This window comes from Larus michahellis, chromosome 4 (assembly GCF_964199755.1).
Source record: "Larus michahellis chromosome 4, bLarMic1.1, whole genome shotgun sequence".
NCBI classification, from domain to species: domain Eukaryota; kingdom Metazoa; phylum Chordata; class Aves; order Charadriiformes; family Laridae; genus Larus; species Larus michahellis.
Genome location: NC_133899.1, coordinates 58,593,166 through 58,881,523, shown reverse-complemented (window position 1 = coordinate 58,881,523; position 288,358 = coordinate 58,593,166). Strand labels below are relative to the sequence as shown.

The following is a 288,358-nucleotide window of genomic DNA, read 5'->3' as shown; positions in this document are numbered from 1 at the left end:
TGATGCAGCCACATTCTTCTCAGTGGTACACAGTGAAAGGACATGTGCTTTGGGCACAAACTGAAACACAAGAAATTCCATTTAAGCACAGGGAAATACACTGTAAGAGTGGTCAAACACTGGAATGGGTTGCCCAGAGAGGTTGTGGAGTCTCCATCTTTGGAGATGTTCAAAACTGAGCTGGATACAGTCCTGGGCAACCTAACGTAGCTGACACTGGTTGAACCAATTGGGTTGGACTACAGGATCTCCAGGTGTCCCTTCCAACTTCAACTGTTTTGTGATTATGTGAGAAAACTATTGAGAATAAATGACTATCAAGTTTTAGTTTGGTGAGAAGTTATTTCTGCTGTCCAAACTTAAAGATTGAAGAAATGTCGTCATATCTGTCCTGTAGAAATCAATGAAACCTGCCAGAAACTTCTTTGTATCATTCGCTTGAAGGGGGCTTCTGAGCCTTGGCAAAGGTTATGCACATGGACTGCTGCAGCTGAGAGAAATAAAATGTGCTTACATGTAATTGATGCTTATACCATCTGGACAGAAAAAAATGGTCTAGTAAACAAGATATCAAGTGCCCGATTGAGATAAATGAGGCAGTTCACATTTCTAAAGTCAACTTTAAGTTTCTTCAGAGAGTGTCAGTTAATATTCATAATTTCAAGTCTAATTTCACAATATAAGTTGTGAAATCAAGAAAGTAGTGCCCAGGAGTCAAGCACGTAGCTGGACGTTAAGTTTTACATTGGTGTTATGGTCGGTTTCACCGCTGAGCTGACCACAGCAGCAATCACTTGAGCGGCCTGGCACTTTTTTCTGATTGGCACCAGTCAATCATGCTGTCTGCGGTGCTGTCAAAACATTTGGTATTCCCCCCACTAGAGTGCACAAGAGTTTCAAAAGTGGAAATTAAGAGTCTAAGTGCTATAAGCGTGTTGAAAATTTACTTCATTACCTCTAGGAGGAAATGCAGTTTTATTTGAAGTCACCAAGTAATGAAGATGACTGTGCCAGTGATTAATTACCCTTGCTGTTTTACAGATACTACCCATTCTCAAAAGAAATTGTACCAAATTTTAAATTATTTAATACAATGGTAACTGCAGTGCAGAAATCCATCATAGCAGCTAGGGAAAAAAAATCTATTGGACAACTCAGTGGTTATTATTAAGACAACAGGAATGGCTGAGGACAAATTACGGCAATGTCACTTCTTTTGTCCTGGACAGAAAAATTAAGCACTGCAAAATGTATTTACACAGTATTTGATTGGCAGAAAGAACAAGTTATATGTAGAATGTATTTCGAAACCCAGCTACTTGCTGACTTTTAGAGTATTATCACTGCTTTTTCAGAGATCTCAGAGCCATGCCCCACGATGATAGAGAAGCGCACTTAAGGCTCTTAAGTAGCCATATATTACTCGGTTTCACCCTATCATGTGACTTCTAATCAAGCTATAGCTGTTGTCGCACTCTTCTGCTGAATGCACCTTCACAAGGAAGAATAAAAATCTGGCTGGTTCCCATTCTTACAGGGCAAGTTTTGGTTCTCAACAGACAGATGCTCAAAGACAGATTTCCAGCAAGAACTTCTTTCTTTTCTGCTAGTGCTTTATGACTGTTTTTTTGTTCCTCACCAGGATCTATTACAACCACCGCCTCATTTACGGATTCTTCTGATGGTAACTGAAATTAGGGTAAACACTCTGGCAAATGCTGGCATACTTTGAATCAAGTCCATAATAAACAAGAAGATAAAGTGATAATAGTTGATCCTGCAGTATTCAGAGGAGATTTGGGATCATTTATGCCATTTGATGCAACTCATTTGGCTTCTGAGTGTTCACCCTATGCCAGTTACCTGCTGGCTTTAGTGAATACACTTTGCATTTGTTCTGTGCCTGAACACAACAATCACATTGATATGTTATGAAGCATGTAGTCCTTTTTGCAGGTCGTATTTGGTCTGCATGTTCTTATGCACAGCTAAACAATGAAATATTGCCCCTTAGGATGGTTTTTGGCTGAAATACCATTAGTAATGATATTTTTCTACTTTCAGCATATTATTGGAATAATATTACTTCTCCCTTCTCATGTCATGATTATCCTCTTTAGAATGCCATTATTTACTGGTGTCTTTTTAATTTATACAGTTTATCTCCTCTTCTGAAAAACTCTGCTCAGTCACTCTTTTCATTCTATGTGCTAATTATTATAGTTCCAATAATCAGAAGCTGAAAAGCGTATATAACAATGGAATTTTTAAAGCTTTTACATCAAAAGACAGATTTATCCAATCTGCTGTAAGATCTTTGATGAAGTAAGCCAATATATTTTTTGCATTCAATTAATTTATTTCTTTCTAAGCAAACTTGTACCGCCAAACTAATAGGCTTTTTTAAACCACAGAAAGCAAAGAAGCTCAGTTAAGGTTTTTTTCCTCCATCAGTGAAATTATGTAATAGCCTCCAAAGGTATCATTGATACAATGTTAACTTCAATATTGTTTTGAAAACATGTAGAAATACAATGATCTGGTTGAAGCACTTGACTGAGATCCACATGATCATTGGTTCCACTCCTAGCTTTGGGCATTGGACACATCATTTAAATCATCTGGCTTACTTATATTACTTATCTGCTGGTTATAATAGAATTGGTCTTAGGTATAGGAAAAGTGGGCAGTTGAGTAGAGTAGCTAATAGAAAGTAAAATCAAAAACTCCAGCAAACAAAAGTAGGACAGAAATACTCTGGTACACCTGATCAGGAGCACAGGCGCAGAGTAGGACTTGTATGCTGGCAGCAGAACCGTATCAGCCTCATACTAAGGTCAAAGAGCTCTTTGGGCCTTGTGTCTTAGTCTCCTAAAATGCTTGTTGAGGATGGGTTCTGCTTTTCACATTGCAAAACTGATTTTTTCACGTTACTGAGAACATTTGATCTAAGTCTGGGGTTTAATAGTATGGCTTCTGTAATGTTAAACTGTGTTATGGATACATTCCCTAATGTATGAAAGTGCCCTGAGGTCCAATACAAATGTGCTCCTCTGGACTTGTGGAGGTGGGCCTTGAATGGCTGGTGGCTCCTATGGTTGGCCTGGAAGGAGCCAGGGCAAAGTATTACTTGAGCTCTCCCAACTGTCATTGTCTCTCTGGGCTCCTTTGTGGGAGTGCAAATAGCTTTTATTACTTAACCTAGCAGAAAGAAAGCAAGTTTGCAGATAGGAGAGGTGATGTTGAAAATACTCTAGAGAACAATATTTCTCCATATTTTCCAATGTACCTGTACAGATTTCCATGATCACAAACTCTAAATCCTTTAAGCGTCATTGTCTTATTCTTCTTCTATAAAAATAGAAAAAAATCTATTTAATAAAAATAGAAGTGAGAGAGGATAATCAAAAGTGTAACATTTTACAACACATATCAGTCCAGGTTGAAGTCTTATGAGCAAGTGTCAACCTCCAAATCTTAGAGTATAGTAGAAACATAGATCAGCTTGTCATTCTTTGTTAGTGACTAATACATCATCATGTTGCAGAGGTGTTCTGCTTAGTAAAAGATTAGTAAAATCTTTCCCAATATGGTGTGTTATAATTGCAGAGTCATTATCAGTAGATTTCCTGAAACACTAAAGGCAAATATCTCTAACAAGTGTCTGTCATGTCTAATAAATGCTGACTTAAAAAGCCCTGTCTCCAGAGATCTCTGAACTGAAACACACAGCAATTAATAACAGCTAATATATAATGAGTGCCATTTATATATGGTAACGCAAACTGAAAAAAAATCCCTGGTGTTCCTTGAAAGACAGTTAAGATTTCAGCCCAGGCTATCAATTGCAATTTGAAATTGAATATCAGGTATATGCTTTTAGAGATCACCTCATCATCCAATTATGTTTTCAGACCCTTGTTTTAAAATATGTGTGCTGGTTTTGGCTGGGGTAGAGTTAGTTTTCTTTATAGTAGCTAGTACAGGGCTATGTTTTGGATTTGTGCTGGAAACAGTGTTGATAATTCAGGGATGTTTTAGTTATTTATGAGCAGTGCTTACAGGGAGTCAAGGCCTTTTCAGCTCCTCATAGCGCTCCACCAACGAGTAGGCTGGGGGTGCACAAAAGCTGGGAGGAGACACAGGTGGGACAAGTGACCCCAAGGATATTCCATACCATATGATGTCATGCTCAGCACATAAACTAGAAGGAAAGTTGGACAAGAGGCCACTGCTTGGGAACTGGCTGGGCATTGGTGAGTTGGTGGTGAGCAATTGTTTTTCATTTGCATCACTTGTCTTTCATGGATTTTATTTCTCTCTCTTTTTGATATTTTCCTTTTCATTATGATTTTTTTATTGTTGCTGTTGTTATTATTATTGTTGTTATTATTATTATTATACTTGATTTCAATTATTAAACTATTCTTTCCCAAACCACAAGTTTTCTCACCTTTACCCTTCCAGTTCTTTTACCTCCATCCTGCTGGTGGTGGAGTGAGTGAGTGGCTGTGTGGTGTTTAGTTGCCACCTGGGGTTAAACTATGGCAATATCTTATATTGGTACACCTGATAAGTATACAGAAAAATTGTGCCGATAACAAATAAATGCATTCAAAATTCAGAATATATTTTATATACAAGTGCATAGACTATGAACAGACAGAGTAAAAGTTAGGGGGGATGTTATATTGAAGAGGACTACTTTCAACCTGGAGAAGGCTCTGGTGAGACGTTATAGCAGCCTTCCAGTATCTGACGGGAGCCTACAAGAAAGCTGGGGAGGGGCTGTTTGCAAGGGCATGCAGCAATAGGACGAGGGGCAATGGGTTTAAACTAGAGCAGGATAGGTTTAGATTAGACATTGGGATGAAGTTCTTTACAATGAAGGTGGTGAGACACTGGAACTGATTGCCCAGAGAGGTGGTGGAGGCCCCATCCCTGGAGACATTCAAGGCCAGCCTTGATGAGGCTCTGAGCAACCTGATCTAGTTAAAGGTGTCCCTGCTTACTGCAGGGGGGTTGGACTAGATGACCTTTAAAGGTCCTTTCCAACCCAACACATTCTATGATTCTATACTTAAATCATCAGTGAGATAGTTAAGGCTCTCTGGTCCATGGAAGGAACACAGATGATTTGCTCAGAACCTTTCTGGAGCTTGTACAGATTTTTTCCTATTTACCAATGTGCACAGCTCTGTCAATTCATTCCTACTTCCATCTCATTAGCACTATTTAACAAACTACTTAATTAAAGATTTAAGTTCAGATAGGACTTATTTCTTCACTCAAAGATAAATGTATTCTTTGATGCTTTGTTCATCTAGATTTTTAAAATTATTTTACTTTCATCACAAGTTCCCTATAGTAAACCTTTTTCTTCTTTACCACTAATGTCTGCTATCAGTGCTGGCACATTTAGGATAATTAGATTATCTGTCATTTCTACCTGATAAGATCCCAGGTTTTCTGCCAATGTGATTAGTGAAAGTTGTATAATGGTTCCCAGAAGTAACCTTATTCAGCTCCCTTTTCAGTACAACCTGATTTATTCTACAGTCTTCTGTGCCTTACATTGTTTCGTGGATTTCTGCTTTAATATACCCAGACTTCAGTTTAGTCCATTCTCCGTCTCCCTCTGTGGAATTTCTTATTATTTCCTCTAAAAGTTTTTCTGATGTTTCCTATTATAAGATTGAGGTTTAGTCTTAGATACTTATCCTGTCCTTGTCCTTTTTAGATTTTTCTTAAGACTAACAGAGCTTGTGCTATTCTTTTTAAAAGAAAATAAATTGAAAAGTATAATTCAGCAAGATATCTTGCATTCATGGTTTATTCTTATCCTTCCAAATTTTAAAGCATTAGTTCCATTGCTGAAGGTCCCTCTTTTCCCTTTCCATTCTTTTTCCGTTGACTCTCTCCCAAAATTTTGTCTGGTGTTTAAAAAAAAAAAAAAAAAAGAAGAAACACATACTTTTCATATCCTCCCATTTTCCTGTATATGTGTTCTTGTATTTCTAAATTCTTTCCGCCATCTCTAAAGAAATCTATCAGCCTGCCAGTCTGGCTCATTTAAATTGAATACACAACTCCTGCACTTAAAAACTAATTAAGTAGCCCAGAATACATAATTCCATTGAGGTTTCCTGCTTTCCTTAGGTGTATGTGAGCATACAACTTCCTTAAAGCAATTTCTCGAAGGAAGAAAGGAAGTTAATGAGCTCTTCTCCCAAAGGATTTTCTCCTGTTTTCTCTCTTAATACTGCTTGAACCATTAAAATTCATAGAAACATGTACAAATCTAATGTACTGCTTCACTTATTTATTCCAGTGTACTAAACACTTATTCATACCACTAAGATAACAGTGAAATGAAAAAGTCAAAGTGAATATAGCTAAAGTTATCTCAACAGAATTTTTTAATAGAAGCAAGCATATATATTGTCCTATGCCTTTAATAGTTTTATACAATGCTAGCTTGACTAATTGTCTGGATACTGAAAAAAAGGTCCATTGAATACCTATTGCTACAGTGTTGAATTTGCACAAAATGACTGAGTTCCATTTTGGTACCACCATAGAAAAAAAAAAAAAGGAAAGACAAAAAGAAGTGGCCTATGAAATCAAAATTTCGTAATTAGAGCCTTGTGGAATATATTGTATTCAAGTAGTTAGTGATCTTGAGCAAACCATGCCTGCTCTATTGGATCTTGTACTTACGGCTTGAGAAGCCCCTTGGCATGAGCAGCCTCTGTAAAGGAGCCTGCTGGAACATCCCATGCCGGCCTGTGCTGCACGCTGGTGGCTGTTACAGCAGAGACGACATTCCAGCCTGTCAGGAGAAGATATATGATTTTGTTTGTTACACAAAATAAAAGGCACCACAGTATAGGAGGGAGGCGAAATCTCTCCACAGATGGGATCTACACAGTGTGCTGTGGAAAATCCATCTCGGTCTGTCAGATGCTGCATGAATGCAGGATTCCCAGCATCTGAAAGGACATAAGATTTAATTTCTAACTATAGTCCTCTTTTTATTTTTTCTTATTAAAACAGGGATTTTATTATGCTGTTTGTTGTAAGCTTTTCCTACTGAGATCCAGTAAGAGCCCCTCACTGTCTGTCTCTCATTCACCCCCAGTGCAGAGCAATGAGGCAGTTGAGATGCTGAGCTACGGTCTTCTGCACTACTCTGATGAGTTTTATATGGATCCTGTCACTCCTTTGGTTTTTTGCTACTGCGTTTAAACATTTCAATAACTACACAGGCACTGTTATTGTTGTCATGAGGAAAAACAAAGGACAAAATAATTAGAGATCTCAAAGTATGAGAGTGGGCACTTAATAAAAGTTATTTACATTTGAAACTCATGAAAGGGAGTATGTGGTAGATGACCACTGGAACAGTTGCAGATATAGCCATGAGTCTCTTAAAAATCATGCTGGGACCTGGAAAAATATCTATTGATTTTCCCTTACCTTTGTGCAAAACGCTACCGGACTAGGTGAAGGACGACTAGGTCAAGGTGGATGAAATGTTCGGTGGACAAGAATGATTTTCATTTGATGCCATATTTCCCTAAAGAAAATAAAATGAAAAAAAACACTGCAGGGACATGAAGATTAGCATGAAGAGTAAAATCAAAGGTTGATTCTCTGAGAAACCTTTAAGGAGTTATTTGGGAAATGAGCAGAAAAAAAGGATCTCATCTTTATGTATATTGCCACCAGGATTAACTGGAAATTTATCACCTGAGTTCATACTTTGAGTAGAGGTTGACACAACTGGTAGTAAGAAATCTGGAAGAGGGGAGGAGTAGATATTTCTATAATTTCCATCCTGGTTTTAAGAAAATTAAAACAGGTGGATCTAGTAAGGAAAAATAATAGGTATATGAGCAACAGAAGTAAGGCTGTTGAGAGAAGTAATAAGGTAGAAAACACGTTGAGTGAATTGGTACTCCACCAGGTTTGATTTTAAACTTCCTTGATATCCGAGGTCTCATTGTGTTGTCATTTCAGGTGAAATTCAATGAGTGAAAGATTTGGGCTGTATCATGGTGTAACAGTTTTCAACATATTAGGAAATGGATGAAGTAGATTATGTATTTTTTAATAGACAAATTTCTAAGTCAAAACATTTGCAGTGCATTTCCAAACACCAGTAACTTTGCAAAGTGTCTTTCTTCACACACAAGATTTAGAGCACTCGTATGTTATATGAAAGAAGCTTATTGCATACCTTCATAACTGAAGAGAGCTTATTACCCAATATGTGGCTAGTATATATTGAAATAAGTCTACTAAGTCAAGTGTCTAATACCTAATAAGCAATTCTGCTGAATTCAGAACAAGCCTAAGAACAGTCAGACAAAAGGAAGTGACTTGATTGATTGTGTTTCTGTCTTCTTTTTGTTGTGGAAGAAGATACTCATGTAACCATTGAGCATTCGGATGAGCTTTCAGATTCACAGCTTTTTCCCTGTGTCAAAGAATAACTTCACAGACAGGTCAAAACCTGTTTCCTGAAAATCTGTGTTCAAATTCTGACACTTAATTAGAGATTAAAAGCCTTTAATTTTGAGAGAAATTATTAAGTTTACAGTCATTTACGTAGTTTACAGTTTATTCACGAAGACAAATTTCCATGATTTTAAAATACCTCATTTTCTCTCCTTGATGTTGCTCACCCTGATTTCATTTATTCAAAAAGATTGTGTGAATTCCCTAGTCATTTTAACTAAAATCCCAGCTTAAATATTTAGAAATTGTATTAATTAATAAAAGAAAAATTTCTCTTTTATAAAAAGGTGACATGACTGGATCAGAAAAGCTTTAGCAAGAAGAAGCCAAATGCATTTTATAGTTCCTGTTAAGGGCTTTATGCATACACAGCTAAAAAAAAATATGCTCTGCATTTTTGTTTCAAAAGTTCTTCAGTCTTTCTTTCCTTTGTCACCAATAATGATGTAGGTTGAAAGGAGCTATGCAGAGCTGGTTTGGGCGATTCATTCCAGCTACTACAGCAAGCCACCTAGTCTAGACACCTCTAGACACTAAAAAAGTAGCTGGAAAATAATAAAACCAACCTTTGACAGTTATTAAGGTAGTCTTTGAGAGCCTATATTTAACACCACACTCAAGAACCCGTTTATGTGTTACTCTTCTACTTAGTGATTTTAGTGAAAATTACTTTTGCAACTTAGTGAAAATTACTTTTCTCCTTAGTGATTATTCAACTAATGGCATCAGAAAAAAAAAAAAAATATCAAAACTAAAACTAAACCAACAAAAACCCCAAACAGAAAAACAACAAAAACCAAGAAAGCCAAACACAGAAGAGCAAAATTCAGTATAAGGTCCAAACTATTCCTAGTATTAACCTCCCGTGATATAAAATTTTAATAATAAAAGTTATTACAACATAAATTAATCACGAGAGCAGTGCTTCTTCATTGAAACGAGTTATTGCCAATATGCCAGATCCTCTGTAAAATTAGTCTGCCAGTTTAATCAGCTGCATTAAAAGCAGCAAGAGGGAATTATGGGTATAGTGGGTATAGTGCAAATCTGAGGCTTCCTGGAACTCTTCCTTCATCCAGCATCGGTCAAGTCAGTCTGGGTATGCCTATGCACAACAGTATGCAATGCAGAGTTCGTGCTGTCGAGTAAGGAGCACCGCAAGACACAGCACCATAAAGAGTCCAGAAAGCATAGCTTTATTTAAGTGCCATTGCTAAGGTTAACTCTAGTTAATATCTCATTATGTATAGATGCTGGAAACCAGATGCAGGGAGAGGGCAGATGGGACATTTGATTTTTAATTGTAAATCAGTGCAGCAGAATATAATGGTACCAAAACCAATTGTTTGATACATAATGTTCTCTGCAAGAATAACTCATGGTTTATTAATATTAATTCAACAAATACAAACCCCTAAAATTATCATCAATGGAAATCTACATCATAGAGTAACCATAATTAGAGGGTCTCAATTTGCATTTCTAACTACAGTAATGAGAACTATATTCAAACATATTTACTTTTAGTTTACAGCAGAAGCTTATTTAACCATTTTTTTCCAGCTGCAAGCAAAAGGAGCATAGCCAGGGGGTGTCCAAGCCTTTTTGAGACTTAAAACAAGCAGAAGCCTGATGTATATTCTAAACTAATTCCTTGTAATACTTCTACATTGTAGATTTAAAAGTTGCTCCAAACAAAATGTTCAAAACATGTCTACGTCTCTCAGCATGAGAAGGTTCAAATGTACACTAACTTAGCAGAGTGTAATGTTGTCTAAAGATACTGAAAATACTACTGAATGAGCCACTTTGTGTAACGTATCTGGAATTCTTAGTACATAATTAGTCAATATCCGTGGCTTTTAATATTTGTAAAACCTTCTACTTTCATAGTTATAAATTCTTTATAATCTGCTACAATTTTCTATAATGTGCTTAATATATCTCAGTCATTCAGTACTCTTTTATTCATAAACCTTTAATAAGAAAGATGACACATATCTTGTCAGATATTTTCCGATCACTTGAACAGCAAAACAGCATCTATAAACGCTAAATCTTTCTCGTGGAGTCAAGGGTGACAAATAATACATTAACCAGCAATGCTACCAGGCAAAATCATTTATGGAGCAGCATGCCGCAAGCATAAAATAGATTTCATCTGTATAAAAGCAGCGCATCCTCCAGCACTGTATTTAGAAATGTGCATACATCATCTGGGTAGGTGTCTTTAGCATAACTCAATACCTCCTGAAAGCATCCATTTGAGACATGTCAGAGAATCCGTTCCTGCAGCTTCATTTTGCCGTTCCTTTTGCAATGAGTCTCTCCTTTCAACTGCCTATGAAAGAAAGTCTTCCAAAGATCCAGAAGGTCATGAAGCGTGAACAGAATGAATCCTTTATATAGCAACTTGGATGAATAAGGCATTTTTTCTTCTGTAAACATGAATTTGACATAAAATATTATTTTCAAACTGCCAAATGTTTTTCCTTTGGCAGAGGAGAATATTATAGCCTATAGCTGTAGGGAAATAGCATTCCACTTTCAGAAATCATTGAAAATGCCTACTACATTAGCATACAACAATTTCATAAACATTTTTTTTTATATTCCGGAACATGTTTTTCATTAGAAGTCAAAACACATGCAAACTTGCTTTTGGTTTTTACAGAACAGTGTGGGGTTTTCCATGCAAACAATTTTTAGTCTATACTTCCAGAATCTTACAAAAGAAGACAAAATGTTAGATTTACTAAGCATAAAAAAAATCACTCCTTTAAGAAAGATAAAATGACAGGGATCAAAATAAACTATTCAGTGAAAAATTGACTGCAAATTTGTCAAAGCCCTGGCCAAAGACTCATTTTTAGGTAGTCAATCATCTGCAGCATTTGAGTTTCATCCAATGGACTCCATCTGCTTTCAGCTTTCCTGTCTTTCATGAAGCCCTGGGTCTGCTGTGCCCTGAGTTTCTTGGCACAGGATGTCAGAATTTCCTTTCTAACATTGTTAGCTGTGAGATATCCATGTTAAGTGGGTACGAGGCCTTCAGTTTGCAGATCAGACTCATTCAGCCAACTTCAAGTCTGTACGTAAGACTATGAAAAAAATATATGTGGATTTGCTTAGTTGTATGCTAGTCGAGGTATTGGGCATTTTAAAGTCCTATGTGTGGAGGTCAAAATCATAATATGACAGCATGGCTGGAGTGTTCTTTCTTACAAATACGATATACAGATGTATAAAAAATCAATAGTATATGCAATTTCTTCACGGTTCTCAAGCGTTTTCTAAGTAACTGTCAGTCTTCTAGAGAACATCTGACCATCAAATCAACATAAGACCATGTAGTATGAGGTATAGAGAGGGTCTCTTCTACAGCTTTTGATCCTCAGTTTCATCTAAGATATTGAAACATTTTTCTTTTCCTTCCTCAAAACCATTTCCTTTTTCATTCTGTCCTATGTCAAGGTTCATTTGTCTGCCCTACCAGCCTTATTTTTTCAAAAAGGTTGTGATATCACTTCATCTTCAATGGCTTCAGGAAAGATTCTTCTAAGATGGTGCTCTGCTTCTTGTCTGTTAGAGCACCACATACACAGGGTCTGAAAACCTTATTGACTCACCTTTAAAACAGGTGTCATCATTTTCAGTTTAAAAGAATGATCTAGGACTAAATTGAAAGATGAAACACAAGGATAAAGACTGATAACACATTATGCTATGAAATTGCAACCAAAATCTTCAAAATACTGTTGTGTATACATGGTCAGTAATACGATTAAACAGCAAGAATTGTCACAAGTTTCACTTCGGTTAAATTCATTAATAACATTCATGAAGTCTTTACACCTGGTCACTGGAATTACCATAAGTGTAGTTATTCCTTCTTTAGAGTTCACAGAAGACTCAAGTTCCAAAATAACTGGGTTACTTATTGCTTTCTTCAAGCAACATAAAGACAAGAAAAGCTCAGTAGATTGCAAATGTCATTGTATTTCATTAGCATTCTACTTTTTTAAAAAAATAAAATAATATCTTTTTCCATTCAACGAAGATGTTGTGGCAGTTTTTTAGTTAAATAGGCTGAAATGAGAAATGAGAGTCTAGTCCTTGGTTCCTGTCAAGTTGGGCTGTCAACGAGCAGTTGGCAGAAAGAAACTCTCCAGGTGGTATAAAGCTGTCATAGTAGCCGGTCCGTAAAATAGCTCTGACCTAACTGTTCACCCACATATGAGCATCAGCAGTATTGCCAGCTCTAAAAGTCCAGAAATACCAAGTCAGTTTTCAAGGAGTTTTTGAATAGACTTTTATTTTTCAGTGTTGCTTTAAGGATTCAATATTGTTCAATTAAGCTTAATTTTTCTAAAGGCATGAGGACTGAGAAAATCTCTTTTTAATAAAGGAAAGTTGAGAATCTGTTAAATGAATCCAAGGGGTGCTTTAAGACTCACAAGACGGGTGACAAGAATGTGAGAGTTAACAATGCAAGGTCAGAAGTGACGAAGAGTTGTGTTGCAGTGAAATCCTATGACAGAATATTTCTGCTCTAAGGTTGCAGGTATGGGGGGAGGGAGGGGGAGCAGAAAAGCAGGCTTGCCCAAACCTGATTCCTTCTGTTTTTCTGGAACCACCTGTAAGAACTCATGGTAAACAAAACGAGGAAAATGATCAGGTCTTTTTTTTTTTTTTACATAAGGTTTTTTTTCAGCAGAAAAGTTCCCTGACTTTTCACCACACAGATGTAAAAACTGACGTGTTAGCACAATGAAATGGATGATGCAAGTAAGGCCTGGCAGGGCCTTAATCAGTTCTGCTGGTGAATCTGTAGCTAGTCTAAATTATTACAGGCCAGTTTAAATTTTTATGGGCCTATTACATTTGTGACATATTAATGCTGTAATCTGATGAACAGTTAGTGACGAACTTTGGTCTCATTACTTATACCTCCTTTTATTAAGTAACTGTACGCTTAAACTCACTGAAGAACTCTATGGAACTGTCATTTGTTCAACTGTATAGCAGCTTTACATGGCATACATTAAATGAAGCCGAATAACACGCTTCAGTCTTCTCATCTTCTTTCTGCATCACCTTTTCTCCTTTCTCTACAATATTCTTACAACAATATTCTCTACAACTTCTTATCATCTTTACTGTCTGTTTTATCTGTCAACAGCAAACTTTGTTAAAAATAAGAGAGGACAAACACTGCATTCTGGCTGCGCAGAGAATGTTCAATGGTGACAAATTTTTTGGCTCAAGAACATTACCATTCTTGTTTGTATCTCTAAAACTTAGCATCAGAAGCCAGAGTGGAAGATAATTTTCAGTCAAAAAATTCTTGACCATCAAATTTCAAGATGACAAAGTCATTCTAAAGATCAAAACGTGTAAAAAAATTATCTCTACTGAAAAACAGAGATTTTTCACAGTTTTGCTATTGTGAGATCACAGATCTGTTTAATGGAGACCAATACAGCTGAGGTAGTATTAAGAAAAAAATATTCCTTTCAACGGGAAATAAATTAAAAAAAAATTGGTAGGACACTTCTGGAACAAGAAGTGGAAAGCTGGAAATCCTCTATGAACTGCTTCACTACCCACATTTAGTATATGCTATCTGATGTTAATAAAAGCCACCTGCAATAATAAAACAAGCTCAGTTAGACCACTATAAAAATAAAGTAATGCACAATTTAAGAAAGCCAGGATGTTATTGACATTAGAACTAATCATGAATCAAAATGTGTTTCCAACAGACAATCAGCTTAATTTACTTCTCACATTATCTGAATTGACATGTTCCCTTGGAATGTTTTTGTTTAATAAATCAGCAATTTCTAACGGAAACATTTCCAATGTAATGTTTTCAACGAGCTCTAGCCAGTATTGTGGGGGTTTTGTTTATTTTCTTGTCATCATAATTCTTTATTCTTTTCCTTAGATTATAAATAATGTTAATGAATAAAAAATTTTATAAAAAAGGAAAGGTAAGAAAGGTCTAGATCACGATATGCCAGCTTTCTACCATAGAACAGAAACTGCAGCACAGTACTTCCATCTGGATCAGGCAGACATCTAGATAGGTATGTACAAAAATTTTGTAATTATTATTGTAAGCTAATTTTGCGGTGATTAAACTGAAGCTAGAAGCAATGCAGTGGCTTAGAGTTTCACCTTGCCGAAGCCTGGTCCAGTGTCTGTTCTGTGGGTGCTGGGAGTAGTTCCCCGGGAAGTGTGCTCACTGCCACACGCTTGGCAGGGTTCCCTTGCAGTCTTAGCTGCCAACTCAAGCAAGGATGTAAGTCAAACAGTGACTTTACGTTTTGACCCATTTAACTGCTAAGTTCTTTAAATAGTTTGCCTGTAAGCATGGGGACCTGAACATGCATAGTCTTGATTTTATTTAAAAACAGCATTGTTTTTATGTAAAAGTGCAGTAAGAGGTTCTCATGCAAACATCCTTTATCAAGAGAGTCGTTTTCTCGGCTGAAAATTATATAATAGTTTGAATGACCAAAAAGGAGGGGCTTCTTTTCCATGGAGAGGATCTGTGCAGCATTCCATGGGAAAGCTATCCTGTGTCCATCTGATACTATTTGAGCATTGGGTTCCCAGCATTTGAGGCGTGGTAAGATCTACTCACTATATTTGTATTCTATCCTATTAAAACAGCTGTTTTATTACACCGGTTGGTGTTGGGCCTTTCTTCTCGAGATAAAAACAGAACCCTGCACCATCTCTTTCTCCTTGTTTCGTCTACCAGTCCGGTACGGAACACGTGGACCAACTCCCTGTCTTCCAAACTTTTAAATCTATTTCTGTGCTTTGAATGTTGCTGTAATGCACAATATGAGAAAGGACATATTTTCTTCATCTTTCAAGTGGCCATAATTTGCAAGTGGGAGTAGCTATCAATTAATTTTTTTCTTATTCCTGATACAGGCAGCCTTGTGTACTGATCAGCCCAAGATTTTTCTCAGCTTGGCGTGCTAACAGAGTTGTGGAGGAATTTGTTATAATGGGGAAAATTCTGCAATGTAAATCACTCTAGAAAACTGAAAGAGATATGATTCACCATAATTAGGGAGAAATTACATGTATTCTCTTTGGTACCAGTCCAGTTTCTTCAACCAAAGGCAGTTGAAGCACACAAAAAAATATTTACTGTAGACTTATTTAAAATATTTGAAACGATTTGCATTAATTCCTACATAAACAGCACCCCTGGAGTTAGACAGCAAACGATGTCTCTGGCAATAGATAACCAGTAATTACTTTTTTCCTGAAACCACATTAATGTTCTAAATAATGCAGCCACTTCTGTGTTAAAATTTCATGAGCTTGATTGTAATTATTCTTCAGTTTGTGGCAGTCTCGACTCTACAGTACATTCTACAAGGCTTGCTCCAGATCTAAAAATAACATCAGCTGTGCCTGCTTTGTCCTTTTTTGACGCTAGAAGAGTGTAAATATGGATGGAAAATCCACTTTGCATGTTATTAAAAGGTTGCCAGCTATGCACAATTACCCCATTTGATTTAAAGATGTTCTCTACTCATTTTTTCCATCAAAGTCACTAAGCGAACAAGCAAACAAAAACCCCTAGACAGCCTGTTAATAAGAAAAGGCAACTTTTGAGAATTACTCAGGGGCAGGGGAGGACAAGTTGTGGCCTCAGCACAGAATTACAAGTTCACAGCACAATCCCGTGGGGAACAGGCATGTAATGGACTTTACTGCTGACCTGAGAAGGAAATGATTTCTAGTCCTTCACGTAATTGGTACAGGTGTGGAAGCCCAGGCTTCCTCTTCCTGGGACACTTGACACAGTTTCCTCAACTAGAAAAGTTAAAGTAGGCCGTAACAATCCCTGCTGGCTGAGTTAACTTCTCACAAGAGCAGCCCAAATCCTGGAAATTCCTCGAAATTTCGCAGGAAGACATGAAATATAACCAGGTCTTATCATACAGCTTTCTCCTTGTATGTGTGGAAATACATGTTACATATTTGAGTGACTTACGCATCTTGAGGCTTGAATCAATTCTAATTTCAAAAGGAGTGGTATGGGATCTCCTTCCTTATGGTCTTACTACATTTTAGAAGTAAACACTTTTTTCTAAGATTTTTAATCTCTCTCCTAACTTTCCCCTTAAGTGCTTTCTTGAAAGTTGACACACTCCAACTATGTTTATCTTTAAAATAATTTTTTATAGTTTAATTTTTTGCAGTAATCTGGGGGAAAAGAGCAAATAGAATTACTGTCTTAGAGGGTACTCTGCAATGGGAGGAATCCATTATGGTGCCTGTAAGAAAGGCGCTCAGACTCTGTAAGGTATCATTTTAAATGCCATTTTTCAGAGGTAAATCTATAAGGAGAGAATAGTATAGATAATCTTACATCCCCTTAGTTGCTGCAGCATGCAATGCAGACCCTGTCCATAGAAGACATTCTCCTATTTTGGTCCTTTGAGCTATTATTGGATTTTCTCACAAGGAACGACTTGGTCTACCATTTCTACAGTCAAACAGAAGTGATGTTCACATGAGAACTTCTTGCTGCACTTCTAGATAAAGGCAAGGCCATGCAGGTGTAACCACCAGCACCAAGTGGGAGTTGGCTGAGGCCATCCTGTGGCCAAGGAATTTGTGCCACACCACACAGTCCTGAAGGTCATACTGGACGCGCAGCACAGCACAGCACAGGCCTGGTCATACTCAGGCTAACTTTTATGTGGATCACTGAATTCTCAATATGCAATGGTCTTCCAGTCAGCATCAATACAGGGGGAAGGTAGAGCATCTGCTGAAAAGCCAAAGCCAGGGATAGAAATAGGAATACAGAAGAAAATATCTTAAAGGGAAAAAAAAAGTTATCTGAGTCTACCCAGGATGAACAATGGATACTTAATTTTCAAAATACCACTTTTACAGATACTCTTGCAAAATAGGAACAATATCAAACTTCTTTTAACTTGCACAGCTTTTTTGAATTGCGGTCTTTTCATTTTATTCCCAGACTATAGAATTGAAACTGCTTACTACAGAAAATCAAGCTACTTCACATGGAACAATCTGCCTTTAATTTTCCTTAAGGGTGATATAATCATCAAGTTCAATTCAACAAAAGTGTAAGCATGTGTCTACCTTTAAATACAGGTCAAATAATCTATTAAACATTTCCATTGCTAGCTTTCTCCATTTATTTCACCTGATGCTTATACAGCTAAGTCCAATTGACATTTCATTCCAATCACTGAAACTTCAAATGCATTTTGCTAGTCATACATTTAAAAACTTTGTTGACTGGAAGATCAGGTGTGGGAGATACTATAGAGGAACAAGTGAAGGTAATGACTTCAAATCCCAGAAGGCCAATTTTAAAAGACAGAAGAGTGGTCCCAGCTAAGTAACTTTGGTCCGCAGTGCGTTTAACTTTCTGCAAATCCATTCTAAGCATGCATAGCTTCTCTACATATGCTAAACATAAGTTTATGTGTATTATTACCTCGTCGTGCAATTCACCCATTAGAGCTTATCCTCTGTGCTATTAGCACTGTACCAGTACTGGTTTAAATGATCTGATATTACCATTGTTTTTGAAGATTTTGACAAAATATTACACCTTATTTTGCTGTATGTATAGAATAAGGATAAAAAACCAGTTCAGACCAAAAGGAGTTTGGCAGGACAAAGAACAAAGCAATAAAAGCTTTCAAAATCTCAGTAATTCAAAAGTCAGAATATTTCTCCAGCTATTGAAGGACACCATAGGAACCTGCTAAACTGCAACAGCTGCAGTCTTTTACAGATTATTAAAGTTACAGGATTTAGGGGTACATAGTATTGATTCTTTTGCCCTTGTGAGTAGAACACCAGAGAGGAAATTACTCTATTTGTCTGAAGAATTGATCAATGACATCAAAATTTCATTCAAAAATAAATTACATGAATATTCTATTACGATATTCTAGTATGTGTCCAAAGTATGTGGATGTACTGTAGATTACTTTAAAAAAGTCAGGTTACCTGTTAAAATGTTATACAACTGGAAAAGCAAAAATGCTAATACAATCTTTTCAAACTAGGAAAAGGCTGATTCAACTTTTGTTATTGTTCTACCGTGAGCACTTCACCAGAAAAAAACAGTACTTTTTAGTACCTTGTCTTACAGAAACTGTTGAGTTTATAGTACCATTTAATGCAGAAAGGTTGTTTCTTCAGGGTGGCACAACACATTCTCTTTGGTCAGAGCTAAAAATAGTGCCACTCTGCAGAAAACAGACTGTATTATCTATATTTTTAATTTCTTGTCTATAGCATATGGTAGTAAACAAAAATCAAAATCCATACGCCATATATAGTAGAAGAAACTGTACAAGCAGAACACTCAGGAGTTCATTGTGATTGCCTTCCTGATACTGAATATTTTTCATTTTGAGTCCTATTGAAGGCAATTCATGAAGTCAGGTGTATTGGGTTTGCATAGGACGGTTTTGGTAGTGGGCGGGCTACAGGGGTGGCTTCTGTGAGAAGCTGCTAGAAGCTTCCCCTATATCTGACAGAGCCAATGCCAGACAGCTCCAAGACGGACCCGCTGCTGGCCAAGGCCGAGCCCATCAGCAACGGTGGTAGCACACCTGGGATAACATATTTAAGAAGGGGGAAAAAACCCTACACATCAGCAGCCAGAAGAGAGGAGGGAGAATATGTGAGAGCAACAACTCTGCAGACACCAAGGTCAGTGAAGAAGGAGGGGAGGAGGTCCTCCAGGCCCTGGGAGCAGAGATTCCCCTGCAGCCTGTGGTGAAGACTATGGTGAAGCAGGCTGTTCCCCTGCAGCCAATGGAGGTTAATGGTGGAGCAGATATCCACCTGCAGCTCGCGGAGGACCCCACGCCTGAGCAGGCTATGCCCGAAGGAGGCTGTGACCCCATGGGAAGCCTGTGCTGGAGCAGGCTCCTGGCAGGACCTGTGGCCCCATGGACAGAGGAGCCCACACTGGAGCAGGTTTGCTGGCAAAATTTGTGACCCCGTGGGGGACCCACGCTGGAGCAGTCTGATCCTGAAGGACTGCACCCCACAGAAGGGACCCACTCTGGGGCAGTTCATGAAGAACTGCAAGCCCATGGGAAGGACTCACGTTGGAGAAGTTTGTGGAGGACTGTCTCACACAGGAGGGATCCCACACTGGAATAAAATGTATCAAATAATATCCCACACTCAAATAAAACATACTACCAATTACAGGAAAAAGGACAATCTCTCAAGGTTCTTAGTAGTATTCTGAGGTTTCATGAAAATGAAATAGAAAAGGTGGACATAATAGTGTCATAACAACTGTTTTCTATGTATATTTTCTCAAATTTCAACTCAAAAGATAATTTAGCAACAATTGTTAGCTACACAATAATAATCCCAGTGATTTATGAAATCACTTTAAAAAATTGTGCATTCTAGAGACAAATAATGCTGCTGTCCCCTCAGTGTCATTGTATTTTGTGTTTTATAACACTTTCCTTTGTAAGTGCTCCAAAATGACTTGAAACATTCATCTGTTTTATAAAGCAAGCTCTGTTTTGAATAAATTTCGTAGCACAAGTACCAGTTGGACCTTTCTCCTGTTACCTGAGAGATGCATTCATTGCATTTTTTAGCCTTCATTAAAATTTAATATCTAGAATGAACTGGAATACAAAGAGTGTACATATTTAAATTGAGCATTTTTGATCCAAACTGAAATCAGCCAGGACATGTGATGAAGTTACCTGTGTAACTATGGAATAAACGAACATTAACAAAGAAGGAATGTGCTGTTAATGAGAGAAAAAAGGAACAGAGTGAAGCTACTAAAGTCAATTACATCCACTATTTTCCCAGTCAAAAACCAGATATGATTGTGATCTGCAGGACACATTGAGTTATAAGAAGACATATATCTTTATTTACATGAATAAGTTTATTATCATGCAAAAAAAAAAAAATTTGCGTGTGCTTGGATGCAGAGATGAGATTCTCCTGCACTCCTCATGAAGGTCCATGGAAGCCATTATGGGAAGAGTATAGGGCAGTGCCCAGAGCCAGGTCCATGAGGGTGTTGAAGCACTTTCTGTATGTAACTACAACAGCTCTGGAAGCAAGCTCTAGCAGCACTCCCAGGGGAGACAAGTGAACAATCTTTATCAGGGACTGCAATGATAGGACAAGGGGTAATGGTTTTAAACTGAAAGAGGGTAGATTTAGATTAGATATTAGGAAGAAATTCTTTCCTGTGAGGGTGGTGAGGCACTGGAACAGGTTGCCCAGAGAAGCTGTGGATGCCCCATCCCTGGAGGTGTTCAAGACCAGGCTGGATGGGGCTTTGAGCAGCCTGGTCTAGTGGGAGGTGCCCCTGCCCACGGCAGGGAGTTTGGAACTAAACAATCCTTAAGGTCCCTTTCAGCCTGAACCATTCTATGATTCCTTGGCTTGCACACTTTCCCTGTGCATATGCAATGATTTGTCCCACTCTTACCAGACCCGTTTTGACCTAGTGAGAAGAACTGGGTTTGAAGCCTGGTTAGTGCAAGTTTAAGAGGACAGTCTCAATTTCTGCATTCCTGGGGGTCATACCAAGGAAAGAGTCAGCATGGGACATCAAGTTCTTCCTTTCCGTGTCATGTCTCACTTGGAAGACAGGTGTTTTAAGTAGCTGTTGCAAGTAACTGTGGACATTCATTCACTGTTTGTGACCTGACCTGAAAGGCCAGACCAGATCAGTTCACAGCTTTCTCCTCTGTAACTCCCTTTTACACAAACTAGATGTATATCTGCAGTTCTAGAATAATATAACAGCTTGAAGGGAATATTTCTGACTAGTAGTACCTTCATATTTTACGGGTTAAGCAGAGTTGTTTTTACCAAGTCTGCCAAGTTCTTATGACATTGTTAAAGATCGAGCCCTTTTTAAAGTTGTCTAGCAGAATGTATAAATGATGTCACACTGAAACTTAAGGAAGATGAATAAGTACAACAACATTTCTATAGATAATTGAAGATAAATAAAAAGATACTGCTAGAGTGGGCATTTTTCAAACGGAGAAAAAATCTGGAAGGTATTTGTTAAATATCTGTTGCACATTTATCTGTCTCTTTCATAAAAATCCATGAGTAGATTTGAAGTATGTATCCTAACCTGTACCACAGGTTTTAATGAAAAAAGAAAATTGAAAATTATGCTTTCATATATGTTTAACAGATTATTATATAAACATTCTTCCTCATCTAAATCAAAACACAAAGGAGCTCAGGAAAGCAAAAAAGGTTTTCATAGTATTCTGTCATGGTAGATATAAGATTTTAAAAAATATTCATTAGAATGTTCTTATATTTGTAGGGTATAAAGAAAAAACGACCTATAGCTGGAGATAAGATTTATGTTAATATCTAAACAATCTTATAGTGCTGACTATTTTTTAAGTTGATAAGTTGATTTGAAGTGCGACATACATTCATTACCTGCAAATGGTACCATGTCAGAAGAGAATTCAAACTTGTTTCTTTTGACTCCATCTCTTGAAAAACAGATTGTGTGAGACTGAAATATCCTTTGCTGCCCTTTGGCACTTTTTTGGTTTAAACTAGGAGTACTAGGAAAAACTCCATCTTGCTATACCATTCTATGTGCTGCCACTTTGTGAGAACAAAATCCACAGTTGCAAGCTACCTGTCAATTAAAAGACATGATTTTAAATTTACCTGTTTCTACATGTTTTACAAAAACTAATTAGGCCCCAGGATGGGTCTCTGACATAAGTACTATTACTAAGACAGTCTTTTAGAGCTCTGCTACAACTGTAGCCAGGAAAACCTTTTCATTTCTTAGAAGGTCAGAGTTGATAAGCTTCACAAGACAAAATTATCCTGCTGTTAAATCACTAGAGCAAGACAAGCTGTTGGAAGCATAGATGTCAGTGATTAAGCGAGGTCAGCAACAGAATTCCTGCTTGCAGTTGACCTTGCCTGTATTCTTATGAACATAGCCATATGTCTTACATTATGTAGCCATTGACTGGTCAGTTAATACAAGCCCCAACTGCACCACCCTTTCTAAGATGTGGCTTTCTACAGATCATCCTGTTACTGCCCTAATAGTTCATTCCAAATCTAAGCTCCTCATTTCTGCCAGACATAGCCAAATATCTTCCTACCTAGGGTCCTATGTTTCCTTCCGCTTTCTTCTTGTCCTTGAGACAAATAAACGGATTTTTTTGCTTTGTAATTAAAAATTGAAAGCCAGGCCACAGATAAAGCCTCTGGTCCTGTAATGTAAAAAGTCTCTTACTGTATATAAGTAACGTAAAACTATTTTTTTCTAACATAGCAGTTGAATACAGAGTCCTTTGTGTTGCTCAAGACTGTGCATCGGGTAACTGAAACTGAATCCTGATTGCAAACCAAAAATCAAACTGATCCTTAAGAAATAATTATTTGCAACACACTTAAGAGACTGAACAAAATGCCAATAATATGTATTAACGTTGAATGTCTTCTCATTCTTCTAATTTCTCAGACATAAAATCCAATGCATATGGACTTGATAAACAATTGAAATCATCACCTTTGTATGCTTATTATCTGATCTTTCTGCCAATTACTAGCACTGCTACCAGGTTCTTAAAAACTCTGTGTGAGCATGCTTCTACTCTCACAATCTTGACTTAAGAAATGCAAATTTAAAAAGCAGGAACTGAATGCTGAGACTATCTCGATGTTCATTTCAAGCATGTTAACTACAATGCATTTTACAAAATCTATATTCATAAAAGTAACTATAGGAATATTTCTTTTCCCAGGTGATGAACTTTCTATGAGTTAAGTAGATATTTTCTGCAGAAACACAATATCCAGCACCATGGCTTGCTTCCTTGGAAACAAGATGCTTTAAGTGATCTCTGTAGATCCAATTCTGGGAAAATCTGTGGGATCCACTTCCTTAGCACCTGGCCTAGGGTCTCTGTAGACAATCTCAGAGTTGCATTGAGACATTTTAAAGACGTTGGAAGTCAAGGGTAGGGGCAGGATGTGTTTGTTTTGTCCAAGATCTTAATTTTCTCTTCTTTCGTTCAACAGTACAGTAAATGCAAACATAATGTTGATTATATTATAAAGCAAAATTTATTGCACAGTAATGTTTTTAAACTAAACATTACGTATCCCAAAGGCAGGAAGCAATACTGACATGAGGCACTGCATAAAAGTTAAGCTTCAGGTTTTTGTATCAGTATTGCTCTTCTAAGTTGCTACACAAAATTCAAATGTGGTGATTTTTTTCAGTGACTATTTGAAAATGGAAAACATCGGCTTGAGAAAGAAACACCTACTAGCTGAAAATGTAAACAACAGTGTGTATGTGTGAACATATATGGGGGGTTTGTGTGTATATACATCTTGAATCTGATCAGCAAGTCAAATGGTAGTTAATAAATTAGTTACCTTACTTCTGTACTTGTTTATGAAAAGTCAAGCTACCAGAAAAACAATATTGCAGTGACAAAATTTTCTATGATGTCAACAGTTGATTTGTCTATGCTATTGTTCCTCGAGTCATTAAAAACATATTTAAGCAATATAGATTTTTCAGGGCTGTTGCAGTTATGAGAGACAGCATAATTTTTCACAAAGCTGGACTTTAAGGTGGACTTCAAATGCTGGAATAATATTTGGAAAAATATTGGGTTTGCTCAGTCCAAACCATTTATAGGATCACTAATTCACCTTCTCTGACCTTACTGCTCCCTGAGAAAAGGCTTAGTAATTGCTAATGACTCTCTGGGAACTATGGATTTTCACTTGGAATTGCTTCATACGTTTCTATAAAGTGAGACAACAGTCTGAAAGGCATTACTTAATGCATTAACCTTTGAAAGTTGAAAACAGCAGAAAACACTGAGAAGTAAGAGAAATCAATGACTAGACAAGTAAAGCATAACAAAAGAAGATAAAGGCACACCTCTGAGGAGGGGAAAGACTGAACCCTGCATGTGAAACTGGTTGTGTAAGAGATATACACACAGCGGGTCATCCAATAGGTGTTTCCAGTCACCTGATTTTGGAGGTGCCATGTCGTAGAAAGAACATGCTTCCCAGCAGGATGCCTTGGAGCTGAACCCTGGTCTGCCTCCTACTCAGTGACCCCAGCTGCTGGGCTCAGTTGTATGAGAGAGCCTGCATCAGTTTCCTACCTGTGCATGGATCAGAAATCTTGTAGAGCAGGAGAATCACTGGGGGCGCCTTTTGCATAGCATATGTAACTGCAGATGTGTCACCTGCATTTCTTGTCAGTGCTCATTCCACTGGGCACTCTCGGACAGAATCTTGCTAATGACAGCAGTGTCTTGGGTGAAGTTTTTAGTCATCCTAATGCAATTGCCCATGTTTATTTTTAAGACATCCTCTTCTCATTAATGCAGTTGCGTGGTCCCTGAATCCTAGCTGCAACTACCTTTACTATGATTGCTAATTTGTTCTTTACAGACTTTCTGATTTTTTCTGGCTTATCTGAATTTGTGAAGAGTCTAAAGCTCTCCATTTAGGAACAGAAATTATTCAGAATAAGTTGGTCTGTGTAGCCTGAGAAACAGTCTCTGAGGCATTAGAAGGTAGCCTTTTTAATCTTTTGAATCTCTTTGCAAGTAATTTAACAATTACAACTAAGTGCATTTTTTTTTTTTGAGAAGTTAAGATCTCAAAAGTGCCAACCTATATGAACAGCTATAGTTGTAATGCTTTCAGTTAGCAGCAACTGCATAGTGGTTGGATCCAACCCTCCTCTTCTCTTCTCATCCAACTGATCTGCAGCTAACCCATCAGAACAGTGATAACTCTGAAAGGAGACAGAAAGCTTCCTGCCAACTCCCCAGGGCCTCACACTCCCAAGCCTCTGTCAGTCTGGAGTCCAAACGGGCTAAAAATTACCACTGGTCCTGCCTGATTGATGCTTCAAGGTCTTCCCTTCTCTCCTTCCCCTTCAGCACTACCTCGACTCTCAGATGATGCAGCATAACCTCCAAGAGAGTCTCGTGCAGCTTGCACTGCCTCCTGCCTCCCACTTTCAGCAACATGAGAACAAGGAGCCAACAGAGTGGCAACTATTCTTCTTTTAACATAGCAATCAGTAGAGGAGAGAGAAGCATGCCCTTCAGACCCCGGATGTTAGTCATTAACCTTTGTCAATTCTCCAAGACAAAACTGAAGACTTCGCCTCGGTGCATAGATACGAGAATCTAACATGAAAATTAAGTGACAGCCTATATACAAGTATTTCTCAGGAAAATAAATATTAATAAAATCTAGCATTTCTGCTAGTTATACCAACTCACAGGTATACAAATGCAAAAGCATTCCTAACATTGGCACTGGCTGGGGAAAGAAGGCACCTTATATTAGAAGGCTGTTGAAATCCAAAATATTTGCAGATTTTTGAAGCGCTCACTCTGTCCTTGAAAAATTCTTCCCTTCTTCACTGAAGGAGGAAAAAAAATCTTGGGAAGCCAGTCTTCACATCTTGTTTCCCACTCAGTGACCAACAATATTTTTTTTATAGTGGCTGTCTAGTAGAGTGTTCTTTCTGACAATCACAACAGATTTTTATATCCGACTAGCTTCTTTCCACGTAAAAACTTAGTGGAAAAAAGCCTAGAGACAATTTTCCTTCATGTAAATAGTTAAAAACATAATCTGTTCTGAGTTATCTACCTTCACCATGGAGAAAAATCTCCGTATTGGATTTCTAATGCAATTTCACTGTGTTACAAAACCATCCTTTTTTGCCTGTGAAGTCATAACGCTGAATAAAATTTTTAAATGTATTCACAGTCTCATTAAAAAATGTATTTTATACCACGTACAGCCAGGAGAGTGGAAAGTAAGGAGCAAATGCATAGAGCATTCCCAGGTAGATTGCAAGCCCTTGGAGCTCGGAGCTCAGAGCTCAAAAAACAGAGACAACTTTGCATCAGCTTTCCACCAAAGCTGTAGAACACATCTGTCTTCATAACCCGCTGCCTCCACTTTCATACATGGTAAAAAGTCACGTCAAAATTACAAAGAACTCCTTCCCATATAAACTATTCTCAACATGAACAAAAAAAGGTAAAATTTTGCCCTGAGAAAACCCGGGTGAGCAGCAGGGGGGGAGTGGGGGGAGATTTGCCTACTGCACGTTCCCAGTAAATACCCCAGTAAATAAAGATCACTCTTGTGTGATGGCTCAGCAGTTTTCTGCCACTTATCACTGTATTTTGAAACAGATATTTGCCTGGAATAGGCTAAGATACATAGACATATAGTCTGGAATTTACTTTTGTTCATAGTATTAATAGTAGTATAAAATAACTTTTTTATGACTTAAATAGTGCTTTGAGCTTTTCAGTGGCTAAGATGTACTAAGGATTTTATGCTTCAAGCCGCACAGAATATAGAAAAATATTTATAAAAAACTGCTTACCTGTCAAAGCCATTTAATATAGAAAACATGGAGTGTTTGTACATAACGTGGTTCATTTAAGAAACATTTCTAGAAAAAATATTGATACTTTATTGTCATCAATAGCGTATAAAAACAAGAAGACACATAAGTTCATGTGGTAACTTGATCATTAAATAAGTTTTTTGTAAGTTTTTGTACTTTGGTCTTGTAGTGTCAGCCTTTCTGACCTACAAGCAAAGAAACCATGACGTTAAGAGATAACAGAATTGTTTCTTTAAGTTTCCATTACTGTCACTGTCTGACCACATAAATAGTGTTTGGAAGCATAGTGGATAGCAGTGATTATATTTCAAAATACAGGTGGCTCCTCTGGAGTGCTGAAACCATAATTTTCCCAAAATTATTCTTTATTTCTTTTCCAAGCACATACTTTCTCTATTGAAATTATATTATATTTATTATATTTATAGCTGTTAGAAAATACACTTCATTGTTTAAAAAATGAGAAAAAAAATAGCTTTCTGAAGTGTAACAATTGTCTAGCAACACTGATAGACACAAATGAAAGAAAAAACACCCAATATGAACAAGCAGTGTCTATGACTGCATCTCCAACCATTGCCTTAGAAAGAAATGCCAGTGAGAATTCGAGGTTAATATTTTCTCAAAGGGATTTTCAGCATTTTAAGTAATGGGCGATACAAAAAAAAATAATAGTATTTGTTACTCTTTGCTAGCAGCAGGCAACTGTCCATTTTCACACATAGCTTGTAATCTTTGATTTTTTTTTTATTTTTTTTTTTATTTTAAGGTAGAACTTCCTGTGTTAGAGTGCTTTAAACCGTATTTTTTCTGTTCCTTTAAGGCTGACCATTTTAATAGCACCTGCACCTTTGGTGTCCAAGTTCCAGTTTCAAATATATACTATTTTTCCATAGTTTTGGTCTTCTGTATGCAACAAACGCATTAGTCTTTTTTTAATCCAAGGGGTACTGTCATTTGGGCAGGAGGTTTACGGTTAATATATAAGTCGCAAGGAGCGATGAAAAGCATAGACTTCATTGGTAGATATGGTAGAGAGACATTATCTGACTGTAATGGGGCATATAAAACTGAGCAGAGAATTTCTGGGAGAATAATAGAAAAAGAGAACAAAACTGTGGTTAAAATGGTTTTCTAGATTGTATGTAATATGGCACATATCACTTTCTTTAGATTCTGAGTGTCAACTTTGAGATAGTATATCTGAGATAATCTTCTGCCTGAAGGATTCCCCTGCTCAAATACCCCACCTTACCGGGGTACGTTTATTGCAATAATAGTGCATATTGCAAACCCAGTCGTCGTGGTTTAGCCCCAGCTGGCAACTAAGCACCACACAGCTGTTCACTCACTCTCCCCCCAGGTAGGATGGGGGAGGGAATCGGAAGGGTTAAAGTGAGAAAACTCTTGGGTTGACATAAAGACAGCTTCATAGGTAAAGCAAAATCTGCACACACAAGCAAAGCCAAGCAAGGAATTCATTCATGGCTTCCCATCAGCAGGCAAGCGTTCAGCCATCTCCAGGAAAGCAGGGCTCCACATGTAATGGTTACTTGGGAAGACAAATGCCATGACTCTGAACCTCCCTCCCTTCCTTCTTCTGCCCCAGCTTCATATGCTGAGCATGACATCACAGGGGATGGAATATCCCTTCGGTCAGCTGGGGTCAGCCGTCCCGGCTGTGTCTCCCCCCAGCTTCTTGTGTACCCCCAGTCTGCTCGCTGATGGGGTGGTGTGAGAAGCAGAAAAGGCCTTGACTCTGTGTGAGCACTGCTCAGAAATAATAAAAATATCCCTGCGTTATCAATCAACACTGTTTTCAGCACAAATACAAAACATAGCCCCATACTAGCTACTGTGAAGAAAATTAACTCTACTACATTCAAAACCACCACACAAGTGAAACAAATGGAGCTGATACTGATGGAAATACCCACCAATAATTTATTGCTTCGATAGCTAAGTTATATTACCAAGGAAGACATTGTTCTCAGACTTGCTGGGAAGTGTAAAACATCTCATTTTTCACACCAGTGTTGGGATTTTGAGTTATTCCATTCTGGTTTAATTATCTTGCCAACACCTGTATCAGCCAAAGCTAGTTCTCATTAGCTTTTAGGTATTGTAGGAAAACTTAAAATAGCTCTTAGCCACTGTTTCACAAGTTGAAAAGTATATCCCCTCATGGCATTTATCTTGAGGCAGAAAATAGTCATGAAGCCACTGAGTGGGAGTGATTACAGCATGCTACATCTGCAGTATATTTCTTGTCTGTGTCCAATGATCTCACCTCATTTTTTCCTCCCTAGCCACCTCCTTCCACAAGCACTCCTCACTCCCCCATCTGCCTCCACAGCCTGCACTCCACATCCTTTTAACTGATGCTTAATCAGAGAGGCTTAATTTATTTTTTTTCACTCATCTAAACTGACTTTTTTACAAGAAAAGCAAGAAGAACAAGATGACAAGCTACCCAAATTTTCAAAACAGGAAAAAGAAGAGCTAAAGAAAGCTAGAAAGTTTGCTTTTAGTTATGTTCATCTAATAAATCACTTGCAAATAGGTTTATTTGAGACTAAATGGGTATAGCAATTATTATAGGGTTCTTTGAACACCATGGTAGAGAAATTAATTCAAACAAAGTAAGAAACAACTTTTTGAGCAAGCTCAAATCATGCAATTTTTTGATAGCACTGATAATACTAGACAACTTGGAATGCAAGACTGTAAGAAAACATTTACTCCAGAAATTGGCAAAGAATAATCATCCTTTGCAAAAAAAAAAATGATAAAAACTCAGATTTCCTGTCACTATATGAGCATATAATTAATTTCTTATTTAAAATTTTAATAACAGAACAATCAGCAGTCTTCTTAATATTAGGGTACAAAGTAGACACCTGCATAGACTGACCAGTTATTATCACTGAATTGCTTTTAATTTGGGCTGATATTAATATATTATCACCTTTAAGAATTTATTTCTGATCTGCTTACTCTAGTAATGGTGATAAATTCCAGAAAGTAAATGAAAGGACTGCAGTTTTAGAAGTAATTTAATTAAAAAAAAAAGAAAAAAAAGAAGAAAAGAAAATTTAAAACAACGGTTTGAAATAAAACTTCTAATTCACTATGGCACTTAGAATATATGGTATTTTTAACCATGCAAGTAATTCCAACACTAATTGCCAAAACATAAGAGTGTGTAGCAACCTTAGTTGCTTTAGTGTATGCTTGAACTATTTGCGGCATTTGAACCTAAGAGCCTTTGAAGATTTTCATTGCTTTTTAATAACTCAGATTTTTGGTAGCCTGCATCAATATAGAAAAGGTAAAAGTGTCTTACATAATGATAATTTGGAGTACTATCGGTACTACAGGGAATGACAGCTATACTCTGATATCTCTGTGTTAGAATTGAATATATATGAAGTCATCAAAGTTTTTTACAATTCGTTTGTCTAGTTTTTGTATTGTGTCCACAGCAACGAGGAAAAAATGACTCGATGTGTGATATAGCATACCTCTACGAATAGCTTTTCATGATACTAATTTGATGGACTCCGTAATATATTACAGGCCTTGTTTTAACCACATGATCGTGTTAGCCTATTCATTCCTTGAGAGCTTAGACTTGATGTGTTCTTGTATGAATTAAATCCAGGATTTCTGTAGGCAGGAGCAGAATAGTAGGCTCATTTCTAAATCTACAATGGAGTCCAAGACTTCCTGCCATTTTTGTAGCCTCTTGAAGTACATACAAAAGAACAATAATTAGAATCATAGAATCATAGAATCAGAATTGCTGAGGTTGGAAGGGACCTTTAAGATCATCGAGTCCAACCTTTAGCCTACCCTGAAAAGAGCCACTTCTAAACCATGTCCCTAAGTGCCCCATCTACCCTTTTTTTAAACACCTCCAGGGATGGTGAATCCACCACCTCCCTGGGCACCCTATTCCAATGTTTAATAACCCTTTCAGTGAAGAAATGTTTCCTAATATCCAATCTAAACCTCCCCTGATGTAACTTGAACCCGTTTCCCCTCGTCCTATCACTTGTCACCAGGGAGAAGAGGTCAGCCCTCATCTCTCTACAACCTCCTTTCAGGTAGTTGTAGAGGGTGATAAGGTCTCCCCTCAGCCTCCTCTTCTCCAGGCTAAACAACCCCAGCTCCCTCAGTCGTTCTTCATAAGGTTTGTCCTCCAGACCCCTCACCAGCTTTGTAGCCCTTCTCTGGACACGCTCCAACACTTCAATGTCCCTCTTGTAGCGAGGGGCCCAAAACTGAACGCAGTACTCGAGGTGGGGCCTCACCAGTGCCGAGTACAGGGGGATGATCACTTCCCTAGTCCGGCTCACCACACTATTCCTGATACAGGCTAGGATGCTGTTGGCCCTCTTGGCCACCTGGGCACACTGCTGGCTCATATTCAGCCGTCTGTCAACCAACACCCCCAGGTCCTTTTCTGTCGGGCTGCTTTCGAGCCACTCTGCCCCAATCCTGTAGTGCTGCATGGGGTTGTTGTGACCCAAGTGCAGGACCCGGCACTTGGCCTTGTTGAACCTCATACCATTGGTCTCAGCCCATCGGTCCAGCCTGTCCAGATCCCTCTGCAGAGCCAACCTACCCTCAAGCAGATCAACACGCCCGCCCAGCTTAGTGTCATCTGCGAACTTACTGAGGGTGCATTCGATCCCTTCATCCAGATCATTGATAAAGATATTAAAGAGAACCGGCCCCAGCACCGAGCCCTGGGGGACACCACTTGTGACCGGACACCAACTGGATTTAACTCCATTTACCACCACTCTCTGGGCACGGCCACTCTCTGGGCACGCTGTTTTACCCAGCGAAGAGTACACCTGTCCAGGCCATGAGCAGCCAGTTTCTCCAGGAGAATGCTGTGGGAAACAGTGTCAAAAGCTTTGCAAAAATCCAAGTAGATAACATCCGCAGCTTTTCCCTCATCCACTAAGTGGGTCACCTTATCATAGAAGGATATTAGGTTTGATAGGCATGACCTGCCCTTCACAAACCCATGCTGACTGGGCCTGATCACCTTGTTCTCCTGCATGTGCCGTGTAATGGCACTGAGGAGGATCTGTTCCATGACCTTCCCAGGCACCGAGGTCAGACTGACTGGCCTGTAGTTCCCCGGATCCTCCTTCCGGCCCTTCTTGTGGATGGGTGTCACATTTGCTAACCTCCAGTCAGCTGGGACCTCCCCGGTTGTCCAGGACTGCTCATAAATGATGCAAAGTGGCCTGGCGAGCACTTCCGCCAGCTCTTTCAATACCCTTGGGTGGATCCCATCTGGCCCCATAGATTTGTGCACCTCCAGGTGCTGAAGCAGGTCTCTCACCATTTCCCTTTGGATTACGGGGGCTTCATTCTGCTCCCCATCCCTGTCTTCTAGCTCAGGGGTCTGGGTACTCAGGGAACAACTGGTCCTACTGCTGAAGACTGAGGCAAAGACTTCATTAAGTACCTCAGCCTTTTCCTCATCCTTGGTCACTATGTTGCCGGCCCCATCTACTAGAGGACAGAGATAATACTTAGTCCTCTTCTTATTGCTAATATATTTATAGAAACTTTTTTTGTTGTCCTTGACAACAGAAGCCAGGTTAGTTCTAGCTGGGCTTTGGCCCTCCTGATTTTTTCCCTACATAGCTTCACTACCTCTTCGTAGTCCTCTTGAGTGGCCTGCCCTTCCTTCCAGAGGCCATAGATCCTCTTTTTTTCCCTAAGTTGCAACACTAGCTCCCTGTTTAGCCAGGCCGGTCTTTTTCCCCAACGGCTTGTCTTCTGGCACATTAATTATACTGTTTCATATACCTTGAATGCAAACTTGAATAACCCTGAGAATCCCGACAATGCTAACATGAAAATCTTGAAAATGTAGAATATGTAGATGTAAAAATGTAAATAATGGGTTACAGTTCTGCACTGTAACTGTAAAAAAATATGCAGTTTATATTTCAAAAACAGTCTTTAAAGACCTCCAACTATAATGTATGTAGCTTCTCTTCTTCACTAACAGTGAAATTCGCTGTAGTAGAGAACACTAACATCATTGTGCTTAACTAACTCCCACCTAAACTCTTATTTGCAGCTAAGATTTAGGCAGAATAAACTGTGATAACAATGTTCCCTATAGTCATACAGCAGAAATACCATGAAGGGGACATGTTTGTCTTACCCTGGTGATGGTACTAAAGGGACCTGCTCTATGAACCACAAAGAAAAACCATACCTTTGTTTAGTTTATGTGGGCTGGCTGCAGAATTTTGGAGAACACAGTATTCTCAACGATTATGTTTCTCATAACATTGTGGTATAGCACACCAAGGTGTTTCTTCATTTGATCACTGTTATTTAAGTGTCTGATCTGTGCTTGAATCTGTTATGTACAAGGAACCTGTATGTATTGGATAGAATTGGCAGAAACTAGATTAGATAGAGTAGGGCTGGGACAGACAGCTTTGTGACACTCACTTGTGATACAGCCCTATTTTCACTTTTTGCTTCTTTTGTAACATCCTCATGAGATGGGAACACCACTTCAGCCACATAAGGCCCAAGTATGTAGTCTTCATGTGGAACCATGAAGGGATACATGAAAGTCCTGAATTTTATACAGCAATGTAGAATGAGATAATGTGCTGCAGTGTAGGTAGCATTTTCCTGGAAGCCACAGCTGCAGTTCCTTCGTCTTTAACTCTTCTTACTAACACCCAATCCACCGAAAGGCAAATTCAGGGCCAGCTTATCCCACTGTAATTCTACAGCATATGCTTATGTTGAGGCCACACACATGGTTCATAAGGTGTTACAGAATTCCTATATGTTTTGGGTTTGGGCATTGTGTGTTGTGGAGCACATAAAGACAGTTTTTCTGTTTCAGTATTAGATTCAGACATTAGTCCAAATGTAGATAGGCCATCTTTATTTCCTCATGCTTACATCCCTGGGTGAATCAGAACTGACAGGATATGATGAATTGTCTGGTATCCTGTTCACTAATACTTTAATCACCATTTCTAACTATAGCCATTTTTGTTGAAATTTAAAAGTTAGTTGATCTGACCTAAATTAAAAAGGAAACATTCTATATGAGCTCCCGAGTGAAAGCAAATGATTTATTACTATCCTTTACAATTGCAAGATAGTCTAAAAGCTGTAATGCCATTTATGAAGCGTTGAATAATACACAGCAGCATGTGCATTATTAATAGCTACCTATGTATGAATAGAAACTCAGCTAGACTTCCCTGAAGGTATACTTCAAGGACTGTTTCTTAATGTTACATCTGAGGAACTAGTTTGTGAAGATGAACATGACATTTATTATTCATTTAAGCATTAACTGTAGGGAAAGACTTATTCTTTTTAAATATAATTACCCTTGTGTAATGGGTAGTATAGATCCTTCAAAATCTGAAAGACTGTCTTTGTGACCAAAGACAGCAAGCTGCCCTAACAGTTTCAGTTATGTCAGCTGTGGAAGTTATGTTTAAGTTCTTGTACCCTGAGGAATTGCCTTAGGAGCCCAAAGGAACAAGGTCTTCTTCATAGTTCACAAAATATTTGGGAATAGCAAAATGATAATTTTTGCTGCTGGTATGAAATTATTCAGGCTAATCAATGTTGACAGTGAAGTGTTGCACTGATAACACTTAATGACTGACAATAAAATGACAGATAAGATGATATGATGACAAATACAAAGGAAGGACCAGCACTTCACAGTGTGCAGGCATCTTCTGTGAGACTCATTCCTCTGGAAGGAAGGGCAGGCCACTCAAGACGACTACAAAGAGGTAGTGAAGCTATGTAGGGAAAAAATCAGGAGGGCCAAAGCCCAGCTAGAGCTAAACCTGGCTTCTGTTGTCAAGGACAACAAAAAAAAATTTCTATAAATATATTAGCAATAAGAAGAGGACTAAGGATAATCTCTGTCCTCTAGTAGATGGGGCCGGCAACATAGTGACCAAGGATGAGGAAAAGGCTGAGGTACTTAATGAAGTCTTTGCCTCAGTCTTCAGCAGTAGGACCAGTTGTTCCCTGAGCTAGAAGACAGGGATGGGGAGCAGAATGAAGCCCCCGTAATCCAAAGGGAAATGGTGAGAGACCTGCTTCAGCACCTGGAGGTGCACAAATCTATGGGGCCGGATGGGATCCACCCAAGGGTATTGAAAGAGCTGGCGGAAGTGCTCGCCAGGCCACTTTGCATCATTTATGAGCAGTCCTGGACAACCGGGGAGGTCCCAGCTGACTGGAGGTTAGCAAATGTGACACCCATCCACAAGAAGGGCCGGAAGGAGGATCCGGGGAACTACAGGCCAGTCAGTCTGACCTCGGTGCCTGGGAAGGTCATGGAACAGATCCTCCTCAGTGCCATTACACGGCACATGCAGGAGAACAGGGTGATCAGGCCCAGTCAGCATGGGTTTGTGAAGGGCAGGTCATGCCTATCAAACCTAATATCCTTCTATGATAAGGTGACCCACTTAGTGGATGAGGGAAAAGCTGCGGATGTTATCTACTTGGATTTTTGCAAAGCTTTTGACACTGTTTCCCACAGCATTCTCCTGGAGAAACTGGCTGCTCATGGCCTGGACAGGTGTACTCTTCGCTGGGTAAAAAAATGGCTGGATGGCCGTGCCCAGAGAGTGGTGGTAAATGGAGTTAAATCCAGTTGGTGTCCGGTCACAAGTGGTGTCCCCCAGGGCTCGGTGCTGGGGCCGGTTCTCTTTAATATCTTTATCAATGATCTGGATGAAGGGATCGAATGCACCCTCAGTAAGTTCGCAGATGACACTAAGCTGGGCGGGCGTGTTGATCTGCTTGAGGGTAGGTTGGCTCTGCAGAGGGATCTGGACAGGCTGGACCGATGGGCTGAGACCAATGGTATGAGGTTCAACAAGGCCAAGTGCCGGGTCCTGCACTTGGGTCACAACAACCCCATGCAGCACTACAGGATTGGGGCAGAGTGGCTCGAAAGCAGCCCGACAGAAAAGGACCTGGGGGTGTTGGTTGACAGACGGCTGAATATGAGCCAGCAGTGTGCCCAGGTGGCCAAGAGGGCCAACAGCATCCTAGCCTGTATCAGGAATAGTGTGGTGAGCCGGACTAGGGAAGTGATCATCCCCCTGTACTCGGCACTGGTGAGGCCCCACCTCGAGTACTGCGTTCAGTTTTGGGCCCCTCGCTACAAGAGGGACATTGAAGTGTTGGAGCGTGTCCAGAGAAGGGCTACAAAGCTGGTGAGGGGTCTGGAGGACAAACCTTATGAAGAACGACTGAGGGAGCTGGGGTTGTTTAGCCTGGAGAAGAGGAGGCTGAGGGGAGACCTTATCACCCTCTACAACTACCTGAAAGGAGGTTGTAGAGAGATGAGGGCTGACCTCTTCTCCCTGGTGACAAGTGATAGGACGAGGGGAAACGGGTTCAAGTTACATCAGGGGAGGTTTAGATTAGATATTAGGAAATATTTCTTCACTGAAAGGGTTATTAAACATTGGAATAGGGTGCCCAGGGAGGTGGTGGATTCACCATCCCTGGAGGTGTTTAAAAAAAGGGTAGATGGGGCACTTAGGGACATTGTTTAGAAGTGGCTCTTTTCAGGGTAGGCTAAAGGTTGGACTCGATGATCTTAAAGGTCCCTTCCAACCTCAGCAATTCTATGATTCTATGATTCTATGAAATGTAGGTACTTACAGTCTAAACTTTCACCTCTAATTTAGTTTCCTCTTCCCCATCAAAGGCATTACTCATGTTATCCTAAAGCAGCTCCTGAAAACTCACAATTTTCTCTATTGAATACAAAGAGACATTAGGATAAAAGTCTGAACCCCAAGACTTCTTCAGAAAACACCGAACTGCATTAACAAAATTTTCTAGCATCCCTCTGGGCCGTAGACACTGGAGGTTACTGATGTACGTAGCTACACTGCAGTACAAACAAGTTACACATTAAACACTTTAAACTCATACTGCCTAAAACATGCCTTTTACTGAATATTTCCATCTTTAATTTTATTAAAATGGATTGTATGTGCCTGAATACTTTCCACACTGCAGTACTAATTACTGTTAAGGAAAGTGCCAAACCCCTTTCACCGGCTATTAAAGCATTAAAGAAGTTTACTTGGATTCAGGAATTGCTATAGATCAGTAAATCGTTTCTTTGGTAAGCAGAGGACCGCAGATTTTCAACACCATTTTCTTTTCTTCTTTATAAGTGCCCAATGAGTGTTCTTTACCTATGCAATGCCTTTGTTAATGAAAACTGACTGTAGGTATAAGAGACCAATCACCATGAAACTTTTTACAAATTCAGAGACTTTCAGGTCTTGAATTTCTGTAGTCACGCATATCAGGTTGCTGTGTGGCTGGTTTCTCAAAAATATGAGGAATATCTAGGACAATGAATTGCACTGGGTGACTCAGTTGCCATTGACAGGACTCGGGACAAGCCTCCTCTCAGCTGTTAGACAGCTGTCTGCATATCAGCCAACTCCTGTTCTCAAAAGCTGGTAATATCTCTGGCTACAAAGCAGGACATCTCTGCAGACATGGGAAAAAAAATCAGCAATGACTGGATTGGCAGCACGAATCTCCAGTGCTTGCAGTTCTGACCCCTGTTATTTCTGTGGATTGATTGAATTTTTCCACTCTTCCAGGCAAGAAGATGGATATTTTCACTATTATAAAGCACTATCTATATGTTAATTATTAGAGAGAGAGATGGAACAGATAACAGCAACTAGCTGGGGAAAAAAGGAGGTTAGGAGAACAAAAAGTACTGAAAAAATTTAAGTATGAGTCAAAGATGAATGTTGAAAAGGACAAGGGAAAAATACATCTTTCTAAGTACAAAGAAGGGAAAATGAAAAGGAAAGAAAGAAAAAAATTGTAATGAACCATATATAGCACAGGAACAATGGGAAGGGAAAGAAATGTGCAAGAGTGTAAAACACGGTAAGAGATTAAAAAGATGAAATTTATAAATTTGTGAAGTTTTTGCATTTACTTATCAGGCATGACTGATATTAGAAGTTTAGAAAATATATTGTCTTGGCCCCTTAATAGCTGCCCCTTGGCACCTAATACTGCTGCTGGCTTCTAGGCTATCTATATATTATAGACAAAAATGGCCAAAATGGTTTGTGAGGAATTTTTTGTCTTCTATTGTTTTCTCACAGCTCATTCTTTGTTCCTCTGAAGAAATGGGTTCCTTGATCTTTTCTCTGCTCCATAAATTCCTGGTGCTCCGTATGAATTTTTCATTTCCATTAAGTTTTCTGAAGCAGGAAGAGGTTTTCACACTTGTTGAGCAGGGACAAGCACATTCTGCTAGTGCTGGTCTGCAACATCAAAAGCTGTTAACACCATGGTCTTGTTTGGACCCTTCTTGTTAGTGTCTCTGCCTATTTAGCCTCTGTCTTCACTGGTAAGATTTTTCAAAGGTATCACTTCATTGATTATCAAAGTGAATTTCAAGTCCGTTTAAGTAGGTCTGAAGCAGAACTTTTTGTTTGAGCCATAAGGACTAATTTCGTTTTACAGATCCCAACTAATAGCCTGGGATTCACTCACTTTGACTATCTGGGTTAGTTTTGGTTTCATATGTAATCAGGGAAAATTCCTAATTCCCCTTACCTTATCAGTGTATTCCTCACTGCCAACTTAATAAGGTATATGACATTTACAAAAAGGGTGCATGCGCTAGGGGGCTCTGAGGGAAACTACAGGGTGACACTCCAAAAAATTAAGGGAAATGATTCTTCATAGAAGATGGAATTAAGTTGTCACAAGCAAGTGTAGATGCTAAAAATTTACAAGAGTCAAAAAAGCCATAATTTGCATCCATGGAACTAAAAAAAATTTTAAGGACTACTATATATAAAGGATCCGCTTCTGGCTTCGGAGTGCCTGAGCTGTAAAATGCTGGAGAAATGGGGGAGAATTTTCTGGGGAGCTACTACTTGCAGTTGCTATATTCTTACCCTTTCTCCATGCTCTCCAGGCTATGCGCTAAGCAAGTAAGCAATGAAACCACTGTCATCATTCCTGACAACTAATTAATCACAAAGATGACAGAAGTAGCCAAACACTCTTAATAGTGCTGGAGTTCAGCTGGTAATCAGCAGCAAAACTGGAAGACAATTATAACATGTTTTGATCACTAAGAAGATGTACCAAATTTTACAGGGAATCAGTTCATAGGCTTTGGCACAAGGTCTGTAATACAGCTGATTAAAATACTTCATATAAAGATTTTTCAGGTTTTCCATTGAAAACTTAATTTAACAATATCTAAATCTTTCAAGTAGAAATAACAGATTTTGTGAACATTTCTAGTACATTTATCAAAATTATTCAGTTTGAAATCTATTTCAACTTTATCGTTCAACTTTTATTATTTAATTTTTACAACAGTAAATAAAAATGTTTGGACTTCGTTGTAAGAAGTACAATTAATGTGAAGCAAAGAAGCTATGATATAAACAATATTAATGACTCATCACCTTTACTCTGTGGCATTATATCATCATCTGACCTGACATTATATTCCCTATTAGTCATCCCATATATGAAACTACCAGTTGTCTCACAATATCAAGTTATAAACTCACTCTGGTCACATCTTTGGATTTTATTTTACTATGTGTTTGGGTTTTTTTTCCATAGGAGGCTTTTGCTTCTTTTTTGGCAGGACAGGGGGGAAAAATGATCTGCACAGCTGTTCAGTCTACAATGCGGCTATGTGGAGAGGAACAATTCTAGGAGAAAAAAGCAGAAAAAGACAGAGGGCTCAGAGGTTGCATTGATTTCCTAAATCAGGGAACCAGCTACAGCTCTGAAAACCCTAGGAGCCAGCTGGCTTATTCTGGAGTGAAGCCCAAGTGTCTATCCTTCTGTAATTACCGTGGACATAAGATAGAAGCTTCAATTCAAAATGCAAGCCTATGTTAGTATAGCATGGAACTAAGGAGAACCTTTTGTAGTATTCGAATATCAAAGACAGAAATTTGAGCCCACAGTTTTTATGCTTACTTTTCAGCAGTGCAGAGCAGAGCAAAACCATAGCTTCATAAGTTATCTGCTTAGAGGAATACTTCCTCTTAGCTCGTATTTAATTGTCTCATCTTGAAATTCTTCTCCCATTGAAAAGTAACACTGTAATGCAACACATCTGCCTAAAACATGTTACAGAGCATGTTTTATTCCATGTCACCTCTGAGGGCAAATACGACATTTACACAGCATTCTGCAAACGCCTTGTTCGTTGAAAGACTAAACTCATTGGAAAAATGGAAAAACAAATCCAGATGAAACTCAACAAACTGAGATTCCCATATTTAAACAGAAGAGGGAAGTAGAGGGCCAAGGCCAGCACAGCTTCAACCATTGGGCTTCATCAGGGTTATTTTCAGATTACACAAATGATTCAAAATATCCAGAAATTAATGTTAGTTTCTGCGCAGCAAAGATTTTCCAAGCAAGACTGAAGTGAATTGGAATTAATAAGGTGGCAGTAGAAAATAGAACAAATGCTTTAAAAGACCATAGTGGTATCCCCTGCTTGTCCATCAGGTATCTGAGAGAATAGTCAAGTAAGAATGAGCGCTTGTTTAAAGAAATATTGTGGTTGCCATCAAGCAGCTGTAAGGCATTCAGTAAGTGTTAATGTAGCACTTAGGATACATACTATGTAGGATATGATGGAGGTCCTAAGGTGCTCTCTAAGGGTTTTATGAAAAACCAACATTTGAGAATTCATCACCTCATAACCAACATGGAGGAGAAATCACTTGATGTCATCATCTGTCACAATCATCCAATGCAGAGTGTGCCAGACACTGCATAACTACATGATCAACGCTGGTTCCTTCCCGATCATGTTTTCAATCTTGAGTATAAGATAAGAGGCAAATGGAAACCGCAAGGGTGAGAATGACAATGACCGTGTCAGCACAACGGGCATTATATTAAGCTGCCTAATAGTTGTCAAGTTTTGAAAAGTGTCCATGAGCTATTTACAGACTACCGGTTTATGTGGTACTCTGAGTACTGTACACCTACTATGTAAATATCAATGAAAGAGAGTCTCTCTTTGAAAATGAGAATGGTAGATCAAGCCTGATGGCAACACAGTTCTTGGCTTGATTCTTTCAGACATTGGATAGTAGAAATTGCACAGAATAATGTACCTTTCCCTTCTGTTAAGGAACAAGCCACAGAGCAGGGTTTCAAAGGGGAAAGAGGAGAACAGTTTGTTAAAGTGCTTTAAGGTTTTTTTTTTTATTCCTGCCAGAAGCTTGCTTCGTTATTAAAGCCCATTACATTGCAAGAAGTATTTTTTGCAGATCTTTTTAGACTGTTCTGGCATTGTCTTTCTGCTTACTTGTCTTCAGTGACTTTTCTGGGGTGTGGAAATACAGTTGACATTCCATTTTGTTCATGTTTTTAAGATCAAATACTTACAGATATCTTTTTACCCATTGCATGGGCAGTACAATTTTGGACCATTTTACTGAGCTTCTCAGCATGAAAAGATGTAGACTGTGGAAACTGAGCTGTCAGCTTAATTTGAGAAACAGCAGCAGCAGCAGAAAAATAACAAGAGCCAGCTAACCCTTTAGTCAAAGGAGCTAAAGTACAGCAGCAGCAAAGGCAGTCCCTGCTGTGAGGGAGGCTTTCTTCTGCATTGTTTTCTTGACTCTCTTTTCTGGAACTGATTTGTTATACAGTAGTGTTATTCCCTATTTGATTTACAAAGAAAATAAAGTCAATAGAACTGAACCAGCAGTCTAAAAATATACCCCTAGTTTTCCTTTTTTTTTAAAAAAAATCTTATTTAATCATTTCTCCATACCCACACTGACTTTGTATTTTAACATGCAGATTTTGGTATTTCAGCCTTGAGTTTCTTCCTGCTTCTCTTGAAATTTTTCTTCTGATTTTTGGACCACAACCACTCCTAATGAAGTGGCACTGCCAGTACTAACGTGAAGGAGGGGATATTAAATTTCAAATTTAATTGATATTGCAAAAACCAATCAATCTCCCATTCCTGAATATGGAAGCGCAGAAGACTGCCCTTTCTTTCTCATTCACAGGCTATTTATGTGATACTGAATCAAATAAATATCTTGCCTATTGTCCCTTGTATACTTCTAACATCTTCAATACTTCTATATACATCTATCCATAAGTCTTTGAAGCAGAAAGCATTTGAGCTGAAATAAAGGTTGATCGGGTCATATCTGTTGTTCCCAGAGATTTCTTTAAGGTACTCTAGAGGGTGTTCATTTTAATCCTTTGAAATGGGCAGTAGTGACTCTAAAGTAACATTTCATATGACGACAACTGTATCTTCTCAATTTATAAAATACATGATAACAGTACAACTCTTGCTATTACTGGTGAAAATGAATCTGCTTTTCTTTCCCATACTTCTGTTTAACCTTTCTACAGCACCACAGAATTCTTTTTCCAGGGAGTACCATAAAATCATCATGATGTCTCAATATTCTTAAATCTTTCGGACAAGGGGTGTGCATGATCCCAACCCATCTTATCTCAGGGGAACCAGGCACACCGGAATCCAGGAGTGCCACAGTTCTTCTGCTGCAGCACGTGGAATTTCCTAACACAGTGTAGCTCTGTTCATCATGCAAGTTCACATATTGCTCAACGAAACATGCTAGAAGAGAGGAATATTAGCCCTTTCCGGTTTCTCTTTTACTTCTTTAATGGACTTCTTTAATAGAATCCACATAAGAGTGAAAAGTTTCTTGGGGAGGAATCACTAGAATGGCATAGACACAGTGGGGCATGGTGAAGTAAAAAGGGGTGTTTCCTAGCCATGTCCGAAAACAGAAAAAAAAAATGCAGCTCATAGCAGAAATCTCTTTACAACAGATTTTGCTGATCCTAAATGAAGAAATTCTAACTCATTTTCATCCCAAGAAAAATACTCAGAGCCCAATTTTCATATCTGCTAAAGCAGGTTCCTTGTCCCCATCATTCCAATTAATTCTCTGGAAAAGAATATGAAGTGTGGGAAAAGATGCTAGGAGAATACTGGGACAAAAAAGGAAAAATATGTGGAAGTGAGGTGAGACTAAGGATACTAGTCAATGATTTGTAAATATAAAAGCCTTCACCATATTTACACTGAATTGTAGAAATACAAACTGGAATACACCTTCCGGGCTGTGGATGTTCATGCTAAGTTCTGCTGTTAATTCCTTAAAGACTGAACTGTTTCACCATTGCTTAGGACACTACAAAAAGCATATAGTGTCATTAAAAATGTCTCTACAGAGTGGAATAATGGGAATTTTTGATAAAGCCCATCAAGTTTTTCCAAGTTTTGGTATGTCTTTAGGAGAAGCAAAAAGAACAAGGAGTTTTAAAGCAACACGGGAAAATGTTCTATCCATTGTGAACAAAAGTGATATAAAAACAGGTAGTGCTGAAATTGTTACGCTGGTTCCATTTCACAGTTGTTGACCTGTTGATTCAGATTCAATTAAGAGCTGAATGAGGTTGGTCACATGATCACTTAAACTTTGTCTTTAAAAAGAACTGATAACTACAAATAGCTGTTGTAACTTCTATGTACACTCAATGACCAATCAAAGTTACAGAGGACTTTCTGGTATTTCAGATGCTCCTTTTAGGTAGTAAAACTTTCTGATGGTTTTAACTTAGTTTATGTAAACTTTATTATTATATACATTATATAGATTATTAATATTTTATTTCCTTTTATACAGAAGCATGATCTGGCATATAATTCTGGGTATGCAGGAAGGGAGATAAGAATGCTGTGACAGAGATAAAGGATTCCAAGCCTACACCACAACAGCTGTTATATTTCTGTGCTAGTTATATCTCAACGACAGACAGACCCCCCAAAAAGGGAGTTTGTTGAGCTTAAAGCTTTTGGAGCATTGCCAACAAAAAAAAAAAGTAAAAAAACCACCTTTTAGTTTTTAATGGTGCATTTACTAGTTTTTTTTGCAAGCAGCAGTGAATTCCACTGGTCATACTTGTTTTGTATTCTTTCACTTTATCAAATAAAGGTTTTGTGTGGCACTGAAAACTTTTCAACATTCATCTCGTTTTCCTGTCTACGCCATTCGGCCTGTTTGCAAGTGTCTTACTTTCAGAAGTTTTCTGAACAAGGAACCGGACATCGCCATTTACGTGTTCCAAGACCCATATTCAAAACTGTATGGAAAATTGAGACGCTTTAGAGCAGAATTCTCACACAAGTGTTGTTTAGCAGAGTAAATGTAAACTGTTTTTTACATTGCCATCATTGTTTATATAGAATAATAGAATCACAGAATCATACAACATAGAATAGTTTGGGTTGGAAGGGACCCTTAAACATCACCTAGTCCAACCCCCCTGCAATAAGCAGGGACATCTCCAGCTAGATCAGGTTGCTCAGAGCCCCGTCCAACCTGACATTCAATCTGTCCAAGGATGGGTCATCTATCACCTCACTAGGCAACCTGTTCCAGTGTTTCACCATCCTCATCGTAAAAAATTTCTTCCTTCTCTCTAGTCTAAATCTACCCTCTTTTAGTTTAAAACTGTTATCCCTTGTCCTATCCCCACAGGGCCTACTAAAAACTCTGTCCCCATCTTTCTTATGAGCCCTTTTAAGTAGTGGAAGGCCACTATAAGGTCTCCCTGAAGCCTCTCTTCTTCAGGCTGAACAACCTCAATTCTCTCAGCCTGTCCTTATAGGAGAGGTGCTCCCGCCCTCTGATCATTTTTGTGGCTCTCCTCCACACTGACCAATTCTTGGATCTGTTAATATATTCAGGAAGAAAGTATGATATCAGGTTCGTATGTATTTTGCCTGAAAGGATCCTCTGCAGATATACATATGGGAAGATGTTCACTAATTTCTTCATTGCTAATTGGAAGACAGGTAAGAAGTCTGCAAGTCTGACTTTGCAACTTTTTTTGTCTCCATTAATATTTCTTAAGTCTTTAAACTCCTCTAAAAACCTATCAGGCATATTTATATTAATATATCTAAGTGGACAAAAATGGCTTTGAACTTACTGTTGTCTAATAGCGTGTGACCAATTGACCAATGTTACGATCTGATGGAACAGCCCTGGGTATATTTTTTTTTTAGCAGATATTATTGAGAAAGTTATATTACTGCAACTAAAAATGAAACATAGCAACAGCCATATCCTGGGCAAACCTGATATCAAATTAGAAAATAGATAAGCTCAAATGATCAGACAACCAACTACATACAGCAGTTTCTGAAATGAAAATGTAAGCTTATCACTAGGATAAACTCCTTTCAGTCACAATGTCATAGAATAGAATCATAGTGTGGTTTGGGTTGGAAGGGACCTTTAAAGATCATCTCGTTCCTACCCCCTGCCTTGTATAGGGACATCTTTCACTAGACCAGGTTACTCAAAGCCCCATCCAGCCTGGTCTTGAACACTTCCAGGAAAATGGGGCATCCACGGGTTCTCTGGGCAACCCGTTTCAATGTCTCACCACTGTGACAGTAAAGAACGTCCCTCCAGCATTTGGATTTTTTTAGTATGTGAACACAGGCACCTGTCATCATGGCAGAGGCAACTCCTGCTCTGGAGAGTGGAGTCCGTCCACACTGGAACTCCCGTAATCTTTCTTTGTAATTCTGAGTTCAGTGGCCTAATGCCTCTAATGAAACATTTACATTTCTTTTATTTCATTGTTTTCATCTATTTGTGCTCTTTTTCTGAACTAAATGCATGATTATGTCTGCATGTTATCACACAACTCTTATGCAGCAAGGATTTTCTTCCACTATTTAAGTACCTTCTTCCCACTTTAGAAATTGATGTGATTTGTTAAAATTTCTTTCTCTTCAATTTTAAAATCAAATAGACAGAACTAATTCCTCTCTGGGGAGAGGACATGGACTATTGTGACACAAAACAGGAAAAATTTAACACGGCGCAAAAGCAGTGGCCACAGACATCTCCCCTCATTTGCCCATTCTTTTCCCTCACCTCAGCATTTCTTGCCTTCTTCTGCAAGTGAAGAAGGAAACTCCAATTTCCCCTGCAGATTTCAAGACTTTGGAAGCTGGACATGAAAGGCTACCACAGACCTCAGTCTGGCATACAAGGGATACCTGCTGGGAGGATGACCCAAGGAAGAAAGACCAGCCTCCTGAGAAAGGAGATACAGGCCAGTAAACTGGTCTAGATAGCACATTATCCCCAAATCCAAAGACACCATGCAAAAAACAACTTCTCCTTTTGACTTCACATGAAAATAACATCCCAGCCTAGGAAACTCCCTTGCTAAATGCTCCAGAAATTAGTGCTGCTTCACCTGCCTCCAGGGTGCAGTGGGCCCAGGATGTTTGACTGAAGCTGGGGACACAGCAGGACAGGTGGCACTGGTGATGGCACTATGGGCATGTTTGGCTGGGCATGGAAAGCCATGACCAAAGGGGCTCCATCCCTGCCATCCCAGACAGGCCCTGAGTTACAGGGCAGCCCTGGTCCCAGAGGGCAAAGATGGGACCTCCAGGCCCATATACAGTGGGATCACACCAAGCAAGCTGCCAGCTGGCCAGAAAGTCTGCCAGACCTGCACCCTGGCTCCAGGGAGGCATGAGCTCAACTTTCCCCTACAGCACCAGGAATGACTCTGCAAAGAAGGTTTGTAATTTTTAGCTTGGTCACTTATACTCTGGAATTTGCAAACCTATTTTTGAAAATCAGGTATGCCTTTAATCTTTTTTTTTTTTTTAAATCAGAACACATTCATCTCTCTTCCTTTATGAATCTAAAAAAAATAGTTCATATTGACTGTAAAGAGCCAAAATGCATTTTCTTAGTCAACAAAACTGTGCAAAGCATTTATGCAGGGCTGACAATTTGAGCAATATGATAGGCTTTCATGGGGTTTACTTAATTATTGACATTCCAGTCCTGATTCCCACCTTAAAACTACAAGAAATAATAATCCAGTCTTTACAGCAGAACTGAATTAATACTTGTCATATTGTCTTTTCTCTCCTTTGGAGACTTTCAATGCATTTTCTAGAAGAGGGTGTTTTGTCACCAAATTGGGGGTTTTTGTTGAGCCCCTGAGCAAGCCTGAGTCCCACATGCTCAGATCTCCTGTTCTGTAGCCAACTTGATCTCTCTGAGTCTACGCAGCTGGGGTCTTTTCCTTTAAGGGAAAAATGTCTTTTTTCTTTGCGGGCAAAAAATGTCAGTTTTATATATGCCTCTGCGTCCTGTATCTCAGCAGAGTTACAGCCCACATGAGTAAACTCTGTAGTGTCAGGCCATATTCTGCTCTGGTGGCCTGTGCTGTTAGTTTCTCAGCAGAAAAAGTATTGACAACAATTCTGTTTTCATTAGCTTAGCCATCTTGTATTAACCAGTTTCATTCTCTGTTCTTTTTCCAGCTGATAATACTGATATCTGTCCTGAGTGATACTCTATATTTTAATCTTCTGAACCTTGGAGTAAAGATAATTGATCAAAGCAAAAGCTTACAGCTGCTTTTAAACTCATTTGCAGATATTTGACTAGAAAAAATGCAAATGTAGCCAAGAACTTTCTTTTATAAGCATATGTTGCTCATTTTGAGAGCTGTACCAGAGTATCTACATAACATGCTTTCTTAGCAGTTGTATTTTCAGTAACTAATCCTGTCAGATAGGAAGAAATCAAAGATCATGCATTTAAAGTATGTGTTCTCTGTAATCAACATCACAAGCATCGGTCCTAGGTTTGAAAGAGCAGGCTTCTAAAACTGCATAGAACCCACTCTAAGGTTGTGACCTTCTTACGTAGTATCAATTACGCAAAGATGCCTATCAAATTTACTTTTCAGGGTCCAACAGGATAGAAGAATGAATTCAAAATAAGAGTTCACCCCAACTACATAATTAATTCTTTGCAAGCCAATAACTAATGGGACATACTAACTCTATAATTTCCTGTTTTAGCTGAATTTTATAGAGTAAAAAAAAAAAAGTAATGCCATGTACTATCCACATAGTATTGAATGTACTTCTTTTTTTAAAGCCTTTTAATTTTTAACTTCTCATATGTTTGTCTCCATGTGAGATGTGATATTGACCTATGTGGGGCTTTTAGAACATTTACAGTAAGAATGTCATTGGTTTGCAAGATCGAAATGGGAAAGAGTTCACAATCACACCCATCCATCTTTAAATTGTCATGGCTTCATATCGGATGCCGTTGCTAAAAAGAAACACACAACTACATTACAATTATGCAACACATTTTAATATGTTCTATAGGAGAGCAAGGAGAAGTGTTGCTGATGGCTATAATCTTTCCCTCTCAGCCTTAGGCTTGCCTGAACCTCAAGGAATCACAATCTGCTCAAGTTTGCCTCGCCGTAAGGACTTAAGAGTATGTAGACTGCCATACTGTTCAGAATGCAGCCATTCTGACTAAAACAGTCCCTTCAAACTGGTCTAAAAATGATGGAATCTATCTATTCATATCAACTCTTAAATTTGTTTGAGCTCCTTACTTGCCTTTTTGTAACTGTGATCAGAAAGCTGTCTAGTGGAAACTTTGATGTGAATTCCTAATGCGTTAAGGTAAGTCAGATAAAAGAGGCCAGAGAGTGACAGGAAGCAGTGGAAGGACACTGGATGACTATCAACGATTAAGTGACAAAACCTGTGTCTTCACTGTAAAGAGGATGATCTCTTAATGTGAGCAAACACAAACACTGAGGTCAAACACATACGGTTCCAGTCTGGGCTGAAGGCACAGAGCGCCCTTCTGCGTGAACTTCAGTGAGGGCTGAAGCAACACTTGAATCAACAGCAGCAGAAACAGACTGAACAAAAATCAGAATCGCATAGCAGACTAATCCTTCTCCTAGGTAAAAAGGTATTGTATTAATGAGTTTGAAATCATTCTATTTGCTCAATGCTGCAGGAAACGTCACATGAAATAGGTGACAGTGATGGGACTAAACATTGATGTGCTGACAGAAGTGTGGGTCATGAAAAAGCCAAGGTCAAGGGCAGAATATTTGGGAAAGCCTTTTTTACCTATATTAGTATTACTCTACATCGGCGCGTTTTCTTCTTACACTGTCTATTTTTTCCAGCAACCCGAAATAGCCATTGGCGTTAAGAAACTATTCTCAGACTGAGTAACAGTTTTGCTGCTGATGTGATAATAATTAATTCTGTGAAGCAGTTCAGTGAAAGCTAACTGTAATCTGTGCTGTGGGCTATTGCAAGAGTATGTACTTCCAATGTTATTTTATGATTCTCTATGTTCCTTACGCTTTGGGAGACTTCAAACAACATGAAGCTGTACCTTAACTAGGTACTTGCTGGGAAAGTAATGCTGGGCTTTCATGTAATGATGAGACTTAATCATGTATTGACTCTGAACTGGCACTCTCTCCCTGTATTTGCAAATATTTAATTGTTTCTGAAAGAATTAATTCCTCTAATTGATCAACAAAATAATACATAATGAAGTAGTTTCTCAACTTTCATTCTAATAATGCAGGACCAGCAGTCTTGGACAAGCTCTCTATCCCACATCTAATGTATATCCTTTCATATGTAAAATATAGACCAGTGTTCAAGCTACTGTTCAGAACCATAAATAAGATTTTTCCGCTTCAGAATGGCAGGTAATTTGCTTGCCAAATCCTCTGTTTATCACAAAGAATCTGAATCAGGAAAGTGAGCGCCCAGCTATTAAGGCCTAATGGATTCAAACTGCTATATAAATATTAAATAGTAATCACAATTTTTTAGTTCCACTGAATGCAAAGAATATGTTTTGCAACCTACTTAAAAGGGGGAAAGTTCAGGCTCCAAAACCCAAAGAATTTGTCAAAAATTTAATCCTAAACATTATCATAATATTTTGTTCTGATACATAAATTATATTTATTCATTTGCGTATATCAAAAAAACTGTACTTGTGAGTGAATTCAAATGGGAAGAAGTGACACAGAAATCTAACCAATCTATTCTGATTCTTCCCATGTAAACTACAGTACACATTATTCTGATATTCACAGAGATCTTAAATCCTGACTAGTTTATAAGTGCAATCTCTGACAGAGTATCTGTTTAAAGAGGCAGTTAGATAGGTTTCTCAGCATCACAGTGTTAAGATGCTTTCAGCATAATTACTTCTTATGTTTTATTTCCATTAGACTAAACTACTGGCTTTTCTTAAGAACATTCTTTTTTTGACAAACAGTCCCAATGGTGTAAGTCACGTAACTCGGAAAGTTTACCAGAAGTATATAGGAAGAAGAATGTATAAAAGAAGATTTCATAATGATTTCTTCAGACATGAAAAGCAAGAAAAAATTTTCAAGATTGTGAACTCCTTTACCTCCTTTATTTATTTATTTATTTAGTCTAATCAATAGCAACATGTCACCACCATTATTTGACAGGTTTTTTTCTAGCAAGGGTAATGTGTTTCTTCCTAAGAGCAATTCAAATTATGTATGTCCATCTTATAAGAAAAATATGTTAATATTGCTGATAGAAATACAGAATCATGTCCAAGTTCATTCTCCCAAGAGCAAATAAATATAGTATCTTTTATGACTACCACTTAAAAATGAAACTAGTACATGTAATATACCTCTTAAAATCTCCATCCTTAGAAATATTCAAAAGCTGTTTAGAAATAGTCCTGGGCAACCTGCTACAGGTGACCCTGCTTGAGCAGGGCAGGGGTTGGACCTCCAGAGGTCACTACCAACCTCAACCATTCTGTGATTCTGTGAAATCAGGCTCAAACCCATTTATTTGTTTACTCAATATCTCACCAAGTATCAGAAGTCAATAATATGGTTCATTTGCTGTAAAAGTTTTTATTTTATAGGGTTCATCTGTATCAGTGGAGAAGGAGCATTTCTAATAGTTATCTCAAACTGAAAGAGCCATTAAGACACGTGTAATAAACTATTATTTGTAGTTACCTGACTCTCCTCATTGATTATAGACAGTTTTAAAGCTAGGTTAGCCTAGAAGGTATTTTCTAGATGGCTAAAGTTAGATAATAGTATTCATAACCTGAAGCACTGATTTCATGTATTTTGGGGCAAAAAGTGCTCCGTGTTAACCAAAAAAGTGAGTACTGGACATAAGCTGTTGAAGAACCTGGCATGAAAAATGAGACAGAGTAGTTGAGATGTACATATCTATACTGTAAACTTCTGTAGTTGGGTAGGATTAACACTATCGTTAACTTTCTACAGCTAAACCTAGAAGTCAAACTTCACAAGCATCTGCCTCCTTTCAGATACCTGCTCTCAGCAACACTTAAGGTTGCTGAAAATCTGTATTGGCCACAGACTGAAGAAGGACTAGGTTTGGGATTCCCAGGAAACACATACTTTGGAGCAGATGTGTGATCTTCACAAGAAGACTTAAAAGAAGGTTTTCTCTGAAGTGTTTTGGATGACTTAGGCACCTGAAGCTCTGAGTTCAGTCAATATGTGAGATTGCAGCCCGCATCACCAAACTCCTTTTTTGACTTGGGCTGTCTTTAGCATAGGCGCATCTGTTTTTTCCCTTGTGAAACAGTTTCCAGAGAAGGGGAAGAGGGGGCATCACTTTCCTTCTATGTGCTTGTTTATTGGATAAAAGAGCTCTCTAGAAAGTCAGACTTGTGTTCTGTAGTCTCTCAGCTGCAGGCGATTTTACCCGCAACCCAACAGCCCTTTAGTTTACACATCTAAATTCCGTCCACATAAAACTTACCCACAGTCAAAGTTCTCACCTGTATTCCTTTAGCCAAAGGATTATCTATTCCCATTAACTATGAAAGAATATCTCAGCAGGTTAGTGGGGATTTTCATCCTTATGTTCCTAGGATTTTTTAGAAGTCCATTTTGGTAAACTTTTGGGTTTTGACAAAACTTTCTTAGTTATGAACTTGTATGATTGATTGGAGTTTTAATTGTTTTGTAATAAAAAGGACTGAAATAAAGCAACGCGAAATAATCCAGAATATCACTTAAATCGCACTCCATGCAAAGGAGTGTCTCAGAAGATGTTAGCAACATGCCATATTTTTTTCTGTTCCAATTAACAGAAAATACATTACAGTCCTGCAATCACTAAAGTGAAATTAATCACAATTCAATGCTCCATGGCACTTAAATACTCTTGCACAAGCGTTATAGGGTAAAATGTGGCTTCCTCCTCCTAAATATAAAAGTATTTGAAAAGGCTTTTAAGATCTGAGGCGTAAATTCATGATTCTGTAGATCGTTAATTCAATTTCGTTACTATTTTTAAATGTGAATAAGAGAATATATGTCCTTAAATAATTCAGAAACAAATCCCACTGAATTTTAGCAGGTCTTGGGCAGGCACTGCGGTGTGCCTGTAAGCTGCAAACTTACCATATCTGATATTAAAAACCCTCGTGATTTTTTTTTTTTTTTGCTAATGGCAGCACATTTTCAAGCAGAACAGGAACATGCAGAGAATCAGACATTATGAAAGCGCTAATGCAGCAAATGTTGTTAAACATCTGTTTCAATTTAAAGCTTCACACATGTGGACTCATTGCCTGTTTCTTCTCCACAGTTAATGTTTGTACCAGACAGGAATCTTACAGTTTCTGAGAAGGCACTTTGTATTCACATGAGTAAAACACTAAGGAGAGATAAAAGGAGCAGAAGTGGGTAATATTTATCAGCTGTCTGCATGTTTTTTTTCCAAGCTATTAGGCATATCGTGTTTCTTCAAACACTTATGCAATATTTGTACTATCTGAATTTGAATGCGCTTCAAGAGAAAACTTGCCTCTTTTCCGTTTTCAAAAGTCTCACTCACTGAAATATAAGCCAAGGCTGAGACAAAATCTGGGGAATCTTTGCTTCCAGAATGTCCGTATCCTGCAAATTCTATATTTTGTATTTCTATACTCTGGAAAGTATATTCCGAAAATCCTTTTCAGTTCTAAGGTTGAGAACCATTTGTGCCTGTTCCATATAAATTTGCAGTACAAAGATTTGTAGCTTCATATATTTTGTTATTTAAAAGGTCTGTGAAACATTTCTCAAAATCAACCTTGCGTCCCACAAGTACTTATATTTCCAATTAAGTTTCCTAGATGTATCATTATTCCTCAGTAAAATTTACTAGTAAAAGCTTTGACCTCCTTAGACTCCCTGATAATTGCTAGACTTAATTTCAAATAATTAACAGAATCACTTTGTTAGTTTAAGTTTTACACAAGATTTGAAGAAAAAAAAAAAAAAACAATCATTCTATGAAGTAAAAAGTAAGGACAAGTAAACCTAGGGGGTGGGTGGGACAGTGAGGAGAATGTGAGGGACTGGTGATTTTGCAGGCGTCAGGAGCTATATTTTGGTGTAAGTAAGTGGAGAAAATGTTCTGGGAGACAGCTGAATATAAGAGTCACAAGGTTTTTACTTTGCTGTGAGTTTTTCTCAGCTCTGAGGTAAGTAGAGGCAATTTTCACTTTCACTCTGAAGTGTTTTGTAGTGAAAAACTTATCCTCAGCACCTGTGGACAATCACAAGCATGATGGGAGCCTGGGTGTTTAAACAGTTAAACCTTTAAATGTGACTTTAGATACCTTCTGAGTACTGGCTTTTTATTGTTATTCCTTAGGAACCCCGGTGAGAAGTCACAGTCCTGTTTTGCCGGCAACATATGTAAACCTGCCGCAACGACAGTCCCCCGTCAGAAGTCTACTGTCCTCAATGTGACCTGTGCTTTCAAGTCTTCAGTCATTCACGTTTAAGGACCAGATCCTTATCTGATGAAATCGACTTAATGCTTGGGAAGTAAGTATGTTCTTTTTGTTTATATCAGAAGAAAGGACTTCAGTGGGTGAAGGGAACTAGAGAAGGACGTGAGAAAATAGTCTAATTTAAGGAATTACAAATGTGGTTACCATTGCAGGTTTCCTTGCAATGGACTTTCTCGAGGATTTGAAAGGCATCTTTGAATATTACATTTTGGAAAAAGAAGAGAGGCAATCAGTTGGAGACACAGGATGTAACTTTATTTCTCAGAACAAATACAGACTTGATCTCTTTCTGAGGATGTTGCATGGAGAAGCTGCAGCGTTAGCAAAAGTCCCATGTTCAGCAGCAGTAATTGTAAGTAACAATTTGGACAATAGATTTTCTTTCCATTCCTTGAACATTTCTTTAAGTGGAGATTTACATAAAAGCCATTTTTGGACATTTCCCAGGAGCACAATTATACAGGATTTCCAATTTCCATCTGAAAAATAGTATCAATAACTTCAATATGCATCTCATATTTTAAACACATTCAGCATTCTCCGAATTTTAATGGTGATCAGTGAAATTAATGACCACAAATGGATTGGTTTGACTTGATTGCAGAAGCTGTTAATATTCGAGGCTGCGAACATTAATCTCTTCAATGAGCATTTAATTGTGGGACATAATGACTTTTCTTTGCATTGCTTTCAAGTATATTGCTAAATATTAAAAATATTTTTTATTGGATAACATGTCTCTGCTACCAAAAAAGTGATGCAGAGTGGAAACGTTTGTATTTGACAGAATAGATTTTCCACAATAAGACTTTATTCAAAAGTGATCACCAAAGCAGTGGTCTTTCTCATACTAGACTATTTCCAGTGCATTACTGAACCAAACCCGCAGGAAATAAAGCGTAAATCTCTTCTAAGTAAATAAGCAGGACTAGCTGTTACAGATTAAATTGTTTCTTTTAGAGACCTACCCTGTGGAAAAAAAAAAAAAAATTACATTTTAAATTACTCTAACTTCCTTGACTTGTTTCCTAATGAGTTACTGAAACTACAGTTACAACTCACATCAGGGAACCACCCAATTTGGCATTAGCCTCTACATCTACTTTTAACAGACAAGAATGCAGCAATATTTGAGAAATTAAAATTCAGGTGCTGCAGCTGGGCCACAGATATACTTACACGGTTCATACAGAATTCTGTATTCAGCCCCTCATTTTCATAAGGTCTAAGAACCGATAGTATTAATCAAATCAGGATGATCTAAGCAGTGGCATAAATATTTTAGGAGGACCCAAAGAAGTCTTTGGAACTTTGACAAAACCTTTATCATCTTAATGCTTTCTATTACTTGGAGCTGTTACTGGGCAGCTGTGTCACGAGATTCTCATGCAGCCGTATCTTCACATGCGTGTGATAGCTTGTGATTACACTTTAGGTGTAATTATGCCTACAAAATGTGATCAAAAATTTCTAGGCCTTGTGTTCTGTCAGTATCTACTAATTCCCCCCATATCCAGTTCCAGTGTGAAGCAGCAGCTGTAAAGGTGATGGGCTGAATGGAACTTTTCCCCAGTGCCCGTAATCAGTAGTTGGAGAACCCCACTGTAATGCGGGCATAAGGTAACCCAGTGCCTGGAGTTGCTGTTGCAAATGTCTAAGCACTATGTCTGTTTTTCCTTTGATTTTTTTTTTTTTTTTTTTTTTTTTTACTCACCAGCTAATTTATTGGTTCATCACTAGGCAATTGCTCTGGACAATTATATATTCAAATATCTCATCCCTAAGTATGAGATAAGGAGAACTGGTCATGCAGTATACTTTCCAGTATGCTGAAGAAAAGTTTTCCTTGATGTTTTTTGTAGGTAGGTGGTATGTCCCTTGACTTTTTCAAATAATGCAAATAAACAGGAATTCTGTTTAAGAGCAAGATAGATCTTTAACTTCATCATCATCTGCTTGTAGATCTGTAGTCTGTCATTAATGTACATTTCAATTTTCATATAAAAAGTAATAGTAATTTTTTAATAACAGCAGCTAATTCATATATAAATAAATAGATGTTTTTAGAAATAAATGTCAAAACACTTTTTAACCCGCTATGTAGTGGAGCACAGAGAGGCAAGGTGACTTGGTCAGTGTCATACAACAGATACGCCCAGTGCCATCTTATGCAACATGCTTCCTATACCGAGTACAAATGAAAGAGAAATCCAACTACTTTTATTTCTAGATAATTGAATTTTCTCTAGAAATGTAAATACCGTTTCTCTTCTTCACTTCTCATTCAAAAACAAAAGTCAGTTCTTCCCTTAATGGTCATAGGTATCTGCATATAACAAATTGCTTTTTAAAATGGCAGCACCTAGATTTAAATAATTGATTCCAAGTATAATCTTTCTTTGTTTACACACACAAGACACACTTCCAATCTATGTGATCAAGCAGCAAATAAACAACCATTTTCCTCTGATATCTCAAATCAGCTTCAATATTCAATGCCCACAGAAAAATTCCTAAAGAATTGTCTGTGCTCAGAAACCAAAGCAGAATATAAACCCTCTTTCACTCAGCTTCCTCTTCAAGTAATTTCCATGCAGAACTGAACATATTTCTCTAGTGTAAAACATTTATTTGTGTATGCAGGAGAAATGCATTAAAAGTATGTGCAAGAATACCACATGTGAATTCTCACCATAAAATACAATCAGCATTAGCTCAATACATAAAACTCTCTACAAAAGAAATTCTCTAAGGAAGGGTACATTGATGAAAAATTTAGGGTATCAGTCTTTGAATCTTTATTTCCACCGCTAATTGCAGTTTATTAATCAAGATGTTTAGTATGCCAATAAATACTCTAGGGAAAATGATAATGAAGCTGTGTAACGACCTGGAGTTTTGTTTCTAATACACTTGTTCAAAAGTTTTGTGAGGAACTTTTGTGATGAGTCAGGTCATCTCCCCAAAAAAGGACTGTATGTTTAATTGGTTTTATTGCGGTGGTAAAACCTTGGCTAAGGGCCAAACTCCCACTCACTCCCCCTACTCAGCAGGACAAGGGGAGAAAACAGGATAAGAAAGATTGCGATTTAAGATAAAGACAGGGACATCACTTACTAATTACTGACTTGTTGAAAATTAATTTAATTTATTGACCATTAAAATAGATTCAGGTAGTGAGAAACAAAGACAGATATTAAACCACCACCTTTCCTCCCCCCTTTCACATGATCAACTTTACTCCTTCACTTTGAGTATGAGCTGTGGAAAATTTAAAGGAACTCAATTCAAAGAAAGGATCTTTGTTCTGTAATGCTAGTAACTCATCTTGTGCTTATTACATATCTTCTGGTAACTCTTTTTCTACCACATGACCTTCATCTTAAGAATACTTTTATTTTTCCTCCATTCCAGGATGGTATTTTTCCAGACTTGATCAAACTTTAAGGAGTTTCATAAATTAAACTAAAGTTTGAAATTCAGGTGCATAACTGTAACTGCAGTAAATGGACACTGTTTGCAGCACTGTAAATAGAGTTACTGAGAAAGCAGAAGTATTAAACTACAGTCCAGGTGGTATCTGAAATGCCACACTCATTGTGCTTGTTACCAGCAATTTCATAGTGTTTTCCTAGATATAATAATAGCAATATGTTAGTAAAATTACAGTTTTGTGATTTACCTTGACATCTACATTATCTAGCAGGTTGGTTTTTGTTGGTTTGCTTTGTGTTGTTTGGTTTTTTTTTCTAAACTCCAGCCATTAGCATCAATGTTAACTAAGAACCTCAGGTTTTATGGCGCAAAAAGTAGGATTCTTGTCCTCATTACTTCCATGAAAAAGTTCAGAGAGCAACCCCAGAAAAGCTCAATAAAAACAGAACAAAGATAGAACCCCATCTGGAACCCAGACTGATTTGTGAGCCAATTTAATAGCTTTAGAAAGCTTTGGGGTTGGCAATGCTAGATTCAAGCTTCCACAGTAACAGCTGTTGTTTTGCCTTCTTTTTTTTTTTTTTTTTCTCCTTGTTTGTTTGGGGGAGGAGTTATGACTTTGCCTGAATTAAGACATGTGTTACATGGGAAAGCGTACTTCAGAAACTTGAATAGCCATTCAAGATTTTAAGTGAAATAATGCTGCTGACAGAGTAGAAATTGAGAAGGGTGAATGCTTGAAAAGACGAGTAAGAGATGTGTCTCCAGAACAGTTACCCTCTGAGGAGGTTCAGCAGGTAACGTCAGGCAGAAAAAAGATTTTTTTCAAAGAAGAGAATAAAAGGTTGTTCAACAAAAACTTTCAGTAAGCGTAAACAGGCACAGATACTGGAAATAAAGAATTGCCAGTCACCACTAAAAACATGCTTTTATCCTCATTCCTCCCATCCCTTATACCAGCACAAATGATCGTGTGTGTTTCTATAGTGAACTGGGTCAGAGAGCTGAGCAGATAAAAATGGAAAGGAGGAAGAGTGAGGGAGGAATCATCTTCTGTCAGATTACATCCCGCATCTGATTCACTACGTTGAAATACGAACAATTTTCTGACACAACTGAGCCATGAGAGCAGGGAGCACACGGGTAAGGAGTGAGCAGGACTTCTCTAGGTGGAGGTGGTGACACATAACTGCTGAAATGGCTGCTGAGAAGTTCCCATCTGAGAAGCACCAGGTTCAGATTGTGGTAAGAGCTTACTCTGCTGGTTCAAATATCTTCTAAAATAATTGACAGGCTGACCTTTTTATTAGCAGTATTTATTTGTAGCAGGATTATCTAAGCAAGTAAAACAGACAAACATCCAGTAAGAATCAGGAAGGATAAGCTACAATAAACTTATTTCTGTCTTACTGTTTGATATTTTTTCTCCTATTTCACATGTTTCTCTCTTGCTCTTTAGCCTGAATTGCACCATTTTTTATCTATTCAATGGTACGTTAGTTTTTAAGATCTTTTTTTACCTTCTCAGCTATGTGCAGGTTACCCAGCCTGGCCAGCTAATGAACTCAGGAATCCTGTTGGTCATGACATTTATTTACCTTTTATAAATCAGTTCAGAATCCAGTCTTGTGAGTAATGAGCTATAGTGAAACTTCTTTGATAGATATGTATCAAATGAAAAATAACGTTTGCGTTCTAGTGATTCCTACTTTATTGTTGAACAGGCAACAACCTGATGTTAATTTTTTAACCTGACTTATTTCTGGCAGTCGCAGAATCTAGAAGAATGTGTCATGATGCCAGTTTGCACTCTGTGTGTAGCTGCCAAATGCAGTCCCTATGTAGGGAGAAATAGCTTGTCTTTTCCTTTTCCCCTTTTCTTTCATGATAACATTTTCTGTAGGAGATTCTTCTTTCTAGCAGTGCCGGCTCCAACAGCAAAATACAATTCCTACAGCTCAACGCACAATCTATAAAATTATTTAGCCGAAACCTTCATTTTTTTTCTTCTGCTACTTTAGTCTGGCATAAAGCTTCCTTTAGGAAGGGAAATATTTTCTCTTCAGACAGCAATTTCATACTGTTGATCATCTCCTTTATTGACTAAAACCTTGTATGAAGAAATAAAACCAAGTATATTGTGATTCTTATGTGCCAGTAACTGATCACAGTAAAATACAAACTCTTATAGATAGCTCCTGCTCAGATTTCCTGTGGCACTGAAGAGGCAGAAAGATACCGTTGAACTTCACCATAGCTGGATCTTGTCTTGTACGTGAGAACAGAATTGGTACCTGGCTATCTTGACACTAAAACTGCTTTTTGATCCTTGCTGCTGTGTGTGCTGGAAAACAAGGTACAATGTGGAAATTCACAGGCCAAAAAAATGGCATGTGAACAACTGGTACACATCAGGGTTCCCTAAATATCATCGCATTTATTTTTGGAAAAGTCGGCAAAATATGCAAAGGAGCACGTCAGGTCTCCTCTGCAGTCTTCTGCCCTCTGCCACACATAATTATAGGACAGTTTGATTTTGTGGAAGCTCTGTGCTCCCAGGTTAGGATGTACACCTGGTCATGCAGAGAAAATGAGTAAGTAAGTGAGGTGTTATCTTAGGCCTCCTACGCTGAGATGTGGGTCAGCCCAGGCTAAGTGCGTTTCAGTTCATGCTGTTATATAAAGAATGCTACCATTTGCTGTGGGGCTTCCCGGAGCCGAAGTGCTTCTCTGAGTCTGGTTTTACTACTGGTAGAATGGCTGAGGCTCTTTAGGAGATTTTAAAAGAGGATTTCAAATGAAATCTTAGTTTCAGTTTCCTGTTCTGAAGAAGTCACACAGGACATACTATTCTACTTTTTATAGAAGCTGGATTTTACCAGTGTGTTTTAACAGATATGAAACTACTTTCAAAACACTTAAAAACATAAAACTGTGCTTCTGTACTGTTGGAGCCTCCTTTCAACATCTCTCAGGCTTCGGCTAAAAATCAAAGTATTTGCTAACTGAACTAAGCACAAGGTGTCCCCTTCTAAAACAATGGCCATACACATATATAAGAGGAAAACACGCTCAAAGATGCAACACAATCCTGTAAGAAGAGTGGTGTGTTTCTCCCTGTGTATCTTGTTCTCCGATAATGTATGAAGCTGAGAGAGGGAATGGAATCTGGTCTTTCTGGCAGTAGAGCACCATGTTTTAACACTCTTGTATTTCCAGCCTATAATGCCTAAAATTGAGTCTGCGTTGTGTCTAGGTCTGCAAGTGAGGAGTGGTTTTTGTGTCCTTTGCTGTTCTCCATTAACACCTGTGCAAGGACAGCTGCAGCTTGGCCCCTCAGGAGTCCTGGAGATTGACTATCTGCTGGTCTTAGAGACAGCCATATCAGCTGCAACAGAGATTTTACTGGTTTGAGGCTTAAATAGATAGAGAATAAAAGTGCTGGGGCATAGACGTGTTGAAGCAGAGCAGGAGTCATTTTCAAGGTAGGATACAGACAAGTTGGTGCTTGCAATTAAGAAAAAAAAAAAAAAAACAGAAACGAGTATCTAGGACTTGCAAACAAAATTTCCAGTCTATCACAGGAATTGTCTTTCATACTGTGGAACATTAAAGCCTTGAGATTTCTTCATTAATCACATTTTAACAGAAAGAAATAATGATAACTTCATGAAACTGTTGTCTTATTCATGCATATTTTAGTTCTTCCAGGGCTTATAAATGCTTATATTTGTTGCGAGCAATGTGTAGCTGCTGGGATGGGCACTGACACTCTGATACCAGAACAACGGACCTCTTCATCCAGATGTTTCCTTGCCAGCTGGGGAAGCATCCCTCCACCCTGTTCCTCTGACTGTTGTCATTTGGCCATTTCTCACATTGAATTACAGAATAATTTAGGTTGAAAGGCACCTCCACTAGCATCCATCCCAACCCCCTGCTCAGAGCAGGTGAAATTTTACCAGGTTTACCCAGGACAAATCCAATCAAGCCCTTAACACCTTGAAAGCTGGGCAGTCCACAACCTCTGGGGGCAACCTGTTCCTCTTGGTAAAAAAGTTTCTTTATATCTAATTGGAGTTTGCTGTGTTCCAGTCTGTGCCTGTTGCCTCTCGCCCCATTGCTGTTCACCTCCAAGAAGAGTCTGACAACATCTTCTCTCCATCCTCCCATCAGGGATTTGCAGGCAGCAGTAAGGTCTTCCCGGAGGCTTTCTCTTCTCCAGGCAGAACAAACGCAGTTCTTTCCATTCCTCCTAGTAGATCCCGTCCTCCAGCCACCCAGCCAGCAGCGCAGGAGCCAGCCCCGTGAGAGCCAGCCCCCATGACACATCTTGTCAGCTGGGTCTGCCCTGCCTATAACTTGATGAGGTGAAAAAGTGGCTGAATGCAGAGGAAGGAGAGTAAATCGGGTGTATGGCCCTTTGCTAATTCATCCTGCTCTCTCAAAAAAAGTAATGGCTTTGGAATTTTATATCAAACCTGGCATTTATTTTTGGGTGAGAATAATAAAACCTTGTTCCCCTGGCAGTTAGGTGAATGTAAGGGAAATGCCAGCATTCCCCGAACTGGCTGATTTTTTTCTGGTTAAAAAACAATAGGAAAAAAAAAAAAAAGCTGGGGCCAAAATGGAAAAATTGTGCATAATTTTTAGGCTTCACTGAATTCTACACATTTGTCCAAGGATTTTGCTAAACACAGATAAATTTGGGTTGATCTTACAGTGATAGACGGGTTGCAACTAGAGAAAATAAGGCTTGATTTCTTTAATCAGAAAAAATAGGAGTGTATAAGAAGACTATTTTAAAAAAAAGATTCTTTGAATGAGCTTTATATTGCATTTGAAGAGGGGCATTTCTGTGTGTACAAGGAAGGAGGATTAGTTATAAAACTATTTTTAAAATTGCTCAGACCACATTTAAATTTATAATGTCTCTTGGAATGAAAGTATAAATATTTATGAATCAATGTTATTAATTTCTGTAGCAAATCAGATTTTTATTTAAATATTTCTGAAGTAAAACTATTTCCTCGGATAACAGAATCCAAATGATTAAATAAACAATATTCATTTATAACAAATATCTAACATGATAATTTGCAAATAATTGTTTCTTCTGCCTTTTGTCTTTTACTATCACCTATCCTAATAAGATGTGAGCTGAAAAAGGTGATTTGTAGTATGAGAAAGCTGTTAAACTGATAAACTAAGCCCTTAAATTACGTGGAATATTAGAATAACCTTTTGTCTGAACAACTCAAGTTCAGTCCCCTGAAGGGGCTGGCTTTTCAGACATTCAATAACACCAAAGGAAATCTCTTCTGAACCTGATTTAGTCTATTAGTCCATTGTTCCGTTCCACAGGTGTTAATTGACATGGGACCTAAGAAGTGAATGGTACTTATACTGAAACTAATGGCAAATAATTTCTTAAAATATCCCTTTTATGAATTATTTTTGCCTGTGTAATAGGCCATATGCTATGGAAGAAATCTTCAGAGAACGAATAGCAAGTATCCGTGATTTATAACTGATTAATTACTACATTACTACTTAATGATTATTAGAAGTTAGCGCAGCAATGCTTGTTCACGGAAGATAACATTGAAGTATGTATAACTGAAAGATGTTTATATCCACTGATACAGGGAGCTGATATGATATTAGAGGGTAAAATGCAATTTGTTCAGGGGTCTTGCTCATTCACATACCTGCAGTGCATGCATTATATATTATTAACAAAGTCAAAAATACAAAGCAGCAGGTTTAGACAGTAGCCAAAGCTTCCAAAATTTCTCTCAGGCCTCTCCTCTTCTGCAAAACAGACTGAGAAAATAGGCCTGCAAATTAAACTCTACAGCCAATATTTTGTGGGTTTTTTTAAACAAAAAGAAAATAAATAGCATACAAGCTTGTCTACATATACATATATACATGTTTTCCCCAGAAGAAAGAGAAAATAAACAGAAACAGATAATGAAAAACTCTTCCAGTGCTGGAAAAAATAATATGTTAAGATTTTTTTTTTTTCTATTTTACCTGGAGTTTTTTGTTTGAGGGTTTTTTTCCCATTTTTCTAAGGTGGAAAAGCCTTGCTTCCCATATGAATAATTTTTAATAGGAATTTTTATCTTTAGCAACATGAAGTGGAAAAAGCTTCCATTTTACAGCCAAATCTAAGAATCATGGCAGACCATGAAACGGAATGACATTCCTTTTTTTTTTTTTTAAAGAAAACACCCACTATGAGAGACAGGTGTGAAAGAGAACATGCTGGTTCAGAAGGTGGCACTGTTCCCCCTGTTAAGTTTAAATGCTAGTGTGTGCAAGGACAGGGCACAGCTGTCATTTAATGAAGTTGTATGAATTCCTTCCACATCCGTTAGTGCATATGACAAGGAAATGGAAAAATAAAATGTGTGTTAATGCTTTGCTTATTACTTACTGGTGAGTCAAATAATACACTATTACAATTCCAATTATGTTTCTTACCTGTCTTTCTGTGCTTATAGTATGTAAAATCACCTCTGTTCACATTATGGAAATACAGACTGTAGAATTCCTTTATGAATATCTCTTTTTTTTTATTGTTTTTGCCATGGTCAGACATTTGTGATATTGTCCATTATGTTCATTCTGCCCACAAATATACACCAAAATCAGTAAAGAGAGTATATCCTATTTACCTCTCATCTCATCTCTGTAAACTATTTTGCTATTGCTTTCTCTAATAAATAAAAGAATATTTACAGTTTTCAGTTATTTTCAGAAAGGAAAAATAATCCACTTTCTAGCTGTAATGCATTAACTGAAAAACTGTAACATAACAGATGTCAGTGCAGATTGGATTTATTTTTCCAATATGCTTTTAAATGAATGAATGTGAAACTGTTAATACTTGTTGTATCTCAGAAAGTTGGTTATATTTACATGATTTTAATGTCTGTTTTTTAATGTTAGAACTGCAGTCACGTATGTGGGAGGTAACTGATGTTTGGCAGTTTCCCAAAAGAGCCTAGCTGCTATGAGCTTGTCATTTAGGATGACAGCCATCTTTTCTTCCCTGTTTATTTTGTGATTTCATAAATCAGATCTTTTTTTCCCAGTTAAATACTGAATGCGGTATTTCTACTCATGGTACAGCTCAATAGTCAGATAAATGTTCCAGCAATGCTATATGGACAAATGAAGAAGTGTATATTTTTCTGGAAGAAAGAAATTCTAGTCTCCAGTCTTGCACTGTTTTGAAGCTGTACAGAGACATTTTCTTCTTGATACAGATAAAGAAATATATGTAGGTTCATTACCTGTAGGCATCTTGAGAATGTGATAAAATGATATCCACTAATAAACCAACCTGCAGAGGTTATGGTCAGGAAAAATAACATTGTAAGGAGTAATGTCCTGTTACTCTGAATCTATATCCTTGAATGCTGTGGAGTCAGATATACTCATGTCAGTGCCAAAGACTTTTTTTTTTTTTTTTTTTCAATTCTGTGTTAAAGTATCAATACAGTTATGGAAGAATGAGCTGGACTGCAGCTTTCCTTCTACATCATCCAAATTATCAGCTTAGCTCTGACTGCAGAATCCTTATTAGAAAGGGGAGTAGAGGGAATGAACAGCTTGCTTTTTTCAGATTCCAGATGGAGTGTGTAAATCTGACAGGTGGGGAAGAAAAATGAGTGGGAAAGAAAAATGTTCATACTTGTGAAATGACAAAAATCTATCTAGAAAGTCTTGAGAAAATGAATATTGGACAAACCAGGGTTGTATATTATATCTTTCCTGAGTGTAACAGCATTTGAGGGGTTAATCATTCAAAAATACTTGTAACTAACACCCAGATAATCTGCAATTGGAAATATATCAGATGAAGAGGAGTTAGCAGGGCTCATTGAAAGGGCTTTAAACTAGATTTGAAGGGGGAAAGGGGTAAAACCAGGCTAGCTAGGGATAAGCCTGGGGGTTTGAGGGTTGATGTGCCAGCAAGGCTTTTCAGTCTGTCATTTCAGTGGACATAGGGGATAGAGAGCCATGCAACAGCAAAGACACAAGGGATATTGATGTGTTAGAAACCACAGAAGGGTCTGAGAATGGTCATGTAGGAATTAGATCTTCTCCACCCAAAAAGGTGGTGCGATCAATAGCCCAACTGAAGTACATCTACACCAATGCATGCAGCATGGGGAACAAAAAGGAGGAGCTGGAAGCCATTGTGCATCAGGAAAACTATGATATAGTTGCCATCATGGAAATATGGTGGGATGACTCTCAAAACTAGAGTGCTGCATTGGATGGCTATAAACTCTTCAGAAGGGAAAGGCCAGCAAGGAGAGGCGGTGGGGTAGCCTTGTCTGTTAGGGAGTGTTTTGATTGTCTAGGGCTTGATGATAGTGACAGTAGGGTTGAGTGTTTATATGTAAGAAATGTCACCTTGGACTTCCAGAGGACAGACTTTGACCTGTTTAGGAAACTGGTTGACAGAGTCCCTTGGGAAGCAGTCCTGAAGGGCAAAGGAGTCCAAGAAGTTTGGACATTCTTCAACAAGGAAATCTTTAAGGTGCAGGAACCGGCCAGCCCCGTGTGCTGAAAGACAAGCTGGTGGGGAAGAAGACTGGCCTGACTGAACAGAGAGCTTTGGCTGGAATTCAGGAAGAAAAGGAAAGTTTATGGCTTATGGAAGAAGGGGCAGGCCTCTCAGGAAGACTACAAAGATTTCATGAGGCTATGCAGGGAGAAAATTAGAAGGGCCAAAGCCCAACTAGAACTTAATCTGGCTACTGCCATAAAAGATAATAAAAAATGTTTCTATAAATACATTAACAGCAAAAGGAGGGCTCAGGAGAATCTCCATCCTTTATTGGATGTGGAGGGAAACATAGTGACCAAGGCTGAGGAAAAGGTTGATGTACTTAATGCCTTCTTTGCCTCAGTCTTTAATAGTAAGAACAGTTGTTCTCTGGGTACCCAGCCCCCTGAGCTGGATGACAAAGAAGGGGCGCAGAATAAAGCCCCCATAATCCAAGAGGAAATGGTTAGCAACCTGCTATACCACTTAGATGCACACAATTCTATGGGGCTCAATGGGATCCACCCAAGAGTACTGAGGGAGCTGGCAGAAGTGCTCACCAAGCCACTTTCCATCATTTCTCATCAGTCCTGGCTAACTGGGGAGGTTCTAGTTGACTGGAGGTTAGCAAATATGAGGGCCGACCACAAGAAGGGCCAGAAGGAGGATCAGGGGAATTACAGGCCTGTCAGTCTGACCTTGGTGCTGGGGAAGGTTATGGATCATCTTGAGTGCCATCACACGACACGTACAGGCAATCAGGTCCAGTCAGCATGGGCTTATGAAAGGCTCGTCCTGCTTGACTAACCTGATTTCCTTCTAAAAGAAGGTGACCTGCTTAGTGGATGAGGGAAAGGCTGTGGATGTTGTCTACCTTGATGTTAGTAAAGCCTTTGGCACCATTTCCCACAGCATTCTCCTGGAGAAACTGGCTGCTCATGGCCTGGATAGGCATACTCTTGACTGGGTTAAAAACTGGCTGGATGGCTGGGTCCAAAGAGATGTGGTGAATGGAGTTAAATCCAGTTGGTGGCCGGTCACAAGTAGTGTTCCCCAGGGCTCAGTACTGGGTCTATTTCTGTTTAGTATATTTATCAACAACCTGGATGAGGGGATTGAGTGCACCCTCAGTCAGTTTGCAGATGACACCAAGTTGTGAGTGAGTGTTGATGTGCCTGAGGGTAGGAAGGCTCTACAGGGGGATCTGGACAGGCTGGATCGATGGGCCAAGGCTGACTGTATGAGGTTCAACAGGGCCAAGTGCTGGGTCCTGCACTTGGGTCACAACAACCCTATGCAGTGCTACAGGCTTGGGTGGAAAGCTGCCTGGCAGAAAAGGACCTGGGGGTGTTGGTCGACTGCTGGCTGAATGTGAGCCAGCGGTGTGCCCAGGTGGCCAAGAAGGCCAACAGCATCCTGACTTGTGTCAGAAGCAGTGTGGCCAGCAGGACTAGGGAAGTGATCATCCCCCTGTACTGCGCACTGCTGAGGCTGCACCTCGAATACTGTGTTCAGTTTTGGGCATCTCACTACAAAAAAGACATTGAGGTGCTGGAGCAGGTCCAGAGAAGGGCAACGAAGCTGATGAAGGGTCTGGAGAACAAGTCTTAGGAGCGTCTGAGGGAACTGGGTTTGTTTAGCCTGGAGAAAAGGAAGCTGAGGGGAGACCTTATTGCTTTCTACAACTACATAAAAGGAGATTGCAGCAAGGTGGGGGTTGGCCTCTTCTCCCAACTGACAAGCGATAGGACAAAGGGAAATGGCCTCAAGTTGTACCATGGGAGGTTTAGATTGGATATTAGGAAAAATTTCTTCACTGAAAGGGTTGTCAACCATTGGAAGAGGCTGCCCAGGGAAGTGGTTGAGTCACCGTTCCTGGAGGTATTTAAAAGACGTGTAGATGTGGTGCTGAGGGACATGGTTTAGTGGTGGACTTGGCAGTGTTAGGTTTACAGTTGGGCTCAATGATCTTAAAGGTCCTTTCCTACCTAAATGATTCCATGATTCTATAATACTAGCTGTGATCCTTGTCCATGAATAGATTACTCAGTGCTAAAGAATTGCACTATTCGGTGTTTCATTTGAACCTCATTTTCCTCTATCGTCCATGTATGGAATGTTTCTCTGCTATAGAAATATGAGTCTTACAGATACAGCTTACTCCCTTATTCTTAAAATTCAATCATCTAATGTGTTTTCAGGCATCAAATGACTGTACAAGGGCCATATGGAATGCACTTTTTACTTTGTTTCACTTACATCTTTAAGATTTCACATAACTTTTAATATGCTGCGTTCCTTTTTGAGCTTGCAAGCATGAGGCTGTGATTTTCCAGATATGGGTATTAGACTACACTGCACAGGTGTCTAAGTACACAGCCCTCTAGCTTCGGGTCAAGACTTACCTGCTTGCTTTCTTCACACCTGACTGTGCCGCTTATCCTGAAATGAACCAGACTTAAATAAATACAGCAGTTTGCATAAATCGTACTTTCCATTTTGCACATTTGCAGATATTGGAAGCAATGGAAAGGAAGCCAGGTTGAAAGCTTGAAAGCTAAGCTTTATACTGCAAGCCACTCAACTTCTATGTTTTCCAAATGTATTTGAAAAGCAAAAGGTAAGGAAAGAGCATGGAAAAAAAAATTTGAACGTGTGATAATGAAATATGTAAGACTAAAACCCAAATTTCCTTTAACAGCTTTTGAGTAAGTACATGGATATATCTGAGTGCTCTCTGCAAATCCAAGTCAGGCAGCTATACAACACTACGGGCAGCAGCAGGTAGAGGTGGGGCATACAGAAGCATATGGGGGTTTGTGAAGCAGGTTTGTGGAGAAATTGTGGTGCTCTGAACTAAAATTTTGCTGCCTGGCTAGCTATCATTGTAGGAAGATGAACTAGATTACACATGTGTTTCCTTCCGGTCGTATTTGGTAACAACTGAAGTAAAATCCCTGGTCATGCTGTATTTCCATTACTGTGAAGATGTCTGGATTTAATTTTAATTTACCTTAATTTAATTTTCTAGGCCGTCTGTTGTGTTCCCGTCTCTGAATTTGCCTATCTGTTTATATACGCATGTATATACACACTATATAAAAATATTATATGTAGCATATATGGATATATATAGTGTGTGTATATGCACAAATATATATACTTCTGGACTATAGTGTGTCATGATACAGACTTCAGCTAGCTTGTAAGCTCCTCTAGAGCACACACAGGTGAAATAAATGCTAGGTAAAATAAATAGCTTTATGTCGCTGTGCTGAGCACTGCAGTACTTTATGGCATCTGAAGATTCACAGTACAAGTAACTCACAGAAATTCTTTCACATCACTTCACACACACTTTCACATCTTTCACATCACTTATGATCCAGACCCTGACCTTCATAAGAAGTGTGATACAAAAAAAATAATAATTTGATCAAAAGGAAATTTAGTATGCTTATCTTGAAAGAAAGCAAGGTAATCCTGCACAATAATATATGCCTTTACAGAATTATTTCAAGTAAAAAAGGAAACTTACTCCCTGTTAGCCTGTCATTTTTGTATTACACCATTAAAATGTTCCTTTTCAAATTGTTCGTTATTTTTTCCAGTTTTCTATACCATTAGTCTTGAAATAATTTTTTAGTTTCACATTTTCTTATTGTGTGTTTCACTTGACTTTTCATTCAGGAGCCAACACTGTTGTGTTTGGAATATCAGCACTGAAATCTAAGGAATGTTACACAGGGCCAGGGCAAAGGTCTATCTAATCCTGCCAATGGCTGACAGCAAATGCATAAGGAAAGCGTACAAGAACTAGGGCATTTAAATGATCCTTCCCCTTTTGGATTCTGGCAGATCAGTTAAGCTGGAGGTTTAAAAGAAAAACGTTACTTTTAATATCTATCAGTGGAACCATCTTCCAAAAATTATCTTTTCATATTGTCTTTTAATATAGGAAAAATATTTGTGTTGATTTTTTACTTGTGCTTCACCCTTAAGCCTTTATATTAGAGACTGAGTCAAGATGACTGTACTTTTCCCTAAAAGAATGGCCCCAGAAGCTGTGAATCCATCAAGTGATGTCAAAGCACCTAGAAAAACTGATACGTAAAAAGCTATTTCTATAGTCCAAAATGGGCTCTTGGCAGGGCTTCAAAATCCAGATATAAATTTCTTCTGACCACAGAAGGCCTGCTTCTGGGTCACAGAAGAGCAAGTGCTTTCAAGGAATATGAGATTCACGATTTTGCTCTCAGTGGAGTGTAAACTGCTAAAGGCTGCACGCCTGCAGCCTGCATTCGGAAAGAACTCTGCCTCCTTTTTATTCACAGAGGAATATCAAACTCCTAGACATCCTCTGGGGAAAAAAATGTATATGCTGGGAAAACAAAGGTCCTGCCTCTGCTGCAGGAAAGTATTACATTGATGCTTTTAGAAACCGTGGAAGGTTATTTGTGACTTGCTATGCTGTGTTGTACACCATAAATTCTTCAGGGTTTTGTTACAAGCTATTATTTTTACTACAGTTGGATTTAGAAAGCAAAATACATTTTAAGCTAGTATTTCACACCTCACTTCCTGCAAAGTGCGCAAAAGGAAAAGGTTTATTTACTGGTTGACTCAAAGAATTCTAATTTCTCTTCACATTTTATATCTTCATGCCTTAATCTAAGCTCTTTAGGAAACAGTCATACTATTTATTCTCACAGAGGCTCCAGGCAGAGATTTATTAGCAACGTGCTTCTGAATTCTTCAGATTAATATACAACTGAAATGCAAACTGCCCTTACTGATTATAGAAATTGCAGCCTATATAGCCAAGATAAAGCATTTTTCATAAACTTAAGCTGGAATCAAATTCCGCTGCATTTGTATCCAGAGCGCGTATTCGAGATAGGTAGTAAGAACTACCAGAGTTTGATTAATTTTGTTTCCAACCGAAAAACCATGAATTCTAAAAATATACCTAAAATATTACTTGGGCAGCCTCTAAGAGTGCTTGGCTTCAAATTAGTCATCAAGTACTGAGGGATAATTATAGCACCGTAGCAGAGTGAGTGTGAGGAATTGTGGTTCTCATTGCTGAAGCAGAGACAATTGCTCTTCGCAGCCTCTCCACCCTTGCCATTCTATAAACACTCGGTTTGGCAGAGTGGTGAAGAGACTACTTAGCTTATTTCTGCAGAAACGTGTCCATGCATTGTTAGTCTGGAGCATTAAGAGAAAATTTGTTTTTGTCAAATCAGTGGTAATTTTGCTGTCTTCTTCAATAGCTATGCCTTACTGTACCGTACTATCAGAGGCTCAAATGTGCTTATTAGTCTGTTTCCCTGGTGTTAGTAGTATCCATCTGACAACAACACCTGCTTTCCGCAGAAGTATCCCCAGAGCCTCGTGACCCTCCCCTCTTTTTCCATTTCAGTCCCAGCTACGCTTACGTGCACCAAAAAAGCCACATAGGAGCAGGATGAAAAACAACCTTCTCCTTTCTGAGGCAAAACCCATGTTTCAGGTATCTAGCAACTGATTGAAATGCTCAGGCTTTTTTTTATTTAGGCTATGAATGGCTGCATCGTACGCCTATATGAAAATATTTGGCATAAATAAACTTCTTAGGCACTCCCCACAGATGCCTTGATCACCACCAGGCTTTCTCTCCAGCTTTCACCAAAACCTGAATTGTGTACAGTAACAAACTGCTCTATGCAGAGACTGCAGATGCAAAATGCAAGCCAAGGGCTCTGATGTTTGATGAAGATGTTGTATATGCTGGTGCCAGAACATGCTCTAGAGAACTTGGTTTTGTTTCTCTGGCCCCTTCTCAATCCCACATGGCTTTTCATATTTTTCTCCAAATCTCTCTTCTCTCTCTCCCACTTGCAGAATGGCCAAGACACATCTCCAAATTTGGCAGCAAATTCCACAAGGAAGAATTCACCTATATTTTTCTCCAAGAGTAGCACAATGTATTGAGGAGAGCACTACAGCAACCTCTCTCATGGCTTCTCCACGCTTTTGGCCCTCAGTGGAACCCCTGCCATATGGAGAGGGATTTAACATGCAGAAGCAACTTTGGGTAGCGTGGAAGTCTGGAAAAATGTGTAACAATTGAAAAATTCCCAAGTAGTAAGTGATACATGTGATGCCTCAGTCTGCCTAAGGACAGAAGCATGCAGAGCACCTCTGTTGCAGGTACAGACGCCGATTTCAGATGTCCATGCTAGTTCCCAAGATGGCAAGAGAGTCAGCAAGGAGCTTGCGCAGAGCTCACCGTTCTCTCTTTCTAGGACAGACACAGCAGATTAGCAGATTGTCTTAGACCAAGAAAAGAAAAAGCAGACCTTAGCTTTCTTCTTGCCCTTTGCTTACATTTCTTAGCCTTTCCTTCTCTAGAGGAATAGCTAGCATAACCATGCTGTCTCCTTCAGAAACCTGCAGTGTAGAATTCAGCTACCTAAAAGACAAGTATCTAAGTTTTCTCACTAGAAATAAAAATACACCTCCATAGTCCCCTATCATCATCTAAGGCAACTCAAGAAATGTCTTCAAAGTATGACCACGTATTAACATTACTTTTGTGTGAGACACAATACCCTATGAAGACATTTAAAAAAAACAGTTCTGATTTTAAATGGTCTTCATTTATCTGAGTATGGAATTTTAGCTTTTTGTTCTGAGATTTAAAAATAATGTAAAATATTCTATTGTTAGACTTGTCTACCTTCAAAAACTGGGAGTCTCAGTTCCTGTCCCATCCTTCATTTGCTCACGAAAGTGTATGTTCATTATTGTAAACACAATGTGTTTTTAAAGCAATTGCATTTTATTTGCAGGTTTCTACATTTCTGAAGCAAACCAAAACACAGGTTTTAGTACTCTCCTATGCACACTAACCAAATCATATTTTTAAAATTTGAGAAGTCATTTTCATATACAATGTAATGTCAACAAGTATTTTCTTAGCCCAGTCATCAAAACTGCATTCTAATTGAATTAATCATTCCCCATGTGAGAATCAAATGCTGGTAATGTGGCATCTTAGTTAGCGGGAGCATAATTTTTAACACAGTTTTTATATACTTGTTAAAATAAAAATCACATTATATAATAATATTTATTCCCTCTACACAATTTTTCTTCCTAGCTGACTTGTCGTAACACAAAGTGTCAATTCGTAACTGTTAAAAACATTACTACTTTGTTTATACTTTATGTATTTTTTCCCCCTGCAATTACATTACTAAAAACATAATTTTGGGAGTCATTTTCAGTGCTATTCAATGTAATGTGTTTCTTTTCTGGAGTTTTCCTCCAAAAAATAAGTACCTACCTTGAAGACTTCACACTCTTCACTCTATTGATTTTTAAATATTTTGTGCACACGACAAAGTGATAGTATATTTTTAAGGAAATATACCTATTGTCCTTTGTCACTATATCCTGTTTGCAGAGTCTTGTAAATAAAAATTACATAAAAATCAATAGGTTTGTTTTTCTTATTTCTTCTTGTGATTATCTAAAAGCACTGACATCGGTATCAGTACCATTTATGTAGAGCACTTAATAATTATTTATAATAATTCTAATTTATGAGAACATACTTTTCTAATACTTAATAGCTAATATGTCAATTCAACATATATAATTTTTGTTCAGCTTGGTTTCAATTTCCAACAATTGTGTTAGTTGATCAGTTTTGGGGTTTGCAAAATCTAATTAGAGTCCCACAGCTGTTGGGACATCTTGCTTCTTTTTTAACCAGTCCTTATGTACTGAAAATCTCCTTACTTGACACTGAAATATGAATAATATTAAGTAAAAACTTCTGTTTGATTACAGGGCCATAGGAAAATTTAATGACTTCTCTTAACTAACGTCTTGAACATAGAAAGCCAAATAAATATTGAGTGATTTTAATGTTGCCTTGCTTTGGGCCATCAGGATAAGTAGCTCTTCAAGAGACTTGGGAGAACTATAACAAACATCAGAACTTTTGGGTTAGGCCAGTCACTGTCTGAGTAAGTTCTTAGATTTGAGTAAGGGATTCCCCCTCCACTCTGGGTGATGATTGGTGAAGAATTGAGAATTAAGCAGAACAGAGACTTAGGACAGCATATCCTGATGCTACCGGGGGGAGAAAGGACATGGGATGACCCCTTTTGTATGCACCATTCACAGGGATGATAGGCAAGAGCTTTTGAACTGGTGAATGCCACCTCCTCCCTTATTTTGACAGATGATTGTCAGCAGTAGGCTTACTGGCTTCCAGAAATGTTCCTTCAACAGCCCATGGTTCCCTGAGGTCAGTTGTCTACTCCAGCAGCTAAAGGGTGAAATCGGCACAGAGTTATGTGCATGGGCATCGACTCTTATCTGGAAGCTGTTGCTCCACCGATGATCCCTCTACAGCACTCAGTCAGTATCTCCCTCAGGGTCCAGACACTATCTGGCATAGGTGTCTGGACATTTGTGAGACAGACATCTGGCAGTCAGACGCACCGGTTGCACTGCCAGCTCTGCTCCCGGCCTGCCACTCTGCGGTTTTTGGAGAGCAGGAAACAATGCTCACCATTCAGTGACCACACAGCCCCATTCCCGATGTCAGGCTGCTGTCAGGTTTCAGACCAGAACGGCTTCTAAAAAGCACTCTGGAAATGACTGGGCTGAAAGGTAATGTTGTCCTGATAGTGATTTGGCCCTTTATCTGGGGCTTTTCTGCAGAGCTGAGCTCAGAAACAAGAGAGCCTGGGAACCAGCTGCCAAAAGCACTCCTCAATGTGCCATGCAGATAAGCAAAGGAAAAACACCAGGCAATCTGGAACAGCAGCCCACATGCCCACAGAGCATGCAGATGGAAATGCCATAGTATGTGCTCTCTTTATTCATACCGGGTCCTATTCAAATCTGCAGTACTCGGTGATCTGAGGGCACAGGGCTCTCCTTTAAATGAACATGGATGCGTGGCCTTAGGTATGAACAGAACCCTTTCTCTCCTCAAAGCTTTTCCCTAGTTTAAGTTAGCTTTTTGTTATGTTAAACACTTATTCCAGCTATAATTCCCTGACTCAGAGTTCTCATTGCTAACACCTGAGAACAAAATCACAGTTCACTAAGTATTTTGAAAACAAATGTGTACTGAAAATATATACAAAAATCCATGAAGTTTTCCATTTACTTCATTTAAAATGTCTTACCCTCTTAAAGGACACGGTGTGGTTTTCTGTGTATCACGCTATATATTATTGCAGTGTACCCTTTATTATCTCCATGAGAAGGCTTTACCATCATAAGTACTTGCGTCTGCACTGTTGCACAGAAGAATATTAAAGATGTACAGATAAAAGATGCCAGTTGAAAAGAAAGAGAGTCTTCTGGATTTGGCCTACAGGCTGTAAGTAGTAGGGGAGTGGGCTTTTTAATCCTATGCATTTATGAAAAACTTCAGCCGAACAAAAAAATGTTTTTCCAGTCTTAGAAATAAAATTTCACTGGTACACAAGGGAAACATTACTTTATTAAAAGGAAAATGAATAGAAAAATTGGGAAGATTGCAAGAGGAAAAGAGGAGTAACCTCATTGAAATTAGGCAGCTACAAGAACACAGTGAAGCCAAAGTACGCGTTTCGGAGCAGGGCCAGCACACACTGCAGAATATTTGTCATTAACGTCAATCATGCCGTGGAAAAACACAAGTTAGCTGCAGTAATATTCTCACTCACGGAACACTAACTTTTAAAACTAGCATTTGGTTATTAACAAGAGTGTATCATTTCATGATTTTCTCTTCCTCAACTGTCCTTTTTATTTTAGGAATTTTGGGCCTGACTACTTTCCTCTATTTCCCCTTCCAGAGAAGCAAGTCTTATGAGACAGAACTTGTATAACAGGGTTATGGCCTTTCTTTTTTTTTTCTAATGTTAAAAAAAACCCACAACAGTTTACCTTTAAACACAAAAGTGAGCAAATACAACAAATATCCAAAACTTTTTTCACTTAGGCAAGATGGTGTCAATGGAAGCTGTTTATAGTGCTGCTTATCTAGACACTAAAGTGTTTATAAAGGAGAGAATTTTTGCTGTTTGCCAGATACGCAGGTTAAAAATAGCATCGTAGTGAAACAAAACACATGATGACAATGTGCCAGATGACAACTAAATGGCCTAGAAATGGAATAGAAATCAATTATATGTACAATATCTTCTTCTCACATGCTCTCATTTTCTAGACAAATTTTCTTTTCTCAGTTCTATAGCGTAAGACTTGAAAGTAGAATAGTTAACAGAATGCAGTTTTAACTTCAAGTTGGAAATACGCTACTAGGTCTGACGTTGGTGCTTCAGCAGTTGAGAGTGAATGTTTTGTTGGAAACAGATTCTGGAATTTATTCATTGACTGTATTCATCATTATGCCTCTTCAATAGATTAACAACAAAAGGCAACTCTAATACTTTGTGCATCATTAGTTTAAATGTGTCACAGGAAACTTTTCTACTAACGGTACTGAATGTATTTTTAGAACTAAATTTAATCAAGAGATTGGTTTGTTTTCATATTTGGTTCTCTCTTTCATAGACAGAGAAACCAATATAGAATCCATTTTTCAAAATTTTAGATAATTATCAGAAGCGTTAACAACGAAACCTAACAAAGACAAAGCTTAAGTTGCAAAGAGGGTCTGTCCAATTTATCCTAAGAATTTATCCTAAGAAATGTTTACAATGAAGAGTAATAATAACATGAAAGGAAGTTAATTTTACTGTCGTTACTATTATTCAGAGAATGAAAGCATTTCAGAATGAACTGCACTTTAAAATTGATCTCTTGGTATTCAGAAGAGCAAACTTCGAGTACTTGGGAAGTTTATCATCCCTCTTAGGAAGTTAACATCACTGGCCATATATAGATGTGTAGTGAAATTCATTTTCTAATATGAAGGAAAAGTCACTCATTCTTTTTCAAATCCTCAAGACTATTAATCTTTAAAGCAACGTTCCATTACATATGCTCAAATCCTTCAAATGCTGTATTGTAAATACATTAACTTCCCCCAGTCCAAAATTTATTATGTGTCTGTATATTGACTACAGCAATTGAATCAGCATTTTCAGTAGTTAAAGAACCCTGATGGTGCTATCAATTGTATTATTTGGTAAGTGATTTCAGGTCAAAACCCACAGTATTGATTAGACCTCAGTTTTGAAAGAAATAGACAAACTGAACATCTATTGCTTTCTCTTTCTGTGCCTATATATATGTATATATGTGGGTGTATATATATATATGCATAGCTGTTTATTTTGACAAACATGGTTTGACTAGCCCCCTCAGGGAACGGTGCCATTAATCAGCTAATCATGAGTGGAAAATTGTCCATTGGACATTTAATTCACTGTCAGAATACACGAAGCCATTTTACCTAACGCATTTTTTTAAATGATTGGAGAGGCTGGATATAATGCTATGTATGGGTTGCTAATTGATTTTCTTAAATACAAAATGAAACTCAAAGGTTATTAAGCATGCATGCTTGCTACTGCCCTTTGCTGTATGCAGTGAAACCTGTTTAAAGTTTGAGACGCTTACAGTGCTGGAGCTGACTGAACTCCAAGGCTCTTCTCTCTGAAGTAAGGATTGTGAGTCCTATTGCTCCCGACAGTCCCGGGCAGCAGAGAGCCCATGCCACGAGTAAGCACACGGCTTTGCACTGTTTAGGCCTCACTGCACGAAGCTGTTTCACCTCTATTGCAGAAATTCTCAGGGCACTTGTACTGAGCCTTTGAGGACTGTGATTATTTCAGTAAGGTGATAATGTTAAACAGTATCTCCACAGAAACACATATATCTATGTGCGTATGTAGGATGTAGATACAGGTACACATGTAAACATTAAAAAAAAATAATGTTCATTAAATAACCTACTGATTTCTTTCTGAAGTCCACTGGTTTGATTCTTTCTGCCTCTGCAGACAAGATTTAATTTATTGTCATTGATGTGAGCTATGTATCTTAGAGCTTTCAGGTTGTAACTGGACTTCTACCTAATAATCCTTACTATTCTAAAAAAAAGCACATTCTCCCACATGCATGCATTCCCATCCAAGAAACCTGTCTGTACAAATTGCGTCTGATGTAATTTCAGTAGGAGCTCTAGCATTGGCAACCAACGAACCTCTTTCAGTGTTAATGCACTAACAGAGCTTGTGGCTGATTTTACCAGAAGCAAACTGAAATCTAACCCTGAATTTAAAAATATTTCACATATTAAGTCTATGATACAGAGAACTTTGAAACTATTTTCAATTTGATGTGTCCTCACAAAAGGCAGACAGATGGTCAGTGGTAGAAAAATAAGGAAATATCCCACAGAAAATCTATCTTAATGTTATCATAAATTCATATTAGAAAAAAAAGCTATCAAAACAATTCAGGGAGCAGTGGTGCACAATTATTTCTGGGACAGGTTTTCATATCTGCCTTCTTGTGTCTTTGTCAAGACTGGTTGCAGAAACAGAGGTAAACACAATCATTAGAACAACAAATCTGATTTGCAGAGAACAAAGCTTGTCAAGATCTTGACGCTTCTCTAAGATTTATGTTCTTCCAATTTTTGACCGATGCTGAATCAACTGCTCTGCAGATATGGATTTTCTGATTTTATGGTTTTATTTGATGATTCTTATTTAAAAAAACCAAAAAAAAAGAAGATATAAGCAGCAGTGTCGGTGAGTGAAAAATTTTTATAGCTCAGTGTGTACTTCAAAAGGATGTCTTATCATTTTGTCCTGCCTGCAATGAGGGTTTTTTTTACAATAAAATGCTTCCTTGCAATGTTTCTTACTCCTTATTCCCACTTTGAAGATTCAGCAATACACAAATTAGTTAGAAAAGACAGTACAATAGTGGTTCCTTGAAGAGTTTTATATGGGAGGTTACAAGAAACCTTCTCTGTCTTACCAGACGTCTGGCTGCCATGAGGACAGAGGAGAGCTTTGCAGAGTTCGCTGCAGTCAGGGTCCACCTCCTCATGCACCCCCAGTGCCAGGTCAGGATAAAACCTTCTCGGGCAGGTTTTGAACATCTGTGCCGGCCTCAGCGAGAGCCTCCTCCCAGTTCTTCAGGATGACACCTGAATCTAACTCAGGCGTGGAATCACAGGAAAATTTAATTAGGCTGGGACCTTTAGAGGTGATTTTGTGCAAACTCAAAGTAGGGCTAACGTCAAAGACAGATTTGGCCTTCCCAGTGATGGCTATTCAACTGCCCCTCTGAGCAACCTCTCCCGCTGTATCATCATTCTCATCACCAGGAATTTATTTCCAGTCGTATTATTTCCAGTGGTACCTACATACAATCTGTAGTTGCGGCAAAATGATTATAGTTACATCAGTAAGACCTGTTAAGAAAAGAAGCTCCTCTTAAAAAAAGCACAAAGTGACAGACCAAAGACTCTCCTGTTCCAAACCTACCAGCTGCTGTGCAATCATGGTCAAACTTTAAAAAATTACTTCTAATTTTACATTTCTTTCTCATGTATATTATTTTGGGCATTTTAAATGGTTCTTCAAGTCTGAGAGACCAAGAAGTTTAAGATCACTTTTGAAGATGTAGCTTTTGGTATCTCTGGGCTTCACTTCTTCACTTGAAAAGTTAGAATATATTTCATGTTAATTGTAAACAATTGGCATAATTCTATTTATTGGTTTAGAATGTTGAAGTTAAACTGTCATTACCTGCAGATTTCCACTAAAAGCACTCTTCAAAAGTGCCTATCATTACTCTGGAACATATGTTACCCACAGCTCTCATCCAGCGCCCCACTTATGTCAGCAAGACTGTTATTCTCGTGACTTTAGGAAGTACAGGGTACTGTCCTATTTCTGAGTTGTAATCAGGCATGAAGTAGGAGATGCTTTCTTTTCAGTTGCAATGGGTTATAAAATATGGATCCCCTTAGATTGCCAATTTGCTGTAAGGATTTCTGCTTGCAGCCTTGACTCTCTCATAGGATAACACTTTTCTTCAAATTGAATGTAAGATCCTGGCTAACAATTTTTTTCAGAAAATTGGAGTTTAGAGTGTGTGAATATGTATGTATGTCTATAATTAGTTATGAATCCAGACAATTGCACACACAAGTGACAGCATTCATCTATCTTTCACAGCCAACTGAAAGGCAAGGTAGTTTGACCTTAATTTTGTCATTTGCATTTGCAAAAATAGAAATCAAATTGAGAAGCTTTTGAAAACTTTGCATCTTCATAAACAACTGTGAAGCCAACATAATAATATTGCTAACAATAATACAGTTTTCAAAAATCTATTTTCAATGCTTCCTCTGGCATGTATTGTATCATCAGTTATCTATATGGTCTTTAAACCTACTCCTCTTCATTATTATCAAGCTGTTTCAAATATAATATTTAATTTGACGAAAATACATTTAATGTACATTTTATATTTCAAATATAAAAGCATAAAATCGTTTACACCTTAAACAAAATTAGGGTCTATAATCACTGCAATAATAAAAAACAAAATGAGCCGTTTTGTGGAAGAACAAAACTTTCCCAAAACAATCACATTTTTCTTTTTTTTTTCATTCACAGCTGCAAGTTGAATAGAAAAATAAACTTGTTTCTAAGGAAGGAACACATTTGTATTAGCGAATCTGGGACATGATCTAGGAAAGAATACTACAGAGCTGATAAAACTTTACACGAGTGTTTTGTACAGGCATCACAGTAAATTATCTATTGCTGTCTGCTTTTTCTCCACTTTACCATGAAGGGCGTTTTTTAAATAATTGCTATAAACTTTCAAAATACTCTTGGCTCCAGAGCAAAAAAATCCTCAGTTGTAAAAATTTTTAAATTAACGGTTATGAAAGCGTGTTTCTAACCTTTCTAAAATCCTTGAATTTCATACTCAGCCCCATGATCTTTAACACTAGTCTCCGCATGGCTTTGATACTAACCATTTGGTGATAATAAACAGAAAGGCATGCTGTGCAAGTGATATATAATTTTATGTTGCATTCCCCATACCATATTACGAATCACACTAGAATTTCTGTGGCCAAGTCATATACTTTGTTAAGCCGGGCAGCGTGTGACGCCACTCCCCTGGTAATCATAAACATTATGCATAGATTTTATCAGCTGCTCAAGAGAAGCCTGTAATTAGTGACTCAGACAACCAGATCCAATAAAATGCTAGGGTCTTCCAAGTCCTGTAAGCACGCATTAATCAAACCCCTTTAAAGCTCCCACTGCATGTCTCTTCAGAAAAGTGCATCTTTTCAAAAAAATTAGGAAAATGTCACTTGTGCTCTCCACTGCCTTGCTGTGGGTCTGGAAGCTTTCTGAGATATCACTGGTCACAGAAGACCTTTCTTCATCTCATTCTTACGTGGCTATTTTTAAACTGATCTATGTGTGTTCTGTGACAACAAGCTCCGGTACCCTCATTTTAGGAAGCTGGTCAGTTCTAATGTATCCCAATAATTTGGGATTTAGATTTTCCACACACAGACACACACACAGATATATATCTTGATGTTATCTTGGTTAGATTTGAATTAAGGACTATTTCTTTTGGACAGTGCTCATACTTAATTAAACATTTTAATTTTCAGTTGGAAATGAGGCTTAGAGGAGACCTGAGTTTGCAGTTAGGGATATTACTTTTAATGTAAACAGGAAACAAACAAACACCAGAAGATACCAGTGAAGAAACACAGTGAACAGAAAAATGATGATGAAATATTATTTGACTTTCTGCGGTGCTTCATTTTGTCTGTTGTAAAGAAAGATAAAGCAATCTTGTAGAACAGCATCCTCCACGTACTGGACTCTTAATGATATTTTGAAGCACAGAAACTTCCTGCTCTTGTTTTATGGTTCTGTCAGATGAGAGTCCCTTGATGAAATATTTGCTTTGCTTTACATGTCCTATAGATCCTGCTGTAGAATACCCAAAGTGTCCAAGGTGTTTTCTACAAAATGTTTGCTCATTCTGACTTGCTTCCCAGCCTCAATCCTTTTGCTTGTTTTTTCAGCCTCATAGAGGGAATACTTTCAAGAAGATACTTTGGGGGCTTTTTATTATGTGGGAGAAGAAGCGTCCAAAAGAGTAGAGAGAAAGAATGACTCCTTTGTTACCTGCCAATACTTTCTGCTGCTGGAAGAAGTGCAGAATTCCTGAATGCTCTCTCCATGGGTAACAAAGGGGTGGGAGCAATTTGTTAAATGACATTATTATCACCAAGAAGTCTGTATCTATTAATACAGACTTATCAGTTTTGCAGTGCGTAGATGCGTACTGCTTTTCTTGCAAACATTAGTAAATCATAGCGATTCTCTGGACCAGATTCTACCAGATTTCTTTTTGTTAAGCAACACTTGCTACTACTGAGTACTTCCAGAAGAAAATATGACTCAGCAAGGGTGATGGGAAGTATACTTTTATGTTAAAAATTTATTTGTATTTTTTAAAAAAATACAGACGCAATTCTGTCCACTTACTCTCTTACATATAGAAGCATTCTTTCATCATTAGAAAAAGCAATGCTGCTCATTTCATTCTGAAGCAAAAAGAAAAACTGAGTTATGGTCCTTCCGATGACACATTGGGGATATGCCGTAGTTTTGCAGTATACCCACTGTTTGTCACAGATGACTAATTTCTACTGTTACCTACGCTGCACAAGGTTCTGCCCCTCCTGCTGTCAGCTCTCCACAGACCCCACCTCTCTACTCTTTGAGGCTGGCTGCCTTCCCACTAGGCAAGAGGAACACCGGCTGCTCCAGAGCCTGCCCCTGCCATCCACCGAGTCCCCTGACTCACCCAATTACTTTTAATCACAGGCTTGGATTTGCCACATGGGGCTTTTTGATCTGAGGGCTAGAACAATTAGCAAATGGAGCACCGTATGCAGGTGACAGCAGAACACAGTTCTGGCTCCCATGGCACTGCAGCCTGAGAAATCCAAAAGTCCAGGACACAGCCCCCCTCTCCATGGGTTCATCAGTACATTGTATCATGCACTTTCTTACCAGTAGTTATCTCAGTCTTGCATCTGTAAAGCATTTAAATTGGTTAATGTCTTTAGCTAGGCACTAAGCGTAAATGCCAGCACTTGTCATTAGCAGCCTCGTGCATTTAGTTTATGCTACATATCTTTAAATAGTGTGTTTGAACGTTATTTCCTTCACTTCAGGTGTCCTGCATAGATAGTGCTGTGATGGACTTTAGACACCCTGCTCATTAGTCCTTTATCAGACTGCTTATCAGTGACACTCTTAGGCACGCTGGTGGTTCAACTGCATAGCTATAATAGTTAGATTGCTGGGTCTCCAGGCCTGTGTGACGTTTCTTTAGCCTAAATTCTGAGGTCATATTTTTTTGGAAGCAGTTTATTATATGAAATGTAATTTTAAGTACCTTGCACACAAGCCATTTCCGCAGTCTCATGTGCTCCTGGAGCAAAGGCTACAATTTTCTTTTGAATACTCAGATGAGTCTTAGACCCAGATAACCACCAATATCTCTATTTCACCTCTACTCTGGTGGAACTGATGGAAAGTGAACTTTTCTGAATCTGGACCTCCCTCCTTACCCCACAGGATTACAGAACACACAGGCAAACTCAGAATTTCTCAGATCTCAACCCTGCAAACACTATGTCTCTCAGAGATGTGCTTTGGTAGAACTAGTTAAAATGGTTTAAGACAGTATCACTTCCCAGGCTTAAGCTCTACCTCCTGGCCGGAGATTGCTGCAAGGAATGTTCAGGTTAGAGGTGAGTTAGTTTGTACTGAGATAACAGACTATGAATTGGGGTAGGAGAGACACAAACGCATGTCCTGTTGTACTATGAAAACAGTAAACTCTGTGAAGGAGCCTGGCATACTGCTGTGGGCAATAATCTCTCCAACTCATTCATTTAAATCCACCAGATATTACTTGTCAGAACCCTTAGGCATTCAAACAATTTTACATGGTTGACTGACAGATCTTTTTTTGGTGTTGTTTAGGGCTACTTACATGTGTAAACTCACTCGCTTGCCTAGACCCGTTTGGCATGAAGGCTGAAGTCTTGCTGGATGGTTTTGATGTGCTAAAACTGTCTAACTAATAAATTTATCCAGTCGGAGGAGGAGAACAATGGCTGAGCACAAGTATGCCGCTCAGCCTGACAAGCCCAAGGACATTGAAAAAGACATTTTACAGGAACAACACAAGTCATTGTAAATGACAGGCTATATGCTAAAATATAAACCAAAGTCCATCGCTATTAGCATTTCTAGTAGCAACAATCAAGTTACCAAAATTAAATACTATCAGTTCAAAAGATGATGGAAGCAAAAATGAGACACGTTTGAAAGGTTTGAGTAGCTGCAAAAATAAAAGTTGAACTTCAAGTTCTACTCTTATCTGAAATATATTGCCTGCAGACAACCTACAGGGTAAAAAAAGAGAAAGAAAAAAAAAAAGAAACCCCACCAAAATACAGTAGAACTAAAAGAAGCAAAAAGGGTTAAAAGGTTGAAGGGCTGAAAAGTGTCAGGTTTAGTGTTCCTGATTGCATATTCAGCTTTTTTCTTCTTGGTTTCTGGAATCAGGGAATTAAATGACCATCTCAGCTTCAGCGTTACTAGTCTGTGCGGTTGCACAGAAGTTAGAAAATGACATTTAAAAAGACTTGGTATTTAGATAGTAGATAAAAATGGATCACATATCTGGATGTTCCCAAGTTTATCTTTCTAAAAAAGGTAGTGATTAACTCTTTGAAGGTCTCGAGGCTCAGTTTCATCAGATAAAAAGTAACCTTGTTTCCAACTTTGCTTTTCAGAACTGTGGCCTGTTTTCCCTGTTTTCTTTTCGTGGCTATGCATCTGGCCACAAGTTCATGGATGTTGGAGACATGGAACTTTGCTGGCAACCAGACTCACACAAAAAAAGGGATCTATCTTTTGGAAAATTATTTTTAATATGCAGGGAAAACTGAAGGCCACCGGGGACTGAACTTCTTTATATGTAAGATGGGGAGGCAGTAAGGCGTTTGTGGGAGGCTGTTGCTTACAACAAAAGTAGATAGGCCCGTTTCCACGACACCCATGGAAAATTTATTGAAATTAATATGAGTCATTGAATGGATTTCAGGGCATTTTTAAGAGAGATCTAAAGGCGCAGCAGTACAACTGAGTGTAATGGACTGAAAAACCGAGGCGGTAGTGAACAACTGCCACTGTGTAACATCAACAACCGTTAGATTAAATGATGGGATCAAAATACACAGACAGCGAGCAAACAATCAACTTACATTTTCATTAATTAACGGAAATTGTACTAATTACAATTCATGTTGACAATCATACAAAAACGCAGTGTTGTAAATTAAACACTGTAAAACAAAGTACAAAAATATTTTTGCTATGTTAGGAATGTTTATTTTCTTACTAACCAGCTCATTGTTTTCAAGCACCACATTCCCAGTATCGCCAGAGCGCACAGCAATCCCAGCAATGTGGCGCAGAAGCTGCACATCTCACTAATTACCCAAAGCAGAAAGTACAGTGGCAGAATTTATCTCCAGTTTTACCCTCTGAGCGTGGATGAACAGCCCCGCGTTGTTATTTATTTGAAGTCGGATGCTTTAGCAGAAGGCGATGCCCCCTCAGCGAGCCCACCACGGGCTTGGGCAGCCATTCCCACACCTGCCCGACCCAAGGCTCCCCCTCCAGCCGTTCCCGGGCGCTGCTTTATCTTGGGGCCATTCAGGAAACCCAGCCCCGACTCCTACACTGCGGGCTCTGCGGGACAAGGTGGGAACGTGTTTCTGTTCTCCTCAGCCCATTCCGCGCGGCAAAGCTCACACGAGAGCGCCAAAAGGATGCTCTATACGTTCATTTTGGAGGTTTGTCCGTCTAAACTTTCCGAACCCAGTCGCCTTCGCCCGTCCAGCGCCCGCTCCAGCGGCGCGGGGGCTCCGGCCGCGGCGGAACCCAGCCCCTCTCTGCGCTCCCGCGCTGCCGCCGCCACTCCGGCTCGGCGGCGGCCCCGCGGGCGCGGAAGCGGCGCGCAGCCCGCGATCAGCAGCGGTCGGAGTTTGCTTTGTTCCCTCCCCTCCCGCGATCCCGAACTCCCGTCCCAACGCGCCCTCCCGAAACAGCTTCCTGCCCCCGCCGCCGCCTCCGCCGCCGCCGCTCCTCCCGCCCGCCCTCCCGCCGCTTCGCGGGCGGCCCGGGACGGCGGCGGCAGCGGCAGGGGGGGCGGCCCGCGGGCGTCCCCGATTGGCGCAGCCGGCGCACGTGGGGCCGCCCTCACGCCTCGGCGCTGGCAGCGCGGCGGCGGCCGCCGCGGGGCACAGCTCGGCGCGGCACTCCGCTCCCCGCGGGTCTCCGCGCATCGCCCGCGCCGCTGCGGCGAGCAGAGGCGAGGAGCCGGCGGGAAGGCAGGCAGGCACGTAGGTAGGTAGGTGTTGGGGGCAGCAGGAGCCCCCGTGCTGCGGGTCGCGGTCGCCGTGGGGCGGGACGGCGCGCTGGGGGGGAGACTGTGCCCACCGGTTCCCGCGGTGGTGGTGCCGCGGCCGCTCCATTGGGGCTGCCGGCTGCCACGGCGCCCGCGGGAGGAGCTCTCGGGGGAAGCGGGGCAGCGAGTTAACGATTAACTCCACAGTGGCGTCCTCCGCCTCCGTCCCGGCGCCCGGAGCGCCGTGGGCGCCCCGGGGGTGGCGGGCCGAGGCAGCCGGGTCTGCGCCTTCGAGGGGAGGCGGCTGTTCCCGGGCCCCGCGGCGGGGAAGGGACGGCCCGCGGAGTTCCGCGGGCGCGGAGCACCGTCCGCAGGGCGGCGGGGGTGAGGCGAGGGGTGCGTGTGGCAGCGCAGCCCCCCTTGCCTCGCCGTCGGAGCGGGGCGGCGGGGCGGGTCCCGGCCCTGCAGTCACCCCCCGGCGGGCGGCTTCCCTCTGACAGCGGCCCGAAAGCCTGTGAGGCGCCGGGGCAGCCCGGCTGTGGTCCTTCCCCTGCCCGGGGAGATCCTCCGGGAGGCGAAGAGCACCACAAACATCAGGGGGATCTAGTGGGTCTCCTTTCGACACAGTGTTTTGAGGGTAACCTTGACAGTCCAGTGAAAGGGGCACCACTGCCGGTCCTGCCTTCTCTGTGAATTAGCTTTGCTAATGGAAAAGTAAAACTTACGGCATCTGTCTTCTTTCTCCTCTTGGGTTGCACTGATGCTGCTGAAGTCTGAAGTTCAAGGGAATATTTACCATTATTTAGAGAAACGTGTTGTTCCCTTTTCATCTTATTTTGCCCTCTGTCAAACAGAGGAGTTTACGTTACAGGAATTACATCACTTCGCAAATCCCTCTATCTTTCTCTAAATATAAGCTGTGTTTTAGCATGTCTTCAGCTTGGCTGTTTTCCTTTTGTGAGTCAGAACTAGTGTTACAGCTTTTCATTGCTTGAACAGGCTCCACAGACCCATGACACCTCTCCTAAGAGTTTTAGGAGTTGTTGCCCATGTGATGGGGATCATCTGGCATCTCTTTGTGCTTAATGTTACTGAGGCAGACAGGACCTTATCCTTTTCCATGCTGACATACTGGAAGATGGCAATATGGTATCTTGATTCTCTTTTGATGATGACATCTAATCAAAGCTGTAGCAGCTAGCTGTAGAGGTCTCAGACCTGCCACCTCTTTGATAAGAGAGGAATAAGCAGAGGGCAGGGTAGTTGTACTTTGCTGGTGATGCATTCAGTTAGCAAGTCACAGGTTTCTTTTCCCCATCTGTCTCTAAGGTGTCTCTAAGCACCCTGTAACCCCCAAATTTTTCTGTAAGTGTAGTTAGCCATTTTAATCAGGCCTTAAAAACTCCAAACGTGATGTTTTTTGCAGTAATGGACACAGAAGAAATACTTGTGGTAGTTAGTAAGTGTGAATAATCATGATGGCGAGTATGGATTTTTTCCCCCCACCCTCTGTGAAATATAATTTTACATTTTTCTTGCCCCTAGGAAGAATGATCTCCTGTAGGGTTGATGGTATTCTGCTTAATAAATTGCTTGAAAAAGGTCTCTCTCACTGAAATGCTTTAGGGCCGTTCTGCCTGGGGGAATGCAGTTATGGTGTAGTCATGCCACACTAATTTCCTGTGTGCATGCTCTTGATTTTCTTTAAGAATATGCCTTAAAAGTTGGATGACACCTTTAAAGATGCCCTAATATAAATCAATAAAAAATACCGTGACGTTTTTACAGTGGAGTGAAAGCACCATTTTGGAAGTTGCCATTTTGTGATAGCTTCCACAGGTGAAGGAATTTCCAGGTGGAAAAAAGTCTGTGAAGAATTGTGCTATGGAAAGTAAGGGGTGTTTTACCCCTGAGCATTTGTTGCGTGGACTGAGGTTGCTGTTAAATCGCACACGTTGATTTCTCATCTCAATTTCATTTATCTTCAAGTTTGAGTGTCCCTCTAGGCATGGTCTGGATCTGAACATCTAGAGTCAGGGAAGTGTGACAGTAACACAATAACCTGTGCTACAGAAGGCCCAAAGAGAAATATTTTATGTTTTTTTTTCTTCCACGTGTATATTCAGATCACCTCACTCTTGTATGCATGTGGCATTTTTAGACAGTGAGGGTAATATAAAAATAAGCCTGTTTTTTCCCTGTCCTAGTTGAATATTTTTTCATTACACTGCTTCAGGCTACTTATACTGGAAGTTTCACTTCTTAAATAAGATGGATTCATCAATAGATACCTCTTGTGTTTGTACTGTTGTTAGTAAATTAAAGTGTACATTTTAGAGAACTTAAAAATACCTTTTTTTTAAAAAAAAATGCAGTTTTAAAAACTATATGGGATAAGATGGCTTCAGTTTTATTATGAATAAAATTCTGGGAAATGCTGACTTTGGAAAAGAGTAACTGTTGGTCTGTTTGGGGGGAGGTATGCTGTCTAAATAATAGTGTATTTGTTCTTTCTTCCTCTTTTCTTCCTTTGTAACCGCATGTTCCTTTCCAGTGTACAGCTAGCAAGTTAACATTGCCAAGGTTGTTCAAAAGTGTTTTAATCATAGTTTTGGAAGCCTGTGTTTGGATAACGTGATGTTGAGACAAATTAATTCCTCCTGTTTTTAACCAAACAGGAATGTTATAGCTAATGTGTGTACAGAGACAAATCAAGTCCTTCAAGAGAATGCTTAATTTGCTTAGTCCGTGATTGGCAGTCTCTAGTGATGTTGGGGATTTGAAAAATGGATGAACTAGAAAGCCTTGTCATTAATTTGTATTGTAGCCAGATATGCCAGTGAATTCATTAATACACTTCTGCATATGACTGCAGCAGGCAGTGCTGTGTTAACTGTATAGAAGCGTGTTTAAATTTAGACTTTTGGGTTGACTATTTCATGTTGTTTTGAGTCAGGACACACAAACTAGGGTAAATCTAGTATCTTATCAGTGCAAATAAACATGACCTGATTGTTTCTGGTTGCTTCTTGTATAACATTCCTTGATTATACAAAAAAACCCTGGTTTAGTTGTTCCCTAATAAAGATTTGTATCCCAGACAAATTTCTTAAACTTGGAGAAAAGGAGAGCAAAATAGTAACAACAATTCAAAATAAGAAATATGTTAGCAAGAGGAGGGACTACTGGTTTTCCAGCCCAAATGATGCCATTGAACATTTAGACTGTGATGTGAAGGGGGGAACTCTGATTTTAGGGGCTTGGGAGGAAGGATATTGCCTCTTCTTTCCCACCCCCCCTACTCTGTGTAAGCTGCTATCACAAAAATGAATGATGGTTTCTCAGGAAGCAAGTGCATTTCTGAGGCTATATATAGCAGAAATAAATTGTGAAATGTACTCACGGGGTAACTGAGGGGAGAAAAGAAACCAGACCATTTTACAAAATCATTGTACTCAAACTCTTTCAAAAATGGCAGTACCCTCCCTCCATCCTGAAAAATACTTTTCTGGTAGTCCATTTTCCTGGTCTGGTATGTGTTTGCTGGTGAGTTTTGGCATGTGTTGTGCATTGTGACACTCTAGCTCACAGCTGAGCATTAAGGTGTGTTTTTTTTCCATCTTAAGCTTAGGCAGGCGTCTTCTGCAACTGAGGTTTTCGAAATGGTCGATGCTGTGGGCTTTCGTTGTCATAAGTGTGAAAGATACTCATTCCTTTGCAAATGGGATTGCATGACTGTATGTTAGCTCAATGATATTATGTGTTCCTGCTTTCCCTTTCATAATTTTCCTTTGGCAGATAGTGTTGGGAAAGGATTCGTGGCTGTGCGGGAGTGCTGCAGGTCTGGGAGCAGTTTGGACTGTAATGTTCCTGGAAGGGCGGTCTGCGTTCTTTAAAAGATAGCACTTATATTGGATTTCTGATGCTTGGAAGACCTGGATTTATATATGTGTGTGTTTAATGTTGCGAGCTTCTGACTTTTGTGTGTAGATTACAGTTAGTGGTAAATGCAATGACAGTAGCCCTAAGGGAAAAAAATCTAGACATTTCTGATCTGTAACATTTTGATTTCCTTAATAAAACTAGAGCGTTATGAGCATTTAAGATTGCTCAGCGGTGCACAGTTCTTACCAGTGGTTATGAACACAAGTTGTTAAAAGTTTTAGTGTCATGAGTTCATACGGATTAAAGTCCAGCACTGAAAGCTAGACTTTTTCTTTCTTGCCCTTTGAACTTGGTTCTAGTCTTGCTGTAGACGTCAGAGCAGTTCCAGCTCCAAGAGTCTTGTTCTTTTTTTTTTTTCCTCCTGCCATGACTGTCTAGTGTGGTAAACTTAAGATACTTTCCCTTCATTACCGTTTCTTAGAGATTGCATGTGGTTTTTATATCTGTGATGTTTCCAAGTAGCATAAAACTCATATGGTATAATTACAGACAGATCTGTTAATAATAGGGGAAAACCCCAAATTATATATGAAACACTTTGGATGGAGAGGCTTTGCAAAACAGTTTCTGGATAGGTTCTGTTTGTCTTGTCTCTGCATAAACCAGTTCAGTTAAACTTGTGTCAGTAATAAATAATAGAATTGTTTTGAATTACAGTTCAGTACAAGAAGTTAACCTGCTCCTACTCCAGTTAAACTGAACCAAAATAAACCTGGTTAAATCATGAATAAAATCGTGCTGTTGTGGAAACAATTCCTTTTGCTTGAAGTTATCACCATAAGGTAAAATCAGAAATGTAACTTATATAGAATTTGGTGCTTGCCCACAGTTCTTCTGTGAAAGAGATTCTATACATACTTGCCATTTCTTCTTGGTAACTGTGCTGGCCAACAAGTTTGTTACTTATGCATTTTGATTTTGGGTCTCATTTTCGCAGGCAATTCTGTGCTATGCACGCAGCCGCTTTTAGAAGACACTCTCTTGTATCTTGCAATTACTTGCTCACAGAACCAAAACTGTAATTCCCTAAGTTTGCTTAAAATTTTTTTTGAGGATTGTTGAAGTGCAAAATTGGAAAGTGTTTCAATTCCGTTTCTTCCTTTCCACTTGCTGGTGTATTTTGGAGGCGGGGAAGAACAAACACTTGGCCATATGCAGTCCACACTAGGAAACTCCCTCTTGGTAATTAATAGAAGTTCTAGGATGTTCACAAGCTTCCTCTTGAATTGTTTGCCTTTGTGGGCCATTATCTGAGCATATCAGCTTTGTCTCCTAATTTAAAGAGACACGATGCTCAGATCATCATCATTAGTCATACATAGAAAGAAGGAATATGATCGGTTATTGACAGATTAGTCTTAGAGTGAGTTCCTGTTAGTTCATTTGTTTTCTTGAGCTTGTGTGGTGGGTTCCTGACACTAATAAAAAGTATCCAAAAGCTCTGATATGCCCAGAGGTTAGTGACTAGTCCATTAGCACCTTTGTGACTTTAATATGAACACTACAGTTAGTTTTGTCAAGTAGGAATATGTTCACTGTAGGTTAATAAACAGCTCTTCCCTCTAACAGCATACACTTTACTATTCTGTAGGACTCTGCATTGGGTCATTATTTTTTCAGGCAGCATGCACTGGAGAAGGGATGGATGCTCAGAGGACATGTGCTCCACTTAGGCCTGGTGACGCAAAGGGAATTCTTACTGGTTTTGTGGTGGCCATCAATTCCCTGCTGATATGCAGCTACTGCACCTGGGCTCTGTACCTATGCCCTTTGCTGCTTTCCTTCACTGAATGCAAGTTGTGAGATGCTGAGAGACCAAAAAAAAGTGTCTGATGTCACTATACATCACTGTCACTGGGAAAGATCAAAAAAGGAACTTACATTCAGCTGCCCCAAGTCTCCTAAAGGCAGGTTTGAAGGTAGGTGTTGAAACTCAGAATTCACTACTTAATTTTGTCATTTTAAAATCTATAGCTACACAAAAGTGATCCCATGAAGAAAGCAATCTGACTTAAAAATACAAAAAAAAACCTCCAGAAGATCACAGAATCACAGAACAGCTGAGGTTGGACGGGTCCTCTGGAGGTCCCTTTTTTGCAGATCTATCATACCTGTCTCTTTAGAAGAAAAGCTATGTTAAGATTAGCTTTTCATTTGTTTGTTTTGGAAGATGTAGAAAGGAAATTGCTGTTTGTAAATTCAGATGTTCACTAGTTAAGACAGAATATCTAACTTAGGAGGCTTTGTTTTGTTCTTTTCCCTTTGTTTTGTAAGCAGACATCTGAGTGAGGTCAGGGAGTCATTCAGAGATGAAATGGAGTTCTTGTTTTCCAGACCTGAAATTTTCCTAACTTACGTTTTTTCTGAGCCATCTTAAATAGGCACCTTTCAGTATTCCATAGACATCTTTCACAAATGTTGATGTTCCTTCCCGCCTGTTTCCCTGTGGCTTCTGACCTCAGTGTTTTGCTCTCCTGTTGTTAGCAGGTTGCATTATCAATCCATATTGTATTAGAAATGGTGGATGGATGATTCTTTTTCTAGGCAGAAGGAATGGTGTTCTTAGTTACTAGATCTGAAAAAATTTAAAATTGTGCCCAAACTATTTAACTTTGTCTTGGTAAGTGCAGAAGTTCAATTTCAGTATAAACACACTGCACGTTGTTTGGGAAATGATTATTCTTGACTGGTTTTAATAAGACTCCAACTGAAAAGAACGGAAATCATGTGTCAGTTGTTCACTTAAATTTTGAAAACATGAGTTTTACTGTAGCCTGTGTGCATTTGCAGCTTGTTCAGAAGTGACTGTCAGAGGAGCAAAGCATGAATCACCAGCGTATGAAGTGATGGATACTTCCCATGTCACTAGTTATATAGTAAGATCTGTATTTTAAGAATGCAGCCAAGACTGAACATTCACATGTGTTTAATAATTTTTCCCCAAACTAGTTTGACTGCATTATGTTAGCAGATTGAGGCTGCTTTAAGGTAGGGTATTCAGATCACTTTCAATTCACCAGGGCCTGAAATCTGCATATAGAAATTCATGACTGAAGTGTGGGTTTTGAAGATTCTAACTTAAGTCCTATGAAAATTAAAGAAAAGGCTCTAGTTGACTTCATTTGGACTTGAACAGAGGAGCTAAGCATGCTGCGTCCCATGGAGTTGCTTTATTTTTCTATCTCCTATGCATTTAGATAGGTTTCAGACATTCCTTTAGTATGTAACTATGGGACTAGGTGACATATGTTTCTCAGATGCTAAGAATATAGTTAAAGTATATAATCTATTCTTGAAATACCCAAATGTAAGGTTTGGGATTTTTCTTATGGTGACCAGTTGTATCTTGCAAAGCTGTTAATTAACCTGCACTTAAACACAAATTGCATTTGTGCTTCAGTCTGTGTTTAAAACTGGAGTCTTTGATGTCGGGCCTTACACTGACTCTTGTGAGTTGACGCTGTCTACTTCAGGCGCCTGATTAACCCCTGACCTGAGATGTCCACGTTTCCTGTGTAGTCAGTGGAAGGAGTTTGAAGCCCTGAGGGCATGAATTGGAGCATTGTAGTGTTTCACAGAATAGTAATGGCATTACTTCGTTAAGCAGTATTAGAAAGCATGAACAGAAATAGCTTTTATATGAGCTGGGAATAAGGCAATACAATTTTGTGACTGTACCACGCTAGGTGATGCTAGCTATGTCTATAGGGTTACGTCCCATTTACACATCCTAGCACACCACCGTCCCTGCATGCCCTGGCTTACCAAGGTGATACTGAGCTGTGGAAGGTTCTTGTCCCCAGCCCAGGGGATCAGTTGCATGGGGGTGTCACTTGAGAGAGCTTTGTGAAGGTAAGAGACTTCATTGATCTGTGAAGTTTCTCAGGATGAAGTTGGGACCTCTAACTTATTTTTAATGCCTTGATGGGATCTCAAATATGACATTTAACATCTTCAAATAAAAGTAAAACCTGTGTGTCCGATATGATTTTTAACTCAAAGCCCTTATCCGACAGGAGATTAACGTGTCAGCCCTTAAAGGAGAAAGAAATCAAAATGCATATACCTTGATTAAGGAATCTAGTAGATGTGAGTGATGTATAGGGTACCTTCAGATCCTCAGGGGAATTGCATAAAAGAGGACTAGTTTCAGGTTCTGTTCAATTGCTAGACAGTATTTCAATTTAGGGGACAAGAAGTATGCAGTTAAAGTATTTTAGACTCTGGTAGCTTTGAAATATTTTTTTTCTTTAAAAATTGTGCATCTTAACCTCTGTCAGCTAAGAAATGTCTTGATTCTATTTATTTTTTTCCATAAAAGAAAAAGTGTATGTGTGTGTATATATATATTTTTTATGTAATATGTGTACACACACATACATATTGGACTTAGTCATGTCATGTAAAATAAAACGATTTTTTTTTTGTGGTGGTGGTGGTTATTCTTGTGAAAGAGACAGTACTGTTTTGGAGTGGGAGAATAAGTGCTTATGATGGGCCTTGTAAACTCCTTTGTCATGCTTCCAGTTGTCTGTGAGTCCAGTCCCACTTCTAGTTACTTCTGTATAGATACCCTAATTAATTCTTACAGAAATGACTGCTTACGCGTGACAGTGTGCAGGTCTGGGCTGAGGTAAGGCTTGATCCTGTTGTCCTTGGAGTGCATTACCAGTGCTTCTGCATCGCTATTGGGGGGGTTGATAAAAACATGTTTGCAACTCTGCTTCCTCTTCCTCACCACTATTTTATTAGGGAGCTGAGGTTTTCTGGATGTTTGGGTAAATAAAACTGGGAATTCTCCAGTGGTATCGGACACTTGTTCATTTCATGTTTGCCCCTGTGGAAGCTTGTGAAGCAGCGTATGGCCAGGATGCTGAAATAGCTTGTGATTAGGTGCTTGTTTCAAACAGTAATAGCTGATGTCTTCAAATTATTGATCTGAAACCTTGGAGTAAGTTTAAATATTGGCTGGTTTTTGTGTGTGAAAGTAGTTTTGTCATTCTTTCGAAAGCTAACTGTGTACGGTTTGGGGTTTGTTCTTTGTATTTCATTTAGTGACTGGGAAAAGTGCAGGAATGGGTTGTCTGTGCCAGTAACCCAGCTACCACTTCGAATGCTCAGTGAGGTTTCCTCACAGCCCCCTCTGAGAAGTGATGATGCTGAGGAATGCAGCTGTGCAACACCTGCGGCACCCACCTGGCACCTGAGCTCCCAGGAGTGCTTACCGGAGACCGAGCTCCCCCATACATCCGTGAGCTGGGTGTGGTGAACACTCATTTGCTGCTGAAGTAAATGACCTTAAGTGAGTCGTTTAAGGTCACGTTATACTTCAGTGGTAAAACTGCGGTAATAATGCATCTTTCTATTTCCATTTTTATAGATTGCCTGTGTATCAGACTTTTATCTTTTAAGCAATTCAATAAAAGGCTTGAAACCAAGTCGGTGTGCATTTGAAATCCCTTGGTAGTTGAATTTGCATTTATGCCATGGAGAACCTTGCCTAGTTGGTAAGAAAAACTTTTCGGCTTTCCAGTTTCTAACAAACAAGTTACTTAGGTTTCTAGAGTAAAAGAGGCAGTGATGTGTGTGGACTATTACATTTTCTGCCTCTTTATCTGCGCATCTGCTGTGTCTTGCTCTGTAGTCTGACATTGTTTGTGCATGTACCCTGTCTCTGCACCAGAAGGAAATGAAATTTCACAGGTGGGGCAATAAAAGCCACCCTTGTGAAGGCGTAGTGTCTGGGTGTTTCGTAGGGACCTGGTTTGGTAGCCAGAGTTGCATGAGTGCGTTTGCTCGCTTCCTGCTGGTGACAAAGCAGTAAATCCAGGGTTAGTTTTCTGTATGTTCCCTCCATTAGGACAATTTATTTCATGTTCTTACCACATAGGCTTTTCTGGACTTGAAGATGTGCCCAGCTTTGACGTGAGTGCTCATATTCATTTTTGCCTTATCGTTTCAACATCATCTCCTCCCCCCTCCCCGCCCCTTCTAAAAGGATGATATGAGATAGAGGTGACTGTGGGTCTATTATGGCTTTGAAAGAGAGCCTTGTTCTTTTGAAAGTGGGGTGAGTACATAATTTTGCTGGCAATAAGAGAAATAAGCTTTTTATTTCATTCAGTGAGCTTCCCTGGGGGGTTGTAGGGATCAGAAAAGTAGAACCCAAACTGTGATATAATTTATTGTAATAAGCTATTCTGAATAGACTCTTCTGAAAATGGAAAAGAGATGTTATCATATTTCAGAAAGTGCAGCAGTCCCCCTATAAACCTGTCTGAGATGGGAAGAAGTGAGACTTGTATCACTGAAACATGGAGAGGTGCAATGATTAGCCTTTTTAGACTGAGGTGAGGAAGCTGTTAGAGTTGTTTACCTGATTAATGAACTAGTAGCACTGGTTTGGCTGTCCTCCTCAGATAAGGGTTATTCCCATGACCTGGTCTCAGCTGTGTGTTATTCTGTCTGATCTCACTCTTTATATTTTCTCCCTTTATAATTTTGTCTATTCTTTCAGCATTTCTCATCTTGTTGTCCTTTCTGTGTGTCTTTAATCATCGGGCTGCTTTTTTTCAAACCTCGTTTAGCAGTCCCTTGGGACTTCTTGAGGGACTTAGTAAGCGTGTGTTTCCTTGTCGTGCCTCACCTTAAACAGTAACTTCTGCATCTTTGGACAAAAAATTTTGACTAGAGATTGATTTTCTCCATTGACAGGTTAGTTCTCCCCTTCCCTCGTTTTCTTGTCTAAATAATCGGACTTTCACAGCTTATCTTGAAAACAAGGTATCTTTTAGGGAGATTAAGATGTGACATTTCTTTTCTAGCTTCCATTTATCTCCACTTTCCATTTTTCTTCCCTTTCAAAAGCTTCATCTATCATTTTTGTGAGAGTTGCATACTTTAAATGAAACGGTGAAGTTACTGATGGTAATGGATAAAAGGTTGTGTGACTGCCACTGTGGTATGTTCTGGGTCTTTCCATCTGTGTTGTTATACTCTGTGATAGGAGGATGTGAAATACTTCACACACATTGAGTAAATAATAGCCGATAGGAGTAAACACTTTTAAATTAGCATAACTTGTTCCAGAAAATCCTAAAATGAAAAGCTGGAAAAAGTGTGGATAGAATGGAGGGAGGGACCTGGAGTTATATTAGATAGGTAACGAAATGGTTGCTCCTTATGCTGTAGTGGAGCAAAAGAAGCCAATGCTGAAAGGAGAAGATAGGAGTGAGTGGTCACTAAAAATAACAAAAAGACAAATTCGAGTTGGTGGGTGGTTTGCCTCAGAGTAGGGTGCTGGCAAGTCTAAGATATATATAAGATATATATTTTAATACTGTACAGAGTATTCTGTATTAAAAGAATTCAGAGTATTCTCTTAAAATTGGAGCAATGTACATTAAAAGGCAAGATGAATAGTTCTGTTAGTTATCTTTTAATCTTTCATTGAAAAGAGCAATTGATTTCAGTGTAGTATTATCTGTATAACAAGATACAGGACACTGAGGGGCTGCCTCCTCTTCTGGTCGGCATTTTTCCTTGTTCTAAAAAGTCTGAGCACTTTAAATACTGGTAATATTTCTATCGTACTCTGAATCTTCTGTTGTACTTCTTTAAAATTATTTTTTAAGGGTTAACTTTAATATACATAACTAATTAGACTTTTGTATATATGTGAGACCTCTGCTTTTTTTTAAGAGATGAACTTATATCTTTGCATATGCATAATGTGCAGGGGTTTTGTTTGATGCTTGATATCACTTTGAAAAGTGGGACTTAAATAAAATGTGAATTGTCTTAACTTCTGATATCTGCAAAAATTTGCTCTTATCCAGAGTATGAAGCTGAGTACTGATGGTCTGTTTGCAGAGCTTCATTTTGTTACAGTACAGAGAAGGCCTTAGAGTGGAAGTGGTCTGAGCACTACTGTGTTTTGGATTGATAATATAAATCCTGGTAGGTGATTTATTGGTTGATCTGCTATGTTGGTAGAATAAATACTTTTTTCTTTTTTTTTTTTTTTTTTTGTCTTTGGACTGAATGGACAGCTGAGGCAAAAAGCGTTTCTTGGAAGATTTTATGGAAGGATTATTAACAGTAGATCCTTGCGTGATTCCAGATGGAAATCTTTCAGTCCTCTTTGGGTTTCCTATGAAATTGTTCTTTCCTACAGTAAGCAAATAGTCTCTCTCAAGTATATAAAAGATGCTAGAATTGTCAAGCTGAGTGAGCAACTAAAAATAATGAATTCTAAAGAATTCAAAGTATGCATCTGGCTATTAGGGCTATACCCACACTTTTCTGATATCATCCTTACTTGAAAAACGTCTCTCCCTTTCTTTACTTGCTGTGCAGATGGCCATACAAAAGATTGCTCTTTGAAGAAAGAATGAAACGTCACTAGGCATAGTAGCTGAAAGCACAGAACGCACTTAACTCTGTCCTTCTCAATCTCAAAATCTCTCTCGTGGATTTAGAAGCGGCTCTCATAATGATGTATTTTGACAAATTGGCATCCTTGTAAAAATGAAATGAAAGCCTTTTAAGAATTTGTGAGAACAATATTTATATTGTGCTGTGTGCCTACACTCATGGCTTTTGCATTATAGTTGCTGATTTTTACAGAGTTGCCTGTCTGCTCTTGCAATACTTCCTGTATGAAATTTTCTTGGAGAGACAGAAGGTTCTCAAATAGTAATAGATCCTGTAGCCATTAAGATGTGTATACTTTGCAAATAAAATGCATGTTTCTTTCTTCAGGCAAATGGAGTAATGTGTGGGGTTTCTGGTTTGTGAGGTTTTTGTTTTGGTTTGATTTTTTTTGAGGTGTGTGCAGTGGTTTTTGGGTTTTGTGTTTTTTAATTTTTTTTTCTTTTTAAAAGAAAAAAAATCCTAAGCTTTTTTCCCCCCCAGAGCATTTCGGGAGATTAACTTTGAAAATTCAATTGACTCACATTTTTCTTCTTTGAAACATTTATAACATATAAACAGGAATAAAGAAGATTTTTAAGTTCAGTAACCCTGATAGTATCCCACTTTTTTGGAAACATTCCGTGCTGTTGGAATCTTGATGAAAACATCTGAACTTGTGGAAAGCTAGGGTCAGGTACTATAGTGCAGAATGACCAGAAAAAAGCACACGTAGATATGTGCAGGTACCTACTGTGTCATCAGACCCTTTTAAGGTTTTAGTGTTTTGCTTTGTTTACTTTACCATGTTTAGTGGTTGTCTTTTTTGGAACTTCTTTGCCTGTCTCTGTGTTGTGATTCATTGTTGGCATCACCGTACCTGTTACGCTGGATATAGTCTGTTAGTTTATATTTTGTCTCAGCATCACTCCTGGAATACATACTGTACATCTGCATTCCACATAAAACCATTTTGATCTTTCTTATAGCTGCCAAGGCTTGAACTCAGACCTTTGAGTTTCGGGGTTTTGGTGGTTTTTTGGGGTGTGTTTTTTTTTTTTTTTTTTTTTGTTATGGCTCAGGAATCAGTTGTGAAACTGCGGTGAGGAATGTGGGTCCTGCTTTGACCTGAGGTGTTGATGAAGATGGAAGAATTCTGTAAGCCAGGTAGTCTGTTTTAAAGACTAAAACCTGCCATGATCAAATCTCAGAAAGTTAGAGCTGTGATGGTAATGTAACAAGTGATTCTTACCAGAGCTAAATGCTTACCAGGACTAAAATGCTGTTTGCAAAGCAGATGTGTACAAAATTGAATGGGTCTGCCGTATTATCTTTGTGGGATGTGGATAATTTTTTGTTTGGTTTTATTCTTTGCTTTTGTCTTTTGTTTATACAGTGTTTAATGTATTCTTTTAGTGATAACTTCTATGATAAAATGCATGGCTGAATCCTCCTTGTCTAACGGGAGAGCTACTGGAAAAGCTCTTAAAGATAAAGAATTACCTGTGAGGCTTTAACTACCTGTCCTGAAGATCTCTCTCAGGATTTCGCCAGTTGTTGAGCAAAATGAGCACAGAACATCATTAATTTTAAAGATACTTATGTATAGAACAGGATCCTGGCTCTCTGTAAATGTGTGGCATTTACGGGTTTTCTTCCTCTCTCTTATGTCTGTCCTGTCCCTGTTGCAGGCTTGTCTTCATATGAAAGAAGACAAGCCTGCCTTTCCTTCTCAGTTTTCCTTCTCCTTGTCTTAGTGTCGTGTACTCAGATTGCTTTCCTCTTATCTCCCATTCCCTCCCTTTAGCAAATTTTACTTGGGTACAAGTGATTGAAAAGACTAGTTGCAGCAGGATGCCTACCAGGTTACAGCATGATTAGTGTTCAAGTTTAATATTAAAAGGGGAAGACTTTAAAGAAAGAAAAAAGTGTTAGGGTACCAGAAAAAACGTACAAAACCTTGGCGTTTAACAAGGTGTAGAATGCCATACACATTGCAGTGAAGAGTACTGATCACAAAAGAATATTAATAACAGTAATCTGAATAAGATTTTAAGAATCCTGGGCCGAGTTTCTAGCTGATGAAAATTTGTTTAAAAATACTTTCTTTTTGACTTCAGCATATATTCTCACAGCTCTCTACGCTTCCCACTGTATCATAACAGGGCTCAAAACCCCTGAGTTAAGCCATTTTTCTTTCCTTTCAGAAATGAACAGTGGAGAGAATTGTGTTTCTGGCAAAGACGGCTCTAGAGCTGTGTACGAGGAAATACTAGATCTGAATTGTTCTTAGTGCAGTTGTGAAAAGGCATCAGAGCAGTAAATAATTCTATTGTGTAGCAGCAAACACAACTAAAGGACAGTAAACACTGGGATTTGATCTTGAATCTGATTTACATAGTTTATTTAACAAGGCCACCTGCTTTTAGGATAGAAGAGCAGGAACTTGTGGCAATTATAAGGTGAATAGCAATTTGGGTTTCCATGTATGCCTTCCTCAGGTGTTTGTACCTTGGGCTTATTGGGTGTCACATACCTTGAAGCAGTTAATATATTTGCAAAAGCTAGAAGGAATACCACATACACTTGAATGCTTAGCAAACATTTGTCCTTTTATTTTAGGCAGGCTCACAGGTGTCAGAGTAAACTTTTACGGCACCAAATATGCTGGTTCACTGAAAGCACATCTTCTCAGTGTGAACACAGCTGTACAAGCTGGCTTCTTGACTACTGGGAAATCAGATCCTGAGAAGATTGAGTTCTAACAGAAGGCAGAGAAAACCTGGCAGTATTTGAAGGACCTAGTTCTTTCTCTCTGTGAAACATACCTAGCATCATCTTTACAGTATAAGGGAGGCAGATTGTTGGGCAACCTTCCTGCGAGAGCTTCAGAGTCCATCCTGACTGGGTTTGAGAGCATTGTATGAAAAAATCCTGTAATCTCCTGGCAGAGCAATGGCATAGCCCAGGGAGTAGGGCTGAAGTCTACTCTTAATCTGTTTGGGGTGTTAACAAATATGAAAATGAAAGGAAGATGAAATCTTTTTTCATCATCACTGAGGACAGCAGTGATAGCCAGAATAGCCTGTTGATTTAAAGTAAACTGCACAGTGTTGATTTAAAAGCCCCTAAAGACTATAGAACCACTTAAGTTTGTTTATGAAACTTCAAAAGTAATTGGAAGAGGTTTTGGGTGTTGGTTTCACGTAGGGCCTTCGTTCTCCCTTTCACCTACACCCCCTCCATTCATATTTTGAAGTTATACTGGGGTTGTACTGCCAACTTCAATTATTTGTGATTGCGGTGTGGTGGGTTTCCCCCTGCCCCCTTGCCTTAAATAAAGGTAAGGAGAATAAGTTAGTTACTGTTCTCATTAAAAGTGTGTTGCTGAGTAATAGCAATAAGGGCATTTTATTAAAACTGTAAAACTGTCCTAATTTGCTCTCTCAGCAAAACACTGTTCTTCAAACAAAATGGATTTATGGTTCTTGTTTTATGAAGTATTCAAAAATGCAGTCTACTAATATATTTGAATTGGAAGACATAGGCTCATAGATCTGGTTAGTGTAAGCATTTTTTTGGAACCGAAGTTATGTAAGAAGTGGCAGTTGGTCGCTTCTCTGTTACCCTCCTCCTTCAAGGAGCACACCCAAAAAGTCAATAAATGCAGACTCGTATAGATTGGATAGGTAATGTTCCAAGGTTACGGCATTCAGATCCAACACTCCTAATTCCTTTTCTTCTATAACACCTGCATGGTTTTGCTCCCCCCACCCCCCGAAAAAAAAGGTATGTACTGAAGATCCATAAATCAGGGAATTTGAAAAATAATTTAATCGCCTATACTGGCTAAGATTGTGGAATGAAACTTGGGGATTTGAATTGCTCGGGGGACGTGAATTGCTCGGGGCATTCCTCAAAAGTATATCAAAACAGTAAGCACAGGACAGCAGTTACAGCTCGACTGAGTTGGAGTAGATAATAGTTGAACAGACTGCAGTACTGCAGTGCAAAAACTGGTATTTCCTTTGTGTCTGGATTATCATAATAATGTTAGAAGGTAAAGAATGTTGATACTGATTTAGCATAGAGATTAACTGTTTTTCTTAAACTGCATAATAAAATGAAACGTTGCAGTAACCTCTAAGAAACAAACAGTTCCTGGCAGACACTAGAAAGAATTACGACTATATTGATAAAGTTAGTTGCATTATTTTTATTTTTTTTTCCCTTTCTGAGGTGGAGGTGGTGGTTCCTCTCATAGAAGAAGATTTCTGAGATCTTCTGTTAATGTGTGCAACAGTGACACTACCAGGAAATGGTTCTCTAAAAATGGAGTCTCTTAAGGCAACTGAATGCTTCATTGCAAGCAGGTTTTCTAATCTACAAGTCAGTAGGCATCAGTGCTGTTTAGTGATTTGAGCTCATGATTGTTTAAGTTTTTAAAGAGCTTTGATGTCATACCAAAACTTGCATAATGCCAGTGCTGGTTGCTTGATGCAGATAATTTCTATGAGCCACTGTAAATTCTAGACTTTATTGGTAGAGCAGATACTTTACATCATCTTCTGCAAACAGAAAGGATCCTCTTTTCTGCATTGTTTTCCATATTGTAGTTTCAGAGGAACTGAAGAAGGTCCATTTGGCTACCACTTTCCACCAGTGGCCACAGGAATGCTAGTAGATATTTCAAATTTGGCAAAACAAGTTTATGAAGGTAATCAAAGAAAGGCCATTTTGAAATAGAGCAGGAGGAGAAAGGGAGTCCTCCCCTGTGGATACCATCACTATGCCCAAGTGAGAACAGCTTGGAAGTCTGGCCTCTGCATATCTTTTTCTTGTTTTCTTTTTTCCCTTTTTTTTTTTCTAGTTGGTTTAATAGCTTGGGTATACTGGAGGCAAACCGTGTAACCCCTCTGCCATCATATTTGGAAATGCTGTCTCAGAAGAAAAATGGGAAGAGGGAAACTTATGTGGGACCGCAGAAAGATACTAATTATGAAGGTGAACTTCCAAATCTAGTATTTTATTTCAGTATGTTTTCAGTTTCCAGCTGTTTGTTTACTTGGAACAGAATTACCACTAATTACTTTAAGATTTACCTTTCCATGCTTCTTTCTTTTATTTTTTTTTTGTGTGTGCATTGTATTTTTGGAGTGCTTTGTTTGTGTTACTAAAGCCATGTGTTAGCCTAAAACGTTACTGTTTGTCAGTGAAGTTCCTAATATCTTTTGCTTCTTTGGCTTAAAAGAAAAGGTGTGCTCTCTGCTCATAGATGACCTTTTTGTTTTGTGTGACTGTGCTAGAAGGTAGCAACTGGCACCTTGCTCTTTCATACAACTTAAGGATGCTTTTAAATTAATTTTCATTGGTGTTCTTCAAGGTAACTAATTCACATATTCAATAATTCATAAGAAACTGAAAGGAAATTACATGGAGTATTACATGGCTGTTTCTTTTTTGGCAATGCTTAGTAAGCGTGTTTCGTCAGCCCAGAAATTCTGTTCATTCTAAGCCTAATTTTGGAAAAGAAGGAAAACTGGTGGCTGTTTCTGTCTGGAGCTGAAGAAATGCACATAAATTGTGTTTGAAGAAATTAATAGCCATGAGGAAAAATTCAATACGAGTAGAATCTTATGTTTTTCATTTGTTTTCAGCTGTCACTGGAGAGTGACCAGATTCATTTAATGGTTCACCTGACCTCTCTTTATGAATATGCTCTGACCATGTCTCTGGTCTCCTCCTCTCGGATGCTTGATGGCTCTCATTGTGGACTTTTAGTTAAGTGAAAATGACAACTTCAGTATAAATGACAGTTTTCAAATCCACTTTCAAATGGCCGCTTAAGAATTTTGTCCGATTGCTTGTAGATTGCATTAATCCTCTTGCGCTACTTTTAATGGGTTTGTGGGATCTCTTTAGCAGCTAGAAAGGAGTCTGTCTTATAACACTTGTCAGCATCTCCATTTATAGTTCGTAGAGCGTGCCATCTACTGCTTGCTGCTATTCTGCTGAGCTATTCTAGCATTGCCAGGTCACACAAAACGTGACCTGTGAGCATACCTTTATCCTATGCATAAGCACTGCAATTACCTCATGCTTATGTGTCACAAGTATGGGCATGAACCCGGTGTGTAATACAGAATGTTGATGAACTAGAGGAATGCTTGGCGGAGCGATGTAATTAAGTGTGATGCAAACAGGACGTTTATCTGTCAGACGTGAGCTGTGTGTTCTGTAACGAGTGTAAATAAATGATCGTCTTTTGGAAGGACAGATGTCTAGCGTTTTGATCCGTCCAATGCTAGATGACATGATTATCAAATACTAAATAGAAAGCTCTTAAATTTTTTATGTTTTAATTGTGGGTTTAGAAGGCTGAGATCTGTATTTCTTCTAATGCTGTTCAAACTAATTTTACGTTGACACATGGGCATTAGTTTCTGGTTTTAATATGCTAGATTCCTAGTTTTATTACTATTTTTTTAAAATACCTATACACTTTGCATAGGCAGACAGCTTGGTGGTGTTTGTGGGTTCGAACTGTTATGTAGAAGTCCAAGTGGTATAAATGACAGTAGTACTAAGTAGGATAAAAGAATACTAAAACAAGCCAAGGAATAGCTTTTTCCCTCTTTCTTTTTTTTTTTTGTCCAATATGCATGAAGTGATGGGTTCTCTTTGGTTTAGACAGATTTAGACATGACATTTCCTGGTTTTGTCTCCTGGGGGAAAAAATACCTCAGGAAGGAGTTTACCTTGGGCTGGCATTAAAAGCAGCTTAAAGAAATATTAGTGGTAAACGTGTGCTGGAGCTGTCCCCAGGAGGGGCTGGGATCTGCTGAAGTGCTTTCCAGACCTATTTTCCAAGTTTCAATATGAATCAAACTTCTTTCAGAACAAAAGCTTCCCCACTCAGTAGTCCTGTCCCCAGAAATAAGTTGATCTGCTGTTTTCAGTGGTGGTCTATTATCAGTAATTCTTAACTGGTAGTTTGCCTGGCAATGTTGCTAGCTTGCTTATATTTTACTGCTGTTTTCTCTTTCAAATCTCAAAACGTTGCCTCTTTATGCAACAGAGAAGGCTGAGAAGAATCATTTTGTTTTATCACTAAGTGGGTATAACAGTGCTTGTTTACAGTGGGCGGTTATGCTTTTCATTTCATACATCCACTGACCAAAAGTGGAGAAAACCTGTAGGAAGTAATGAAACCTTTGAAGTTCACCAAGGATTATTATGAAATATGACCTCAAAATTTCTCACAACTGTTCAGGCAGAAGTTGCAGTCTCTTATGTTATATATAACTAGCATTTTGAGAGGTAGAATTCATTAAATTTTTAAGGTTTGTAGCCAACGTCTTACCAATAGTAACACATACTAGTGGTCTGTGAAATGGTTTTAACTCTTTTGGAACAACTGCACAAATTGCTCAAAAATCTGATTTAAAATACTAATTTTTCTGTTTCACACAATAACAGTGCTACCTATTTGAACTTTTTTCTTTCTGTTCAGATGTGCTTATAGGTTCAAGAATTTATTTATTTTTTAATTTCTTCACGTTGATTAATTTCTTCAAGTTTACAGACTAGAGTCTTCCAGACATTCAGAAGACTGCACATTGCTGACCTGTATTGAAAGGAAACCATATTGAGCCATGGAGCAAGACCATTTTGTCCATAATTCTTCTTTCTGGCCTGCTCCGTTTATCTTCTCACTAGAATGGGGTTATGCCCCCAGAATGTTGATAGATATTGATAAGGATGAGTTGTGGTCTGAGCGGTTACTTCTGTTATGCATTAACTATTGTATTTGAATAGGAAGGAATTTTTATTGACACTGGTATGATGTGTTGGGCTCTAATTATCGTACTGTTTTTAAAGTGGTTATCTTGTCATCTTGACTTAGAGTAGAAGAACTGGCAAGGCTTGGCAGGTCCTGTGCCTCCTGTTTAATTTTGATTTCTTGCCAATGTCACCAAAGCAATTTTTTTATGTGCTCTGATTAGACCAGAATGGCTTGTATCGTTTTTCAGCTCAGTTTGTCAGAAGAACCAACTATGTCCTTGTGATGCTGGTGAGTGTTTCGAAGAACGTCATTAGTCACTTTGGCTCTGCCTGCAGGAGGCATGGTGACTAAGGGAGATGGTGTAGCCTTTCTAGGTCAAAGTCAAATCAGGCTGCTGCTGTCATTCTGCAAAAGTTTCTCAGCCTTCCCTCTGAAGATCTCCATCTGCAGTTCTGAAGTCCTTGTTGCCCTTGCTAACCACAAATAAACAGAAAGTTTTTAATTCTGTGGTACAGCTTTCAGATGCGTGCTATCTTCCATCCCGCTGCTGAGCTGGGCAGTGTCTTGCATAATTATGTTTTCTTTGAAAAAGAAAAATAGTTCAGGCTGGCTACTGCCGCTGAATCAGAGATGTTACTGTGTGCAAGCAATGGTTAGGTGTTTCTGTTTCCTTCCCCATGCCTCCCTGCTCTGACGGGTTGCCTGTCCTTCGCTGGCAGCTTCCACAGTAGTCTCTCTCAAGTTCTGCAGTCCATTACTGAAAGCCTTCTAAAAGCAAGTAAAAATCCATTTTGTTTGCTTGATTCCTTTGTTTTTCTCTTTCCCTGTCACACTGAGACTTGGAATAACCGTATGATAGCAAAAGGCTTGCATCGGTGCAGGCTTTGGATCCTGTTTGCTGCTTAGTATGTTTACTCAAGCCATTGTTGATGTACAGTATCCTGTGCAAATAGTTGCTGATGGCTTTGAGTCACTCTTTTATTTCTCGTCTTGGTTAAACCTGGCTGGGTACTGTGGGCTGGTGGCTCCCTGTGACCAGGGCACCAGGAGTTACGGGGGCTCTCCTGGGCTTGCGGCCAGGGCTGGTAGGTAGCCCCAGCCCAGGGCACTGGGCACTTTCCAGGGGATGAGGACAAGCCTGGGCCAGGCTGGGAGATCAGCCCGCTGACAGGTGGGGGACAGGATCAGGCCCATTGAGGGGAACTGTCATCAGATGGGACTGTAGGGACAGGCCGGGATGCGGGACTGCAGGTGGGCCTGGCTCGGCAGGACCCATGGACAGGCAGGGCGGTGGGGAGCTGGAAGCTGGCCCTGCTGCAGCTGGAAGCTGGCCCTGCTGCGGTGGCTGGGGCAGGAGCTGATGGCCCCGTGGGGCTGACATGTGAGGTCTTGAGCCATGAGCTGCGTGGTGGGAGCCCCATGGGGCTGACATGGTGGGTCCTGGGCCGTGGGCAGGGTGGGGGGAGCCTCCGGGAACCGTGCAGGGAAGATGCAGCCTTTCCAGGTCCTGGCAAAACCTATATGCAATTTTAGCTGTAAAATTAAAATAACTAATAGAACTGTTTAAAATGCCTATTTAAATATGAGGGGTTTTACATGAAAAGAGTCAAAGACTGCAGAAGCACTGGTGATGTCAGATGTGCAGAAGGCTGGACTCAGGATATTTTCTAGCACAGAAAGATTATGAACATATTGGCAATCTTTTCTGACAACGTAAACCATAGCTTTTAAAAATTTTGACTAGCTGTGTCTTTGACATGCTTATTGTAAATTTCTTTCCTATAAAAATAAGAGGTGCTTTGTAATTTTAATATTTCTACTTGTGTATCCCTGCTGATACTTCCAATGTTCAATTTTCTTTTCTGGTCAGATTGAATATTATGGAAATAACATCTTGTCATTGCTTGTTTGCAGATGTCTTCTTTCAGAATTGTAGTCTACATTTAAACCTTGGCTGAGAAGAGAGGATTACTTCCAATATTCCCTCTCCATCTATGTCTTTTCTTCCTCCTTTATGCTAAATAAGAATTAGTATGTGAACTTTGTTCATCTAACTGACGTGCCAAAGATCATATGGATTACAGCAACAAAAAAGAAGTCAGAGTTTTTCCAAACTAATTTTACTTTATGTGGCGTAAGATGACTTGTTTTCTGCTTTTTGTTGTACAGAAATAAGTCAAGTTAGTAGTGCTATACATTTATCTTATTATGGGTGCTAGGTAAAGCAAGTGGTTTTATGAGCGTATTTTCCCTGATATACCGCAACTGCCTAGTCCATTTGGGACACGTTTGCTTGCTCACTTATTTTATTTAAGGTAGACAAAAAGTGGCATAATTCTAATATTGCTTTTCATAGCTCTGAGACTAGATTAATTTCACATTTATTGGGAAGAGTGCCAAAATCGATTCTCTAAACCCAGCAGTTCTCTGGCTATCAGGCAGTGACCAGTTGATGGACGTGCTGGTGTGTTGAACCTGTTAGGAGATAACTGACCTCTAGCTGTTATGTTCTGGGCTTTTGTAGCTTTGTCAGGTAGCTGACAATGCGGTTAATAGACCTGAATTCAACAGTTGCATGTTGATTGCTTTACTGCAAAAGTAGAAAATCAAGGATGGTAGTGAGGTGGTGATTGTGGTGTGTTTTTGTTTTGTTTTTTGTTTTGTATTTTTCATATCAAAGTAAGCGTACAGTTTACGAAGGAACTGGTTACATGCATCATACAGTGGTACTAAACTCTTAAATCACCAGCTCCAATTACATCTGTTTCTCAGAGTTATTAGTCTTAGTTTGGGCTACATCTGTTGCTCAGATAAGTAAATGCATACATTTGTTGGTTAATTGCCGTAGGGTTTTTTCCAGATTTTTAATGTTTCAGCTGCATGGATGCATGTCTCTTCTTGCATTTGGTGTGAAAGCTGTGAGAAAGATCTTTCTTCTTCAGTGTTGAACAATATCTAGGTCATTGAATAAAGACCAGAGATCCTCTTAAATGCAGGTGAAATGTAATAGGTTTGAGCATAAGTAAAACAATTTGAAGTGAGGATTTTCTGATAGTGTGTTTGGAGATGGTTTCCCGTCCCATGGATTTCACTAAGGTATGGCAACTTAGCTTTCATTAATGTTTTGAAATGCCAGGTTTTCTTCACTGTGATGCAAATCAGATACACCTGAGAGTAGTGTTACAAAAGAAACCGGATAGGAAGGCGGAAATACTGTGTTAGAAAACAATGAGCCATGTGCAAAGCAGGATACAGTGATGACAGAGTGCGGGGGAGGAGAACACAAGTGTGCATCATGAATAAATTTATCTCTGTTGAACTGGTTGATACTGGGGTTCTGTGCATTTTAGGGGTAGACAAAAATTATTTTACAGAGACAGGAGGCAAACATCATGTAGGGGTTACCTCTCTTAAGTTAGCATAACTCCGCTGCTGCTGTTCCAGTTTGTAATGACAAAGGCTGTTTTAAAAAATTACTAACTAACAAGTTTTTCTAAATCAAAACACTCTTTTGAGGTTTGATGTCAAATTGAACAAAGCTGGAAGTTAATCCTTTCAATTTCGTTATCTGTTAATTAACTATACTTGGGTCTTAGTTTAATTTTATGTCACAAGAAATAAATAATACCAGTTTTTGCTGTATAAGACCTATGGAAGTAAACTTTAATGCCAGAAGTCTGAATATTTAGAAGTTACACATTTTTACAGATCGTGACTGGGAAATCAAATCTTTATTGGCAAGACAGTGTTTTCTTTTTCCCAAATAAATTGTTCAAGCTTCAGCAGTGTCCACTGCCATTTCAGTTCTAACATAATAGTATTTATAAAAGGGTAAGGTAGGAGCATGACTATCATGCTTTATCTTCTGCACACAAAGTGAAGCCTGATATTTTTATAAGCGAGACATACTGAAGGAATTAATTCATCATAAACAAAACATCTGTCTCCCAGCATTTTTTTTTTTTTTGCTGGGATGGGAATGAGTCATGGGTTTGAGAACTGTGCTGGTCTCAGCGCAATGAGATCACTAGAAGATTTAAGGATTTTCACTTTGCTTTCCGAAAAGAAAAATTATATCACGAACTCAGTAAAACTCTACATTCTTTTTACCCTTGCACATGGCCCCTTACTTCTGAGCGTTTATGATACTAGGAGCTCTCTTCCAGCAGAGCAGTTTCCTTTTCTTCACCATTAAACGGATTGAAGAGACTTGGACAAAATTTTCTATGCTAGTAAAAGTAAGAATCTCAATGCAATGAGAAGGAATGAAGAATATGGTAAGAGTGGTGAGGAACAGCATGTTGTTGAGAGTTCAGTTTTGACGTAAATTTATATATGGGTAAATACCATCACTGAGGGGAAAAAGTAGTACAGAAATGTTTTGAAGAAAATCAGATTTTAAACACACACAAAAAAGCAGTATTATGGCACTAGTAGATGGAAAACAGTTGTTGAAAGTGAAGCTGTTCTATGCTCTACTTGCTTTTTCTGTTGTTTTATTTGTGAAGTATTAGGTTTTTTTAATCTAGTCAAGCTATGTTTTAATTACAAGAAGAAAATGAGGTGACTCTTTCAATACTTCAGTCCATCCTTTCTAAATTTCGTAGGAAATGTAGTAAGTTTTGAAATACTAGCTAGCAAGGATATTGTATAACTGTATTGTCTAGATTTGATGCCGTTGTTCGTAAGGTGAGAACAGCAACTATTTTTTTGGCAGAAGTGTGCGCGTTTGGCTTGGCGTAATCACCTTGCACTTAAGCTTTCCTTTTAGATACTTTATTAAATCTCTAAATTTGATTTATATGGAAACTGATCTGGTCCCTTAAAAGAATCTAATTTATTTTGTACCTCGGCTGCTGGATCCTGTGTGCTTCCTGAGGTCTCTTGTTACCACAGTGGTCAGTGGCCCGGTCTCTGCGTCTCTTGCATATATTCCCACATTCAGATTCTCTTATCTGGCAATCTCATTAAACAGTGGGAGCCTGTACTTCAGTTATTAGCCGTAGGCCCACCCATGGTGTTTTTCTGTGGGAGTTTTAATTTTCAAAGTTTCTTTTATTTACATTATGTCTTAGAGAGAGCTGCACATAAATTGAGGAAGGAGGCTTATCATAAGACTCTTCAAGCATGAACAAACCATTTTTGTACTCGGCAGGACCATTAGGGCACAACAGTCTACCACTGAACTGTTTGCCATGTCTTTCAGAATCATCCCCTTGTCTAGCCAGTCCCTGGTATAGCTGTGGTCCGAGCTGGTAAACCCAAGCCTGGGTTTCACAGCACCCTAACCACTCTCCATAATATGACCTTTGTGGAGCATCTTCGGTGCTTTTGAGTCAAGGCTTAGTCTCTGCTAGGACCCAGCTTTCTGCAGTAAAAGAAACAAGCAATTCAGCTCCTGAAGCAATAGCTTGGTTTTATTTAGACATTGTAGGTTCAAAAACTAAAAAAATTCTTAGACTCTGAAAGTCAAGGTTTGGCATTTTATAAGTTCAGTTCAGTGTTGAAAAAGGAACAGCTCTTCTCCAGGTATCCTTTCAGATATCTGAAACCTAGTTAGGGATGGTGCCACCTTCTTCTGCAACCCCATTTCGTATCCATTACCAGAGAAGAATGAAGTGTCTCTCCTTCCTGGCTGGGCTGGGATCTTTTGCAACTGGTGTGCTTTGCTGGAGTCCTTAGGAGGAGCCTTCTCTTCCTGTTTCTGAGCATGTATGATTGCACTTGGACGGGAGAACTGTACCTCTTTGGATTGTCTCAGCCTGGGGGTCAGGTAGTATGAAAAGAAATATCTTTCATATTCTTGTAGTTGGATGGAAAGCATGCTGGATGGAAAGGACACTGCTCCTTTTACCTGCTTAAAAGAGATTTTTGGGTAGAATCCATTTGAAGTCAATAGCCTTGAAACAATGGGTTTACTTTTCCACTGAAGTTGCTGGGTGAGGACTGCCCTCAGTGAAGTTCTGCAATTTGCAGCCACTGTTGCCTGGAAATGGCAAATTACTATTTATGAAACAAAACAGTGTAGTAACAGACTACACCAGTAGTAATAGTAAGTAACAGACTTACTCCCCGAACTGTCACCAGCATTAGTTGTGTCACCTCTTGCTCACAGAATGAACTCTGAGGATAAGTGCTCTTTGCAGGAATTGCAACTTACTGTATCTGTGTCTGACAGAAGTAGAGTTCCCAGAGTGCTTTATAGAAGGTCTTCTCATCTTAAAATGCAATTAACAAGCACAGATCAAAATGTGTTATGCTTACCCCATGCATATCCGTGGCCATGTCTGCAGGGCTGCAGCAAGCAATGCTGATCTTTCTCATCTCCAGTGGATAAGTTTTAAAGAGCCAGTTTTCTTAACTGGTATTTATACCATCCTTTTTTCATTGTTGGGGCTGAGTCTCTATGCCAACAATATGTGCTTGGTACAGCAGCCAACATTAGCATCTAAAGAACCTGAGTCACTAGCGAGGCGCTGGTAGGGCATGCAGAGGTTCACAGCTGAGAAACAGTGTGAAAGCAACAGGGTAAGCGATGTGAAAGATAGAATACCTACCCTGTATTTCCCCGCCCAGTCCCTCCTCCCATTTTGGTTGTAAGAAGCCATAGCAGGCTCTTGTGTTTCGTCAGTGGAAGCTATTTCCAGGCACATGAAGGAAAAAGTAAGAAAAGCAAAAGATGGTAAACCATGCTTGACCAGTCTGCCTTCTGTGATGAAACTATTTCCTCAGTGCATGAGGGGAGAGCTGTGGAGGCTGAACAAAATAAGGAGATACATACTTCCAGTGCAATTTATTTATTCCTCTTCTGATGTCACCATAGTGCTTTGAGAAGTGAGGCTTTGCCCCCACCTTTTATTCATAGCTGATACTTAGTTTGTTTCTTCTTCTTGTAGATTATGGGTTCTGTCTGCTCTCCTGCTAGGAGACGCTGATGTTATATGGGTTGAAGAAACAAGTTTTACCTTTTCATTTGCAATGTGGAGAACTTTTCTTTTTTTAATCTCATGTGGCAAAATATTTTGTAACTGTGCCACCTGACAAGAGCTTCTAAATCAAGGGCTTCTTGCACTTGGGGTTATTGTACTCCCTTAAGTTTTTACTGGTATTTCAATGAATGTTCTCTATGTCTCCATTCCCTTCTTCACTGGAAGCTGGAATTGCTTTCTTCTGTAAATTTCATGACTGTACCCCGTACTGTTTTGACAAACATACATTCCTTTCACCTATATCTCTTATTCCCTTTAACTGTGCACAAGGTAACTGCTGGTTACTATCTAGATTGCAAGTCTGTTAAGGCGGATGTAGTGAGCTTTTTCTTTATTATGCACTTAATGTTGCTGAATGCTGTTTTTAATGTAGATGAATCAGGCTCAGAAATGGACCTTTAATGTCGTTTTCTCAAAGTTTTTGAGTACATTGTTTGTCTTAACAAGTCTTTGTATAAATTCTTATGAAATTATATGTATTATAAGTTACCTTAAACATGCAAGCATATCCTTAGTGGAAGTTGTAAATGTGTATTGTGAATTTAAGCCACCTGTGTAAGCACTCAAGCTTCTTTGGTAAATCTTATTAGCCACTGTGAAATGAACATGTTTGATGTAAATTGTTATAGTGGTTTAGTCTAATAAATGGGCAAGTATCACATTCTGAAGCCATGTTTATTTACATACTGACTGCATGAAATAGAAAGTAAATGATAAAATGAAGTTTGATTTAAATAATTCATATTATTAAATTAACCTTTTAATGTAGCTGATTTTGTAGGTGGGTGGTTTTCAGTAGTTACAAGTTTGGAGATAATGCTAATGATACCTTCATGAATGTTTTGTTTTGTTTTGTACTGTTCTTCTATGTCTGCGGAACATATGAAAGGAAAAGCCTATAGCAAAGAGACCACTTGGTCTAATATAAAATATACTTGTAAAGATTTCTGGGTGCAGGGTGTGATAAGCAGTTAAAAGCAATTAGGTCCAGTCAGTAATTAACTTTGCTTAACTAACTGCTTTTTAGACTACTTGAAAGGCAAAGTAATTTAATAGTTTTGAATTAAGCATGGTGTTAGGTGAGTAGAGGTGATGTGCTGTTGACTAAAGGAAGAAAAAGATCGAAGCTGTGGAGAGGAGTCTGTAGGTTCATTGTAACATGTTGTGTCATTGCCTTTGAAACATCAGTTTGGGATTCAAGATTAATCAAGTTTAAGAATGTAATTTTCAGGCTTGTTTCTAAAGGTATCTGCAGAGGTGAGGGTAAGGTTTCAAGAATGAATTCACACAGTGAACTGTAGATTATTGCCAAAAGTAGTGCATATCCCCACTGGTTGCACTGTGTTGATAATATTGATGTGCAGTGAAAAACTTTAGTATAGCGTTAGTGTTCTGATGAATCATCAAAAAAGTGGGAGATAAAGGGTGTTGACCACTTTATTTGGCAGCATCCCACAGTTAAACTGGCACAAGCTGGTGCTGGAGAGATTCTTTTGGCTGAGGAAAGGACTAGATTGGATTTCTTTGTGAAACAGTTTTCCTACCTGTAACTGGATATTTCTGTCCTTGAGCAATTGTATGGGTCGCTACTATTGCATAGTGGTGGCTTGGTTTTGCGCATGTGGAGGATTTTCATGAAGCTGTTAATGATGTAAAAAGAATATTACATTTGAGATAAGCTGGTGTATATCTACATGGATTCCTTTTCTAGGCTGTGCACCACAACCGGGGATGTGTGGCTGGCAGTTCCTTTTTTTTCTTACATTGTATTCAGAGGTCTTAGTTAAAAATGCAGTCCATTTCTTCCTGTTGCTCTTGCAGAAAGTATTTGTAGGATAAAAATCATAACACTGCATGGGATATGTACGTGTTCTTTCAATTGGATGCCATTTTATTGAAGGGTGTTGCCATGTAAAATACCTTTTTGTATTTTTTTTTTTAGATGGTTTCTGGCAGTAAACAAACGAAGGTTGGAGATGTCATTTTGTTTGCAATATCAATGTTTACAGCTCAGCACTAGATGTGGGATGTATTAAGTTGATTTTGGCATAGAATCGTTGCAGAGGATTTGTTGCTGTGGAAGTCAATTATACTTCTGAATGATAGGGGTGAGATTGAAATTCTTAGTTCATTTGAAAAAGTATATTTCTGAATTCAGAGTACTTTCGGTGCTATAATTGTCTTTGTGTAAGCCTATGAATATATATTGAGAGATGATGTTATTTCAGGGTCCATAGCTGTGTCTACTGTTCAGAGACAACATAAATTATTCACAGTAAAGTTGCGAGTGAGATTAAGATTGGAAGGATATCTGATACGTTGTTTGAGCTGGTATCTTCTGGGATCACTCCAATGAAAGAAGTACATGTATGTTTTGTTGTTTGTTTTGTTTTTTTTTAAACAGCCCTCCTACTTTGACACACGAAATGGGTAGATGTCTAAGGGTTATAAATATAAGTTCTGTGTGCAAGAAGCACAGAATCTCTCCTGAATTTATGAAATGAATGTTGCAGGGTTTTTGCGTTGTATCTTCCGGTCCCATCCCTCCTTCTTGAATAGGGTGTTTCTTATACAAGCTTAAGTCCTACTGGTTTTTCCACCTTCTCATGCCCCCATGTTGTATTGTCTCAGTTCAGGTGTGCAAAACACATGTAATTATTTGAAGCGAAAACATAGTATTCCACTCTCTCTTTTGGGAAAATATAGAAGTACGTAATAGAAAGAACGAGAGAAAACGTCCTTCTCTAGTTGTCTATCTTGTCTAGTTTGTTTTGTCTATCTAGGTTTTCCTTTCATTGTACTGTTACACTAAATTCTGAGATCGACAGTGTAGAACTTTAAAACGTTACTATGTGTTTTAAAGGTATCCCATACATGGATTAATACCACACTGACCTGCAAGAGATTTTAATCTAAAATTTACTGGTTTGTCCAGATTCATAAACCTCATGAAAACTTTCATATCCTCAAGAAGTCACTGCTTGGTTCCTGAAAGGAGTGCAGAGAGGGGAAGTGGTATCTTTTTTCTTTTTTTTTTTTTTTTTTACTTTAAAAGAAGAATATCTCGTTCCCAACAGGCTATCACTTGACAAGACAGTTTCTCCCCACCACCTCCATGTTTAATGGAAATTTTCTAGTTGTTAAAATAAAATACTTCTACCACTGATCACTGATTGCAAATTACTATGGAGAGTAATTTACTTAAGGGAGAGGAAAAAGCCATTAAGTTCCCTTCTAGCTTTTCTCAGGTTTCTGTGAGACTAAGCAATGAGTCATTCATTAAAAAAATAAATAAAAAATAATGGAAGTCTTCAAACATAAAAGGTGTGTTTGCAGTGTTGATTTTGCTGTTTGTTTGTTTTTGGGTTTTTTTCCCTCCTGAATTCTGTCAGGAATGCAGAGCTGAGCAATCAAACATAGTGGGGGGATAAATGCCATAGATGGCATTTTTAATAATTCCTGAGATGATAATATCCCTTGAACAAAACATTGGAGAGGACCAGTTTTTCATAATTTCTTCAGTTTGCATGACTCTCTGCAGTTTTGCAAAACTGCATTGGGTTCACCCATTTTGAAATAGGTGATATTGGAGGATTCCTGGTGAGAGATGTGCAGCATGTCAGAAATATGTTCAGCTTGTGTTATTTGCCAGAAAGAAAACTGTATTTAGTTAACTGCTAGAAAATATCAGGACTCTGCCAACAGATGGTTTACTACTTTTACACAGTTCTTGTTTTCCCTCAAGTAAAATGTTGGCGTAATACTTTACAGAGGTGTCTTTGCCCTTAGAGAGTTTCTGATATCCCCAGAACCTGTTATAGTGCATTCTTAAAAGAATTATGCATTTTGCTAGTAAGTGATTTTGGTTGTGTGTTTGGAGTGATGGGAAAAAATATTTATACTTACCAGAGAAAGTTGATCCCCCTTTGATGGATGAAATAGAATGCTTTAATGCCTTGATGTTATATCTTATACCATTGTACTACTCTGCTTCTGTACTCTTCCTCAGCATTAAAATAATATAAAGGAATATAATGATAGTTTACTTCCCTTTTTTTTTCAGATGTGGGTGTTGCAGGTTGCAGTTCAGAAAAATGAAATTCTTCAGCCTGAGAGACCTGACTGTTCCCTCCTCTTTTGGAACATTCCATTTAATAGATGACTCTAATGCGCAGAAATTTGCGGTTTGTGCCAGTTACGTGAGGAGGAATGGAAATGGAACTGTGAGGATGTGGAAAACATGATTTAAAAGCATACTGAGGTACACTAGTTGCAGTAAGCCAGTTGCAAGAGTACTATGTGCTAGCTGTTAGCTAAATCATTGTGGCTTTTTTTCTTTAAAACACCTTCAACTAATAGTGTAGTAATATCCTCTCTCTCTGGCAACCTATACACTGAATAATGAATCCATTTAACAGCTGTTTTTTCAGTGATCAGTACTTAGTACTTGCTGAGTTTGTCTTTATTGAGCATCTGTGACTGTTCATGCTAATAAGGCAAGATCAGGTTCCTGTGAGGTATCTTGCCAGAGTAGCTGCTGTGTCTTAGTGCATTCTGATTATGTAGGATATACTGCAGTAGTAGCATTGCATAATATTTTTGTATATTCCTATATGCAGCAGGTTCTGATTTAGTACAGAAATCACACTGCATGCTAACAGAGCCTAACTTCCTACCTGCCTTTTTGCTATGCCTCTGTTTAACCCAACAAATAATGGAGTCAGCACACTGAGAAATTTGCTCTTATCTTAAGACACGTTTGTTCTTATCTCAAGGAGAAGCCTCACGTGGACTCCTCTGTTTTACAACTTCTTGTTCAGTTTTGTTCTTTGTTGCAAGTTTTGATTTAAAAAAAATTTGTCTATGTTGGCTCTGTGCCATGTCTTCAGTCAGCCAATTTCGCTATTTCATGAAAGCTCCTGACGTTTCTGGTTGTGTCTTTAAACTGCAGTTTCATGATCCTTGTAAACTAATACTGCTGGTGCCTAAGGCAGCACTAATCTTGCCCCTGCTCTTCCATGTGCTGACACACAGCTGTGTAGTGAACTGAGTCAGGGAGCTGATCTGAGTAAAAACAAAACTAATCACTGTATTTCTCCTTTTAAACTGGATTAAACCTGGATTAATTCTCTTGTCTAGTTCACTGCACTACCACATAAGCACTTGTGCTGTCATAAGGAAGAAGAGTGCACAGGGAAATCAATCATTTCTGCCGGCACAAATGTATGAGGTGCACGTAAATTAAATGTGCAACAAACTGCTGAAAGAAACAGTGAGTGCTCCAGATTGCAGTCCTTCAAACCAGTTCCCCTTTCCCTAGGGAACGTGGGCTGCTCCTTCTCACCGAGATTCTTTAATTTAATTTTTAAGTTTTTTAAAATTATTTTTCTTTTGAGACAACTAAAAAATTAATTTCTCTGATAAAGTATTAGGCCATATGAATGAGTTGGAACTGGCAGAGAGATCTCAACTTTAATGGTGCTTTTGATACAGTTTCACGTGACATTAGTCACGAGTGAACTAAGGAAATAAAGTTTACATGGAAGTAGCGTGAGATGTAGGAACACAAAAATAATTGTAGGAGTGTATTCAAAGGAGTTGGTATCTTTCTTAGTTCTAATTGGAGGAGGGAAGGGTGGCTATGTTAGGTCTCAAAAAATTGTAACTGACTAAAGTGGTGGCACACAGAGAACGTACATCCTGACTTTTGGTGGGGGACGATCTAGAGACCTGCAAGTGTTGAAAGACAGGATTGGTATTTAAAATGATCTTACAGTACTGGAGAAATAGCCTGAAAGTAGTAAGTACAAAAATCCCCTGTTAAGTGGGAATAATGAGTTACTCAGATGTCAAATGTCTTCCCGCCCCCCCCCCCCCCAAAAAAAAAAAGTTTGAAGAACATGGTAGATGTTGAACTGAAGCTCTTGTCTTTTGCTGACCAGTTGGAAAAGATTCACATATGGCAGTAGCTGTATAAGCAGGAATGTTCACTGTAAGGTCTATAAATTATCATAGAATCGTAGAGTATCTTGAGTTGGAAGGGACCCATAAGGATCATTGAATCCAACTTGCAGGATTACCTAAAACTAAACCATATGACTAAGAGCGTTGTCCAGACACTCCTTGAACTCTGACAGTCTTGGTGCCATGACTACTTCACTGGGGAGCCTGTTCCAGTGACCGACCAAGGAGTTCCTCAGGTTGACTCTGGCGTGCCATAAATGAAGCCGTGAGTCCAGATTTGAGGATTGCATTTCATAAAAGATGTAGGCCAGTGGGAAAGAGTTTGGAGAGGTGAGGTGTTTGGAACAAAAAGCCTGTGAGGAATGACAGCAGAAGCTGTGCTGGTTCAGACTGCAAATAAAAATCTAAGGGCAGATGTAATAACTGGTCTTAACCTCAAAAAATATCTAAAAGATCGTAAGAATTAAGCTGACCTCTTAAGACTATGATTTTCATTGATGCTATGCAAAAGTATTAGTTATTACTGCTATGAATGTCCCCATGTCTTGAAGCAATAAATACAACTTTCTACAAATGCAAATGTGGTTTCTCTTGGGGCTTTGTTGTAACATCTGGCAGTTCCTAAGTTTCTCTGTGAATCTCTTTGTGACATTCAGAATGTTTCTGTTTCAAAAAGATGACTCCAGCGGTGGTCTTCCCAAGCAGTTCTTGGTTGCCTTTTGGTAAACAGTTTCATTGTTTACATGGTGCTGCTTCATGGAGTGTCGTCCATCCTTATTTTCAAATTCATACATTCTCAAATGATAACAACTTTCAGATTTTGGGACTTCTACAGTCAGAACCTCTCAGAGTGGGTTCCCAGCTGTTGCTTTTCGCTCGGAGAGGCCCTGACAGGGCTGTACCACCTTCTACTGAGGTGCCTTTCCCTCCCTGGGGCATCTCCACATCCCAGAAGCATACCCAGCTCTTCATATGGGGTTTAGGGACCAGTGCTGCTCTTGGCTGTAAAGAAAATGGTTAGGGAATGAATATCCATAAAGTCCACCAATTCTTGCATTATTATTTATTAACTTCATAAGAGTACAGTCTTGATCCAAAATGCTAAGAAAACATAAGCAGCAATTCTTTTTAATTTGCTGCAGTTGTTGAATGTATGGTTGTTTTCTTAGTAGTCTTCTAACTGTCTGCAGCTGTTCACACACAGAACTGCAGTACAGAAATGTTGTATGTCTTATATCTGAGTTGAATTTTTCAGAATTAACATCCTCTTGTGAGCAAAGTTCACTAGTATATTAACTGCTAGATGTGGAATTGCTGTCGTCTTGTCAGAACAAGAAAAAAATGTTTGACCTGTAATATACAGTAGAAAGAAAAAAGTTGCTTCACTGCAAGGAAGATTAAAGTTTTAGATTTAGGAGCCACCGCTCTCTGAAGTCTGCTTATATCCAGTTCAGCTTGATTGGGCAGACAGTTTACTTTGTAGTTACATGTGTAAGTAAAACCACATTTCTTGTTTCTCTTTTAAATTTCCACAAATACCGTTTGCAATTTCATAATTTTCTTATTTTAGAATTAATATTTTATTCAAACGAACCAGTCATGACTGAAAGCTTATAAAAAAAATGAATTGGAAATGTGACTGCCTACAGATAGCTCCAGAGAGTGATTCCCCCCCTACCCCCCTGTAAATATTTTTAAAAGTCACAAACTCAGTAGGATGTAATAAAATTTTTCTGGCATGTACAGTGGCTGGCACTATTGTCCTAATTTAAATAAAAATCTATCAAGAAAAGTTAGATTTTGCAGATAGAGGATGACAAGATATTCTGATCTTCTTGTTATGTTCAAGCCTTTAAAGATTTCTACCTCAACTGCATTGGAGTAAGGTTGATCTACTGGTTTAATCCTTGATTGCAGAGCTGATGAAATTTGGTGTTATTCATTTAGGATAGAGTTAAGCTTAACAAATCTATTGCAAACCAACTTTAGAAATTGTATTTTCTAGTATTTGCTTTTTAAGGATTTATAAATTACTTCCCTTGGTTTAGCAATGATTTTGTGCTTCTCAAAAGTTGTACTAGCTGTTTGTTTGAGATGACAAATAACAGAATTTTGGTGAATGGTAATGATCAAATACGTAGTCTCAACACTTCCAGTAAGTAAATACCAGACAATTATCACAATAGCAGAAGCTGGACTTTTAATAATGGTGTCTTGCAATGATTTCCTAAAGTAGATGTCCTCTGTCAGAGTGGTGGCTTTATTAAAAGCAGATTTGAATGCTTGCTGGAGCTACCAGTGCAGCCCAGGGATAGTTGGTTGCTCAGATGATTTCATGCTGCAGGCAGCATTTCAGTGGTTAGCCTGTCCTGTGAGCCCATCCCTGTTTTTGATTAAACTAAAGATCCTTGAAAACAGGGAGACTTAGCATACTGAACATTTTTTCTTTTTTTGGAAAACATTTGGAAAACTTCCTTCTCTTCTTTCTTCATTTCTCCTTGCTAATTTACTACTATTTCAATTCTGCCTGCTGAGGATTAGTTTTCCCAGTTCCTTCTGTGTACCAATACCTCAACAAAGATACTGTAAATCTCCTCCTCTTTTCTCCTTACTTGCATAGTCCTAGAAAACATCTGGATGTAAAGATAAGTCAGCTGCTTGCTGGCTGGCTGCCCAAAAACAGTCTGAGATTCTGGCTGACCAGAAAATAGTCAAAGTTTTTTGTTACTGAATGTGTGGGATCTGTGAACATATCAATTTAAGCATCTTGGGTTTATTTAATATCTTTTTTTAGAAATTACCTTTAATCCCAGTCCCCTCACACACACTTATAGAGGAATGGTCAGCTGTTCCTAGAAGGAGGTTTTAGCGATAGGAGTATCGTGGAGAATTGCAGCAGAGAAAGATCTGAGGAGATGCAAAGGGACAGTGTGTTACAGGCACTAGTTCAGATCTGCACAGGAATCTTCCCTCTTGGGTATATCTGTTGAGTGCTGCGGGCGCAGTGTAAATGTTGACATCCACTTCCATAACACTGTGATGGCTGGAGTGAAAATCTGTGGGAATAAAATGGAATTTTCTTCGTTCAGCCAAAAGCATCATTACAATAATTTGAGCAGAATTAAGTATGTGGAACAAAGAAAGTACGTGAGGCAGGAAATGTGGGCTCTCTTTGAAGGCTCTTGCATTTACTGAAACATTTAAATCCCTCTTGCCACAGAGGGGTAAACGTTGTGAACAGTAATGCACTGTCTCAGAGTACTCATAGATCGTCCATTAAACGTTTAACTTTTAAGGCATTTTATATTTGAGCACAGGGAAGACTGTTTGCATTCCGAAGTGTGTGAGTCCATGCGGGCCACGAATGGAAACTGCTGATGGTTTGAATTCATCCTGGAATGTGCATCAAGAACAAACATTACTGTGTAAAGAAATGTGCATGTACTACAGGAAGTTTTGCATGTACTGCCAGCATCTTTTTTTTTATTTTTAAGAGAGTTGGTTTTGTTGGAGAATGGGGAAAAATTGAGACTTAATTCATGTTCCTTGAGCAAGTCTTCCATGCTTTTTAGTAAGACTGATAAGACTCCGTTATGCCTGCTTTTGAGGAAGAAGAGTGTTGAAACATTTACTTACTTAAGACTTTAATGTAACCTTTGCTTTTCATAAATTTCTCAATCTGAAAGGGACCCATAAGGGACATAGAGTCCAGCTTCCATAGACCCACCAGTAAATATGGGGAAGGTAGCCTGTTTAAACCCAGCTGCTGACTTTTGTTGACCTATGAAAAACAACTTTATCCAGACTATACTGACAGCCCAATCTCAGAAGTCTGCTTGCATACAGGCACAGTTAGTTGACTTTCCTTTTTTAAATAAATAGGCTTTTGTAGTTTGTGCCTGTGTCAGTTTCCGTGTTAGATTCAGCATTCATATCAAGTAACACTGTAGTAGATTAATTGGTTAATTCCGGCATCTGAGGCTGTTGTAAACCAGGTATGGGGAACAGAAGGATTACAGCCTTCTAGGAGATGAGTGCATGCTTTCGTTGCAGGTTCCATTTGCAACATTTGGTGTCTGCTGCATCTGTCTCTGTACAGCTTCTGGTGGATGTCTATGCAACCAGCTTAATCACAAAGCAAATAACAGAAATGGCAATATTTGCTTGTTCAGTGTCATGTCTTCTGTGTCTCTACCGAAACAGATTTAATCTGTTTTGGAGTATTGTGTTGAGCTAGGCTTTATTTAAAGATGGATTTATATGTTGTTGTGCATAATAGCACTTGCATTAAGAGATAGACGTGTATTTATAGAGAGTTATGTTAATTAAATCTCCTACATTTTGCATTTATTTGGGGTTATTGTCTACGTGGCAGTCATTCTAGTTTCATGCTGTAAGTTGCTGTGCTCATATGCAGCAAAACAATTTGGGAAATCTATAAAATAGGATTTGGATAGTGTCTCTTGTTTGTTTGCCTTGCCTCCTGTTCAGCAGAGTCTTTCCAAATGCAGCCATATACAGTGAGACCTGTTGCTTGTAACATCCTTAAAGTAGATATGAAAGTTCTGAAGCTCCGAACCAATAACATTTTCTGCTACAACCAGTTGTAGGTAGGGAAAACTTCTATCCTTTCTTAATCCAGGAAACCTTTACATCACTGAGTATGTCTTTGAAATCACACTTTATTTTGCAGTTTGTGAACTTCAAAAAAGAAAGGTCTGAGAACATCTATTCGACAACTCAGGTGCAGAATTAACAGCATCAGATCATTGCAAGCTGGAGAACACTTTTTCCCTTGTCTCTGACTTGAGTATATTTTTACCTGACAGTATTTGTGTGTGTTTTCCCAATAGGCTATTTACTGAAAATTCTTTAAGCATGCAAAGGCCTGAGATGGAGGTAATTTTTGCAAAGATTATCAATCTTCATCTCGGCCGGAAGAAGGTCTGTGTTATTAAACCCATAGTCATTGACAGTGGCCTTGAATTTAAAAAAAGAAACCAAAACAAAACACTCCAAACCCAACAAAAAAACAACCAAAACCCAAACACCAATCAAACAAAAACAACAAAAAAACCCACCCAAACAAAAAACCAAAACAAGACCCCCAAAAAACCCCTAAAAACCTCTAGTCATAAACTGCCAGCAGCTCGCATGCTGGTATAAGCTCTACTGCAAATATTTTCAGAACAGAGAGGAGGAGAAAATTGTGGTACAATGAACATGAGTGTGAAAACAGCCTTTTCTAAGTAACTAGCAGGTAAATTTATTCTTTTGGTTCTTTTTTCAAGTTGATATATTTGTTGTTAAAGGATAGGTAACTTACATGGCAGGAGTTATGAAATCACATCTTTTAAGGAGCTGCGCATTCTTTCTTCCCTTGCAATTGATCTGGATTTTTCCTTTGGGGCCTTTTTTTAAATGCAGTTGATTTTTGTAAAGGTGCGTGTAAAATTACTTAATGCTAAAACTTGTCAGAATTTGCATACCTCTATATTGGTTAACTGAAGATTACTTTGGCAAAGAATTCTGTTTGCATACCAAAATAAATAGGTGGTGAATTTGCCTTGGACTAATTTGTGCTCTCTCATACCTCTATGAATACAGGGGTTTTTTGTTGGTGTTTTTTCTGTGGGGATTTTTTTTGTTTGTTTTGGTTTTTTTTGGTTTTTTTAGATAAGGGAATATCAAAGAAGTGCCAACAAAATAGTGAGACTGAAAGTGTTAAGACAATTACTGTGCTGATAGTGTGCAGGCTAAAAATAATGGATCCATGACACTTTTGGCTTCATAATCTAATTTGAATGGAATTTATCTATGTTTTCTAATAGTTAAATTGTGGCAAATAGCAAATGATCCCACAGGCAGAATTTCTGGCTTCAGTAGTTGAGACCTGACGATGATCTTGCTCATACTAAGAAAGCTAAGGGTGTCAAAAAAGATCTGTGGGCTTGAAAGTCTTAAAAAATATGGAGACATGGAATTTAATGTACGTATATTGGAGAGTCATTTTATTTGAACAATATAAAAGAGGCATTTGGCAGTCTCTGTCAGTGGGATCTATATACTTATTAACAGATTTCAGTGCAGAACTAATTGGAGTTATAAGTGCGGTGCTGCTAGATAATACCACCTCTGTAACTGAGTTCTCTCTCTTTTAGTTAGGTGTCTGTGTAAGCTGTGGTCAGATCGACGTTACTTTTGCTGGACAAGCTTGAATAAGCAGCTTCCCTCCTTCTCCCTCCCTGTTCTCTACATTTTTATCCCTCCCACCCCCCCAGTGTCTCTCCTAAGTTGGCTGCTGTTTTCTTATGAAACACAATGAAGAACTGACCTGGGTCAAAATTACTTAGCAGAAAAGAGGAGGTGTGGTTTTGTCTGTGTGAATGCCAAGGTTTCTCTGACACTCGCTGTTTCAGTGCAGTTGCCCAGTTGGTAATTACAGAGGAGTTGAAGGGATGAGGCGCTAAAGCTGCAAGAGGTGCAGGAGCTGCTTAGTCAAGTAGTCACCGAGAGCAGTGCTCCTGAAGGAGGTGTCTTACTGAGTTTGAAGCTTTCTGTATCTTCTGTGAAGTCAGCCAGCACAACCAAGCTCAGAGAGGACGCTGATAAACTCAACCACGGTGTTCCTTCCCTGTGCCCTTGGAGTGCTTTCCCTGTCTGTGTAGGACGGATGATGTTCCCTCCAGTTACCAGAGAGGGAATTAATGAAGCTTGTATGAAGCATGAAGTTACAGGGTATCCCTCTGAGAAGATTTTGCATCATGCTGAAGTGCTAGCGTGGACAGCTTCTGCCCAAAATAAGCTCAGCTAGTTTCCAAGAATTTAAGAAGCATGGAGAACAACTTAAGTGAAGACTCTTAGGTAGTTTGAAAATTCTGCCTCTAAGTGCATGAAATTATCTTCTAAATTCTTTGAATCATTAAAAACTTTATTTGAAGGTTAGAGCTGTTAATGCCCATGTAAGTTAGCTGGACTTATAACTTAGGAGTTTCTAATTTTTATTTTTTAATTTTATTTATGATTTTATTTTTAGAGACCAGCAGTCTGCTGTATCTGTGATCTACAATGAACGCCAAATCTGCAATCAGCAAAGAAATTTTTGCCCCACATGATGAAAGGATGCTGGGAGCGGTCCAAGTGAAAAGAAGAACAAAAAAAAAAATTCCTTTCCTAGCTACTGGAGGTCAGGGTGAATATTTAACATATATCTGCCTGTCAGGTAAGATTAATGATTTTGACATCCAGTTATCTGTTTTGGTTTATCTTTGATTAACTTATTAGGTGTTATCTGTAGCCATAAGACGCTGAGTGACTCGAATCTTAATAGTGTAGCTGGAGAATTATGGCACTTACATCTTTAATCTTGAGAAAACACGTGCTCAGGGCTATTAATATTTATTCCATACAATAAATTTAACAGATGATTTCATTTTTGAAAAAAACCCTAGGTGTTCTCTTGCAGCATAGCTGGAGAGTATGAACAAAGAGAATATTTGGTAACAGTCTTTGCTTATTGAGGTTAAGATCTTTCTTGGAGAGATGAACTTTACAATGCATTTTCTTTTAATGCCCTGAAATTTTTTGTTTGAAGGAAATACTTTCCTCTTTTTTTCAAAGTTGACTCTGTGTGTTACCAGCTCACTGGTTAGTTAGATATGCAACTTTCAGCCAGAGTATTTTCAGTTCATTGAATAGAACGGTGGTGCTATGTGTCAATCACATGACTTAAAAGGCATAAAAATGGAAATATTTGGAATGAAGAAGAAAAGGATGTGTAAAGACGTGCTTTGTGAGAGGCCATGGCGAACAGGGAGAAAGGATCTATTTGTTGCTAATGTGTTCAGACGAAATTAATTTGAGTTTCTCCAAGGTCAAACCAGCACTCATGAGAGTCTGGATTTCAGGAACAGGGTAGGCAGTAGCTGTACCGTCTTTTTCTTTATATTTTAACCTTTCTAATAAAAATAAATGTCTAATTAATACATTGATTTTAACCTGTATAATTTAAACCCATTAATTGGGTAACTTGTGGTTAACTATGATATCGTAGGTTTTCGGTTGGCTTTTTTTTTAAATGCTTTGGATACTATCTGGTTATTGTAGTTAAATTTATCTTAAATAAGATTACATCTCAAGGCAGTTTAAAAGCAGTTTGTGATCCCGATTTGCTTGTACTTTACATCTGTTTTCAAACTTAAAGTGGAATTTGGTTGCCTGGAAGTAGGCATTCAGTACACTTCTAGGTTTCTTGCACTTCCTCTGGGTAGCTCTCTAGACTAAAGACAGAAATCCCTTCTAGTTTCTATGTCTGCCAACTGGGTGTGTGTGTGAATATCTTTGGTATCCTAGGGTGATTAGTCACTTAGGTTTTTAGGCATATCAGTTGCTCCCTTTGAGTGTGTGCATCTTACTGGAAGTACAACTAATGGTCAGAGGAAGAATCATAGAATAGTTTGGGTTGGAAGGACCTTTAAACCAACCCCGCTGCAGTGAGCAGGGACATCTTCAACTAGATCAGAGCCCTGTCCAACCTCACCTTGAATGTTTCCATGAATGAAGCATCTACAAGCTCTCTGGGAAACCTGTCCCAGTGTTTCACCACCCTCCTCATAAAAATTTTTCTTCCTTCTATGTAGTCTGAATCTACTCTCTTTTAGTTTAAAACTGTTACCCCTTGTCCTCTCGCTACAGGCCTTTCTAAAAAGTCTGTCCCCATGTTTCCTGTAACCTCCTTTAAGTACTGAAAGGCTGCAATGACGTCTCTGTCAGGGTGGTTGAAGGCCCCCAGCAGGATGAGAGCCTGTGATCCTGATGCCTCCTGTAGCTGGAGCAAGAAGGCTTTGTCAATAGGCTCCCCTTGATTGGGCAGCCTGTAGTAGACACCAACCACAAGACGCCAACCTTTGTTGCCTTGGTCTCTTATTCTTACCCATAGGCTTTCAACCTGCTCATGGCTGTTCTTCGGAGACAGCTCTTCACACTCTACCCTACTCTTGATGTACAGGGCAATGCCTCCATCCCTTCTTCCTCCCCTGTCTCTTTTGAAGAGCCTGTAGCCATCAATAGCCACATTCCAGTCATGGGATTCGTTCCCCCCAAGTTTCAGTAATGGCAGCTAGGTCATAGCTTTCTAGCAGCATGTTGGTTTGCAGCTCCTCCTGTTTGTTGCCCACGATGCGTACATTGGTGTAGAGGCACTTCAGCTGGGGTGTCTGCTGTGTTACCTTCTTAGAGGAACACACCTTAATTCCTTTGGGGTACTTCACCAGTGTTTCCTTGTCTCCTATTAACCTCAGGAGCCCCTGTCTTCTCTCTGTAAGATTTCAAGTGTGCTCCAGTGTAGCCAGCACATCTCAGAGGAACAGTCTGAGGGCCCTTGCTGAAAATTGATTTCCTGAGGCTGTTCCCTCGACTTGTAGTTGGGATCCTCTTTTTTGATGTAAGGATCGCAGGTTTCAATCCTCTCAGGTTGCAGAGGAAACTGAATCTAGGTCTCATCTTTTAAAGAAATGTTTAAATCGCTAACCTAGCTCAATTCTTCCTTTGGCAGTCAAGTTTTTCAAGTGGCAGTCAAATTTCTCTTTCCTAAGTCATCTTATTTTAAAGAACAATTCTGTTCTAGGGCCATGCAGTCAATGTTGGAATACCTGGGTATTTCTTGCGCATCTTCATGAAGAAAGGTTGGTGGTGTGATCTGTGCTTACAGTTTTCTGTAGGCTAACTCTATTCAGTAGATGGGGTTTTTTTAATTTATTTTCTTTTAAATTGGCTTTCTGGGGAACCTAGCCTTCCTGCGTCTCACCCCCACGTTGATCTGTAGCAGCCAACATGGATTCTAAGAGACTGAATGCTCTTAGATGCATCTAGCGTCTTTCTGCAGCAGGATAACATATCATGAGCAAGGAAGAAATAGCAGATGTTCTGACTTCAGCAGAGTTTCTCACTGGTGACAAGGAGAAGCATTCAGGATCTAAACAAAATTATTGTATGGCGGGCACCAAAAAGCTGCATAATTGTATTGGGAGAACCCTCATGTGTGGCTTGCTACCATTGGGGGTTTGCAGGGATCTGAGACCGGTTGTTTTATGTGCATGTCTAGTTTATATTATGGAACATACAGTCTGATTGGTAATTTCAGTAGACAATGAAGTGACCAGGGAGAGGACTGCCTGTCTGTGTTTGTGTTTGAGGGTAGTATTAGAGTTCCAAACAGCCTGCTCAGAAAGATGATGCAATTTCATAGGGTCAGGTGCAATTAGTTATGTAGTCGGGAGTAATCAATGGCACAAAGCTAAAGGGTAGGGAACAACTGTTTCTCTCACTGTGATTAAAGGAAATTGTGGCAAGGATAAACTGTGGGTTTTGCTATTCCTGATGGCTATGAAGCAATAATGGGTTTAGTTGCAGCAAGAAGTTGTGTTACAAATAAAGCAAAAGTTTTCCTTTAGTAAGGGTAAGTTAATGTGGGGATGGCATTTTACCTGTTCCCTAAACAGTCTAAGATGAACTCTGTCTTGGGATAGCAGAATATACGTGGTGACCTTCCATTTTTCTGTGATTTGGTACAATGAATGAGACACAATGGTGGCTACCTCTGGAGTTTAGTTTCCATTTCAAGCAACAAGTGCTTTAACACTGAGTGTTCCAATTTCTATCTTGGAAGCACCTGTATCAGCCCATGACTCTGGTCCCATTTTTCTCAGGTTTGTTATGTATTAGGTAAACATATCTTTGTGTTCTTGGTTTCCTGACTAACTCAATTTGGCCTTTGCTAAAAGGAGTTTTATAATGTACTGTTTGGAACTGAATTTGTCAGTTGAAAGAATGCACATAGAGACTGACTCGTTAAAGGACTTACAAATATTTGGCGATATAAAATATCCTGCTTAGTTGTAGTTTCATTCAAGATAGGATACAGAAAGTTAAACATCAGCCATTGTGATGGCTTTTATTTACTACTCAGTTTATAATTGACAAGATGCATGAATTGCTATAATCAGACTTAAATGTTTTCCTTTCTGTGTTGACTTGAAAATACATTACATCAAAATTGTTGTCTGTGTGTTTGTAAGTGTGGATAGAGATGCTGAGCAGGGAGAATACCCTGAGGCCTCAAAGAGATGGGATAGGGAAGCATTAAAAGTATCAAATATTGAACAGAGCAAGATGGGAGAGTAAGGGAGATTCTTCCTTAAAATCTGTATTTGAATTATGTACTGGATTTTTTATTTTACAATACCAAATACTGAACTGGTTAGAAGGAAGCACTCAATAATGTTCCAAAAAGGTGTACCTAAAGCCTGTCGTCTGAAACTGGAGACAGGTTAAGGTAAGAAAGCAGTACCAAGACTGCTTGCCAGACTGGTGGAAACTGAGCAGCTGGGTTACCTACAACCTTCTAGCCTGCTGTAGTGGTGGGGCTGGCCAAGTCAGACTGGCAAGCAGAGCCAAGAGAGATCTTTTGGGAGTTACTCAGTTAAAGAACAGCAAGAAAGGACTAGACAGATGGGAAACACAGAGGTGGGGTGGCTGTAGGCAGAACAGAGAAGATGAAAACTGGTATTTTTTTATTTTATTTTTAATGTTAGAAGAGGGTTTAACACAGAGAAAAGACAAGAAATTCCAAGCTGAAAGTGGATACTTATCACCTCCTCCACACTAGCAGACCTAGTGACAGTTATTGAATCAGATCTAAGTTTTAATTTTGTCATCATTGTCTTACATAATTGAAACATAATTTTTTTTGAAATAGTTCTTAGCCTTATTTAGAATTCTGAATTAAGTATAAAATACTTACAAGGTCACTTCAGAAATATAGGACACTGGCGATCTCTCCTACTTGCTTGTGCACAGTTCTGTGTGTGTTATTTCCTTTGACACCCTGTCATTATGTTTTTAAAGTAACTTCTAATATTTAAAAAGGTTTTTAATTTGTTACAGTGCATTGGAAGTGTTCCAGTTTGTACACATGGATGTGACATTGACCTTTCAGGACTAAAAATCTATTACAGTTGCAGTGAACTGAATGAACCAGATGGTTCCTTTTGAACCTGAATTCCTGTGTGTCATAATACTCTCAGTTTAGCTGAACCACTCTTTCTAGTCCTTCTGGTGAAAAGCCTGGGATCTGACTGTAAAGCTAAAGTTGTTTAAAGCTGGGAGTGGAACTTTCTCCCCTTGTGGTTACGACTTTAGTAGCGTTATTAACATATTGTCAGTTCAGGGGTTTTTTTGGATGGCTTCTGTGCAAAAGTATAATCTGTCAAGAATGGTGCTAGAAAAGCCAAAAGGAAATGCAAAGACATCATAAGAAAAGAAATAATATAAAAAAAAAAAAAAGGATGTACATGCAGGGAGAGAGTGTTGGGTTTTTCTTCCTTTTTTATGATTTAACCTTATTGACCATGTCACACACCTTTTCAAAAGACAGGCAGTAAATAGCTTAGAATGCTATTTGCAGTTAATGGAGAGGATTTTGGGTTGGTTTGTTTGTTTTTGCTTTAAGCATACAGAGAGACAGAGGCTTGACTTACTAGCTTAAGTAGTTCTGTGAATATCCTCCTTTGTGCTCTTACAGCACGCTTACTTCAGCAGATATCTAACCGCACCACTCGGTTACACTTCCAACGTAAGCTTCGTATTCCGTTTTTTGCCCCTAAAGCCAATGGTGCTGTAAAGTTGTCTTTTGAAATATGCGTTTGTTGTTCCTCCCATACTGGCTGCTCATGGAATAGAGTATTACCCAGGAATGACCGATGTCTCTTGCTCCTTTGAAGGTCACTTGACATGGTTGCCATAAATTGGCCATAATTTCATGGGGAGTTCAGGGGCAGGTTAAGTGCAATTGAATTTTCAGCATGGTAGCTGAACTGAAAATTGGAAAGTAGTGAGAAGGATCTTCATATCAAAAGAGTTCAATTTTCTCCTAATGTGCTCTCGTTTCCCATTTGAGTTTTGCTACTGTCCAGAAGTGGCAATCTCCCAGTTTATTTTCTATATTTTCTTGTTGAAGAAAACATCTCATTTTCAGGAGCTTATAGTGCAGAGGATTCTCATGATTCCTTCTCAGGCATAAGAAACCAGAGTAAACTTCATTTTCCACTGACTTTCCAGGAGAATGCTGTAATCGCCTCCACAGAGGGTGTACTGAGGTATTACTGCGGTACTGAGGTATTTGTGTGGGGGAGGAGGGCGTTTCCCCTCTCTTTAAATGTTCTGTCAAGGAATGAGAATGATACTTCAGTGTTTGTGGTCAGACATAGGGCATTCACTTTGAGTCTGACCCACTTAGATGTCAGACTCTCCATTGAATGTTTAATTATTTATGCAAAATAGAACGTGATTGATGTGAGAGATGGAGTCAATTCAGTCTGCCTGGAAGAACATGCATACCAAATGGTGGTCCAATCGTCTGCAAACTCTGACCCGGACAACCGTTTGAAGACAACTGCAGACCAGTGTGGTGCCTTCATTAGCCCCATGGACCCAGATCAGCACAGCAGGCTGAACATCTGGGCATAGATTGCTATGTTCAATCGGGTATCAGGGGAAGGATTTCTGGTACCTCCAGTTAACGCAAGGACTACCTGTTGCAGATGGTGACTTTAACATAGAGACTCATATTCTGTCCCTCAGAGAAGAGGGATGTTAAGTATTCCTATGTCTTGGAAGAGTTCCTTGAGTACTAACCTTTGGCATCAAAAGTGTAGCTGCCATCACCAGTTCTCTGCCGAGCACTGTTGCATTTTATCTGAAAATACCTGATAGCTTTCCAGTGGCCAATGGAGAAACTATTCCAGAATTTAGTGGACAGGACTCTGCAATGCAGAAAATGTAGAAAATAAATGTACTACTTGTTTATTGGCTTTTTTAGTGTCAAAGCACAGACGTGTTTCTTTGACTGGCTACTGGTCCCTCTAAAACTGCCTCATTGTGCGGAGTCAATGGCTGCTTTTGCTTCCAGTTACTCTGATATCTACCCTACGCAGATTTTGTGCAAATTTTGCATTTGTGTCGACTAAGTCGAAGTGATACAATTTGCTAGTGTGGGTAGAATTAAATTTATGTAATATTCTGTGGTTTCCACACACATGTAGTTAGGTTCTAGTTTAATTGCACCTTCTAGTTTAGTCCAGGATTTCCATGGACTGATGCTTCTGACTGCCTTCCTAGTGCTTAAACTGATGTTCGTGTGTCTATGTAGTGAGCTGACCATAGCTGACTGAAGCTTTTTACCAGTGCTTATGCAGCTGAACTGGTGCAAATGTGTGAGCAAGAATCTCTGGCCATGAGAAACATGAAAGACCGCAGTTGACTTTTGCTCATATGAAACCATTAAGAGTAACAGCGCAGCTGTAAAAAATAAAGTACAGTGATGAAGATGCTACCAGGAAAACTTTTTTTTTAACAGAATAGCAAGTCATTGGTACAGCTAGCTTAGAAAAGGTATATAGTATCAGAGTATGGTTATATAGTCATCAGAGACTTTTTGGGAAGAAGCTGTGGAAGTGTCAGGAATGGCATAAAAGGTGACTGGTTTTGCCTTTAGGATAAGATGATGCTCTGAGAGATTGCTTGAGTTTGCTTCTAGATAGATTTATTATTTTTTTTTTAAATACATTACTACATGAATTTTTTTTTTTTCAGAGTAGCTTCATAGCAGAGGAAAAAGATCAATAATATTACTATTTTCTGATGATTAAGCTACTGATTTTTTTCCCCCTATTCTACTAATGGATACCTTTTGATATGCTTAGATACAAGTGTGTTGTCATATACCTGTGTAAAATGTAATTTAAATACATTTACTAAATACTAAATCCTTTTATTCAGTCTTCAGACAGTAATTGTTTTACCACCAGAAAATAAGGAAATACACACAAGCATTGTCAGCTTTTATATGCCGTTTCATATATGTTGTATCTTTTTTCCCACATTTCAATTTTTTTGTTTGTATTTTCAGATTAGAAAATCTGGGAAACAATTTTCTGGGTGTGTACAGCACAACTTCTGTATAACGCCTCGTTGATAATTGGAGCCTGTAGGAGACATTCAGATACTTAGTTTTAGTCCTTCTAGCCGTGGTTCAATCTTGGAAAAATCAGCTTTCCTTATTTGGGGAGATACTTCATTCCCTGAAGAAGCTTTCCAAGGAAACAAGCTGAAATACGTAAGCTCTTCAGGGAAACTTAAGGGCATGTGTGAGAATTCCTTAAAGTGAGTCAGGAGGCTGTGGCAAACATTAAAAAGGGTCAAGAACTGTGTCCTTTTCAGTATGTATGGTTTTGCCTTGAAACTTTCAATCTTTGGGAAGGTGGAATAGACTCATTCCACTTTCTGCTTTACTTTGCTCTGTTAATTTAGTAAAAAAAAAATTTGATCATTCTAATGCTTATCCTACTCCTGAATGAGATAATGCCTTCTTGGGATTGTGTTTGTGGTGGATTACTCTATATTTTCTTTACCACTGAGTGTGTTTTGGGGTGGTGCTTGTATTTGCTCCTTAGCAAAGTTATTTCCAGTGATGATACCTAATTCAAAAATTTCATTAAAAGCTATGCAAAAAACCTCTCGAGCTTACTGACTGTAAGGATTACTATAAAGACAATTTCTGCATAACGTAAATTCTCAATTGGAAAACATGTTTACATCATCAAGTATGCAAGGATGATTATGGCCTTTCGTGAATGAATACCTTTTTTTTTTCCCCTTAACATTGCTTCAGAAATCAGTCTGATGGAGTTAAAATCCTTTCTAAAAGGAACAGGATTGAAGCAAATAGGTCTCTTCAGCACCCCTACTTTTTCTTTGCTAGGGTTTCTTTTACCCTTGATTAACCATCATAGCAGTTTGGAGGAATTCTTTGATGTTTACCCTGCCTTTTGAAATAGCTACCTAAAAAAAAAAAAAAAATAATCATCAAAAGCTTTTGGTTAAAACTTTTAAAGTTATTTAAATTTTACTAAAATTAACGAATCAGAAGTTTACACATGCATAGGCATAATATTATCATTAGCCTTTCTGTGGAGTGAACTAAGGCCTATTACAACCTTGATGTTTTCTGTTCTAAGAGAAATAAAAAATAAAGTCCAAGAGATGTTTCAGACCTCGTCTTCCCTACCATGAACCTGTAACCATATGTGTGTGTTGCTCTGGGTTCAGGTGTTAGATGGGGTTTTTTTGTTTTGTTTTAAACAACAATAACAGCATAAGTTTTGTACTGTGTTTTGTGGTGAAAATGCAAATCCTTCTTTTCATAAGCCAGAACGGGGCAGGGGGGGAACCAAACAAACTTCTCACCCTTGGAAGAAGTGGAAGGAAAAAGTTTGTAACTATCACTGTCTTATCTTGGTAATGGCTTCTTTAAGATGAAGGTTTAATTATTCAGGTACCTGTAGGGCAAATAAATGTCTAGCTACTCTTGCGGTGTGCTCAATGACCTGTATTCACTGCTCTGGACTGCCCATTAAGTAGGGTAAAGGAGAACACTGATATTTTTTTGATTGTTGCTTAACATAGTTACATTCAGGAAGTGTACTGTGGGTGTGTAAATGAACGTATATGAAATATATACATATGTAAGAAGTTTCCATCTACTCCTAGCTGCTAGCCGCAGGGCTTGTAGAAACTGTGGAAGCAGTTGTTTCCAGCTGTGCTCAGATGTATCTCATGTTGTGTCTTGGAAGACTGGCAGCACAGACAAGGGTAATGCTTGTCTCAAAAAGTTTCCCTGTTGCATCACAACTTGGTGAATTTGCCATGATATTGATGTTTTGGATGCAGTGCTCATATTAAACTGTCTAAATATAATTGCCTTCATCTACTTATAATAAGTAATTATGATACTGAATACAGTTCTTAACGAAACCTCTTTTCCCTTCTTTATCAGAACGTGGTTTGTCTTTCTTAGATATTTCTGATATTTTAACCTCATGGCTTTCAAAAGGAGTTTTAGAAGTCTAAATGTCTCTTGCTCTTAATGGGAATAAATGCCAAATGCCATTTTATAAAAGGAATTTAAAAATATGAAGTCATGGAAATGTCTTTGAAAAACTTTACCAGTGATCAAATTACGTAAGTTAAAAACTGGTGGGTTTTGGGTAGGAAGCCAGATTGATCTTCTGTTCTTCATTATTGATCTTTTTGTATTTATTTAAAATAGAATAGGGGAAGTGATGAACTTCTTTGGTGGGTAGGGTACATTTGTTGATCGTATTCAGAATAATACCCTTAATATATGTTGATGCTCTGATCCCTCCTGACTCTGAGTTGTTCAACTTAATGTAACCAGTACTTTTTCACAAGAATTTTGTGTAGGAGGGAATCTTGTTAGAACAAAGCTACAGAATTGCGTATTTGAAAGCATCTAGTCTAAGATTCCCCCAACAGAGTGTTTGATCTAATTTGCATGCAGGAAATATTTTCTAAATTGTAAGCTGAAGTTGTGCAGTTATGTGTTTACTGTTTAGGTCTTTCTTCTTTTTTTTTTCAGAATAGAATTGTTACAGATTGATAAAGCTTAACAGTTAACTATTTTGCATCACTTTCAGTTTTATAAAATGATGTGTTGATCCAGGGAATTTGTGTTACTAGGGATGCCTTCAGTTTTATTCAGAATTGAGCTTTTGGAATTGCCTTTCCCTCCACTTCATGCTTATGTGGACTGCTTGGAAAGATTTCCAAAATCCTGAATGAAATTATATTGGAAAAATAAGAAAGGAAAAAACATGAGCAAAAGAAACCCGTAGATAACTTGATGGGGAAAGTGAGGCATCAGATACATTTATTTATGCAATTTTGCAGTAATCAAAAGGGATAGGTTTAGTATTTATAAAATAGCCTGTATTGACGCAGTAAGTTTTTATGCATAAAACAAGCTGGTTACAAAGCTGTATGTTGGAAGTTGTATACTGGAAGCTGTACGTTGCCCCATTCATCATAAAGGAAGCTTGATTAAGTTATTCTTAGTTGGAATTTGTAGCCTCTTCCATGGAGTCACCCAAAAATTACTGTGAAGGCTTACACAAAGTAGTTAGGTTGCAGACTTCCTTTCCCTCCTCCATGTTCAGAAGAGGATGGTGGCTCTATAGTGTTTTATCCGTTTGTTGGAATTACTTGTGCTGGGTAGGTTTGTGTTCCTAGAGCTGGCAGTAGCTTCCTTCAGTGAGTGCAGCATATTTCACTGCAGCGTTTTGCCCAGAACATGGCAGATGCTTGCATCAAGTTTAATGCCAGGTTAAAATGTTTGAATGTCGTGCTGGCTTTGGAAGCAGTTTGTTTGTTCTTTGTCCAAGTGAGGCTTTTGGCAGGGCCTGGTGCTATCTTATATGTGATGAAAATGCAGAGCTAGAAGTAAGGATGTAATAAACATCCTTATTCATCCTTGTTCGTGGTAACTATTCCTTCAAGTTTAAGTGTAGCAACTATGCACATAAGACCCGTGTGAGTATCCTGTAATTGCTGGCTTTGGCGGAAACCATTTTCATTGTACTATGATAGTTAAAACTGGTATGTTTTGCTTTGAGGTAGAGTTGAACAGTTTTCTCAGTTTTTATGGTGCGTGTATTTGTAATACCCTGACTTGCCGCTTTAAGGATTGTTGAACTTGAATCATACCAGGCCGAAAACGTCTGGATTGTTCCCTTGCAGTTGCACTTCAGAAAACATTTCTGTCAATTGCTGTGTAGCTCTGCTCTTGGGAGTTGTATCAGTTTGTAAAGAAAACCAGGGGAGTTCTCTTTCTGCCTGACCAGTGGTTGGTGTATTACAGACTCTTTTAGTAGATAAACATGAGATTAAAATCTTATCCTTTTATAGTACTCCAAGCTGTAGGAGTCAAATCCTTTAAGTTGTCACATACTTCTGACCTTTGAATATTGTACTATCAAATAATTTTCAGGGCAGAGCAGCACGTTAAGAAGTACTTAACAAAGGAATTGCTAAGCCAATTAGAATATTACATCAAGCATCTCTATCATTAGGTAGGTTTTATTGTTGTCTTGACAAAGAAAATGATGAATAATGCAGTCGTGATCTCTAAATATTTTCTTTTTGTAATTTTAATCTATAAATAATCTTTTTAAAGCGAGTCAAATAGAAAAAGAACAGATCAGAACTGATGCCTGATCTGCTGTGATTTGCCTGTATCCCCCAGCTTATCCAAACTGCTGCGACAGGAGGTCAGATACTAATCAAGTAGCGTGCTACCTATAAAATACACCAAGGAGGGAATTTTGAATTAATTCTGTCCAGTTCTCCCTCAGCGACGTAATGTATCTCTATTACACATCTCTAGCTGTGGCAACAGAAACAAGGTCATGGTCTCATGCATGCATGTATATATGCTACCACAAACAATTGTTCTGCATTTACAGCAGGCAGTGTTTTTCCTCCCTTTTACTTAGATTAAGATTTTTACGTAACTTGGTTTTTGTAGTCTGATTATGCATATCCTAACAAGAAGGAAAAAACAACATATGAAGGGTGGGGAGGCTGAGAGAATATAAACTATGCAAAGTTTTGTTGGCCTTGTATCAGGGAGGAGCCTACCCATTTGTCCAAGTTAAAACAATCTCTAGTAACTGTTTAGCTGGAACAACTTCATAGAAAAAGCCTGGCACACCCTGTCAGCTGCTGTCTTGCTGTGCTCATTAGAGCTCAGGAGCACACAGTAACTTTTGGTAGCAATAGGGAATGATGGAGTTAAAAACCCTATTGCAGCTCAAATTCTTTAATGTTAGTGTTTTGAAGAAGACTTCATTTAGGTAAAATTTTTACGGGGTGGATCTGATATAACTTTATAATATTATGGAACATAAGCATCAGACAGTGAAGCTTCTTGGGCAACTTTGTCCCCTAAATCTAGATGGCTATTGGAAGATTTCTTTAAGCATCTAATTGTCCTTCCGTATTGTCTCCTCAGACATGTCTTCAGAGGACAGGCTCAGCTGGAAGGGAAGCTGCAACATAAACTTCTTGCTGGATGAAATAACTAGTAAATGCTTTTCATGGATACTATGATACCAGCCCCTGCTGTGTTAGTTTTCTTAAATCGCTGCCTCTTGTCACACTTTGTGGAACACAGTAGTAATGGCAAGAGCAGTTTTCTATGACTGGATCAATGACTTGGAAGGGAACTGAACTGTTCTAAGAATAGTCTCTTGCTAGAAGCAAGAGAAGCATTTACACAAAGCATTCAGAGCATTTACACAAAGTATGCTTTTCCTGATTGAGGTGAAAATTGAAAGCTTAAATAAAGAAAAGCTTTCAACCTCCAGTCATTATGTTTGTTCACCTGCATTAATGACAGATTCCTAACGAAATCTTGGCCGTTCAAGTGCCTGGGAATATCTACAGTTGTCTAAAACGCTATATGATAAGAATTTTGGCAGCCGAAATTTGTTAAATTTACTTAAAAGGAAACCAGCAAGAGCTAGGTAAGGAACTTTGTAAAAGTTGTGGAATAATTTGTGTTCTGCTTTATTTCTGTATTCGGATATCAAAGTTTCTTTTAAGAATAGCTTTCTTAAGTTTTAAATTTAGCATACAAATACACACAAACCATCTTTCAGCTGTACCATCTGCCTGCGGGAATGCTGGTTGTTTACCCAATGTCCATTCTGTAATGGAAGATAGTTGGGAAGCAAAAGAACAAAAATTGTCCTCAACAATGGAGAATATAAATTTGGAAAAGAATTGGAGGGGTACTTTGAAATTTGTCAGGAATTGGAAAACGGGATGTCTTGTACAGTGGCATTTGAAAGATTCTAAACTGATAGACCATTGTGTGTGTTGAATGATAAAGCCATGAAGTATTCATGTTTTATTCAGTTGGACTCCCAAATAAATTCTAATTTTTTTTGGTAAATCTAAACTTTAAAGAAAGTTTTCCTGTCGCGTCCCATGTGCCCCTCTAATTGCCTTTTATAGGCTCTAATTATAGCCTTTTATAGGCTCTAATTGCCTTTTATACATGACAAAAATGTCTTTTTGTTTAGTCATGTTTCAGTCCTTACGTTACAGTAATCATAGAATAGCAGAACAGCCCAGGTTGGAGGAGACCTTGAAAGATCTTCTCGTCCAACCTTTACTCATTAAAGAGCGTATTAAAAAAAAAAAAAAAGAGTGCAGTGAGAAAGTGGTGTCATTCAGGCAGTCTGCTGGAATTATCCACAGCAACAGTCTAAACAGTAGAATAATCAAGATAATAATCAAGAATTGTAGTAAACATTCATTTAGAAGATAGCACTGTCTCAGAGACTTGAGTAATCAGAGGTGTTTGGACTCAAAATTTAGTGAAGTGGAGAAAATCTCATGAGTTGTTTGTATTTGTGACTTTCTACAGCTCTGCTTTCCTATTGTAAGCACACTGTAATATATACTGTAAGCATAACCTATGTTTTCAGGCTGTTCCAGTCAGTCTTGGTCACTTCATAAAGATTTGAATTTCATAAATGGTTTTCATACAGACTGTTCTCACCTCTGCTTACTGTGTACCCATTGAAACATTCATTCTTTCCATTTGTTCTTTTCTTTTTTTTTTTTTTTTTAAAAAAACCTGCATGATTTAGGTGTATCAGCTTGGTTTTGTGATGTCTTTCCCCTTTTTGCATATCTAAAATGCCTTGGAAGGCTGGAAAAATGGTTGAAATGTCCTTTTTTTTTTTTTTTTGTAAGTAGCTCCTATTTTCAAACCAAGCAGCCTATTTTGGACAGCTTCTCTTAGTCTTTCTTGTGGAAAACTTTAGCAAGGTTTCTACTTATTACTTCTATTTTTAAAATACTTTTTTTTTTTTTTCTTTATGGCTAGTTAATTAGATTCTTTCTGCAGCCATTTATATTGCCTTTTTCTATCTTGACTGCTTTCTGACAGCTGATTGTCTCTGTGGTTCTCTTAGGCCGCAACAGCTTCTTGGAGAAAATTCTGCCACTAAACGTAGTTCCTTCACTTCAAGTTAATTCGCGTCTTAATTTTGCGCACTTCCTTCCTGAATGTGAATATTCACTAGTAACAAGCCATTGTCATCTCGCCGCTATTTCTGCTTAATTCAATTTCCAGCTGTCCACCTCTACACAACAATCTACTTTCTTTTTTAAACAAATAAAACATAACACTATTCTTCCTCTGTCAACCACTGCTTATGCCAACCTCTTTCATTCCTAACAGACTAGTAATGTTGCTGATTGCCTTTTAACCTCGTGCGATTATTCCATCCCCTCTTACTTTCTTGCTCTTTTTACGCAGTCTCCTCTTCTGACTTTCCCGTCTTACAGTCAGGCTGTTTAATTTTCAATACCTCATCTGCTCTGTTGGACCATATTTTGGTTTGTTTTGCTTTGTTTTTCTCTTTCCTTTTGTTTCTAGAATCCTGCTACAGCTGTAAACCCAGGCTTCCGCTATGCCATTTCCGTGAAAATTTGATATCCTATCACTTGGCTTCGTTTCCTACTCAGGAGGAATCATTTGGACTGCAGATTCTCTATTTCCTATTCTCCTCGCACTCTTTGCCTTCAGCCGAACAGGTCATTTGCTGTTTCTGTTGGGTTTTGTGAATTCTGTGCTCTGTTAGTGAATGTCTATTGGGACATCAAAATGTATCGTTCAGCTGACTTGTGTAAAATTTGATTAACGCAGTCCTAGCACTTGCTTCTCAGCTCTGTACAGGGGATCACATCGCAGAAGGACAGAGAAATTGTTCCTGAAAAATGGTTTTGGGTTTCTTTTGGCCACAGAGCCAAGAGGTTTTAAAACCATTTGGAAAATTAAGTGCACAGAATAGCAAAGAAACAATGAGTATTAGAGCAGTCTTGTAGATGTATATTTTTGGCTGTGAATAAGTGGTCATTAGGACACGTTTGTGGGGGTGGATCACTGGAAACATCTGTGTTGCATTTTCTTAGGTGTTTGGGATTCAGCTTTAAACGTCTGCTTTAGCAAGTTGTGCTCTGTCTTACTTTTTACCTGTTAAAGCATATTACTCCTTCCCTCTAGGAGAACTTTTTGTCTTCCCTGTTGCTCGTGCTTCATTCTCTTTTGCATATTAATCCCAACAGAAGGATAATTTACAGCTTCTTCCCCTCTTTTTACACAGTTTTCTCCATAAATGCTATCATGTATACGTGTAAAAAAGTTACATTTTCCATGTGTTGAGGCTTCTGTGAACAACACATGAGAGAGGAGTAAAAATTGATGTGTCTCTCAACACATCCATCCTCGCGTTTTAAAACTAGCTTTAGACCTAGTTCTTCTATTTGTTATAAGTTGTCTCACAGCATTTCTTGCAAAAGAGTGCAGATAAAAATTGAGCAATATGGTGACTTAATTTTTTTCTTTCTCATAAAATGCTTTATCTCTGATAGTGTGACATGTTAATAACACAGTTTGTCAAACATCTGTATGTATATAGAATATAAAATAAAAGAAATGCAAATTCTGTGGGCCTTGAAGTGCTGCCTAAGTAGACAGTTTCTCCTAAATCATAACATAAATGCATGAATTTGAGGGCTGATCTTAAAATTATTTTTCCTAAGTCTAGCAATGATTTTGAAAGGATGGATTTTGTTTAATTTCAAGCATAATACAAATATCTCAAGAACTGGATGGCATTGATATTCAATAAATTCTGGAAACTTAATATAATACATGCATATGCAACTTTGTCAAGCTGTGTCTTGACTATGTGCTTTTATCTGTCAAAGCAATCTGACTCAGAGTACACATAGAATTTCCTAGAATAGGAATAACTTGACTGACATGTCCTTTATTTTAAGATGTTATTTTTACTGAACCAGTAGTTTCATAATCTAGTTATCCATATTCTTGAAACAAAGGCAGTTACCACCAAGTTGCTAAGTGACTATAAGCTTGCATAAGGGGTAGTACTGTAAGGAAAAGGGGTAGACTGCACATTTATAATGTTTCTAGTATAAAACTAAGAATTCTTGTCTATCTTCTCAAGTTTGTTCTTTGACAGTGATGTGGCAGCAATTTGTATAGAAATTAGTTTTGTCTTACTGGATAGTGAGTACCAAAAGGTATGTTAGAAGAATACTTGAATCATAATGTAGCTGACTGCAGGACCCTTTCCACAAGGAATGCTATTTTCTTATTACCCAAAACATTGGCCTTGTGCTCTGTTTCATTTTTTTTTTTAAAGCAAATGGGAGCTGGATCTTTCTGAGGCACAGTCGACAGGGGGTCTCAGGGGATAACTGATGCCATACTGTGCAAGCTGTGTGCAGTAGGGTCTGCAGCCTCCATCAGGAGAAGGGTGCAGCTGAGCAATTGCTCTGCTCACATCCACTGTGCGGCCAGATCTTTAAGTGCGGTATCACCAGCCACAGGAGAGGGAGGCTCAGAACCTCTGGGGCACATTTTCCTAGATTTCGTGTTTTAGCTAATGGTATTCATAGTTATTTTATTGACATTGAATCTGGATTAAGGGGGTAGTAGGCATAAATTAAAATGCAGCACAAAGAAAAGCAGTTACGGGGAATGATGATGGCTGCGGAACATCCAAAATGAGATTAAGCAAGGCATCAAGATACTATTTCTGGGTATTTCAAATAACATGAGGGTCTGCAGGACTTTCTTCACTGTATGAAAAGAGTAAACAATAGAAGTAATGAATTAGCTTGCCTACCCTTTGGTGTTGACTGTAATGAAGTGAACAAGCAGACTTGCGGCAGGTAAAAGGAGACTGATTTACTAAACTGATGCCTGTCAATACATGCAAACCCTGTGTTGTTAGGATCTAGAATCTGGAAGGGGTCATAATATTTGAGCAGTAAAAGGGGGTTCTTATGGACATCTCTAAAAGATTGAGTGTACTTTGAGAGCAAATGCTGAGTGATAGAATGTGTGTTATCCCTTTCCACCTGTGCACCTTTGGGATTGTTTTGTTGCTCTGAAATGTAGAGAATGTTCTAAAATTACTTTGTCATCTTCCCCCTATCTTTTGCGTTGTACCAGTAAGTGCTTCATGTACAGTTGATAACAGTATTGATAACTTCTAAAGAATTTAATGCTTTCTTCCAGGTTCAGTGTGTTAGTTGTTTGAGATGCGCTGTCTGAGGAAGTTGGTGAGGTGTCAGGAAGCATAACCCAGGCAAGGGCCGGAGGGTGGGTGGAGATACAGGAGAGAGCTATAGTTCTATTTGCAGTCAGAATATCCTGCTGACAGTACAGCTAACCTACAAAACTAGGTGGGTACTACCATATCGAATTCAACCAAGCCTTATTTTATTTTATATCTGATACGCGGTGTCTGCATTTGTTCAGACCATCATTAAAGTTATTACACAGTTGGTTAGGTGTCTGTTGTGCCTGACCTACTGTTGGATTGTGTTTGAACTTGGTGCTAATAGAGATAATCACACACGTGTGAGGTGGGTTTTTTTTAGATAAGACATTTGTATTTATTGTTCTAGGAAACTTTGACCTCTTATTCATATAAATGTTTTGATGCAGTCCAGGAGAACATAAGTTTACATTTTCCCAGCAGTAATTCCTAGTCACAAGGATACTGGATCACTACTGCACTGAAATACTTGGTTATTCAGTGTACTGTGACGTCCTTTGAAGACTGAAAGGTGGTTATCCTGTAAGGTCCTGCTATTTTGTTTCCTATTTGTCTGTAATTTCAGAACGGTTTACTTTCAGTCGTAGATTATATATAAACACTAAAAAACCAAATCCCAAGCCCTAAATCCTGTTACCCAGAACCTCCATCTGTGATAACAAACAACGCTATATCTGTGGTCCCATAATGTTAAATCATTCATCAGCAAGATCTCTTATGTAATCTGTAACCTCAGTCTACAGATTAGCATTGTTTATCATACTACAGTAATAAAATTTAATAATTTCCTACTCATGCATTGCTGTATTTTTTAACTCTACAGGGTCATCCACATGATAATCATTCTTGGCTGTGTCTCGTCTGTATTATGTATTCTGCAGGATCTCTGCTGGTAACATTTGTGTAAGCTTCCAAGATGTAGCTGTTTCTTATGTTATTTTAAATCCTTTTCGTTACGTATTCTTGATAGAAGGACAGAGAACTGACTACAGTCTGGGGCTATACAATTGCAATTTCTGTAGTATTGTGCAGTATGCTATGTTCAGTTTTAAAGTTCAACATCGTTAATATACAAAGAATCCACTATGGTTTTGTATAATTTCTAAAATTAAATTTAAGGCTGACCTTCATAGGATGGTAGAATGAAATAGTAAAAGGCTGGGATTCTTAGTAAAGCTTAACTGATTAGTATACTATATTGGCAAAAGAAAGCCCTTGGAGTGATATTAATCTGAGGACAATGGTGGTAGGTACAGTATGAAATTCTGATTTAAAAATTGGCCATTAAAAATATAAGTATCTGGGTATTATTTGTTTATGGAAAGTCCTCGTAAAAAAAAAAAAAAAAAAGAGCTACCCCCCCCCGCAAAACTCTACCTATAATACCGTGCATTTTTTTAATCTCTCAAGATATGACACTTTCTGAGAATTGTTCAGCACAACAATTAGTCTGCACTGCATATGTAGAAGGCTAAGGAATTACAGGAACTTTAAGTAAATATTGACATGGCTGATTTTTCTCCAACAGCTACAAGCAGGGGAAGAAAAAGTAACTCAATGAAGTATTAGTTTGTTTGTGCTCCAGGTACTTGAAGTAGCTGATGTCATTCCAGGCCATGGGCTTTTGAATCCACATTTATTTGCACCATCAAGAGAAGTATATGCAACTCTGATAGCTCTTTATCTTTCTCAGTGGAGAAGTACTTGAATGAGATTTTTGTGGTATTGAGGAGGACTCCAGGCAATCTTAAGCAGAATTCCTGTGTTTCTACATGGGATTTGCAGAAAAATCTGTATGAAAGCATACACATTGCAAGCCCTGAAGTGTGTTAGACTAACTCAGGTTCACAATCAGTGCACAGAGTGTACTCTCAGGATCCTGGTATGTTGTCCAGCCTCTTAGTCTCACCCGAGGAACAAATTGTGTGGGAAACCTTATAGAAGTATTCATTCTTCAGCTTATGTTTAAGGAAGACTTCCCAAAGAGAGGAGGGTGTAACTGAGGAAATCTGAACATAGGCCAGGTCTGTTTCTTAGGTTTGTTTTATTTTCAAATTTCTGGAAATTGACTCGCTTTATGAACAAAATGTTGAAATAACATTTGATAATGTTAAAATAATTAATCCACAGTAGATGACAGATACTTATCTAAACTTTTTAAAAGCTTATTGTGTTCGTGTATTGTGTTTTAGGATTTGGGGACCACGTGCGTATCAGGCTGGATTATTGTTTTTAAATTTGATTTTCTAGATTAGAACACTTTGTTTACCCCAATTTGTAATCAAATATATCTAGTGATTCTCTTTCTGTGTATGTGAAACACAGTACCTTAAGCAGCTTCATAAAGCCATGTTTTCCGATTCCTATCTGAATAGGAATATCCCTAACAATGACCCAGAGAACTTGCCCACAGCATTGATACAGGTATATACTGAACTATTTACACTATTTTTTAGCTGTAATGATTTGGGTAAGTTTAGTAATATATCTGGTGGTGCTTATTGTTCTGATGGTTTATAAGGCTTTAATTATCTAGTGTATTTTGTAATTGTAACAGTTACAGCCAGGTCCTAACTGGCAGTGCTGCCGTGGGAAGGTGCACTTTAATGCTCTGTTGTCAGTGCTTTTGTTAAGGAGAGTAGTTTCCGTCTAATCTAGCAGTAAAAGAGAGGTTAGATGTTACACCTGAACAAAAATCACATACTGTCTACTTTAACAGTATCACATTGTTGTTATATTGGTGGGTGAATTGGAAAGTAGATGGGGTCCTAAGGTAGTAAGGGTTATTCAGCAATTGCATTTATAAAAATAAAGAAATTGAGTTCTTTTAGGAAGTGTGCTTGATGATAGCTCCAAACTTGACTATTTGATGAAAGAAATAGTCCCCTCTCTTAATCTCATATAGTAAGCTATCATAACTTCAGACAAAGTCAGTGGGCGACATATACAGAAGAATCTTGAATCAATCTAGTCTCTCCTCTCCTGTAGCATAGGTCATAGAATACCACCCAGCAAATTGAGGTTGAATTGGTATTTAGTCAGCTCTTATCCAGTGTAATGGTGGACTGACACAGTCCAGGTCATGGAAGACAAGCTCAATAATGTACTGGGAGATATGTGAGAAAAATAATAAACAAAAAACTAGAACAAACAAAAAAAACAAACCACAAAACAAAACCCCAAAACCAAAAAATCCCAACCAACAAAAATAATCCACACCAAAAAGAAAATCATCACAAAAATCCAAACAAACCCCACAAAACTAAAACCAAAAAACACAGGTCTGAAAGGAGTCTGCAAAGCAAGTCCTTCAGCGTAAGTGTTCACTCTTAAAGTTTTGGTGGCAGTTTAGGGAGTTGCCAGCCTCAGCCTCTCCCTCTCTGATGGCACTGCAGTTTGTGCGGTTGTATACTGACCCAGGTCAGGAACTGATTCAACTGGAAAACATTTTTCTTTTCCTGTGTTCTTTTTCAGCCTGCGCACTTTGCAGTCTGGTTTGTTCTGTGGCTATGAAACCCACAGCATGGGACACAGTGAAAGCCAAGGCAGTGGGCGGAGGTGGCTGGCAGCAGAACCTGATATAAGGTGTAGAGGTAGCAAACTTCTAACCATGGTCTGTTCTGGCTCTGCATTGCAGCTCTTGTTTGGTGCTGGTACAAATCCTAAACAAACTGAGCTCAGTGAGATCAAGCGAGGTCTTCATAAACAAGTTATACGTTTGTTTAGAGTAAAATAAAAACACTGTGTGTAAATAATCAAAATGGGAACAAAGTGAAATTTGCAAGGCTGAAGTATTGTGCATGGATTTTCCTAAGTAGTAGCTGTTACTGTTACCTTAGTACTTATTTCAAATGTGGTTTTTATCCAAAGAATAAACGTAGTTTGCATAGCCTCTCCCTGAGTCATGTATACTAGGATATACGTTCAAAGAACCAAAGGGGCGCAACAGCCCCATGAAGGAGATGTTAGCAAACTGCTCAGTGTTCTCAGCCACAGAATGGCAGCTCACAACCCAAATAAGCGTTCCAGCTTGGTCACCCAAGCCGCTCAAAGATGACTGCTTGTGTCCCATTGTAAAGATGATATCTGTCTTATAGGCATTTATCCCTACCAGATTTATGTGAAATGCATGATTTATTTCCTTGGACTATTGTTCTTTATTTGCTACTGATTGAACACTTAGTGAGTATCGACATTGTAGATGGTCTCAAATCTTCATTTTTGTATTTATTGCAATGAATTAATCAACTTAATGTTATATTCATTGCAAAAGTAGCTGTATGCTATCTCCATCTTCATCTTTCTCAGGAGAAATGTTGTTTCTGATTGGCAATATCAGGTGAGTTGAGGAGGGTGTATGGCATCATTATTTTTTCTGTCACATTCTAATCCTCGTGAGTATCTCATGGTGGGATATAAGTAAAGAACTGCTTCCTTCATAAGCAAAAGTATTGCATCAGATGGCATCCCTTTTCCTGGGTTTTTATGCAAGTACGATGCTACTGTGTGTGTGCTCCATGGGTAGGGAAGAAAGCTATGTAGCTTGAAGGTCTTTTATCACTGCACGGATGACCTTTCTGCAAGGTCTGTTTAAAATGAAATTAATAGCTCTTATGTCTGGATAATTTGACAAACACAGAAGGGTGGAAAAGTTTCTTCCCCTTTTTTAGATCACTCTTAAATGTCTGATGTGCATGGGTGATGTAGATGTGAAACATCACTTGGCTGATTATGCATTTCAGCTCTCCTTAGGAGAAATTGATGTAGTTCAATTACTGGCTTTAATCTTACAACCTTGCTGGTCGTATCCAATACTTTTTATTGTGTGAATGGTCCGGCCTAACTCAGCACATAAAATACAGCCAAATCAGGCATCCCTTTAAAATATAATTAAAACCAAGAAGCCTTACTATTCCCATAGTATTGTCCAGTGATCTTTGAGCATTTGTAAACTATTGGTAAGCTTTTTTTAACGAGTCTGTTCACCAGTACTGTACTTGGTGTTCTGCTTCATGCTGTTGAATTTGACTAGGGAGAGAGAGAGATATTAAGATAAAACCCTTTGAATAGGATAGGGCTGTTGTGCTCCCTTCCCCTGTAATTTTAGTCTTTGCATCCTTTCAATCCAAATGCCTTTGCTTTCTTTCCCTGATGTTGTAGTTTCTATAGCTATTCTGGATCACATTAAACTTCTTGTGTTGGCAGTGTTTGCAATTATACTACATTCAGTAAATCTCTGACAAGGCTAAATTGACTTCTGAAGAGCCTTTTGAAGGCCTCATTACCATCCGTTTCTGTCCTGACATGCTAATAGGGACACATCCCCGCACTTCTAGCAGTGCCAAAGAATTAAGTACTTCAATACCTGTCCCTATGCAGTATAAATTTTCTAGGATAGCACTTGTTTCTTTTAGTTGCAAATAGCATATTCTTCACAGCTGTGATAGAGTAGGTCTGTGGAAACCTGGGACTGGGATGCAGATGTGTTTGCTTAAGAACTGGTAAACTAACTGATGCAGCAACTTAGTGCTTGTACATCGCTCACTCTACCTGGCAAAAACTCTTTTAGGCTCGTAGGTAATCTTGTGGATTTCAGGCAAGAGCAAACCATTTCAGTATTCTTAGGCTTGGAAGGAGGACAGAAAGGTTCAGTGGTGGTCTGTCACCAGTGCCACAGGAGATTTTTGCCAGCAAATGTTATAAACAGCTGTTGCAGTAGTTAGGCAGGTCAGATAATAAGTACTAATTACTGTATTGCAGTGATTCTCAGGTAACCTGATGTCGCATTTATCTCTTAATCAACAGAGACAGAGTTCTGAAAGAAAAGTTGTTGCTTCTTGGAAAAGCCAGTGACAGGAAAAAGTGCTAGGCAGGGGAGGACTCAAACAGGAATGCTGCAGAGGTTTTTAATGCATAATTTTGATATTAACTCTTTTGATTTCTCAGATGGTTGTATGAAAAGATGGAATTGAACCCCTTAAAGCGAGGGGTCCTAGTTCTTGATCTGTATTTATTCGGGGGAGAAGCAAAGTAACTTTGGTTTTAGTAAAACATCTTACCTCGCACCAGTAAGCTGTTTTGAGTGAACATAAACTGAAATGGTAGTGTTTGCAACAGGTCACTAACTAGGAATAATTACTAGATAGAAAAGGTAATGAAAATGAACGTCTGTGACACAATGAAATGTTTCTTATTAAGAGAATTAGCCTGTAGAGTGGGGTGTTTCCTCCCCTCCTTTTTTTTCCCTTTTAAATTGCTGTGCCTAACAGCTACTATTAATGTGTACTTAGGTCATTAAGTTAATGAATGCTGGTAAATTTTTAAAACTTGTGTTTCTAGGAGATTTCTGTGGTGTTATTTTCTCTTAAATTTCACTCTGAAGCAGCTTAAATGATGTAATGGCTTTATTACTGCTTTTTTCTTTTCCATTTTCATTTTTTACAAAAGCTTGGGACTCAGAAATTTCCAACTGATTTTGCAGGTTAGTTTCAGCGGGAGGCAGGATCAGACCTGCAGGAACTACAGTAGCTGTTGACAATACATTGTCATTGTAAACTCTTCAAAGTTGTGAAAATTAATCTTTATGATACGAAGCAAACTCTGTGTGGGTTTTCTTCAATATGAAACTGAAAATTGAACTTAAATGCCCAGAGAACTTCTTTTAAGTACCCATGTTTTTCTGTTTTCATTTCAAACACTTTTTACGTTTCAGTTCTGTTTCCAGCTTATAACAGTATTCTGAAATTTAAATTAATTTTTTCAACAAGGTTATATTATGTAAAATAATGCTTCTGTGGAAAAATAGTGAATGTTTTCCTCCCCCCTCGCCCCTGGAAATTCTTTAGCAGCAATTCTATCTAACTTATTTCATTTCAAAGGAATTTAATAAATACTATGTCTGACTTTTCTAGAAGGAAAAGGTATGGAGGCACACTGTACCTCCTTGGTGGATGGAGACCAAGATAGAAGCCAGCTATAGATGCACCATGTTTGACTTGCTTTGAAATACCACTGTCTCCTCAAAATACGTGCTTATCCGAAGGAAACAAAACATTTATGTGTTCCATTGGTTAGAGCTTTTTTGTACAAAAATTGATTCCTACTGTTAGAGAACCAACCGCAAATTCTAAACCACAATAATAAAACAGGTCTTGATACAGTGTAGTGAGTTCTTCCAGGCTGAGCAAATCAAAGCAGTTAATTATTACTGAAGCAAACCACAGTTTTGACACTGCATGGTTGAAATCTTCCTCAATTTATACAACCAACCAAGAAATATTAGCCTTAGGCCACGCGTATAAGACAGTGGCTTGGAATTGTTTTCCTCCTGAAACATCAGCCAAAGACGTGGAGCTCTGATATAGCTATCTCTTGATGGCTGGCTGCGCAGTGGCGTGGAAGAGAACCGTTAAGGGAAAATAGATTGTGCCAAAGCTTCTTGTCATGTTCTCCTTTTATCTTGACTTAAGAAGGTTGTCATGCTGTTGTTGCAGGGCTCTGATAGGAAAGGGAAGTGTTACAAGTCTGAACTCTGCAGACAGGAGTGACATGTAATACAAATGTGCAGTTCAGTTAAGCATTGATAAATGGTGATATATGGGCTCCGATCCTGAATTTCCCAGCCCCACTTCCTGAAACTGTGTATAGCTGAGCCCAGTAAAGTAAATAATCATTGATTTGAAATGAAAGAGACTTTCACTTGCTTAACCAGCATGCTTTAGACTTCTGCAGTATTCTTTTCACTGCTCAGCATCTTGCTGTAGCCATTTTGAGTCCTTTAAGGACTTCACAGAAGGCAGCTGAGAATTCTCGCAGTATTTTTTTTTTTTTCTCCCTTCAAAGTCAACTAAGCATTTGGTAACTTGCAAAGACACATATGATTCAACAGGTTTGAATTTTATTGTTTAGTGGGTTTTGATTGAATAGCTTGTAGTCTGTAAGGAAGAGTTAGTGTATCTGTGACGGGTTAGTCTGTAACAGCGATACTGAGAAGTATCCAATTAGTCCTATTTTCTTTGATACTGGCTAATAATGAGTACTTGGAGAGTGAAGATAAGGAAAGGGCAAACACAAGTCAATATACTCACTAATATATTTTCTAGCTCCTTCCTAAATCTTAGATTTACTGAACCTGATACTGGATCTTTATACTTAATTTTTTTTGAGGATCCTTTTTTGCAAGCTTGTCTAGTCAATGTCTAAGCTCATTTAGGTTTTCTAGTGTTTTATGACAATAGTTACATGGTATAGTTTTGCATTGCATGTGTTTGCCGTTTTACTTAACTTAAATTAATGCCTTGTAATTCCTGTGAGAAATTGTGAGGAAAAACGCAGTTGTTATTCCCTATTCATCATCTTTGTGCCGTTCATGAAATTAGGACTTAAATTATGCTCCTCCCCTGCCTTCACCCTTCACAGTGTCTCTTTTTATAGATTGAAAAAATGTTTTTATTGTTTCATTGCAGAATTCCCCTGCACAATCTTTGTTGTTGTTATGTTACTCTGCTGCTTCTAGGTTTACTTTATCTTGTACAAGATGGAAGTACACCTACAATACAGTACTACTGAATGCATACATGGATATCTTAATTAAGTTGTAAATATCTTAAGTAAAATATATTTAAATCAAATTAATAATATGGAATACATAAGCATGTACTGTGTTACAATAAACAACATGTAATTAGGAAAATGGTATCACTCTTGTGAATTGGAACTTAACCTTGTTGTAATAATGACCTATTTAATTTAAGATAAAGTTTCTGTCAGATGATGGTTATTTAATCTTTTCTCCATTTTGTATTTCTCTTCCCTTTTTCCTACCAGATAGTATTATATTTCGCTGAAATGGTCAGTGGTTCCTTTTAAAATTGATGATAGCACAGTCTTTACAAACCTTTTGTTTCACTTATTTGGTTTAGTATTTCTGCTTTTGCTTCTAAACTTGAACTTTTTGAGTGGAGTTATAGTGATTCATTGCTTTGGTACTAATAATAGAATCATAGAATCATTTAGGTTGGAAAAGACCCTTGGGATCATCAAGTCCAACCATCATCTCCACTCTACAAAGTTCTCCCTTACACCGTATCCCTTAACACCACATCTAAATGACTCTTAAACACATTCAGGGATGGTGACTCCACCACCTCCCTGGGCAGCCTATTCCAGTGTCTGACCACTCTTTCCGTGAAGAATTTTTTCCTAATGTCCAGCCTAAACCTACCCTGTTGCAGCTTAAAGCCATTCCCTCTTGTTCTATTGCTAATTACCTGTGAGAAGAGACCAGCACCAACCTCTCTACAGTGTCCTTTCAAGTAGTTGTAGAGAGCGATGAGGTCTCCCCTCAGCCTCCTCTTCCTCAAACTAAACAGTCCCAGCTCCTCCAATCGCTCCTCATAAGATTTATTCTCCAGGCCCTTCACCGGCTTCGTTGCCCTCCTCTGCACTCGCTCCAGCACCTCGATCTCTCTCTCTCGTATTGAGGTGCCCAGAACTGGACACAATACTCAAGGTGTGGCGTCACCAGTGCTGAGTACGGGGGGACAATCACCTCCCTGCTTCTGCTGGTCACACTATTTCTAATACAAGCCAGGATGCCATTGGCCCTCTTGGCCACCTGGGCACACTGCTGGCTCATGTTCAGCCGCTTGTCAGTTAGAAGCCCCAGGTCCTTTTCTGCCAGGCAGCTCTCCAGCCACACTGCCCCAAGCCTGTAGCGATGCATGGGGTTGTTGTGGCCCAAGTGCAGGACCCGGCGCTTGCCCAGAAAAGATCCAGATGGATAGTTAGTGTCCAAGCTAGAAAAATCACTCTTGAGTCTGTAAAACTTTCTCTGAGTGAGAAAAAACTATTATATAAGAATGTTAGTTAAGACAAATGTTGGGATTTTTTTTATGTAGGTGAGAGTGGTCTTAATAAAGTTGCAAAGAGAAAAGAAAGCTGTGATTGAGGTTCAACGGTCTTTAACCATGCATGGGGCAAGTGCAAATAATAAATCTTAAAATCTGTATGTTCAGAAAGAACTTAAATGAACATTATACTGAGAATATAGAAGATGATGTGTTCCAAGAAGATAGAAGATGCATTTTGCTTAATTCTTGGCATAATTTCAAGGGGTTGGGGTAAGGGGAGAACAATCTAAAATCTGTTTATTAGAAATAACTATTCTGTCTGTGCCTTTCATATGATGTAGCTGTTCTCTGAAAGAAGTCCTTGTTCAACTCTCTTAAGTGGCATTTAGGCATTAAAAAACTCTAGAAGTAGATTCTTACAGAAAATGTTTTCTGCTTGTAGTGCTTACATTTATTTATTAAGTGTCCTGTTACAGTGTTCTTCAGGATTTTATTTTTTTTTTTTTTTTAAATATGGGGATTCTTAGTAAATATAGGAAACTACCAGCTGGAACCACTAGTGATAGTGAAGTTGCTTCTCTTCCTACTTTGGCAGAACTTTGTTGTTGTCTTCTTATTAAATCTGTAAAATATCTGATCTTAAGTCCTCAGTATGAACCATCATCAAAGGATTTGTATTGATTTGCATCAGCCGATGAGTGGATGTAAAGGCCATGTGCTTAAATTGAGGTTGGATTGGGACTTATGCCCCCTTGACAGCCGATTGACCAACTGGGCAGACTGCAGAATATACAGCAGTCTGTGGAGAAGGACTTCCTGTCTTTTTGTCTTCCATAAGTGTTAAAGTTCTCAGTAAAATAGGATGTCTTTTGATGAGTCGCTTTTGCTTTTAATAGATGGATAGTGATATACTAAAAGCTTATAATTTCACACGGCTTTAGTTCTTTAAAGTAAATCTGAGTTAAGACTGCCATATTGGTTTTGTGGAATTATAAAAGCTTTATTCACTAAAATGAATGCTTTTGAGGGGTCATTTTGGTAATGTAAATCATTTTAAGTCACTGGACAAAGCTGTTGAAGCTTGAGTTTAGTGACAAAACCTGGTACTTTTTAAGGAGGATTGTTTTCTTTAGAAAGTTTTGACTCTCACTTTCTTGGACAGTTCTCATCATACAACTTCTGAATGTTATATAAAAAATGCGGCTATGTCTGTCATTGATCTATATGTGTACCACTTTCTTAATGCTTTTAAACTAATAAGTCATATCTGTAAATGATGATCTGAATTTTATGACTTAGGTACTTGGTTCATCTTGATATCACTTGGCAAATGGCAACATTAGAGGATTCTATGCAGTAACTTTTTTGTCTTACGTAAACTTAAAATCCATATCATTAATTGATTTACCAGGAAATCTTTCCTAATCTGCAGTGTAAATATGTAGTGTTAGTAATAGGAGGTGAAGGAAGTAGTGACAATTCACTTTATGATGCTGTCTGTTGGAAAGGCTATTTTTAGACTGGAAGAGTCAAAAAAAACTGGGAAAGAGAATAATTAACTTTATACATTTGTATACTTGCAAGTACGTCTCAAATATAGAGATTCACAACAAAGCAGCACAAAATGTGGTTTCTTAATTTATGTAGCATAAGCAGAAATACTTCAGGGAATATTTTAGTGAGGTACTTCGATGCAACCTTTGATCAGTGTTCAGAATTTACTTTCTGAATTGCCAAAGCTGAATACAAGTGCATGTGTTTAAGTGATACTGATTTGCTTCATGAATGCATCACTTGGGACACAGTCCCACTCTTGTCGTTTGTCTACAGCTATTAATAATTTAACAAATGCAACTGCATTTTTATTATAATTTTTATAAAAATAATTTTATATTGGGCTTTTTATTTTAAAAGGGCAAACTGTTGTCTTTTGAGGAGAACATGGTTAATTATTGGTTTCTCTAGCTTCTACTATAAGGGTTTAATAAGTTTAAGACTTTTAGCAGGCTTTGAAAGAATTTTATTTCACATAGGGTAAAGGCTTAAGGAAATCGAGAAAGCTACGGAGTTCTTACCGCCACTCCGGTAGTTCGTTTTTAAGGCCATTCTGTTCTCATCTTAAATAACAAATTTCAATGTAGTTTCAAGCCCTTGAGAAACATATTGATACATTTAACCCAAGCAATTTACGGTAAAGGACAGCAGATATATTTTCTTCTTTGCTGCACCATTTAACTGGTTTTATCAAAGAGTATTTATGGATGACTATAACAGGGTAATTACAGGATAGCCTTCATAGATTAGGGAGCAGATAAGCCAGCACTCACAGTGATTTTTGGCTCTGAACTATGCTGTGGGAAGAAGCTATTAACAGCAAATTTACAACCAATGAGGCTTAGAATAATAGAATATATTAATACTGTGTATTAGAAAACAGGAAAATCATGCAAATGCTCTACTATACATACAATATCAGATTAGACATGGGAGCTTTCCGTTCAGGATGGGAATTGTGTGATTTCGGGTATGTAAAGCAGAGATTAAGAAAGAAAGTCCAAAAAGTCATAACCAAGCCAAAATATTTGAAAAGGCAAATAAAAATACAAAAATGTGTTTAACTTACACAGTAATACATTTCATACAAGAAAAATAGGAATTGTTTAATTATATGTTGAAATTCTAGTTGTTAGTCCTGGTGTTTGGAGATTCTTCTGTTTCTGGTATGAATTGGTATGAATTTAATTTTGAATGGGGAGGAGTGGAGGAATGGATAATTTGGTAGAAATTTTGTGGGTTTTTTTCTTTTACTTAATCCCCTCACTTTAAAGTGCTTGCAGTTTTTACAGAGTAGTCAGCACACTAAAAATAGCTGGGACATAAATGTTAAGAATAGAGAATTTGAAGAGAAGAAAATGCTGACACTAAGTAAGAGGACAATTAAGTTGCATAATAGAATTATTTCTGAGTAATAGGTACATACACACATTTCTGTGTATCTTTAGAGTCCATTCAAGCTTTCACTATAAGCTTGTGTAAACATTACCTAAATTGAAATTTGCAAATCAAATTTCATTTGCAAATCTGTTTGGTGGTAAGCCCTTAGACACTATGTGTGGCATTATATAATTGGTCTGATTTTAAGTGTTAGGCCCTGAGCCTTCAATAATTAAGTAATGCTAAAGTAGAATAAAGGTGAGGGTAAAAAATACATATTGTATAAAATGGACATCAAAAGACAGAAGATCTGTAGCTCACTGTTTTCCATTACAACAGTAAACTGATGTATTGATGCTTGTAGTGGAATTTAAAAATCCTCAAGTAAATCTAAGATCACTCAGTTATCCTACGGGAATGTAGTCATGTATAGAAGCATAGCACAGCCTTTGCTGCTCTGCCTGTCTGTCCTTGCAGGCTGATAAGGGAATTTGGATTGGAGAGGTGGACTGCAAGATGAGGGAAAGAGCTGGGAGATGATGGTTCGGAGTCCAGATGGCCAGCTGCCAGCAGCACGGTGCACAGGCTGGTACTGGAGCTGATCCTAGTTCGTGTCCTTCTCTATGACCAGAACAATAGGATGTGCTGTGCTTCCCTCAGGTTTGCAGGTGATGCCAAATTTGGAGGGGAGCAGTCGATAGATAGTAGTAGTCAAAACTTTTAATAAGCCAACACTAGATGGGAGCATGGGATGACAAGAACTTCGTGACGATCAACCAAGACAAATGTGAAGTCTGCACCTGGGCTGGAATAACCCAGTGCTCGGGCTGGGGGCTGGCTGGTTGAGTTGGGACTGGCCTCTTGGGAAAGAGACTGGAGAGGGGTGAGTAGACCACCATTGCAGCAGTGAAGATGAACTGCTTGTTGAGCTCCATTAGCAGGAGCGTAGCCTGCAGATACGCAGAAGTGACTATTCTCTGCTGGGCATATGGCACTGCATCTGGAAATCTGGCTTCAGCCTCCTCCTTTAATACCTGTACTGTTAAACTTCAGAGTCTAGCACAAGTCAGCTAAGATATTTAGGCAGCTGTAGCATGTGACAGGAGGAGAGACTGAGGAAACTGGTTTTGTTTAGAAAAGATCAAAAGAGAAGACAAGGCCGGGGGGAAACTGATTGCAGCCTTGCACTCCCTAAATGTTTCAGGGTTGTAGAGAAGGTAAAACTAGGTTCTTCTTAGATGTGTACAGTAGAAAACTAGGAGGCAAAGGTGACAAGTCACAATCGGGAAATCCCAATTTTTTAAAAGGGGGGAAAAAAAGAACAAAAAAAAATTAAAATCACTATGGGAAAGTGAAGTTACGCACTTAGTTTTGCTATGTTTTGCCATTAAGCAAAGTCACTGAATGATAATGTTTGCCCTGCTTTGAGTAGGGGGTTTGATGAGGTGACCTTGAGAGGTCTGTTCCAGTTCTGTGACAGAATTGTATAAATGAACAGGCGTCAGTGGAGGAACTCCAGCATGTTTAAACAAATTAATTCTGGCCTGTCATGAAATCACAAATGTTTTGGGAATCTGAGTGGTGTGTACAACAGGAGCTTCTTTAAAGCTTCATAATGGAATTAAAAGAAGTAAAAAAAAAATATGTTTCTGGAGGAAGAGGAAACTATTAAATGTAGCCTAAATCTCTTTATGAACATGCTGGGTGCTTCACAAGGCTGTCACTGGTATCAGTGGATTATTTTTTTTCCCTATAGATGAGTTTGGAAATATCTATTACTCCCGAATTAACTTTGCTTTTAATGACACATACGTTACAAAGAACTAGGATGCTGGTAAATGCAAGGCGTTTAGTGAGAGAGGGAGGCTTCTATCAAGATAAAACTAAACTGATTTTATCCTTGCTCCTGATAAGTATTGCCAAAAGTAATCGCTGCTCAGTCAGAAGTTTGTTGATTATCCTACCCAAAATTTAGCAGTGAAGTGTGGCGAGATTGTAACAATATCATGCTGTGAGGGAAATTGCATTTGATTTTAACCTTCCCAGATTAAACTCCCTCATGAGGAAATTCCACTGTAAAGGCTTATTTATTAAAGTTGATGATGGCTGTTATGTATTCGTTCTGTAACTATTGGTTGGACATGGTTTTATTTGTCATGTTTCTGCAACTTGGTGTAGAATGGGTGGACCTCATGTGCTTTGCTTTAGGTTGTGTTGCAACAGATGTATGAAAGTGAACACAAATTACCCGTTTTCTCATGACTTCTGCCGCAAGTATGCTAATCCTTCTTGCTAGACACAAGAAGTACAAGACACAAGTAGACACTGTAGACACAAGAAGTAAGTAGCCTCATTTGGGGACTCCCATTTTAAAGAAAGCAGCATAATTGTTTTCTTTTTTTTTTTTTTTAAATTCTTCTAGTGTCTGACTGAAAGAAACCCAAGCATGTTTCCAGGGAGTTTCTTGTAAAACATGTAGCGTGGTATAGGTTATCCACCTTGTTACCTCCAATGCACTGCAAAGGGCTGAAAAAATTGGTCATGAGACAATAAAAGTCACAAGACAAGAAAGTTGCACCATCAGATTTTGGTTTGCAGGTTGTGCATCTTTATTTAGAGGTGGTTGAGTTTAGAGAACACAACTTCCAGTATATACTTCTAGAAAACCTGCTGGAATTTGGTGTGGTTTTCATATTTTAACAGTCTTCCCATGTACTAAATTTGCCTGATCATGTGCTGGTCTGCATCTCATTTCTTACTACGGAGAAGCAATAAATCAGTCAGAAGAATTAAGTACAGGGAGATGTAATGAGCAGTTCATCCATTTTAAAATAAATGCCTCTCATTGCATTGTGCAATGAATACATAGTGACAACAGGAGGAACAAATTGCAAGGTGTTACAGTGGTTCTTGTAGTATAAGTTCTCTTTATGTTCAGACACTGTTTTTGCATAACGAGGCATTCGGTGAAATGCGGGTTGTTGGGGGGTTTTGCAGCATTTCTTCATACCCAGATTTCTCCTGGTTTGGGGAATTTTTTGTCCTCCAAACACTACCATGGTTTAAGGCATTTTTGCCCTATTTTAGTGTTGTATTTTTCCTTTGCTGATATGTCAGTGTTTGTGGAAATAACTCCCTTTTAATTTGACTGCAGTAGTACTAATGTCCTCTGTATAACCGCCCACCAAGACAGCAGGTAGCTCCGCTGCATTATATTTCTCATACCAACAGTCACAGCATGACTGTAAGCTAAGGGGGCACACCTGCTGGCACAAGCTCAAACTATTGAGTGTCCTAGTTGTCTAACTTCTGCTAGATAGTGAAACTATTTTATATATTTAAGAGCCTTGATTTCTGTGATATATACTTTCTTCATGTTTCATGCCTGTTCTTTTTCTTTGTGTTTCATTTCTCCTTTCAAGATCTTTGAAACTGTTGCATCTGTCTGCTTCAAAGTTCTTTAGTTTTAACCTTTGAAGGTAGAGGAAATGAAGATCTGAAGAACATATTTATTTTTTTTTTCCTTCCACCTGGTTTTAATTTGGCTTAGATATAAATGTGTTACTCATACACGCAATGTGCAAATGAAAGTAACTGGTTTTCCCCTCTCAAAGACTGATACTAGTGTACTGTGTCCAGGAATGCTATGGATATTGCGTTAAAGAAAATACTCTTTCCTCTGTGTGTGAGTTACCTTTACTTTATTCTTTGTGTACTGTCAATTCATTTATACCTTCACTGGCTGTTACTGGTAGGAAATTGATCCAGTTCAGTCATGCAAAACACATGCTTCCAGCCAAATAATTCAGTTATTTACTTGAGCAGATAAAATCCTATTGTTCAGATGGTTTAAAAACAAAGCAAGCAGCAGTGCTTTCAGCAGACATAGTTTTATTTCTGGTTTGGGGGGGGGGGGGGGTGGTTTTTTTTTGTTGTTGTTGTTTTGTTTTGCAAAGCACAGATGCGCAGGCTAGATTTGTGGGTAATTTGCATGCAATAGTTTTTGTGCATTTTATATTTTTCTGAGGAAGAGGTTCTGTCTCTTTCTGGTTTTCCATGAAGTGTGCCACAGCAGACCAAGCTTAGATGAGATAGTGTTCAAACCCTAATCTGCTGGTCTGTTACAAACCAGGCATTAATATGCATTCCCTGTCCATGCAGCTTAACTGAGAGAACCTGAGTCATTAGCTCAGTTGGCTCTGTGTAGGGATGATTAATAACCCTTCAAAAGGTCAACTCAGTTCATAAAACATATGTTGATGTCTTCTTTTGCAGCTCTTGAGGTGTACACTTCACTAATTATCCCCTGATTCCATCATTCAACCTCTAAAAACCCAAGGTCTTGTATTTTAGTCTATATATTGGAAGTGTTGAACATAGTGGTTAATTTCGTGCCCTGTGAAGGAGGAGAAGGACTTTTGTGGTTGCATCTTATTGGAGAAGGGAGTGAGTCACTGTTTTTAATCTTCCAGAAAAAATGACATATCAGTAAAATCTGCTATACAGTATCAAAATTGTCTCAGGCAGTTGGAAGAAGTATATGCTATAGCACTTGAGTGCTATACTACTGAATGCCTCCTATTTATCTTAAATCAAATGGTGATCACTAATGTACAGTGTAAAAATAATTTTGAAAGTTCTGACTTCATTTTTTTAATGAGTTCTTTGCATTTCTGTTTCACTTCTTTACTGTATCAATGAGACTTGCTTTTGGGGATCCATATATTTTAATGATCTCTTCTCTTTGGGGTTTTTTGTTTGTTTTTTGGGGGGCATTGTGACTTGATGATAATTGGTACTTGGTAGAGGGAAACTGGAATGTATCTCTATGGTAACTATTGTTCGCATTTACAGATGATGGACAAAATTAGTGCAGTCTATACAGACTTGTTAAATAACACTTCAGTATGCACCTGGGACCCAAAATGAAACTTTAAAACATTTCCAAACTGAAATCTCATTTCTCTTTTGGCTTCACTTTACATTTCAGCTCTGACTTTAGGTCTAGCCTCTTAATGTATCACTTAGTATGTCAAAAATTATTTCATGGCCTTTTTTAGGTCTGTCAGTTTTCCTTCTCTGTTCTGTATCTATTTAGGTAGGATCACAATGTTTAGAAGGCTTTAGTGAATGTCTGTTAACCTGAAAAGTACTTTCATTACAGGCCAGGCTGAAGAAGAGAAAATAATTGTGGGTTGTAGTTTGATTAGGGTTTTCTTGTTTGGACCTTTTTTGTTTGTGGTTTTTTATTTGTTTGGGGTTTTTTGCTGTTGATTTTTTGGTTTGTTCGTTTGGGTTTTTGGTTGTTTTTTTTGTGGTGATTTTGTTTTTAGACAAGGTACAGTGTTTTAGACAAAGTACATAGTGATAGTAGTATATAAAATAAAAAAAAAAGCATAAGAGACTTTTTATCTGTTTAGGTGGTTGTAGTGCTTTTGCCAGTGGGCTATTTCCTGTGTTGTATTTTTCTTTGGAAACAGTTGTCTCTTCAGGCAGGTCAAACATAGGCACATCCCAACTGAGCTATTGGCAAACTGTTAATCCGCTGAGGACCAAACAGTGAATCCTGTTGGATGTAGAATGTAAAAATATTGCTGTGAAACTTACTCGCATTACATGTTTTTTAACAATCCTGTTTGATAAAAATGTAAAGGAAATTATGATCTTATTGTTTAATAAAATCATTGCTAGTAATCATTGCAATTACTGGAAACAGTTTTTTTTCATTTGTAACTAATAATGTGTTTCGGATGCTAATGAGTTTCTCTCTTTTTTGGGGGGGGTTGGTGTGCAAGGTTAACAGTTGCTTTTGCTTGGATTTATGAAATGTAATGAAAAGGATATTGTCCCTCATAATAGTGCAGTACAATGTGTACAGTACAGTAGAAAAATAAGGTCGGTGAACAGACGGTCAGCTGCAAAGACCTCTTGTTATCAGGATCTATAACGTGCAAAGAAATAAGGTTGAGTTGCTCATTTTTTGTGCTCTAAAATAAATTCATGAGGAAAGCTAATTTGTAACACTGTCAGTATAGATTTTTTTTTAGTTATTTTCAAAGGAAAAATTCTCACAAAGGAAAGCTACTATGAGCAGTGAAATGTTACTGCAAATTAAAAATTAATGCTACATTAGCATAGTAAGTCATTAAAAGGTTTTTAAGACACAGTTTTCTATTTAAGATGTGTAAGAGTTATTTCTAGATTCTTGTTTTTTGAGACATTTCTGTGTCTGTAGAGTATCTATTTTTCTCACTAAGCATGAGTCATCAACTGTATCTTAAACCTGTTTCCATGTTTTTCTTTTTGAAATTTCATGTGTTAAGTAATAACCAGGGGCACATTCAGGTTAGGTTTTCATAGCTTCACAGCTAAGAGATTAATTCTGGAGCCAAATTTCATTTGAGTTATGAATAAGAAGCATAGTCTTCCATATTACTGGGAAGCAAATGTGGGGCCTATAAGAACTACCTGGAGTATATTCCTGTAAGAAGTACTTAGGGTGTCACGATTTTTTTGGATTACTATTTTGGAGCATGCAGCCAGGGAGACAGGGAGAGGGGAACTGAATTAGGCTTTTTTTTTTTCCTGTTTTTGTGGTCTAAAGAGGAAGGGAACCAAAATATATTTATTGCTTTAAATGGTCTACCATGTTTTTCCTTCATGTTTATTTTGCCATATTTTTTAGAATTGTAACCAATTGTTCAATGTTTGTCACTCTCATTCTTCTGGTGTTGGCTGTAGCTCTTTGTTTGCTCTTCGTTTATTGTGGTAGGGCCTTTTGATGTGTCAGTCTGCAAGTAAGCATTAGTATAGTAAAAGTACCAAACTACGCAGATACTTTAGTTTCTAGACACTTTAATTACCTGCAACTTGTTCATGAAGTGAAACAAGCTTAGTGGGTAGCTGCAATACATCAACAGTTGGAAGAAAAAAAGGCAGTTTGAGAAATACCATCATTGTAAAAAATTTAAAATGGATCAGAGGAATGAAGCATAGTGGAAAAGGATGGAGGGTAAATGAGCTGTGGGTAAAATGAGGGTAAATGACCTGTGTCGGGTCCCAGTTCATCAAGACACTTTCTGTAAACTTTTTAAGTTAGCCTCATTAGGGTATCAATTTCACTTGGTTTTCAATCACTATTCGCATGGTTAAAGATTTCAAATTTTTGTAGTCACGTATTACCTGCTGTGTCTTGGTCTCAAAGTGCTTTGCAAACCAAAGAGGACTTAACTACTGAACTCAGTGTGCACGAGCAAATGCTGAAAGCCCTTGGTTGTGGATGGACAGAGAAAACTGACTTCCAGAAGCACAATGGGCATTGGAAGTGTAACAAGGATGCTGTCTGCTGACCTGTCCATAAAACACCATGCAGGATTCATTCTGTCCCATGGAGGTTTCTAGTCATACCTCTGAGCTGCCTTGATAGTGTCTAATATATAAATCAGTGAAGACTGGTGCCTAAAGTTAATTTGTTCCATTCACACTTTTTAAAGCAGTTAAAAATTGGGAGTGGTGGCTGGGGGAGGGGTAAGATTGCATTTCAAAAGTCTGTTCATTCATACGTACATACACATACGTATGAAAAAAAAATTACTCTCTGGACTACTACTGAGTACATAGGATGGAGATGGGACCTGCTGATATGTAACTATCCTTTGTGTTTGTGTAAGATACACGTAATACGAGCATTCTGCCAGATATAATAATAGTAGTACTAGTAGTCTTATTTTTATGAACATAAAAGGTCAAAGTATTCCAAATATACATACTTTATAGATTTTTATTTTTCCCCTGCTTCTGCATCTCAGGCTAAGTGCTGCATGAAATGTACATGTTGCTTGATGTATTTCATTTTCATTGTCTGCAGAAAATAATTCAGACAGCAAAATAAATTCTGCATGTAAAAATGTCCCTTCACAGTAATTATTGCATTTACAGCAATAAGATGCAGGAAAGGCTGGATATCTGGCTTCTGATGAATAAATGTATTGTGGGTTATATACTGTGGCTAGAGTCCTTCATAGGTTGAGATACTGGTTTTTGTTGGTTTTGAATGGACAGGATTTAAATAACTGGCTTCAGTTAAAATAATGTATGGTGGTAACTTGGAATTGCAGCCGTTGGCCCACTTTTTTTTCGTGCTTGGCCTTGCCTTTAGTCACCCCCTGTACTTCCGTACAGGTGTGTTCCTGGGGTTTTTGTTGGTTTGGTTTGGGTGTGTGTTTGTTTTTTAATTTCTTCATAATCTGAAGTGGTCAAAGTCTACCATCCTTTTTTAGTTGCTTATATTGAGACTTGTATGTTATCACTCAAACATGTGAATGTGAAGGGTTTTGTACAATTGTGTCCATCTGAAAGTTTGAGTTATAAGAATATTGAAAAATTTGCCCACTGCGGTTCTGACTTGTGCCAATGTACAGCAAAAGCTAGGGATTTTGTATTGAACAGATGTAATAGAGTCCTTTCTTGCATCTGCTGTGTGCAAAGTATTTTCTTTAGTAGTAGGCTTGTCTTCTATATTTTAGGTCACTGATTCAGTGCAAAATCAAGAAAGGAGCACAGTTTTACAAGTCACATCTTTAGAAGCTCCAGTAAGCACTCTACCCTGTTAGAACAGGGTCCTCTTGCACTGTAGGATCGTAAAAGTCATCTAAAACAAAGAATGAACAAAAGTTCATTGAGTTTGTTCCAGAAACTGAAGCCTGTCAAGTTATCTAAGCAAACTTATAAATGGAGAACTACTTCTTAATACCGTAGTTTTTCTGTGAGTTACTGAGTAACGAATTGGAACTTTAATTTTCCAGATCCTCTTCCTGCCCCTCAGGACACTTGCTGTGAAGTTCAAATGTTGTTTTCAGGCTGGTGAGGTAATTCCTAGTGTACTCTCTGCATGCGGATGCACATCTGTTAACTTGTACGGGAATTATGCCAAATTCCACTTAAGAGTTGAAGTACTTCTGTGGTATTGACTTTAACTGGTTCTCCGTAGTTGCAGGTGCTGAAGTGACCAGAATGTGATAAAAGGAATATCTTAAGCCACCCACACAGGTATTCACTGTGGTCTGTATCTTGAGCCTTGGTTTCTAAACTAAGTTGAAGTGGGATTTTCTGAAGTGTGCGTAAATGCTCACAAGGCTATTTAAAGTAACCTGTTCAGTAAAGTCTGTGTGGGATGCTGCCTTCCTTCTAAGGAAAAGAGAGCTAAGAAGTTTGAAGCTGTAGATGATCCAGACTAATACAGAAAGGCACATGCTATAGTGGGCTGAAATTCTCAGGCACCAAATAGGTATTCCAGTTAAGAAGTATTCCAGTTAAGAAGTGAGGCTCTACCATCACAGGACAAGGTGAAATACTAATGTGAAATGCTCTAGGCCAGGTTCAGCAGAAGCTCTGCACTGGTTGAGAGGTCCCTGATGAAGACTTTGGTCCCTGGGTTGTGAGGAAGTCACCCCTTTTCCCTCGGACCTGCCTGGAATACCTTTATTTCCCTTTTCAGCAACAGTGCCTTGGTAGGTCTGTCAGAGTACCATCCTGTCCTCTCGATAGGTTTTAACTTAAGATGTATATACAACTCAAATTTGTGATGTGTGACTAGAAATATCTCAAGTTTTCAAATGTAGCTGACTATCCGTATGCAGGAAAAAGGAGGTGGGGAAAGTTTGAAAGTTGGCTGCTTCGCAATATGGAATAGTAAAAGGCAATTCCAACAAAACCTGGAAGTTCAGTCATCATTCTGGAAGTGAGTATGTGTTTAATAAGATTCCTTTCCAAATATTTGCGGTTAAGCAGAAGCTTTCTCTTTGTCTATAAAATGAAGTCTGCCATTCTTTCCACAGTTAACTGCATCTGTCTATATAACTGTGCCAATATGAAAAGCAGTTGCTTTGGTATCAATACCATAAACTATATTGCTCTAGTATATGAAGGATAATTTAAGCAAACTATTAATTTATAAATGTAATATCTCTATCTTTCTAGCTTTAAAAATTTGATAGGCATGAAAAATCAGTCTGTCAAGAAACTGTAAGGACTATAATGTATATGGTATGATGGGGACTAAAAGTGTTTGAAATAGGCATAAAATCTATTTTGAAGTACGTGTATTTACATGGTTCTGTAAAAAGTAAATATAATGGAAAACTAGGTGCAAAACTGAAAGGCAAGACACTCTGCCTATAAGCAGACTGTGTTATTAATGCACTGGGTGGTATGTTTGAAAACATACAGGCTCTCACTTGAGGCTTATAGCACTTTATGTGCCTTTCACATGAAAAAACAAATAATTTTTCATTGCAACCCAAAGCAATTTTTTTTTTTTTATTTGAATGCACCAGAAAACTATTTTGTCTACTCTCTCATCTTGGGAGGATACCACATACCTTAATCTGAATGTCCAGGGTAATTGATTTTTTTAGTATTTGATTTTGGTTTACTGTTCAGCAGATGAAGATAACTTGTATGTAGAACCAACAAATATCACTTAAACAAAACTATATTTTGAACAATGTATGAATAAAACTAAATTGAGATACATATTTCATGCACTTCTATCTGGAAAGCAATGAGAGTGAGACTGGCAACTTTTTATGGACAGTAATGCAGTAGATGCTGATTTAAGCAGAAAGGTGATGCAAATTTTTTGTTATTTGAACTGTTGGGAAGTGCTCTGGGGAAAAACTGTGTGTTTAAGCTTATGAGTACTTTGCCTCTTGTGTCTGAAAGCTTCATTTTTCTTCATGTTTTCTAATTTGATGTCAAAACATTATGCTGTGCCTAAAGAAACAGAAGGAATTAATTTTTGGTTAAATTGCTGTGTATTAGGGCCACTGACATCCCCTTGTCTTATTTGGCAAGTGGAGAAGGAGGGAACTGCAGGTTCTCCCTGCTTTCAGCTCCTTAGGTATATCGCCGATGGTGAGAAAGCATTGTCAATGGAAGGAAAGAGGAAACATGGACAAAAGTAGGAAATGCAGTTCTGAGAAGTCAAGCCTCAATTTATCAGACATTTCGACACCCAGCAAGCCTTGACCAGCAAGTGGGAATTCAAACCTGCCCCAGTTTTAGCTGCTTTTGTTTATTTTCAGTGACGCTAGCTGTCTTCTACTACAAACTTACCTTTTTTTTTTTTCTTTTTTCTGTACTTAAAATTAATCCTAGAGGTGGCAATGTAAGTCTGGGTTGTTGTTATCACTGTCTTCTCAGAGCATCTCTTTGTGTTGTAGGTGGTTGAGGTCTAAGAACCATAGCAGGTATGAAGTTTGAGGGACATAGCAGTTGGAAACCACAGTGGGAAGGCTCAAAGTTCTAGAATTAATTTACACTCCACATTAAATCAGTTTTTAGTTGAAACTGCCCTGAGAAAACATGAAATAATACAAGCTTTGGTGTTCAGACTCAAGGTTGGAGTTGCTAGAGACAGCAAAGCTCACAACTATCATGTGAAGCAGACTAGAAATAGTTTTCCTGAAATCCACATGGTATACTAAGACAGCTTCATGTATCTGGTCTGTAGTCTTTAATACCTAAATAAGACAGAATATACCCGTTCGCTCCATTTTACTTAACCCTCAGCTTCATTTTTCTGATTGTTAGAAAGTTGCTTTGGAAAATTCTGGAAGTTGGTTGCCAGGACTGTACTGTGCTTATAGGACCGTGTGGCCTGAGCAGTAGTAGTTCAAACTGCCTCGATGCATTGTGGAACAGCAATAATACAAGTTTCTACTGTCATATAAGAGTTGAGGGATGTGTTATTTAGTGTCCTTTCCTCTGCCTAGTCCCCATTTCCTCACTCTGGGAAGAGAACAGGAGAGTAAGATTTTTGAAATGGGGGGAAACAATTGTAAGGTTGGTTTTGTGACAGAAAGAAAAGCTCCTCATGCTGGAGGAACAGAGATAAATCTTATTTTCTTGACTTTTGCTTTGGAATTATGTAGGTAAGAGTAGCAAATGAGGGTTAGTCCTTGTTGATGTTGTCTTTTCTTTGAGCCTTTATGACATTTGCAAGAAAAAAATCTGTCTTGGGCTTGCTCAGACTTCTGAGGCATTTCCACAAGTTACTTATGCTTTGTATTCGGAATACAAAACCTCAAACATGTGGCAGAATTGAGTAGCAATTGGACAAAGAAAAAAAACAGTCACCTTTTTTTTTTCAATGGACAGAAACCGCAGATCATCAGCCTAACTGGTAGCCGTAGCTTACTAGGATTGTGTACGTGACTGTCAGAATTTTAGTCAATGAGCTCTTTGCAAGTTTAAGAAATATTTGTTTCCTTGGTGGCTGGGAGCGAAGGGACTTGCAGAATGAGAATTAGATGTAATTGCAGAAACAGAAGTCCGGAGGGAGAAGGCAGCTTTTCAATATGTAACTCTGGAGAACTGGAAAGCATAGAGGAGGAATTATCTCTGTCACAGTCTGTTCATAACCTACTTTTTTTTCCTTAAGAACTGGCTTGAAAAAAGGTGCATCTCTACCGCAAATACTAATATATAATTTTATCCCTTTTATAATAAAATCTATATCAGATATTAAATAATATTTTTAATTAAAATGTGCTGCTGATTTTAAATTTGCTCTTTTTATTCTGACTGAATCAAAAGCGATTTTAGGAAACTCCTGGCTGTTTTCACACTTAGTCTCACTGTGAAAAGAAGAGTTTTGCTTTAGGGCAACTTTTCTACAAGAAGGTAGGAATGATTAAATTCTAGATACAGTGACCATGAAATCATACCACACTTCCATGGTATTGAATTTAACATTTTCTTCATCAAAGAGATCTTTAGACTGTCTTGGATGCATTCTAAAGATATTTTCCATCATTAATTACCGACAGACAGCTAGACGAACTTTGCATCTTTGGTTATTTGTGAGCTGAGGGATGAGTATCCACTGTACGGGATTTGGCATCTAACACTGATTTAACATTAAATTGATGAATAGTTTTGGATTGAACTACACAGATAGCCAGTGCCTTCAGTAGACTTCTGCAGGCCTGCTCAGGAACGAGTCTCAGTCTGTTACTTTCACAAATTAAATAATTTCATAGATGAAGTAATTTTTTTGAGTGATCTCACCTCATTTGTACTATTTATTTTTTTTCTCAAGAGCTAGTGACACAACAGCGATAAAAGTTAAGGCTGCTTAATTTATTAATCTGTGAAGTGCCCAGATAAAAAAAAAAAAAACACAACTTGTTATAATGTGAACAGTTGCAGCAGTCACTGCCTGCTTTGAAGACTTTGTACTTTTTAATTTCTCTCTTCAGTAGTTATTTCAGTCATTCAGCACTTTAGAAATGCACTGCAATATGACTATAAATTTTGTGAGGCAATCAAGCCATTTGTCATAAGATTCCTAATTACCTAGAGTTTGAGTTATTAAATACGCAGACCCAAATTTAAAGAACGCCCAAAGCAAACACTGATATCCAGAGTCAAATCTTCAAGGACAGACACCACCTTTCCAATATGCATTTCAAGTCTGATAAAATAAATGAAAGTTCATAGTGCAGTGGTTCAGAGTGTTCAGTCTGTTTCTCAAGGCCACGTGTTTTGGGGTAGGTATTTTTCATTATTTTATCGTTTACATTCAAGTAAAGGTACTTTAAATGACTGAAAAAATAAAGAAAATGTGTCTGGACTGCAGAGGAGATGAAGTTGGACTGTGACTTTAGTCTCCCCTAGCTTCCTGTGTGAAGAGCTGTATTGATTTGCTGCTTAAGATGCTAGACATACACATGGTACTGGATTCTAGCTGAGGTCTGGAATTCAAATACATATGTTCCCGTGTGTTCCCAATGATGAGAACAGTGACTTTGCAGACTCAGTCACAGCATTCTCTAAAGCTAATTCTGCTCTGACTATTTCTGCCTTGTATTCTCTGATCTGCTTTGGAAACAGTGTGTTTCACTTAAATGCATGCCTCTCAAACTTTAACAACCTCTTTGAAACTTAATACTGTAACTTATTTTTATTTATGATGCAAAATGGTTAATAATGTCTTCAATCCCAGAAGAAATACCACTGTTTTTGACTTGGTATCTTTTGGTTATATGTTAATCTAGTGTAAAAAAAAAAAAAAACAAAACCAAAAACAAAAAAAGACAAAAAAACCCCCCACAGACTCCCAGTGTCTTACATCATAAATTGCTGTACGTGACTCCTCATACATTCTCTTTTACTTTAGCAGTAACTGTATGTTCCTTTAAAAAACAAATTAAATAAAAATTTAAAAAGTTTTCATTCGCATCTGATGACACACAGAAATACCATATGGACCTACCATCTATTGATGGGTTTCAAAGAAATGTGCTTTGTCCACGCTAACTATAGCTTCATATTTTGAAGGCATAATGTTAAGTTCTGTTACAAAAAATACCAAACAACCAAGCAAAGCAAAACCAAAAAAACCTGACCTAAAATTGGAGCATAACTTAAATATCATCTTTTAATTTATTAAGGTAGATAATGATTGTGGAAGATTTTCATGAACTCATCTGAATGACTTGTCAGAGAGGCAGTGTGGCTAGGAGCATGTAATTGCTTCCAATTTTTCTCAGATTTAAGACTTTTTAACATGTTTGCAAGGTAACACCCACTCAGTGGCTTGTGTGGAAGTGCTCTAGTTTGCAAAGCAACATAATGAGCAGCTAGTAAGGATGGCTTTCCCAGCTGCCAAAGGGTTTCGCAGAGTTGTAATGACTGCCATACTACTGTCAAGCTGTCACGGACTACATGAAGTTTTTAAAGCATGTTTGGTGGGTTCGTGGGTAGCTGGGTTTTTTTTGAATGTTCTAGAAATGCTAGCTTTTTCCTAAAATACCAAGACACAAAAGGTGAAATGCAACTAGATCTATTTGGCTGTGTGCAGTAATTATGAGTGTGAGACCTAAAGGGAGAACTGCCATTTTTCCAAGAGAATCACATCCGCAAACTTGAGACTGAATTTCTACTGAAGATGACTGAGATACCCAAGACCCTTATAAGCTCTTCTGTGGAAGAAGAGCCCTCTCAGCCTCTCCTAGACTTACTGTGTGGTGGATGATATAGAAACAGTCATCTAATCAAGATGTTTTTATAGTTGATCACTCACAGACGTTATCAAGAGTTTATGAAGTTTATGCACTTAATGCGGTTGTCTTTTGCCGAAGGACAGAGCACTAACGGCTCCAGCTGAAGACAAAGCTGCTGTTCATTGATTATTAAAAATGCTACGCAGAGAAGTTTGGAGAATTAGATTTTTTTGGACAAGTCAAATCAGGCAAACAATTTCTGGAAATGTTGAGATGAGGCATTTAGTGTTTAACTATCTTATCTATAAAATTTTATATTTTCACCTTGAAATGACCCCTGTTTTTAAGAGCGCTAGAGCATATGTCATGTAGAAGTCTCCAGAGCAGTGAGAAGTTTACGGTATTAAAGTTTAAGGCAGTACATCTCATAATTGATTATCCATGAGATTCTGAGGGGGGCGAAAAATAGCATTTGATCACATAATTGTTCTGTCTTGTGCTTCCTGGTTTTGAACACTGTTTTGCAGTGCTACTAGCATTAATTCTATATGTGGCTTATGTATAGTATACACAATGTTCTGTTTCTAATACATGGCTCATTCAGCAGTAGATTATTGCCTGTTTTGTGTGGAAAGGGAAAATATATATATATATATATATATATATATAAACTTGAGCCACTGTTAGATAGCCTTCTATTAGTACTGCTTTGTAGAAAAAATGTGAAACTCGTTCCAGTGAGGTGCTACAGAGTCAGCCAAAGTCATCACGGGTTGGCAAAAAAGACATGAGTAAATATTAGAAAGGGTGAATTCAGGGAAGGTAGGGACATAAGTTTGTGGTCTGCTTGTGTCACTTTTGAATTTGTTTCCCATTCAATGGTGTGGGGTAAAAACAGAGCCTTTATATACTGTATGAGTACAGATAGGATGCCTGTCACCTCTGCTTTATTTATATTGTTAGGCTTGCGTACATAGGCCATTGAACAATCAATGAATCCTTAATATTAATCTCACTTCTTAGTAACATCTAGTCTTTGCATTTCAATAGTTGTTCTGATCTAATTTTGCTGCTACCTTTCTGATACCAAATTGATTTTTCTCATGTCCTGTACCATTTGATGCGATTCTGAATTGCGTACTGCACCAATACACGTCTGACAATCAGTTTATTACACCCTTATTAATAGTCTGGTCAATATATTGAGTCCAATTATGCTTTCTATTCCAAAGTAACTTCTTTAAAACAACTATCTGACATGTGGAATGTTAGTATCTAATTTTTTTGTTTGTTTTCTACCTACTAAAATTTCCTTGGAAATTTATCTTCTGTTTATCAAATTAAGTTCTCATCAGGGTGCTTAGACTTTCACATGCAGAGACGCAGACACACACTGAACTGAAAATGTGTAAATCTGAGATATTGAAAAGAACTTCCCATATTAATGTGAATTTGCTAATCTATTCCAAAGTACTGTAATCTGTGCATTGGTAAATTTTCATCGTAAGAAACAATATTAACTTTTTAATTTTACAGAATGATGAGGTATTACATCAGTGTTTATGTACTGTATAATTGTGCCCCTGCATGCAGAAGTGTATGCAGCACGCATCTTCAGAGTGGGAAGATGGTTTTCCTGATTATTTGGGTAAAGGAGCACAAAAATAAGCAATCTTACTATTCTAATCTTGATTATTTTAAAAGCCTTTTTTTAACTGCCAGCTTTTCCAATAATGGTCTTTTTGGAGGACCATAAGGATAAAAGGATTTTTGGAAATAAAGAGTCTAAGGAGAAAAATAAATGACACACTAGCTTTTGTCAGTTGTGTGCAGTACAATGATTCTGCAGATTATTTCGTCACAGAAAGTGAAAATGTGCTGGGACGTGATTTAACATACAGCAACAGATAAATAACATGTAAATAAAATACTGGGTATGACTATAGAAAGTGCCTAAAACTGCTTATAAAAATTTCATGGAAGTTAAAAGTTACACTGATTTAAAAAAATGTGTTTGTTTAGAGAAAAAGTCTTAATACAGGAAGATAATTTTCCTGCTGTTGAAAAGTTAGCTCTAATGAACCCTTTGAAAACCTGATGCAGAGTTAAGGATAATAATTGGAGTGGTTTATGTTTACTTTTTTTTCACCAAAAGCAGAGCTGTCTTGCATGACTGACTTTGTGGTTTTTAACATATATTTTCTTTATAACAAGTAAGATTATTCTTATTTATGGTCTTTGTGGTACCTATTATTTTTGGGAAGGTCGAGCAATCTTTAGTTCCTTAATTCTTATAACTATTTTTCACAGACTATTGTCTGATTTGGTGGGTTTACTTTCTTAATGCAGTAAGTGCATATACTTAAGTCTGACTGGAAACTGGAAATTTTTATTGAATGTCATAGAAGTTGGTGTTATACAAGCGTGACCTACATGTGACATGATGTGAAAAGACTGTAGAAACCTGTGGGGTTTTTTCAATCAATCACCAACATGAAAGTCAGTCAAAAGTAATAGTTTTTTTTTTTTAAAAATGGACTTATACTTACATGGTGATGTCTCCTTTTTTTTCTATTGTTTTTCTTTGTGTTCTCCTGTCTAAAATGACAAGAAGAGAAAGAAGTTAATAAAAGGCTGTGTATGAGAAACCTATGCTAATTAGCATGGGGAAAAGAGAACAGTAAGGTGGTTGTAAGAATGCAGATGGAAAGACCTTCGTTATAGTTCTGTTTTTTTACAAGGTGTTGGCAACTTTAAGCTGATAATGGCTAAAATATACCCAATTTTGAGTAGTAGAATGCTTGTTTGGCATCATACCATCATTCTGACAATAAGGAATGTGCTTTTCAGTATGTTATCGAGTAAAGCGAATGTGTTCTACTGTCAGAATCAGTGACGCGTATTTAATTTGTGGGACGCTATAGAAAATACACCAGCAAACTAGCTACTGATACAGTGAACTAAACAGCTCATTCCTGAAACATTAAGACCACTTCAGTTATATGTTTTTTCTTTTATGTGTTCAGTGACGAACAAGAAACCAGCTCAAGCATCTATTACGAAGGTGAAGCAATTTGAAGGCTCTACATCTTTTGTCAGGAGAACGCAGTGGATGCTCGAGCAGCTTCGCCAGGTCAATGGTATAGACCCTAATCGGGTGAGTTTGAACAGTTCTAGAAAATGAAAATTGAGCTCGTTTGTAACTAATTTATGAATCAGGCATTCTTTCACTATTCAAAGGGCATCTGGAAAAATAAGATACAGGTCTAAATGCAAATTGTCAAAAAAGAAATAACTCACTGGAATACATGAAATAGATTTTAATGGGAAAGATGGGAGGAAGCCAAAGCTCATAATCACACAGTGGTTTTTTTTCTTCCTGTCTTTCCCTACTTTTTTTTCCTTCTCTCTCTTCGTTGTAAAGAGGAAAAATAAGAGCCTTGTTTGCCTTGTCTTCAGCAATAAGCCTCTTGGGGTTCATTTTGGCATGCAGCTGTGTTGTAAGATAGAGCAGTAAGTAGAAGCAAGGACAGGAGAGGTTACTGAGGTTCAAGTTTGTGAAATATTGTGAACCTTGTGTTTTTTCTCAGATCCTTCTGCATTTCTTGTCTTTTCTTGCAAAGGGCGATGGTGTTGTTTAGTTGCCAATGGTACATGAGCACTAATTTAAACCAAAACCAAACAAAGAAACCCCCTAGGAAGTAGTTCTGGAATTCTTTTAATGTGGAACATACAGCACACCTTTAGCTGTCTGAAGACAAACTTGTACTAACGTGTAATATGCTTATGGATACAAATCTTCAGTAGTAAAACAGCAGAATTGGAAGTTAGGAATGTGGTTCATACCATGAGATCACAAAGGGACTTACTGTGTTCATTGCATAGCAAAATTGCTTGTGACTAACCACCTCGGTTTGTTCAAATTTGTGCTCTGATCAGCCACCTAAGCATCTTAGCAATGGTGCCCCAAGTTCTGTTACTACATAGTACAGTCTTTTGTACAAAAAAGAAGCCCTTTGACCACTGCCCTGTGAAAAGCAAGGGGTGGAATGATATTTTCTCTGCGTAGAGGGTCATTGAAGGGGCAATAAAAATGAGAGTAATGACAAATAGATAAGGGATATGAGTTTTAGGCCCTTTCCCAGCATCTGCTATGCCGCTATATAAATAACAGATACTTGGGATACTCTCAGATTGAAAGTCCTGTCAAGTTCTTGAGCTTAGGCATGGTCCTTTCAGACTTGTCTTCCTGTGATTTCTAGTGTCATCAATTCAAAATAGCACTTACTAGATTAGATTACAAAATTATATTTAGCAAATACTGCTATATAGCAATACTTCTTGCATAAAATCCATTTATTTTGGCAGATGATTCACAGTATAGAGCTGGGCTTTGATTTCTTTCATTTTTTTTTTTTTTTCTGGGAATGCTCTTTTGTTCATGTTATCCTGACCCATAAGCAACACTTCATGATAATACATTAAATACAATAACTAGGACTTGCTATTTGCTTTCCTCCTTTGGTTGAGCATTGAAAGCAGAAATCTTCTATAATATAGTGTGAAAGTAGATTTTGTGCTGAGGCACAAATCCTTGTGTAATATAAGAGACATAAGTAACTTTGTATCTGTAGATAACAAGGATTTCTTGTGAGATTCAAACTTTTAAGTTTTGGACTAAAGTATTCCTTTTTTCAGTTCTTGTCATAGCTGAATATTCCTCATTAAAAATACCTTCAAGAAAAAAACTTCCTGCCTCTTTTTTTTTTGCGTCCAAAAATACGCAAAGGAAAAGTAATCCTAGGATGGTCTTGATTTGCATGACCTTTCTGCTTTTTCCAACATAATACCTTTAAAAATAATAGCTCTATATCTTTCTCCAAATCATTTATAACACTGTAATAATTATAGTGTGTTTTTTGTCTTCTAGGATTCCCCAGAATTTGATTTACTATTTGAAAATGCTTTTGACCAATGGGTAGCAAGCACAGCTTCAGAAAAATGCACGTTCTTTCAGGTTCTACATCACACTTGTCAGCGATACCTTACAGACAAGAAGCCAGAATTCATCAACTGCCAATCTAAAATTATGGGAGGTAAGTCAATCACAGCTGGAGTACTTTGTGCAGTTGGACATGAAATGATTTGCACATGAGTTATTCTGTGTTCAAATGGGCTTGCAGCCTAATTACATCTGGAAATCATGAGTCTGAATATGCTGACTTCACAATAATAAACTTCTAGACTTCAGCATTTCTCCAGCGAGTATCACTTCACGTTCTTCTGCTATCTTTGCTTCCCTAGTCTTCAGTTCTAGAGGCAACATCTCCTGCCCGCCTTGTGAAGTTGTTCTCCGCCCTCTTTTTAGCAACGTTGACTTCGATTTGTGTCTCTGCTTTTGTTCATTCAGAAACATTTCTGGGTGTCCTGAAACATTTTCCACTAAAAGCCTATTCTGCATTGCCATTTCCTCAGAAGTCTGTCAAAAAGTGGTTATTATTAAACTTCCCATGGATCTTTTGGAATTTATTTTGATCTTGACAGAAATCGCTCAGTTTAGAGTTTTGCAGCATTTCATAAATCGCATATCTTAAGATGAATTTCTAGGATTAGACTAAACATCTGGTCAGGTAAAAAAAAAGTCTGGTGAGTGTGTGAAATTGCTATTTACCATCCACGTCCCAAGCAACAAAAACTATTTTGGGGGGAGGATTTTTCACATATTTCACAAAGTATTCTTTAGGAAAATAAACCAGTTTAGTTGTTCCCTTAGACTGAAATTTCTGAAAATAGTCTCCTTTTTGTCTGCTCTAAACCAAAACACTTTTAAAAACTCTTACATCTCCTCCTGTGTTCTGCACAGCTGGAATAAATAAGTGTTTTTTCTCTTTCTCAACAAGTCTCCTAAAGGTTCATGTTTCCAAACTGTAAAAGAGAAGTGCAAGCTGACTTGGGATTTTGTTTAGTTGTTGTAGACATCAATTATATGGAGAGCCTTACACAGTTCTCTCTGGTAATTCTCCTCTCTCATAAATCTAAAATAAGTTTCTGTACACTACCATCAGAACTATATTTTGTGCAGCCACCTTCATATGCTCTTTTTTCTGGCTGTTATTTTGTCTTGCGTCCCTTTTCTGTAAAACATGAAAGGTAAACTTGAGGAAGAGGGACATCATCTCCAGTTTGGTGTTTACATTTCAGCTACTGACACTGGGGTTACCACTAATTTTGTGGTCATAAGTCAGAACTATTCTGTCAATCATCCTTTTCTCTTAATGTCTTCTCAAACTAAGAAAAAAGGCACAAAACTTTCTTGTAAACTTCCCCTCTCGTTTTTTCCCCTTCCACATTAATAGGATTTCCTTTGTTTTCTTTTTGGTGTGGTGGGGAGGAGGGAGGAGCAGTTTCTGTACTGATGGGAGAAGATAGCCTTTACAATTTTCCATTTCACATGGAAGAAGTCTCCTATCAAGCCTTTCTTTGTCATCTGTTTCCTAATGATGCTCACTTCCGTCCTTCCTGCTGATAAATCAGTGCTAATAATTCACCACACATTACACATTATTTTATTCTCATAAGCTTGACCTGTCCAAAATTGAGTTCTTGATTCAACTGACCCAAATATTAACCTTTATCTTAAACAAGTGTCATCACAATGGGAAAAAAAAAGTTACCACTGAGATTCATAAAATTCTGTTTTACTTTTACTTTTTTAATACACATTAGACTCCACTGTGTCCAGTGAAGCATACCCACAGTCTCTCTATTGCAACTTCATAGCTAAAATGGGCTTATTCAGCCATTCTCCCATACCAGATGGTGACTGTTTCCATATTCTTTGCCCGCGATTCTGACTGTGCGCAGACACAATCCATGGGTGTATGCGCACAGTACAGACTGGGCGCAATATAGGGTCAAGGACTAAACAATCTTCTCATGGATACAGTGCTTCTGCTGTTCTTCATACTGTCAACTTATTTTCTCACACTAGATTACAAACTCCCTGTGGATAAGATTTAAATTGGACAGAAACTCTAATAACTGTAAACCAAGTAATAGTTGACCCTAAATTCCAGTAACTTTCTGTGTGTCCGCCTCATTGAGCCACGGGATGTCTGCCAAAAAAATGATGGGGAGGGGTAGTCCTCATTAGCAAATAAGCTGTATCAATTATTATACAAGGAAATGCAATCATATAATTAGAAATTGTCTTCTAATATGTAAGGTGAAATAGTCAGTTTAAATATCTGCTGTTCCTTTAAATAATCAGATTTCTATTCTTAGTGTGATGCTAGATTTTCTTGACAGTATTACTGTATCTGTATTATAATTACAAGCTTTATTGGTGTGTTTGTGCATACAGATAAATTCTTATTCAGTTAGAAAAGTATCATTACAACACCCATGCTGATATTTCTTGAAAACATAATTAATTGAAAAAAAAAAAATAGATGAACTTAGCTTTTCAAACTACACTTTTTTTTTTTGAGTTGTGGAAAAATTCTTAGGTTTGCTGTGTTGCTCAGCATTTTTCCCCAATGTTCTAGTATACCTGGGGAATATTCACTAATCTTCTTTTTGTCATCTTCAAAAGCTTTTGCTTTACTTTATATTTAAATGTATTACAATGCATTTATCTAGTGGAAACATGCTTCCTCCACTGATTAAAAATAAACGAAAAATTGTCATAGCAACTTTGATATATCTCCCAATTAAAATATATCTCCCAATTAAAGGCAGGCCTCCATAGTAATACATAATACTGTGAGTTGGTTCAGTCACTGGGTTATGTTAGTTGATCTGTTACTCTGAGGCAAATGAAGTAATTGCTAAGTGACCAGAAGCAGCACCATTCATTGACTTTAGAAGCTTTTCTGTGAGTTGGCAGTTGACTGGGTCAGACACTGGGGAAACACCTGCAGTCATAAAATCCTAGAATGGTTCTTGTTAGAAAGGACCTTAAAGATCATCTAGTTCCAACCCCCCTGCCATGGGCAGGGACACCTCCCACTAGACCAGGCTGCTCAAAGCCCCATCCAGCCTGGCCTTGAACACTTCCAGGGATGGGGCATCCACAGCTTCTCTGGGCAACCTGTTCCAGTGCCTCACCACCTTCACAGTAAAGAATTTCTTCCTAATATCTAATCTAAATCTACCCTCTTTCAGTTTAAAACCATTACCCCTTGTCCTGTTGCTACACTCCCCCATAGAGAATCCCTCCCCATCCCTCCTACAGGCTCCCTTTAGGTACTGGAAGGTTGCTATAAGGTCTCCCCGGAGCCTTCTCTGGGCTGAACAACCCCAACAATCTCACCCTGTCTTCATCGGAGAGGTGCTCCAGCCCTCTGATCATCCAGTCCTCATTTGAAGCCCAGGGATGGGCCAACTGTATATCAAAACCCACTTAGTCTGAAACCTGAAGTATCAGAGGGTTTTTTTATGGAAAATACAGTGAAATCTGTTGTAGATCTCAAATTCATCCCGACTGGAAAAAGTAAGGTCCAAATGTAACCAAGCAAACCAAAGAACATATACCTGAGAAATATATCTTGAAATTAATTAATTTCATTTTAGAATTTGCAACTTGCTATTTTTTTGTTGTTGGGTTTGGATTTTTTTTTTCTGTAAATTAGCCAAAGGAGTATATTCAAATAATTCTTAAACCTCAGTGCAATCAGATTATGGATGAAGCATGTCTCTTCATCCCCTCTATCAAGGTAGCCTTTATGTTTTAGGTTATAGTCTTTTTAACTTTCTGGGGGATGTGCCATTAATATATTATTATTTTTGAATGGTTAGTCAGTGTAACTTCTAATACCCTAGAAGTTTTTTTTAAAATAAATTATTACGATATATATATACACACACACACATATATGCTTATGTATGTAATGATACAGATATGCACATCATATATGTAATGTGTATCTTGTAACTAATGCATATTTTCAAAAACACAAAAAAAATGCCACCAAAGAACGCTTCCTCCCAAGTGGAACTGAAGATGAAAGAACTTGAAGAGCTTGTTTACAAGCTTGCTTATCTTACTAAGACTTATTCCTTCCTAAAGGATAGGAGTGAAGAAAGTGAAATTCATGCTGTGTCTGTTTCTGCGGGAAGTGCTTAAGAGCTTAGCCGTAAGCAAATACGGGTGTCCCTGTGGAACTGCAGACCCTCTTCATTGCCTGCCTCCTTTTACCTCCTCACACGCGCGCACACACACACACAGACACACACACACACTTCCCCCTGTGGGCCAGAGCCCTACTCCTGATTCTTCTTCTCCAGAACCATTTTTTGCTTTATTTTCATTTGAGTATCATGTGAGGATATAATCTGCAGAGTTAAATAGGCTAGACTGTTTTCTATCACTTGATTAATGACATTAGTAATTACAGTGATAATGAGAACAGATTAAAGGTGTGGGTGCTAATTCTGAGAACAAAGAGCAAATTCAAATTTGCAAAGACGGTAACAAGATTCCTCCCACTAGTATCTTGTACTAAATATTTAAAGTTTGTCTTTTCTTTAGTAGAGCCCACTAAATTGCTTACATGCATTCTGGATGTTATTTTGGAGATGAAAGGAAAGGTAGGCATTTGGGGGTAGAGGTTTTTTTGACTGAAGTAGGAAATACTTTACACTTTTCTATCTTTCTAACATACAGATTCTCATACTGGAATATGTCTAATTTGGAGTATCTTTGTGTTACATTAATGGTTATTCGATGGCCAAGGGAATCAAGATTGTATTGCTTTTACATCAGTAATGTAAAAAACAAAGTTGGAGATGAGTGGTGTGCAGAAATTGTGACCTACAGGTTGTGTTTGTTAGAACAACTTAATTCTTGACACAACATTAGGCTGACACTGAGGGTGAATTTGGCTGTCATTTCTGCATAGAACCCTGTGATACAGCATTCGAAGCTCTTCAAAGATTAATTCTGGGCCTATAAGAATAAACAGTTGCTGCCACCTTTAGATACGTATTAGAAATGCTTAATACTTGGAAAGGAACAAGACCTCAGGCTGAAGCAAGGTGTGACGATCTTGTTATTTTTTTGTTTTGTTTTAAGCTTTGTCCTACCTGTGTGCTTTGGTTTTAACAGCCATTCTGCTGAATTAACCAAAATGTTCTTAGAACCCCAGAATAATGACATCTTTGCCTCTGTAACCTTTTCTCTGTGGCAGCTGGCAGGAGTTATTAATGGACCATTCTTTTTCTCCTCCAAGAATATGTTGCCAGTGTGAGAATGGTAATGAGCACTTCTTTTTTCATAAGTTATTGCCTCAGCTTACCGCATTTGAGACCTGGTAAACGTGGTGTTTACCATTCTGTGCGAGATTAATGACTGATTAAAGGAGATGAACAAAAACTTGCTGTTAGGATTTAGGATAGGGGAGAAAGGATTGCTCCCTTTCCTCCTCTCAGATACCTGCTACTTACTGGTTTCAACTCTGACATGATAGCCATTGAAAAAAGTGTGTAACTGAACATATTCTTACAGACTTTCACTTGTAAACTAATTCTGATGCAAATGAATTTGACAAAAAAAAAAAAAAGCATCTACCATGTTATTTTGGCAGTGTTTTGCCGTTTTGAAATTACCGATCAGATGAATCTTAGCAATGTTTCTGTACAGGAACAACAAATTTTTTTACATTTGATTAAGATATTTCTTGCCATGGCATACCAAGTGCTCGGTTGTTTACCTTAGAGAAAATAAAGGCTATTGTCAGTCTAGAGATTGAAATATTAGAAATAAATTTTCAGCTGACAAAGACCTTTTTAGGTGCTCGCTTTTATGCTTTGCATGTTCATGTCAAGATTAATTCTGCTTTACCATTTTTTATTTAACTGGATGGATTTTAGCTATTTTCAGCATAAAAGCCATGTGTTGAGATTGGAATGGATAAGAACAGTTGAGTGCTTGTTCCATAGAAATATCGCGTATAATCAGAGCTCTAAATTAACTCTCTAAAATGGGTATCTTGGGCAAAAAAGCACATTATGTTCTTGTAAAATCTGTAGGGGTACACAAACTGAGAAGGGACATTTATAATTTTAAAGGTTGGTTCCTTTTTGATCTGTATAACTAAGATGAGATAATATAGAAAGCATTAAGCAATATATTTTCTTGCCTTTTCTGAAGAATGAGGGTCTATGTGATGCAGAATATTACTGTTTGTCACAGAAATGGGAATTATTTTCTTTGTGTCAAATTATCAGATTTTAGTCTTTACAGAGCCAGAATGGAGTTCTGTGCTTTTGTAGTAATTACTGATTCTGAAAATTCCTGGTTGGCTAGACTTCCATTAAGTACAAATATCAGTTAATATTGAAAATTTTACTAACTCTAGGTTAGTATTTATTTTTATGAATGTATTAGATTAGAGTTTAAAGCTTTCAAGTTTAAATAAATTTCTCAGTTTTGAAGAGGGTGAAGGTTGTGGTAATATAAAATTGATCCTAATTAGATATTTCCTTAATTTATAGCCAATATGCAATATACAGTAATGTCCTGTCCTGGCATCAATGCCAGTATTTAAAAACATCAACAGAAGTACATTTGAAATAGAGAAGATAAGTTTTTCTGAAAGACATTGGAGACCTGTCAGTTTGGCTCTTAATCTTTGTGCTGTATATCCTCCAGACTTTAATAATTAATTTCTAATTTCTATTATTTTGACTAAACTTTAAACTTCAGTACTGTATTTTGGAGGCAGGAAGGCGAAGACATCAAAACCATATGGTGATGCTGAATCCTAGAAGAAACCCAGGTTTGTGAATGTAGTTGGCTTGAAAAAGTGTAGATAATATCTTGTCTTTTTTTTTTTTTAGTGGAACACTTATTAGCACTAAAACCAGACAAAAAGATCAAAGGTAGAAAGAAAATTAAAAAACCACTTAGCTTATGAAAATCCTTACTTTAATGTGTTGCCTATGTAAAAACATTTAAAAGATTAGGTATCTAAAGATATGGATATAATCTTAATTTTATTAATAGACAAAGATTGGAAGTAATGTATTATTCTCTTATTCTTCTGATCATCAAACAAACTAGTAATTATTGGGGCTTAGGATATGACTTCGTTGTGTAGTTACTCCAGTTTGCCTATTGCAGTACATCCCTTTGAGAAGGTGGTAATGCATACAGCTAGACAGACCACTAGTCTGATCCACTGTGGCAGTTCTATTTACTTCTCTCCTCTATAAACGAAATACAATTGGTTTATAATGCAGTTTTACTGCACTGCTGTGGTATCTGTAGTGCATTCCAGCACCTTTGAGTCATACACTTGCGTGTATTTTGTTTCACTGTATGTCTGTGCCTTGGTAAATATTTTCCTAGGAAATGGCATTTAAGCTGTATGTATTGCTTACTGCGGCTTGTACTGTCGATTTTGGTGCATTAGACTTCTTGAAAAAGTGCTTTTGTGGAAGAAAGTGAACAGTGTAGCATCCTGCGTCTGGGGAGGAACAACCCCATGCACCAGTACAGGTTAGGGGTTGACCTGCTGGAAAGCAGCTCTGTAGAGAGAGACCTGGGAGTCCTCGTGGACAAGTTGACCATGAGGCAGCAATGTACCCTTGTGGCCAAGATGACCAATGGTATTCTGGGGTGCATTAAAAAGAGCATGGCCAGCAGGTTGAGGGATGTCATCCTCCCCCTGTACTCTGCCCTGGTGAGGCTGCATCTGGAGTACTGTGTCCAGTTCTGGGCTCCCCAGTTCAAGAAAGATTGCCCACGTTCATGATGACTTCAGAACTATTAGAAATGAAAGGCAGAATTGCTTCTCTTATTCTTCTCAAAAAGAAAAAAGCAACCTTGGATGATGGCCAAATTAAATCTTTAAAAAGGAAAACTGCACCACCTGAATGCTCAGCTGTTTCAAAAACGAAAATACCCCTTCTCTTTTCTGGCAAATCAGTTTTTCTATGTTTCTTCTTTAGGTCAGTTACTTCATTGAATGCAGCCATTTTTTCCCAGTCTGGAAAGTGAATGCAAGTGGTGCATCGATAGTAATAACTGCAAATAAACTACTGAAAATACCTCTGTGGGACACACTTTTGTGTGAATTCCAAATCCGTTTCTTAATACTTGTGATCTTAAGTCCTTGAGAATGACTTTTGTATAAATTCTTAGGTTGCTTGAGGCAAGAAAATTCAAATGAAGCATTAAATAACAGGTTTTCGTAAAATGACAGTGCTACAACCGTTTGACTTCATCTTGTTTGAAAATCACACAGCCACTAGCTCATTTGAAATGGGTTGCTCAGAACCATCTTCTGCTTAAAGAATATATATTTTTTTCAGAGTATCTTGTTATCATTTTGAATTTTGATTCTTTCCAGTTTCAGTCAGAAAGGATAGGACGTGATCTGTTTCCAGAATCACTTCTTGATCATCGGGGAAAAAAACCTATATATCATATTTTTCATAAACAATCCCTTTCAAAGTCAAAAGACAATGACATTTCTATACATCTGAATTACATAAATATGAAGTGTAAGTTATATTGTCCAGCATTGCTTCCATTCAAAAGTCATTCTAAATTTAGTACAGCGTAGTCCTTCATAACTAGCAGGAATTCATTAGCGTTTACATTTTCAGTCTTCTGTGCTTTACACAGATAGGAACAGTTCAGTATACATATGGAATGCGTGAAGCTCCACCTGGGGATGGATGAAGAGCCAACAGAGAGTTTATGGGTCAAGATTAAAGGGAATGCAGGGACAGGTGACACTACAGTGTGGGTCTATCTGCTACGGGCCACCTGACCAGGACGATGGAGCGGGTGAGGCTTTCTATAGACAGATAGGAGTGGCATCGTGTTCACAGGCCCTGGTCTTCATAGGGGACTTCAAACACCCTGATATCTGTTGGAGGGACAACACAGCAGGGCACAAGCAATCCAGATAGTTCTGGAAATCTGTCGATGACAGCTTCTTTCTCCAAGTGGTAGAGGAGCCAAGGAAGAGAAGAGCTATGCTGGACCTTGTCCTTACCTACAAGAAGGAGCTTATGGGGAATGTCAAGCTCAAGGGTAGCTTTGGCTGCAGTGATCATGAAATGGTAGAGTTCAAGATCCTTAGGGCAGCGGGGAGAGTGTGCAGCAAGCTCACTACCCGGGACTTCAGGAGAGCAGACTTTGGCCTCTTCAGAGATCTGCTTGGTAGGGTTCCATGGGATATAGCACTGGAGGGGAGAGGGGCTCAAGGAAGCTGGTTAGTATTCAAGGACCACCTCCTCCAAGCTTGGGAGCGGTGTATCCCAAGAAAGAACAAGTCAGGCAAAAAAGCCAGGAGGCCTGCATGGATGAACAGGGAGCTCCTGGAGACGCTCAAAAGCAGAAAGGAGGCCTACAGAGGGTGGAAGCAAGGACAGGTAGCCTGGGAGGAATACAGAAAACTGTCCGAGCAGCCAGGAACCAGATTAGGCAAGCTAAAGCTCAGATAGAATTAAACCTGGCCAGGGCTATCAAGGGCAACAAGAAAAACTTCTATAAGTATGTCAGAGGTAAAAGGAAGACAAGGGAAAATGTGGGCCCTTTCTGGAAGGAAACAGGAGACCTGGTCACCCAAAATATGGAGAAGGCTGAGGTACTAAATGACTGTTTCACCTTGGTCTTCACCAGCAAGGGTTCTAACCACACCGCCCAAGTCACAGAAGGCAAAAATGGGGGCTGTGAGAACAAAGAAGCACGCACTATAGGAGAAGATCAAGTATGAGAGGTGTGTACCTGAAGACACACAAGTCCTTGGGACCTGATGAAATCCATCCGCGGGTCCTGAGGGAACTGGCAGATGAAGTTGCTAAGCCACTGTCTGTCATATTTGAGAAGTCGAGGCAGTCTGGTGAAGTTCCCACTGACTGGAAAAGGGGAAACATAACCCCCATTTTCAAAAAGGGGAAAAAAGGAAGACCCAGGGAACTACAGGTCAGTCAGGCTCACTTCTGCGACAGCAGGATCACAGAGCAGATCCTCCTGGAATCTCTGCTAAAGCACATGGAAAATGAGGAGATGATGGTGACAGCTAACATGGCTTCACCAAGGGCAAGTCATGCCAGACAAATTTGGTAGCCTTCCATGACAGGGTTACAACGTTGGTAGGTAAGGGGGGAACAGCAGACGTCATTTATCTGGACTTATGCGAAGCGTTTGACGCTGTCCTGCACGACATCCTGATTTCTAAATTGGAGAGACAAGAATTTGATGGATGGACCATTTGGTGGATAAGGAACTGGTTGGATGGCTGCACTCAAACAGTTGCAGTCAATGGCTCTATGTCCAAGTGGAAACCAGTGACAAGTGGCATTCCTCAAGGGTCAGTACTGGGACTGGTGCTGGTTAATATCTTTGTCCATGATATGAACAGTGGGATTGAGTGCACCGTCAGCAAGTTTGCCAGTGACACCAAGCTGTGTGGCGAGGTCGACATGCTGGAGGGAAGGGATGCTATCCAGAGGGACCTGGAGAGGCTTGAGAGGTGGGCCCGTGCGAACCTTATGAAGTTCAACCAGGCCAAGTGCAAGGATTGAGAGCAGCCCTGAGGAGAAGGACTTGGGGGTGTTGGTGGATGAGAAGCTCAATGTGAGACGGCAATGTGCGCTCACAGCCCAGAAAGCCAACTGCATCCTGGGGTGTATCAAAAGAAGTGTGGCCAGTAGATCGAGGGAGGTGATTCTGCCCCTCTACTCCACTCTGGTGAGACCCCACCTGGAGTAATGTGTCTGTTGGAGAAGGTCCAGAGGAGGGCTACAAAGATGATCAGAGGGCTGGAGAACCTCCCCTATGAGGACAGGCTGAGAGAGTTGGGATTGCTCGGCCTGGAGAAGAGAAATCTCCATGGAGACCTTATAGCAACCTTCCAGTACTTAAAGGGGGTCTATGGGAGAGATGGGCAGGGACTCTTTATCAGAGAGTGTAGTGATAGGACAAGAGGAAACAGTTTTAAACTGAAAGAGGGTAGATTTAGAATAGCTATTAGGAAGAAATTCTTTACTGTGAGGGTGGTGAGGCACTGGAACAGGGAAGTTGTGGACGCCCTATCCCTGGAGGTGTTCAACATCAGGCTGGATGGGCTTAGAGCAACATGGTCTAGTGGAACATGTCCCTGCCCATGGCAGGGGGTTTGGAACAAGATGATCTTTAAGGTCCCTTCCAACCCAAACCATTCTATGATATATCCCCACCTTGTGGTTTCACATCAATGGCTCTCTTGCCACTTTGATAGTATAAGTCATCTCTCTTCTGAAGGACTTTACATCTCCTTCCTCTTTTGCAGTTCCCATATTGACATAAGAATGCATACAAGACCTTGTTTGGATAGTCTTGTTAGAAAATTTAATGTTAGTAAATGTTTGGTTTCTCTTTCTGAATATTCATATGGAATGTTAGTTTGATAGCTGTGTTTTAATTTCTAATATCTATAGTGCGTTGGCTGTGGGGGTTTTTTTCTTGTTTTTCTTTTGTTTGTGTTTTGAGGGGAGGGGGTTGTTTGTTTGTGAGTGACTACGGCTTACATTTTGCCTTCTTGTAAACCTGGAATTTGAAAACACAGAACTCTGAATACACCACTACAGTTGAAAAAAAAAAACAAAAAACCACATTGTTTTCCCGCTGGCTTATGTTCTTGCAGTTCAAACTACCTTTGAATATGGCTGACCTTCCCAGGTTCAAGGCTTCCAAAAAATGAAGTGGAAAACAGTATTTAAAGGTTGGACTCGATGATCTTAAAGGTCCCTTCCAACCTCAACAATTCTATGATTCTATGATTCTATGATTTAAATGTAGGAAAAGTCCATGCTAAATGTATGTGAAGATGAGGCAAATGACACCAGTTAAACTCTCTATCTCAAGATTTTCGGAGTATTGAGGGAAAGGAGGATAAAAAAAAAAAGGTTATTCAGCAGGTGGGATGTTGGGAGGTGATCCCTTTGTTACACATGGTAAGAAAACATAATCTTTTCCAGGTCACCTGGAGGAGAACCTCCAGTTTCAGGAGGCTGGTTAGAGTAACAAAGGAATAGGACAACTAAAATTGTTCTTTATGTGTTAATACATAGTTAATTTTGTGTCCGGCAAAACTAAACCTACGACAACGAAATACTATTAAGTATTTTATTGCTGAACGATGTTTCCTCCATGTTTTCGTGTCTCTCCTCTATTTCAATTCTGTGTATGTAACTATTTCAAAAAAAGTCTGCTGGCAATGCTGTTGGGTAAAACAGCCCATTCTAAATCTGTCTAATTGTTTGCCACCCCCTGATTTTAACAGTCATTCCATCCTCACTTAATTATATATATCCAGTGTCCACATTTTAATAGAATATAAGTCCCTGTTCTTCTTTGGCTTAGAAGAAAAAAGCTAGTTTCTGAGTGTCTAGCATCTATCATCTGGTTTCCAAATGAATGTGTATATGAAAAGTTCCTCCTAACCCAGGTTTCTAAACTGTTTACCTGGAAGAGGTAAATCAAAATACAGAGTTGTAGACCATCAGTCTAGGTAGCAGATAAATAGGAAAAGGTCTTCCAGGCTACTCAAGCCATTTGAAAAATAACCCATAAAATTTAATTGCAATGACTTGATATGTTTATGATTCCTTTTCATGGATTGGCATCATTGTTTAATATAAAACATTAAGAAATAGAACAATATATATAGTCTTGATCATGTCAAGCGTTGGGGTTTTGCTGCTCAGAATTATTTCTCTTACAACAGGATTGTTTCAGAATGCCCGCTGTAGCATGACAGTAATTTTCTAAGGACATAATTTATTGGGTTTTCTGTCTTTTTTTTTTTTCACAGTATTTGAACTCAGTCATAAAATGCAAAACAGATTGGATCTATATCATCTTCACTCACTATAGACTTTAATGCATTTCATTACATCTGTGCAGCTGTGGGACATCTTGAGAGGAGATGAGATGTGGTATGGACGCCACTGTTTTGATGCCCAGGGGTGAAATCACATCTGAAATTACAGTCCCTAAAATCACTTAACTTTTCCATTATTGAAGGTTAGAAGCTGGTCTAAGCTACTGAAAGACCAGTTACACCGGCTAATCGTGATAGATCCTGTGCTGCGATCAGGCTATGAACAAATTCTGTAAAGACATTTGTGTCATCTCTAAATTTTGTTACAATCTTTTCTTCATTAAAATAATACATAGTTGATGGATCTATGTAATATTTTCCATTCTCTCTCTCCACTGCCAGACCACTAACAAGATAGAGCATCAAATGGTTTCTTTTCTTTTATTCTTTGCTTTTATTTACATTTGACAAAAATATAAAATTAGTACCTTGGCTGGTTGCTGCTTCTGCTTACCAGTACCTACCTTCCGCTACTAAACCTACCTAGTTTGCACACCTGTATAAGCAATATTCTTTCCTCTGTTTCCTTCTCCTCTCCTTCCTTTAAAGACAGTTACGGATTTGGACGGGAAAGTACGGAAGGTAAAGTTCTCTCAAGTGTTGACTTAAACTTGCAGTTAGAAAAGTCATTGCTATTTTGACCTGGACAGAATTTTAGTAGCATATCCTTCCACTCTTGCTGAATTAAGGTCAGTAGTATCTTGAAGATATCCCTTACCCCTCTTCAGAAACCATAGCAGGCTCCTCTTCATTCACTGTGAACTTCAGCTGTAAGTTATTTACCTGTTGACCACCTGAATACTGTAGTTCTGCATGGTTCATGCTTGATATTGGTGCAAAAGGGGAGAAACTTTTTCATCAGTGCCTGATTTGGAACATTTCCACAAAGCTATGATAAAAAAGCTCACGCAGACAAGTTGAGCATAACTCTTACTAGTAAATAGAGTACTATCAGAAGCCCAGTTATAGCAGTCTTGAAATCAGAGCATTTACTCAGGTACTTAGGAGGAACCAGTGGCCTCTTCTGAGCTTTGTGCAGCTGTGATGATATTACTTGCAAGACCCTGGATAGCTAGCAGTCCAGATCTGGAATGGTTGTGTAGGCTATAGTCATTGCAGGAATCTGAAATATAGACACATTCTTCAGTCAGCCAATTCAGAAAGAGTACTTAGCTTTCTTTTCTAACTTTATTTCCAGGCAAAACCAAAAAGTGGGATGTTACGCACTAGACTCAGGTTTTTTTAATATTTTTTTTTTTTGGTGGAACTTAAAATTTACCTTGCAAATCTAGAGAGATGACATGACTAATGAGAGCAGAGGAAGAAACTGATCACAGTTGTCAATAAAGCTTATCTTGTTTTGTTGTTTGCTGATGAAGGTTTTGCAGCTGAACAGCTAGGATTATCATTTTGCTTCCTACGTTCTTTATAATCAGCAGGAGCTTTTCAAAAGTATAATGTATGATTCACAAGGTATTTTTTATTATTGTTAGAAATAACTTGGAAGCATCTATTTAACTCCCAGGATGCAAATATTACTTAACTAGTAGCAGGAATGAAATATGCTATTTCCTAATGTGAAAATTGAGATATGTTAAACTTGGCTTTTTTTGGCCTTAAAAGTACAAGATTACAGATATATATGTTTGTGTGTATATATATGTGTGTATATATATAAAGAAATTGTATGCGGATGTAAATAACAGGTTGAAAAGCAATGAAGTGACAAACTATGTTAGAACATGTTGTTACACCATAAAATATTCTAAATTACTAGAATTAACAGTATAGGCTTCATTTCAGATGCTGCAAATCAGGAAGACTGAAAAGTATAGGATAGTATTTTAGGAGGTTTATAGAGGTTTAAAAAGTGCTTATAATCCACTGTTTGTTTTTTCTTTTTTTCTTTGTCTTGTGTGCTTTGGACAAAATGCCACATGAGATGTATTTTTAATCTAAAAGTCTCTCTGCTTCAGAATAACATGCAATATTTGCCTGCATTTTTCTATTCACAGCTGTTCTTGGCCACTGTTGGCATTAATGGGTATTAAAAGATGCGTTTGTGTCAGAAGAAATTGCTACTCCAAATCAAAACAGGGGAAAGTAGTGTAATCAGTCTTAATTTGAGATCATTTCTTATTCTGAAACCTGCATTACTGACATACCTGTGGAAGCCCTTCTTATTATTCTTCCCATCCCTTCTCACGTTCAGCTCCAGGTGTGCCTTGGCCTTTCTGATCCCATCTCTACACAACCGGGCAGTGTCCCTGTACTCTTGCCAGGATACCCGTCCCTGCTTACACTGCCCGTGCATTTCCTTCTTGCCCTTTCGTTTGACCCGCAGGTCTTGAGTCAGCCGTGCTGGTCTCTTGCCCTACTTTCCTGATTTCTTACACCTGGGGATCAGGATCTGCCAGCTCTGTTCTGATCCCTTGTCCCTGAGGGCAGTTTCCCGGGGGTCCTATTGACTAACTCCTCAAAGAGCTGGAAATTTGCTTTCCTAAAATCCAGGGTCTTTCTCTTCCCCTGACCCATATACCTCAGGACTGTAAACCAGTGCTTGATCACTGCAGCCCAGGCTGCCTCCAATCTTGACATCACCAATTAGCTCACATTGGTGACCAAAAGGTTCAGTGTCATATCCCCTCTGGTGGGGCTGTCTGTTACCTGGCTTAAGAAGTTGTCTTTGATGCACTCCGGGAGTCTCCTGGATTGCCTACAGTTCTCTATGTGGCTTTTCCAGCAGATGTTGGGGTGGTTGAAGTCCCCCGGCAGGATGAGAGCCTGTGATCCTGATGCCTCCTGTAGCTGGAGCAAGAAGGCTTTGTCAATAGGCTCCCCTTGATTGGGCAGCCTGTAGTAGACACCAACCACAAGACGCCAACCTTTGTTGCCTTGGTCTCTTATTCTTACCCATAGGCTTTCAACCTGCTCACGGCTATTCTTCAGAGACAGCTCTTCACACTCTACCCTACTCTTGATGTAGAGGGCAATGCCTCCATCCCTTCTTCCTCCCCTGTCTCTTTTGAAGAGCCTGTAGCCATCGATAGCCACACTCCAGTCATGGGATTCGTTCCCCCCAAGTTTCAGTAATGGCAGCTAGGTCATAGCTTTCTAGCAGCATGTTGGTTTGCAGCTCCTCCTGTTTGTTGCCCATGATGCGTGCATTGGTGTAGAGGCACTTCAGCTGGGCTGTCTGCTGTGTTACCTTCTTATGAACATCCTTAAATTCCTTTGGAGTATTTCACTGGTGTATCCCTCTTGGCCCCTATTACCTCAGGGGCCTCTGGCTCGTCTCCATAAGACTTCAAGTGTGCTGCATTGCAGACAGCACATCTCAAAACAACAGTCTGTGGGCCCTCACTGCACTCCATCCCTCTAACTGTTGCCTGTCATCCCACAGCTTGTCACGGGGAAGCCTGACACTGCCCCTCTCCCTCTTCAAACCTAGTTTAAAGGTCTGTCAATGAGCCCCACTAGCTTGTGAGCAAAGACACTCTCGCCCCTGGAAATCCTCCTGTTCAGGCTGAGCTAGGAGAATTATAGATTTTAAGGCTCAAATTCAAGTTGGGAAGGATGTTATCCTTGAAAGATAAATTGAGAAACTGATTTTCAGATTTAAATCTACAGCTTCAACTATTTCAAATTTATAATTAAATTAATAAATCCAGTGAAGATACTACTTTCTATGAATGTTCTGTCTTTCAGATCACTTAGTCATCCCTTCTGTCTGATGATTTAAATATTGAAATTATCTGGAGAACATTCCATTCATGTGATACGGGAATTCATTAAGTTGTGAGAGGGAATTATCTAATAGGATTACAATCACAGAAATACTATTTCTGTAATCTTCTACTTAAAAACTCAAGCTGTTTAATAAGGCTTTCACGTGGCTATTTAAGAGAGTTCAGAAACCTTTCTCTGTTTGGTTCTTTTTAGCAACACTTTCTTTTTTATTCGAAGAGCTCCTAAACAAGGCGGCTGGGGCCAATACACATGAAAGGAAGTGTAACAGTCACATGGCAGGGAGGTGAGAGGGATGAAAAAGGAGGGTAAGAACATGTTCGTCCTGTTAACCTTTATGATCAGCTGTTACGTTACAGTAGTAATGGAAGGCCTTGGGCTAATGGTAGTTCAGGAACCGTAACTCTCTGGTTATTATGACTTTAATAAACCAAGTATTCTCAGTAAGAAGGCACAGCTTATGGAATTGTGAAGTGCCACAGTTGGAACCCCATCAGTCTAAATATTTTAATTTTGAAATACCTCAGCTTCCTGAGTTAGAAGCCTAGAGTTCATTTAGTCCTCTATTACTGTTGTAGTGTTTCTGGTGGGTCATTCTGGACACAGCTGTTCCTTGTTGTGAACAGTTTCCTTGATAATTTTGGTGGAGGAAGAGATTTGCCTTCATGTCTTCAGTGCTGTGTTGCAATAATGAACAACTGTTCATTTATTTTTTTTCCATGGCATAATTCTTTCTCCTAACAAAACTTACTGGTTTGATTGCAGAATTGGGCTAATATGTGGGAGTCACCTGAGCCTTGACAGCCCAGGGGAAACTTTTAGGCTAGAGAAACTTGTAACTTCCTCTTTCCCCTTTTCCTTTGAAAAAACTCCCTTTCTAGGCAGTTGAATTGCCATCTGAACAAATGCCAGGTGAAGAACTTGAGCTTGAGCTTCCTGTGGTCACTTTCTTCTTTCTGAAGTGTTGTTTTCAGTGGTTAAGTACAGTTTGGAGGGTGGACGAGGAGGTGGCTTTTACAAAGCGCTTTCTAAAAGAGTGACTAATCAGATACAAGCTAGATTCCAACTGTGTTTTATTATTGACAGTAGCTGATTGAAACAGATGGGAGAAATGTGCACTATAAGCAGAGAAAGCGTGCAGACATAAACGTAGTCATACCAGTCCTGGGTGACTGGGTTGTTGCAAAAAGGTTGCCCTTAAATGTATAGCTCCTAGGTTACCAGACCACGTTCTCCCTGCGGACAGCTGTTGTAGCACAGCCAGTCAGTCTCGGGCCAGACACTGCATTTTTCATTTGATGTGTTCAGACCATTACTCTTGCTGAGTCCATCCTGACATTGACCGGTTCCCACTCAGTCTTCGTCATTCTTACTCAATTAGCTACAACTTTATTTCAGCCTGTGTGCTAACAGAGGTTGATGATTTTGAATATGCTACTTAAATAGTCTTTTTTGTAAATACACAGATTGAGTTTTGTAGCAAACACAGAATTTTCAAAGTCACTTACCTGGTTTAGAAGTATGAATCTATTGACAAATACACTGTGTTCTATGCCTCCATTGTAGAGGGTTAGTGCATTATGTTTCTCAATAATAATTAACACTACTTAATCAGAAGCTCAATCAATAGTATTGACACAGTCACTGTAAGCAGTACCTTTGTTTCAAAAAATCTTGTGTTTTGTCTTCGGGGCATGTTGCTACCTGATTTTCCAGCCAAGCCTAAATAAATGTCAGTGCTTCGGCGAATTGAATTTGAAACAAAACAACAAAAAAAGTGCATCTGGAGTTGTGTAAACCTTTTGGATTACCTTGACAGGGAAAAGGTGAATAAAGCTTTGTTGGTTTTGGTTGGGATGGAGCTCATTTTCTTCAGCCAGTATAGTGCTGTATTTTAGATTTGTGACCAAAACTGTGTTGATAACGCACCAGTGTTTTAGGTGAGCAGTGCTTACACAGCATCAAGGCCTTCTCTGCTTCTCATTCTGCCTGCCCCCAGCAAGTAGACTGGAAGGGGACACAACTGGGGAAGCTGACCCAGATTGACCAAGGAGGTACACCATACCATGTGACCCCCATGCTCAGCAGTAAGAGCTGGGGGAAGCTACCTTTTCCCAAGGTAACCATTGCTCAGGGACTGGCTGGGCATTGGGCAGCTGGTGGTGAGCGATTTGTTTTGCATCATCTGGTTTTTGTTGCTTTTTCTCCCCCCACCCCCTCTTCACTTACTAAACTGTTTTTATCTCAACCTTTGAGTTTTCTCGCTGTTGACCTTCTGATTCTCTTCCTCCATCCCACTGGGTGGGAGCAAGCAAGCAGCTGGGTGGGAGCTTACCTGCTGACCAGGGTCAACCCACCACAGGCTTTCATTCAAAATAGATTATTTTCACATTAAATACAACTCTTTATAGTAGTCACTCTCTTATTATCCTATATAAAATCTGTTTCCCCTTTCTGAATATTCCTTACAGAAAAATATACTGATTTTGAATAGAATTTGATGGATACTTCAGCTTGTGGTCATGAAGAAATTTAGGAGATACGGGATTTTGCCTGCTGGCAGAAATGGCTGAAAGGGTTCAGCCAAAAAAACCATACTTTCTTCTTTACAGGATGACATCAATGTCAATAAAAATGCATGTGGAAGTTAACCCATTTCCTGCGAATTTTACCAGTCAGCTAATCAAAAGCATCAAAGCTTGCTAGCCTTTTCAGTATTCACAGCTTTCACAGCTCTCCACTCATGGCCCCAGTGGAACCATTTGGCATCTTAGTCTCAAGAAGCAGCTTGCCATGGTGCATAGCTGCTGGTCTTTGTTCTAATTGCGCATTCTACTCCTTGACAGGTTGGCTGTAATAGTGGCATTGCTTGAGATCCTGTAGAATTCCAGAACTTTGCCAGAGTAAGCCCCTTTACAACAATTACAAATTAATGGGCAAATGTCACTGCTCAGTAAGATTTTTAGACTTTATTTGGTTTATAATCCCCAAGAAAAATACCCTTTTTGGAGAACAAATTAGGCTTTCTTCCCACAGGGTTTTCGAAGTTATTACATCCAAAGTCTTTTCCGGCTGGGATCTTTAGATACAAAGTTTTTCTCAAAGGTGCAAATTTCTGTGGGCTTGGCCTGTATTTCATATACTAGGTTAATAATCTTGACTATAAATATTTATCATTAATATTTAATACTGATTTTAATTTGTCAGGATTTAACTGTAAGAAGATATTTGCTTAAAATGTAGTAAAAGTAACAGCATAATCTGCCTCACCCTCCTCAGCGCCCCCCAAGGATTAACAACATGTTGAGCAAAGTAAAGATAAGAGACCAATTCCTACAATAAGTTGAAGCAAAGATATGTCAAATGAATTTTTCTAATTTTACTGTTTGAAATTTGAATCAGTAATTTGATAAGATCAGTTTCTTATGTCTAGTGCATGGACTCTTAAGAAACACTTCTTATGTGCAGGGTTTTTCTTCCTTTTCTTGTTCTTTGTCAGATTTTCTGAGGAGAAAATCTTTTTTGATTCTTCTTCTCCAATTTTGAATCTGGTCTTACTTAGGTGTCCCAACAGAGTGATACTTGTAAAGCTTTAAATAACATATTATTTCACATATCATCTACACAATGTAGCTTTCTTTTAGTATCTGAAAGGACATTTATCTTTTCAGTCAACACAAATAATCTGTGTGTATAAAAGCATTTATATTACTTTAATTGTTCAAAAGTATGAATAATTCACTTGACACCGTTGCTATGGAGTACTGAATAAAACAGAAGAGAATCTCAGTAGCTCAGGAGGTATTCTCATTATCAAGAGATCTCATCAATTAATTTTTTTTTTTGTAGTCTAATGCCCTTATCTTGTTTAATGTCACTATTTAAGCTAAAAGGACACTAGCATCAGAGATAATACCTCCATTTTCTTCCAACTGTGGCAAGAAAGGTTATCCTACTCAGCTGTCCGTGGAAACAGTTTTTATACTCCCTTGCAGAACCAGAAAAAGCATTTGGTTTTTTGTAATACAGCTCTCTCTAAGATTTTGCAAGCCACACTGAGAAATTTGAATACACCTTGCTTATTAGCAATAAAAATACTGAACTGTTGAACCCTTAAGGTAATTAAGGTAATTTTTTTTTTTTTTAAAGACCTCATCTTTTTCACTTGATTAAATTTTATTCCCTGTGCTCTGCAGAAGTCATTCTGTTCATGTGCTGCTTTCAGGTTTTTGTCAGCTAGTGGTCTGCTGTTTTTCATGTTACTTGATTTTCTTTAATTTATGTGGTTCTGGTTAGGATATGTTGAAATAGAGGAGTTAAACTAAACAGCGGAGGTGTAACTTGGGAAGAGAAATAATGCTATACTATAACCGCTTTCCTTCTTCGGACCACTTTCCTGCTCTACAAAAAGCATCTCTATGATGCTTCCTTCTTTCACAAGGATATGTTCATTCTTAATTGATAAGCACTTTTCTGTTCTCCCTGAAGTCCTTTAGTTTTATATTGATATTTTAATTGTTCAGTGCTTTTGGTTCTTAAGTGATGAGTGCACAGGTAGTTAACAAAACACAAAATTGTGAAGGAGAAAAAAAGCCACTCTTTGTATTTGCAATCGATGTTTCCAAACTTCTGTTGACCTTTTAGTGGCACCAGTATATCTGAGTGTAAATAGCGTGTGTAGGCATATAGAATAATTAAATTGTGATGGAGGTGGTCTTGTTAATGAACTTTAACTGACTGTCATTATGCTTTTAAGCTTTATTCAGTGACATAGGTCCAGTTTTATGCAGTTCAGTGGGAACCATAAATACCTGTTTTCTTTAAATAAAAAATAACTTGTCATATGATAGGCGGAACTTCTTAATTATCGTAGCTAATTGCATTTATTGCCTTCTCAAAATAAGGTAGTTGCTAAATGCTGCATTAATGCATATACAATTAAAAACTGCTTGCATTTACAAATCAGTCACTGTAGAGTCTTACCACTAATGTACAGATATAATCTCTGCATTGAACCACAATACATTTGATATGGCTAAGAGAGAATGCGATGAACCTTTTATGAACATATGATGAAACAAATAATGCAAACTAAATAATTGTATCTCTAGAGACCAATTAGTTTCTTCAACAAATAGACCAGTTCCCATGCTGGTTGATGATAGTATCTCTATATCTTTCAGGTGCTGGGTATGGTGGGTTACAGATATACTTTTCTCTTGTACATGATAAAAGGCCTAAAGCAATGTCACCTGATTTCATGTGCTGCAAGACCCTCTGGTATAGCTTGTGAGCATGAGAACTAAAAATTTAAAAATGAGTCTGAGTGGAGCTGTGGTGCTTCCTGAGAAGTGTTATTTCTTTAATTCTTATGTCCATAAGCAAGTAACATGGCTAGGATCACTGGTCTAAAGCACTCACCCAAGTGCAGCTGCCCTTCTGCAATTTCTGCACCTTTGGGCAACAATAACGTTATATATTATTATACAGGTCACTAATTGAATTTTTTAAGGGGAGAGGGGAGTTTAATTCCAGTAGTTTATATTTCACCACAGAAAATTCAAAATAAAATGTATAATTTGCTTAGCAAATTGGATTAGCAAGCTGTGTAGCTATTGATTGATTTGGAAATCTCCATGTTTCTTTCCTCTGGGTAGGCAACTTCAGATAATAAGACAAAAAGTATTATAGAAGAAAAGCTATATTAGAAGCAACCTTATTAAGCCACTTGTTTGAGTAACTGAAAAAAAATTAGCAGTATGTTGCTGTACTTTTATATAAAAAAAAAATTAAACCGAAGAATCCCACTGAATTAAACTTCATTTGTTTAGTTTCAAACTGAAGTTGGCCTAAATGTACATGTTTGGTTGATACTAGAAATTAATATTAACCTAATATTTTATATTAAACTCAGTATAAATACATATGTTCTCCATGTTATCTGGCAGCGTTTGCTCCACTTACTCAGTGACTCTGCAAATACTCTTAGGTAGCAAAAAGGTGTGTGCTTGCCCTTAATAGAGACTTCAAAAAAGTTGTTTAATAAAATGCCAAGATATGAAAACTTCCCTATTTTTCCTTTCATGCTTATTTGAAAAAGAAGAGTCTGTAGTCTCAGCCACTGGGATCTGTTCTACAGAGCTATAGAAAGATACACGTGCTCCAAAAATGGGAGAATCTCCGTATACCTTAGAAAAAGCAGGAGCGCAAGCACACGACCCTTTCTGCTTACAGTGAAGACTGTAACCATGCAGAATTTGAGATTGCAGGCCCTTGGAGTTGAACATCATGGGAACAATGCGAGTTCTTTCCTACTAAAAGCAACATCAGCTGACCTATACCCATATTTTGGTCATGTTTATCTCATCTTGAAGTGTTATAAAATCTCATTCCTGAGCAGATGTATGTGAAAAGCAGTCGAAAGTCTTCCATTGAGGAGCTTGTGATGAGAAGTCCTGAAATCTTTTAGACTCTTCATGGGGTGGGCTGTCTATGAGGGGAAGTGACTAATAGCAGTTGTGTAAGCAAAGATGGAAAACAGACTTTCTAGACTCTAGGAAAGAGATGTCACATTTTTTTCTTCAGCGGTTCAATGCAGCTGGCTGGCATAAGTTTACCATTAAGTATGTATAATTCAGGCAGTTTTGTTGTTCAGTCGTGGAACAAACTTCTCTGGAGATCTTGAATCACAATAGTTATCTCCTGAAGAATGGCTTAAAAATTTTGTAGGTTGTAGGTGATTTGTTCATAGGAATGATTCTCCAATACATCCAGTACAAGTGTTGCTATTCTTGCAGTGATACTAATACAAGGACGAGGTATAGTCAGTCATATCAGCCACCACCTACACATGCTCTAGAAATACACTGATGAAATTCAATAGACTACTGACACATGAGTTTCTGTGTTGCTTGTAGATTAGAGTGGATTTTGTTATTGTTTTACTGACATTCCATTGGAAAAGATTACCTAAAAGTAGTTATTCCAAAACAGTCTCAGAATAGTAACTTCTACAAGTCACTGGCCATAGAAAAATACATCAGATCTTACCTGGAGAGAACACAATATTGTGTCGGTTATAGAGAAAAGCAATTACTGTCATTGTACCGAATTTTCACGTTTGTTCTTCTCTGATGAAAACAATGTGGAGAAATAGATATCAATCTTTGGCCACAAATCCTGATATTTTCAGGGATATAGAAAATTCCCAGTACACCTTAAGACTTGAGAAGATGCTTAGTTTTATAAAACTTTCCATGTATCCTGCTGCCCTTGAATTCAGCAGAAGCTGCTGTGTAAAGCAACAACAGGGTTAATCCAGTGTTGAGACCTTTCAGAACTCTTATACTAGAAAACTGACACTGATTTGTACTGATCTAAAGGTTAAAGCCTTTAGATCACACCACCAAAAAAGGGAAACTATTTCCAGTGTGGTGTTGCCCAGTACATGTGTTTATTGGAAAAGCTACCTGAACAGAAGCCAAAATAATCTCCTAAGAACTGGCTTTAAACAAGCAAATTATGAACAAAATAACAATTGACTGAAAAATCTTGAAGAACATGTACAATATTTAAGGCTGTTCAATTTTATTATCAGACTCCCAGTGACTGGAGAGAGACCACTTGAGAAGATAAAGTTTCGTTTCTGTCTCTGCAAATTCCAACTCACAGTATTCTCAGATATTCATCTCTTCAGTATTTTCCTTCTCTAAATGCAGCCTCTTTTGTTCCATGCAACAATAGGGAAAAAAAACCCAAACCTGTAGCTGTTCCATACCCTATACATCCATTATTTTTAATTACTGATGAGAAAAATGTAACAATATTGGTATACAGGAGGCCAGGGTGCTCTTTGCTTAGTATTTCTCATGTTGACTCATCATATATGAGTCATTGTGTGTAGATTCTTGGGTTCCTCCCCCACCTCCACAGTTTGGTACTAGTTGTGTTTTACTTTAATAAAGTTTGAAGGCATTTTTTTATCTCAAGAGTTCCCGCATGTGCAGCTTGTACTGTTGTTCCACAGGATACTTGGGGCAGCCTTCAGTTTCACTCTTCATTGTTTGTTTGCCGTTTCTAAGGAAAGGAGTATTATCTGTAAAATGAGTCTGAACGGGTCTTTTGTTCTTCTTTTTCCTTACTGAAACTAATAGCAAAATAACTCTTTGAATTAATGTTTGGGATTTATTTTTTAACCTGGCAATATTTTTGAAGTAGACACACTTTTCAGATTAATGATAAAAAGCAGTAGTTTTGTGTTTATTTTCTCTTGACTTTTTATGTCCATAAGAACAGCAGACTTTGCTCTAACAGCAGATTTGCTGTAGTGCTCAGTTCAGCTTCTTGTGTTTTGTACCTTTACCAGCATAATTCATTTAAAAATGTTTGGTTTTAATGCTGTGAAAAAAAGACTCTGTGCTATTACAATATTTGGGGCAGTTTAGAAAACGGTCAGCAATGGCATGCCTAGTGGTTAATACTCTATGTGTCTTGGCTCTCGCAGTGCCTTTTTATATATCTAGACAACAAATTCCTAGATAACGAATTCCCTGTAAGGTAGATTAAGTTTTAAAGTTTGTGGAAGACACCGAGGCACTACTGTATTGCAAAAAAGCTGAATTTTTACTAGTCTTTTTGCTGAAAAGGTTCAAGGATAGGACAAGATAATATTTTTTTGGTCCTTCGTGTATTTTAATACATACCAGTTTATACTGATAACATGTAACTTTCTCTGGAGTTTTCAGTTTGTACTGTTGTTCTTATTATAAACGTTCATCAGCAGTTCATTCCAGAAAAAGGACAATCCCTTCTTGTGAGAAGCAGTGTAGGAAGGAGCACTGAAAAAAGAGAGCATTTAAAAGGGATAAACGTAGAGGAGAAATTTGGTTCTGTTGAAAACTTGAAGAAAGTACTACATTGTGTGCCAGAGAAGAAACAGAGACACTGATAAGTTGATCTGGATCATAAAGCTAAAGGCTTAGAAGATATTAAGCCTTGCTGGGACTCCAAATACTAAGGTTTAAATAAAGTATGTTATCACTTGTAACGTGGATGATTCTCCATGTGGAGAAGGGTCAAAGGTAGCATAAAAAGGGTCAAAGCGCAGCATAAAATAACTGTAGTAATAGCTTTTGGGGTGCACTTGTAAATGAAATATTATTATAATAACTAAAATATGGAAAAATATGGTGAATTCATACACGTGTCCTGTGGTGTCAATCATTTATTATCTAGGGAAATAGTGTAAATTCCAAAGAAAGTTAATCTGTATTAACATGAGAGTGTTGTGAAGAAGCTGTGCGCACTTGCGAATGGTTTCATTGATTTAGTAGAATAGCTTTCTTATATTCCCCAAGTATTATGTTTCCATATGGTACCTGTTTTCATTTGCTAATAATCTGGTTTGAGTGAAAAAAACAATAATTTATTCCACTATCCAAAATGCAACTAGGTGGTAAACTAGCAGATAACACATCAGAAGCATGCATATGTTTGGGTGTTCTAATATTTTCTTTTGATATTGCAGGGAACAGCATACTCCATTCAGCAGCAGACAGTGTGACAAGCGCAGTACAGAAGGCAAGTCAAGCTTTGAATGAGCGTGGTGAAAGGCTAGGTCGAGCAGAAGAAAAGACAGAGGAGCTGAAGAACAGCGCTCAGCAGTTTGCAGAAACTGCCCACAAGGTAAGACTTTGGTGGGATAAGGCTCTTAGTAGGTTAAAGTCACACATTCATTTCTTTTGAGAGGAGGAAGTTTTTGAAAGAATTGCAGTCAGTCACTGTTTACAAACAGCTTGCTGTTTTTCTTGATACCGTTCCTCACTTGTGAGATTTCTGGTTTATAACTGTTTCTGTGTATATATCTGAGGTTTGCTGCATTTCCACCCGAACTCATATTACGTATTTTCACCTTCCTGAAGCATACTTCAAATCCATCTTCCCCCTGCTGTTTGGTACTATTCCTCATACTTTGTGCGGTAGCATAGTGAAATTGTTGTTAATCCCCTTTGATAAGCAGTCATAGTTCTGTGACTGTCTGTTTGTAAAAACCTATCTCTTTATGTCTGGAAATGTTATTTATCAGGATTTTGAGGAATTGTTCCATCTCAGAAATGTGTGGACATTCCCTGTTCTAGGTGGAAGGTATTGACAGTGCTATGCCTGTTGCTTCTGCTTGTGCATAATAGTGCTGAGCTTCCATCTCTGTGAAAGAAATTCTAGGCATCCACAGCATTTGATTTGGTGGCTATGTAACACATCCACAGCAGACAGAATGCTTTAAAATAAAAAGTTTTCTGAAGGTGAGCAACCATTTTAGCATGCAGGTTTGATAGTTGTGCTGCTTGGCACGGTCTAGGCTTTATCATGCTTATACCAAAAAATGTCTTCCTACTGCATTAACACTAGAAATCCTGGATTGATATCTTGCAGTTCTATACAAGCTTCTGTCTTATGTAGTCTTTGAAATGTCACAAAACAACTTATTTTCATAGAATCCTGGGATAATCCTCTACTTTGTGGTCCATTTAGATTAGCATGGTTCATCTTAGTGGCCTGAGTATGGTACAAGCCTGCTCTTCCATCTAACACCGCCACCTTTCCAGCACCACCCTCCCCCAGTGGTGATAACTATGTGAACCAAGAAAACCAACCTTAAAGAGCAGCTACCACTGCTTCTAGGATAGGTGGCAAAAGGTTTGCCGCTTTAGAATAAAGCGTAGAGTGCTGCTTGGTAAGGAGTTCAAAAATGAAAAATGCCTCTGATAGTTGGGTCGCTATGAATCTTGGTTAAGATTTGAATAGGTTTCATTAGTCTGTGTTGCCCTTTCATCTTCCTCGTGTGCAGAACAGCAGTTCCACAGATGAAGACTTGCTGCGAACAGAAATAAATTTTTTCAACGTGTTCTATTAGGAAAATCTTATTTTTAAAAATCTCAGGATTAGAGGATCTGGTATTGTAATAAAAATACCATCTTTGATAGCTTGTGCTGTACCATATTTAGAAGTAAAAGTTTAAAAAATCCTGATGTAATAATTCAAAACAAATATTGGAAGCAAACATGGCAGGAATGGTGGAGAAGCTAAAAACATCCACAAGTATTTTATTTTTTTAATCAAATAAAAAACTATGGAAAAATTCTCAATCAGGATTTTGTACGTAGTCATTTGAGTTTACATATCCCTGTAGCAGTAAGCGAGAACAGTTTCTGCAGGAAATGTCTAAGTGATGCGGAATAGAGAAAGATCATCTCCATTTGGACTGTGTGCTGGGCTGAGATTTATGAAATCTTCCTGCCAGTCCAGTTCCACAGATCACCAGTCTTCCCCAGATGAGTGTGAGGCCTCGTGCTGTTGAAGCTATCCCAGTTACCAGGTGCCTGAAACAGGAGCCTGACAGTCTTGCAGTGGATGATAGTTAAGGATTTGTAATAAACGCTTGGGTTTTGTCTTTTTAACAATAAAATAACATCTCTTGTTTGAAGAAAACAAAATATAGTTTAGTTCTTAGAGGACCCTAAATGAATACTTGTCCTCTTAATGATCTTAAGGATAACTTAGTAAAATGGGGTTTACGACATTTTTTTTGTGTGCAATTTTTCCTGTATTGTTGCCCCAACTCTTGAATTCTGTCGTAGAGGTGCTGTAGTCCTGCAGTTCCTCTACTGTTATCTCACAAAAATGCATATGGCAGCCACTCAGGAATGTTTTAGGTTAGAGAGGCTGTTGCTTTATGGTGGTGTGCTTTGGTTTGCAAGAGTGTGTTTTGGTGGAGCATTTAGGAATAAGTACAGTATTATTTATTGTTAATGTTCCTCTGGTTAAGTCTTTGAGGAGCAGCTGCTACTCAGATCTTACATGTTGTTGGCACAGAAAAGAAAATATATGACTCCAGTGAAACCAGGAAAGTGAAGTCCAGCTGAGTGTTTCTTAAATGGCAAAATTGTAACTTTCTGGCAAAACAGCGACAGTGAAGAGAAAGGCACCAATTTTAACTTATAAGTGTTTGTGAACACTTCGTGCAGCAAAGCATTTTGGTTGCTTTTTTTTAATCCCATTGTGGTTGCTTTGCCATTTGGTTCCCATTTTGGTTGCTTTAGAGTTGCCTTCAGTAAAACAGTAAAAGTACTTTGAATTATTGTCAGCCCATAATTAATTTTGCCACTACGGTATCATGACTGGATACAGATTTCTCTTACAGCTTAATTTGTTTGTCTGGACATTACTTGGGCAACAAACAGGAGCAGCTGGAAGCTGTTAGGCAGCTGCAGAACTATGATATAGTTGCCATCATGGAAACAGGGTGGGATGACTCACACAACTGCAGTGCTGTACTGGATGGCTATAAAATCTTCCGAAAGGATAGACGAGGAAGGAGAGGCGGTGGGGTAGTCCTGTATGTTTGGGAGCGTTTTGACTGTCCAGAGTTTGACAATGGTGACAACAGGGCTGAGTGTTTATGGGTAAGAATCAGGGGGAAGGCCAACAAGGCAGATATCGTGGTGGGAGTCTGTTACAGACCACCCAACCAGGATGAAGAGGTAGATTAAATAATCTGTGAGCAGCCAGGAGAAGTCTCACAGTTGCTAGCCCTTGTTCTCTTGGGAGACTTCAACTTAGCAGATGTCTGCTGGAATTACAATACAGCAAACAGTCTAGGAGGTTCCTGGAGTGAGTGGAAGATAACTTCCTGACACAGCTGGTGACTGAGGCAACTAGGGAAGGCGCCTGCTAGACCTGTTTGCAAATAGAGAAGGACTTGTGGGTGATGGGAAGGTTGGAGGCCATTTTGGGCATAGTGATCATGAAATGACAGTTTTCAATTTTTGGAGAAGTAAGGAGGGGGGTTAGTAGAACTGCTACCTTGGACTTCCAGAGGGTAGACTTTGGGCTGTTCAGGGGACTGGCTGGCAGTCCCTTGGGAGGCATTCCTGAAGAGTAAAGGACTCCAAGAGGGCTGGCCATTCTTCAAGAAAGAAATCTTAAAGGTGCAGAAGCAGGTCATCCCCATGTGCCAAAAGATGCACTGACATGGAAGAAAACCCACCTGGCTGAATGGAGAGCTTTGGCTGGAACTCGTGAAATAAAAGAGAGTTTGAACTTTGGAAGAAGGGGCAGACAATCAGGAGGACTACAAGGAAGTTGTGAGGGGTGTTGGTTGACAGTTGCTTGAATATGAGCCGGCAGTGTGCCCAGGTGGCCAAGAAGGCTAACAGCATCCTGGCTTGTGTCAGAAAGTGTGGCTAGCAAAACTAGGGAAGTGATTGTCCCCCTGTACGTGGCACTGGTGAGGCCACACCTCAAATACTGTGTTCAGTTTTGGGCCCCTCACTACAAGAAAGACATTGAGGTGCTGGAGCATATCCAAAGAAGGGCAACAAAGCTGGTGAAGGGTCTAGAGAACAAGTCTTAAGAGGAGCAGCTGAGGGAGCTGGGATTGTTTAGCCTGGAGAAAAGGAGGCTGAGGGGAGACCTTATCACTCTCTACAACTACCTGAAAGGAGGTTGTAGACCAAGGTGGGGATCGGTCTCTTCTCCCAGATAACAGCTGATAGGACACAAGGAAGTGGCCTCAAGTTGCATCATGGGAGGTTTAGATTGGATTTTAGGAAAAATTCCTTCATTGAAAGGGTTGTCAAGCACTGGAACAGGCTGCTCAGGGTAAGTGGTTGAGTCACCATTCCTGGAGGTATTTAAAAGACGTGTAGACGTGCTGCTTAGGGACATGGTTTAGTGGTGGACTTGGCAGTGTTAGGTTAACGGTTGGACTAGATCTTAAAGATCTTTTCTGACCTGAACGATTCTATGATTCTCCTTCAGCTACGTGTCAGGTTATTTTAAGATAGAAAACGTGTAATGGAGGCAGTGGAAGATGCATGGCATAGGAATGCTCTTTCTAGCATCTTTAAAAAATATCTTAGTCACCTGTAAAAAGCCAAAAAAAAACCCAGCAAAAAACCCCACTTAGTTTGCACCAGACACAATAGCACTCATAGAGTGCTTCTGTTTTGGCTATCAGAGTCTGGTTTTAGTTGTGTAAAAGCTGGAACTTGGTTCAGGGTATCTATCAAATCCTCCGTATCACACCTTCTTCACCATCTTTGTTTGACTCCAGAAAAATTCCTTCCCTTCATTGGTGACTGCACAAGAGCTCAAACTTATGGATTCTGTATAACAAAAACTTGTTGTCAAACTTGCCTGCTAAAGACACATTTTTCTGAAAAAAAATATTATTGTTTGAGGGGAGAAAGGAAAGTGTTGGTTGGAGTTCTTTCATGCTGAAATGCGTTTCCAGTATATCTCTACAAATAATAATTTTTTTTTAAATGGCATATTAATGACCAGGTCCTTAAGTATCAAAGGCTTACATCAATTAAATTTGAGTCATTTATTGATCAGCATTTCACTGGTAGCAAAGGAGAAAACTTTACCTGCCCCTATCAGTTATCTTTTCTAGGTAACTTCCTAGAGGGTTCACTCATCTCAGCTTTGTCGGCATGCTCTTATCTAGAGATAACCAATTTTTTATTATACAGAGCCTAAAACCAAGTTCTTTGCTTGGTTTGTCTACACATTTTATAGAGTGTATAAACTCACTTCAGCTCTTTCTTCTCCCTCTCATTTCCAGTTTTAAGTCCATTTTTGAATTATTTGAAATGGAAGTAGTCTGTAATCACGGAGGTAGAACAGCAATCAGTCCTTAATTTTTCATCATTATGTAGCAGCAGAGGTGCTGAACAGGTGTTTTAAATTACTTATCTAGAATTTCTGATTGTATTTAACAATGCAAGTCATTAGGTCTAAATGACTGTTCTTTTAAGCTTGTCTTTGTTTCTAGCGTCTTGCTCTAGCCCTCCTCACGGATAGCAAAATAATGGAACATTGGGAAACACAGCTATGAAAGCAGATAAATCCTGCCTCCTCAGCATAGCCAAGGGAACGACTGCATAGCTACGTGCAAGGAAGTTATGGATTTCAGGCATTTTTGGAGAATTTACAAACTTTTCTGATCCAGACTAGCCACATTAGCTTGATAACAGCTATCATTACATGTGATATCTCTTTAATTCATTTTTTCTTTCTTTTTCAGCTTGCCATGAAGCACAAATGCTGAGATACTGCCCAAAGTTGAAATCCTCCGGAGAGAAACTGAAAAGGCTACATTCAGCAACTTTTACAGGAGATCCAGACTTCTGTGTGCTTTTTTTCTTCCAGTTCAGTGGAGATGCATTCTTTCAGTTTCTGTGCAGGAAAAAGTGTTGCATTTCTACCTTTTTGACTTACTTTTGTTCCTCTTTTGTAATATTGCTACACAGTCCTGCAGTACTTTCTACCTGTATTTCAGTTGTTACAGGAGTGAAAGCAAACAGGGGAAATGGACCAAATGACAAGCTGATCAGGATTAAAATAGTAATATTCTTCCCCAGTTGTACAGCAAATTATTTAACTGGTTGCGGATGTATGTGTGGAAATAAAATGCAAAGGGGTATACTTTTCTTCATTTTATGTAGCATCAGCAGAGTGTGAATGTTGGAATTAAACACCTGGGGTTGTAACTGTAGCGGAGAATAGACTGCTTTGTCCTGGGAAACAGAAAAACTTGTTTCTTCTGTCCAATGTAGGAAGTTTTGTATGTGCCGTCACCAGCATTCAGAAGTGCACATCTGAATTCCATAGGGGAATCTGTTACCAGTGCTGCATTTTGAATATTCCTGTTTTCCCTTCTGGATTGATTATTTGAATAGTATAATGAAACCTACAGAATGTATGCTTGAGGTTTCAAAATTGAAGAAAAACGTAATTTTTACATCTGTACACACATAGCTGTGCCTCAAACACAATCTAGACCTTAGCAATCTGGTATAAAATAACATTTCATTTTCTTTTTACCTGTGATTCTGTGGCTAAAGGCCTATGTAAATGAGAATGCAAAAGCCTGAGAATATGAGAATGCACTATTTTCCAAGTCTTCTGTTTTTCATAACTTCTACAGTAAGACTTTTTGGAAACACTTCAGAAATTTGTCTGATTAGAATGACTTTTGTGTTCGCTAGTTGTCTGATTTTTAAAATAGAGGCTTTCAAAAAGCATGTCTTGGTACAGTAGAGTCATAACTTCTAGTTTGGGTCTCAATTTTCAATATATATTATCACTGGAAGGGTGACTCCCTACTTCATTCTGTATTCACTATATGCAATATGTGCACTGTATTCTCTTACAAAAATAAGTAGGTTACTCTTTTCCTTCACAGCTGTTTTCTTAACACTTTTGTGATGTTCTAATACACTTCTAGAATGAAGAAAAAAAGAAAAGAAAAAAATGGTGCACTTTCTTTATTTTTGGTTTTTGTTTTTTCTTTTTTAACTGGTAAGCTAGAAACAGAAATCCTAGCTGAAATTTCAGCCTTCATCTTCTGAAGATGCCCGCTCTCCTTTTTTTTTTTTTTTTGCCCTCATCTTACCTGAAAGCCAGAAGCCAGGAAGCTGGCATTATATGAATGTACTGTAGTTTTAATTTACAATGTAGAATAAGATTTTTGCATTATTAATGACACTTTAAGCAGACTAAAATCCTCAGAGCAGTGCTTGTAAGAGACATAAAAGCTTCTGTAGTAATTGAGAATATTTTAGTTACTGCAAGCTGCAGTAACTGCAAGTCTCTTGGAAATACCCATTTTGTAAAACGTTGCTTGGCTTTAGGAAGACATTTGCATTTGAACTGAGGACACTGTCTGGTTAACTAGTTGCATTCAAACTTTACATCTATTTTTTTTTTTTCCCTGTAATTTAAACTGTTTTATATGAAGCTTTTTATTTAATTTCACGCTGGGAATTGAGAGAAGGGGTAAGTTTTTCACCCGTGTAGTACCATACGATCATGTAGATCTACTTAGCATCAGCTCTAACAGTTGCTACATCCAGCACCGTCAACTGAAAAGGAATTTGGCTACATCTGTGATAAAACAGAACAGGCTTATTAACAACGTGGGTTCTGAACACTCTGTTGAGCTCTGGTACCATTAATGCTTGCCCTGGACATGTCAGTAGCTTTCTGAGTGCTATTGTAATGATTATGGGTATTTCCGCGAATTAACCAGGAAAACAGTCCCTCATTAGAAATTAAATTTCTGCTAAAGATAAAATGTTAGGCTATTTTTTTTTAAAATAGCTGCATTAGAAATCTGTCAGGGAGTACACTTTTGACCACGTAGCTATCTTCTGTCGTCATCTTTTTCACTCTTACTTTTTTAAGTATATTCTGCTGCTAACCTCACAAGTCTTTCTTTTGAGAGAAAGAAGGAATAGGTTTTGAACTGCTGCCATCTAGCTGGTCTCCTAAGCTTGTCAATAATTTAGAAGAAATGTCTAAAACCCAGATCAGATAAACCTGAAAAGAATTACTTGTGTAAATTCAGATGAAAAGGCATAGGTTTTCAGGTGTTTACGTGAATGTCAGCTGAACAGGACAAGGTCACAGTTGCACGGCTAAGTTCCAGACCTTTCGTGAGTTGAACTGTTCTAAAACATTACTTTAGTCCCACTGACAGTTTTCCAGATTTTTTGGTTTTTATATCCTCCGGTTAAGTGTATTGTGTTATGTATCATAACTCAGGACTTCTATCCAGCCATCAAAAGCCATTTAGTATGGGAATTCTAAGTAACCTAGTGTTATTGGATGAAGGAAAAGCGGATTGTCTGTGTTTACTTTGTTCTTGCTGTTTGTTAACAAACTACAAGATTTGGTAGTTTTTAGAAATAAAAAATAAAAATCAGAGGTGTATAAATGTCTATCCAAAGGTAAATCTTAGAGCGTTGCAATTTCCTTCTGGAACTTAGCTTGTAGTGTATACAACCTAGTATTATTAGATAGTCATGTACATAACATATACTATAATTCAGGTTAATGTTTCATATGAACGAATGTATTTGTAAATTGTAACAACATCAATAGTTTATCTTTTTAAATTCCTGCAAAGAATAAAAATAATGTATTGTTAGACTTGACTACTGTACTGCAAACTCTGTCTTAAAAGGCTACTTTTGTGTCTAGCAAAAGTTGTGCATTATGTGAAATATTAACAAAAACATGCTCTCTGAAAAGTGATCTTAAAGGTAGGTAGGTTTTGCTATGATATGCCAGAATTGTAATACTTGCTGGTATCTGTTGTAACCAATTTCTTGAAAGTTCTCAAAGATGTAGAAATTATTTTGTGCCATTCTGGGGAAAAAAGTGGGACCTGCTCTCTTGAGTCATTACTGGAAACCCTGGTTTTGTCATTAAATACTTTAACTGTGATGAAAAGAAAACTGTCCTTGGATTATTTGATCTATTCTATCTATCCCTCTATTTGGTCTATTCAAAATAGAAATTATTTGTAAATGATATTTTTATATTTCGTTCTAGCAGAATTATATTTCACTCTAGCAAAACTGAATAAAAATGAGTTCCCACTGTAATGATGAAAACTTTCTAGAGAAAGAATACTGTAATTAAAAAAGAAGTAGCGGGAGCGAGGTTGAAGGATTTCATGCTGAAGCAGATTCCAGACAACAGTTAACACAGGTTGAAGTTAGCATCCTGCCTAAAGGCTGTACAGGTTAAGAAGAACTTTGGTGTTAATTTTGCTTTCAATTTTCTATAAAATGCTTATTCTCACATCTTTATTGTTTTCTTTTGGTCATCTAACTTTATTGATATTTTTTTATCAAACCAAAAGCAATTTTAATTGCCCTGTGGGAATAAAACTATAAAGGTAAAGTTGTTCTACACAGAGAGAAGCAATCCCATATATTCCAGCGAGAGCTACTTGCACAAGAATCGTATTGAATATGAACTGGCTGCTGACATCTCTCTTTTTCAGGCTTAAACATGGTCCCTCAGATCCTAATCTCAAAAATGTCCTGTTGACGAATACCGTCAACTAGTTAAGTTACTTGCATTACTGGGTAAATTTTGCCACAATGTATGCCATCTGATGTTGAATGCCATATGTGCCCAGTGCCCAAACTGTATGAAACTTTTAGGAAAATAAATAGATCTCTGGTGGATCAGAAGCAAACAATGCAACAGCATTTTCTTGTAGTTTATACATAACAATTCAGCTGTTCTTTTCCATCATTATTGTAAGTTTATCCTGTAAGAATACAAAAAGAAAATGGTTCATTTTCTGAGCGTTTTTTAGACCATTTTCACCATGTTGGCTTTTTTTTTCTTGTTCTTACCATTTTCATGAATCATCGGCCTAATCTGCTGCTGTGTATAATTTATGACAAAGATGATAGGGTTTTGTTTGTTATCTTTGAGTCACAGAAGAGGCTCAAGCGTGAATATTAGGATTTCTAAGTAGAAGACACGCTAGTATGTTGAGTGTGTTGGAGAGTATTGTTGCTGCCATGCTCCTGAAGGCATAACATTTGACTGAGAAAATCAAACTAAGATGCCAGTCACCTTCAGCTGCAAGCCACACTATCAGTGACAGTATGCGCCACTCCAAGTAGTGAGCAGATCACTAGACCTGTCCAGTACTCGCTAAGGATTGCACTGTCTCAGATTAAAAATTGCTTAATTTTTTTTCAAAATTAGCCTCTCATGGCAGTGGTCAGCTACCGGTGGGGTAATGACGTGAACTTATATAAACACTAATTTTTCCCATTATTCTGAAACCTCAGGATCCACTTCATAGCACATCATTTCAGCTTGTTTTGTGCACCATCTGGAAGCACTGTATGGTATTTTATATTTATGTTTCAATTATACTTCTTTATTATTATTATTTGAGTTACTATCTTTTTGGCTGCTGTTGCCCTCATGCAATCCAAATTGTGGTAACATTTTTAAATAGATAATTAATGTGATAGTGGTTAGCTTTAGCAGGGGTTGACTAGGGATTACAGGCACAAAAAGCAATTTACTATTTCTTTTCACAATGACTGAGCAACTCTAAACTGAGTGCAAAGATACTGTTACATGGAGGCATAGTAGTACGGCAGATCTTCATCATTAAGGCCAAGTATTCAGGGTATAAAAATAAGCTTGTTAGCTAAGGCAGTCAGGGGGCTTTAGACGTGTAGAGAATAGGCATGTAACAAAATTCTAATTGTTATTTTAAACAATTGCACAGGTCTCGGGTAGCTAAAATGGTGAAAACTTGCAGAGGAGCTGGAGTTCAGGCCTGCGTTTTGTTGAAATTCTGTTGCTGCTAAAGATGGGAGAACAAAGAGTTTTCTTCTGTCTGAAGTGTTGTGTTCTGCATAGAACAGAAAGGAAATGTGATAAAAATAAACCGGAAAATTTTTATAGTGTTTCATACTGTATCAAAAAGGAAGTTTTCAACACATGCAACTAACATTAATCAACATGCTGGTTTTAGCCGAATCGGGGGGGGTGGGGGGGGGCTATTCCTATTTCAGAAAGAAGAGATACAGAAAAGCTTTCTTTGGATTAGCATGATCAGAAAATAAGGATTTCTACACCAAGTGCATTTACTTGTGGGTAGTAGTAAGATTTTAATGAGACTCCTTCTTTCCAAAACCTTTATGAGTTTTATTAAACCGAGTGTCTGGAAATATTTATGACAGCTGTGAGATCCTTAGTGTTGTAGGTGCGGTTGGGGCTCTGATAAAAGGCGTTCAGCATTAATAATAGATGGCCGACATTTGTTTGGTTGAGGTTTGTAAGACAGCTTAGCTCAGTCAGAAGCATCCCAATATTGCACTTTAGGGATAAAGAAGCGTAAGCACTGTCTGTGCTGCGAATCAACAGTGGCTAAATTCGGAGGTGAGGGTGGGCATGACCGAGGGAAGGGTTGGAGACTCCTGGTCACCACAGGAGGAAGTCAGAAGAGGTGATGCGAAGTGAGCCCTGTGATGATGCAGCTCCCCGGGAAGAGGAGAGCAGAGGGCTTGCCATTTGTGTTTTCTCACAAGTGGGTAGAGAACCATCCGCAATTTTAGCAGCCAGTTCTAGCAAACTTTCTTCGGGACAGTCCCGAGGGATTCTAAACCTTCGTCTAGAGAAACGTGAGTACCCTTGGTTTTTATCTTGCCTCTTCTTTTCTCTTGCTTCCCCACGTGCAGTTGTTCAGCGTTTCAGAGATGCTGAAAACAGGTCTGTTAAAAGTCGAAGCACTCAGACTGCGTGACGGGTACTATTCTTCACTGAGGCCATGAACAATTGCAGAGCTGCCAGCGTCTGGCTGAAATAATAGCTGTACATGTAGGATCATTTGTAAGACAGATGGCTGAGAAAGGTAGCATTTATCTGCCGGCCAAGGTTTCATAACTCTTAGCATCCGCTCCTGAGGAAAGCATCATTAACTGTTAGCTATTGCTAATTACCTCAATTTAGTAGGTGTTAGCTTAAAATCCTTTTTTTCTGAAGTCTCTATTCTATATGGCAGTCTCTGCCATGGCACTGAAAGAGGAAAAGGAGGTGGGAAGGAAGAGGTTACGCGTTCATGTTCATTTACTGCATATGCTTCATTGAATCCATTCCTCTGTCTGGCACAGTAAACGTGCAAGGTTATTTATGGCCTCCCTTACTACTCCAACTGTTTTTCCTAGTTCCCACTTTTGTACAGTCTTTCCATATTCAGTATCATATTTTTCTCCTATCCCTCATCCTAAAAGGTGGCTCCACAGCTAAACTCTCAGGGTTTTTAAGGCCAACATGAAGTACGATCTTTAGCCCTTGCCCTTTGGGGGTTGAACATCTCCTGTTGCGTTATTTATTGGCTGCGGTTTGTTACTGTCTGTAGATGAAGATGTAGACGTGCACTGCAGGCAAAATGCAGATACCTCACATCACAAGGGCGAAGTCGTAGTGAAGGTTTTTCAGCATGTCTGAAAGGATTTAGGACAAGATTTGATAGTCAGAAATTCATAGTGCTAGGTCACCAACCTAGTTGTCTCTTCCTTAATCTTGCTAAAAGTTTTTCAGCAAAGTCTGTGCTGAAGCTGTAATAATACATGGTATTTATCTTGAATGTAGTATTTTTCACCCTTCTGTGACAAGAATTCAAAGAGAAATACCAAATTTCTTTCATACAGGTATAAACTGAGGCATGGAAGTAGTACAAAGTAAATTAATGGGCAGAAATAGAATGGAGATCTGAGAATATAAACCCCCAGATCTCCTTATTTCTAGTAGATGTCAGGATTCTAATGGAAACATTTTTAATTTCTTCTTTTGTTAAAAGCATCAGAAACAAAAGTAGACTTCTGAGAAAGATTTTTTTTTTTTTTACACTTATTTATGTTAGTATTTTTTTTCCCCTTCCTGCTCTAGCAATATAAAGTCTTTCCTGGTGTGCAGCATACACTGCCTGCAAAGCTGAAATTTCTGGAGAAAGAGAGACACCAGAGAAGAGCTGGGCAAAGGCAGCAGTAAAATCTCATTGCTTTCCTACTTGGATTTTACAAGCACTGCAAGAAGCTGCCAGCTTTCAGGCTGAATGCCTTTGTATCAATGCAACGAAAGACTCCAGTTTAAGGTATTTGGGGGAATGCTGTGTGTGTGTGCCTTTTGTCACAGGCGCCAGCAACTGTGAGGAAAAGACGGCTGTTGCCTCGTGCTCAAACAGTTCTCTGACATTCTCTGGTTTAGCGCAAGGAACAAAAGCATCTCTGTGTCAGAGCCACACAGAGCGCCTTGTCAGTGTCAGCCTTCATTAAACTGCCCTTTGGAAACACGCGAGCCCTCCCTCCTGAAAGCACGCAAAAAGTATCCCAAGGAAAAGATAAATCCTAATAAAGCATGAGAAATAGTAGTATTGTGCAATGCTATGGGAATTCATACTGCAAATAGTAGTTTAGGCAGCCAAACTTGAGCTGTTTTCCGAACTCAGCTGAATGAAATTAAAAAGCTCTTCAAAGTCTTTCCTGTCCCTGCTCTTGGAATTTAGAAATCAAGCATTGGGAATGTCAATTGTGGTGAAAGAGACTGTATTACAAAAGAACAACGTGGAATAGGATGAGAAGTACTTTTAGAAACAAGACTTACCACTGCCCATAGATGATACCCAGTAGGGGAGTCATGCAGCGAACACAGGAGGCACAGAAAGCAAAATGTCACGGTGAAGAAATGATGGACTGGACCCCCTTGGCCCTCAAAGGGATTCATGGTTGTCATGCAAGAAATAAGGAAGGCAGTCACGTAGAGTTAAATTTCATAAGATCATGCAGAGAATTTGCAAATAGAAAAGTAGGCAGAGTTTGTTTTTTAACATAAAATAGTTTAGCTGTCTCTAATGAACAGCATAGGGTTTCATTTTAAGGTACAGTTATAATGACTTTAATTCAACCATTTTCAAGTTTCATGCTCTAAGCTGTAAGGAGCTTTTCCATTCCTAATCAAATGCTAATATAATGTCAGAGGGCTTAGTTTAATGCAAATGGAAAGCAAACAGATTTCCTAATTTTCATTCTAACTGATCAAAAAATACAAGAAACTGTTCTTTGGCCATCTCTTCCATAAAAAAAGATCTTTACAGAGTTGGTAGTTTAATATTTCGCCAGCTCTGCTAAGTTTCCTTGTCTTGTAGTACGGTGAAACTGAAAACTTTCAGTATCTGCTGTCTTCAAATCTGGAATTTTTACAGTTCTGGAATCTGTGAAAATGTTACTACTAAAATAACACAAAGCCTTTATCTCAATTTTGTTATTTTACAGCATAATTTCTACCTGAAGCGCATCATCGCGGGACTAGCGGCTGACAGCTCATGCTATGAACTGCCGTGACTTGTTAAACCAGCGTAGTGTTACCAAGTTCCAATCAAATTCTTTATATTGGTAAATACTAATTCCCGTCTTACTAGAAATTGTATTAAAATGTGCCATACTTCTGACATTCCAAGGACTGTAAAGCAAGAGAGTAGCGTTTTGACAGACAGGCAGTGATCCCCCAAGTCAGACTGCAAGTGCAGCTACTTGTGTCGGGGGAATCTAGAAATCTCTCCAAATAAAATAGCTTTAGGATTTTTTCTTGCTAAGAAAGTCAATGTAAAACAATGATAGAAAGGCTTTGGGAATGGTAGTAATAAGGTATTTCATTTTTTTAAATTGAAGGGAATGAAGAGAAGGGCTGGCTGGAATCCCTACAGAGCGCAGAGCAGAGGCTTTCTAGGATGTGATGATAGTTAAGGGTTGTTTTGTATAAGCCAAAATATAGGCTTGTTTGTATAATCATAGACTCCCTCGACAATTTTTGTGCCCCAGCTTTAGCTCTGAGATTTTTGAGTTTCAGTGCAGTGCGTTAAGGCACTTCTGAATGGGATATATAGAAACCAGAATGCTGTCCAGGAAAACCTTCAAAAATTTTATATGATACCTCTAAAACAAAGAAAACATGCAAGTAGTTCATGAAGACTAGACCATATGTAAAGTATTAAAATCGTATTTAATGGAGCAAGTTAGCAGAACCAGATTAGCGTATGAAAATACTTGTATGCCAGACATACCCAGGGAATAAATACTCATTATAAAAGTACAGTCAAGAACGACACAGAAGCACATCTTCCAGTAAGAAGATGCAAGTCCAATAGCTTTCATCCTATCAGCTGCAGCTGATCCCTAGAAAAATGTTATAGGCACGTCATCTGAAGCAATTCAGACACCAAGGTTTAATGAGCTCCTCAGTTACGTTCTGACGACTAACTGGGTTCAGGCTTAGCCAATAAAGCAAACTTGCTTAAGCTACTTTTGTGGATACTGAGCCTTTGTGTTTTAGGCAAGCATGGTTTATTTCGCAAATAGGAAGTCTAAGAGAATCTATATGGCCGGTTTTTATAGCTTGATTAGTGAGTTAAGCTTGCTTCACACAGTATGGCAGTAGTCACACAGCCATAACTTAATGCTTGTCATTTTAGTTATTGCAATTAAAGTCATTTGCACTATCATTCTTTTTCTCCCTTTTCTGAACGTCCCCTCAATACAGTGTTTCTGTTCTCTGTAAGTGCAGATAACAGATTTCTTGAGTTCTTATGTATATTCTTTGCAGACATTAGTACCACAAACATAATCAAAATAAACACTTAGCTGTTTTTGCTGCAGTAAACTCCATTTGTCCGTGTAAGCCCAGTATTTGTGTGGATTTTTCAAGACCCTCTCAGAAAGGTTTTGAAGAATGACATGAACAACATTCTCTGCAGGAAGTTTGCTGAAATGAAGAAAAAGGAGAATGTGAGAAGAAACAATTTCTATTGTCAAAAGGCACTTAACTGAGTTAAGCAGCCTATTTACAAAAGCTAAAAAGAAAATACAGTTCCTTACAATTCTTGTTAATTCTGTCATGCTGATTAATATCAGCAATAACGATGATGGACCTTGTTTCTTGTTAGAGGAGATTCAGAAAAGAATTAAATCTCTTAATTTGAAAACGTAGAGCATACTGCCACAGTGACTTTTAATGTCCTAAATGAACTGCTGTGTACAGAAAAAATTAATCCTTCAGTTCTATGATACTGAAAGGATGTGCAGCTATAACTTTGGAGGGTGTGGGAGGCATGTTTTAGAAGTTTATAATTTATCAGAGGTTAAAAGTTATTTGAGCCAGCTGCATGCCAGAATACAATATGCTGATGTGAGAGGAATTCCTAAAGAAACTGATTATTTCTTTTATGAAATACCAGGGAAAAACTTTGTGGTACTAAGAAATCGTATATGCTCTTTACTACTTTTTTTGACTTGCATTAAGATAATGCTCTCACTCTTTTTCCTGCTACTAATTTATCATTCCCATATTTGCCATTATGTAACAATATATACCATCATGTATATGGGTGTCAGAATTAGTACAGGTTGTCTTCCTCTTCAACAAACATTTAAACGTTTTCAAATATTTTCAAACTGTCTTTGACAAGGAGTACCCTAATCTCATTGCTGCTTCTGCTGCAGGCACTCATGTTCAGCAGTCACGCTTATTTTAAGAGAAATTCTCTGAGATATTTTCATTTATTACAGTATGTGCTTAATTGGAGTTTTTTGCTGCTGCTGTTCTCTGTGTATTAGGCACGTTTTGTCAATCTTCCCTGTATGTCTTGGTAATTAAGACGCAAATAAGTGGTGAATTTCACACTAGGTCTGCCTTGAAGGACTATTTTACTGAAGCACATGGAATTTTGTGATGGTCCTTTACATAATGTTGCAAGTTACATTCAGTGATATAGAAACTAACTTTCAATTTGTTAACTTGGCCTTTGAAATGTTGTAAATTACAAATACAGTACAGATTCCCTGGTGAAATTTATTATTGTTGTGGGTTGTCTTAGCCTGGTAGTTAAAATTGACTTATGGTCAAGGACACCCTTGGCCATCTCTGGATCTGAGATTTCAGTTTCTGGACTGGAACATTAGCTTGGATATGTGTCTTCCCTTCTCCTCTTTGGCTTTCCCTTTGTTTCCTTCTGAAAGAACGAAACCTGGCCACGTAGAGTGGACGTGAGCCATGCACTTTCGAGCCCTTTTGAGATAACTGGGGAAAAGAGGAGGTGGGATGTGTGGCACAGCACATTTTCCCACAGTCTTGCCAGACCAAAGAGATAAAGACTCCCCTGCCCAACATGATAAATCGAGTCATTTAGAGCTCCTTTGAAAAGGTTGAAAAGTTAATAGTCTTTATATCTCAAAGTGTGAATTACAGGAAGTAGGACCTGAGAAATAGATTACTTCTGTGAGCACCATAGAATGGTTTACCAACTGTAGGCAAGGAATGCAAGAAGGAATAAAAGAATAGGCCTTTCTGGTGTAAAATTAAGATTTGAAAGATGAGGGATTACCACAGCGTATTTGTTGTAAGAGAAAAAAGGGCCTTCCTGGGCTTTCTGGAGCATCTGATGAAGAGACCTGATGTACTTTCTTAATTGTAATGGTTGTTAAAGCTAGAATTCCAATGTCAACTTAAAATCAGGGGAATTAAAAATTCAATTTGTTGATCAACAGACCTTTGGATCACAATGGAGTTAGACAAGGCAATGCATGCATTGGGTCAATTTGTCATGATCATTAATCCCTGCAGTCACTCGAATCGGTTTCAATTTACAAAAAATTACATCTTTATTGATTTGCAAACAAAACAATGCTGCAATGACACTGGCACAAAGGAGCCTCTACTTTTGGGCATTAGTTTTGTCCTGTTTCAGACAGGTTTTTCTCTCCATCTCCCTGGTTGTGTATTCACAGTTTTCTATGAAAATAACAACTGGTTTTTATGTAAACATTTATTTCTCAAGCACTGTCCCTGGAGTTTGGCATTGACTGTGAACTTGTACAAGTCTCATTCACACCCAGCTAGTACTTGTTCATGGCTTTGTATGGAAAGGAAAACAATTCACAGATGCACAAAAAGAATACGTAGAAATTCTATTACACATACATATGCAACACTCAAAACATACCCCCAATATATCATATTTCTAATTCGTAATGTGACTCTACTACGTAACTCATTTTTCACATTAAAATCATCCATTTTCTGAGGAGTTTTGTATTCCATATACCAGTTTTTTATTTGTATCTCAGCAAGATGAAGGAGCAGGTTACCCAAAATAGACAACTGTCAAAAAATAAAAGATTTCCTTAGAAAATTATTTCTGAAATGGTAGGGTATTTGTCTACTTGTAATAAGTCCTTTACTATTATGAGCTGAACCATTAGTTCAGATTCCACTATTTCCTGAAGCAAGACGTAAAGAACATGCTACCACAAGTGGTGTTAGAAAATGTGTTTTTCCCCTACTTACAACTGAGTGATGGGGTCAGACTGAATGGGTGCATTTTTTCCCTTCTGTAGTTTTCCAGCCATATCAGTCTAGCTTTTTTTGTTGCTTTTTTATTCATCCAGGGAAGGAGATTTCTAGAAGCCACTTCTAGCTGTAAATATCAGTAATGAAGTAGTTTACAATTAGTCTGAAAAATGGTGACTCAAAGAAGAGCAAAGAGTTGTCAACTAATTCTTGTTCCTGCACAGTACCGATTACATCTGGAGCTGCAGAGTAGAGTTCATGATACTATAGTCTTTGAAATATGTCGTTAGTAATATCATAATTATACTAAATTTACAGAAATGAAAAAACAATTCATGACATTTTTCTTCATAGTGCTTTTCTGTCATGAATTCAAGCATGACTATTCGCTCTGAAGGAGAGGAGTGTTCTCATCAATCATCCAAGTGAAAAAGCAAAAGTAATATTGCTGTAGCGTCCTTTTTTATTTTTCCTAAATCACTTTATATGTGAACTTATACATACAGTTCTTAGAGCATTACAGTTGTCATTTGAAGCAATTAAAACTGACAAACAGCTACACTGTGCTAGCAGCGATAATTATCTTGGCCTTTTAAAAATCACCAAAACGATGTTAAACAGTTGTACTAGCCATTATACATTTCTGAAAAAGCAGTTTCTCTCTTGACTCCCATATTTAATGTGCAAACCATTAGGAACGTCACTAGTAGCAAAAAGGAGGAAAATTTACGCAGGTTCCAATTTTAATGACCCTACCAGCTAACTTTACTATTGTAGCTATCACCTCTTCTCTCATGGTTGTTCTGCTTCAGATACAATTCTTTATAGTATCACTTCTGTTTTAGCTTACGTTCTGCCATTTTCTCGATATAAGAGGGATTGTTTTCTACAATTCTTCTAATAACATTCTGCAAATTATACTAGGACTGTTTTTTCTTTTTTCTCTGTTACGCTGGTTTCTTGTAAAACATGGAGAGATGCTCTTTTGTCAAGAAACCACAAGGAATCTGGGACTTTTCTTCTAGTTAATTCTAATTCAAACAGTGACATGTGCTATTAATGTACTCATATATTAAATAATTTTTGTTTGCCTACTATAGTGATACAAAGTTTAATTGAAACAAGCTTTTAAATCCTTAAATGCTTTTGAATAAATCGTCTTATCCTTTATGTACAATATATGAAATACTAGAATACGGTTAATGCTTTACTAATAATTAATAAAAAAAAAAAAAAAAAGTAGGAAAAATAGAGTGGTTTTGACACCAGAATTTAATTTCCTCTTTCAGATGTATTTCTGAACTACAATGTTGTATTAATTGTTCTTTAAACTGAGGTAGCTGGTTAGGCTATATAGGAGATAATTAACTATTTTTCCCTAAATGTCCTTCACAAATAATGTGTCTTCTCACCTTGTTACAGTACATAACTACTATTGATTACCTGCTCTCTGTTAAATTCTGCTTCTGTTCAGCACTGAAGGGCGCACACAAGAGTTCTGACAGATTGATCAGGACGTGCAGAATGCAGTTTAAGGAGATGATAGCTCTGACCTTCAACTGAGAAGCCAATACAAGCCATGATGTGAAGTGTGTTCTTTAATGACCAAAGTCATTGCATTGATATTTTCTCTAGCTTTAGAAATATATACATGGCATTTATGTAAGTTTCCATAGATACATGCTAAACAAAGTTACACAAAGAGGGAATGTTAATTATGCATAACCATAAAAAAAAAAAAAAGAAAAACTGAATTTTGAAACTTTGAATTTTAACTTATTTTGATAAATTCAGTTCCTAGAAATAACACAGGAATACAATGCAAAGGATCAGCAAAGTTATAATGAACTTGATTTGACAGTATTGCACTTCTGGCAAACATGGCACCTTACAAAAATTTGATAAAGAGGAGAACAGAGTTGGTATTGTCTCTTGGAAGAACATTCAGTATAACAAATCTCAAAATAACCTTGGGTTCAAAAACACGGATATTAAGATTGTATTTAAGAGTGAAACAGGTTAAAAAAATGCCCCCCAAAAATATATTAACGATAATTGCAAGTAACATAAATAAAGGGCAGAATAATGTAACAGAAAAAAAAAAAAACACTCAAGGCAAGTGTAGTATTTATTGAATATTTATCTGAATATCTCAGAAAAGAAAATGAGAATGTGCACAGAGACATTTAACTTGACAGTTGTCAGCCAACCCTTATGTGCCACGAAAATGTGATCATTGAGAAAGAGCAATGAACAGTGATTGGAAGTGGCTTAGTTACCTGCGTCCTGAAAATATCTTGGAAGTGTCTTCAATCTGTATGTCAGACTGAGGAAGAAAATCTTGAAGTGGATTGTCTGTACTGTCCTTTAGAAAGCCTAACTGTATCAATGTTGTGTTACAGGCACTATAAGACAGCAGAGAATGATAATGGTTGGACACCTGAGGCTCCTGCATGGGCAAAAAAAGAAAAGAGTAGGACTCTCTCGAATATGTTGATATGTTCTTACCTGGATCTGTAACTTGGAGGGTAACGGGTGATTATAGCACCCTACCAAGAGTAGAGGTGTGAGAAAGGAAAAGTAAAAAGGAAGAAGAAGAAGAAAAAAAAAGACAAAAAACTCTGTCCTGGTCAAAACTAGACTAAGATAAATTTATCACTATTTCTATCCATTTATTGTATGTTTTGCTAGACCTGGTATTCCTGAAATAATGCAAGATCCATAGAGAAGGACAAAGAAAAGAATTTAACCAGCAGTCTTTCAGCTATTTTCCTGCTTAAAATATGATGTGGTTGTATCCTAGACCTCTGAATATTTCAAAATGCTAGGGCTGAGGTGCTGAGAATTTCTATTTTGACATTGGAAGTTCAGAGAGGTTCAGAGATTTTTTTTATAATTTTGGTGAAGAGAGAAGCATGGTTATAGTTTTTACCTTGCAGCAAGTGCTAGCATAGCAAACAATACCAAAAAATGTTCATACAGCGATTCTGTGATTGCTGAGACCTAGTTGTGAGCAAAAGACAGGATATTGGCAAGCAAAACCTGGATATTAGCTTACTGTGTCCTGAGGTTCTGCTGGCTCTTGTTATATATAAAACTAAGCATGCTGGTCACTTGAATCTGTTTAAGCGGCAATATTAGATGCTATTGTTTTTATATCAGAGCTAAGTACTGTTGCTTTCAGTGTTGTGGACTACACAATAAATGATGGCATGATCAGAACAGTAACACCTACCATAATTTTTGCCCCTGTTATTTGCAAGGGAGCGGCATCTAATGTTCAGCAGAACATTGTGAGTCTTGGCTGAAACTGACTCCAGCTTAGGCCTCATTCTCAGCTATAGCTCCCCAACTTGGTTTAAGGGAGGAAAGAGGTTGGTTGTTTTTCTTCCTGTCCTGTGCTGTCCATATAGAGTTGTAAGAAAATTCAGATAATTTTTCTATACTAGATCACTGCACTAATAACAAGAGAAAGAAAGATCTCCTGCAGATGAGAAAATTCTCTCTATTCTGGTTCTTCTTCTCTTTGAGGACATCTGGCATCATTTTAAATCTGGAAGAATTCATTAGAGAACTCTTGGTGATGCCAGGAAAGAACCACTTGTGGCCATATTGGTCTTTTTTTACTGCATGTGACTAGTAAATACAGGATAGCTTTGGTGTTGGTGTCTACAAGAGAGATCTAGATGTCCTCAAACAGGTATCTACATCAGACAGGCTCAAAAGTGAGGCTTGGAAGATACTGTTACATGTGGGAAAAGACAACTGGAAAAAAGTACAAGTAGCTATATGGGAAATTAAGAGTGGAGACCACTTCCTTCTGATAAAAAAAAAATTGTTTCCGTTCTTTGCTGTCTTGAAGTACATGCTGCACTAGCTGATACATGCCTGATGCTTAGAGATGTTTGAATTTCAGCTCTGATTCCAAGAAATGTGAGTACTGGAACTGAATTTCTTCACATAGAATCATAGAATGTGTTGGGTTGGAAGGGACCTTTAAAGGTCATCTAGTCCAACCCCCCTGCAGTAAGCAGGGACACCTTTAACTAGATCAGGTTGCTCAGAGCCTCATCAAGCCTGACCTTGAATGTCTCCAGGGATGGGTCCATGTCCTTCTTGTACTGGGGACTCCAGAGCTGGACGCAGTACTCCGGGTTGGGTCTCACAAGCGTGGAGTACTTAAATATTTACATCGTTTCATTGGCTTTTTAGAAATTAATCTAAGTTCTTCTATGCTGCAGAAAACACATCAGAGTAAAGTAACTAAGTAACTGCATGGGCTAGTTACAGGGATATTTATCCCTTGGTAGCATCATCATACTGTGATTGAAGAAACACCAGCACTATGTTAGAGCATAGACGATCATACTCTTATGGCCTGCATTATTTTGTTAACTCTTACCCCTTTTACTGTATTTATCAGGTGGCTAACTTTCTGCTGTTGCCTGTTAAAGCAAGGCTAAGCAGCAGGAAACCTCTGTGGTTTGTTCTATTATTAGAAGCCAATTACCATCTGGTGGTGTACTGTTGGGAAAGGTTATTCTTCTATGTCAGCAAATACGAAGTGCAGCAGCTTGGTGAACACGCAGAGGAGGCAGGAATAGTGCCGTGATAACTGCTGTCTTGATCCAAGAAGCCTTCATATGCACACAGGTTGTCTGGTAAGCCAAAAGGACAGAGTGGTTAGTGAAGCTGCTCATCTTTCGCGTTTTTGATAGTAGCCATACAGAAGGACATGGGACACTGAACAGGGAATTCTACTCGAGATATTAGAAGCATATCAACTCTCCAAAATAACACCTTTCTAAGACTCAACCAAGCAGCCACCTTGTCTTCATCAAATGTTTTTTTTCTTGAGCTTGCCATGAAAGTTTGGTTTTAATGAAGCAAAGCTGAGCTTTGTGTTTTTAAAAAAACTGCCTCGGGTATTTGGGCAGCAGAAGAAAACATGGCTAGGAAGCACTGCAGTTAAAGCCTCACCACGACAACAAATCTGAAATAAAATCTATTTGGGGTATTCCTTATATTTGAATAAAAATAGACTTTTTCTGCCCAAAGCAAGGAATTTGTTCAGACAGATACCACTTTCTCTCAGATTAGTTCTGTTGGATAATTTTTGACCTGCTTCGCTTGTTCCTTTTCCTGATATCTTAGTTGACCAATTTGCTCTCTCTAGCAATAATTCAGTTTTTCTGGAATAGTTTCTTACACCCAAATGTATGCAACGTTCAAACCATCAATGCCAGAATGTGCTGCTTCCTTATCCTTGTTCCCACCTCTTTTGCTTGATACAGTTTTGGCATCCTTCCTTCCCCAGCGCTCTCCTCTTCATCATTTCTCTCTCACTACAAAAACTGTAAAGTTCCTAGGATTTTTTTTCCTATTATTTGCCTTTCAAAGCAGAAGAAAAATTGTTCACAAAGTCTCAAACCCTTTTTACTACTTCTGTTATGGACAAGTAACAAATTTAAATATCGCTTGCACTCTTGTTGACTCTTACACACAGAGAGGTCTGACATGGTTGGAGAGTAGCCCGGAACTGAAGGGCAACAAAAAGGATCGGCAAAGTGTAAGCAATGAGGAAAGTCTGAACACGCTCAAGTCATTTAGTGTAGCAAAGGAAAACACAGAATACATGGTGATGACTTTCAAATACATAAAAAGATAACACGAAGAACAAAGGATTAAAGAGGATTTAAGTGTTTCATAATAGATAGTTTAAGAAGCAATGGTATTACAATTGCAGGAAAGCAGATAGAAGTTAGACGACAGAAAATGTTTCTTAATGGTCTTAATTTCAAATATGGTTAAACGGGCATCACTAAGATTTCTGAAGATCAGAAATGATGGAGCTATGATTTAGCTTCTCTTGGGGCAGGTAACCTCAACATCCTTTTCATCCATATTATCATTAATGGTTCTGTGACTTCTGATCTCTCTTCTATTAGCTGTTCACTTAAATAGACTCAATCAAAATGGATTTCACATCATCATTATCCTTGTACTGGCTCCCCAAATGTACTCATTACATCATGAATTAAATTAGATTGTAAGTGACCTTTCCTTGAGGACTGCTTTAAAGTGTCAGTTCAGTACATGGCACAGTAAAAAAATCTATTGAGGTTACTCTGAAATATGTCTCTCTCTCTGCAGAGAAGTTCCAAGGCTCCTTGGAAATTAGGAGGAATGAAAAGTATAAAGATCAAAGACAAGGAAAAAAAAAGTTAAATTGACTGCCTTATCATACTTCTGAATAATCCTGGACTACGTCACTGAACACTGTAAGTGGGGTCTGAAGTTCACAGTTGCCTTTAATGAAAACCAACTTATTAAGATCTTTGTGAGCGTAACTGAACAGCTACGTTGCAAAAGTGCGAGACCAATAGCATCACCTAATTACACAGAAACCAAAAATTCCACGGATATGACTTCCTGCCTAGCAGCATTAGTATGTTATTTTTCTCTGGTTTCCTTTCTTATTTTGTCCACACTTAATAGTAAGTATGAATGTAAAATCTTCAAATGTAAAAATTCCCAGAAAGGAATTGTTAGACTGCTTTATTCTGCACTACCTGTAGGTGGTTGTGATAAATCAGTATTTTGGATTATATCTCAAAACATCAAGAGCAAAAGACAGAAATAAGAGGGAAGCTTATGCATTTATACCTTTATATATGCATTTATACCTTTAACTATCTGCAGTGGAGTACATTCCATGGCTCTGGGACTCTGGTTTGAATTAGATGTTTCATCTGTAATTTGCATGAATCGGTGTCGGATGCTGCCTCGTGGGCTGAAAGTAGTGAGTTAGCCATCTTGATCCATGAGTTTTTCTGATGATGATTTTTTCAGGGATGGTGAGGAATATCTCAGCACCTGATGCGAGGGTTGTCCCACTCCCAGCCATATTTTATCCTGTCAATATGAGACCGCATTATCTCAACTACCTTAGGTAAGGTGAAGATCTTGATAACGCTGACAGGCCTCCAGGGGCTGAGGCACACGACAGATTAGAAAATCTTCCATTGCTATTGCTTATCATGTACCTGCTCCTTAGCCAAAGAAACTAACGTCTTTCTGAACATCTGATACCCTATGATCACCCCTAGTCACTTTTTAAAGTAAGTACACAAAAGAAACTGCAAGTTTTACGTGCATTTGAGGCTTTTATACCATAGTTTCTGTGAATTGTATGAAATGGTAATTTAAAATTACTTGTGTACATTCTAATCAATACTAGGATTGTTTATTTTTTTAATACGGTTAAGACCTCTTAAATCACATACATAATTTTTACTAAGTAAAGTTGATTATTTTAATTCAGTTCTGCAGCCATTGATCTACATCTTGTACATTTATTTCCTACAGTGTTTTCTATCAAGCTTTAGATCTAGTCGATGATCCAATATATACTCCAGTTACATTTATTTTTAAAACAGATTAACCCTGCAATGAAACATGGGGTTCTAACCAGTGACCAAATACACCATATCTTTAACTCCTGTGATTGGAAGTAAGGGAACTTGTTAGTGAATGTCAAGAGATTAAATTCAAAACATTTATACAATTACTGTTAGCTTTATTTTACAAAAAACAAAAGGGTTCAGAAATGAGTGACTTAGTGATTGTGATTTATTTTTTTTTTCACTTTCTGAGTGAAACATGATTAATTGCCTGCTAAAATATTGCATTAAACAATTATTCTTAAGTTTAAATATTTGAACTCTGTGCTTTATTTTCTGCATTTTACTTAGCCATACTTTAACATAGGAACTACTTCATTATATTTTGCAGCTTTAAATAGAAGGTCGTGCTTGGTAAAGGTCTACTTTAAATCATGTCCATTAAAATAACTCCTACTGTTTTGCAAGTGATTGGAACAGTGGGTATATTTGCTGAAATCTACTTTTCCTCTTTCTGGTAGAATGTATCAAAGAGAAACAGGAGGAAAAAAAGTGTCCTCTCTACCAATGGAGTTCCAATTTAACAGGATAACACTTTAAAGCTATTTTTGGAAATATGCTTAAGGGGTTATATTTCTACCTGATACAGCTCTGTAGCTGATGGTGGATGATTTTTGTCAAATAATACTTATTGAATTCATGGATTCTGGATTTTTGCTTGTCAGTGGTAACCTGCTGTTTTCCGAAAGCAGATCCTGCTTTTTAGGAGAAGGTGGTAACTCAAATCTGAAGGCATAAACCACCTCCGTATTTATAGGCCTAAGCCCACACTTTTTAATTAACTATGTTCATCATTAAAACCGCTTCCAAATCATCTTCAGTGATGCAGCGACTGTGTTTGCACTAATGCACATGAGGGGAGAATTTGGCTTAAGGTATCCCAAATAACCGAACTTCATCCTCCTAGTTGGCTGTCTGAGTGTGCAGAAGAAAACTCTACAGTTGTATACTGTATAAAAGTGAAATTTATATGTTATAGACCAATATGAAAATTCTGACAGAAATGAAAGAATATGTCCCTTTAAGATGCAGTTCAAATGTTAAACATAACTAATATGACAATTTATCTTGCTTGCGCTCTCAGCTTCTTTAGGATTTTCCCATTCCATTACTTAAATATCTTCACTGTAGTCCTAGATATTAATGGTGAGATATGTAGCATTTAGGCAGGAGTTTCAAGCTAGATTTTGAACACTTTTGGTCATTTGTGATCCCACCGTGCATTTTGTAAAAGCAAGAGTGCCATCTTCAACAGGCTTAATCATAGTCCACAGTCATGTTCTCTCTAAAAGAATTCTCTTCGCAATTTTAATTGGATGTGATATTCTTCATCACCTATCTTTAACTATATAAAAGATGCTTATAGCAGTAAACAAATGGCAATTATGTTAAAACCTTTCGGTCTATATTTTTAAGTTTGAGATGTTTTCATGGATATGCAAGCCTGATATAAATGTGTTGATAATGTGTACATTATGTGTGCGTACCTATACATGTATGTATACACTAAATTTGCAAGATCAGGCATTCAAGAGTTAGGAAGGGCCAGTCTGTTTACGTACTATTAACTTGAAACTGATTCTCTTAGGTTTATGATTCAATATTTTCCAATCATGATGTCACCAACCTTTTCTTCTCCACAGTTCTCTGGCTTAATTCCAGGCATGATACTATTGCAGAGGTAGCAACTCTGTGGAACTTGCTTTCATCATTTTGCCCTTTTAGATAGAGTGGCCGGAGAATGCGAGAAGAGGGCTGTAGAGCACAGGCATGTAAATATTTCCTTGGTGAGCGTGATTCTCTCCCTATTTCATCTGATGTCCTGAGTTGCACTTTTCCAGGTACATACAGAGACAGCTGTGCTTCAACAACAGTAGGTGTTAGAAAATGTTTGGCTGCTCAAAAATTCAGCTCCAATAAATGTTCCAATTCATAAAACTAATAATGTTTTTTTCAGTCTACTTCTAAAGTGGGAAATAATAACATTTCACACCATAGTAAGTATTGTGAAAATCAATACTAACTATTTGTGAAGGACTTGGACTTTATACAGGGATAAACACCACAGAGAACGTGTAGCCAAACTCATCACTCACTGTTCCGAATAGTGTTTGGATGATGGATCACATACAAGGTATGGACCGACAGCCTAAACACTGAGTTGAAAACAAAACCAAAATTGCTGCTTTATTGCTTCCTTACATGCAACTAAATGCCAAATATGCATTATTTAAAGTATAGAATACCAAAGATCTGCAAGGAAATATGTGGTTTCTGGCAAAGTTTCATAGCAAAAAGTAATTTGGCTGATTTTATTTTTTTTTCCAGTTTCCATTGATGAAATAAAATCAATTTTTTTTTTTATTCACTTATAATCCTTTTAACCTTCACCCCAATGAGTGATAAGAAGTTAGTTCTTCTCAGGAGGCGTATTCTCCTTTTCTTCTTTTTTTTCCCCTTCCTTATTCTTACTTTTCTTTCATTGTGCTGTCTAGATTTCCAGAAGATACTTAATATCCCATCGTGTTGCAGGACAGAAGAGATGTACGAGTACCTGCCCATAAGGCAGGTAACTTAAATACCACTCCATTTAACAGAATATTGTGGAAAAACGGAGTTTAAATATTCTTTCTATTTTTTTTTATTATACTATTAATAAATTAAGATTAGGGGTTTCTGGTTGCCACACTGCTTAATGATGCCAAGTGTTTGAAATGAAATTAAGGACAATAATTTGAGAGTTTATCTTAAAATTGTCAAGGTGCTAAAAATAATGGATTTGACTTATTTTTTTTCAGACTAGTTTTGAGCTGTCAGCACACAATCAGTCGTATTTACAAGCTTTTCTTCAATCATGGGTGTTAAGAAAAGCATGTTTCTCAAGGAAAGTTGAAAGCCTTTCATAATCACAGGTCTCCAGCAACCAAAATTTAAAAGATGTATCAAATATCTTGAAACCAATAACATTATTACAAGAACTAATGACACTGGCATATTTTTATTTTCAAAATAATAGACTTCTATTGCATGTTGGAAGGGAAATTGGTGTTATCAGACGTAGACAGCACAGCTGGATTCTGAAAAACACCCGTATACATGTGCACCTTCTGGGACTTTAACGTGGATCAGCTTTCAGGATCTACAAAGCACTCCTGTACACAGGCTGACATCTGTATTGTTATTGTGCAGTTAGTTAGCAGACCAACTAAGACAGGTCTGTGACTATAAGTATTAAAGATGTTATGTATTGTGTTCATTTACTTTTACAAGTAATCCCAAAAGTTCTCCCTGTGGCCAAAGTTAAATAAAAGAATATTCGGAATAATTTTGATTTTTTTTTTTTTGTTATTTACATGCCACTGTTTTACATATAGGTACACTGTTTTGGTCTCAACGTTCTGAAAATATTGAATTGCAGTCTGGATAACCTGTTTTTAAAAGAAAGAAATGTGTTTTTTTTTTTAAAGAAATCAGAACTCAGAAATAAAAAAGAAACAGTGGTGACCCTAGAAGTCCAAGATTATAATAGGAAAGGCAGAGAGTTTGCCTCTCAGTGAGGCTGGTGGGAGACACATCTGAGATTTTTCTGTTCTGCTTTGGAGCTGCAGTTCAGAAACTTTTGAGATACTGCTCTATATTTTAATACTTAATCCAAATATAATGAGGAAAGCAAAAGGCGAGCTGAATAGGACTATTAATCTTTTCCTGTATGAAGAAAGAGTCAACTTCTAACTGTACTTTTTATTATAAAATACAGTCATAAGTCCTGAAGATTCTGAAATGAAGTCTACTTTGACATCCTGCTAATAGCTGTTCAAATTGAAAATTTTCTTGTGCCAGCACACTGCAGCCCAGCTGGCGCAAACGATAGATGCTTCCTATTTTCTTAAATTGGTTTCCATCCTCTGGATTATTTGCTATGCAAAGGCTGCTGTCCTAGAAGGGTTCAGAGAATCCTTTTAGAGAATGGATACGCCTGCATTAATTTTCTCCATGCCTTTTTTTGTGAATTAAGCCTGGCACAATTGTGACTGTTCCCTTTTGATCAAACATTTGGACAAGGACTGCAGTTCATTTACTAGCTCTCAAGTAACCATGTCGAAGTGCATTATAGAGCATGATGTCTGAGGAGGTGTTGCTACTATCTGTGCTAAGCAGGCACATTTGCAAATTCATGAGCCCTTTTTGAAATTCATGAACCATCCTCTGCCCAGTTTTTCATTTTGTTTTCTATCATAGAATATTTTGAAGATTTAATTGTCTTTTTCTTCTGAAAGCATATTACCGCATTTTTTTTAAGATATAGAGGCAACAATACAAATAAAAAATATAAATAAATACAAGGTAAAACAAGCCTATGTGAATTATGGTCTTCCTCCTTAGCCACAATTTGTTCTTCATTCAACGCATTTCCAGCTGAAATCATGGGGCATATGCAATTCCCATTCATTTCATCATCTTTCGGTTACCTTATTTTTTGTTGTTTTTTTTTAATAGCAAATCATTCTGCTCTGTGGTATGTTCCAGTGACAAAGTATTTGTCCGTGCTCATACACTAGACACAGGTATTGCACCTGATTATGAATATATAATGATGAATAAAGGTGTGGCTTTTTGTTCAGTCCGATTCCAGTGTCTGAGCATCTCTTCTGATAAATCCCATCTGGACACCACCACAATGTTTTTTATGCTGTGCGTATCCTGTGCTACTCACATCGTTAGGAGACAAAGTCAGAAAAGCAATTATTCCTCTCACCTATGCAGGGCAATGTAGATAACAGAATATACTCTAGGGGTAGGATGGAATTCATTGTATATTGACATATGAATTTTTCGTTTTTGACTCATTGCAAAATCCTTCTTGCTAACACGATGATCTTTGTAAAAGACAATAACACATATTTGTGGAAGTGAGTACTAATGCTAATAAACTGCACAAATCTTTTATATATTGGGTACAATAGGCATTTACATCAGGGTACGCAGAGAAAAAAAGTCAGAATGGTTTAAAGAGTGATAGGATAAAAAGTAACATGAGTTTCAGTACAACATGTCCTGATTTATTTCTATTCATTGTCACAGTTGACTGTCTTTAGTCACACACTAGATTTTTCAGTCTCACTTAAAGTGAGATGTGAACTGAATAAATAAATACAAGAGATGACAAAGCTGCGGGAGAAACTATAGGAACTGCCCAGTTCTATATAACCCTGCATTAAATAAGTATAGCCACAAAATATCAACGAAAAAGAAAATGAGCAATCTGGCAGGGCTTTGAAATATTATCAACAGGGAAACGTAAGAAAATCACACAAACACCTTAAATGTAGAAATCCCTAAAAATAAAAAGAACATCCGAAGAGAAATCTCTACCAACTGCACCAGTTCCAAAGGGGAGGTTGCTCTTCTAAGAGTGCAAATTTTGCATCAATGAGACAATACTGGATCAGAAGTAAGTTGCAAAATCTAAAACACCTTATATCTGAATGTTAATTGAATTGGACTTTTATAAATCTTAGATATATTTTGGGAATTTTATAACAATGACTATCCCATTTTTTTTAAAAAAAAAAAGGTTGGAAAAGATTAAAAAATGTGGTTTTTTCTGTTGGAAAAAATTCCCATGTAAAAGCCAAACAGTTGATATAAATTTATTTTCAAACTGTTTTTTTTCATGCTTTTCAGTCTTTTCCACAGGAAAAAGTGTTTGAAGCTTTCATTTTATTTTTTTTTTTTTTACCAGCTTTTCCACTAGCATAGTTTATTTTCTATTGCAGCATATATGGTAGTACTATGGTAAAGGCCCAGTCCTGTAGAGGAGGTACGGACTGAATCAAAAAATAAAGCGCAGAGCCTTCCAATGTTAAGATAAGAAGGAGAATCAGAAGTGACCACAACCCTAGCTTGTATTGGTAACAGAAGTTAATCTTTTACCCAGTTTCCACACTTTGCTACATGTTGGCCTATGTCAAACTCCTCTTTTGGAGGAAGGAAGAAAAGTCTCTCACAGTCTCCCATACCCAAACAGCTTTGAAGAATGATGTCCAGAGCAAAGAGATTTCCCTTGTTCTTTGGAAACATTACTGAAAAATTCATGGACCTCGCAGTTTTCATGGACTGCTGGATATCGAGGAAATGCTCATCAAGGTGGTTGTGCAGGCTAAGCAAGGTTTTTGTTAAACTCTGTGTTAGCGCACTGCCTGTGCATTGTGATCAAGGCATTTTCTGAATACCAGCCCCCAGCAATGATATAATGCAAACAGCCAACAATAATGTATTGCTTTGCAAATAGACGAAGGCTGAGTGTAAGCAAACTTCACAGAACTTTCCTAGTAGTTCCTGCTCCAACCCTAACTAGTGAAGCTCACCAGGAAGCACACAGTTTGGGGAATGAAACAAGGAATATTTTGCATCTCTTTAGTTGTTGTTTTTCCAGTGTTCAAAGGGCAAGGCAATCCACACGGATGCACTGAAATACCAACATTAACCTGTGCCATTGTCCTTTTTGTAGAAGGCAGGTTGTAAATACAAACTTGGAATCATTTTACGGTTTTTCTGGTTAACTTCTTGCAGTGAATAGAATATTGAAGAGTACTTTTGAAAAAAACTAAGGGCAGGACACACACACACAGGTTAAGCTGAAAGTGTCTGGAACATGGGAAAAATTGAGTAAAGTCATAAACTAAAGAAAATTGTCTCAAAGTAATACTCTTAAGCAGGAAAAGATCAAGTTATATGTAAAAAGATGAGATTTTGGAAAAGGAAATAACAAGATTTCTGTGCATATATCCGTGCAATGCATATGCACTAAAATACTTTCAAGATACTGTATCAAATCTTTGGACTGAGCCCAACACAAAATCAAAGGATGACTCAGAAAACTCAGGCCATAGCAGCCATAGTGACATGACTGACAAACTCCAAAGAAACAAGGGCTGAGTCTGAGTATCTCACAGTTTTCTTCCAAGAGCCAGATCAGGCCATGTTTTTCAAGATTTTGAGAATGCCATTGGCCTAACACCTTGGGGCTATCAATACAGATAATTGTGAGGAGGAGGAGGACTGTAAGTGGAACCTAGAAGCCCGGCAGTGGGACTATGTCAGCATTTCTGAAATATTTCATGTCAGAAGATTTTTAGTCCTGTAATAAAAAATGACATTAAAAAAAGTATTTTCCAATATTACTTCCCCAATTAAAATAATAGATGTTCAAAGTGTTTTTGAAAAGATTTTAAAAGTTCACTAAAAGTGAGATGTTCTAGTTATCTAACAAAAAGTGATTTATTATGTGTGTGTGCAAAAACAAGGAAATTCCACTGGCAATTATAAGAACTGCTACTTTAAAAACATGTGCTAAATGTTTTATTCAATCATAGCATGATAACATTTGCATGCCGTCTAGCTGACTGACATCTGCATTACAGTTATATCAAGTATTTGCTACTAATACATAAAAGATTACTTTTTATATTGAATATTTTTGCACAATGATTACACCACAGGATATCATAGCTTTGTCTCTATTACAAATTGTGGTAGGGGGTGCTGAGTTAAATGCTGCTAAATTTGCATCCAGATTCAAACACAAATTAATGAAAATGAAGGAAAGCTTGGGTGTGGGTTTTGACTGGGTTTTCTCTCAGCTTGAGACTTGAAAACCATCAACATGCAGAAAACTTAGAAGTGAACCTGTTTTCAGATTTGTCAGAGGCACTTATGGTTTCGCATACCAGTGATGAACCTAAGACAGAATTCAAAGCAGTTTCTCTGAAGACAAAGAAACGAAGCACAGAAAAACTCCTATTCAAATTACTCAGAGTATCCCAAGTGGAGACTGCCCAGAGGATTCTGCACTGGAAGTATGATATGAAAAAGTTGACAGTCTATGCATTGTACGGTAGATAACATGTTTAGAGTAAGACATATAATTACCTCTTGGGTAAAGGAATATCCATAGGGAAAAAAAATTTCACAGAATCAAGTTTGAAAATGTTTGCAAATCAAATGTAATTGCAAATCATGCAATTAATTAATTAGAAGCACAGAGAAATGAAAATATGAAGTTCAATTTAAAATGCCTCAGCGATACTTGGCTTGTGTTTCAACTGATGATTGAGTTATATTTCTAAGCATTCAGAGTCTGATTCCATTCATATAGCTTAAATGGTTTTTCAGCCCAGGTTTGAAATTTGCCAGCCCCTGGGAATAAAGTAGGAAATTTAAGAGATAGCTTTTCAGCCTCACGCTACCTCAGAATGCAAGTCATTCTCATTTTAAGCATATCTGTTTGCTGGATGTTTTGTTCTTTCTATGTTGCAAGATGCTATGATATCAAATGAAGAATATTCATTTAAGTGCCTGCATCTGGCAAAATAACTTTACCAGTATGGAGGATTTATCCCCTGGAAAGACTGCATGGAAAGGAAGATTGTAATGCCAATGATTGTTCTTGCTGAAGAATGTATTTTCAAATACATTTTAAAATTACTGTTCCACAAGATAGCCTTACCTAGGTTGCTAAGGATGTCTTGCAGCTGTACTGCCTCCGCTCTGTTTTTGAAAGTGGGATTATAAACTCAAATGGCTGAGACATAGCAGAACGTGTTTGGACTTTACTTTTCCCTCCCCCTCCTCCTTGCCCTTCTCTCTGCAGAAAGTCTGGAGACAATATTCTCTTGCCAAGTGAAAGTTTGAACTGAAGAGTACAAAATAATGAATGCCTTGCACAATAGTAGGAGCATTATTTCTCTAAGGATTCCACATGTAATGAAGGGAGAAGTCTAGGGAAGAAAGTATTTTAAAAGTTAATTAGTAAAACGTAAGTTTCATGGAATGCTTTTTGTCTTTTTTTTCCCCAGTGTGTAAACGTTCTGCACTTCTGTAATATCTTCCTTTAAAGGTTTTCTAATATAAAGCACTGGCTGCTTGTTCACTTTGTACATTTATTTATTTTTATGTCAGGTGCAAGTTTAGTGCACACTGAATGATACTGGTGTGAGCCAGACATTTTGGGAAAATGCTAGATAGGCTCTCACTGCTGTTTTAATGTACTTGTATGTTGACCTGTAACACGCCAGCCACTGGCCTCGGCAGAAGAGACTTCCAGTCATAACGAGGAACACTGATGTACTTTCCTGGTTTATGCTGTGGCAAAAGAGTTTACAAGGTGCTTTAAAATAATGAGCTGTGACAGCGTTCAAATATTGCTCTCCAGACCTGCAGTACAAACACATTCATTTTGAGTCCGAGCTCTTTTATACTACCACAGTAGACATATTAAGGGTGTCATTACCACACCACTGAGCTGTCCACAATATGTAAAACAGAACACTGCGTAGACTACATGGTGATAATTGCATGGTTTGGTGTCTTCGGAGGCTTACTTAAAAATGCTGTAAGGCCTAAATTAACTTGTCGTACTGAATCCCAGACACAATGCAAAGTTATTTCATGGTCAAGTTAAAATACTCTATCTGAATATTCATCACAAATCTTTCTTATGTCTCCTGAAACTGCACAGGAGGAAAAACTCAGTTGCAGGATCTTTAAGGTGGCGGAACACCAGCTTTTGGAAGTTCATCTGCTGCTACTGAAAGGTGACCTTGAAGTCTCAGAGCCAGCACTTGCTGCCGTGTCAGTTGTTGCCATTATTACACTTTGGCTGCAGCTTGCAGCAATGTTTTTATATTGTCAATCTTGGCAGAATTCCCTATATGCATTAGTATGAAATAGTATATACAAAGCCTGTATAGCCAATAAAGATGTAAAGGCTGGAAAAATATAGGAAAACATGTTTAATTTGCTCAGCTCCCTGGGCTCATTAAATTGGCTCAATGACTGGATTTAAAACAAGTGAGCTGATATATCAGCCCCAAAATATTTTTATGCCAGAAACAGCAGCAGTGTACTTTATAAATCCATTGCTACATTTTCCTGTGACATACTGCCCTCTTGTGCATCAGTACCTTTGTTATAATCTAAGAAGGAGAAACCCACTTACAGTCTCCAAAAATGCAGGTCTGATATTAATATGAATATAACAACTTGCAAAACATTCCCCACAGCATGAGGGACAGAAAGAATATGTAATAAATAGAAGTTCTCACTGTCTCTTGATCTTTTTTGACAATATCTATTTTTATCCAGAACGAATACAACACAGCCAAGAAGGCCAACAGCATCCTGGCCTATATCAGAAATAGTGCGGCCAGCAAGGCTAGGGAAGTGATTGTCCCTCTGTACTTGGCACTGGTGAGGCTGCACCTCAAATACTGTGTTCAGTTTTGGGCCCCTCACTACAGGAAAGACACTGAGGTTCTGCAGTGTGTCCAGAGAAGGGCAATGAAGCTGGTGAAGGGTCTAGAGAACAAGTCTTATGAGGAGCAGCTGAGGGAGCTGGGATTGTTTAGCCTGGAGAAAAGGAGGCTGAGGGGAGACCTTATCACTCTCCACAACTACCTGAAAGGAGGTTGCAGCGAGGAGAGGGTTGGTGTCATCTCCCAGCTAACATGCAGTAGGACACAAGGAAATGGCCTCAAGTTGCACCAGGGGAGGTTTAGATAGGATATTAAGAAAAATTTCTTCACTGAATAGATTGTCAAGCACTGGAACAGGCTGCCCAGAGAAGCAGGTGCATCACCATTCCTGGAGGTAGATGTGGTGCTTAGGGAGATGGTTTAGTAGTGGACTTAGCAGTGCTAGGTTAACAGTTGGACTTGATCTTAAAGGTCTTTTCTAATGTAAAATATTCCATGATTCTTAAATAAATAAATTCTGTCGTCTTTTCAGGTAATACCAAACCAATGGACAACCATGATATACTGATAGGTAAGGCCATTCAGAGGGCTGTCAAGAGAAACGAGCCAGCAGAAACCTCATGAAGTTCAGCAGAGACAAGTGCAAAACTTGCAGAGAGAGAATAACCCCATGCAACAGTGCAGTCCGAAGACCAACCAGTTAGTATGCAGCTTTGCAGAAAAGAACCTAGGGGTCTTGAGGGATGACAAGGTGAACTGTAGTCAGTGGTGGACTAATGTATCAAAAAACCCCTGCCTATTAGGCACAAGTATAGCCAGCAGGCCTGGGGAAATATTACTCTGCTTCTGTTTGACACAGGGTTGCATCAGAAGCACTATATCCAGTTTGGGACTCCTCAGGTCAAGTACAGATACTGATATGCTGGAGCCAAGTGCAGCAGATGGTATCAAGGTGGTGGGGGCTGGAGCACATGATGGAGAGGCAACAGGAACTGTTGCTCGTCCAATCTGGAGAAGTGAAGGCCAAGAGAAGTTCCTACTGCTGCTAGGAGGAGCAGGGAGCAAACTGGGCTGAGTTGAGGGAGGAGGAACTCCCTAAGAGACCAGCAAGGACTGTACAGAGATTGCTGCAACCCACAGAGCCAGTGAGTTGCCTGGAATCAAGCCTGGATTTCTTAAATTGCTTTCCTGTTTGGCCTAGTCATCTTGCATGTCATCTGTTTAAAATGTTAAATGATAGCATGAAAATTTTGCATTTAATATCCCTTTTGGTTATCTGTGGAGAAAGCGCTACAAGGAGGCTCTTGTCACTTTAGAGGTCCAGCAGAGCAGTAGCACTTTCATACCTGGGTTTTGGTTCCAACGTCAGTGATATTTCTTTTGTACAAAATGGAAAGTCTTCAAGATAGATTGTGTTCTTTTAGATTTTTCTAGCTTGGCAAAAAATTCACTTTTTGGCTGGTCGGTTAATATGCAATAAAGCCTCCCCACGCAAGAGGGGAAAAAAAACAACACAAAGCTGGAATTTCCACATCCCAGCACATACATTGATTATTAAGCTCTGGGTAAAAGGCTGTCCTTCTTTTTCATATTTATTGGATGGATGATTCTCAGGAATGCTAATTACATCAGGTATCACAGATGAAATGAACTATGCATCTCACCAATGAATGCACTTATACATTAGATGGAAGTTATAGCTGCAGTTACTTATGTTTGGCAAGGATTAGTTTAACTGAGGCAAGCCCTGTAGCAGAAATAAGAGGACATGAAAATTTCTGCATCTCAGTTTAGTATGTCAGGTTTGGCAGTAAGCATTTAAGCAGCCACATTAGACATCTACATCTTTTTATTGATATAGCTCCAACTGTAATAGTAACTTTCTGGAAAGGACACTGGGGATTTAGTGCTTTTGAAAAATATTATACTTTCTTTGGATTTAAATTAGAAAACTATGTGGTAGTTTTAAAATAAATCATACTTCCCTTACTTATGGCAATGTTTGGCCCTTTTACCTTTATGAGAAAGGAAAAAAATGATAATACAGCTATCGTACCATCAGTCATGTACCACATCTTTATGAAAGTGCTAGGTAATTTATTGGAATTTTCAGAAACATGACAGTATAGATTTCTTATATAATTACAATTCTACTCTAAAGAAAACATTCCTTGCCAACAGAAAAAAATGGTGATTTGGAGATGAAAGAAAAGATTTTCTATGTTGTCATGGTTTGGGTCAGGCTGGCCAATGACGAGACAACAGATGCTCTCCCCTCTCACTCTAAGGGGAGGAAGAAGAAAGATAAAGATAGTTATGAGTTTAGAAAAGACTAAACTACTTTAATGAAAAATTAATAATAAAATAAAAAGGAAATAATGAAAGAGATCAATATATATACAAATATACACAAAACTATATCAAGCTGCCAGAGAGATGTCACCAGCAGGCACCAGAGACATTCCAGACTGGACTCAGTGACAAAAGGGAACTGGAACACACTGACCAGGATGAAAAGGCAGATGAGCTGACAGGGTCTTCCTCAGATGTCAGTCACTGAAGAGAGCCACTGAAGAAGCAGTCCATTGAAGAAGAACCAATGGAGAATAATGAAAAAGAAAAATCTGCAGAGCAGAGTCAAAGAGCCAACCCAACCTCTTTGGCCCCTCAGCTTTTATACTGAGCATGGCAGATGGGATGGAACACCCGATTGGTCAGTTCGGGTCACCTGACCTGTCCACAGGTGTGACCTTCCACGGGGTAAACACCCGAGCCAGCTGACCCTGGTTGCCACGGCAACAAGTGTGAGCAAGAGCCTCTGTCACCCAACAGGAAGTAGGCTCTGCTTCACCCCAAACCAGGACATATGTAAACAATAATTGTTCAAAATATGTAGAGGAAAACTTTCTCCTACACATTAGATACTATGTAGTATATACTATAAATGGCCATAAGAAACTTAGCAATGAATATTTACCGGGGACTCTGTTTTTACAGCCTTATAAGTGATTTAATAGCTCTGGATTAATTCATTGTTAATCTAATGTCTTACATCTACAGCAGCACTGATCCTGCAAAATTAACTTACAAATCATTACTTCCTTTCGGTCTTTTGGAAAAAAGGTTATTAAGGCAACAGTGCAAACTCTGGTGATGTGGGACAACCACTGACAACAGCGGTCTTCCAAAAGTTCACAATCCTTGCTACCCAATGCCATCACACTATAGAGCGATTTCAACTGATGGGGTAGCTTTTTTGGCTTTTCATGAATCTGCCAAGTGAGGAAAAAAAAAAAAGTATAATAAAAGGCAGAAAACTGGTGGTTAAGTCAGGGTTCTTGTGAGGTTCCTGTCCCTGATCAGGAAACAGAGGTTATGTGAAACCAGTGTGAGGATTGTCTAGCTCAGGTTAAAGTGTGTGACGGGGCCATGTCTGGACTCTGTGGAGAGGGAACCTAAAAGTTGGAAGCCTTGTCCTCCAGCCATCTCCCTGGTTTTGACAGCAAGGGGACCGGACTCTGCCTATCCCACAGTGTGGCTATAGCAAAAAGGCTCGGAGTCCTCCAGAAGATAATTTGGAGCAGAAGTCTTGTTTTCTACTGTCATTAAAAGAATCCTAGGCACACAACTTTCTAATTTAAAGATCTTTGTTAGGTGCCTAAAATTTTTTGAGTTGAACTTTACCAGTGTCTTAGCAAAATGAACTCCGAAAGTTCATGCAGCATCTCCCAGCCGCTGGTTTATTCCCATGTAATATCATTAGCATTCATCAAGAGGGACTGGTGGTAAGTTAAGTTCATTAATGTAATTCTTTCCAAAAGTTTTAAATCAGTGAATGTTATTTTCTGAAGCCACTTTAGCCATAATTTTGTTATTAGAAATAAACACAGGCATCTCCAGTGTATTGCTCTTTTGCATGTTTAGCAGAGGATTTGTCACAAGTAATGCTATTCAATTTTAATCCATTTCAAGCTGTGCTTGGGGGAGAGCCAATGTGAAACAAAATAAGTTTGTAAGCCCAGGAGTAATAAAATAAATCTCTGAAGTTAGTGTCAAATTCTGACACCTAAGTTGATATATCTCCAGTAGAGCTGGCAATCACTGGGGGTGATATATTGAACAAAACCAAATAATAAAAGATATTGTAGTATCTTCAATTAAAAAAAAAAAAAGAAAAAAAAAGAACCAAACCAACAAAACAACAACAAACTCAAAACTTGCCTATTTGCTTGAATTACACAGCAGCTCAGTTATACTACTATAAAATAGTAAAAGCAAAGCTGACACTATTGTAGCTATTTTTAGTACATTATGCTTTTATGCAAATATTGTCTTTATTTTATGCATTATATTTGGCCCAGATCTGCAAAAGCTGTGTCAGTGTTTAACCTTCTCTTGTGTGTATAATCATACTGACTATTCTTGAGACCCAGAGCCATTGCACACAGCAGAATTTGGCTCCGTCCTGAAACTTTTCTGCGTACAATTTGGCAGCATCTTCTGCTGTCACTGATCTACTACTGCACTTGTTCTGCAAAGATATTATCTGGCCTGTGGAGTGAAATCTATTCAATAAGACTGAAGTAATTGTTAAAATCACATTTTCTTCCCGCAGAACACATGGCGTTTCCAATTACAGAGCGTATTTGCTGCCTGCTTTCTAAGCTACTTATTCTATTAGTAATCTCGTGGTAGGTGCACATTTCAGTTATGCTAGGTTCCAAAAAAAGTAGCTTTTATTAAAACCTACTCTAGGTGCCAAATTACAGTGGGTGTTTACAGATCATGAAACTAACTTAATGACCTGTTGACTTGGTCCAGATGTACAAAAAGAAGCAGCAGTCAAGCTCAGAGAGCTAATATACATGAAGAATTCCTGGGGGTAAGAAGTCTATAACCCACTACGGCAGTATTTATATTTAGTATTAAGGAGCAAAATATCTCAACTTATACCATGAAACATGGTGAAACACGAGAGAGAACTTTGTGTTTCATTTCATGCAGCATGAGCAAATGTAATGCAAACACAGTTTAAAGAAACAGAAGATTTCTTATTTGTAAGACAAAGGGAAGTGCAGCAGAGAGAACTTTGCCGATGTGAATACAACCTGTCTCCCCTGGAAAGTTTTTAAGTGCAATTTACCTTCTTATGACAAAGAATGATGATGATAATATATTCTTTGAGAAAAATACACAAAGGTTTGGAAGCCATTTTATTAGCTTACAGATTTATCATCTAGGATAACATTTTAACCTTGTGAAGTTGGATACTCTCCCCAAAATTTTAATAGAAAAATCAGACCTATATGCTTCTATTACTTTGATTGTAAGTTAATAAATAATCAGATTTAAAATGTATGAATATCCTAATTTAGCCTCTCTTACTTAAATTATGCTGAACAAAATTGAACAATGCCCTTATCAAATCAAAGTTACAATTGCAATCAAATTAAATCCATCAGTAATATAGAATGAAGAAAGAAGGCAAACTGACTCATCAAGGAAGCTCAAAACAGGAAATTACACTATATTTGTCTGATTTTTAACATCTAAGGACTATCAAAGTAAGCTGCTTTATCTTTTTTAATTTGGACAGCAAAGCTATCTCAATTACTGTTTATTCAGTCACTTATAAGGAGTTCACACTCTGTTTAAATCCTCTGTTTTGATATGGAATGTCTTATAATTCCCAATTGCTTTTGTATGGTAGAATACTTTTAGGTGAACACACTTCTAGAGCTGAAGAAAACATAAGCTGATTCATGGTATTGTCTGATAGATGGAAGGGTAATATACATCTTACCACTTGAGCACATTCATATGTTAATTATACACATCTTTTCTAGGAAAATCAAAGCATGTGGTCAGGAGATCTTATAGTAATAAAATAGAATAACAAATAAAAAGAAAAAAGAGAAAAGAAAAAAAAAGACAACAGTAAACTTTCTTTTCTGATCTTCACACCGTCAAAATCAAGAGTGCTAGTCAATTCTGATGCACCTCAGTACCTGGTATCAGTGACGTTTGGTCACTTCCAGTACCTTTGTTTCCCTATCCATAGGGAATATGAATATTCCCTATGGATGTTCAATTGGATATTCGATATGGATATTCAATTCCCTATCCATAGGGAATTGAAGGATGTCCCGTTGTCATGAAAGACAAAAACGGCATGATGGCACCAGCCACAAAGCCAGAAGTTGATTTGCATTATACATCTATTTCTGGCTGCAGCCTTCCCTCTAACTGGTAACATGGAAGAAAATTTAACTTGGGCACCAGTAGTTTTCGCTTGCACCCCCAGGGCTTTGTAGTCTTCTTTGATTCTGCCCGGGTTCCAGCTTGCAATGCTGTTCATGCCCACATGAAAGAGTAGCAATGGAAAATAGCCTGTGCTCTTGACAAGTTGTGGCACCCTCTTGCCAACATCTCGGACCTTAACTCCCGGAAGGCAGGATACCTCATGTGACTCCCTGTCAGGTCAGCAGTCGGGCACCTCAGTGCCCTTTAACAGAGAATCAGCCACTACGAGCACTCCTCGTTTCCTTTTGCAGTATCCGCTGTGTTAGTGGTGTACCCTATATTCTATACAGAGACTAACTTTTAAAGTTTGATAATCATCCAAAATAATTAGGTTTTTCAAACTTGCATTATAACTCAAAAATATTAGTAACAATGAGACAGCTCCCAAATTAAATTTCTAAACCTGGCATATGACTTGTATGGAGCATATCTGCCAAGGCAGGGGTCAGATGTAGGTCCAAACCAAGTAGGCAGTTGTCGAAGGCAGCAGCAGAGACACATGAAAATCACAGTGGTAGCAGAGCAGCTCCCACAGGCATCACTTGGTGCGCTGAGATTATACTGTCTTCTCAGGATCAATAATGGGAAAACTTATCCCACTACCTGGCCTCGGTTTTCGCCCCTCCTGCTGCTGGTAGAAAAAGGAGGTCTGGATTTTCATTGTACCTGCTGTCCTGGTGTTTCTGGTAAGTATTGAAATAATGACGAATTTGGTATACTACATCACAAAAGGAAAAAAATATGATGTAGTTAGATAAAACTAATAATACCTATAAAATTGGTATTTGTGAGAAAGGAAAGTGTGACTTTCAAAGTCTTAGTTTTGTAGTAAACAATTTTTAACCTTTATGTTCAAGTTTCCAGGAGGGAAGTTACCTTTTTGTAAGCATAATCCAGCTGCCTATGTAGCCTACATATGAAAATTAAAATGATTGAACACAGTTCTGCATACATATTAATTAAACAGAAGATGATTTCTGAAAGCATGTTTTGTACAACTAGGTTATAAATACTCTCCCTTGCTGATAAAAACAGGAACTAACTGTTAAATACAGATTTTAAATTTTTTCTTTTCCCTTTTTAATCTAGAAACTATGTTAGAACTGCCTCTGAATAATTAATATACCTTGGGCATTCTCAAAACTTTGTTAGACATACTTTAAAGACGTAATATCAATGACATTTCTTGTTCTTTTTCTTCTTTGCTAAAAAACTACACTGTTTACAGTACATTATTTGTGTCTTTCAGAATCTAGCCTGGAAGAATTAATGGCTGGACACAGGCAGCACAGCCTACAGCTAGGAGACAGCCTTGTCTCTGGTTAGATAATTACAGCTTCCTGAGTGAGACTGATGCTAACTACTCAAGCATGAAGTTCTCATGTTCCCTTCCCTTTCAAAGTCAAAGAGGTCAGTTTAAGCCATCTGCTTGGCATACATCAGAACAAAGGGAAAAGAGCTCTCTCTCCGCTGGGATGTGCATCTGCCTCCGCAGGCCCCTTTTCTCTGTTTGGCTTCTCTCACAGTGAGTAAACTTGTACCCCTTGGTAAAGCAGAGCGAAGAACAAATACGTACAGAGGCAGGGTGCATGCAGCATCTCCAAGGAGGCTGAGCTGTCTGGTGTTACCTCCTCACTGAACGTGGTGGCAGCTGTGAGAAGTCAGTTTCTGCTCTTGCCTGGTTTATGAGAGCCATATATGACCTATACCTGTCTAATTTTCTGCTCCGCTATTCTAGAGCTCACTACTGCGTCCTTCTATTGACGATTCATAAAGGTGATACTGCTCGTGTGTAGGGAAGCTAACACTATGGTGATTCTCATAACAAGTTCTCACCCTCCTGATGCCCAAGCTCTTACTTACCATATAGTAGCCATCTTCTATTTTGAGTCCAGGGACATACAGAAGCAAGCCGAATTCTAGGTAGGTAAGAACTAGACTGACTGTAAGACCTCAACAGAATGACTGGAAGATGAGCTAGGACTGGAATCAATGCTCCCACCAGGCTAAATGTCCAAAGTTAGAATGTTAATGTTAGCCTAAGAAGCACCACACCAGCACATGCAAGATAGCGCAGTAAATGTAGGAGCTTTCATTTGTACGTTAGTTTATACCTGTATAAAGACAGCTGAGTCTTCTGTTAACAGGAGAGTTATTTCCTGTTTTCAGGACATGGGAAAATGTAATATTTTGTGAGTTAATAAATGTAAATATTTTTTTTGATGACAATGTATTTTTTTCACAGAGAGCACAATCTAAAGTGTTGCTTTGTAAAGGAAAAGTGATAGGAGAAGCAAAAATTCACCTGTCACAGAAAGTCTTGATATCACAGAGAATTCAATAAATATTGTATTTGTAAAGGAGAGCAACTACAAGATGACAGCTATGGTGACAAAGTAACTTTTTCTAGTCTTACTGAAGTTTTTGCTGAAAAGGTCACTCTCCTTGGATTTGATCCATCTCATGCTGTTGAATTCCACTGTTCCTACTTGGTGGGAGAGGTCTCTGCTGTTCAGTATTAAGAGATAGTGGCATTAGAAATCTGCATGCCCCTTAGTTGTCAAAGACCAGTATTCAATTGCAGCTGGCATTCATTAAGGACCTACTCTGCTGCTGTCTAAGTTGACTTTGTCCGATTTGCCCTGCCTGTAGAGTCAGTATTGTTGAGAGTTGAAAGGTGTTGCTAACAGTTGCCTTGTCTGAATGCCCACATTTCACTGGCTGCTTCAAGTGATACTTTCATGCCGACGAACTATATACTATTTTAACTACTCACTCTTCAGGAAAAAAAAAAGGCAGAAGAATGATTTCCTTCTTTTTTCTTTCTTTTTTTTTTCCTTTTAATCCATTTTTTGTGAGGATGAAAGGGTAAGTCCCTTTGGCGATGACATCCACAAAGGGGGTTCATGCTTCTGAATACTGAATCGCAGAAATAACTAACTCTTTGGAGAACGTGGCCTACTTTTTTCTTTTTGACATTTCACACTGTCTAGTCCCTATTAGTCTCTCTCTCTTTCTCTCCCTCAGACCATTGTGAATTGCATTAGGCTGCAGGACAGACAAAAAGAAACCAAGCACTGCAGTGGTCGACCTCCCAATACTCATATGAGCCTTATGCATCCAGCCCCCCCAGACTCACAATCTAACTGAGAAAATTATGTGTCCCTGTAAATTCATTGACCACAAACTCTACATGAGGCTTTCACAGCTGATTGATTTCTAAAAGCTTGAGCAGAGTTGATATAGGGAACCATCAAGAGTTGTCAGGATTTGAAGGTACCATCTCGAGTAGCTTAGCAAAGAATTTCTACTAGAGGATTCCTTGAAATTTTCTCCAGAGGAATAAGGAGAATTTTAATAGGGCTGGGAATATGGCAGAATTTTTTTCATTTCTTTCATTTGGAAAGTTCAAATGCTTAACTGTCATTACTCTGCAGTCAGATTTTCACCTCTGCTTTTTCACATAGGGAGATTCCACATTCATATCCTTCTAAAATTAAGTTTTCATTAAGACTTCTGAGACCTGTACTTCATGCATTTTGCCACTTCTGTATTTGTCTCTGCCTTGCAACTGGCTGTCTGGCAAAGACATGAATGTTTGTTGCTAGCAGAAAGAAGTCTCTGTTTCCAATCCAGCTACATGGCTGCCTATAGCTTTCGCAGATCACTGGAATTTGTCTTCTATCCAAGGAATTTCTAAATGTTTCTGAATCAGAGTATTGCTGTTTATCAGCTCTCATTACTGTGTCCTTTCCTAAGGTGAATCTGATGTAGCAACAAAACCAGCAGCTGCTGTTTTACATCCAAGACGCTTCAAATAAGGGGAGGATTGACTCACTACTAGGGGGCTAATTTTTTAGAAATATTTAGCATATAATTATTTTTCTTTTTATTGGTTATTGTGCCATGAACACAATAAATGGCTGTTTAGAGATGGGAAAATTATCTTAATAAGTGATCAAATTTAGAAAGGTTTATGAATCAGTAAGAAAGGATCTATCTGGCCAAAGTGCTGTTTCATAATATCTTCATAACATAGGAATTCTAGAGAAAAATAATTGTATAGTAATTACATTTGGAGGCAATCACAACCTGAGAAAAAGGCAGAGAGAAATTACTTTTTTTTTGCTCAAAAAACAAAGATTGTACAAGCCTGCTATTTCAAGTGTGACTGCTGAGTGACTCTACTCAGATAAGGAGTTTTGGTATATATCAGCTCCATAGCATGGGGCAAAGTAAAGATATCTCCAAATCAGCAACGTCCAAGCTAGAGGGAAGTGGTGCAGCAGTGTGAAAGTGGCACATCACATGAACTGATTGGCTTTTCTGAGAGATTAACTGTTTCCAACCTGAAATTAACTTGCTCCAAACTACAGGCAGAGTGAGACTGGGACTGTCTGCACGAGGCCATGTACACACACACCATAAACGCGGAGACAATTTTGTTTAATTAAGGTACAAGTAATCTATCTTTTTGTTACTGAAGGGAATTTTAATCTTAATCTATCACTATGTCAGGCAGCACGAACTGCCCTCCCAAAGGAAGAAATTTATAAGCTTCCATTTCATACAAGTTGCTTTTTTACCATTCTAGTATATTTTCTAGGGGTTGTATAATCACTATACAGCTTTTAAAAAATGCTGCTTTTAGACTTTCATTGATTTGAAGGCTTTTTGTGACTTGCTAATTGTTTAGGATTAGAGATAACATCATTACTTCAAGCACCTTCGAATCCCACAAATGGACCAGAAAAGTGATAAAATAGTGAGGAATAGCACATTTGCTTTCTAAAGAGCTTGAGAAGACTCACAGACTTAATGCCACCCACACTAGAAAGCAATTTTCATTCATGGAGACAGTGAAAAAGGGGGATTTTGCAGTGGCAATGATCCATTGCAGATCTCCATTGTATACCTTGAAGATTTTCTTGTAACCTCACCTCATGTACAAATACGTTTTTGCTTTTGTGCATATTTTTCTGCATAACACAGAAAGGCCATCCTATCAGTCCTAAACAAGAGCAGTGTATTGTAGGAAAAATAGTGATGTAGTTTGTGTTACATGTATATATATGAAGACAGTAAAACACAGAATTATCAAATTATCTCACTTCCTACCTGAGAAGGGAAGTGAGACTGAGGAAGGGCTAACGTTGGAAATGCAGTGATATAAGTGCATGGTTTTCAGAAGTATGTAAACAACTCAGTGGCTATGGACAGCTCTACAGATCTGCAAATTAGCTCAGTTTGGGGAAGATCTGAAAAGACCATTTCATTTTTTCAAGAAAGCCAGTACCTTCCCACGCTAAATCATTAATCTAGTTTCTCAAGTTCAGAGATCTGAAGAGAAATAAGGGAAGAGCTATGACCCACAAACCAATAGCACATAAGACATCATCTCTAATACATTGTGTTAGACAATCAGTTGATGTGCACTGCAGCAGAAATCAAAGAATTCAGCATCAAATGAGAATCTGAGGAGTAAACTTTTCCTTTGGCTTTGCCATTTGGACTGGGGATTTGACTTCAAAGAGTAATGCTGCATGTTGGTCGCATAGGTCTCATCTTATTTAGAAGCTTATAACATATTGTTGTGGCATTTCATCAGCGATCACACCTTTGTGCCAGTTATGACTAAAAAACCAAGATTTCACTAATCAAGAGATCTATACCTAAATAACTCATCAGACGTCCCTAAAAACAATGTGATTATATGTAAAGATGGTCTCAAAATTTGAGTAAATTTTTATGAGACCACTAGATGGTGCCACATGTATTGTTATATGCCTTAGAAAACAAAGTTCTGGGGAAAACCAAACAAAACAAACAAGACATAATACTGCTTCGTGAAATAGCAAGGGTGCTTTTAGTTATTATTTTCCATCTTCTCCATCCTGCCATTTATTTCTACTACCTTTAATTGTACTGTTCCTTCTTCTGTGGACTGGGTAAGAGTATACACTTCAGAGGGATCTTCACCACAATGCCAGTTCAGTTTAGCATATGAGATCAACAGCCTTCTATTTTGAAAATTTTATTAATGTATATCATTACTGCATAGGTAGTATAGTTTACGTACAATCGAGTTTTCCCGATCAAGTCAGCCTTCATTGGCACTCAACTGTGTAAGGCAACAAGTCTCCTGGGGGTCATATCCTCTTGGGTTTTGCACCAGAGTAAGTTGAACTATTCTATGAGTTATGTAGTCAGTGATTTTAAGAAAATAAGCCTGGTGGGTTTTTTCCTGGCCTTACAGGCAATTGTGGGAAAGTACAGAAGAGCTATGGCATTTGAATGACACAATATGTGCTCATATTACACAGCAATCATACTACAAGGTAGTGAGTTCTATTAACTTGTCATATCTGTTCCTTTTGGATCCATCAGTTTGAATCAGATCATTATTACATTTAAAAAAAGGAGTTACGCTTGTGCAGGGCACTTAAGACAGCCCACACCTCATTGGCATCACCTAAGATGGAGATGGGATTTGCAAATGGTGGCAATACTGAAGACATATTTAGAGTTAATTCTGCAGTGAAGACAAACTTCTAGCCATTTAGTTCACTTTTGAAGTTGACATTTCATTGCTTATTGTTAGTGTCTGACACATGACATCCAGTATTGGCTTGACACTTCTTCAGAAGAAGTTGTATGCTTTCATTTCTGATCTACTTTCCATTTTGAAAGGCTTTTTTTATTTTTTCGTGTGTAAATTCTACTATTTATATGCTTTACTTTGGATAATAACCAGGGAAGTCAGTGTCAGTGAAGCTATAAACAGGAAAGCAAAAGTGATCAGTCAGGTAAATTGCTGAATATTGAAAAGGCCAAAGTAATAAAGTGTAGCACTATAATTCATAGAGTATGTGAGACATTAAAAGTTGTGCAGGTTCAGCTTTTGATCAAGATTTATTGGAGACAAAAGTCAAGTAGACTTGATTATTCTTTCCAGACAAATATCGTAGAGAAGATAATAAAGTAGTATAAATTTACTGTGTTCTAAAAGACTCCATGAAATCTGGTTATTCATTTGCTGCTCTCCATCAGATTTGGTCAAGGCTGGCATTTAATGGAAGACCTTCTCTGTGCTATAGGAAGGTGAGGAAGGAAATGATTCATCTAGTGCCGTTATTTCTAGCCCCTTTCCAATATATGCTTACATGATGTTGCAATAAGAAGTGTTTTTTGTTGGATTATTTTGCCTGAGATTAAAGCCAAGTACATTTCCTCCCAATATCTCAGCCTTCCCCAAATTTAGTAGTTATATATAATTTTCACATTAATTTTGTTAGGCGTACTGATATCATGGAATAGAATTCTATTTCACTTAGTGATGTACAAACAGGTAGCACAAGGCAGTCCTTGGCTGGAAGGCCTTACTGTCTAATTTAAGATAAGACAGTCAACTCTTTCCTTCTGTCAGGAACAGTAGAGTTCTACTGTGGAAAATGGGCCACATCATCAGATGATATTTTCCTAGCAGATATAGCTGTGTGTGAATTAGATACTGTGCCTTAGGGGTAAGACAGGATAGTAAAAAAGGATCTGAGAGGATATTTTCAGGACATAAATGTACTCATAGCCCTCATCTATAGGAAATATAAGGAAGTTGCACCTTTGCCAGTGCTGTAGTCACACCAGGAGCCCACAGTTTCCATTCTCTGATTTATAAATATGTGATTAGGCATTTTCATTAAATATAGGCAACAATAAGTTGGAACTTAAAAATATAGATAAAGTATTTGCTGAAGCTGAGAAAAAGTTGTCATCTGAAAGCTATGAAGAATTGTATCAACAATAACTGAGAGAGTGTTAGTAACAGAAGGCAAAACCGAAATGCTCCTACATACAGAAACTAGAGAACAGAGTTATTCCTCTTTCTTAACTCTGCTCTATCACTAATGGCAGTGCAGCATTAGTCATACTCCCCAAACCTTGAGGTGACTACTGGTGCAAATATGTTTGTCCAAACATTGTGAAAATTCTGCTTTCCAAAACAGTCTTTTGATTGTATTGGGTTTGCACGACAAGGTTTTGGTAGCAGGGAGGGTGGGGGGGTGGCTACAGGGGTGGCTCTGTGGGAAGGTTTGCTGGGAGGACTTGTGACCCCTGGGGGACCCACGCTGGAGCAGTCTCTTCCTGAGGGGCTGCACTCCATGAAAGGGACCCATGCTGGAGCAGTTTGTGAAGAACTGCAGCCCACGGGAAGGACGCACACTGGTGAAGTTCATGGAGGACTGTCTCCCATGGGAGGGACCCCACGCTGGAGCAGGGTAGGGCCGTGAGGAGTCCTCCCCCTGAGGAGGAAGGAGCAGCAGAGACAATGTGCGATGAACTGACCACAACCACCATTCCTTGTCCCCCTGACCCGCTTGGAGGGAGGAGGTAGAGACAATCAGGAGTGAAGTTGAGGCTGGAAAGAAGGGAGGGGTAGGGGGGAGGTGTTTTAAGATTTAGTTTTTATTTCTCATTACCCTACCCTGATTTGATTAGTAATGAATTAAATTAATTTTCCCCAAGCCAAGTCTATTTTGCTCATGTTGGTAATTGGTGAGTGATCTCTCCCTGTCCATATCTCGACCCACGAGCCTTTTGTTATATTTTCTCTCCCCTGTCCAGCTGAGGAGGTGGAGTGATAGAGTGGCTGTGGTGGGCACCTGGTGTCCAGCCAGGGTCAACCCACTATGCAAGTTAACCATCTGTCCCATTAGGTCATGTCTGATCATGGATGTGAGCTAAATGGACAAGTGTCAGTCAATTAGAAAGGACCTTCACCCTTTAGTGCCTAACTGCTGTTGATTCATTGGCAGCGCTACTAAGTAGGAATTAAGAGTATTAAGGCGACAATCTTCTATTAAATATATGTAAAACATTTGTATTTGTTTATATTTCCAAAATTTGTGGAAACACAGAAAGGAAGTACCAATTCTTTTAGTAATAACCCAAAACCCGGATTTGGTTTCAGCAGCAGAGTCTCCACGACTCCCTTGTAGACAGACTTATGAAGGCTTCAGCTACTTCCCTCAGCCTTTTCCTTGAAGCTCAAGAAATCCAGTTCTTTCAGCTCCATGGCACAGGGCATGCGTTGCAGGCCCTCTTATCATTTCAGTGGCCCTCCAGAAATTTGTCTCCACTTTGCCTGTACCTCTTTGTTCTGAGGGTCTCAGCCTAGACTAGGTGCACCAGAAGCGGCCTCCTGGGTACCAAGCAAGCAGCAGGGAGCAGCCCCTTCCCTGAGACTGTTGGTTGAGGTCTCTCTCTGTGCCTAGTACACAGTTAGCCCCGTCGCCACAAGAGCGCACTGCTGACTCGTGTTCAACAAAAATCAGCAAAATGATCCATTGAGATACCCTCAGTTTGCTCAGAGGTGTAACTTCAGGTAAGCAGAAAAGTTTCCAGGGAAATGCTTGTATTTTGGCCAGACCTTTCCTCACTGCAGCTTGTGATACAGCTGTGCGTCAAAATGGATATTGGCTACCTGTTTGCCAGCCTGTTTGCATGCCAGTGACTATTTAGTCTATATAGACTACACATGCACAAAACAGAAGCTGTAAATCAAGTCTGATGAGTAGTGAGAGAGACCGAGCCCCTGGAGCACGCAGGTTTTAATTCTGGCAAACAAAAAATACTTTTAGGAGTCAAACTTTTAAAAATTATTTTCGGGTGGTCTGGAGATGTCCTGCAGGGTTTTTTGCATGTAGGGACTGAAAGCTGATTTTCTCACTAGCCTTAGACCGTACTGTAACTTAACATCTCCACTAGTGTCTTAGTATTAGGCTGAAGTCCAAGAGGAGCATCCTATGGCCAAGGCTTGAGGCAGCTTTCTTGGCTAGAAACCGTAAAGTTCCCTATTCTCTCAGGGCCTTCTATGTGTGGTCTCACAAAGTGTGGCTTTTTTTGCAAATCACTGCATTTTTAGAAAGTCAACCCAAAAGAGAGACAGAAAATTAAGACAAACAGATCTTCACTTGTCTAGAGGTTATAACAATGATAAAAATAGCTATTAAATTCAAAAGCTGTGAATCTAGAAAATGAAGGTCTGAACTCCCAGTCTACTGAAATGTTCCAAATACTTGGATTTGCTACAAGCTATTCTCATTACAAAGTGGCTGGTAGCTGCAGGAGACTGTTCTGTAGGAGGTGACCTCTGGGTGAGGGTTAAAATTTTAAGCCTGGATAGGGTCATCAAGATTCAGCCATGCGAGACATACGGAAAAGGTCTGCACAAACAAAACCTCTTACCCAAACAAAACATCCAGCTCACTCTCCTACATTCACTGCCAGTCATGTCTGTGATTTTTTTTCTATTTTTTTGCAGGAAATCCAAGCATTTTTCACAAATTTTCCTCCTGCTGGCAATAATATGCCAGCTCATTTTAGGACAAATGCATTATTTTGATTAGCCTGATACCATTCTAGAAATGTTGCTTTCTCCTGAGGCTTGATGTAGTCCTGTTTATCTCAAGTGTTAAAAATGCCTGAGCAGCCTTTGGCCCCTCCAATGCCCTTGCGTTATGGCATCTTACTGAGCTTCATTAGAAGATTTAAAGCGTCAGGCAAGTACGTCTCAGGCTGCCATCTTCACACTTGTTAATTCCTCTCTCTGAGCTGTCTGTTCTTCATCCAGTCTTAGGTATTTTCCACCAGCTGACAACAAAAATATGCAATTTTTTACGATTGTATAAAGCTATTTACCTCCTAGATTATTCTGGATATTTTGTCAAATATCAACCTGTATGTGCATTTTATTCCTGATCTTTATCACGATCAGCTAGACCAAAAATCATCTCTGTTTGTTTATTTCTAAACGATCTCAGGAACTGAAACCACTTTACAATTAGTACTTCCCAATTTACCACCTATTAACTGTGTACTTAAACCGAGGGAATGGTGCAAAAGTATTTCTGCATTTTGATATATTGGTTTAGCTTAAATTGCAATAGTAATAAACAGGTTAGTTGGTGTCCAGGACCTCATAATATCACTAATTATGTAACAGTATGCAAATGATCTTGATAAGCAAGATACCTCATTTTGAACTCTCCTTACTTGCCCTTTCCAATGCAGAATGCCTTCCTAGGCATTTCTTTCCAACATCACTCTTGTATGATCTCTTCCATATAGCACAGCCTTCTCTAATCTGAAAATCTCACTCCTCTTGTAAATTTATTATCCAAACAAAAGAGTTCTGTGTCAGCGATTTCTCCTCAGCTATTATCAATGAGAAGCATCTGCAAAACATTTGCCATAGGTGCTTGAAGAAAACTTTTAACACGTAAAAGCCTACAAACTCTAATCTAGTTACATGGGACCGACATCATAGTTCTGTGCATCCCCTCATTCCCAGCCTTGTTTGGGACAAGTTGCTGGAGAGGAGATGACACGGGAAGATCCAGGAAGCAAAATCTGACACCAGCAATGAGTAGCTCAGCAGCCGAGCAGTGTGAGCTGGTGCAAGAGCAGATGTGCTGCCCCTTATTGACAGTATCTGGGGGATAAGTCTAGAATTTATGGGGTCTTTCACTGAGTGATTCTCTACTGCTGATAGGTGTGAGTAGCAGTTTTAAGGCTTTTGATGAAAAACAAACAGCAGCACAAATATTCAGCACATGCATTCAGCAAAACTTTATCAGGAATGAGAGAAAGATATGTGGGAGTAAGCAGGTTTGGGATTACTGTGGTTAAGCAGGATAAAGCCAGTGGAGTAAATTAAATCAATAGCTGAGATGATGACAGACTGCACAAAACAGAGAGTAAGAGTAGAACTGTCACAAAGTGAAGAGTATTTATAGTTTGAATGGGCCTTGGAAGGCCATTACTGGGTGCTGAATCACTTTAGTCATGTGCATACGTTTCTAGCAATGTCATACAACTGTCGTAACGCAGTGCCAACCTTCTAATCTACAGTTATTTTGATAGCTGATGCCAGTGCGGCAGCTCGCATGAGTGAAGATCTTCATTCAAAATCAAACTGCAGTCATATTGCACCACACTATTGATTTTAAATTGATGGAAATCAAATAAACACTTTTGGTTACTCTATTACTATATTGCATATGCTTAAATTGATGGAAATCAAATAAGCACTTCTGGTTACTGCATTACTGTTGCATATGCTTCTCACACTTTGGTTCCTTGAAGTTCAGAGCTCTGCTGCTCTTTTCTTCTGCACTCTTATTATCATACTGCATATCACAACTACATTATAATACTGCAGAGGGCACTAACGGTGCATATGAACAGCTGTTGAGCAAACCCGCAATTTCAGCTGCATGAAATTAGGCCAGTGGATGTCCGCAAGTGTGTATTTATTCATTCACTAGTGTCAGACCTATTGGGTCTGTTGAGGCAAAGGGCCTGGAGATGCAATCACACCTGACCAAACAACCTTAGACATAAAGGAAAACAGAAATCAAATAAGATTCAAGTAATCAAGTAGTTCAAAATGTTTTAAACTTATTAAAAAGAGCATGGCAGAGGGGAAAAAAACCTTTCCATTTAAATGATGGTTAAACAGCTTGTTTTAAGTCCTTGTGCATTTTTCTCTGCGGCACCTTAGGTTTTAGATGCCACCATTTGTGTGAACTCATAGCAAATAATAATTTTAATATTTAAATCACAGATCAACTTTTAAAAAGTTCACTTGTGCTTTAAATAGTTATACTACACCATAGAACACACTTGATGCATTCTTTGATGAACATTCAAAGAGATGTTTTGTTTCTATTTCCAGATACTTTTCTGAATAGTACTTTGACTTTAGGCGGGTGACTGCTTAGTTGCTGTATGTCTGTAAATTGGGTGTGATTGCTAATAAAATTTTTTCTAATTCTTGGATAGAATTTTTTTGGTGTAAATATTTTTAGGAAAATATTTCAGCCTCTATGGTCGTTGAAATTTTTGCTTAGGCTGATTTCTGTTGTGTTTAGGATAGAGGTTTTGGATGAAAAATGGAGATTTGGAGCCTTCGGAGAGTTTCACAGTAGCGAAACAAGTAATTTGTCTCTGTTTCTTGTTGCAGGGACAAAGTAAGCAGCCAGGGCCAAAGGTGTCCATCCTGGAGGCATTTTAGTGACACCAGATGTCTGCCATGCCTACTTTCCTGATGCCTGAAGCTGGCCTTTACCATAATTGTGATAAAAAGAGTTAAAAAATGTTCCTAGTAGGAAAAAGTTCTAGGAAATATGTGTTCACACTAACTCCAAGAAAGTTAGGGGATGATTTGATCATAGAGTCTAAACAGCTAGATGGTACAAAATGAGTTCTCAGACTAGCCTAAAAAAAGTGTGAAAGGATCCAGAGGCTGGAAATTGAAGACGGATTATTTCACACTAGGTTTATTTGCATTTTTAGAAATGTGAATAACTAGCTACTCAAATTATATGTCAAGATGGCCTCTCCATCATTATATTCATGAATGTATTTATTTTTATCTCTGAAAGATATGCTTTTCTAAGGTTAGAAATTAATTCAGAGAGATTCTGTACTGCTGTACCAAGATCAGTCTCATGTAGATTCAGATCTAGACCCAGATCTGCCATCTGATCCTAAAGGAGCTAGCACAAAATATTTTGCAAGTCTATTCCCAAGCTTCTATGTAGCTTGTGTAAGGTTTATTTTATACGATTGGCTCCTGACAGCCATTCATAAAACTTGCAGCATTTGCTGTCCAAATAGCTTCCAGCCACTGACATTATATCCTCGAGCATATCTGCTTACATTCTGCTGTTGTCCTACTTCCAGATACCATTCATCTTTGAGCACAGTCTCACTAGATGCATCATTGCTTGCTCTGCTGATATCTTCATTGGAAGCACTCAGATATTAAAAACAGCAGGTGCTGTTTAAAAAAAAAAAATCCATGTGATCTGATATTTTGAAATCCTGCAGGTCTGTTCTAAACCTGCTAATCTTAAACATATGCATAAGGTTGTTTACTCACTGACTGTTCGTATAGCTTTCACCAGTTTATTGTAAAACTATTAGAAAATAGCCACCTTGAAGGAAAATTAACCAACAGCACTAAACATGCCCATATTAACCATTTCACAGTTCCACTGTTCAGGTGTCTGAGATGATCTTTTCACAAACATTAAATCTGCATAAATCAGCCCGGTCAAACTGGGGAGTGGACCCAGCTATTCATTCCTGTTTCTGTGCCACACCATCCCATCTTATCTCCCTTCCCCACCCTTATGCTCTATGTCACTTTTGTAAGACTATGACTCTAAAACTGGAGGGGCGGGGGGAACTGACCTGGCTTAAAACTAATTCAGCACAAGGCATTGATAATTGAATGGCTATTGCCATCCGTAGTTGCTCTGCTGCACTATGCAGCTCCACAAACAATTATTTGGTATTAAGGAATAGAACAGCATAGGGATGAAAACAAGTATGAAAAGGAAAAGCAGTCAGTGTCTCTTTTGGGCAACTGCTCGGTGCTGCTTCAGCTTAAGGTTTAGGAATAGTACAGCTGAAGTAGTAAATATCTTCTTACCAAGGTATCACATCAATCAGCATTTTATACATTCAGACTGTAAGACTATTATAATAATCTTGATTCCCTGGAAACTTCAACAGGAAGTACTTCCATTTGATATAAGAAGAGGACATATGCAGCAGGAATTTTTTATGAAGCATATATAAATCACTTTCAGGATACTGTTTCACATTAATTTTTCAAGAGTGTGTGTGAGCAAATAAAGTCAGGATTATGTGTCACTGAATTTCATTATCAACTTTGCTGGCAGTAGTGTGAACATCAACATCTTGGAAAAAGAAATGCAAAGTTATCTTACATTCAATTTAAAATATTACTTGTATAAAGCCCAAATAGGCTGTGAAGTAGAAGAATATGCTTATATCTCCTTTAAGGCTTATCTTTTTGAGTGATGTCAAAGGTAAATCAGAATTTTGTAAAGAGGGATACTGAATCACTGTGTTCTTTTTGGAGGTCCTTATAACTTTCTTATACTTAGCACAGTTATGTTATATTTTTACTTGGCAACTCCTGCACTAATTTATTCTTTTTTAAGTAGGTTAAGTACAAGTCATATTGTTATAACACGGGTGTATTGCTTTCCAGATTAAAATGTTGAGCTTGCAGAACATAAATGAAAACTAGATGGAAAGAAACAGTGAGTGACTTAATCTAATAAATATCTTTTCTAAAGTGCTAGAAAAAAAATATCTCCAAGACATTACGAGTATCTACAGAAAGGGTAGTATTCAGTGGATAAATCGCAGAGCTAGATAATCTGAGACCAGACTAGTTCTACCTTTGTTGTACATAATTGCAATGTGACCTAAAAGTCCATCTGCATAGTACTTTCTATTGATTACCTGTAACTGAGTAATTTATCTCACTGAACTTCAGCTGCCTAAAAGTTAGGTATCTGTTTTAAGTTACTCCTCTGGATCACGTCTAAGTCTTGTCAATACAGACATAAAAACACCATTCAAATGGGGTGAACCTTCCTTGGGAGCTCATTCCATTGTCTGTAGAGAGAATGTAGCTTGAATTGGATGCATCCACTTAAGCTAGGTAAAGTTCGGTGAGCTAAAGATCACCCTAGTAGTTCCCTAGTTAATATTCAGGTTATTTTCTCGATGATTCCTTTGAGATTTTCAGAAGTCATTAAATTAGGAGCATGAAGTAGTAGTGGAATTTAGGCTGAGTACTTTAGGAACCTTTATCATCTCTCGTTTTAATTTTTCCTAGTTGGAAAGTAGGAATGATATTTCCTTACCTTTGGATAACAGTTTCTTTTTCATGCCTTATTTGCAATATAAACAATAAATGCTAAATAAATTAAAAGTTAATGTGATTTAATGGACATGGAATTTCTTGACTGTCAATTCTGCACTGATATTGATCTTTATATTGACACTGACACACATTAGTTACTGACGCACTTTTTGTTGCTGTAAGGCCACAAGGGCCACACACTGCATTCTTAAAAACAGGCTGTGTTCCTCTCCAGTTTAATTGAGATTTTGGCTAAAACTGCAGTGCAGAATAAGTCCCCAGGTATACGTGCTTAAAATCAATATCAATATTCATTTAAAAAAAAAAAAGAAAGCAAGAAATACGCATGCGCTGAAAAACAAAAACCTCGCTTCTAACTGAAATAAATCAGTTGCTTTAGCAGCTCATCCCTTTGGGACACCTAAAGGCAGTAGTTCATATTATGAACTAATGGGCTGCAAAATTTCAGTGTAATGACAGAATTTTGTTTCTGGCAGATTGACAGAATTTTGTTATTTTGGGGAAGGCTGCAGGGGTAACCATAGCATAAAAGTAAGGTCAACTCCAGTCAGATAATTTTTAGTAACTGGAAGATTGTGATGGTTGCCTGGCAACTACATCAAGATATAAACTAGCATTTCCAGGTGACTTGGGAGACTTACAGCTTTTTCTCTTGGTGTATTGAGAAGATTGCCTTTTAAAAGAGTCAGGCAGTCAGAAAGCTAAATTAATCATGGTTAACTTGGCCTGCAGTAGAGGACAGAGACTGGCTGATACGGGTTCTTCCCAGCACCTTTTTCCACGTTTCCACGAAGTGTTAATATATCATCTAACTCTTAAGAGATGCAAGCTTGATTCTGTTGCTGCATTTGGACAAACTAACAACATATGTGGGCTCAAAACATTTCTTTAGCTTCCCAGCATCATCCCCTGAGCATTTCCCTCAGCCTGCAGTGACCACTTAACAGGTTCTAGGTGATACCTACCCTATGCAGAACTCCATCTTCAGGCCATTTGTTATACATCAGTAGGAAATTATTACAGAAAGGAAAGCCTCCTCTTCTTGTCAAGGAAGGATATTTATAAGAGTAAGAAAATTATTTTAATTTTAAAACTGCTCTACTTTGCTGGGTCATTCCCATTCTCTGTGCTTTACTCATTTCTCCGTGCTTTACTTCCCATTGTTTCATTAAAGAAGTAATTCACCCTCTAGATTGGCAAATGGGATTTTATTTTCTTTTAACAAAGGTTGTCTTACTATTTTGTCCCAACCATAGGCATGGCATACATTTTAGCAGGATTCTCTGTACTGAAACCTTGAAATCTTGCTGGGTAAGCTCTGAATGTGCACACAAGGTATTGATGGACCTCATTTGTTGTATCTAGTAACAGCTGGTATTGCTCTCTCTTCTGGGAACTTTTTTATCCATCTGAAGAACAACAACTTCCAATTCTGATATGCTGTTGGGCGGTTTTGTTGCTCTCTCAGCTCCTCTGGTATCTTCAGATTGGCCATAAGGTGGTCATGGATAAGGATTTGATCATTTCCATGACTGATTGCCGTAAATGTTGCCATTCCCATTCAGAGGATAAGTTGTCTTGAGAGAAATTTACTGCATCCACTTTCAACAGGATGCAGTAAGCTATTGTCTATCTTGTTTTATAGTCAGTGGAAGAAAACCACTACCTTTTACCTACCTTAGATATTTATGATACGAGTGTCCTGTTGATTAGGTTATACTAACTACTTTCAGAAAGCTATGGCTAGGTGTAATGTATTCCATACTCGATTTTGTGAGCCCCAGTGTCCTGACAGTCTCACAGGCACCATAATCCTTTGGCCAAGACAAATTGCTTACTTCCACAGGGCATCTGGTAACAATTTCACAGGTGATGCAGAAATAGGTCCATGGTAAGGAATGTTTCATTTCATCCCGTTGTATCTTAACCCTGGCTTTCCCATGCATACATTCCTTTCTCTACCCTGTCAGTCTAATCTGGGTATAAGATCTTATGAAAAATATTCCTTCTAGTCTTGTTTTCTGGTACTAGTGTGTATCATTAAAAAAGGTGATGTTTCACCATTCCATGATTCTAGCTGGTATTTTGTACTTCTTCTGAATCCTTTCTCTTAGGTAACTGTACTATACCATTTCTGAGATAAGTTACTATGTATTTTTTAATAGGCCTCCAGACTCACAGATGTTTTACTTCTCATAACTGTATGATTTAAATACCATAAACCCATTTTTGGAGTCAGGTTGGCCTTGTTGCATCTATTTCTTTAGGAAAGTAGTCAAAAGAGCTTGTTGGTTTTTTTGTTTGGTTGTGGGGTTTTTTTCCATTTTGACAATCCCTGTCAGTTTCTTTTGTTGTTCTGTTTGATCATTGCACTGTATTCCCTGTAACAGTCTGGTTACTATTAGGAATTTTATAGTAGCATTTTCCATAACATTTTTTAGAAATGCTTGATCAAATACTGATTCGTCATTAAAATTGAGAGTTTCGTTACACATCCCTTGTTGCAGGCTCAATGCAGAATAATTTAATTGAAAATCGATTACCGTAAAATAGTTTACCTTCAGGAGAAGTGAGTTCATGGATTTTGTTGGGGTTGTTCTTTATACTGTTTAATCATTGTGTGTAGAAGAAGCAACATTTCAAAAGCAACAAACAAGCAATTAGTCTCTGTACTAGACTGCTGCTCCTTGTACATGACTTTCCTTCATGAATGAGATGCTGTGTCTTTTATCATTTCCCACGCTTTTTACTTTACCAGTTATTTCATCATTTACAGCTCTTTGGTGAAGAATAGTAGGTAAAATAGCATCTATTCAAAAACTTGTACGCTGTTTCACTTGTCAGTGCATACACTTTTTTTTTCAGCAGAAGCATTTAGGATTTCCGCGAGGATTTTCATTCATTCTTCTCTCATTTTGTGCTACAAATTATCCATGTACATACATCTTCAGAGTATTGCCCTGAATACAGCTTGTGTTAAATTTGTTGCACTAATCCATCACCTATTTTGAAGATAAGATATTTGGACAGCTGCTAACAGTCACAGTACCTAGTATTATGGAATGTTAATTCTTTTTAGAGCCACCAGGGGCTATTTTTGAATAACTAATGTGTAAAAATAAGAGATAAAATTAGTGAATCATACATACCACATTCAAGACTTGGCAAGCATTTTTTACCAGGAATGTTTGTGTTGAGCAGACAAATACATAAAAATGCATTTTTGGTGACAAGAGCATTGGCTGCATCAGAGAGAGTTACACATGCTTACATAAGCATGCTTCCCTGAAAATGTCTTCACTGTAGGTCTTCACACAGCTATGCTGAGAAGCATTGTTGAATTTGAGGACCCATCTGGAGGTGAGGCAGGTAGTAGGTAGGTCGCATAAAGAGTAAGTTATGAATGCCTCTCATTCAAAGCAGTAGTTTACAAGTAATCTGGAAGTAGTAACATATTCGCATAGAGCCTTCATCACATTACTGAAAATGAAAATTCACATTATTCAGGAACAAAAAAATCTTAGTTATATGTACTGCCCCACTCAATACTTCACCTACGATACACTTAGACTGTATTGTAGAATTAGACTTTTATTCCTAGTCTGTAGTTTAAAATATGGCAAATTTTACAGTCAATTCAGTACTTTACCCTCCTTTACAGATATTTCAACAAGGGTGGGTGGGTGCAGTTCTTGTGTTAGAGAAAACACTGAGACAACTGAGACACATGGGGAAACCCACCTTGTCTTGGGCTGCGTGTCTTATTCTCTCCCTCCGATGTTGGACATCATGGAGTCGGCATGAAGCATTGCTGCCACGCAGGGAAAAAATTCATTCCCAGTAGCACTACAGGGAACTAGAAAATTAATGTAATGGTGAGACCAGAACATCTTAGGTCCTTGGTTAATACACACATTGCCAATTAACCTACTGCATTCGTATACAAGAGAATAAATTGTAACCTATGATGTTTAGCACTTTAATGGGAAGTTCATGGGAACATGTCTCAAAGGCAGTTTCATCCAATGTCAGTGTTATTTCTCTAATACTTTAACATTACGCATTAAGCATTCTCTGAGCTCAGTGATGTCTCATAATGAATTATTGTTCTTACACCAGTCTACCTAAAGAAGAAGAAATATTTTTTGCATTAAACTGGAAGGCTCAATTTTTTTTCACCCCTCATTTTTATCTTCCCATTAATTTACAGGTATATATAGGCCATATTTTTTTAGCACAAAACACACAGAACTAGTACTGATCTTGAGACAATACCCCTTGTTCTTTCTTTTCCAGCCTTCCATTCAGTATGGGGCAGCTATCATTCAAAGTCCTTTTTCACAGATAATCTCCCAGTCTGTCATAGAGTTGATATTATCTGCCTCTAAGAAGACAGATCTTTGCTAGTAGCTTGACAATAAAAGAATATGACGTTTTCTTGCAAACTGTATTGCTAGGCCACTGAAAAGTAATATGATAATCCTGCAGTGAAAGCCCTGCCTTTTCCCAATCTAATGTTCACTGGCACATTTTGCTCAAAAAATTGTTTAACTAATTTTAACTCTTCTGTCTGTAAGCTCTGCACGCAGACTATGGTTTCTCAAAAGTAATTGTTCAAATAATTTGCCAAATACTTTGTGTTTCTGTGTTTTTTCTCTCAGTGTTTAAATAACATTGTGTAGTTTCCAGTGTCAGTGTACACATTTAGTTTCATCCTCCACCTACTAAATAACACTTTTAGGACAATTTAAATAGGTAAAAAAATTATGTAAAATGATAACTCTGGATGACCTCTCACAAACAATTCTCTTTAGGTTAAGGAACAAATTGAGGAACACAATGAGGCATTAACCTAAGTTTTCCTTTGAAAAATACTTACTTTAAAAACATCGTACACTATAAATAGTGCGCTTACTTAAACCAGCTGTCCTAACCTTATTTAACATAGTCCTAGATATAAACTGAGTCACTTTTTGTTAACTTCAAACCTCTGGCTACTCCCTCAGATTGTCTCATGACTATCTGAGAGCCCCAAGCCAGAGCCACGGAACTGACAAACATTGCAAGCGTTGAGTGTCAAAGGACGCCTTTCATCTACACGCAGAGGCAAGCACCAAGGATGCTGCAGATTTAGGCTGAAAAATACATATCTTGAGTATTAATTTCTAATACAGACAAAATCTTTTATACTAAGGACACAGGTATTCTTGTGCCGAGGTGTTAAATATTTATGAAGGCTTCTAAGGAGAAGTGTTAATTTTCTGATGCTTTTGAAAGTACGTGTTATCAGGATGCATCAATAGGTTTTGTCTGTTTCTAGTTTAAGAAACATACTGTGCTTTTCACCCCAGATCACCTTGCAATTCTCACATTCATCCCTATGTGACATAATGCAGCTGAAACCAGCCCCGGAGCGATTATGCAATGCTAATGCCTTTTTTGTTTATAGTGGAAATCAGCCATTTTCTGCACAGCCTGGATGTTACCATTCTGAAGTGTCCTACAAAATGGCATAGACATTTTCTCTGTTCATTCTAACAGCCTTATAAATCCATTTTCATAGGAATTTAAAATGAAGGAGTTATCCTAGTTAATGCTGTTAAATTTTTTTTAATAATTATAATAAATTATTTTTTCTATGTCTGCACTTATAGCTTTTCTACTTGGAAATAGCAATAAAACTGATATGCAGACTGTTTTTTTTTTTTTAGTATTTGTTGAATGACTGGTAAAAAAGTAGTTTTTTTCAAAACATTAATAAAATAATGATGATGCCAGAAAGACAGAAACCTATGGTAAGAAGAAATTATAAGTAGAACTTACAACTCTCTGCCCCTGCTGAAGAAGAAGGGGACTTCTACCCATGACTGCAGCAGAAAGGAAGATAGGCCATCAACAAAAGGCTTTTGGAAATCCACATTTCAGGGAAGCATGGAAGTTTTACAAGGAAGGTAAAAAGAACCGCACTGTGCAGATGAATAAGCAGATGAATTATTTGCCTTAGAAAGGAAAAAGCTATTCCTAAAACATTAATCACCAATGTTCCCTTTCTAAGGGTTTTTGCAGTGATATTACTGAACATCTTTAAGTGGTGTGTGTCTGCTCTACTGCAGTGGGCCAGAGAGATACAATTATCGCAATGGGCTTTTTTCTTCAATAAGGAGTAAGCTTGCTGAGAATATACTGGGAAAAATAAAAATGCCTGCTGTTGTGCTGTGTTGTTCTCCTTGCATGCTAAAATACTTCTTTTGTGGTCATTTTCCCAAACTAGTCTGAGTTACTGGACTCCATCTGCTGTGTAAGTGGCACATTACTTTAGGCATGATGTGTTACTGCATCTGTCTTTACGCTAAGCTGGAACATGATCTTCCATTCAGAGTATGGGGAGAGCGCAGATAAAATATCTTTCCTGACAACACAGCATTGCAGGAAAGGGTATAGACAGAGAATTTTTTTCTTTGTTGTTGCCGATTATGCAAGAGTTCAATTCAGTCAATAAGCAGCTGTTTGGATTCTCTGAGTAGGGCTTATTTTATGCAAATTGTATACATCTTTACTCTGCTCTCAGCTAAATCTATAGCTATATTCATTTAGTTAAATAATTTATTTTAAAGTGTTCTCATTGTCATGTGGCAATTCTTTCCTTATTTTGAACTTTGGTGTTCACATGTATACAATTTTTCAGTAGAAATTTCTGAGTTTAATAACTGTATGCGTAGTTTAAGAGTTTTGCAACAGAAAGTGTGAATTTTTCCTGTGAAGTCTTCATTCATGTTATACCATAGACATTGTACAGCACTGTGCACTTCTTTATTTTATCATGATTTCATCATCCATTTATTTGAAAGGAATTTTGAAAAAGGGCTTTAAGACAGCATGGGGCAACAGCATCAATCAGCATCATGGGGCAACAACAAATGTTTTCTGTTTTATTCACAAATGTAATGTAATTCTTAAAAACAGATTTTCATTATTGTCATCGCTAATCATCTGGGCAATTGTCCCCTCCTTTGAATAACACGTTAACATTTTTTTCTGCCTGAAGAAGTCTTGGACGCTCTAGCAATAAAAGACTATATTTTCCAAATTGTATTCATTAGTCATGGTTTCTGACTGACAAAAGCATGGAATCTAGACGCTTTTTCGTGACTTAAATGTGCTTTAATTCTCCAAGGTTTCAAGAAGTAATAGATGTTGGAAAGAATAAAGAAAAAAAAAAGCCACAGGATGGTGAGCCCACAGGATGTTAAGACATATGGGCATTCGTTTCCATCTGCTTTTAATCATCTAGAGTTAAACTAAAGAGCAGGAGTGGTCTTTCAGGCGTGGGATTTGTTGGTTCTGAAATACTGTACACATTAATTTTTATTGTCAGTTGTTTATTTACTGTGTTATTTGTAGCAGCTCTTTGGGTCAACATTGACCTGTTTAATAGGTTAGCAATTCATGAAGACTGGTTACAAAAAGTGCTAAACTTCCCTTTAGGTTGGAAGAAACATAATATTAATTATTAGAATGACAGATTTATAGTTTTGCTGCTAGACACAAATAGCCTCTAATGTATCAGTCGCTATCCGAGGAGTATTGCTTATAGTTCCATGTTAAATCAGAACATCCAAAGAAAGAATGAGAGAACAGGGATATTATGGTTATCTTAGTAACGTGAAGTATTTGCCTGACCTTATGTAGGTCGTAGAACTGTTATTCAAGTTCATTTGATATGTTTTTACAAATTAATCTCAGCTGCACATACTTTATTAATAAATATGAAGTTTATTTAAGGAAATTGAGTCACTCAACAGCATAAGCATTGACTCCAGGTTTAAGCACATTAGACTATGTAGTTCTGTGTAGGAGATAATTTTTCGACAAACATTCTTTAAAACTTGATCATTCATTAAAATTAATTGAAGACTTTCTATGAAATCAAAGTAACATTGGATCATTAGACATGGACAAAGATCTTCCTCTTTAGTCAAAAGGCTATAATAAAATTAATTAAATGTAAGATATCTCCACCTTCATGTATTTTATGCCTTGCATTTCCTTCAATAAGGAGGTCTCCAAAGAGGCTTACCCACTGCAAAAGGTAAAGTAAATCCTCGTTGTGCAAGGATAAGAGAGATCAGAGAAAACAATGGGAAACATGAAATTTAGAAACCGCAGGTTGGGGACTGTTGGGTTGGTTTGTTTACGTGAATGGTAAGGAAATAAGTGGTGTAACTGAGTTTAGCAAGAGATCACTGAGGAGAAAGCGTTTTACATGGAAAGGCCACAAATGTTACTATCTGAGGAAGAAAATAAATCCATTTTTTTTTCTCAGATGCTTTGTAATTGTTATTACAATACAAGGTCCCAGAATTCTGAATTTTGAACATATTTATGTTTTTATTATTTCTAAAGTGAAGAGAAATCTTGGCAGTTATCATATCACCAGATTACTAAAATCTGCTTTTGTTCCTAGCCAGAAAATAACAGTAGTTTGTGGTTGGGGGTGGGAGGGGTCAGGGAAGAGAGAGTTGTTGCTTTTTTCCATTCCTTAAGTTTAATATCACAGTAACAAGGAGGAAAGAAAGGCCAGGTGTAATGTTGAGATGTTTCTGGACAGTTGTGAGTAATTTACAAGTGAATCAATTATTATTATCTGAAGGGAAATGAAATGTGAAAAAAAATCACCCCACTTTGCAGTAGCATTTTGACTATGGAGAATATGGATATTCAACACTCCATTTGAATATGGAGTCAGCTCAGGTCCTGGTGGTACAACAGAAAGAACTGAGAAGCATTAAAAACATGGGGAAAAAGGTAAGGACTGCTATTAAGTTTGCATCACTCATAGCTCCTATTAGAGAACTGATTTAGCATTGTGAGATAAAGAAGTATAATTTTTTAATCTGAAGAAAACGAAAAATGACGTCAACTGTTTTTTGAATGAAAGTCATCTCTTCTATTGTGAAAATTATTTCATAATATGCCATCTTTCACTGAAGGAATTTTAGCCATCAACTGTTTATAAATTGTTGGGTTGATGCTTTTTTGTTACAAATGTGACACAGATTAGAGTAGCTGAAGCCTGAAAGGATTGTGACAGGGATACAGCCCACTCTTTTCACCGAGGAGAGATACCAGCTTTGTCTTGTCTTTTCTGCATGGGCCATATGGAGGTGTTGCTGGGCCCTCTGTAGGAGGCATACATCCCCATCCATCCATCCTCCGCCCACGTGGAGGAAGCCGTGGCAGCTTTTCTGAGGAAAAGGCAGCTGGCCAAGCAGAATCATCCCCTGGGCTACATCCAGCTCGCAGGATACTAGAGACCATCCTGGCTCATGGCTGCGTTAGTTTGAGCTCTGAGAATACCGTGAACCTTGCCTGAGCCCAGGAACTTTCATTTTACAGAATAATGTTCTTGTCCTTATACTTGATCTGAAAAAAAAAGAAAAAAAAAGCGCACATGTTAATTCTTCTGAATTTCTTTAATTTGTCATTTCAGACTCCCCAGCTCCTGTGAAAAACTAAGATGAGTGCATTTTGGAGGGATTTCTTTCTACAATTATTGCTAAGCATGTGTCTATTGCTTTTGGTTAATTGAGCAAACAATGCCCTTGACAGCCATTTCCTTTCACGATAGTCAAAGGCAAGGTAATTAGTTAATTGCCAGAAGGGGTTGTTAACTGCTGGTAATGAACCACTATTGAGGAAATTACTACTACAGTACCATTAGATACTGCAAGCATGCATGAAGGGGAGAAATAGTGTTTCTGATATTTTTGTACTTTTTCCTGCAAGGAAGTTGTAGCACATCGATTGCTGAGAGATAGTAAAAAAAAAAAAAAAAAAGAGAAAACAATTACCAATTAGAGAAAAAAAATTATCTCACTGTTAAGAATTATTCTTCATGTAGCTAGTAATGACATGAATTTTCAACACAGTACTCCAAATCCATTCTTAACCTTTCATCTTGAAATATTGATCATTTGATCCAGCAGTATACACAGTAACAATACTTTGCTAATATTTACAGGATGAAGTACAGCGTAATGTATTTTTCTGCCATTTTCACAGAGGAATTTTTTAAATTCTTGATAAAGCACTGAAAACACATTTCTTTTTAGGCTGGATAAAAATGTTCCTGTGTACTGTATTTCACATGTTCATACAGAATTCTGTAATAAATAACTGCAGTGTATTAAACCCAAGAACTATCTGTGCAGAGTAAGCCCAGCTCAACAGACATTATACTTAATGAAAACTAAATTTCCAGGTGTACTGTAAGTTCAAAATATCACAGAAACACAAAATTACAGAATGGTTTGAGCAGAGCCATGCTTTTGAATGTCTTCAAGATTGGAGACTCCACAACTTCTCTGGGCAGCCTGTCCCGGTGCCCTGTGATTCTTGATGTTCACATGGACCCTCCTGTGTTTCAGCTTGTGCCCATTGCCTCTGGGCACCACTGAAAAGAGCCTGGCTCCCTCTTCTTTACACCCTCCTTTCGGGTATTTGTATACATTGATAATATGCCCCTGCACCTTCTCTTCACAGAAGTCCTAGCTCACTCAGCCTCTCCTCATAGGAGAAGTGCTCCAGTCCCTTAGGCATTTTAGTGGCCTCTGCTGGACTCCCTCCAGTAGCTCCACCTCTCTCTTGTACTGGGGAGCCCAGCACTGGACACAGCACTCCAGGGGTGGCCTCGCCAGTGCTGAGTAGAGGGGAAGGATCACCTCCCTCGACCTGCTGGCAACGCTTCTCTGAATGCAGGCCAGGATACCACTTGCTTTCTTTGCTGCAAGGGCACGTTGCTGGCTCATGTTCAGCTTGGTGTCCACCAGGAGCCCCAGGTCCTTTCTGCAAAGCTGTTTTTCAATTACATATCATAAGCATATGCGCATACGAGAAGTTGTTAAAAGGCAATCGCACTTATGTTATATCGGGAACAAAAAATAGAAACCAGCAGGATGTATGGCAGCCTCCACCTCTCCTGAGCGATTCTGTCTGTATGCAAACAATCCACACATGTCTCTCCTTGTCTGAACAGGCCTTTGAGGTGAGTTTTACATGCCATACATATACCAACACAGTCATCTACCAGCTATCCATGTCTGCTGTGTAAAGGATTATCAGTTCCTTTTACACACAGAAAAGTCCCTCCTCTTACAAAATGATGTGTTCAAAGAGTAGACAAAAACTGCACCACTACATCAGAAGAAAGATCAGTAGAAAATTCAGTGAAATAGTACCATTAACTATGAAGTTCCTAGCAAGCTGCAACAATACAAATAGTATCAGTTTCTACAAGTCAGTATATATATTGCCAAAAATAGTAGCTATTGTACCCTATTTATCTCATCATAAATATATCACTATTTATTAGCAATATATTACTCTCTATCTAGTAATCTTAGATGTTTTTACAGATTACATTGTGACTTAACTTCTGGGAATATTTCCCTTAGAATTAGTTTGTGTAATTGCTAGCTGACTGTAATTTATTGATGACTGTTCTCTCAGGATTAAAATTTAACACGCAAGGTCTCAAAAGGAAAGCATTTTAGTCACAGGAAAAAATGGGATATTTTGGATAATTCTGAAGCAGATTTTAGCAAGTAAGTATGGAGTTAAAGTCAACTCGTGTGCAGGCAGTACAAATGAGAAGGCACAAAAAGAAAGCTACTATATTTTATGTAGGTAGCAGAGTACATATTAGTTTACTACATGCCTTTAAAAGGCAGGAAGGAGACATTGGGAAACAGAAATTGATGTACAGAAACTACACTGACTGTAACCAGATCTCCCATTTGTGATCTATTTCAGGCTACAGAGACAACACCTACTTAAGGTATCTGAGTTCAAATACCTTAGTTCCAAGCATCCCGTTAAGTATGATGGAGATTCAGAGACCTTGGACTGGTGGTGAACACTTCCCTGTTTTGCCGTACAAGAAATTCCCTGTATTTCTGTACAAGAAACCTAATTGTTTCACATGATTAGCCCAGCATAGTACCCAGCCAGTAAGGAGCATAGGCAAGTACTGAAATTTCAGAGTCTCAGTAGTTGCGGTGGCACATGCTTTCCTTAGGTCCAAGCCTTTGGAAATAGCTATCCTCCCCCAATAGAAGATTAGCTCCCCACCTCTCCCACATAGCTTCGCAAAGGAATTTAGATAGCACTTTAGCTCTCTAAATTTAGACTGCCACTTCAGTTCTCTAAATCCAGCTGTGAGACCCTCAGAAAGCCCTGCTTAGCTGCTACATAACCTGAAAGGCACTAAAATTATCTCGGCACCAAAATACTCCACCAATAAATTCTTCTAGGTGCCCAAATTTCTGATGCTGGACAGAGATATCCTGTGCATATCCTGAAGATGCCGAGCAGCTGTGAATGTGAGCACGGCAGATTCTCAAATTAAGCATTCTGATGCTTGGCTTCTTTATTGGGACTATCTCATAGACATCCTTATATGCCAACAATCAAATCAGATTTCAATCATACTATTGCCAGAGGAAGGAAGTTAGGTTATCTCTGAATAAATCACTTCTAGTTCATTTTTTGAGGAAGTAGGAGATACACTTTCAAATTCCTCTTCCAAATCAGGCGCACAAGGTAGGTAAGAACCTGACGCTTTTCACTGGGATGTGGTATGAAAGATAAATGTTGTTTCTGCTTGTTTTCTCAGAGAAAGCTCACTAGAAGCTGGGATTGATAGTCTAAATCCAAATTTCCCCATACTGCAGAAAGTACTACCTTAGCGAGATTGCTGTTCAGCAGCCTTTTCTTTTCCTTCATTGGTCTTTCTTACAGACTGGCTTGGGTGACTTTTTACTCTCCTAGTGTCTGCTATGGGTCCTATTCTTAGGAGCCTGATGCTTTCCATGTGCGAGAAATTACTAAACCTGGACTGACAAATTCACTAGGAAACAAGTACTTACCAATCAGCATTACTAAAGCTAATCCCACTTGGAAATTTAAATTCTTGCTGTTTCATGTCCCATGTGCCTGTACTCTCAGCTTTATATTGCTGTCTCACTGCAAAAAATCCAGTCCCTGCAAAAGATAGGAGGTTTGTTCCTCTCCAATTTGAATTCAATACAAAATTCTTGCTGCTTTAGATGATACAGAATCAGATGTGGTTCAGGATCAGAGTGCTTTGGAACGTGCCACAAAGAGAAACCGGACAGGCGCAGAACTGTTTGCAAGCCCCCAGCCTCAGCTGCGTAAGCTCCTTGAGAGAAGTACTGTCTTTCATTTGCTTTCAACATCCCATGTACACCTGCAACACTTAAAAAATTATAGTCATAAGGGGATGGAGAAAACTATTAGAGGATGAAAGGAGTTTGTTAGGAGTGACCATAAATAGTGAATTAAAAAAAATATTCTGCTGGGCTTAACATGCCATACTGAAAATGGATTTAGCCTGGAAAATCAGCTTTTGTCAGGATTGTCTGGGCAATTGGCATCCATTTAAAGTGGAGTCCACTATATAACCTCTGTAAAAATACCAAATCAAGGATTAGCCTTATCTGAGATTTCAACTTGCTAGTGATCTAAAAAGGCTACTGCACAGAAGAATCTTATACTCAATAGCCTCTGAAAATAGAAAAGAAAGAAATCAAGACAACTTAGAGGTGTTATGGCAATCTGCAGATTTTTTTGTTTTTAAATGAATTTCAGAGAACATTTTATTTCCGTAGCTGCAAGGTCAAATCCACAGTTAAGAAAAATAATCGTTCCTGTTGCAGATTCTCAAGTTGTGCACTTAAAGTGGGTCAACCTGAAGTGGAGCATGAACAACTGAAAGCCAAATAAGAAATTTGCATAACATTGGCCCATAACAGCAAATGATGAATGTATTTTCAAGTGTAATTATTACAAGACAATTTGTTTGAACAACATTTTGGGAGAGAAAAAAAGGACAATATTATTTTAGAATAACTTTTGGATTTAGCTGCTTGCACTTTTTAAAGCTTGCTGGAATCTTATATTATTTAAATTCTAACACATCCTCATAACAAGGAGAACAGCTAAACTTTTTTCATTTTACCTTTAATGTTTTAATTGCTCTATAATTTTTTAAATATATTATTTTTCAGAATGTATATGCTTAGTTCAGACCAGAAATCAGACTGGGCTTTGTTTCCTTTTTTTAAATACATCAACAAACTTTTTGATATACATAAACTGAACTAGTGCTATCACATTGCGTTGCAGTTCCCAGTGAGACAGAGTAGATAAAACATATATTGAGAGGAAATAGTGATAGAAAGATCTTATGAGTGATGTTTTAATGCTCTTGCTGCAGAATTTGACAGTTTCGTTTTCATCTAGGGTTTGACAGACCATTTCCTTGTTGATTTCATCCTGAAGAAGACAAAGTGACTTCAATACTTTCCATACTGTGTCTTGGCAGAGATTTGCAACTCAACTCCAGATTGGTAAATCACGTAGCTGACTTTAGTGCCATGCTGTACCTGAGTTAATCAAGCTAGTTTACAGGTCTCACCTATTAGCCTGGATGCAGAACTGAAGTCCCACAGCTGTATTGTTTTCATTGTTAGCTATAGCCATGCATTGTGCTGAAGGACCATATCAGCAAGCCTGGAGCCAGCTCAGAGGTCTTCAGGATGAAACCACATATTAGCCTGTTTTTCCCAGTCAGAACATAACAGGTTTTGTGAGCATGTGGGAGCTAATCTTGACAAGCTTTTTAATATTCTTGGGGAAATTATAGCTATAGGAAGAATCTGTAACACATATATTACCACTAGTGAAATCAATGCCTTTATTTTCTGTATTTTTCTTATATAATTTCAGCAACACGGTACAAGCCTTTTGCTTACCACATAAACAGATCTGCCAAACAATAGGATTGTTTTAAGCAAAAGGTGATTTTATTTGATCTGGACAAAATGTAATGTTCACAGAACTAATATACTGTGAGTTATGAATGTGTTTACTGTTTCACCCGGGGTTCATTCCTGTTCTAGCTCAATTTAATAAAAAGATGTTATTAAGTTCAAAAGGATGAGAAAGAGTTTAGTATAAGCAGTGATGCTCTATTAAAAACCTTGAAGGCAAGCACAGGATTTCTATAGGTAATTTGCTACTCCCCATTACAAAATTGTATTAGGCTTGTGGGGAATGTCCCATATGTTATTGTCTATTTTATGTCGAGGAAATAAAAGTCTTCCAATAAGTGATTTCCATTATATAAGTAAAACCTCAGGGTCACTTGCTGGCAATAATCCAGATATCTGAGTTGTGAACACATACTATGAAACATAGCATTTGAAGAAGATAATTTTTCGCTATAAATATCACCATCGTACATAGCTTGTGAATTTTAGAGAAAAAGAAAAAGCCATGCCGGAGAAATGTTCCAAAGATGGAATTGCTTTATCCAGCTTATATTACCTAAAGCTGAAGTAGGTTTGAGGTCCCTCAGTAATAGGTGGCTGTTATTCAGTCCTTTAGCAGCGTCAAGTTTGATGCCTAGTGCTCTGTGCCACTGCAGAACACGAAACGCAATCTGCGCGCTGCTGGGAACGGGAGGGAACCCGGCGTGGAAGCCGGGGGTGTTATGTAAGGACTGCATCGCTCTGCCGGGAGTTCTGCTGGCACCCGGCAAAATGCTGCAGGAGGAGCCTTCCTCCGCCTCGACATCCCGTCTCAATCCATAGCTGCCAGCAACCACCTCCAGAGTAAACAGGTCCACTCTGCATAAAACAAGGAGCCAAAGCAGCCAAGAATGGAAGTGGGGCAAATGCATTGAATACTTTATATTTACTGAACTGCATGTAGTGACTTTTTCCCTTAAAATGTATCTGGTCTTAGTTCCAACGCCTCTGTATTTAATTTTTCTCAGGTTTTGACCTTCCAGAAAATGTCAGTAACTTTGCAGATGACATTTTGTTTGCAATATTATTAGCCTAGAATATTTTCATTAGAATAATTGCATATGGTAAATACGGGGAGGTCTCTCTGTTTTCCAGTGTCCCTATTATAGTGCTGCTGTTATTATAGGTCAGAAATGTTAATATAGAAATATATAAATGTATAAAAAAGACATATATTTTTTATATAAAAGGTATAAATATATAAATGTAAATATAAATATTAATTTATTTACTAGCTGTTTAAAGTATCAGTGTATTTTTAAGAAAGCACCTGTGTCTTCCTATGTGAGTATGATAAATTATCAGAGGAATAATTTGTTCAAAGTCCCATTGCCTGCTATTTTTATTTTTAGGTTTTTTCCTGTCATGCAGTTCCCAACTTATAAGAAGCAAAATGAGTGGGCATACAAAATTACATATCAAGACTTCTATTCTATTGTGAATACCAGAAGATATTTGAATCTTGGAACAAATACAGTACCAAGACAAGTGTATTTACATATTACAGCAAGGGGTTATTAAAACTGTACAGAGAAAGACAGGAAGACTGTTTTTTCTTTTGTGTTCTAACATACAGGAAAATGGGGAACAATAAAACAGAAAATTGCCCTGGTGAAAATAAAATATCTTCAATTGAAAGAAAAACAGCAAACTTAGTTTTGTCTGATTATGACCAGGAGCTCACCATCTATGCTTACCGATCTGAGAAACTAAAAACTGGGATAGTGCTGGGATGTTAGTATATTGTGTTGATGTTAAGAACATCCTGGCTAAGCTAATGTAGATAGAAAGTATTTAGGGGGTACAACTATATCACTGAGATTTAGCTGTTTGGTTTTGTCTAAGATTTATAAGTTCTACTGAAGAAATGGCTCTCCAAAGCCATAGACTACGACTGAAAAACATGTTTTAGGCTTGCTGTTTGCGATATATCATTTAAGCCAGTGGTAAATGAGTCAGTAGAAGGTCTTCAACCAGAAATCCAGGACTACCACATGTTACATCGTTTGCATTCCTGGAGCACAGAAATTACTAAACTGGAAATCCAAAAGTAGGCTTAATCATATACATCATTCAAATGTCATGAGACCAAAAAGTATCCGTCTCCGTAACTAGTACCATGCAGGTGAGAAGAAACAAATATTTTTAGACTGAGGTGGAAATGAGGTCATCAGATTGAGGGGAAAGTGTTAGACTAGAAGCTTTAGTCACACATGACAACACGGGCTCTTCTCAGTTGTAATACAGTCCTGCCAGAGAGCTGCACTGATTATTGATTTTTGGATTAGAAGAAACATTAAAATTGTATGGGGGGGTTAATTCATACTGTTCCAAACTCCCCCCTGGGCCTCTGAGCTCCTAAAATGCATCAACCTACTCCGTACTGATTTGTTGCAAGGAGGAAAGCACAATTAGAATTGTTGCCCGAACAGAAGGTGAAACAGTGAATCTTCTAATCTTGCCAGTACTGTTCCTGAGGAACTGCAGTATAAAATCTATCACAAACTCAGCGGCTGCCAAGGCTAAGGAAGATGGAAACTTCTGTAGTAATCCAAAATTTTAGATTAATAAAGGGCAGCCCTTGGATATGATCTAGTATACTGGCCAGAGGCTATAGCTTGAATTTTATTTAAATTTTGAGAGAGATTAATATACAGAAAGGCTGTTTCCTAATGCTTTACCCATTTGTAGATTAAACAAAGGCTCATTAGCTCACATGAGACAGTTCGGTTTTATTTTTAGCTACAGTATGGCTGGTGCAATGCCTCTTCTTTTAGCATTTTCATTTTGCATTGCCTTCAGTCCTGACATGAAAGTTAACATTAATCTGCCAACTCATTCTGATTGGATTGCTTTGGAAGTCACTCCAAAGTCACAATGGCTAAATGGGATGAAGCTGTAAGACAGAAATGCATTGCAGTTAATACCTCTGCAGTACTGAAGCTAAGCCAGGGCCAGCCCTAATTCCTGAAAGAAAACAAATCCACAATAATCCATCCCTTAATTCTGATCAGAGTGGCACAATGCCAAAAAATATAAAACATGTATTCCTTACTAAAACACTGCATCCTATTCCACCATGGTTTCTCTTGGCCTTTTATTCGTGTAGTTTGAGGTCAGTGAGCAGCATACATGTGAAGGTGTTATCCGTACTGACAATTACAGCATTCCAGTGTTCTCCTGAAGTAACAGGATTTGGGGAGAGAAAGGATGCTGAAACAAATCGTTTCAGTTTCTGTTGCAAAAATCAGAAGGCAAAGATGAAGATACCTCCCAACCCCACAGACACCCCCATGCAGAAATCTGAGAATATTTTCAGCCATTTATCCATCTACTGTCCAATCGGGTAACACTACAACTGGTATTGTTTTTTCATAATCTGGGTCAGATTTTGGTTCCGCAAAAAGCAAGGATGTTCCCATTCATGTCTAATTAGTCTCAGTTTGGAGATTTTGATTAGGAGCATGCTGATTTTAGCCCAAACCTAGGCTGTGTTATTTAGAATCTATTCTCCCTAAAGTGCTTTTGTGATGATAACTTAGTGTGACAAAACGAACCAGTTTAGACATTTCTATCTTCATCCAAAAATGTGTCCTAATGTAGAAATAAGCCTTCAAAATGTCTTGCAACATGAAATGTCCCACAGAAATGGATAAACATCTTGGGATGCATTAGGTGGCTAGCAAGTATTTCTAGAGGACAGGCGTAAATTAGACCCCCTAAGGATTCCTTTGTGATAGCCTTTTTTGTAATGTAAGCATCATACATTATTAAAATATATTTTTAAGCCTTATGTTAAATCAAATTATGAAAGGAAATTTGTTCATTACCTGGCCGGAGCTGAAAAACAAGAGCAAAGTGTTGAAGTGCCGTACTTGTTTCAGGGTTGGCAAACCTTGCTGTGGATGAAGCCCTCTGTACTACTCTGAGGCCTTGAAGTCACACGTCTCTACAAAGCGTAGAAGTATTTCAAGAAAATCACTTTAAGGTGCTTAATAGAATATTGAAAACAACGTCATTTTCAAGAATTATATATATCTATTATATATATATATTTTGCATTATTCTTTATGAATCCAGTTGGAAACCCTTTCTTGGCCCCTTTGTCAACGCCTCAGAAGCCCAGATGATTCAAGGAGGCAAAACATCTCCTTCCTTCCGCCCTCTGGCGTGACTTCTCAAACACAGGCGCAGAAGGCTGCACAGACAAAAATGAGCTTTCCCCTGCCAACCCGTTTCAAGGACTGTGAGACACCTGATATGGCTGGGTGGCTGGGGAGTGGGGCACAATGGTAAGTAGCCATGAGCCAGCCCTCTGTAGCCTGGCGGGTGTGTGTGCAGCCCTACGTGATGGAATGGCACAACTTTGAAAAGAAATGCAGCTTCACGTACAACTCTATGTTTGGAACAGGCCTAATGAGCTCGTCAGTACTGTGCTGTTTGCTTCTGCTGGGATGGCTAGCTGTAGCTCTGTAGCAGGCACTCACAGCTACATGCATGTAAGATAATATTCATGCCTATTGTTAACATCTATTTTTAAAGGTTGAAAACCCTACTTACCTCCAGCAACCGCTGCAAACAATTGACTCACAAGTGAACTCTAAATAATGTTCGCAGCACATAGCCCATGCAACATACTGCTCCAGCGTTACTGAATATTCAGAACCTGCTGCCTCTGGTAGCTGTATACGTCATGTTCATGACAGGTTTAGGCTTCAGTAGCCCAGAGCCTAAGATCCGGCATGTGTTTTGGAACTAGAGCATTTGCAGATTAGCGAATACCAGCCACAGGGCCAGGTATGATGTGGAAACTTGAAAATACAAAGTATCTGCGCTGAAATTCTGAATATTACCACAAAAAAAAATATAAAATATAGATGCTGGGAGGAGATGAGGGGAATAACTGACACATGCTGCCAAGCATAAAGCAATTTAGGCAGATACTGGCCCAGCCTTCATCATGAGCAAGGCTTCTGCGGTAGGCAGATTTTTGAAGGAAGGAAAGACTGCAAGCATGGAAAATGGCTGAAACTGAGTTTAGCAAGGATAGAACTTAGCAGGCTAAAGCTGCTAAATGGTTGACCAGCATCAAAGGAAGTGTGGTAGAAGATGGGAGCAGCTCTGGAAGGGCAGCTGCATGTTTCTACCATGCTGATTTTTCTCCCTTGGAGTTAATGAACCAGCCCCTGTGCTGCTTGCCGGTACCCCAGGAAAGGGCAGAGCACTCTGCTTGCTGGCAGCACCAGGGAAAAAGGGAAGGAGAAGGAATGGATCACCCATCTATCGTGAGCCAGACTAATGTAGCAAGTCTCCAGCATCACCATCACAACAGGACAGCCCTGCAGTCAGTTCCCTATTTGGCCAGAAAAGAGTAAGAGGAAAATGAAATACATGGGTTAAAGGAAAGGATCCCAGCTACTTCACCCAGGTGTACACAGTGTCAGCTCGGTGTCTATGTTCAGGGCTGCATTATACCCTGTTCCAAGGTTTATTGTCTTGGAAGCAGGAGGATAGAGATCACGGAGGCAAGAATCTAGTAGTGATGTGGCCATCTCCTTACTGTGCTGCGTCTTACATAGTATATTCAACCAGAACCTGGAGTGCTGTGGTGCACATGTGTCTCAGCTGCCTCTACATAAAGTCAGCTTGCGTGCGGTCATGCTTAGTAGCTCAACATCTGCGTGATAAGAACGTGGCTACTTCTACAGATATTTAAACAAAACAACTGCATTTGCACTGTGTTTCTTGTCAGTAAGCTTGCCAGACTGCGCTGAGCTATCTTGGAGTCTGTGCACCTGCGACGTGAATTGTGGGCTAACTGAACAGACTAGTTGACTAGGTTAATGCATATATATGTGTGTATCAAAGAGTTGAATGTGGTCTTAAAATGTCAATACATAAATCAAGCTACAGATTAAACATTTGGGTTTTGAGTATTTGTTCTGAGAGATTAAGCGAATGAAACAGATATCCTACTTCTGATCATCCTATTCTTTTAATATTTGCCTGGGCAAAGCTATCTTGAAGATGACTCATACATTGCTGTCAAAATCCAAAGTTATAGTAAGTTTTACGTCTCATGTGATAAATGATGTCTTTGCTGTATGGGAAAGGATATTTGCATATAGAAACACTGTAATCTCGAGTTACAATTGGTCAGCTATTGGAGCCCATAGCGAACTTTTTAAATGCTTTTACTTTCTCATTGTGCTGCAAAAATCCCCCCATACATACTTGTGGGAAAATGCTGAAGTTGATTAAACAGAAATGCATAGAGGGCTGAATTGCGTTATTTTGATCTAAATCTCAAACAAGTATAAAGGCATTCTTTTGCTGCCCTGACGTAGCACTAGTGATTGAAATTCAAGGTCTAAATTCAGGACTGTTTTCCAGCTCTGCAGTAAGGCCAAGAGGTTTGAACGAAGATAGAGTCCTGACTTTACTCTCTGCCCTCTGCCTTACCACATTCTACGCATTATTGTGTTTCAGCCTGCCACTAAAGGATTCTTCCATCAGACAACTGAACATTACACGTGAAACTGTGTAAGTTCAAATAAAATTCATCTCCAATGTGCCGCTTTATTTTTAATGTACCAGTTGCTTGCAGAGAAAAATAATGTTTGAGCTTTTTTTTAAGTCAGTGAAAAGCATCGAAGATTATCTCCTGAGATCTGTCAGTGGTGGGGTTAACTTTTGCAGGAGAAGATTTAAAATCTCTACAGATTCTGGCCAGCAAAGGATTATGACATGGTCTTTTCCCAGAAATACCATAGATTGCTCATGTTCTTTTGGCTTTTCTAGGGCATGGTTGAGGACCCCTAAACCTGTTGTTTCCTACAGAATATTGAATTTTGTTAAATTATGGCTTCATCAAGGTCTTTTGAGATATTTTGAGCAGAAGTGAAATAAAAAGAGGTTATTAAAAGGGCAACTGGCAGATGATTTGGCAGCACATAAAGCTTAAATACTGTCATCTTCTGCAGTTCTTGCTGTTCATGTTCCTCTAACCTAAATAGATATGTGTGATATTTACCATGGATTCATTTAATGTCAAGGAAAGAAAAGGGAAGGGAAGGGAAGGGAAGGGAAGGGAAGGGAAGGGAAGGGAAGGGAAGGGAAGGGAAGGGAAGGGAAGGGAAGGGAAGGGAAGGGAAGGGAAGGGAAGGGAAGGGAAGGGAAGGGAAGGGAAGGGAAGGGAAGGGAAGGGAAGGGAAGGGAAGGGAAGGGAAGGGAAGGGAAGGGAAGGGAAGGGAAGGGAAGGGAAGGGAAGGGAAGGGAAGGGAAGGGGGAGGGGAGCAATAGAAATATTTTTGGAAACAATCACATTTCCTCACATTAATTCTTATTAAAAATTTGATTGCAAACAACATGTAGACCTGTTGAGCACATATTATAGGAATGATATTTTTAAACAGCTGGGATTTTTTTTATAAAAACAAATGCATTTGTTATAGTTATTCATCAAATTATTCCTGCATATAGCTGAAATGGTCTTTAAACTGTCTCTAGATTTTATATGGCACATCTAAAACACAGTTGTAATAATATTGCTTCAACTAAAAGAAAAGAGCTTACAAAACATTAGAAGAAGCAGACTTCTCTCTAGAACATTTATAGTTGGTGCAAGTGATAGAAAAGTTGGAGAAAAGTGTAGATATTCACCATGTATTATCAGATACTTTGGGAAATAACCTAAAGAATACCATTTCATTTTCCTTTCATTATTTTCTGATGAACAAGCACAGGAGGAAAAAAGCTACAGAGTAGATATTGTATGGCAATTATTTAGAGGTCTAGAGGTTTTGGGGTATTCATGTAGGTTGTCTGGTTTTCATTAAAAGTCTCATTTGTATTGATATTTTATTTACTTAACAGACCAAGAATGTGCTCTATAAGCATCTGCACTGCTTTCAATAGTTCAAATTCCTCATTTGCATCCTAGTCTCTCATTTTACTCTCTTGTAACTGGAAGTCAGGAAGGGATAATCCTGGTGCTTTGGATGACAGAACACCGTGAGCCAGAGTGCCCGTTGCCCTGACCCTTCAGCAATATTAAGTGTGCATAAGATACCACTAAACTACAAGAAAGTTTTTCAGTGGTATAGAAAACTGCATAAGAGCATGGCAAGAGGCAGCTTCTCTGATGGGGATCGCTTTAGTATCTCCTGTAGCCATTGTTCAGATGCAGATACGGGACTGGAGAGCAATCACCACACAAGCTAGTTCAAAACTGTACAGACACAGAAAGGGGCTTAAAGAAACTGGATAATAATTGGGTAATCAATAGGGAAAAAAAAATAAAATTCCAGTAGTACCTGGCAGTTTTAGGGGTTTTTTTCTTTGGTAAAATTTCAGAATCTATTTTTTAAGAAGATGTGGGATTAGCTATGGTAAAAACCACATAAAAACCCTATGTCAAAGTTTTAGTTGCCAATTTAATAGCATCAATTAATTCAAATGCTAAGTTCTGATATAGTGATTTTTCTTTTTTTGGATAAACTGATGGATGCATAAAACTAAATTAGAAGGTAATCAGATAAATTACAGAGTTGGTTTGCAGTACAAAATAGGAATTAGATACACACTAGCAGAAAATGCATCCAATTAATTGTTTCCTAGAAAAGATTAATCCACATAACTTTTGGATGACCACATTTGTAAAGATACTAAGTGCTATTTTGAGAAAACAAAGATATGTTTGAGTTCCTCCTGCTGCATTGAAATTTCATTTTATTTCCTATCACTAATATTCTCTAATTTTTTTCATATAGAATAATAGGCCTAAACAAAGGCTTTTGATATTATTTACCGTAAGGAAAGAAAATTGTCATTACACTCTTGTGTTTTCAAATTTGAAAATAATGCATGCTTTCAATGCTACAGAAATGAATGTTACAAATTCAGGTCCTCCCAATGTAAGAAAAATTTAGAGGTAACAGGAGGAGCAGTAACAAAACAACAGGAGAGAGACAAACTGAGAAAAGTGATATTCATTCAGGACGCTTCAGGTGTTGGTTTTGTTGTTGCTAAGAGCTATTCTAAAATGCCTATTAGATACTTGTTAATAACTGACCACTTCACTTAATGTTCAGAATTTTTGCTGTAAATAGTGTTATATCATTCAGCTCTATAAGAAAGGGGAGTAAAAGATTCCACATTCCTAAAGTTCCTAGTGACAAAAACCTTTGGAAAAAATATAAATATCCAAGCTTCTTTCCCTGCCCTAATGATACACAAAAAAGAACCTCCCATGAGTCCTGTTTTTTGGCTTCAGAAAACTTTTTTTATGAACAGGAAACACAGTAAACATTTATGCTTATTTTCTCCTACTTTGTTTCTTGTTATATCCTACGTGATTGTAAACCTAGATCTAGATTCATTCCTGATACCTTAAAATCCCAGATAAATCTTGCTGCAGTGTCAGAAGATGCCAACTAGCTTTGCTGGAAACGGCATCCCGGCATCTTCTGCAGCTGTCTAGCCCTGGAGTGGGCCAGGATTTTCCGAAGTGAATAATGATTCTGTTGCCCAAATGAAACCTCTTCATGTGTCAGGCAGCGGGTAGAGGCGTATCTTACAAATCACTATCTGTGAATCACTGTGTCTGAAGTAGCATACTTAACATCTTTGGAAAATCTTACCTTTTCATTTAGGACAAAGAGTGAGCTGTTAGGCAATGATAAAGCAGGTGAGTGTTGTCTTATGTTTTGTCATGGTTTTGGCCAAATTGGCAAATGACCGGTGACAGATGCTCTCCCCCCACCTCTAGCACACAGAGAGGAAGAGGATAGATAAAGAGATTTATGGGTTTAGAGGGAACTAAACTACTTTAATGAAATAATAAAATAAAAAGGAATTTATGAAATAGATACAGTACATATAAAACCATATTAAGCTCCCAGGATGATGGCACTGGGGAAGTCCCAGACTGGACTCAGTGATGAGTGGGAACTGGATTCAGGATCTGGAGTCAGGAACACACAGATCAGGATCAAAGGCAGATGAACAGAGTCCTCCTCTTTCAGCGCAAGCAAACATGGAATCACTTGTCACTCATTTCTTCCAAGCCAATCTAACAGACAATACCTGCCAAATGATCCTTCTGTGTAATGTGGAAAAAAAAATACTCTGGGCACTCCTAAATATTCAGATGTTTATTAGGCAGGAAAAGTGCTTTTGGAGGAAAACAACAAAAACAAAAGCCCCAATAATTGAAATTGGTCTAATTTAAATTTTTTTCTGTGAAAATGCAGTATGCCAGCTAGGGAAAAAAAAAACATCAAAAAACAAACTTGTAGGAAAGGCACAGGCTATTTCATACAGAGGCTGCACTTTGAACTCACGCAAGAAAATTTAATTTCAGAAAAGAAAAATTTCATATCTTAAAGAATAAGGAATGGAATAACTTGACTTGACTGTTCCTTTTCTTGCAACAGACTGGCTGTGCATCTTCTCACTTGATGAGTTTGGAGGAAAGAAACACTGGGAATCTGCTGCTAGAAATCACTTGGTGTCAAAGGTGGTGAGGGAGGTGCTAAAAAGTAACCTGTCTTACAGAGAAAATAAATAAGAGAGGAATTTTTCATAGAACTATGGAGGAAGAGTCTAACATTCATGATGGTCTTGTGCCACCACCAGCAACAAACAGCAGCCCCTAACGTGCGTGGGAGGCCTCAGGAAATCTTCACTGAGTACTTAAGGAATTTACTGACCTTCACTTTGAAGAGAATCCCGAGGAAGGAGAAGATGAAGGCGGTGCGGTGGGTCAGCAGCATTGCAACCCTTTAATACGCTGTAACAGGTGTTGCTATCAGACAAAAACCATTTCCGTTCTTCTTATTTCCACTTTGAGCTTGAACCTAATCCTATGTTCTGGCCAAAGTAAATAGTGCATAGATCAGGCAGATTTCATCATAGCACTTTCAGTAGAGGGCAGCTGTGTGAATTACATTGCTTGAAATGCCCACAAAAATAATTTATCTCTCCTAATTTACTATAATGATCTACTGGTTTGACTAATGATTTTTTGTGAGGAAAATCTTCTCTTGCCTACACCATGAAATCACCATAAAAATGTCCTCATCTTGGAGCACTAGACTATATATCTTGCAAAAATATTCTCCGCCAGTATAAATAAAGGCTTTAAACATGTCACTCCTTATTAATATCACAGCATTAGAAACCAAAGACAAAAGGGAGGAGGGCAAAATTGTTGTTGCTTTATTTAGAAACAAAGTACATGGGGAAAAAATTTCTCACCAGTTACAAGGCACATGGCGATGTCACATTCCAGAAAGATTTTGGTGCAAGGAATATAACAGTCTGTATCTGTTAATTTTTATAATACTTAACACTAACTGGAGCAGAAGGAAAGTACAGTATGTTCTTTTACTGCTGTTGTTTATGGCTAAATATAGGAATCCTATGGAGCCTGTAGGTAAATTCTTGTTATCTAAGGGATCTTTCATTACTCAGTCAAGTCTGCACAAGGCCATCACACACTATTGAGACACCTCATAGTGGCTCGAGAGTGTTTAGAAAAGTCTGACCTGAGGTCTACCTTAAGATAAGTTGTCTTCTTCAGTGTGCTCATAACCATATCACTGCCTGCATCTCAGCTATGTGACAAACAGCTCCATAACAGAATGGTACCTGTACGCGCACCATGCCCTCATACCTACTCCCTTCCTTGGAAATAAAATTTGAATGTTCAGGGAGGAAAAGAGACACAGCGTAGTCCAATGTTTTTCACAGCCTGGGTGGCTGGGGACCAGAGCTGCAGAAGTAGACAGTCACCTTGCCATGTAAGTGACATGGGAATCTCAGTGCACCGAATTGCTGTGTACATAATGGTGTGCAATCTTATGTGACGTGATTACTCGGAGGAGAGGGTATGTAATTGATTTGAATTATAAACATTTTCTGGCATATCATGATGTTGACAAGATAGGCAGTTCTATACCCAGATTG

The 288,358-nt window shown here is 38.3% G+C and overlaps 1 protein-coding gene across 4 annotated transcripts; it reads left to right on the top strand.

The window, feature by feature from the left end:
• Positions 1-58,493: 58,493 nt before the first annotated feature.
• STXBP6 (syntaxin binding protein 6) lies at positions 58,494-212,273 on the top strand. 4 transcript variants are annotated; one of them, XM_074585043.1, is made up of 7 exons: positions 86,223-86,367; positions 117,564-117,761; positions 126,501-126,686; positions 175,366-175,496; positions 177,270-177,435; positions 203,495-203,652; positions 209,057-212,273. In XM_074585043.1, exons 3-7 carry the CDS (start codon positions 126,533-126,535, stop codon positions 209,078-209,080), a joined length of 633 nt encoding a protein of 210 aa, XP_074441144.1. In that variant the 5' UTR covers positions 86,223-86,367; positions 117,564-117,761; positions 126,501-126,532; the 3' UTR covers positions 209,081-212,273. The 4 variants fall into 4 exon arrangements, with proteins under 4 accessions (XP_074441146.1, XP_074441145.1, XP_074441144.1 ...); XM_074585045.1 differs by lacking the exons at positions 86,223-86,367; positions 117,564-117,761 and adding an exon at positions 58,494-58,566; XM_074585044.1 differs by lacking the exon at positions 117,564-117,761 and having other exon boundaries at positions 86,202-86,371.
• The last annotated feature ends 76,085 nt before the right edge of the window (positions 212,274-288,358 follow it).

Bases quoted from the DNA above. Each gene is read 5' to 3' on its own strand.
- STXBP6 (XM_074585045.1), top strand. From the start codon at position 126,533: ATGAACGCCAAATCTGCAATCAGCAAAGAAATTTTTGCCCCACATGAT. The intron at 175,497-177,269 runs GTGAGTTTGAAC...TTTGTCTTCTAG, and splicing joins ATGGTATAGACCCTAATCGG to GATTCCCCAGAATTTGATTT. The intron at 177,436-203,494 runs GTAAGTCAATCA...TTGATATTGCAG, and splicing joins CCAATCTAAAATTATGGGAG to GGAACAGCATACTCCATTCA.